The sequence below is a fragment of the Pezoporus occidentalis genome, unplaced genomic scaffold (assembly GCF_034315485.1).
Source record: "Pezoporus occidentalis ecotype Australia unplaced genomic scaffold, CSIRO_AGI_Poc_V1 ctg36, whole genome shotgun sequence".
NCBI classification, from domain to species: Eukaryota; Metazoa; Chordata; class Aves; order Psittaciformes; family Psittacidae; genus Pezoporus; species Pezoporus occidentalis.
Genome location: NW_026915591.1, coordinates 1,292,290 through 1,545,540, shown reverse-complemented (window position 1 = coordinate 1,545,540; position 253,251 = coordinate 1,292,290). Strand labels below are relative to the sequence as shown.

At 40.6% G+C, this 253,251-nt stretch overlaps 2 protein-coding genes across 14 annotated transcripts; one reads left to right on the top strand and one right to left on the bottom strand.

Moving 5' to 3' along the window:
- The first annotated feature begins 13,868 nt into the window (after nt 1-13,868).
- SYNE2 (spectrin repeat containing nuclear envelope protein 2) lies at nt 13,869-198,881 on the top strand. 10 transcript variants are annotated; one of them, XM_062630737.1, is made up of 115 exons: nt 13,869-14,011; nt 32,117-32,232; nt 40,644-40,705; nt 41,345-41,440; nt 41,704-41,781; nt 41,871-41,963; nt 43,279-43,460; nt 44,656-44,852; nt 45,321-45,421; nt 46,190-46,291; nt 47,070-47,207; nt 48,114-48,278; nt 50,187-50,299; nt 51,000-51,156; nt 52,873-52,969; nt 53,129-53,316; nt 53,465-53,629; nt 54,886-55,059; nt 56,834-56,989; nt 57,265-57,438; nt 58,628-58,762; nt 58,916-59,071; nt 60,258-60,469; nt 60,737-60,812; nt 61,888-62,006; nt 62,571-62,694; nt 63,549-63,706; nt 64,160-64,307; nt 65,992-66,590; nt 67,454-67,633; nt 68,616-68,766; nt 71,302-71,460; nt 72,149-72,310; nt 74,763-74,864; nt 76,136-76,336; nt 77,325-77,490; nt 78,221-78,333; nt 79,085-79,287; nt 79,657-79,776; nt 79,870-80,158; nt 80,908-81,077; nt 82,941-83,253; nt 83,981-84,145; nt 85,048-85,404; nt 85,866-86,000; nt 86,829-86,993; nt 88,213-88,359; nt 91,177-91,332; nt 91,735-92,000; nt 93,131-95,240; nt 96,758-97,080; nt 98,602-98,746; nt 99,484-99,699; nt 100,058-100,323; nt 101,013-101,166; nt 103,918-104,073; nt 106,909-107,049; nt 107,432-107,614; nt 108,158-108,295; nt 109,700-109,885; nt 111,294-111,416; nt 112,755-112,937; nt 116,779-116,901; nt 119,193-119,387; nt 119,965-120,039; nt 121,421-121,540; nt 122,202-122,309; nt 125,441-125,656; nt 127,422-127,589; nt 129,838-129,950; nt 130,201-130,342; nt 131,323-131,454; nt 132,027-132,179; nt 132,422-132,628; nt 133,782-133,883; nt 134,930-135,049; nt 135,218-135,418; nt 136,985-137,158; nt 137,706-137,837; nt 139,151-139,347; nt 140,399-140,531; nt 141,216-141,398; nt 141,819-141,965; nt 143,321-143,497; nt 145,276-145,431; nt 147,622-147,771; nt 151,794-151,964; nt 152,787-152,920; nt 153,226-153,430; nt 155,089-155,268; nt 155,897-156,025; nt 157,079-157,233; nt 157,555-157,693; nt 158,886-158,980; nt 160,950-161,184; nt 162,645-162,839; nt 163,567-163,692; nt 165,549-165,704; nt 169,400-169,558; nt 170,536-170,702; nt 183,004-183,166; nt 186,836-187,023; nt 187,187-187,337; nt 187,811-187,993; nt 189,141-189,278; nt 190,156-190,350; nt 191,148-191,430; nt 191,787-191,855; nt 192,658-192,794; nt 193,690-193,819; nt 194,978-195,189; nt 195,671-195,859; nt 196,542-196,631; nt 196,834-196,880; nt 197,838-198,881. In XM_062630737.1, the coding sequence occupies exons 2-115, from the start codon at nt 32,154-32,156 to the stop codon at nt 198,061-198,063; spliced, it is 20,559 nt and encodes a 6,852-aa protein (XP_062486721.1). In that variant the 5' UTR covers nt 13,869-14,011; nt 32,117-32,153; the 3' UTR covers nt 198,064-198,881. The 10 variants fall into 10 exon arrangements, with proteins under 10 accessions (XP_062486721.1, XP_062486714.1, XP_062486715.1 ...); XM_062630730.1 differs by lacking the exons at nt 85,866-86,000; nt 196,834-196,880; nt 197,838-198,881 and having other exon boundaries at nt 13,870-14,011; nt 86,832-86,993; nt 119,965-120,048; nt 196,542-196,799; XM_062630731.1 differs by lacking the exons at nt 85,866-86,000; nt 196,834-196,880; nt 197,838-198,881 and having other exon boundaries at nt 13,870-14,011; nt 196,542-196,799.
- Nucleotides 198,882-205,058: 6,177 nt separating this feature from the next.
- On the bottom strand, nt 205,059-252,917 carry ESR2 (estrogen receptor 2). 4 transcript variants are annotated; one of them, XM_062630724.1, is made up of 10 exons: nt 241,244-241,322; nt 239,230-239,320; nt 235,424-235,896; nt 229,153-229,328; nt 226,357-226,473; nt 216,288-216,587; nt 211,189-211,327; nt 209,598-209,731; nt 207,763-207,937; nt 205,059-205,745 (listed from the first exon to the last, which is right to left on the bottom strand). In XM_062630724.1, exons 2-10 carry the CDS (start codon nt 239,230-239,232, stop codon nt 205,556-205,558), a joined length of 1,707 nt encoding a protein of 568 aa, XP_062486708.1. In that variant the 5' UTR covers nt 239,233-239,320; nt 241,244-241,322; the 3' UTR covers nt 205,059-205,555. The 4 variants fall into 4 exon arrangements, with proteins under 4 accessions (XP_062486708.1, XP_062486710.1, XP_062486707.1 ...); XM_062630726.1 differs by lacking the exons at nt 239,230-239,320; nt 241,244-241,322 and adding an exon at nt 252,824-252,917; XM_062630723.1 differs by lacking the exon at nt 241,244-241,322 and having other exon boundaries at nt 239,230-239,456.
- Between the last annotated feature and the right edge of the window lie 334 nt (nt 252,918-253,251).

Genomic DNA, 253,251 nt, shown 5'->3' with positions numbered 1-253,251 from the left:
CACAAATGAGCCTGTTGAAATCAGTTGGGCTTAATACTGGCGTAAAGTTCTTCTTGGCAAGGACAGCAAGAATACAGGCACATAACCTATAAGAAGTTACTGATCCATAATAAACTACTGTTTGAGTAAGGATAGATTAAAGGGGGCTGCATCGTGGGGGTTGTGTATCTGCCTTTTTCTGTACAGCTCTGAATACACAACTGGGAAATAAACCCTCCTGCTTTCATTGCTTTCCTGCTTGTGCACTGGTTTGTGCTTTATGGGCACACAGTGGGGACAAAAATCATTAAATCAGTAAAAAAGAAACGCTGCTGCCTGAGTCACCTTGAGTGGAGAGTAGAGGAGATTTCCCGAGTCTTGGCAACGAGTTCGGTTGTCTGTGTCAGTAACTCCTGTTGTGTGAAGGAAAGGGGAACCCCAAGTTTGCACACTGAATGATAACATTAATTGAGAAGAGGATCAGGACTTGAAGGTTTTTGATCCGTAACATTCAAAGTTGCCTGCAAGCTGCTGGGAGCTGTAAAACATAAGTGGGTATGCATAACACAGCAGCAGCTTTACCACCCTCCATACTCAGGCAGAGTGCAGTGCTGCTGTGCGTGTTATCTGTTGTTGTGCATATGCCCCTAAGGTGGGCGCTGGTGTGCCTGGTCCCAGTGTTCAAAAAGAGAAAGTAAATACGTATATATGGTGGGTCTGAAATACTGACACTGTTCTGGCCAAAGAAGCAATGCTGGGAGTTGGTTTTCAGTCTCTAGACCTGGCATTGGAGGTGGTAAGATAATAGTACAAGGCAGTCAAATGCAGATGTGATTGCATGTTTGATATCACAGAATCACAGAATGGTTTGGGTTGGCAGGGACCTTAAAGCTCATCCAGTTCCAGCCCCCTGCCATGGGCAGGGACACCTTCCACTAGACCAGGTTGCTCCAAGCCCTGTCCAGCCTGGCCATGGATGAGGCAGCCACAGCTTCTCTGGGCAACCTGTGCCAAGGCCTCACCACCCTTCATAGTGAAGAACTTATTTCCAATAATAATGTAAATCTACCCTGTTTCAGTCTGTACAGTCCACTTTGCTCTGAGCAGACACACCTCAGTGCTGGCAGGGATTACTTTTTGTCTTTCTCCAGCAGCTGCACATTTGCTTCAGCCAAGTTTCAAGTTAGGGTCCTAATAAAGCCTTCGCAAAACACCAAACTGCAAACACAAACAAAAGAGAGAAAAAAAGATACCAATATGTAATGTGTAAAATCCTGTTGTATGACTGCAAGAACATAGGACACTGGGAACTGCTTGTGAAGACCACTTGCTTTAAAAGAAGCTATCCCAAGTGGAAATCACTTCAGAAAAGTGCTCCTGCTTTCCAGTGTTTCTGTGTGCACCCATGGTGTGTGGATGAGTCATCAACATCCCTCCATATCCAAGTCCTGCCATTCTTGCTGAGTCAGGCAGGGAGCCTTGCAGGGGGTGAAAGGGACATTGTGAGACACAAGACCCTTTATTCAGGGAGAAGCTTTATTGCCTATTCAATACACTCCCAGAGCAGAGAACATGAGAACATTCACCTTGAGATTTAGGTTGAACGCTACAGTAATCCTGAACAATCCCAGAGTTCTCTATTAGTGTTAGGTTTTAAGGAACAAGCCTAAACTGAGGAATGCTTTAGTTCTCTGTGTAACTGAGCTCATTGTTTAAGGTCTTGATTAATTTTTCTCTTTGTCAAAAACTCATGCTGTTTGCAAAGTCTGTGGGACTGGGCAGCCCAGCCAATACTGCTTCACTGCCCCTCTCCCTGGGGAAGTCCTTGGAAGCTGCTTCTGACCCCATGTTGTCCTGTAGGGCAAACTGGATCTTGCAGGAAGTTTAACCGACACAATCTGAAGACTATGCCCTGACATGCAACAGCTTTTTCCAAACAGGATATTTATGGGTAGACCTCATGCATTTTGAGTTGAAGAAGCAAAATAAACCTTAAATGCAGATCTCTCTCCTGGTTTTTCAGCTTCTCCTTACTGGCTTTGGTGGTAGAAAGTTTTTTTGGTAGCCTGCCATAGGCTCTCCCTCTTTAGTCTCACATTTATTTCTACACCATGGGAGGCTTATCATTCCCTTTAATATCTTTCTTATCAGTACTATAGAATGGGCTATAGCCTTTTCAGGTTTCTAGGGAAACAATTCCTCGTTTAACTTCCGATCCAACGTGTTGGCAAACCGTCCTTTAAAATCACAGAGAAGCAAGAGCTACAGGCACAACAATTCTCATTTCACGGTATCTCATGTCAGATATAACTGGGAAGGAGCAATACATAGCATGTGTCTCTATTTGGTGTTTACATAAACATGCAACATTAATCTCTCTAGTACAAAATAGGCAAAATATAGAGTTAAGATCGACAGTGAGATCCCTTCCTTCTGCTGCTTTAACCCTGCAGTTTTAAGTCTCGAACAAGAGGATTTGATTCCATGGTGCTTGAAATCAAATAAAAACCAACAGGGCTGGTCTTAGCGCTGGGTATCAGCTCCCCCCAGAAACTCGAGGTCATGTAACGTTTACATATAACTGGGACAGACTTTCAGTTTTTGTTCGTTGTTGATGCCTTTCCACCCACTCGCAACAGTGGTGCTAAGTCCCCCTTGGAAAAATCCCTTCCAAACGCTCATTACTTGCTGCCTGCAGCATTAACTGCGATTTTCCCGTTAGCGTAAATAATGCGCTTCCCCGCTAGATGTCATTGTTGCTTCTGCAAATCACATGGGGTTTGATTAAAAGCATTTAATAAAGGTCCCTCATTTAGACAGGCCTTCACCACACTGAGGAGAGAGTCCCCTACCTGCTGGCACTGGGACGAAACGCTTTCTGTAAGAGTTCTGTACCAAAATGCTTTTGACTCCCCTGTCAAGATTTGTCATGTCAATATGTGTCACCAGGAGCCCACCTACTACCCCTGTGCCTGGTGCCATGCTCCAAAAGCCCACTAAGATCATTGGAGTTGTCTAATTTTCTTTGCTTTGTTGGAAATAAGGCTGTTTGTAATTAAATATGACCCACAGCACCCCAGTTTCACACAGCCATAAAGTCCCTGTGGATTTCAGTGCCTGTATCCTGACAAGTTGCTCTGGTTTGAGGGTCCAGCAGCCAGCGCTGGCACGGGTCAGGGTCCTGGCTTCAGCAAGAGCCTGCTCTGCAGGAGCAGAAGAGTGTTTGTCATTTTAAATGTGTTCAGTTACCTGGTTAAGGATAGCTCAAGAAATTGACAACTGAAAAAGCAGGATTTTCTCCCTTTTACATAAGAAGACAGCTGAGAAAGAGAACTAGCACTTCTGGAACCTTGAGATCGAGAAAAAAAATCTACATCCAGTTACAAAGAAAGCTTGTTTATTTAATAAATCAGTTTTAATCTTTTATAAAGTATGAGTTCTGTGTCTTGTATATATCCAGTACAGGTAGGATATCTTTATAGTAAAAATACATCTTTAAGCACTTGTTTACTCATTTTTAATTGCAACCTGACCTCCATCCAGTCTGACCCAAGTGAAAAATAATATTGTTAACAAAAAGCATCATTTGATATTTCTAATAGTTTTATTAAAAAGGTAATTAGGAATCTGAATAAATCCATATGGCATACATGCTCACTTGAATAAGTAAAACCGACAGGTACCCTCCTGGTTAGTCATATCTAATTAATTCTAGCAGTTGTTGAAATCAATATTTCTTTAAAAATTGAAATAATCCTGGAGACTCAATGTAAAAAGAAAATAAAAATACCAGATAGGTTTTTAAAATTAAGATTTCCTGATTGCTGAACTCTGTCATTGTTAAAGTTCATCTTTTCAGTCCATCCCTGGAATATACTGTTAATTGTCTCTTCTAAATACAATGCACAGGAGGCAGTTACCCTTTTGCAGCTACATCTCTGGATTCTGCTTTTTCATTGAAAAAATTTCGAAGTCATCATGAAAATGAAGGATTAGTAGCATTGAAAATGAAAGTTTGATGGCATGAACCAAACATGAGCTATGAGCAACTTCTGTTTGTATTTCAGCTCTGGCCTTTTACCCCATTCCCATTTCACTTCTGGACTTGCCTGAAGTGAATAAGGAGAACTGAGCCAAATTATACAGTGAACTTTGTTACTAAAACAGCATGGGATAATACTTTGGACTTGAGAGAGATTTACATTTTGGTTTAGACCATGGTGGCAATGGAATAACAGCATCTCTGTGTCACACAGGGCTTTCTTTGGGCCTATCTGGCACTAGCAGATGAGTTGTTTCATTGCTCCAGCAAGTACATGCTCTCCCACATCCAGCCTACCTTTGTTTGCAGTACCAAGAGTTCAGTTTTGTCCTAAAAGATGTGTTCTGTTACAGAAATACAGTCCGTTCACGCACACCTACCTGCAGCTTGTTTGTATTGCTGGAATGACCTTGACCTGCCTTTTTGTTCCACGCTGGTGAAATATCTGGAGCCCTGCGCTGCACCTTGCTACACAAGTGAGTGCTGCCACATGGCAGGACAGTTCATCGCACATCTGTGTGTGAGCATCAGTGTCTGCCTGCTGGCTGGCACTGCAGGTCTTGCTGTAGACCAACTCTGCTTCAAGGTCATATTGGAGGGGTGGCTTTAGGGTACAGCTCAGTGCATCAAATGCTGTCAAATCCAGTTCCCCTGATCCCTCGCGGTGGTGCTTACTGGCACAGTGAGTCACAGTGTGCAACCAGCCCAGACAGAAGCTATTTTTAATTTCTGCAATGAACTGTTGGTTGCTTCAGCTCCCTAAAGGGCGAGATTGCTGTGTGGTCAGTGCCAGCGCTGCAGTCCTGCCCAGCCACACGTGTCATGGGGAGGGGAACAGGGACCCAGCCATCCACACTGAGGCCTATGGGCAGGTAAATGGGTTCAGCCACATCAAAAAAACCCATGCTTAAGATTACTACCTTTGCACTGCAGCTGTGATGACATGACCATGGGATGAACTTGTTCAGTATGCTCTTCTGATTGATCAGAAGCATCCCAAAAAGTACCTCCATGAAAGAGCAGAATAGAATATTTCAGCTGGAAAAGACCTACAGCCATCACCTAGTCCAACTGCCTGACCACTTCAGGGCTGACCGCAAGTTAAAACATGTAATTACAGGCATTGTCCAAATGCATCTTAAATACTGATGGTCTTGGGGCATTAACTACCTCTCTAGGAAGCCTGTTCAGTGTTTGATCACCCTGTCAATAAGGAAAGGCTTCCTGCTAGTCTTCTGTTGGATCTCCTAGTTGAACTGACTCACCTTGGCGGCCTCTCATCACTAAATCTGGTGTAGGATGGAAGAAGAGGTCACAGCTAGGGTGGCTCAGGATGTGATCACCCTACTGTAACTGCCCTGCTTAGGTCAGCTGAAACAAAATGCTGGGTCATGCTCACCTACGTGGACAGAGCTGCCAGAACCTGCAGCCTGCGCCCTGCCTGCCCCCCCCTTCTCTGATCAGCCATGGACCCTTGCAGTGACTCCAACCAGCCAACTGAAAACCAACTACATGCCTTTTTTCCTGACAATTCTGCAGCTGCATTGGCTCATTTAAGCTGGGATTTATGGCTCCCACATGCACCAGTCCTGGTGCAGAGATGTGAACAGCATCCAGCTAGAGGTGGTAGGGAAGGACAGAAATGCCTCTTGGAGCAGCAGTAAGGTTTTCTGTCAGCTGCCCTCCACCCAAGCTCTGGCCCTGCCAGGAGTTTATCATTCTTCACACTCAGGTTTCCCCCCTCCTTGACCTGCTCCTTCTCATCTCTGTGAGCTTCTGCTCTGCTGGGGACTCCTCTGCTCCTGTCTTCCTCTGGATGCTCACTGGGACCATCTTGCTCCATGTCCACCAAACCCTGAGAAGCCTTAAGCTTCAGTTCAACTAATTTAGGCTAGAACAGGTCCAACCTCCACCTGCCTCCATTAGGAACAAGCTCCTGCATGGGTACCCATAATGAGTCTATTGGCTCTGACACCTCCAGGGATGTGCACAGGCTCCTTTTACCCCTTTTTCTGCTACTGGCAGTGATATGCCCCTTTGCCACAGGAGAGTCTTGGATTTTATGCACTGCAAATCCTAATAATAACAACCCCCAGAAGAACTGCAAGCATCACAAAATTTCTGACCTGCAAGGTGTGCTCCTTTGACTTTGCTTTTTCCAGTGCAAGCAGTATATGACACATGATAATGTACTGCCCTGGCCTATATATCAGTGGATATTATCTAGAAATTAAAATTTGGAAAGAGCATTTATTTTGTTTCTGCAGAATAAGGGCCAGGGATTCACTGTACAGCAGATGCCCAGCAGCCCAAAGCTGGAGGGGGCAGCTGAGCACTCTGCTGCACACCAAGACCCAGTCTTGGTAGCTTGTATCCAAGTATGTGATCTGGGACTTTCTGCAGGACAAGTCCACGTCACGAGCAATTTAGGAGCAATAATGAGTGGAGTAACCCTGATTGGCAAAGGAGACAAGGGGTTATCACTGCCCTTCAAGGATGAGGGAGCCCAAAGCTGGCTGCAGGAGGTGCGATTGTCGGTCTCTGAGAGCTGGGCTTGCCTAGGGGCTGGCAGCCACTGTGGTGGGTGAGCTCACCCTGACAAGTTGGCTGTGGGGAGCAGCATCCCCAGGGTGGGAGAGGTGTGGGGAGAATGGGGGCTGTGGGGTCCCACCCCGGGGCCCTGCAGGGCCTGGGATGTGATGACAGCAGTGCTGCACTGATCCCAGTAATTTAACCCCACCTTTGTTCTGCTACCAGCTCTTTTTGTGGTCATTTTCCTTTCCTTTGTTTGAGGTGCATGGTGACTGCTGACAGCCCACAGCTCCATGGCTGGGCTAAGTGCAAAACAGTGTTTTTTCCCCTGCCAATTGCAAGCAAGGTGTTCTGCAGTCAGCCCTGGGCAGAGAAGTGCAAGCAAACCTGTGACCAGTACTAACAAGTGGCTGGTGGCTGCCCACATGTGAGGGGCTGGTGGTACATACACTGCTGCAGAGCAGAAGGTCCCCCAGCACCCGGCACTGGTGCCTTCATAGCCAAAAATAGCTGGGCCTGTTGCAGAAGAGGAATACTGCCAGGGAGCGGGGGCCACAATTCAAGGGACAGTCTGTCACACAGAAAACACAACAGCATCTTATTTAGCATGCATTTCCCTTGGTTTCGGGAAAACTATTTACAAATAAATACCAGATCTTTTGCTCAGCATAAGAGGAGTTGGCTAAAATCCTGCTGTGCAGCTGCACAAGTGTTTGGTAGCTCAGGATCCTCACACTGTTTTTAAGGGAGAAGACGTGTCACCTAATGCTGCTTTTAAAATAGACCAGTGTATAAATGAAAGAGCACTTTAAGGACTCTGGGTGTTGCAGGACAGCAAACAATATGGGAGCTGTCCCCACACAAATTATAGCAGATGACAGTTTACCAAATATACCTGAAGTGCCAAAACAAACAGCAGTAAACACCAAAACGAGGTCACTGAAGCCTGTCTTCCATGCGCCACAACTTTTCTTTCTGATCTGCAACGTATTTTCTATTACAGAGTGTATGCAAGTGTCTGCTGGGGAGATGGATTCCCCCCTTGGAAAACACTATCAGCTGTGCCTTCTAGGGACAGTGCAATATCTCATTATAGTCCCTACCTATCCCTGTGACCAAAAAAGTCACAGTCACCCACAAAATCTTACACTGAAGACAACAATATTAAACAGGCGAGGACTGAGACTTTCGAGCTAGAGACCATTATAAATTGGAAAATAATAAAGGCAATGAAAAGTTAATTGTATCTCTTGCCCTGAAGTACATTTCAGATCCTGTCTGCTTTCCAGGCTTGTGCATAAATATGCATAATTCTGCATCTTTAATTGAAATATGTATTCAGCTTAGCTGTCTTTCTGATGACAGCTCAGTGGAGTTACACTGTTAATAATCGTAACAGTTATTCAGTGGTATTGCAGTCCCGCTATGAGAGCTGAGCCATGCTCTAAGAATATAGAAACCTCGAATCAAAATATATTCCCAGGCCAAGAGCTGAAATCCAATCATAAATTACATAGTAAAAAACCCTTTTCTTTCCTTTGTAGGAAAATATCAGCCTAAGGGAGTCAGGAACCCACATCAAACTGAAACTCTTAGAAACCATAAATCTAATTCCCTCGGTCCTTCTTGCAAAGCCCGGCCAACTGCGTCAGCACTAAAATAATCATTTTAGTGGGATTCTTACATAGGCCCCTGCACAGGTCTCATCCCAAGTAAAAGCAGTACAGATCAGGGCAGTATCCAGGCAGGCTCATGTTCGCCTGAGCCTTGCAGACAAAATCCTGAACTCAAATGCATGGAAGATTGCTGTTGCTAATCTTATTTCACAGGAAAAAAACCATGTACTTCAACCAGCATCTGGCAAGATACAGGCTGTTAACTTCTGACCTAGAAGAAATGTTGTATGCATACACTTCATTGGCTGGTGAAGTTTCTGGAATTACCTTTTTCCTTTACAATTTTGAAGATGCAGCCTGAATTCCCCTTTCTGTGCTATCAATCACTGCCCAGTGGCAACAGAGCTGTAGACATTTCATAGGCCACAAAACCAGAATGGGCTTAATCCTCTTCTCACACTAGATTTACATTTGTGTTACTGTTAGTAAAGTTTGCAGCAACGATGTTGACAGAGCTGAGGGCTGGCTGGGGTCCAAGGGCACTAATTTTTAAAGGTGGTGATCGGGATTAGTAAATCCTGCTTCCAAAAGAAACCTTAGCCCCACTTCCTACCCTCAAGAGCTTTTTTGTTCTCAATTTAATCATCATTAAGAATGGGCTGTAGCCACCCAAGACATGTATGTGTTGCAGTGGAAGCAGAGGCAAATCAAACCCCTGCTGCCTGAGAGCTGCTGGAGGGTGCCCTACTCTGATGATGGAGGTGTGAGAAGGGTGCCCTGCATAGTGTGAGCGGGAGGCACATGCTGATGTTGTTTCTGTAGTCCTCAGCCCAGGTGTCCTAGAACTATCAAGACCTGCAACTACGGAGAAAGAGGCTTTTCCTGGAGGTGGCATAGGTCCTACCCTCAAGAGCTTTTTTGTTCTCAATTTAATCATCATTAAGAATGGGCTGTAGCCACCCAAGACATGTATGTGTTGCAGTGGAAGCAGAGGCAAATCAAACCCCTGCTGCCTGAGAGCTGCTCTCAGGTGATATTTTTTATTAGAATGGCTAATGTAAGTGAAAAAAAGTGGTTAAACTTCTGGGTTTAAGATAAGAGGATTCTGAGCCCAAAACCTTTGTGAGTTTAGCGATGAGATCTTGCTAAGGTCTAAAGGTCCATAAGACCATGACCCAGTCTTATCAGGAGCCTAACAGACTCATAGAACAGTCTGCTAAGCCCACAAAGCCCATCAGGAATGCAAGGCTTCAAGTGGGATCCAAAAAGGCACTTTAGCAGCTGATGCAAGAGTTGGACAGGTTGGAGGTTCCTCAAGTAGAAACAAGTGATCCAAGAGATTCCACTTAGCTGGTTTTGAGGGCTGGGAGAGCTCAGCTTTGAATTTTGATTTTCAGGGTGGAACCTGAAGTTACATCTCTTTGTGTAACAAACTTACTTTGCACCTAACTAAGAAACTGGGGCACTTTGGAAGGTGGGAAAACGTAGACTGGAAACCTTTATTCATGTACAGTGCCAGCATTATAAATGCAGCAGAATGAGCCCTGCCCAGTTCAGATTGCAGATGCCTGTCTTCAGGAGACACTTCGCATGAGCGGAGGCCGATGCCTCTGCTCTGAAAGATTTTGGGGTTCACATCAAACTGTCAGTTCAACATTAAGATAGCTACCCCCTTGAAACACCCCAGTTATGCAATGCTGTACAGGAAGATGTAAGTGTAGGCTCATGGATGCTGCTGTAAGGTTCAGTCACTAATTTGTCAGTGTAGAAGTCTTCAGGGGAGAAAGGGAACTGAAGAAAAGGTTAGGATATTTACTTTGAGAAGTGTAGATTTACTAATTATGAACCTATTCCAGGAGATTTACTACAGATTTGCTGTGACTTCAGTGTTATTAACCTGTTTTTCAATTTTGGAGCTCTGCTGCTGTCCTTAAATTAGCCCATGACCTAACAAAAGCATTTAAGCATGTACACCTTTAGTCAGCTATGTGTTTCCACTGACTTCAGCAGGAATGATCAGGTGTTAAAGGCAGCATCCATGCCTAAGTGGTCTGTCTGCTGGATTGCCATCTTACGCGCTGGAGACAGTGTCATACGTAATGTTTAGATTAAATGGGAGGAGAAGAGGGAGCATTTCTAACATGACTACAGTCAGATTTCCTTCTATGTTTTGCAGAGGAAAATAGTATGCAAATGCTGCACATGCCTACATAGATTCAACCTTTCTTTCCTCTTTTGTGATGTCTCCAGTTCTGACAAACAAGTTGCCTGTGACTGCTGAAGAGAAATTCTCCCTGAGGTTTTGGGCCATGGGGAGAGGCAGACCCCTGTTTGCCTGCTTCTGGCTACACTTTCCCACTCTAACACTCTTCTTCCAGTTGCACAGTGGAGATGAGGTGATTTGTGCTTGGGAACTGAGCCAAAATAACTCAGGTGGGGAGTGCGCTGCTTTTTTAAAGAAGCCTCCCGGTCTGTTTCATGACACAATGGCACAAAGAGCTGCACCAGCACAGTGAAGGAGCATAACCCAACCACTCCATCGAAGTGCTGCTACCAAAAATGATGTCTGCAAAACCACAGCCTTGTTGCCTTATTTTCTTATTTCCTTATTTCCTGTGCCAGGAGCATGGAAAGTGGAAGAGTCCAATCGTGAGTTCCTACTCTCACCCCTCCCTCTCTTTCCCAATCCTTCTCTCTCCTGTGAGGGATGGGGTGAGTAGAAAACAGCTGAGCATGGAGGCTGATGTTTCTGGCATAGCACAGATGCCTTGTTCTTTTGCTGTATCATCCTGTTCCCAGCTCCAGCTTGTGCTGTGCATTCCTGTCCTTGTGCTGAACCCTGCTGCCCCCCAGTCATGCTGACATACTTCTTTGTATGTCCACACTGCAATCAAATCCTGGGAGCAATCCAGCTGAAAACAAGTATTCTTCTTCCAGGCTAATTTTTCTTCTGGCTTCCAGCTCCCCTGTGCCAGCATGGCACAGGGCGATGCACACAGGGAAAGAGGAGGGTCACTAGGCCAAAGGTTTGTAGCAGACTACAGAGCAAACATGACTTGAAGTATCCAAACAAACTCGGTTTACACAGCCATCACTACCTTTCACAGTTAACACTATCCAGTGGACTTGGGGCATTTGATCTCCCTCCAATGCTGGAATCTAATAGTGCAAATTCTGCATTACAAAAGGAATATCCTACCACAAAGCTCATGCCGTTCACCCACGTGGGGTCTGCAAGTGTGAGCTACTTGGATGCCTTGTACGAGAGATACCCAGCTTCGAGTTTGCTGCCAAAGGTGCTGTGGGAAGGCTGGGGCAAGACACACTGCTTAACTGACCATACACGTGTTGAGGAGTCACATGTGAATTGTGAGGGTCTCTCATCCTCACCAGAGTTATCTTCACCATTGTTGGTCATAGCTTGCACTGCTGCTCTGCAAGTCTTTCCCCCAGCGCGCCATGCATCCATGCAGGCATCTTGTTCTGGACACCCGTGGGCAGTAGGCGAGAGCCCTGCTCACACAACTTTCATCTGTTCACCTTCCACAAAGGCTGACCCCATGGCAGTCACTTGCTAGCTTTGCTGACAGCACCCATATACCTTTCAAGGCATTAGTCTGAGCTCAGGGCTTTAGCAGCTCCTAGCTGGAAGGCTGTGTGTAAAAAGAGATGAAAGTGAATTTTCAGAGTGCCAGGCTGTACTAAGTAATCAAGAGCCAAGAAATATGTATGTAAAGTAGGCATATGTGACTTAATTCTACTTTTGTGTCATGCACCTATTTTAAATAGTATTACTATGTAATTGCTTGCATTATGCCTGTCCAATAATACCATTTAGTGTTAGTAATACTTAGTGTTGTATCTTCAAAGTGGTTTACAAGGTAGTTATGAAATGCATAATTTAAGTGAAAACAAGCACCTTGGGGTGGGACCTGTGCTGGTGTTTGACAAAGCCTGGCAGGTGCCTGCAGTGCTGTGTAGCTCTGTGATACATAGCAGGGTTAAACTGGTGAGAGGAGCATGGAGTGACAGTGCAGGTGGTGTTCTTCAAGGCAGAAAAGGTCAAGACTCCATGAGACTTCTGCTGAATTTGATGGCAGGTGGAAGAGATTCAGATGATCAAGAGGGGTTTGAAATAATTCTTCAAGTAATAGAGCTTGAGTTTGAAACTGCATCTTCTTCTTTCCTTTCTTAAACAGACTGAAATCTGGCAGTCAAAAGTACTGTATCAGTCAGAAACGCTTGTTTTGCTTCAAGGACATGTTAAAGCAGCCCTAACACAGAAGTTAGGAGACTACAGCACAGCTTGAATGCAGTCCTTTGCCTTCAACCATGTCCATGGAGTATTGAAAACAACTGTGTCAGTATACAAACACTAATTAATCCTCAATAAAACAGGTAAACAAAGTACACAGAGAGCACTCACAGGTCAATTTGCTGCAAGGACAGCATGAATTGCTGCAGGTGTTTTCCAACTCAGGGCAATCCTGACCAGCTTTGACAGATGTGTCCTTGTTCTTGGGCTCCAGCTGAAATAACACTCAAAAAGGTGCAGGGGTCACTTTTGCCTGGAGAAGAAAAATTTCCTTACATAAAATCTGGGCTCCAAATCTGGCAGAGTTTCTTCAGACACATCTGTGGGTAAAAGCTTGAGCAAGTAAGTGTATTTGGCTTTGTAGCCTTCAAATGCAGGACCTCAGTTCCACTTTTTTAAGTCAATGTTTTATCAGCACAGGTGGAGAAGAAATATGATGTATTAGCACTGGCAGGAAGCAGCTTTTGGTAAGTTCCAGTTTTCTTTGGATAGCCAGTAAACCTCTGGGTAGGTAAAGCAAACCTCAATCTCAGTATTTGTGTCCTCTCACTTTGTTACAGCCAAAAGTTACCCAGTATCAAATGGAGCCAATCTAATAAATTCCTTCTTTCTCCAAAACCCTTTCTCTGAAGTTCTGAAGAGCCCCTGATTTGCTCCATGTTCACATACCATCTAGAGTTCTAGATGGGCAAGTCCAGGTGTCCCTAAAACTGAGGGAGGTCTGAATCTTGGAAGAGGAGGGAAAGTGCTCATGCCTGGGATCCGTGTGTAAGCTGGAGGGAGCTGGGCTTGAAGAGAGCTATGGTCGCTGTGTAGGAACCAGAGAGGTCTCCGATTTGTACCCACTTATATTCCATACCTTCTAAATCTGATTCAGGGGTGCTGCAGATTTGCGAAGTATTTTATTTCTTTGTATCACCAGGGACCCCAAATCTTCCCAGCCCATAAACCGATTCTTAACACACTCTGTGGCCCTGCCTGGCTGTTCCCAGGGGGTGGGAGCAGCAGCACTGTCCCGATTAGCGCTGGGAGGGAACACACCTGGAACTCCCAGCATGAAACCCAAGCCTGAGGACATGCGTGCCTGGGGAACCGGGGGTCCTCCTCTTCCTCTCGCTGGGGCACCCCACAGAACACGCACGGCAGCCGGTTACTGGGGGGCTCTAGCAGGGAACTGCCGCCGCAGGGTAGGGAGCAAAGCTGCGGCAGCTCCCGCCTGCCTCAGACCTGGGTGCGGGGATCGGAGCCCGCCCCGCTAATCCCCATCCGGCAGGACGGGCCCTCCCGCGGCAGCGGCGGGAGGCGGAGCGCGGCCGGCCCGGGCTGGACTGGACTGGGCTGGGCTGGGCTGCGGGGGCCGCAGCAGCGCCGTCTTCCCGCCCGCGGGCGGGGAGCGCGCTCGCTCGCTCGCTGGCAGTGGTCGGGGCGGGGAGCGGCCGGTCCCTCCTCCTCCTCCTCCTCCTCCTCCCAACCGCCCGCTCGCCCTCGCCCCCCGCGCCCGCCGCCGATGCCGGGACTGCGCCCGCGGTGAGTCTGCCCGCCCGCGGGAAGTTGCTGCGCGGCCCGGCCGCGTCTCTGTCCGGGGAGCGGCTGCTCTGCCCGCCCCAGCCTCAGCCCCGGCCCCGGCCCCACCGGTGCCGCCTCCCGCCTGGCCCCGCTCCCCTCTGCTGCTCCGCCGCGCCGGTACCTGCCGCTCTTTGTTCCCCGCCGCCTCCTTTGTTCCCTCGGTGCCGGCGTCACCTTCGGCACCGCCCGTGCCCTGCGGGACCCCGCTCCCAGAGCAGCTCCGTGTTGTCCCCCCGGCCCGGCTGCCCCCCCAGCCCTTTTGCCGGGGACAGGGGGTAACGGAACGAGGCAGCGGCGGCAATTCTCTTGGCGGAGGGGGGGCAGAGCGGCGGGGCTCTGCCGGCGGCGGGAGCGGGTCCTGTGGGAGCTCCCGCCTCCGCCGCGCCCTGCCTCCCCGGAGCGGTGTCCGGCTCTGCGGGACAGTTTCCCCCGCTGAAAGCCAGAGTGGGCTCGTTGTGGGTGACGGGGAGCGCGCAGGTAAACGGGGCTGTCCTGCACCTCCCGTCCTGGGCAGGTGCCATGGATCGTCGCTTATAAAGTCGCTGTCTCTTGGGTTATGCCTGTGAAAACTGGTGGGGGATACTTTTCGGGCAAAGTTTTCGGTAAAAGGAGTAACTGCTTTCCTGCGAAAGCCACAGGAGGTACAAGCGCAGGGAGGCTTTTCTTCAGCCGCTGTATTTATGAGCCCGAAGTCGCTGCTGCTGCTTCTGCCCTGGATAGAACATGTCCTGCTGAGGGTTCACGCTCGCTGTTCTCACTGCATGTGGGCTTCTTGCTCTTCCCCGCCTTGTGAGCCGGCCTCCCTCCTGCCTTCCCTCCCTTCCCTCTCACAAGGGCTCCTGGCAGCCTCCCGTTTCCTCTCAGAGCAGTTATTACGGATCTGTGTTACTGCAGCTCAGGGCGCTACTGCATGTAGGGCTCTCGGTCTGTAACTTGGTGCTCACTTTGTGTCAGGTGCTGCGTGTGTAAGGATTTAAGAGCAGGCTCGCTGTCCTCCTTTCACCTCCATGACTAAAGCCAGGCTCAGTGCTCTGCCTGTCCCCTCAAAACAGGGTGGTTGTTGTTCTCTGTTTTGCCCGAGAGCTGCTGGAGGAGTTGGGAGGTAGAGCAGGTTCATGCTAAAGTTACTCAAAATGTACAGAGAAAAAACTTGGAGCAAGTTTGTTTGAGTTTCTCCCAGCCTTTGTCAGATCAGCCACCGTGTTCCACTCACACCTCCACTTCCCTCTTTCAGGGTGCCTCATGTCCTTCTCTCCCTCTCTTTCCATCATTTCCATGTTTTCCTCCCTGTCAGCTTTCAGGATGATCTCCCATCACAGGGCAGACAGACCAAGAAGTGAGTGCCATGTGCAGGATCTTAGCTCATCATGGTGACTATTGGCCAAGCTGACAAAACTGTATCTTGGTGGGCACATTTGTTTACACCTCTGTTCAAAACGCAGTTTCTGCAGGGGTCGCATATGCGGCCTCTGGTGCCTGGTGAGGTGAGTTGTGGCCTTCAGCTACTACTGGGGTGGCTTTACAGCTCTGAGAAGGAGCACGGTGGCGGCTGGTAGTGCTGCCCACAATAGCAGTATCCACCACCCCACAGGCGCACAGGCAGGCACCTCACAGTGAAATCAGGGTGGCCTAAATAATTGATTTCTGATGCAGAACAAGGCATGGCATAGCAGGAGAGGACGGGGTAGTGTGGAGCAAGTGTGAGGCAGCAGGGGAGCAGAAGCCTTGGCATCTGCAAGCAATGGCAGCAAGGATCTGCTGAAGCTGAGAAGGATGAGCAGTGACACCTGGGAGCTTGGAGGGGTGGTGAAACATCAGCAGTGACCCGAATCAACGTTTTGCCCTGTACTGCTGTGTACTATGGTGAAGTTTGGGCCCCCCTTGTGCAGGGTGCTGTACAAACATGTATTCAGAAGAGTATACATGGTGTTTGTTCTTCCCTTCATAACACAAGGTAATGAACGATAATTGCCTTTTTACCCTAATTATCAATAAAAACGTATAGTAAAGTTCCTTTATTTAAACAGTTCTTTACAGATGAGTTCAGGAAACTGTATTTTAAGTGCTGTTGGTGTCATACCGTGCTAAAAATTGAGCATGATGATTTAAGAGGGGCAAAGGAACTTATTTTTCTCCAGTTAAATCTGAACAAAGCTCATTAAAGTAAATGAGAACTTTGTTGGTGTCAGTATCCCTCAGCAAGTCCTGCAGTGTGCTAGCTACTTTTTATTTTTTCCATCAGGCACAGATTTTGAGCATAGACACAATGGAGTAATTCAAGAAGCAGCATGCATTACTGGCTAATGATCTAATAGGCTGAAAATGCTTTATCTCCCTAGCTGTTAATTTGAAGTTTTATGGTATAAGGGAAAGTAACAAAAGAAAAAGATGTTACAGTTTGTTCCTCTACAGTTTTAACTGTGGGGTTTAGCTTATTTCTTCTGATAGGTTTTTGGGCAAAGTTGCTCCATATATCAGGAGAAAACTGCTTTGTTTGGGGGAAAAATGGACCACAGTTTAGCCATTTTACTGAGCTCTTTATACACACTTCAAAACCCCTTTACCAGTAATTAATTCTCTAAATGATGAGTTCAGCCCTGCTTGGTTTTCTTGCCATCTGAATATAGAAATGAACTAAAGCAAAAAGCCCAAGGGAGGCATGAAGAAGCACAGCTTGGAAGATCAGGTATAAAGAGCTTCATTCATGTTGGTTTATCTGTAGTACAGGGATATGCCCTTACTGCATGAATCATCTCCTGACATCTGTTTGCAGCGCTGTTTTCTTAGCAACTATGGCTCTGTTTTAGATCTGGACTCTCACTGGCTGGGTTTGTATGGAGAGATGCGAAGAGACATCCAAACTCCTCCTCGCGAAGCTGTGCCTTTCAGCCCGTTTACCCAATTCATTTTCTTCCCTGGGGCACAATAAATACCGGTTTTAAAAGTCTACCAGCTGAAATGCTGTTTCTGTGTATGCGCAGAGATGATTATCTGTTGCTTACCACAACTGAAGTGTTTCCCCAACAAGATCTGGCAGCGTGGGAGAGCACCCGTCAGGTTGCAATGGTCTGTCCGTGTTGTTTCTCATGTCGAAGGAATGAGCCCTGTGTGCCACCACACTTGCTCTAGCTTTCCTGCAGTTTGTTTTGAACTGTCATGAGACTCTTAGATGTGGGAGAGGACGTGGTCTTGGAGGAATGCTGGAAATGTAGACAGTGGTGGCAAGGACCCACTCCTAGCAACGTGCCTGTTTGAACAAGTAGTTGGATTAGGTGGTGGGATTATACGTGTGGAGTGCTGTATGAGTAATGCTTCAGGGCTGGATCCATAAGATGTGATTAAAGGCAAGGTGACATTCCATACACCTCTCACCTAATCTTTCTTTGCCTGAATTTCATCCCTGGCTGGTGCAGGTTGAAGACTCCTGTAACTGAAACACAGGTGTCCATATAGCCACTGGGAGATGAGGTTGATTTGATTTTTCCCAGCTGTGCTTTGTGGAGGGGATCAAGGCTTCAATTGGGTTTAGGAGAATTTTTTACTTCAGCTGATGTGGATGAATTGGTCTGGAGTGTAAATATATGTTTGGGAGTAAAAATGGTATGTCCATGCTAAGGGCCAGGCTGTGTTCACCCTGCTTCTTCCTCTGCCAACATGCAGCTTCCCCAGGAGGAGCAGGAGATTATACCTGCAGTAGCACCTACAACTGCTGGACTAAGAATCAAAAATACAGTGTATGTTACCCCACAGGACATGGGTTTGACTGTCTTAATCTTTCCTGGGCTGACTTCCATCCTGTGGAGCATGAAGGGTGTCATCAGCAAGTGGTCACTGTGAAAGATGAATGTATTTCAGCTTGGGAGGGGACAGACCCCTGATATCTCGAGATTCTGTCTGCAAGGACATTGCAGAGTGGAAATGGGAAGGCTAACAGTGTCTCTGAATACTGGCCAGCTTCCTGTGACCTTCATGGATCACACACAAATCCCAGTGTTTGTGGGGAAATGAAGAAGACAGGCACTACCTGAATCACAGTGTTTGTAGCAGGAGATGAAGCAAGCAGCTTCTATGGAGATGTGAAAGGGCCAGGATGGGTACAGAAGAGGGGGTGGGGAAAACACTTCTGTTTAGCTCAGCTGCACACACAGGAAGGGAGCAGAAATCTGTGCTGGGGAAAGGGCTTGTGCAGAACAGGCTCTTATCTCCCCACAGGAGGGGAAATGGGGCAGAGCTTTGACTATGGACTTAACTTTGGTCTCTGGTCTCTTGTAGGGATGCATGTTTGCTTTCTGACCTTCCTGCAGCCTGCTGATAAGTCCCTACACAATATAGTGGTACGGATTGGCTCAAGAGGCTTTTAAGGAATTTCTGACCCTGGTACGAGAAGTACTGTTTGTGGCCAGGGATGGCGAAGAAGAGAAAAGAATGCTATTGGAGCTTTTTAATGGAGCTTTAAGACTCAGGCTGTAAGTTCTATCAAAGGAAATGACAATTAGGATGGAAAACAAAGCACTTGTAATTCCTTTCATGTAAGGGTAGGGAGGAGACAGAAATATGGGTTTTACAGGAAAAAGTTTTGCTTTCTCAATCTTTTGGCCTGTTGGTTGCCAGGAGAAAGACAAGAAGTTGGTGAATGATGGAGTGAAAAGGTGTGGCAGGGAGGAGAATGAATATGCTGCTGAGCATGTGCCTTGTCAGTCTGTGGCAAGCAGCGTGCGTAGAGCTGGCCCTGAAAAGGTAGAGATATTTCATTAATGGGTTCAGTACAGTTTGCATTAATGACACCTGTGTTTCATGTTGGGTTGGCTTGTGTTGACAATAACCACCAAAACTATACAGGGAGAGAAATGAAACTGCTCCACAAGCAGCATGTCCTGCTTCTTAGAGGCTCTTGTGTAGTGGGCAACATGGAGCTTTGCTTGCAGGAGTAGTTGGTAAAAGTTTCAAGTTCAATGACTAAATGAAGCTTTTCTAGGAAAGCTGAACCCTCTCCGTGGAGGTGGTTTCATGGTGTGTGTGTTACAAGATGTTTATGAGGGAGGAAAGCACAGAGCACTTGCACAGTGTATCCCTGGTGGAATCGACCTTTCTCACTTAAGTGTAAACTGAAGGGGGTGCTTGTTTGCTTACTTCCTTTCCCCCAACTTAAAAGGGTGAAATTAATCTTGCCCAACTACAACATAATTATCTGCATGAGAGACAGTTCTCCGGACTACTTTCATAGTCACTAGAGAGGAGCAGTTTTGGGCCATGATTCATCCCTTGTGAGTTGGGTATCTAAAAATCATTGGATGCACTGCCTTAAAAGTGCCTGTTTCTCTCCATTGTTTCTGCAGAGTTCAAACAATGAATGCACATGGAGGCATCTCTTGTGTAGCTGTTTAGTGTCAGGAGAGCTGAATCTCGGCCAAAGTGTCTCATATCCAAGCAGAGATTCTAGGAGGGCTCCCAGTGTCCTCATTTCTATGAGACTCTGAATCTCCCTGTAGGGTGTAGGTTGCACAGCGTAAGGTGGTGTGCCTGGAGTGCAGACTGCGATGTCCAGTTCAAAGCCATCCTCCTCCTCCCCTGGTTGGTCATTGGATTCGGAAAAGCTTCAGGCTGGACCCACAGCACCAGACAATCTTCTGCTATAAATAAGAGGCTGAAGGGGATTTGTGGAGTGGCTTTTTCAAGGTCGCACATCAGGTTAGTGGCAGAGATGGAAGCAATGAGGACGACCGCAGGCTCTCGGAGGTCTGTTCTTTCCCCTGCCCGTGCTCCTCGCAGCTGCCTTGCAATCTGCTGCTCTCCTGCGGGTGAGACTGGCTGCCTGGCTCCTGGAGATGGACAGAACCCAGTAGGTGCTCCTTTCCTTTCTGTGAAAACTTTCTGCAAAATTACATAGCTTGTTACTCATCCTCCTTTCCCTTCCAAAAATCCATAGTTCAGGAACATATATACAAGCCTATGTATATAGCCTATATATAGGCTTGTAGTAGCTTAAGACAACATGTGTGATTGTTCAGTGGTGTTCAGATGATAGGAGGAGACTCTTTAAACAGACATATCTAAACCTTGCAATACATATCTAAATGCAAACTTGGGGAGTTCTGGAGCTGCAGAGGGAGCTGTGACCTGCTCTGCTCTGGACTGCTACTGGCACTTCTGTGTTATTTAGCGGCCTGGAAAAAAAAATCACTAGGTTTTCTGGAAAAAGTCTAACTTATCTGTGCAGGTAAACCAAATAGAGTAAGGATGAAATTCCTCCTGTGGGGAGAACTGGTTTACAGCAGAAAGACTTCTTTTGCTAAATGAGCTGTCTAGGGGGAGAATTCGTTGAAGGAATTTGCTTGAACAGCAGAGATACGGAGTACAGGCAAGTACTCAGTGTTAAAACGCATCCTGCGCATTTCTGATTTCAGACAAATACCAGGGCTTTCTCCTATCTTTTCTGATATATGAGAAAGAACATGGTAACTGTGAAACAGAAAGAATGTGTTGCCTGAGCCAGGATTTGATTCCTTAAGCTCTGCTTAGGAGGTCCATGGGTGAACTCCAAGAGGTGAAACAAATTGCAATTTGATACCAGGGATAACAGCTGGGGAGAGGAGGGAAAGAGCAAACTATGAAATAAGAACTGGGAGAAAAGCCAGTCTCCAAAAATAAACATTGAAGATCAGTTCCAGGTATTTCCTGGTATTGTCATCCTGCTTCATCAACCACTTGGACTGTAACAAGTGGTTACAGTCTGTTTGCGGACTGGCAGGTTTAGGGTTGTTTTGGTTTGGGGGTTTGGATTTTTTTAGAGAAAAAAAGGTGTCTGGTAGATTGTTTGCAGTGTTGTTTCTTATGTGGAACTGGGTGGGATGCTGGTGATGAAATACCCCCGGGATGGGGAAAGCAGAGCTTGTAAGAGGGAAGCAAGTCAGCTTTGTTTTGGAGGAGTGAAAAGACTGAATCTGAATTTTCTTCCCAGTCACATGCCCAGGGCACTTCACCAGTTCCTAAGGGGGAGGAAGCAGATACCTGTGTAATGCAGGTGTGAGCAAACATTGTTTCTGCAGAGCAGTTGTGCCTTACTAATGCTGTAGGTAGACTTGGAATAATAATTTCTGTTTACAGATAATGTTTGCAAGCTTCACCTTTGAGAAGCCTGGAGGTGACTCTGAACATGTTTCTTCTTCCAAAGATTCTCTGAAAAGCCAGTCCAGGAGTTTACTGTACTGAAAGCCAGTGCATGATTGTAAGGAAATTGAAGCATATCCTGTTCCAGGGACTTGCACTGGTGGTCACACCACAGCTCCTTGCTGCCCTTTTTGTACTGGATGATGACTCAGAGAGGTGTGTCCCTCCAAACGGTACAGAGCCATGCTTTGGTGGGCTGGAGTTGGCTTGGGCAGCCAGCTGTGGCTCACAGCTTACTCACCTGCTTGGCTGTGGCCTTGCTTCACTGCCTGGCCCAGGAGGGAATGGTACAGCAGCTCTGTTTACGCAACGCACATTCTCTGTTGCTTGACTGAACCTGTGTAAAAGTAACTTCTGTGTTAGTAATGTTGCTGCCTTTCAGCGAGGGAGATGCACGGGGCTCATGGGCCTTCGTCCTCTTTTGTCTATGTTTTAAGAAATCTTGATTCTCAAAGAAAGCAGCCTGAACAGCTCTGCGATTCAGACACTGTTGAGGAGACTGTCATCCTGCATATGCGGAAGGTGAATGTGTGAAATAAGTAAGGCATCCTTTAGTCTGGGCTATTTCTGCTATGGAGTCCTTGGCTTTGCAATTGCCACTGGTTTGGGGTTTTTTTTTTAGTACTGTTATTTTGCATAGTTTATTTAGTACTGTTATTTTGCATAGTTTATTCTAGCAGGTTATTGAGTAGCACCAAGTTCTTTCTCTTGGGTTGTCTGTGTGCAGTCTGACTGTTTGATCCTCTCTGACAACAGTACTGGTAAGAATAACAGTGTTTGGCCTGCTTTTCACTGCGCACAAGAAGTTATTCTACAAGTTTGAAAGTATGCTATAAATCAGAGATTTAGATTTGTATGGTCAGCTAATTCTTGGAAAACAGAGAAACACATTGTATTCTTCTTAAGCAACAAACACAAGTGCTTTACCTGGCCAAGTGGTGCAGAAGCTCTGCTGAGTTGCCTGAGTGAAGCACTGGCTTTCTCCTGGTGCAGAGGGTCTTGTGTGGTCAGTGTGGGAGACACCATCATCAAAGGGCTCTCTTCGTGTGTGCAGAACCAGCACAGGCATGTGCTGCACTTGCTCCTTTGCCTACAAACCTTGAATTGCATGGGACAGAAGGTATAAAACCAACCAAACAAGACCCTGGCTAGCACTTTGGAGGGTATTTTCAGCTGGAAGAATTATATGGACATGGAAAACATTTTGGAGAGGCAGCCCCTCCGTGTCAGAGTGGAGGTGTGCTAGGGGAGGAGTGATAGTTTGCATTGCTGTAGCCTCTGTTGGACATGCTTGAGAGAGAAGTTGATGAATTCACGGCTGCCAGTCTAGGACCTATTATTTAAATTGGAATTTGTCCTTCAAATTTGGCAAGCTTCATTTGCAGTTTGCTTGACAAATCTCTCTCTTGTGTTCTGACTGTGTAAAACAGCAAGCACTGCTGGAGAGAGCTACTTGCAGTAGATTCCTTTTCTCTGCTGTATTTAGTGATCAAAACAAGTTTGTGATCTTTACAGGAATACTGCCAAAGCAGATAGGTTTAGCATGAGACATGCCTTTTCTCTTTTGGTTCCCAAATACACATTGCATTTCACTTTCCTTCCCTTTCCCGGCAGCCTCAATGGCTCTGTGCGCAGAGGTCTGTTGTGCAAATACTGCACTGCTGCTTCCAGTGATTTTGCTCAGTAAGGACAAGTCCCTGCTTCAGTGAAAACACCTGCATTTAGATTGCCACTATCCTTACCTTTCCCTTTGCTTAATTTCCTGGAAGAACAAATTACTGCTCTTCAGGAAGATCTTTGGGAACAAGAACAGCCTCACAATTTAATTGAGTAACTCCAGGCTTTTTATTCCTTAGGCGAGCTTCACTCAACAGAATAATCTGTTTGTTAACCATCTACTGTTCCCTTTATTTGGGGGGAAAAGAGAATTAGGAAGGCAGTGGAAAGGAAACATTTCAGTTCCTTCAAAGGAAGAATATTCCTGGGAGCCTGATTCTCATTAATATCATGTCATTAATATAAAGCAGGTATAGTTATTACATACTGCTACTTTAAATACCTTTTTACACCATGTGAAGTGGCTCCAGTGTTAATGGGAAGCTGGCTGTGAATCTCTATTAAAACACGAACCAAAGAATCTCAGTTGCCATCCAGGGGAAAGAAAGAAACACTTGTAAATAGAAGAAAGAACTTCCGGCAATACTTCTTGCTTGCTTAAAGCCAGCAGTGTTGTCCAGTTTGCTCTCATCAGGCAGTCCCCAGCATGAAGGTTAAACTTGCTCTGATTGCAGGCAATACCCTCCCCCTTCCCTTCTTTATTGTAAAAACTGACCCTGAGCCAGGAAGCGCTGAGGATGGGGAGCAATGAGCTGTGGGACCCACTTCACTTTTGTGATGGGAACTGCACGTCTGAAGGTCAGAGGTCTGTTTGCGCCCTGCAGTGCTAGGGCTGCTGTAGCCACGCTGCACCCTTTCCCCTTTCTGAAAGGAAGCCAGGCAGAGTGTGGCTACTCAGCGCTGTGCCTGGCCACTAGCCTTGTCTCAGCTCATGTAGCCAAGGCAGTGGGGACACAGAGAGGCGTCTTCGTGTGAAAATGCAGAAGGGCTTGTAGGAGTGAAACGACAGCAATTGTCATCCTGTTGCCTGCTTTCCTTGTTACCCAAGTGGGTAGGAAGAGGTTATGTTTATGCAGTGGATGCGTTTCCCAGGTACAGTGCAGCTCTTGAGCCAGCTTGTGTTTCTCATGTTGTTTTTACGATAACCGTTCCCCACAGCCCCGTTATCTGTGGGAAGCAACCTTGGGGCTGCGGTGTGGCTGGTGTTCTGGGTGGCAGGGAGGCGTGTGAATCACCCTGCTTTGGAAAAGCTTTTCCTTTCTGGCCTTGCTGCAACACGCCGTATAAACAACACAGCTTTTGCACAGCATTGGAGGCTTCTGGGCATTGCACAGGTAGATTTTGGCTGGGATGTGCTTACGGGCTGCGTGTTTTGGAGACTGCTTGACTTCAATGGAGCCATTGAGTCACCATAATATTTTTTGCTTCCTGCATAGCAGTGTACCCAGGGGTGATGGAGAGGCATGGCACCAGCTTCCTGAGCTTCCAGGCTTATCACTCCCCTTTTTACATTAAGGATTATGATTTTGAATTCAATGTGGGAAAACTTGGGAACCAGTTGAAAACTGAATGTTTTCTCCAACTTTTGTAAGTATGCTTTAGCGCTGTATTTCCCCGTGGGAATAGATAAATGTGAGATAGGCTTGTATTTTGGGGCAAGCAAATACATCATGCACCGCCACAAGTCAGCTTTTGTGGTTGTGTGAACAAGGCTTAGCTCTATTGATGAAAGCATTTATGTGTGTGTTTGTTAACAACAGCATGTAGTTAGTGCAGTTCTCAAATTGTGTAATTGTACCAGGATGACATATATATCATCACCCCACCAAAAAAAAAAAAAGTCAAGAAAGATACTTTTCTGATCACATTTTTAAATTGATTAATGCAACAAGAAGATCTGTTATGCTTCTATAATAGAAAGTATTACTGATGTGTAAGTCAAAGACAAACCAGCAACATTTGCTGGCCTTAAAAAGTGTTGTGGCTTTTGTATACTCATATGCTTATCCTGGCATGTTTTCAAAAGCTATAAATAGATCACTGGGAAGTCCCTGGACAACAAAAATGTACTGCTGGTTGTCATAAATAAACTAATAAGAGATGTCTTGATCTTGCAGCTATTATTCTTCGGCAGAGTCCTTACTTGTGCATATAGTTTCAGTGTGTCAGTTCATACAAGGCAAGACTCTTTCTGTGGCAGTCGAGTGTAGCTTTGTGTCCATCTCTGGTTCCCTGCAGATCTAATGCTCTCTGGGCTTAGTTCATTCTGAGCAGAGTTGTTCAGCCTTTTCCAGGCTTTTCCCTTTTCAATTCCTTCATCTCCAGCTACTGATAGCTGAGGAAGACCCAAGGCTGGACTTGTTTCACTGTTATCCCAGGCAGTGCAGACCCTTTCTAATGCCATGTGCTCTAATACCACTTACTAAAAGACTGGCTGATACCCATCTGACTGCTGTTGGGTATTATGTATGATCAGAAGGCTATAGCCTCTTTTCTCTATCACCTTCAAAGTGATGGAAACCTAATGAAGCCCTTTTCTTCCTCCAGGAAAGTGCAGAGAATGTGCCATTGTTGCTTACTGGCTGATGAAAAATACTTTTTTTCCTGTCAGAGAGAAGTTGTTGGCTCCTCAAGTCAGGAAGTTGGGGTAGATCTGTCAGTATGTTTGCTGTGCGATCCCACCCCTGCTGTTGACATGCGTACAGTCTGAGATCACCCTCAAAAGCAATATTGACAAGCATTTTGAATGTGTAAGGAATGAACTTCAGTCTGGAGTAGCACCTTAAGAAAACAGAGCATTTTAGTACAAAGATCTTGGAAAATGCATGTTTTCCTTCCTCCCCACCCCAGCACAGGGTAAAAAGATGTTCAAACCCTTGTAAATGAATTGTTGAGGAGAAAGCATAACCATCAAAATTAAGTGCTGTGTGAAATTCTCTGACTTGAGAGGTGTGAGACATTGGAAGTCAGGGGAAAAGAAAATATTATAAAAAGTCAAAACCCCAAAACAACATTATATAAGGGATATGATTTAGATTCCAACAAGTTGCCTTTAGGGAGGCTGTGACAGACTTAGGGAAAAACAGTTTGCCAAAAGAAGGCATCTCAGCAGCACTTTGCAGGGTTCAAGACTTGCACTTCTGAACGTTACTGCTTCTTTCTGAATGTAAAACAAACTGTGATCTTTATTAATAACCAGAAAGTAAAAGGGTCTTCAGTCACTTTGCATGGTGGAGCTACTTCCTTTGGACTAGTTCACCAAAGATAAAAATCTGCCCTTTCTGTTCATGAGTTTGGCTTGACTGAATACATGAGTAATAATCTGTTGCTAGGAACAGACTTCAGTTTACATGTAGAGGCCTCTATGGAGGGAAAGTCTTTCGAGTCCCTGAGTGGGTCATAAATAATCAGTGGCACTTCAAAGGAGGCATAGTAAAAGCAAGCGGTTGGAGATGCCATGTGAAGATGTCTGTAATTCCTATTGCAACACCAGCGGAAAGCAACATAATTGGGAAAATATGGGGCATGTGTCTACAAAGGCAAAACCAACGAAGCAAGGATTTACTATCAGTGGGTGATAATACTCAGCTACCTCTAGCTGGGCTTGTTTACAAGGTATCTGCTGCTTTCAGCTTTAAGGAGTGTATATCTGGGCTAATTTCATGCCACATGATTTTCTAAGATTGGCTCCCAGGGAGGAGTCTGAGGGTGCGTTTGTGCAGCAGGCTGCAGCACAGTGTAAGGGTACACAGCGGTTAGCAGTAAACTCGGAAGCTGAAGACTCTCTTACCTCGGACAGCCTTGAAATCACACCAAGTAGTTTACCTTGCTTACTAGTTAGATTGCACAGCTGTTTTGTAGAAGTAACCTTAAATAATTAATGAAATGCACATTTTATATTTTTACTATAGTTACATAGTTTTTTTCATACAATGAAATCTTACCATGCTAAATACTTGGAACAGCGGAAAGGCAAGGTTTGCAAACCACCCCGATCCAAACTGTAACATTAAGGCTATGCAATCATTGCCAATGAATCCTCCAAATCCATCTGAAACTTTTTTCCTCCTTTCTTATGGGACAAGAATGTCCTTACAAAGACCCTGCTTAGGAAGAGCATCTCTTAGGTCTCACTGGGACTTAGGCTTCACCAGAGACATGGTTGTCAGTGTTGTTTGTTCTTATGATAATAGAACATAAAGCTTTGGTATATTATCCAGTTAGTTCCTTGAGATTTGCAGTCTGCTGCTTGCTCTTAGGTTTCTCTCTGTCAACGTGCTTGTGTCTGTATGATAATTCTCAGGAGGTTTTTTTCACTCTGCTGGCTAATTTCATCTGAACTTGGGAAAGAAGGAGAGATTCCAAGAGAGTGAAGTTGAAATTACATTGTATGACTGTGTTAATCTAATTCCTATCTGTATTTTCAGCTGGAGAGGTAAGGGAGAAATATTCTCTCAATACCCGCTAGAGATTTGAGTTTTATGATTGCCCTTAACAAAGGAAAAGATTTTGTTGATGGTTGAACCATTTGAGCTGCAGGTTCAGCCCAGGTGGTCAAGAAGTTACACATTTGGAAAACACCATGGAAAACTTTTCTCTTGAGGAGGACATACATATTGCACCTTTCTTGTGTGACTTCTCCCATGCTGAAGTAAGGATGAGCTTGGACAACAATTCTGGTGCAGTTCATATAAGTTAATCAACAGGAAACAAATCCATTGGAAAGAAGGTCCCAGTGTTCCTGGAACTTTCTCTTTGGCTCTGTGATACTTCAGAGGTTATCCCAGGGTGTAAGCAGTTAATGCTTCCCTCATTAATGCTAGATTCTCCAGAAAGAGGGAAGGACATCATTCTCTTTACTTTTTGTTTTATTCCTGCTGAAAAGGCATGGTGTCATTCAAAAACATTTGATTTACTTTCAGCCCTTTGGGTATATATTTCCTAGTTGTCCAGCATTTCAGAGAAATGAAGGATTGGTTTAGCTGTGTAGTTTTTTAGTTGTTGTGGAACAAAATAATTGACTTAGATACGAAGCAGAAAAGTTGATTGTTCCTACTGTTTATGAAGAGCATTGCTAAGCAATCTTATGGATAGCTTGACTGTTTTAGACTCTTCAGAGATTGCTATGATATAGTTACACTTCATATGCATTATTTGCATGAAATTCAGGGGCAGGGAGGGCAAAGGGACTATCATATTGTTCCTCTATAATCCCTTCTCAGACAATCTGTACCTTGTACTATTTGAAGAATACTAATCCTTATGATATGTCCTCCAAGAGTGTGTGTCTCCCTTTCAAACCAGCTGTGGAGTCTTCTGCTGAGACAGGGCAGGAACCAGAGGCAGGACAAAGTATTGGGGTTATGCTGTGTTGGATAGTGAATGAAGGGTTTCAGGGACATGAAAGCTTATCATAAACTTACCTTGTATTAGCTGTGCGTTTTTATAACCTGCACTGTGGATTTTTTGGGTGGATTTCTACATGCAATTAAAAAGTAATTTAAAATCCCACATTCTGTTGGGAAGGAGGCCATAGTTTGACCTTAGGAGCATATGCTTGCCTTTTTTTTTCTTTATTTTTTTTTCCAGTTGTACATGTTCTATGATCATGTTCCATAATTTAACTTAATTAGTTACTAAATTAAGTAACTTAATAAAAGTTAATGCATTAAAGCTTAACATACTTTCTGCTTTAAAATCCTGAAAGTTTTATTAACCTCAGCTACTTTCATGGTTGGAGACCTGAGCTGAGATTGGGGTCCCATCACATGAAGTGCAGTATGGGCACATAAAAGCAGCCAGTATGTACTGTGTGGTTGTATAGCTACCGTAGGATGGGGACAGAGGAGGAACAGCCACAAAAAGGTTAAAAATGCATTCTGTTTGTTTATGAAACTTCCAACAGTGCTGTTCATGCCTCTTGCATATTTTCCTGTTATTATTGAGGAATTTTAATGCCAAATCCTGCTCCCTTTCTCTGGACTGTGCTGCCAATGACTTCAGCATTGGAAAGGTTAGGTGAAGATGACTTGTCACCATCTCAAATTTGAATGTGTTGAAGTTGAACAGATGTGTTTTCACTGGGGATTTTGTGCTGCTTTTGTGCTTTAAAAGAAAATCCTTGATTAGTGATTAGTTTCAAATAAAATAAAAAATAAAGAGAATAAACATGTGTTAAAAGGAGCGTATGTTGTCACTGGTGTTGAGTGCATGCCCCAGAACCACAGGAACATAGATATATACATAGTTTTCAGAATGTCCTGCTTGCAGGCTATGCTGATGCGGCCATGGTGGGTGCCTGTGTGTTTGCTTCTAGTCCTGTCCTCCTGCTTTACATGATACCTAATTTGAGTTATAACCTAAGGTTCAAATTCAGGCAAGCTCATTGATGTTACCCATGGATTCACTGTTGTCCGGGATGTACTATTGCGTAATTATTTCTGAAGGCCTACTGGAAAATTCAAGGTGGAGCAAATGAAACTCCCTGTGTCCCGAGAGCAAAAAGCAACAAATCTGATGTGGTTTGGATTTTGCTTACATACTTCCCATTTGGGTCTTGCTGCTAACTTAATAGCCTTCAAGGTGGCAATCACAAAATCAAATTAAAGGCATACAGTGTTACCAAAAAAGGTTTTAAGGCCATCTGTCGTTTTGCATATTTAGATTTTGGTTTTGTATTGCCTGCTCTTGAGATAAAGGGAAGGAGTTTCCCAGGAAAGATTGCACTGCCTTGGGCATAGGCAGTGCTGCTGGCAGAACTGGATTCTTGTTCAGCCCTTGCCCTTGCTCACTTCCTGCAAGATGTTAGCCATGGCACTTAAACCTCAGTTTTTATCAGTGGTATCTGTGTGGTTTTATCTGGTTGTCTGACTTGTGAATTTTACTTCTGTCTTGAGAACAGAGGACTTCTGAAAGTTCTCCAGGGTTGGAAGTCCAAGAGTCCCTTTATTGAAGGCAATCACTTTGTTGTCTGTTTCTGAAAAATGCCAATCTTAAAGTCATGTAAAGTTTTTGTGCTGCTTGCCAGTATGGGAAGGCTTTGTTAGAACCCAATATTTATCATAGAATACCATGTCGGAAGGGACCTCAAGGATCATCTGGTCCAGCCTTTCTTAGCAAAAGCACAATCTACCAGGATGTCCCAGCACCCTGTCCAGCTGAATCTTAAAAGTGTCCAATATTGGGGAATCCACCACTTCCCTGGGGAGATGATTCCAATGGCTGATTGTTCTCATTGTGAAAACTTTTCCTCTTGTGTTCAGTCAGAATCTTCCTGGGAGTAACCTGTGCCCATTACCCCTTGTCTTTTCTATGTGACTCCTTGTAAAAAGGGAGTCTCAATCTTCTTTGTTGCCACCCTTTAAATACTGGAACATGGTGATAAGGTCTCCCCTGAGCCTTCTTTTCTCAAGGCTACACAAGCCCATCTCTCCCAGCCTTTCCTCACATGGCTTCCCAGTCCTATCATCCTCATGGCCCTTCTCTGAACCCTCTCCAGCCTGTCCGCTTTTTTTTTGTATAGTGAGGACCAAAACTGAACCCAGTATTCTAGGTGTGGCCTGACAAATGCGGAGTGGGGCAATGACTTCTTTATCTCTGCTGGTGATGTCCTTGTTGATGCAACCCAGCATCTTGTTGGTTTTCTTGATTTCCATTCTAACCTCAAGACATGGCTGATTTGTATCATCTTGTGCCTGCCAAAGATTGAATTAGTCCTTTTCCTCCTCTTTTTGCCAGGCCCCAGCTAGAATTCCCCTTTCTTGAATCTTGTGTGTTGAGTTTCAGTTTTAAGTTGTCAGTGACTTGTAGAAATGCTGCATACTCACCACAGTAGCTGAATCAGTGCTTCAGTAAAATGAACGAATGTCCATTTTTCTGGAAGATTAGAGTCAAATTAGCCACTGTTTTTTCCCTTTATTTTTTCTGTGCCTTTGGTAGTTGTTGGTAAAACAATGTTCTGTGGCAGGGCATTTGGACTACATGATCTTTAAAGATCCTTTCCAACCCAAACTGTTCTGTGGTTCTAAATGTGGGCAATAACCCCTGATCTCACATAGATGCTGTAAACATGAATTGATTGATGTTTGTGAAGTGTTCAGATGCTGGGGTGATAAGTGCCATAGAAAATTGTGTGAGGGACTTAATAATCCTGTCATCAGAGGAGCTCTTGAATAAAGCACAAGGACACACATGGTTCAGAGTGAGGAAAACAAAATATTGAATAGCTCCTCATTAAATGCATGTTTGTCCTTTCTGTGCAGTGGGGGAGACAGGGAGTGAGGAAAATATAGCATACGGTGGAGTAAACAAAGGCTACCTCATGATTCATATGAACAAGGGAATGAAGGTAGAATTTCTTTGGCATTCTTTAATGTTGTGTTTCTTTACTCATCTATTCATGCCCTTTATTTTGTTGTGTTCTTGGTGGATTAATTATTAACATAAACTGTGTAAATCCTGATACTTCTGATGAAAAGGTTAGAGTTAGTTAGGTTGCAAAGTTTGTTTAAGGTTAGCCCTTATTTAATTTTCAGCTTTATTTCTTTTGAATTTGTTTAAATTTATAATTCTTGATTAAAATGTGTCTGTATTTAAGTATATGGGTTTTACTACAGTGGCAGATTGAGCATTATACATATTGCAGTACCAGAAACGGTGTTAGTATTTGAAGAAAGATATTGTTCACTAAATCTGCATTAGAGATGGGGAGGTATCCATGGATTGGAAAATGGAGGAGGTGGAAAAAGAAACTCCTTCATGGGAGTTGAGGAGTAACAAAGGTACCAGACAGAGACAGCGGTTGTGATTATTCTTATATGATAATCGCTGCTTTTTCATTTCACCTTAATCTGTGTAGATTCTGCCTAAATTGTTCACATTTTGCAGTAATTATCTGGACAGGAAGAAAGGCTTGAAAAGTACAAAGATCTTAAAAAATGAGGTTTGGCAGCAACAAATCTTCAAGAAGGCACCCGGCTTTCTCAAAGAAAGCAACAGTGTTGTAATTTCCCTAGTCCCAGTGCTTTTGTTTTCATGGCAAGACACACTGGGGCCCGTGGTTGTGGAGTACTGCTGGCCACTGTTAGAGAAGTCAAGGGGCCAAAGCTTGGATTCACACAGTAGGAGCAGTTGCTGTATTCTGTATAAGCTAAGGAAACAGCCTACCAAGGGAAGAAAACCCAAAGCAAAATGCATGTCTTAGCACTATACACTTGAACATCATCAGTTTTTATGTAGAACTTTACTGATTTATTTTTTTTTTCTTTTTTCCTATGATTTTAGTTTGGAAATTGATTAAAGATTCTCCATAGAATTCAGTATGGCATCAAAACAGTCATCTCCCTCAACAGAGGAGCAGGCTTCCTCTGAAATAGATGATCTCTATTTGTCACTGCAAGGTAAGTTACTGTACCTTTTTAATGTAGATTTTTGGCAAAAATCTGTGACTGTGTGTAAGTTGAAGAGAATTCTGAGAAACCTGTAAAAAGTAGCATATGATCATTGTAGTTAGGCTGTGCTTCTTTGCAGATGTTTCTGTGTTTCATGAGACACCCTTCGGCAGCAAAATAAGAAATAACAGCTCTTGTCCTTTCTTGGGATATTTTCAGATGTGGTGCCTTTTGTGGTACAGATGTGGTCATCTTTCTTAAGTTTTGTTACTTAGAATACATGTTACTGTAAACTATTTTCAAAGGAACTGCCAGCATGAAAACAGTTATGTCATTTTGTTAGTTTCCTTGCTTTCAATTTGCTGGCAATTAGTTGGTTGCATTAATGAGACTGTTAATTACAGTACAGTTTTATTTGTTTTTCTGTTCTTACTGCTATATCCCCAAGTGTAGAAGGATAGCTTGTGGCCAAAACATGTAGAAAAGTTTTGTGGCTTGTAAACAAATTTCTTGCAGGTCAGAGTCTTTCATCCTTACTTGCAGTGAGTTACAACTCGTAAAGGAAGCACTCACTGACTGATTTTTAATTCTTCCAATTTAATGGCAGCTACCTGGACTAGTTAGGTGATAATGAGCGCGTCAGAGCTGGCCTCTTGGATAGGCTTTATGGGTTTTCCCTAGTCACATGCTGAGTTTCCTGGGAAGGCTGGTTTTCCTCTGGATGTATACGTGAAAACATTAATGGAGGCTATCTAGGAGGCTAGTCCAGGCAGCAGGACCAACGCTGCTGGTAAGCCTGTCTTTGATGTGTTTAGAGCCTGATTATTCTAGGAAGGATGGAGTAAGTCGTGTTTCCACAGAGCTATTTCCTTTTAGCTCACTTGCAATGAAATTACTGTGGTGCTTAGTTGAGAAAAAATGTGTTTCAAACAGATGGTGCAAAAGAATATTGCACCAAGTGACTTTTACGATCCATATTTGCACCCGTGTTGTTGAAGCAGTGTGTTTTGATGAGTGAATGTTAACAGTGGTCTACAGCCAAATGTCTTTAATGGTGAATTTTCTTCCATTTTGCTTCAGTATTACATTTCAGGAGAGCAAGCAAAACCTCATAGCAGACAGGAGCTAGTCTGCCTGTTGCACCAAGCACAGATTGTCAGACACACATTTGTTGTGCCAAACTCAGCTTTTGGTAGAAAGACTGAGTTGGCTGTTGTCATGAAATGGGTTTGGAAAGCCCTTTCTAGCTTTAAAGGAGAGAGTGCTGAATTAGTTACATGTGATGGTAGAATAAGGTTTTATTTTGAAGTAATATTAATGCTGTTTTCTGAAAAGTCATATTGGTGTTTATGTGTCCAATAACAGTAGTTTAGTCAGGGGATTTTACTTGGTGGAGAAGCCCTGATTGTTAAAATTGAAATGACTAAATTATATTTCTCTGCTGTAATAATTTGATCTCCTAGATGATGCTGAAATGAACACACTGCAAATCAGGGGTCAAGTTGTATGTACCTGACTGTTGTAAAACATTTGGAGACATCACTTAGAAGTGACATAAGCAATTTTTGTAATGATTAAAGATGCAACAAATGGTACAGATGCATTCTATGTGTGGAGCTGTGACGCTGCAGCATTCACCCTTGGTCAAACAAAACGCAGCATTGTTTTTGGCTACCTGAACTAAGGAGGCATGTCACCTCCTTTGGAAAGAGAAGGGCTTTGTGGCAGTGCTTTGAGAACGGCTGGAGATTGACTACTCTGCTGATGAGCAGGAGTGTGGGATTACAGTAAGGAGAATGTGGAAATATTTTTTGCTTTTGGGATGTAAATCTATACCTGTGGGAGGATCCAACCCCACTTTCCCTCCCATGCACAAATCCTTCCCCTTTCTTCCCTAGGACAGCAAACAGACACTATGTGTTATGCTTCCCCCCAAGTCTGTGCAGAACTCTGTTTTCCCTTTCCTTTCTACCTTGCTGAACTAAGTCAGATACAGAAAAGTGTGTTTCAGGTCTCGGAGTTTGGAGCATGTGCTTCCTCTTTCACTGTTTAACTGCAGGGGTCCTAATTTTTGGCTCTGCTTATTAATCCCCGTACATATGACTGTTTATTACTGTAACCCAAAGGATGATCATGTAATAATGTGGCTGCTGAAACTGTTTTAAAAGTCTTTAATAATATAAATAAATCATGCTATTTTCATGCAGTTATGTCTAATCCTTTATGAGTAATTTCTTTTCAAGTGAGATTGAAAATATGGCGATATATATGCATAGGTTTGTTGTGCAGCCTGTAGTAGTTTGCATTTATCTCCAATTAAAGAGACCTATTTAATTCATCCTGAGGTCAGGTAGGCTACGAATTCTTACCCATCTTTTTTGTTGGTTCATTTCTAGCTGTATGCCTCATCTGTTGCAGCCAGGATGTTATTACAACTTTCTTTAACCAGGATAATAGAATCATAGAACAGTTTGTGTTGGAAGGGACCTTAAAGATCTAATTCCAACCCCCCTGCCATAGGCAGGGGCACCTTCACTAGACCAGGTTGCTCAAAGCCTCACCCACCTGGCCTTGAGCACTGCCAGGGATGGGGCAGCCACAGCTTCTCTGGGCAACCTGTGCCAGTGCCTCAACACCTACATTAGACATTTTCCTAATGTCTAATCTAAATCTCCCCTCTTTCATCTTAAAGCCATTACCCATTTTTCTTTAACTACATGCTCTTGTAAAAAGTCCCTCTCCAGCTTTCTTGTAGGCCCCTTTAGGTACTGGAAGCTGCTCTGAGTTCTCCCCAAGAGTCTTCTCCAGGGTGAGCAACCCCAACTCTCTCAGCCTGTCTTTGCAGGAGAGGGGTTCCAGCCCTCTGATCATGTTTATTATGGTTTTTCAAGGTAACTTTTCAAATAGAAGAGTCCTATAGCAGCCACATAGAAATGTATGCCCTGTCTATGCTGCTTACTGTCCGGGTGAGGAGCTGGTCTGCAGTTTGGGTAACTGCATAGCTTCGTGGCATGTGACAGGGCTGATGGCACTGGAGAGGCAGCTGACACATGATGCTGCCTAAAAAAGAGTAAGTCATGGGTATTTTTGTCCATTTCACATGCCTAATGAATAAATAGATTGTATAGTTGTATAAATGTGTTCCCTACTAGATAAATGTCAATTTGTTAAATGCATTATCAAGTGCATAACTGGTTAAAAACTGGCATTAAAATGCCTAGGGAGTGGATGGCTTCAGAGGCAGCTATATAGAGCACCAAATGCCATTTATAGTCAATCCTCTGCTTCATTTGTGGCTTTTCTTTAAAATGTTAGAAAAGCCACTTAAGCCCTTATCTTTAAAAGTTTGTTGATTTCTAAATGATATGACTTAATACCTTGAATTTAACCTGCAACCTCTCTATGCCCTCAAGTACTGCAGTACTAGTTCATGGGCTGTTGTGGCAGTAAAGACAGTGGTGATTCCAGGCAGAGCTGCTCCAGGATCCCAGCAATGAGAAGAGCAAAAGGGTTTAAGAAAGCCAGAGGCCAAAACTCACTGTGAACAGATTTCCTGAGTTAGCAGCACCTGTGGTAAATTGGTAATTTGCTTTCAAAAGGAAAAGGAGGTTGAAAGGAATAGTACAGAAAGGAAAGTTCCCACTTGCTGCCCAGACATGGCAGCAGTTAATTTGTTAATATTTATACAGTATTTGGTTTTGCAAAGACCCATTCCTGTGGAAGTATTTTCATCACCTTCCTGTGGATAAACTTTTCAATCTTGATTTAAAACATACTGTGGGGTTTTGTTTTGGTTTTAATTGCTTAACACCATGTTGCTGAACATAAATGCTGGAAGTAACTGTTTTCCCTGCTTTCCTGTCTGCAGAGAATCAAACTGTTACTGGGTGGAAGGGAAAGGATTATATAAAGGGTTCAGGGGTGAATTGCTCACTCTCTCTCTCCCTGGGCTGGCAAGTACTTAACAGTTCTGATAGTTCCTGTCACTCACACTCTGTGGTTTAGCTCAGATCAGCAGTACTCTCTTGAAGGAGTTCTCCCAGTTATCCATTCTGACCATGCTTTGGTTCATTTCGTTGAGCCATCAGGGAGTGTGGAAATTGTTATTTGGGATGAAACTGAAATAAATGCTCCAAGGATGGAGCACTCCAAGGCCCTCTGTGGGCATTCAGGTTAGATAGAGCTAGTCTAACACAGCCTTTCTGCCCTGCGCATGTGGTGGGTGCTCTACTTCCTGAACACCAGCTCTTTTGAATTGCTGATCTGTTCCTGTTGAGCTCCGCTGCTTGCTACTGTAGATGTAGCCTGAGCTGACCTGAATGGTGAAAGGAAGATAACAAAAATATTATACAAAAGAGATAATGCCTTCTGACAGAACAGAGATGGGAAGATGGCAGACAGACTTGTGCTCATTAATTTCAAATAATGATTTAATTTTTAAAAATTTATTTTAAAGAAAAAAGCCTCACAGTTTTAAATGGTTCACTGGTAGTGATGCACCAGTCCTCGCGACAGAAGAAAACCTATTTGCTGTTTGGTGATGTTGCTTGATGAGTGTGGATAGACAGGCTACATCTGTTCTGCATAGTCTGATTCCCCCAGCTCCCTCCCAAGGGAGGAGATGGTGCTTTCCCTGGAGCTGCTGTCTCCCACCACAGGAAGGAAGGCACGGCAGACAACAGAGGAGAGGAGGTTAATATTAAGTCTGGCTTTTCTGTATTGCCGTTAAAGGAAGTCTGAGAGTAAAAACGTGACTGGCAGTGCTGCTGCCCCCCTCTTCCTCCTGGGAGAGCTCAGCACTGCCATGGTTCCCCCTGAGTCTCCATACTGCAGCCCTTAATGATTAGTGTGGTTTGTAGCACTTGCTGATAGCTCATTACTGGGTAAAACAGTCATTGTCCAGCAGTGTGTGTTGATTTTTGGCTAGCCTGTGTAACACACTGCTTCTATGTGTTATTCCTCTCTAAAGAGTTGTTCTGGCGATTACTTTTAAAACACAGGGTGAAATGTGATAGATTTTGGGTGGTTTAAGATTAGGGACTTCTTACTTTGTTTTCTACTTCCACTTTTTGACTTGGTGACTTTTGGCCCAAAGTGAATGAAATTATCAGGGTTTTTTTTTTTTTCTAATTCTGGGTCAATGACATTTTTAAAAGTAGGGCAAGAGAAAACCAAGGTCGCTCAGTGCCCTATAAAAAGGCCTAACAAAGAATCTATTCATCCTCATAAAAATAAAAATCTGTATTAATTGACCACGTGGTAGAGATAAGAATTTGAGAGCTTGATTAAATCATTAGCACCTCTGAACAGTAGAGTCAAGATGGAAGCTGGGAGGGAAAACAAAGCCTGAAAATTGCTATAAGACTGTCTGCCACGGTGACAGAAGCACATCTGTACCAAGCTTTGGGTTGTGTGGTCTGGGTGGAAGCAGTGAGTGCTGCACTACAGTCTGGGGAAATATTGGCAAGCATGGAATTTTGTTATTAATTCAGGAAGAGATTTTATTACTGTTATTAATTTGGGTAGGAAAATAAGCCACACTGCAGCTGAGGTGGCAGCTGCTTGGAAGGCAGCTTCATGGGTTGCACTAGGCAGCGGCTGTAGCTTAGGGAAGGTTTAAGGTGTGCTTAGGTGTGTGCAGTGAAATAACCGGCTTGTACTTTCACCAGGCGAGACATTTGCCTGAGAGCTGCCAATGTGAATCAACACTTGCAGTGTCTGGCCCATATTGCATAATATAGCACTTTAGTAGGGAGAGATTTGACCACAACAAGACTAAACATCCTCATCCTAACCCTCTTTCTGTGACCAACCCAGGAGGAAGTTCTCTAAATCAGTAAAAGTAGAGTGTGGTTGGCAAGAGCTACAGCTGGCAGAATCACTGGCGTCAGGCAAAGCAGTCAATATTTGTTTTCCATTCCTTTCGAGTGCCAGCAATACCAGCCTTGCCTGCCTGATAAAATTGAGCGCAGCTACTCAATAATCACTCATTAGGTAATTGGAATGGCTCCCGCATGCGTATTCAACCAAAGGGTGTGGATGAGCCCTGTGCTAACATGAAGCCAGTATCTCCATGCTATTTATGTCCTCCTTGTGAGCATTGAAACGCTGATCGGTCTGTGTGGCATGTTGTGCTTATTTTCTGTTTTCCAAACAAAACAGAATTTTGAGGTTGCATTTTTGTTCATGGCCTCAGGTCTGCCCTTATCTTACAGTACATCACAATCTCTCTAACACCTAAAAACAAGCACAAAACAATCCAACAAGTGGGGGAAATAGGCTGTTTCAACTCTGACATGATCATAGTGGTGGAGACTAGAGGAGGACTGTTGAAAGATGTGTTAACTGCAGAATGCAAAACAGCCCTCAACACATGTAAGGAGGTCTGTGTGTTGGATGGTGGGTTTGGGAGCAGGAGTCTGTGTTATCCTTGCACAGCTTGCTTTGCTTCACGAGCTGATGAAGCTCTGTGCAGCAGGCCCTTCAGGCAATCCTGGATGATGAAAAGCCACCCAGAGCTGGGGTTTGTGGCTGCCAGATTCCCAGAGTGATAAACTGTGGGCCATTTTACTCTGAGTGGCATTTTCATATTCAGAGCAGTCAGGATTTTGTTTTTTTTTCCCCAAGGGCTTGCTATTTTTGGTATCTTTCATCATGCCCAGCCTACAAAAACATACATATCTATTACTGAGTAGCGTTGCACTTGCCTTATGATGTCAAACTTGCCTTCACGTTAACCTTTTGTGCAAGAGAGTGCTTTCAGAGACAGAAGAGATGATCTCTCCCACCCCATCTCCCAGCTTTGTTTCTTCTTGCAAACTGATGGCCTTGTCAGTCTCCAGCTGTGCTGCCCCTGCAGTGGGAGGATTTACCTCAGCTGGGAGGTGGGCAGTGAGTACTGCCGCAGCTGCCTTGCCCACCATCTTTCTCCAGGCCTGGCACACTGCCTGACCACCTGCTGGAGGTCAGGGAGCTGCGCTGGGGCCATGGTGCACAACACGCATCATCCTCCTCTATCCTGCTGGCAGGGCTGGCATCACAAGGCCCATCTGCCTCCTTGTATGCAGGAGCTCGGATCCTCTGTGTCTGAGCCCCATCCTCCACTCCAGGCTACCTCATGCAGCCCCTCCTGCTGCCTGGCACAGCAGGGATAGGAGCTTGCTCTTGCTTGCTGCTTTTTACCTCTCCTGTCTCTCACAGTTTGCTTCTCTGCTGCCTGCAGTGAGAGACAGGAGCATTGCAGGCCAATCCCTGGGGAAGCTGCCTGTAGCCATGCACGGAGGCGTGTAACCTCAGGGCCAACACTTCCCTGCTGTTACCTCAGGCCTGTTTACAGACGTTTAGCAGGAATGTGTGGTTTTGGTGGTGGTGGTGTGTCTTGGGAATGGGATGGTTTTTTGGGGAGGAGCAAGGGCTGTGTCCCATAGACTGTGACCATGGACAGGAATGGAGAGCTGGTCTCGTCCACTTCTGCTGCTCGCACTCTGCTTCACCTTTGGGGGAATCAGACTTTTCTTCATCTCTGCTCCCCACAAACCATGGAGAAAGGCTTTTTCCTCTCTTTAACTCTACATTGGTGCAAGAAGCAGTTTAAATATTCTGATCTTTGAAACATGGGCTTAACCAACTTCCTATCTCCCTTCACAACAGCTGGTAATGTATCACTGCGTACTGGCCTGGAGGACCTGGGTGAAGAGCTGGATCTCCGCATGATCAAGTCACGCTTTGAGTCCCATTTCACTGGGTTTTTTACTGGGGCATGAGATCCAGCATTTCCTCCTTCTTCCCTCTTATTCTAAGACCCCGTGTGCCCCTTTCTGGCCAGATTAATGGTCTGTATACCCTAGGGAAGGCCCAGCACTGGAAAGGATATAGAGGGTATATTCACAGATGACAGCCTAATAACTCTCCCCAGCCTTTCAGTTAGGCAAGACATCCCATTCCTTGGCTTCACCCACAGGTCTGCATTTATCACCTGACGCCAGCCTCCCTCCATTGGTCTCTTCACCCAACCACATTAATGGCTTTTCCCAGATTTCAGGATGGATCTTGTACTGATGATATCCTTGAGCCTTACAAGAAACACATAGGAATGGATGGAGTTATTCTACATGTATTGCTCTGTAGAATTATGTGTTTATAACACTGTTTGCCTTTATTGAACTTTTGAGAAAATCTTCATTAGTTGCTCTTTGCTGTATTCAGTAGAAGTACGCTTGCTGGTTGTAGAGGTCCTTGCAGTGCAAGCAAGAAAATACCAGCTCTAAAATAAGAGTTGAAATAAAGCGGTATTAAATATCTCTTAATATCTGACCTTAGGTGTGAGATGGATGCCATGTATCTTTTTGAGAAAGAGAAATAAAACCAGATAATTTTTTCATTAACCGTTGATTTCTTCTTCCCCATGCCCCACCCCCCAGTGCAGCGAGAGTTTACACAGAAGAAAACCTTCACTAGCTGGATAAATTCAATACTGGCAAAGGTAAGAAGGGGATTCTTTAAGAAAGACATGCTTTTTGCCTTTTTTGCTTCAGATGTGCTGCTTGGAGATTAAAAATTTTGAAAATAAACATTAAAGATTATTAGGTACTGCCTGGAAAAACAGCCTATGGAAAGCATTTGTTTTATAGGTGCAACAGCATTGTTCTGGTGATTGTCCAAGGACATTCGTAAGGTGTTTTGTAAGAAGAGAATAGTATCTTTCTTGCTGATGTGGTGAAATAAAAAAACTTGTGCTAGATTGTGGCACATGTTTCGGGGTTTTATGGGGGTCTGTATTTGTGCTTGGGATTGTCCTGACCCAAACGCAGGATCTTGCATCTTTCCCTTTGTCAGAGTTTTGGGGTCTTTTGCCACATGCCTCCTTGGAAAGTACAAATGATGCCTAAATAACCCTTATAAAATACAGAGGTAAGGCAAAAGGGAATACGAGACAAATGTAATAATGGGTTATAGAAGCAGGATATGGCTGGTTAGATGTAGGATTTATATTTCACTGTACTGAAAAATTAAAGGATGCTAAGAATTTTTTTTAACAGCAGAGTAACCTGTGATGTTCTGTAGCATGTTGAAGTCAAAATGACAAAAGATGGTGTGACAAGCATTGAAATTTATTTTGCAGCATACACCTCCTTATGTTATCTCAGACCTCTATACAGACATACAGCAAGGACATTTGCTTTTGGATCTGTTGGAAGTGCTTTCAGGTCAACATCTGGTAAGACAGAGTAGTAAAAATAATACCTCAATCCTTCATCAAATCCAGCAAAGATTTCTGGGTATGCTTAATTGTAATCATATGATTGATCCCTCTGGAGTCATAGAGCTTTCTGCAAGTAACTTATGCCACTGACACTGAAACACACTGGAATAAGTTGATCCAAAGTAATTTGTGAATCTTTGTAGGACCTCCCTTATCAAAATATAAAATAAAATGAGTTTTTACAACTGAGGGTGTAACCTGTTCTTTCTGCTTTACAGCCACGGGAAAAAGGATTTAATATCTTCCAGTGCAGAAGTAACATAGAAAATGCTTTGACATTTTTAAAGAGCAGATCAGTGAGTATTAACTTCCAAATTCACAACTAAAGACAGTTTAGCTGGTGGAGCATTTTCTTTGTTAACAATGATCCTTTTTTTTCCTGTAGCTCAAGCTCATAAATATTCATGTTGCTGACATTATTGAAGGAAAACCTTCCATTGTGCTTGGCCTAATTTGGACAATTATATTTCATTTTCATGTAAGTATTTCAGTGATGTAAGAGAATTTTAGTAGAGGGGAGAAACACAAAAATGTGTTGACTAAACGTGGTTGAAAAATGAGTTAGTACAAAGGAGAAGATTATATTCTGAGATCTGGAAGTAATGGCTCAGGGAGGAGATGCACCAGTACATCTTCCGTGTGTTTCTTAGCTGCTTCACTAATGCAATGATTGCAGCCTAATTGATGAATGCTATCTAGCTGCAAATGTTAAGAAGAAAAGATACTGAGTTTTTTTTAAAGTAGCCAATTAAAAAGTAGGCCAAACTTTGCCTGTGTAAGGCCTGTGATGATATGTAGGCTGAATACAGCCTGCATTCAAACCCTTCCTTGCAGGAACTTTGTTGGGGGGTTTGCAAGAAACAGAGACTAGAGAGACCAGATAATACAAATATAGATGTCTGATTTTATGTAGGGTGATGAATTTCACATTGTGGTCACTTCCACATTCAGGTCAAAGATGTAGCAGCTGGAGGCAGAATGCTTACATGCAGAATTGTTTTGGCAGGCACTTACAAGTGGCAGTGCCTGAAATAACATGGAGGCTGTCACAGTGATGTGTCTTATACAAGATACTGAGCTTGTATCTTGCATGGCATGAGTTTATGGTGATCTTTGAAAGCACATGGTGTTGCTTTAATCATGTTGTAGGACTCTAGAGGATGATGGAGCCAAACTGTCTTCTAGCAAGAACACAGCAGTGAATTAACATGGACATGCTGGGGGTGAACTGGTGACTGGGGCTCAGGAGAACACTAAGAAGCAAAGTTATTTTAACATTATTGTAGCCTACATTTTTCTTGGTAAAGGTACTTTGGTGTTGAAGATTGTTGTACTGTACGTAGACTGTGCATTATCTTTTTACCAAAACCAAGCTTCTCTAACCAAATGCAGATCTCTGAGGTCTGTTGAGATCTTTCCTGCATTCCAAGTGAGCAGGCAAACTCTGGGCACACCTAATACATGACACTGTTGACAACACAAAACACAGCTGCCAGAGGCTGCTTTCACTGCTAGGAGGAGTAGAAAAGTGCATTGAGTTGAGAGGTCCATTACTGGTACCCATATGGAAGTCTTTGGATGAATATTTCCTGCCAAAAAATCACCTGAAGATGGTAATACCGCGTGAAATGATTTAGATTGAACAGATAAAAAAACTGATCTGATCTTTGGGGGCAGAGTACTAATGGTACAGCTGTGATTGAGTTCTTTCCAATTGTCTGTGATTTTTCTGCCATTGTTGTCGTTGTAATTTTTCACTGAAGCCTGATTAACTCTCTCATCCTCTCTGACAGATTGAAGAACTTGCCAGGACACTTGCTTGTGCTTGCAGTCAGCCTTCACTTGGTTGTTCAAGTGCTGTTGACTCCTCTCCAAAGGCAAGCCGATCAGCTAAGAAAAGTGCTAAAATTAAGGAACGGTGGAAGATGTCTGCTACAAAGGCTCTTTTGCTGTGGGCAAAAGAACAGTGTTCACTGTAAGTTTCATCCAAGACTTACAAATAATATATTACAAGTTGTATTTACTGTTTTCCTCTAAATGTGGTGATATTTCCCCAGTTTTTAAACATATTAGTGACAGCTTAGCAGAAAATCCTTTAAATTTTTAGATGTTGTTACCAGTACTTTTAGCATCAATCAGGCCTTAAATGTTTTGACATGAGCCCTTTAAATATAATAATGTGAAGCTAATCCTACTAATAAGATACCACAATGTAAATTGAGTTGTTTGGGTTTTCTCTTTTAGGAGCTTCTGTGTAGTAAGTTCAGTAGAATGTTTACTAGCCTTAATCCTCATGGTTGGCACTGGTTCACAAAGTCTCAATTCTTTTTATTCTTTTCTGATGGAAAATGTAGGCTCTCTGCATTTCCTACGTCTCTTGTTTCTCTGTCAAAACACAGCATTGCTTGTTTCTCAGCAATATTGCTGTCTGTCCTGTAGCATCCTTTCTGAACTGTGATTGTGTTGAATGATTTTATTATCAGTGCATACTGTAGCTTTTGGTAAAGGAACAAATCTTGTAAGTCCTGGCCCATTGTTCTGTAACTAAATTTGGTCACCCAAAACCCCACTTCTTTTCCATTCGATAACATACTCATAATATGGAGGCTGTTTCTGGAAAGTTGTCCCAGAATTCACTGTGGTTTGCAGAGCTGGACACCTCAGAACACTGTCCAGGCACCACTTAATAGAAGATGTTTTAAAGACACTAAGCTAAATAAGGGAAAAAATATTTTTCTTGCAGAGGTAGATCAGTTTTAAGGTCTGTATTTTCTAAAATGCCAGAGATGATTCTGGTACTCAATGCGTTTACAGACAAATACCTACACGTTCTTCAGTGCTTTGCTAGTTGTTTTTCCATCCCATAGAATACATTGATACTGAGCTCCAATGTGATGTTCAGAAAGGATGTTGGATCAACATGAGTTCATCTTCAGAATGCTACATAAGATAAAAAGATTGAGTTATTTTGCAAAAAAGTATAAAATATGTAATTGTAGCAATTGATAATACTGGCTCTATTGTTGTCTGATGAAGCATCTGCAGAAGTTCTCAATCACTCCTTGGTTCGTACTCCATTTTCTTGAATGTATGTTCTATTTCTAAATTTGTACTTAGCACATCCGAGGAAACAGACTATAACATTTTGTTTCTAATCATTTTGGGGATAGGCACGGCTCTATCAATGTGACCGATTTCAGGTCAAGCTGGAGAAGTGGTCTCCCTTTTTTAGCCATTATCCAGACCTTACGACCAGGTCTAGTTGATTTGGAGAAGGCAAAAGCTAGAAGCAATAAAGAAAACCTGAAAGAGGCTTTCAGAATTGCAGAACTGGAGCTGAATATTCCACGGCTTCTTGAACCTGAAGGTAAACAATTTGCCTTTTTTTAATCATTGTAATCAAGAGTGAGATTAATATAATCCTGTATGTGTGGACTTGTAATGCAGGAAAAGACTGCTTAAGTTTGAAATGGAACATTGTTCTTTACTGTAGTGTTCAAACCTGAGATTCTTTATATTATAACACCAACTGCACTTAGGATTTGTAGGATTTTTGAATTGGTAGTAAATGCAGGAACAATATGCATAAGAAAGGGTATGAAACTTTCCTGTTCATGGGAGAAACTTTTTCAATTTTTGATCATGCTATATTAAAATATTCCCAAGGAAAAAAATGTTCACTACACATTAATTTCTGTCAGTGGTATGTTAACTGAGATGCTGCAAAATAAACATGTTTATGGTAATGTGTTTTAGTACCTGCAGCATAGCTGTAATTACGTGATCAAGCCTAGAAGGCTGCATGATTATGTAAATGGTGTATTGGCTCTTGTAGATGTTGACGTTATGAATCCAGATGAAAAATCCATCATGACTTATGTGGCTCAGTTTTTGCAATACTCCAGGAATTCGCCTGAGTCTGAAGAAGACATGCAGGTATGTCATATGGTTTATCACTGAGGGGCTTTTAAATGAACATGTATCATGGATGTCAAGAATATCAGTACTGTCTTTGTCCAGTTTCTAACCTAACTTAATAACAGATAGTAGATCTTCTGACACAGCTATTGTCAGGGCTGAATTGGCTTGAATCTTCTGATGCTCTTTTGTGGTAGGCAGGACTCAATGTAATAGATATTTGATGATATATGTGGAAATGCTGTGCAGGTTGTCTTGTTTTTTTCATTTAGCTATTGCAAAGGACATTTTCAAGCCTCGTTGTCTTCATGTGTGCTCTGAAGTCTAGTCTGTCTACCTCTAGGGTAGAGGCAGACAGATTTGCAAATGTGCAAAACAACCAGCTTTAAATTTAATAGCTCACATGTAAAGTGGACAGAAATTGTCTCTCATAGATTACACTGGTTGAAAAAAACAAGTTTTCTGTTCCCTATATTCTCCTGTAAGAGCTTATGTATCAATTAGTTATTCACATATCTCCATACTGATAACCTCCTTTCGGCAGGACTGCAGTCAGTCTCTTTTCAGATGCCTTTATGTATCAAGGTGCCAGGTTTAAAACTTTGGCCTTGCTCTATAATAGTGGCTGACCTAAAATTCATTAGAGTCCAAGGAATTACTGTTTTTTTTAAAATAGCTTTGAACAGGGTTTATCATATGCTCAATATGTGCTGTTTTATGGCACAATGTAAATTAAAAACAAGGCTTTCAAAATGGGAAAATGAAATTTTCTGTTCTTATTACCAGGAAATAGTAAGACAGGCCAAGAGCTGGCTGGCTGCACAGGAGAAGAAGTTAGCGAAGTTGCTGATCGATACAGAGAATGAGACATATTATCAGAAGTACAAAGTAAGTTGCGTTTCATATTTAACTGCTTCTGTGAAAAGAATATATGTTTCTGGGAACATTTTTAATATTTTTCATCTTCATTGCCTAAACAGAAGCATTAAATAACCTTTTAAACAAGAGCTGGAAATCTGGCAATGAATTTGATAAGTGTCCTCATCTGATTAAGGGCACTTATCAAAGGGAAGGGTAGGATAAAATCCTTATTGTTAGGGAAAAGATGTGCTGCTTGGTTTCTGAACAGAGAAAGGGTTTTTTTGAGTTTTTTTTGAGTGATTAAATTAGTGTCTTAATTGACATAGTTGAAGACTTGGACAAAACTCAACACATAGGTCCTTTACAGGGTCACCTTCACCATTTCTGTGATAATAATAACAGTAGGTGTTACCCAATTAATGTTGGGTAGTAGCTGAAATGTTTGCTGTAGATTGTATTGAAGTAAAATTTCCTTTAGTTTATATTGTAGCCAGAGTTTGTAATAAAATGGCCCATGGGGGACAGTGAGGGGAGGAATTTTCCCCTTTGCTTGGTGGGAGGGGAGAACCATGACTTGACTGCACTGACATTATATTAAATACAGATTTTGCTAGTGAATGGCACCTATAATTTCAGACACAAATACTGTCTGGAGACAGCTTTGCCTCTTCCATCTTGCCTTCCTGTGCATCATGCCCTTTGAAGTTAATGGAAGTCATACTAACTTGTTCAAAGGCAGTGCTTGGCTTCATGAGCTTGTATCTGAAGTCTTCTTCCATGAATTAATCTTTCTTTTTATCCCTAGGAAATGATGTCATTTACGGAAGCATTTAACCAAGGAAAAAAACCCTTTCTGCCTGTGTTGTCATCAAAAAGAAGTGAAGCTGAGCTGAGTGAAGGCCAGCAGCAGATAATAGAAGAGTGGGATAAACTGATCTCTCAGGTTAGAGGCATTTTTAGCTCACCTTGTTACCAGCATGAGCATGTTTAATGAAGAAGCCTAAGTCTACCCCAGAAACTTGCACAGGGAGAAGTGGGGAGGTGATGCTTTATTTGGATTGGTAAAAGAGGTATTGACCCTGAACCTGAAGTCCAGACAAATTGAGTGGTGTACAGTGGCTGAGAGGAGGCAGAAGATGACTTTGTATTACCCTTCTGAATCTTGAGCCTCAGCACTCTGAAACCTCTGCAAAAAATGGCCTGCACCTGATCATCTTTAAGCACTCTTCTGATCAAAGTTTTTGGCCAATCTATGCTTTAATTCTTTTGGGACATAATTATGGCTCAGATAATGATGCAGCTGGTAGAAGTGTGTTAATATATTCTTACCCGTGGCATGGATAGTGATATAGTGAAATCTGATTGGTCAGTGCTTTGCAGTGAGTTTGACTCTGTCATCTCCATCTGCCATGAGTGGGGATGTAGTGGTCCTTGCTGGTAATGCTCTTTAAGGAATGATGTTCCCCTGTCATGCCCATGATGAAGGCTGTCCAGAGCATCCCTGTTTTGCCTCTGTTCTGCAACTAGTTTACTGTAAATTTACCTGTTGCTGGGCCTTGAGATGGTCACCAGCCAAGGATATCAACTGCCAAATTTTCTGTAGTATTTACAGAGAATGCAGGCTGAAGAGCAAACCTGGGTCTCAGGTAAACATAGCTGATTAGCAGCTGACTTCATTGGAAGCTCCCTTTTCTCAGTGGTGACAGGTGTTTGTTTTGTTTTGTTTTGTTGTGGTTTTTTTTTTCCCCTGGGATGTTTTGAGCATCAGTTTATGGAGTTTATATCACTATGTTAGGGATGGGAAAGACAATAATAGTGAGAAATTTAATCATTTGGTTTTCTTTTTAAGATTAATGAATGGAAAGTGAAGCTAGACCAGATGTTGCCCTCCCCTCTGGATAGCATTGAGGCTTGGCTTCAGGAAGTAGAACATCTGGAGGCAGAAGATTTGCCTGATTTACAGGACCCATTTAAAGCAATGTTTGTCTTCAGAGAAATCATTGTAATATTTAAGGTATGCTGATCACAACGGAACATTCTGCCACAGTCTGACCTAGCAAAGTACTTGTTATGGAATTGCTGTTTGACATTTAGGTAGTGGTGTGGATATGTTTATCTTCTGAAGAGTAAAAGCTCTTATGAGCATACTTTTGAACAATGATGAATGTTGTGAAGTCACTTCATGAGTCTATAAGGAAGGTTTTTGACTTCACTGGGGTGAAATTAAATTTGAATGCTATCTGAACGAGTAAACTAAGGTATTCTTTTTATGTGGTTCCTGCAACTCGTTTGTTTGTTAGGTAGTAACATAGGGTAATTCCATCCTTATCTTTATGCTTAGTGCATACCTGTTCAGAAAAGCACTTGGGCTCAGGGTTACATTCCAGTGAGTTCACAAAGTTTGTGTGTTGAAAGTTAAGTATTTGCTGAATCACTCTGTAATTCCATTCAAAGCAATAGGAGGTATTTTGATAACCACGCAGGTGATTTATTCTGATCTTTTAATCATTACACTGATAATAGTTTAAATGTCCTTTTGAGTCTGAAAAATCAGAAAAGAGTATATGTGTTGATGCCTGGTTGATCGTCATAGTTTTTTGTTTTTTTTTTTAAATGAATGGGGAGAAGCTGGATGTTTTCGTGGCATGTCCTTAAAGAGAATTCGAAAGAATGGGAAATAGAGGTTCTTGAGTGGCTTGGTAACGTCACTTCTTTTTACTATTGCTAGTCAGTTCCTTATATGAGAGATGTTTTTTAACTGGTAACAGGTTTGCCAGACTTTAGCCATTTTATCTATGATTTATATTGTTCAGCCTCAGTAGTTCTGGCATTTCTAAGAATGAGATAGGGATATCATTGTTTTAGGGGTTCTTCTTTCCCATTGAACGTGTATATAAAATCATTAAGTTCCTTAAGAAGGAACCCAAGACACTTAATTCCTGTCAAGCCCACTTTTGCTAATGGGAAGGCATTCTGCTGAGAATTCTCCACCCCAACCCCCACCTTTCCTCTAGTCAGGCCTTCCAGTATGTCTCATGTAGGGATCTTGTTGCCAAGGTGGTGCCTTATAATGGAAACTTTACTTTCTCTTAAGATCCATCAGATTACCTGCCAATGTTCATAACTGTCTGACTGTAATAGTATTAAGGTTACAAAATCAAGGATTTAAAATATGTGCACTACTTTTGGGGTTGAGGGCTGCCCCAGGATGTAGCCATTTCCATTAACATGTTTTGGCAGGTTGTATTACATAGAAATGAACTTTAAACATACTTCTTTTTATGCCACTTACGAATATGTGTATATTCTGTGCAATGCATTTTATGTTTGATTTTTACATGGCAAATTTGGTGCTCAGACACGTGCCTGTAAAATATTTCCCAATCATGTGAAACTGGCAATCAGAAGATTACTGTGATATGCCATCAGCATGGTTTTAGATGGAAATTTATTGAGCAATCAGATAAAGTATTAAGCAATAGGAGTGACATAATAGGTTTGTTTGGGCATCCACAGCTTCTCTGCGCAACCTGTTCCAGTATCTCAGCACCCTCATAGTAAGGAATTTCTTCCTTTAATCTAAATCTATCCTCTGTCAGCTTAAAGCCACCCCCCTTTGTCCTATCACAGCCTGCCCTTATGAAAGTGCAGAAAAAACTGATAGGATGGGTAGTGTTGGTTAACGTTTCTTAACTAGATGCATAGTGCTAAGAGAAATCAGGCAGTACTGCACTAAATATGCACTTTATGAGGTGATGAGAGAAATACTTGCATTGTACTTTTATGAGTAAAGACACTGAAATATTGTCTTGTGCTGGCTAGTTCTTAATAGCTCTCACTCTAATGGCAGGTGACTTGCTGATTCCCGGATGTAAGACTCTAGAATTAACATGAAAGGCTTACCATGTCTTTTTCTCCCCAGGGCTTGATGGATTATTTTGATTCTCATTTGGATGCCCTTCAGTCATTTAAGAATGAAGATGAGAAGAATACCCCACTAGTCCTGCCTGAAAAGTTAGAGGAAATGAAAAGAAGGTTGTGATCTTCATATTCCTGCTACTTTGACTGTGTTGTATTCTAGCTCTGCTATTGACTTGCTCTGCTATTCTGAAAAAAGCATATAATTTATCCATGCCTTGCAGGAAAACAGCATTTTCCACCTAAGCATGGATTAACTGTTAAGTGGAGCAGGCACTTACTTACTTATTCACTTATCGGTCCAGTGAATGTGTAATTATGTGTACAGAATGGGGCTCATCAACAGGACCTTTTTAAATGCCTTTTTCTAGTGTGGATAGGAAACATCCATTAGGGGTAGGAAACATGAATATTTTGTATGTGAAAATTTCTCAGGGGGATTTTGAAATTTCTAACTTCCACCTTTTAAAATCACTGAGATCTACAGGTTGTGCAACCCCATATATCTGTTGGAGGATATTTTAAAAAATGACCAGTGAATCTATGTCCGTAACCAGAGACACTTTGACATACAGATGGCAGATGCTCCTTTTCTGGGTATTTAAGGTTTTTCATAAATTGAGCAGTCAATATTGACTCAAAATTGTTGCTACTTAAAAAAAATGAACTGTCATTATCTTAAAATTTTACTCTTGTCATATCAAAATAATGTTTACATATATGTAATTTGGGGTTTTTAAGCTAAAAACCTTATCCATTAATGCTTTCTATATCCAATGATTTTGAATCAACTTTTAGAATGTTTCACTGTTTGCAGATTCAGCAATATTCGTTTCACAAACTTCAGCGCCTTTCTTGAATACCACTATGGACTGTGCTCAGCTATAGCCAATGAGGTGATGTTAAAGCTAAATATCTGGGACATGAAATATGGTGCAAAAGACTCTGTGGAATCACTGCTGGAAAGTTGGAATGTAAGTTTAAAATATATATATCACACCCTGACAATAATTCTTCTTCCCACCTCTCTTTGAGTCAAGTTTGTGTCTGTCTTCATTGGAAGACAGTACAGTAGTTGATAGAAGAATGGCAAACTTGTGAAATCTGGAATTTATGTAAAGAAGGACAGGTAGACTTCTATAGAAGTTTTCTTCCCCCCCCCCCCAGCATCTTCCCATTTTACTCTGAATGAGAGTTCTTTCTTTAGTTTGGAGAAATAGAGCAAGCTGTGACTGTAATTTTCTCTCTGTCCTTTTTTATTCTTTATTGTGAAAATTTCTTTCTTTCTAGATGATAGAACCAGCAGTAGCAGCCCTTCCCTAGCTTAAATCAGCACACACCTCTCTGGGGTAGTTCTGTAGTTCCTATCTTCAAAGCCAACTATGATTCACAATGCTGGTTAATGCTGCATTTTGCTGTTGCCTTTTCCTTTTCCCAGCTTCTTTACCTCCTTATGCTTCGTAGTGAATATGAATTGCCTTGGTTCATTTTGTGCTTAGCTCAGCTTCTGGGGTCAAATTATTAAAATGGTGCCACATGTAGACTTATAGGAGGCACTGGATTACCCTACCCCAAATATTGACTAAGCATACTGCATAAAGAACAGAGGCAGAGATGTGAAAATGCTATGCCATCAATTTTGTTCCACTTCTAGTTAATGGGACTCCTTGTGAATTCCATTTTAAGAGTTTCTCAGAGGCTTTTCAGAGTGGCACATCACTATTTAAATTAGTGGGAATTATACCAGCATTAGAACTGTGGAAAGAGACAGCAAGAGGTTGTATAAATATCGGTTTTCCTGAGCAGTATTAACCTTCCCTCTGGTGAGATGGGAGTACAGACTTAAATCTGTGCTGAGTTTCTTGATTCAGTTGGTTTAATAAATACTTAATTATGTTATTTCTACAGTTCTGGTTCATGGTTCATGTTATTTCTACAGTTGTGGTCTTTCTCAAGCTGGTAGAATATAGAGCTTTCCCAAGGAGTTTAAGGCTTCTTGCTGGCTCTTCTTCTGGTCTCATGATGTGCAGTCCTGGCTGAGTGGTGACGTGGTGGCCCAGGTTTGTCATGGTCACAGCAGAGGTTGTTCTGTAGCCTGCTGGATAGGGCATTTGTAGAAATGAGGAGCTCTAGCGTGAGATGCTACTCAGAGTGGGGCTGAGGATCAACCCTCCTTCCCTGGGTTGAATGTTCAAAGCAGAAGTCCCCTCCTCTGCTCCCATTTCTTCCTCTTTCACTCTTTCCATCCCCAGTTTGGACCTTGCTTGATCTGTGGTAGGAACTAGACATGTCAATATTTCTGTGCATGCAGGGAAACCTACTTTTCATCACTTTTCTGATGTAGGTGACTAAATTCTGCCTGACTTATTCTAGATACCATTTATAAGTATTGCCCTAGGGCTGTAACTTTTTGAAATAAGCAACCCTGATTCATGCAAACCTATGACTCAGACAATGGCATTGAGGAATTAATATTCTCATTTAAGTTACTCTCTGAATGTGCAGAAAAAAACCTAGGTCTTTTTAAGACTACAGGGTGCAAATGAGTTGCTGAATGGGCTTTGCTCAATTCACTTTTAATGGCAGGTTTTGGACTCATATTAAAAAAGAAATGTATCCCAATCTGCATTTCCTACTTAGTTTTTTGTGGGTTAGTGTTACCCATGAGAATTACTTTTCCCTTTGGGCAGAATTTCATTGAAGAAGAGAGAGTTGAAACACAGCTAGAAACTGCTACTCACATCTGTGAAGATTTGAAAAATAAAAACATAACTGGTCCTGACTTAGGTAAGTGTGCACATAAACTGATATGAAGACCTCTTATTTTGAACTGATGTGCTGTCACCCGTTTTACTTCCCTCTTATATTTTGTGTAAAATACTGCTTCAATGTAATTAACCTCTCTGTTTCCAAACATATAACGCTATTCCCTATTTGATGTCCTAGCTGGAAATCCTCAAGAAATTAGCAAACTCTTTAAGTCAGTGGAGTCAAAGATTTCTGTGTGCAGAGACTATATTTCCAATGTAAATACCACCCTACAGAAAGTCCTATCTTCCTGGAGTAATTATACAGAAAACATCCATTTGCTAAAGACGTGGCTGGAAGAAAAACGGAATGAGAATCCGAATGAGGTAATGTAATGACAGAGATACTTTGAAGCCTCCTGGATGGAAAGCATTATATAGGACAGTGGTGGTTGTTGTTGCTTTTCTGTTCTTCGTTTTGGAAATAAACTTCTGACAGGGTTCTGCTTAAAATTATTTCAATGCCTCTGTCTAGATCCCTGCTGAGATCCTGGCAAAGTGGAATTTGGTTCATGGTTCCTTAAATGAAGCTGGTAACTATCTCATTGAAGTCAGCAAAGACCAAGTTGGATCGAATATTGCCAAAGAGCTGAAGAAGTTGAACAGGAGATGGGCTAAATTCATCAAGAGAACGCAGTTTGTAAGTTTATTAGTTTCATATGACTCTTTTGCCATGCAGCCTTCAAAGTCCTGTTTTCTGGACTTAACAGCTTGCTAATCAGAGATGAATAAATCTTTCAGTCAACTCACTATTGCCTATTTTAAAATGGGAACAGAGAATACACAAGGGCATTCCATTCTTAAGTCTTTGTGACTCAGTTAAATGCTCTTCATAACACATTGGAAAATGTTCAAATTTTTAAATAGAATATTTTAAACCACTTATAAAAGGAAATCTTTTTGCAGAATAAAGCTCTTTATTCAATTTTAGAGATGGAAGTAATCAATTTGTTAAGAGCTTGTGAGCCTCTGCTAAATTTTATAATTTCTGCCTCAGCTAGTAGAAAGAAGTTATTGCAGCATAGATGTTTCTAGGGTTGTGCCATGTTACACCAGCTCACTTGGCAGGTTTTTAGGCTGCTATAAATTCCTATACAACATGCTTAATGTTACACATATTAAATTTCCTAGAATGCTTTCACAAGAATGACATTTTCATTCTGCCTGGGAATATTGGAGCTCTTAATTTTCTAAGCTGAGCCTTTCACTGACCTTTATTAAAGGTACTGCTGTGACATTAAACAGTGGCAAAAGATTGCAATATCTTTGTAGATGAGCTTAGTGAGAATGCAAGAAGATCAAAGGAAACATATTCCCTAGGGTGGGGATATCCAGGGTTTCCTAGAAAAACCCTTAGTAGGAGGTGCTATTAGGAAATACATTCATAAAGCAGAGATAAAAAGGACTCTTGCACTCTTACAAGGCCTTAAGGACTTCAGGAGTTATTTTTCTGTCATTGCTTTGGACATTGTGGCTATAATATAGGTAATACTTACCTTTTTGTACGAAAAGGCAAGGGCAAATGCTTGAGCTTGCCCTGTGACTGCTGTACCATTAAATTGTTAGCATGCTCCTTGGTCTTGGTTTGACCAGCACCAGGTGGGGGATGCTGCAGCCAAGGAGTTGTTCTCCATGATAGCGTGGCTGTGGCTGCTTGCTTGTAAGGGAGGGAAACAGGTTGTGCTATTCCACTTGAACAGGTTATGCTATTCCACTTGCCCTCTGGGTTGAAAAACTGAACCTCACATGCCTTATGCATTTACTTGTCCTTTGATCCCTGTTGGGGGCAACAGCTGGGAAGTAACCTAAGAGATGACTGTGTGTTACAGGAAGGTAGTGGAGAGACGCGTGAACTGATGACAGGAATGAACATCTTGCCCTGCTCTTTGTTTATAGCTTGGTGAAGAGAGCACAGATACTGCTGGAAAGACTAGAGAACTTCCAGGGAGCTTGGAGAAAATAGAAGAGCTCCTTGGCAGGGTGGACAGCTGGACAGCAGAGACTGGGCGCCTGCTTAGTGAGATCAGTCATGAGGGGCCTGTGGAGTCTGAGATGGAGGAACATTTGCAGGTAAAAATGGAAATATACTGCTTAAAATACCTGTTCGTCAGATTCTCATCTTTCAGCATGGAATTCATGGCTGGGGTAAAATGAGCCATCATTGGTGAAGTAGAAATGAATGTGGATTTTGTGCTGTAACACTGGTAAAAAATCAAAGCAATGCTAGTGCTTTGTTATTTTTCAGGATCACTCCCAGATGAGCTATAAATGAATCTTCCAGCATCAGTGTGTCCAGGTGACAGGCAGGCGCCAATGAAATGCCATTGGCGCTTATGATTGGCAGCTTGCTCTAGAGTGATACTAATTACTCCCTGCCCAGCACAACATTTGCAGCAGTCTAAAACTTTGCAGGGTGCCAAGATGAGAATTTCCCCTTGTCATACAGTCCTTTCTAGCACCTACCTTCCAGTGCAGGGAGGGTGTTTGAGGCAACTTTGGCTGTATTGAAGGCTTTCCTGTAAAAAACTGGAATACTTGAAGTGTTTTCAGGAGCATGCTGGGTAATTTGTGTATCTCGGCATATAGACAGTTGCTCTACACATTCGCAGTGAGCAGTGATGAATTTCTTCCGCTAGTCTCCATTGTTTTCCATGTTTGTCTGCCAGGGATCACTACCCACCCCCTACCCCCTGCAGATGGCGGGTGGCAGTATGTACATATAACTTGTTAGCTTCAGTACAATGTCAGATTTGTTTTCTTCACCTGCCAGTGAAGGTGAGACTGAAGAAAGATGCCAACCTTAGCACTAGAGAAGGTGGAGCACTGTCTTATGTTGCCTTTTGCTATTCCTGCAGCAGGGCCAGTATAATCTAACAGTAGAAAGATGACCACCAGAAGGGAGGTTTCACTGGAGCTATTCTGACTAAGAGCTAAAATTAAGCAGAAATCTTCTTTAGTACATTAAATCCACTTACAGTAACTGTGAATCAGAATTACTGTTAGTTTACTTTTGGTTTGCCCCTTTTTGCACTATGTTTAGTTGACAGAATTATGAGTGTGAGCCTACAAAAAGAATCTATTCATATTTTTGTAATTATGGGCATATGCTTATAAAATAAGCCTCATTTTGCAGTATAACAGTAGTTTGTTAAATAACAATGAAGTAACTAAATACAGCCTCCAAAAACGTGACTGTTACTGTATCTCTGTGTCTATGAGCAGAAGAGATCATGTCACTTATTACCTGCGGTACAATAGGTTGAAATCTAGAATAAAGCACCGATTACCAATAGAAGAATGCTAACTGACAACTTCAAACAGGAAAACGTGTTGAATATTCATAGATCAAAACAGCTCTCAGAATGACATTTCATGATAAATATTCAAATACTGCACACGACTTTTGCATGCAAAATATTCAGCTGCTTCCTGCTTTTTGGTAGTGAATGCCACAAGAAAATCAGAGCCTTAATAGGTGCTTACTTTTGGATGACTTCATGATCAGACAATGCATATCCAAATGTGTGGTTTGTACATTCATTTGGAAAGCTATGTGGATGGGAGCGCATATTTAAAAAATACTTGTAATTGGCTCTGAGGCAAAGACATGAGAGAGATCACATTGACAGACTGTTTCAGCAAACGGAATCCCCTGTGGATGGCAGCAAAAATCTTTCTCTACACAGAGATTTTGCAGTACAATCCACTCACCACAATTGGAATATAAGATTTTAATTTGACCAAATATTGATCATCCATGATCAAGACTGGCTTTTTCATTCAGTTCCTTTAAACAAAAAGACATAAATGCCATAGAGGCTTCTAATATTTTTCATTCAACCAGAGCTTGGCTGCAAGGGGAACTTCATGCCGAGAACAAGTTGTGGCAGCAGAAGAGAGATTGCAATCCCTGACGCAAAATGTTTCAAGTCAGTTGTCCCAACAGCATTCTTATGCTGGGCTGCAGGCACAAATTAAAGAAGCCAAAGACAAAATAGAGGTACAACTTTTTTTATAATTTCTTTTTTATTGTACTTTATACACGCAGACATCTCTTCTCTAAATTTAGCATTATGTGATTATGAAGACTCCTTGTCAGTCATGTAAAATAGAAAAGGCTGTTGGAATTGGTCTCCCAGGCTCTTGCTGGGGCAAAACCAAGAACATTGCAAAGATCAGTATCTCAACCAGAAAAACTTGAGTGATGTTATGAAGCAATAACTTTATGTAATTACTGACACTCGGGCACGTTCTGAAAAGTCTCTTTCTTCCAAGGCTGTTATGGGTGACATGAATAACTTCTTGTTTAAATCTGAGAAGAGACCCGCAGAGAAGGAGGCTTTGCTCAATTTTGAAGAATCCCAGAAAGAACTAGAGGCCTTCATTTCCAAGGCTGTGCAACTTGTCAGTCAAGAGTTCAGTCCTGAAGAATCTATTTCAAGATATGAGGTGGGTTTGTTTTCCTAGATAGCTGAATCTGAGTATTTCTTAGTGCTGTTTAGTCTCTAAAAGTCTAAGGTACCGCAGGGAGACAAATACTGGCTTTTTTTTAATAGTTATTAATGCTTTTCCCAGTTTTTTGATTTTAACACTGTTATCATATATTATCTTGGCAGACAGCTTGGAGAGGGACTTTACGCAAGAGCATGTATTCGTAAGACAAGGTGTAATGGCTTTAAGTTGAAAGTGGATATAGATATAGGTACAGATATAAGGAAGAAATTATTTACTGTGAGGGTGTTGAGACATTGGAACAGGTTGCCCAGAGAAACTTGGGCTGCCTCATACCTGGCAGTATTCAAGGCCAGGTTGGACAGGACTTTGGGCAACCTGGACTAGGGAAAGATGTCCCTGCCCATGGCAGGGTGGTTGGAACAAGATGATCTTAAGGTCCCTTCCAGCCCAAAACACAATAATTCTGTGATTCTGTAGAAATGTCAGTCTGTACAGCAGTTAGTTCAGGACCCTGTCTTAAATTACTCCATCACCCCATCAGAACTCCTTATCTTCTGAACTACAGCCATTTGTATTGCTTTATTAATAATGACGATTCCCACCAAGAATACTATGCCTGAATTCCTGGACTGGTTTTTAAAGTGTTATTATAAATATTGAATCTCTTCTTTATCCCAGTGTCAAACTAGTAAAAGAAAGTGTCCAATCTCAAAATCTGGATCTCTTAAAGGGGGTCCTTAGTGAGATACCAAAATGGAAGTGCCCAAATTTGTGTTGCCTCGTCTTGCACAGTGAGGCCTCGGCAATCATGTGCTGGGAGCAGTGCCAAGCTTCGCTCCAGACTGTCTCTAGGACCCCATTGCACTGATGCAGGCCTGTCACCCTCTCTCTGACAGGCAGAGTACATGACCTTATATATTCCCTAGAAATGAGGCAGAGTTCAGGGACCTTAATCTTTTTTTGGTACCAAATTTGCCTGCAAGAGAAGAGCTACAAGAAAACCATGTACTTTTCTCCAAAAAGCATACACTCATACTGCCTGCAGAATGGTCTTGTACCCACTCATGCAAGGTATGCATGTTTTATGGATGTTTTTTGTGTACTACTCATGTAATTTTCTTAGGTAAATAAGCTACATTCAGTTCTGGGTTTTTTTTTTTTCATTATGATGCTTTTCTTGCAGGAATTTTATAATTCCCTGGACAATAAAGGTCTTGACAAATTCTTGAAAACAGCTGAACAACTGAAAAATATTTCATCAGATTGTGAAAAGGTGTCAGTGGAAGAAAAGAGTAAAGATGTTCGTAAAAGATGGGAGGTGAGGTAATATAGGAAGAAGGATCCACTGTTTGTTCTCATTAGGCCTGACACCTTTGAAAAACAATTTTTTTGGTCACAATGTGTTCTGTGATTATTTACTTAGTAATAGTGTCTCACCGCCTCACAGAGACAATATGTTTGATTTTTGCAGGCAGTTCATCATGAAATTACATCCTGCCTCCAGCTCATAGTAGAAAGGGAAAAAAAGAAATTTAATGCAACTTTAAAAAAAATCAATAAGCAATTAGGCAAAGAGAAGAAACTCCTAAGTATGGATAAAACCAAAGGGCTCATCAAGGAACATGAGGTACCTGACACACTTTCTGCTCACCTACCTCTTTGTGAATACTTTGTCTGTCCTTGCTCCTTTTTAGGTACATTATTGCCACATGTATTTGTGGAACATGGCCCTTGTTCTGCCTGCTCCATAAATACATAACCAGGAGGCCACCTAAATTATTCCTTTGCCTATTTTGACTGCAGATGTTTGCCTCCTTGCAGACTTTCAGAATTGTTGCGTGGATGGTATCTTTTTTCCATTTCTTTTTTTGTGACAGCCTTGAAATATTAAAACAGATCTACTTGTGCAGAGTATAAAGATAAGAATGATTACCTGTTCTGCCAGTCCCTTGATTTGTTACAGTTGCACAGATGGTGTTAGATGCCTTCAAGTGAGAGTATCTTCTCACAGTGCAATAGCTGCCCTTTACCTCTGTGTTTGTGATACATATGTGTGTATATATATATATATATATATAAGCCACAGAGTTAGACATCAGAAGTTCATGTTTCTTTTGCCAGTGTGAGTTACAGTGAATCTTACATATTGCATAAGCAATGGGTTTCACACTTCATTGCTTCTAGTATTTTACTTCATCTTGCTCTTTGAGATGCATTGATCTGGCCAGTTTACTACTTACAAGGGTAAGAAATTGCTCTGTGATGAAATTCTGGTCTTTAAGGATTTCAGTGGAGTTCTAGTCTTTGCTTCTCATGGATTCCTAATCAGCAAATATTAGGTATGCAAGAGTAAAGAGAAATAGGTGTTTTCAGGTGCATTCTTCTGCTCATATTTTTCTTAGATGTTTAGTATATCTTGATTTTGCCATGGGAAGTATTAATATTGATGGGAAATATTTAAAATAGGTTTTCCAATTCTGCTTCTGTTGTCAATGAGACATGTCAGTGTGAAGAGGATTTGGGACTTCTCATTATGTTATTACAATTTTCCCTACTTTAATTTCAAAATCAAGCAAGAGTCAGTATAGTCTTGTGAAAGAAGCTGGGGAGCATGTTGCCAGAAATCCTGATGTCGTTCCTGCCTCTATTTGAAAAAGAACTGAGGGAAAATAAATGTTTCTTTCCTGGTTTGACAGCTTACGCTTTAAGTGCACTCATCCGAGAAGACAATGAAAATAGAAAAAACTGTATGAGAATAATAGCATATCTGTGTGACTTAACATTAAGGTTATTCTTTGCTTTTCTTTGTTTAGGCCTTTTTTTCACATGAAGGCAGCCTGAGGGAACTTAGCAAGTCATTAGAAGACCTTAAAATACTGGGAAGACTATTAGAAGAAACTGTCCCAGGGGTACGGACACTGACTGCAGACTGTGAACAAAAGCTAGAAAAGATTCAACAAATTGTGGCAGATACTCACACTGCTCTGCTGTCTCGAGCTGGAAAAGGACAGTCATCTAAGAAAGGGTGGGTGACTCGGTGCCTGATGTGCTGTAGCTTCATTGAAGTCAGATATATGGATAGATTTTATGATACTGTAAATGTACTGCCAGGTATATTACTGTGGACAACTGTACATTTAAACATTTACTGTTAAGCTTCATAAACTAGCAAGTACAATATTTGAGTACCTTTCATCACAGATACACTGTTTTTTTAATCATTAGCCAGGATTTCTTTTTCCCCTTGCATTTCATGTTTTGATCTTCAGCTGAAATTTCTTTTAAACCATAGGAGCTCCATTTCTGCTTCTGAGAATGGAGAAAAGCCCGGTTCTTCTCAACAAATAGATATTGTTTCAGTACAGGAGGTAAGAAGTCTGTACTTACTGTAGAAAACAGTGCTCTGTCTAGGGGAGATCATTGCCAAAAGGAAAACTGATTATTTCTCTTACTATTTTTATTGTGGAAGGACCTCAGGCCTCTGGTCAGATGTCAAAAACCCATTGTGCTTGGGAATGTGGACTGAGTAAATACTAAAAAGTAACATGCAAGGAACAGAACTGGGCATCTGAGGAGATGTCTCCAACTTTGCATTTTATTTTTCTAAAGGGTAGTTTTCAGCTGCAAGAATCGTGTGTGAAGCTGTGTTCAAGTGCAAATCCTCCATAGTGTCCCAGTAATCTGATCAATTTTCAGAGGACAGATTTAAAGTAGTGAGGAGTTGGAGGTATTTGCCTTAGAAAAATACAGGGAGAAACAGAACACATGTATTTTCTTAGAAATAACTTCAAGGAGAGAATATGCTGCACTTCGCCATTTGTATGCCACAGAAGATGTCTCATTTAGGGTAAACATTAATGCAAGTAAGGCTGAAGACAGCTCATCAGACAGCCTTCTGAATGGTGATTTATAGGAAGGGACCCGCTGCATTTACATGAAGTTTGAAGATATGTAGGAATTGGCTATTGAGAAGGAACATCTCTTGTAAGGCTGCTAATACTGTCCCTAATACAATGTTGAAATCTGTTCTGGGTAATCAAAAGTATGAATTGTATAACATCAGTTGGCTTCAAATTGAGTAGTAGAAAGCATGCTGGAATACAGGCAGGAGATACGCAAAAGCATTTGATATAAGCAGCCTGACAAAAGCTGCAGAAGACAGTTGTGGTTTGCCCATGTATGTCCATGGAACTGCAGCAAAAACTTTCACAGGGGATTGTGCATGCCAAGGACCCACTATCTGTGGAAGGAATGAATGACCTGGCTGCAAGTGTTCAAAAATTTGCTCTTTTGGTTCATGATAGAGTTTAAAAACAATTTGTATTCATGAATGGTATCTCCCATCTCCTGTGGAACACTTGAGCAATTGGTCTTCTATGTTTGTTGGTCTTCACTATTGACACATGATGCAGAGGTCACTGTCACCTTTTTATTTTTACGTAGCCCTCAAGACCTGTTGCAGATACAGTTTTGGAACCAGATGTGAAACATCATAATGGAGAAAGCTGTGTAAAGAAATTTGAGGAGGACAGTGATTTATCCGTATCAGCTTTATTAGAGAGGTATTTTTTAAAGGATAAAATGCATGTATATTAAAAGATGATACTATGCTAGACATTCATAAATCAACAGAATGTAATAAACATAGGGTACACTTTTGCTATTCAGAACTCTGTTGAATACTTTACTGACTGTTGCTCTGTAATTGATAAGAAAGCACTACAGTAGCTACACGCTTCAACCATTAGGATTTTCTAGCAAGAACACTTAAAGTTATAAAACTTCTTCCGCTCTTTTCTTGGGCCAGAAAAATTTGTACCTGCCTTACTAATAACTTAAAATATTGCAAAATTTTAAAGAACTGTAATTTTTGCATTCATAAAACTTAATGTAGAGTGTGCAGGCAGGCATTCATACTTGAAAATTAGCCAGATGAGCAATTTATCAGCTGTTTTATATGCTTCTCATCTATGCCCATTCATTTCGGATTTAGGTAAAAATATGCATTTGCAATAGACCGTGCTTATTTTATATGGTAATCTATTGGTCAGCAAGTCCCATACCCTGCTATGTTCCATTAAATTACAAGTAATAGTGTTTCTGCAAGTGACTGCTTCTTTCTTTAGCTATAATACACAGATAGGGAACATGGAGGAACTTCTACACATCAGCAGAGATAAAGTAGCATCTGGCTTTACTGATGAAATAAGAGGCACTTCATGCCTTCAGAATAAGCTGATGGAACTACAGGTAAGTATTTGTCTTTCACAAATATACTTGGTGCCTAAATTGTTATTTTCTCACCTTTCCCTTATGTGTATTGAGGAAAAAGGGGCATCCTTACAACCAGGTTTATTAGAAGTAGAGGGGAAATCAAAGGTTTAGCATTCGGGAGAACTGCATTCCTACTTAGCACTAGAGTTTTATGAGTGCTGCTGGAAGAAGAAATTAGTGTGTCTCAGTTTGTGATCTGCAGGCCGAAGTAGGTCTAATGCAAAAAATAACTACAGAAAGCAGCTTTTTTTTCAGCAGGAGTGGTAAGTGATGGACCATTGTCAGGGCTGGAGGAGTCATCACTGAACCATCAAATGGCAGTGGTTTATGTGCAGAATGGAACTGTTCCAGAGCTTATAACTTGATTATGTTTGTGAGAACCTTAAGGGGATGATAAAAGGCCCATAATTGATGTTGAGAAATTTATTACTGCAATTTTTCAAATCTTTGTTTGAAAAGAATACAAAGTTCATCTAGCATCTCAGAACTTCGTTCAGTTCTACGTTTGTTTTTTGTTCTTTCAAGAAGAGCTAAGTTGAGGTATCTTCCATTCAGTCTTGTAGTAAAAATGGTTGAGCCATATTTATTGAACCTTCTCTAAAATGTAGACAAGGTATATGTCTGACCTGGGAATTTTCACCATAAAAAGTTGTGAGGGATTTGCATGTAGCTAAAAATAATTAATGAAGAAGAAAGCAATAGATAACTCTTACTTTTGGGTGATAATTTCACTTTTTCTGTAGACTCTTGTGACTGTAATTTTATGAACTGCCCAATCCATTGAGAAATACATTATGATATTAATGCAGGTAGTGCTGCATATCTTTCAGGTGATAGAGTGTGAAATGGGTTCTGGTTGGACACAATTGGAAAACATCTCATCTACCTTAGAAAATCTTGTGGTTGAAGCACAGCAGGCTGCTATCTCTGAGAGAAGAGGCAAACTGAAAGGAGAATGGAAAGAGCTTCAAGATATTATAAGTACCAGGTATAGAATAACATTTCATAATATTAGCTAAGGAACAGTTCATTGTAACTAATTTGTGTATTTTTAAGGGAATAGTGTGTGGTACAGAAAATACCTGCACATTTTTAACCTTTAAAAAAAGTAATTAATATGAGTAAGCTTTTCTTAATTATCCTTGCTTCATACACACACTGCAGACAGGATGAATCTCTCCAGTAAGCACAGCGCCAGATCTTCGTAACATGACTGTGCAGTATTCCCGTTTGCTGTTAGTTCCTTCAACCTTTTGGCTAAATTCACTGGGATTCACACTGCTTTTCTTATAAATCAATAGAAAAACTCCTTTGACCTCAGGAGGACTAGGATCAGATCTGTTAGTCAATTACATTATCTTTGTGGCTTTTTGTGCTGTAAAATATTGTGTGTCTTTTCTTGCTTGTTTTCACAGTTCATGTTTTGTTACCTTTCTTGTAGAACAAACTCATTAAGGACTGCATTGGAAATTGTTTTGCCAATAGAAAATGAATCCATTCTTCTATATGAATTAGATCAGCGGCTGAAAAAGAAGGACATCCAGCAGTTTAATCTGATGAATAGTGATCTTGCTTATAGGGAACTAAAGGTAAGGGAAAATGCAGAGACCACACCTTAGCCAGAATATTTTTTAATACATCTAGTAACTGGGGAACTTCATGGGATTTTCATTCGGGAGTTTGGACCACTTCCCAGATCTTCTAAAGACAGTAACAACATTTTACTTCCTTTGCTTTAAATGTCATTGTTCCTGTAGAGCCAGACAGAGACCCTCGGTAGGTTCTACTATAAAAACCATGGTCGTGAACATTTCATCTTAGCTTACTTTCCTTTGATCCAGATTTTGTCTTCCCTCCTGGCTTTTGTATCACTTATTTGAGTTATTTACATAATGTGGTGTTAATCTGTGAGCCAAGCTAATCTACCTGTGTCATATCTGCTGAGGTGTCTGAGCAAACCTCAGGATGCTTTTGGAAGCTTCATGTATGCAGTAACTTGTTCACCTGCTATCAATATCTTATGCTTAGGCTCTGCTCTGTCTATTAGACAGGGTGAATATTCATAGAATCATAGAATGGTTAGGGTTGGAAAGGACCTTAAGATCATCTAGTGCCAATGCCCCTGCCATGGGCAGGGACGCCTCACTCTAGACCGTGCTGCCCAAGGCTCTGTCCAACTTGGCCTTGAGCACCTCCAGGGATGGAGCATTCACAACTTCGTTAGGCAACCTGTGCCATTGCCTCACCTCCCTCGCAGTAAAAAACTTCTTCCTTATATCTAATCTAAACTTCCCCTGTTTAAGTTTAAACCTATTATCCCTTGTCCTATTGCTACAGTCCCTGATGAAGAATCCTCTCTGGCATCCCTAAAGGCCCTGTCAGATACTGGAAGGCTGCTATGAGGTCTTCACACAGCTGTCTTTTCCACGCTGAACAGCCCCTGTCTTTTTTTTCAGTCCTCACTTTCATAGACTTATCAAACCGAACTCCTTTAGTCTTTTTCTGCATAGGAGACTGTTTTTCCAGCTGTCTCTTCCCAGTTTCTCAGCCTTACTTCATATGTGAGGTGCTCCAGCTGTCCAGAACTGCAAGTTTGCATTTGTCTGTCCTTGGCTCTCAAGCAAAGCATGGTTTAGGTGTCTCAAGCTGTAGGGCAGCGAGTATGTGCACTCTCTGTCTGAGGTAACTCTTTTTGGCTGGAAGGACCCAGATTTCTTTCCCAGGTCTTAGCACTTTTGGAGTTTCGTAACACTGACACACTGCTGTTTGCCTGAGGGCTGTAACCAGGTAGAACGCAGACTTCACTAAGAGATTTTTAAATGCATGTAAGTCTCCTCAAAAAGTATAGCACAAAGAAATTAAAAGTCAGCAGAGTAACATCTATGTGCCTGCCTGTGCTCTGAGTGATCTCCCACTGCAAGAGCCTGCTGGTTTCAGTCCCAGGACTTTCATCATCTTTCTCTCCTTTTTGACTGATTGCTGGAAAGAGGCTTGGGGTTTCTGTCATACTGACCAAATTCCCTGTGGGTAGCGATTTAGCTGTTTCTTCCTTCATTCCACTGGAGTGTAGATTAGGGAAAAAGGGGTTTTCTTTCTTCACTGCCCTTAATAAAATTAATATAAATAAATACAATAATAACCACCCTAATAACGTAAGTTTAGTGCTTATTTTATTGCTAGTATAATTTATTTTTCAGTCATAAGTTCAGCTTTAATGCAGGATACAGGTTTTCCTTCACTTGCTAACACTGTTGGTCATTCTCTCAATTTTAGGAACTGCAGAGATCCATATTAAATCAGATTGAAGTGTGCAAACAATTGGAACACCTTGATAGTTCAGCAAGAGATGAATTTAATCCAATAGATCTGCAAGCTGCAAGTAAAATTATGATTTACTATCAAAATCAGTTTGAAGAAATGAGCCATAAAATGCAGATCCGTGAGACAGTCCTTAAAGATCTGGAAATTTTCATGGCCTCATTGAGGAAGATTCAGTGTTCCATAAAATGCCTCACAGATCTCCCAGGTGAGCCTGAAATGCATGGAAAAGCATTGAGAGAGGCTGCACAAGAAGTTTCTCGTATGGCAGAAGAGGCCAAATGTTTGGATGAACGCTTGAAAACAGTTGATATCTCTTTGGAAGATTCTGAATGTGGGAGAAAGACTTGCTGTGAAAACCTTGTTGTGACTTTATCTGAAGAGCTAAATGTGACTTATGATCCCTCAAGGGAGCAGATGCTTACAGACGAAAAAGACTTATACAAGACTTTTTCTGCAAAAAACAGTGAACTCCTTAAAAGCATTCAGGATCTACGTGACAGAATTAATAAAATAGGCTTGAAGGATCCAACAGTTCCAGCTATTCAACAAAGGTGAATTTGTTTTTAAAGCTCTTTCACTTTCATAATTTCAGTGAACTCAGAGAGCCTGTGGCACTTTCACTGAAATCTGAATGTGTGGTGAAGCATCTGTGGAGCTTTGGAAGAAACAGTAAACTTAACATTTTATTTCTTTTGCTACAGCCTAAATAAGGAAGCCTTCTCCGTGTTTTCTTTCAAACTCCTATTTATGTGTTTGTTTGAAGCAGTGTTAATGAAGAAAAAATAGGAGGAGGTTGATTATGATCTTAATTTTGAGTGAGAAAACTGTCAAACAGGGAAATGGGTCTTCTTGCTGAGCACTAATGCACGTGGTCTGAAACTTCACCTTCTGTTACTTTACCACAACCTGAGAAAGCAATAACATGATCTGTGTGTCTCAGATTATGTTATTGGCTGTCAGAGGAGCTTTGTGCAGCCTTGCAAAGGATGAATAAACAACTTAGTACTGTTTATAGGAAGGAAAAAAGTGAGGGGAGAGGGGATGATAAGATGTGACCATTTTTAAGTTATGAAATCCCACACTATGGTATAGCTTCCTTTCTTAGACCATATTTTAAGATAGCCAGAATGTGCTTACATTTTAATACAAAAGAATTCACTACGTTCATACAGACCCTATTGGTCTCCAGGATTTCTGATTACTTTGTCGAAGGGCTTAGGTCAGCATAACTCATCTGAAGGACCGTGTCAAATTACTTCAAAAACTGAAGATAAATTTAGACTTTCTGTGATGTCATTCAATATAGTATGTGCAGCTCGAGATGAATTTCTTAGGAAATTTCTATAATTACACTGGGGAAAAATCAGAGACTTACTTTAATATAAAGCTGTATTTCATTTTTTTCCTAATGAAGGGTAAAATCATTAACAGAATTGGAAGAAGAATTGGATTGTGCTGCTGTTGAAATGAAACCTATGCAAGAAATTGCTAATAAGCTCCTACAGATCAAAGAGGAAAAAGCAGAGGAAGCAAATGAACTGTGCAGAGTTACAGAGAGATTATGGGAGGATACAAAATTCTTGCTTGCTGAATGGTAAGGAGAAAGGCTACATCTTAAAGTAGAATTGTACAAGTAAGAAGTTTGCTTGTAAAACGAAACAGCAAAAAAGCCTTAGACCATACTTTAAAGTAAATGAAATACTGGTACAGTAGCAAATGTTACTGTTAAGATGCTATAACTGTCATAAAGCAAAGAATTGTACATGGAAGTTTGCATCCAGTGCTCCTGAATGTTACATATTTTAAAGACATCACAGTCTCATCATTTAGCAGGTATGTAGTGGTATGTTGGACTTAGTTGGTACCCAAAATAAAAACCTGGCTGCTGCAGGGAATGATGTGCTTTCTGTATTTGCTGTGAATTTCATGCCAGCACATTCAAAAAGAAAAGTCAAACGAAAGAAGAGAGCTGGAAAAACAGTCTCTTATTCAGGAAAAGACTAAAGGAGCTTGGTTTGATAAGTCTGTGAGAGTGAGGACTGGGAAAGGCTATGATTGATCACCCAGGGCATCTGTCCTTCTCTTACAGTTTTTAAAGGTGCCTGGAATCTTTGTATGGACTGGCACAGTTCTGCTAATCCTCATGGTTTGCACAGGTGTCAGTAGGAATAATCTGTTTCCATATCCCACTGAAGGCTGGGCTGAGGTGGCATTTCCCACTGCCCAGCACCCAAGCTGCATGTTGTATTCCAGTTTACTGGTGACTGAGCATGCCTTTCATGTGGAGAGTATCATACAGACAGAACTGCTCAATTCAGATCACAATTAAATGTAAATCAGAAGCATCCAATGGTGAAGGGAATTTTTGATTGCAAAACCTGTCCAAATACCACACCAGGTATCCCATAGTATCGTGGGGTTTATGACTGGTACAATTTATCTTCCTTTTCTCTCTTCCAGATATAGTAATATAAAATCCCCACATGTTTGAATATAGAAGAAGGAAACTGACAAGAGGTTGAGGCTGCTGTTTTATGCTTGGGCCTTAAATAATGCATCTCTTTTATTTTTAATAGCCAGGAGCAGTGTGCAAGGGCTCTGGAGCTCCTGAAGCAATATCAAAGCTGCAAAACTAGTCTGACCAGCATCATCCAGAAACAGGAGATTGTGCTTTCCCAGCAAACTTCTTACATGGGGAAGGAGAATTTGAACAGACTAATAACAAAGGTGAGTTACAAGAACTTACTGAAAAGGAAACAAAAGCCTTTCCTGGGAGCATTTATATGTAAGTTTGCCCTTGTACACTCAGCCTTCAAGGAGTATGTTAAGACCTTGCTTCCACTTCAGCTTCCAAAATAGATTTAGAGCCCATACCCTGGTTTTGTTTTAAGTTGATGTCTAGTTCTGCATAGTGAGTCTATGTCTTGCTTCATAGATTCGGAAGGATTAAAAACCCACCAACCAACCAGCCAAACCCAAAACAAACACAAAACTCAACAAGGGAAAACTACGATCTAGTGTGAAAATAAGACAAAATCCTGTTCTACCAAAACTACATGTTGGAATCAGCCATTTTCACCCATACCCTTTAGAATATTTATTTTCTACCAAGTTAAACAGCTTATAGTGGGCAGTTTGTAACTATACAAAATTAGTGAATTAATTTGTTGCTAAGAAGATGCTTTAAAATGATGTACCACCAAAGCTAAAATAATAGGTAATGCAGCTCCTTGTGGCTGCTTTTTTCTCTGCCATCACTGTAGCTTATAACCAAGAATTTAGACCTGTATTATGTCCTTGCTCATGTTGCTGGGTCCCAGGCCGGGCTGTGGGGTTTGTCTGCACTGTCCAGTGCTGTGCAGAAATCTTCAAGCAAGCTGGATCAGGAACAGTAGCAGTAAGGTTATGTCAGCATGGCACATCTGCTCAGAGACTGTGTCATGACAGATCTATCCTGCTTCCCAGGCTGGAGCTTGTGTACCTCACTATATGTCATTGCCACCAGGGACAGCGTGGAGCTTGGCTGGCGTGCTGCTACCTTAGGATGTGGATTAGGAGGCCAAAATGGTTTTGAGTGATTTTACAGTGTTTCCTTGAGCTGCTTACATTTGCAGCATGATTCTCTGCCATCACACTGACTTTGCTGACCAAAATTTGTTGTGGTTAGAAGTCATAACAACATAGTTCAGTATTTCTCCTCTCACTTGTCTTATGTCACAAACCTACTTGGAAGACAGACCTTCTGTATAATAGCCTTGGCCTCTGTCATTAGCATTTGCTGCATGCTGTCTGTGATAGCAGTTCAAACATTTGCAGTAGCTTTTACATTAGCTGAGGAGACTGAATGAGCAGGTATTGCTGGACACCCCCTCAATTTAGTTTACCACCTTTTCAGGCAAAAATTGGATAGCTAGCTACATTCTTAGCTAAGTGAATACAATCATTGGACATAATTGTCCTTGGCTAATGGGATTACTGAACAGCAGCATGTCCATTGTGACCATTTTACGGTACAGGTTTCATGTTTCCTGGATGGGTTATATAGTGGGCTGTTCAGATCTGATTTTTAGGCTTTCTCATGAAGCATCACCCATATGAACACTTGCTCTCAGGCAGTGCCTGGGATGGTTAAATTCAAGAAGGAATGTAAGGTTTCTTCCTCCAGGCTTTGGTACGGTGTCTCTGTGTGCCACGTTGTTTAGGTGAGACAGAATGAGACTCTGGCATCTCGTATCACTCAGGCATATCACATCATTTCACCAGTGAGACTTCTGGCATGCCATATCACTCAGGCTCCTGCTGCAGGGGATATTGCCTGCATACCCTGGTCCCTGCTTGTATGAAGACCCCTCTCTCTGGTTGCAGCTCTTCATCCTCGCCCTCAGTTTTGCAATTGCCACTCTCAGAACTGTGGTCTGCAATAGCTGTGGCACAGTACAGGCATGTCCTTGAGGCCTGGTAATTTTTTTATTTATAATTATATAAATAGTAGCAGAGAAGCTCCTCTACTTTGTTCTGATCTGTGAGTGCTGCTCCGCTTATCACAGTGGCTGTAACAGGCTTGTCTCCGTGACTTGAGAGCTTTTAATATCAAGTTGTCTAACACTAGAGGTCAGTGTTTCTTTTCCATCGAGCTTCCATGTTGTTTGTAAACACTGACGTTACAATTAAGCACAAAGAAGCAGTCTAGTGTTTAAATAGAAAGTAGGAAAAAGGGACATACCAGTTTCTGGCAATGGCATATTTGACAGTGCTATATTTAAGTAGGATTTAAGCTTTTTTAAAAAAGCAGTTAAAAACCTACGGATCAGAATGCCAGGTTATATTTTTTTATTAGTTGTAATAGTATCTCAGACAATTTTTATATTGTGCATTGTGTATTTCTGTAATTGAGGTTCTGTGTATAGATGTACAGTCCCCTTGGATCTTTCAATTGCAAATTTTAAAGCAAACCATAGTTTTGGCTCTCTTAGTCAGAAATACATTATCCACAGTTCCCACTCAGCTGCTTTGTAACCAATAACAGAATAATACAGTTTTCTAACAAAGAAATGTTCCTATCAGCATGACAGGGATATAACAATGCAGGATACATTCTTAGTCTCGTCATATATGAAATTCCTGATATAAAAAATAGGTTATTTTTTGTAAAGCTGTTGTTTCTCTAAACTGAAAAGAGCAGTGCATCATTTAAAAATATTTTGCTGAATAAACAGTCATAAGTAAGCATATTCATAAGTATCCATTTGACATTTTTCACAGATTGAAGAGGCAAAAGAGGAATTTAATGATCATGCTGAAGATGTAGACAAAATAAATCAGATCTGCAAAAATCTTCAATTCCAGCTCAATAAAATGAGAAGCTTTGAGGAGTCTCCGTTTGAGAATGAGGCTAACGTTATTGTGGACAGATGGCTGGATGTATGTAAAAAGTAAATTATCAGGGTGGTCTTATCTCTTATGCATTATAGTAATTGATTCTGACATGTGTGTAATATTTGCAATAAATTAAGTGCAGAGATTCTTAAGAGATAAATCCAAGTGTTTACCAGAGCAGAGCTTGTCGAGCGGCTATTGGCATAACGTTTCTCATCCCTCAGGTAGTTTATATCATGGGTACTCCTTGGCGGTAAATAAATCTGGAAAAGGCAGAAAGGCAATATTTGAGCTTTCTGCATGAATCTGTAAGCTTCCATAACAACTTCTGTGGATTTAGACTTTGGAGACTATCTGGAGAATTACAGTGCTGGTGCTTTTGGTGAGAAATGTTTGCCACTGTCGATCTAAGCAGTGCATCAATACTGAGATTAGATAGTATTTACTGAGAGTAGATAAACATTCATGAGCAAGGCTCCTTCCTAAACCTGCCCTAAAACTGGCAAGCTGCTGTTGTGATTGGTATGTTTGGTGACATGTGTGGCAGGGATTTAAATATCTTCTCCATGACCAGTTCACTGTGAAGGCATGAGATTTATTTTTTTTCCCTTGCTGCACTTGTTTTTGTGGGTGGTTTCATTTTGCTCTGATTTTATTATGCTGATTTTGCTTTTAGAATATAACTCTCATTTTGAAATCCGTGTGTGTTTTCTGTAAATAAATCTCATGGTAGATCAGTGAAAAGACTGAAAACTACTGTGATAATTTGGGAAGAGCTCAGGCTTTGTGGGACAAACTTCTTAGTTTATCTGGCACAATCGACGCTTGGGCACATGCAGAACTTAAGAATGCAGAAGGCCATTGTCTGACTGAAGAGAACCTTACACAGTTGAAGGTAAGTTGAATGGAAATTTTTTATTCTTAACTGGAGTGATATGGACTTTGGACTGTAAACATGCACATCACAGAAATATCAGCACTGCAAAAGCGAGGAAGTTGTAACATTTGCAATTGTATATGCATAGTTTCACTCAAGATACTGTACAATATATTGGGGTGCAAGTCTTGGAAACTAATAAATGGAGTATATGTATACTAAATTGTTGGAAATTAATGCAACATGGCAAATGCTGCTTTAGACTACAGAAACCCTCTCATTCCTTTGTGCTGTACAAACAGCAAAGAAGGCTTGGGAAGCTTGTAGTCTAGAGTACAATGGTGCACGTTTCCTTGTGCCTAGAGAAGAAAGAGATTGTGTATAGGGTAGTTACTAGTTTTCTAGTTAGAAATTGCCTATCAGTGAAGATGCTGGAGCCTCAGAAATGACTGGACAATGCACAGTTCAGGAAGAGGTTGCAGAGGTGGCTTATTTGTTCCTGCAATCTTCATTCCGGTGTGCTCTCCAGCAAACATAGTGTGGCCTTAGTAGTGGCTGGCTGCTAAAGGTCTCCAGAGGCTGCATCAGCAGAGCCTGAGCTGCCCATGCCCCTGTTGCACAGACTGTATCTTTAACTCTTGGTATCATGGTGCAGTTGGATGTAAAAACACACACACAAGCTCTGTGCCATCCTCACGTACAGGGGTAAATATTTAGATTTCTGGCTTTAGATCCATAACTGACCAGCTATGCCACTTTGTTGGTATATACTAGCTATATGCCAGTATCTACTAAACAAAAATATTTCCTGCTTGCATAGGGTTGAGACATAAATATATCTCATATATGCTTGTCTGAAAATATGCATGATTTTTTTTCTCAGTGTTTACACACTACAAATGCTCTGGTTTTAATTACACTTATTTGCAGCATTTCTGCTACCCTTAGCACAGAGCACAGCTCATTTGTTTTAATTTGCAGAGCAGTAAAAAGCCAAGGTCTTCTTTTTATATAGATTTTCTCAATGAGCCAGTAATATAAACACTGTGCAGAGGTTGATATTTTGTCACATTGTTACTGCCTTTACCATTGTATGGTTGGAATTTACCTGGGGTGGTTCAGGTCCCTGATGGCTCCAGTAAAAATGCACCAGCTGGCAACTGCATTTTAAGAGCCATTTTGTTACCTGGAAACTGCTCAAGCCCAGCATGATGTGACCATGCCCCTGGCACGCCTCTGTTGGTGCTTAGGAAGGGCTGTGCTGGAAGTGGCTGCAATAAGGTTCCTCTGCTGCTCCTTGCGAGAGGATGGCTCTCAGAGGGGAGAAAAGGGCAAGGGAGAGAGAAACCATGTTTCCTATGAGCTACTATAAAAGCAGAATAGAGGAGAGAAAACTGAACTCTATGTGTTGCTATTTTTTTTTAAATACTTCAGAGCACCTCAGGTTCATGTATCCATTTACTATTATTTCTTTTGTTGTTGATCCTGAAGCATCTCTACATTAATGTTAATTACAAAAAAAACAAAACAACCCAGGGTCCTTTTTGACCACTCAACAGAACACTGGTGCTCCTGCTTTCAAGAAGCCTGCCACCAAAGAAAAGAGTAATGAATTATTTGCCTGTATACTTAAAAATAATTTCAGTATAAATAATGTGAGAGAAGTCCTGCTTTCCACTGTAGCAAGTCTGCAAACACAAATGGGAACTCTTTTAAGGGCTGCAGCACATGAGCTGGTTTTGATGATTGCTTGTATAGAGACTGTAGAAAGAGTACTTTGTCCTGAGGGAGTTTGGAGTACCAGTTTGGGAATATGAGACAATGTGACTATCCTGTTTCATAAGTTGAACCTGGTATTTTACTTCCACATTACTGGCTTGTTCCAAAGTCCATTCAAAGGTAGAGGTCTTTTCATATACAAAGGATCTACATTAAAAAAGTGCTTAGAGCATGACTTGTATTTTATCGAGTCCCTACCAAAGTGTATCATCAGGATGCCAGTTCTAGGCTGAAACGTCTAAGAATATCCCTTTTTATTAGTAGCAGCAAAAAATAAATACAAAATTAAAGATTATTTTCTTGCAAATATATTTTGCTTAATATAGAATAAGTTATTCTACAATAAAAATAATATATAATAATAATATAGAATATTATAGAATAAATATTCATAATAATATAGTTATATATTATAATAATTATATAAATGTAATCATACAATAAAATAATAACTATTGTTAACTTTATGGTAGATTTGCATTAACAACTGCTTTGCCTGCAAAACAGTGTTTCTGACTCTGACACAAAAAGAAGTCTGAATTATTAAAATGAAAATCAGGATATGGATTAGCTGTGGAAGCTCTATATGCCGCATTGCAGAATCACAATATGAGCCATGTAATTTTCTAAGAGAAAGATGGAAGTTTAATCTGGGGGAAACACAGTTACCAATGTGTTTTTCCACCTTTAGGCATGCTTACAAGCCCAAGAGGAGAAACTGCAGAAATTTGATAACACAGTGGCTGAGATAGAAGAACTTCTAAATAGTAATGAACCTCCCCTGGAGCTACAGGTATGAAGACACTTTTACAGCTAATACACCAGTACTTATTACTAAGGCCGTGCTTCTATTATCATCTTTGCCACAAGCATGTCTTGGTTTGACTTAAATCAAGCCAAAGAGAATTGGAAGCATTTTGTTGGCTATTAGCAGCGACTTTTCATTTGTTGCCTTCCTACAGCTGTTAGAACCAAACCTGTCATTTCAAACACAAAGGCCTCTTTCAGTCCTGTGCCTTTTAGGAACTTAGACATGACCCAGCTGTTGTGCAGACCTGCTGAAAGAGGCCAATATGAGTGATATCTGGCTTTTAGCTGTTGGCCAGTAACAGTGGGCCTCATCATCCCTTTGGTGATTCCAGTAACTCAGCATGCTGACTGTTTTAAACTGTACCTTTATCTGGATATGGCATAAGGTAGCTTGGTAGCATGTAGCTATTTGCATAGAGTGGTGTTTTCCTGTCATGTTTTCCTTTGGGATATTATAAGGAAATCTACATCTTTTTGTGTTAACTTCACACAGCAAAGAATAAATTTATTCTCCACTGCTTGAGACCACGTTAGCCTACGTTTATCCTGTACCAGTTCCCTAAACACGTGATTCCAGTGTCCGTCAGATGCACCTTGAGCTTGACCTGGTTTGCCTATTTGTGTTTATCCTCAGCAAGCAGTGAACTCAGAGGAGATTCACTGGGTAAAGTGATCTAAGGAGCTTAGGAAAGGACTCGGCAACCTTGTACCATGCACACTGCTCCTTGAGAGCACCAGATGCCCTTGAGTTGCTGTCTCTTGCAAATCTGCACAAGCCTTAAGGACAAGGTTAAGGACCTATTGTTCCTTGTGACTGGTCTGAGCCAGAGCTCCCCGCCTTTCTGCTCTCCTTGCCTGTTGTTTGGATCAGCATGGGGAATTTCCCCTAGTGGGATCACTGCAGGGAGGTGTGTTACAGGGAGAGCTGGCACCCTCTTTTTCATGGTAGCCAAAGTGCAGGTAAGGCCGTCATCCACCTGAGGGTAGACTGACAAATAAATTTGTTAGTAAAGCAGCACCAGTAAATGACATCACAAATAAAGATGAAATCAGCCATGCTAGGAAGAACAGGGCTTAAATACTATTATTTTTCAATTTGTGGAGTGGGAGAGAAAGAAACTGAAACAAGCTGTGATTGAAATATCTGGATTTCAGGTAATTTTATTGCTTTTTAAGTCTGTCATGGAGTTCAGTAATATTCTAGGACATCAATCTGCTATGGTTTCTTAACTATGTTTTATTTTCAATTTTAAGGTCATCAGATCATCTGTTGTGCAAAAAATGGAGCTAATAAAAGAGCTCTTGTCAACGAAGAGGGGGACCAGCGAACTCAGCTTGAATACAGCAGAACTAAAAGGAGACCTTGATTTGGCCAAGACACAGATTGGAATGACTGAATCTCTTTTAAAAGCTTTATCTCCTTCTGACACCTTAGAGATCTTTACTAAGTTAGAGGTAGCGTGCCACAAATTATGCATCTTTTATAATTTTGTTCATTATTTCTCTCCTGGGCAAGACTTCATAAGTGTTTCTCCTATGTATGTTGTAAAGTGCTAGAATAATTCAGGTGAAGAGCCTGGCTTGAATATTTTCTTAAGCTGCCAGAAGCATGAAAGAAGGCCTGTTTTCACTAGATGTTATCAGATGTAGTTAGTTAATCCTTGCTGCTATCGCAAAGAGTTAGTGATGGGCATGACAACAGTGTACTATCGACTGTAGGTTGAAGCAGTAGGGGCGGTACTAGGTTATATCTTTTCTAAGACTGGGTAACACACAGAGGTTTTCTTTGTGCAAGGGAAGCTCCCAGTAGACAATTTGAGCCAACTTTTCATACTCTTTGCAGCAGGGATAGAGGTGAATAAAGCTACTTCTTGATTAGAGCTTGAAGGCTGGCAAGATTTAAGGCTTCTGTTGAGGAGTGGATTATGCACATTCTGAGCATCAGACTGCTAGTGTTTGGGGCAGTGAAATCACAGGCACTGGAAGAAAGATGCTTTTTAAATTCTCTCAGCTCCCTCCAAGTTGTTTTTCAACCCACAGGGACTTGACCTACAGAGTAAGGCATTTAGGGGTAGAATAATACCTGTGGCAGCTAAGGCATTATAGTTTCTAAATATTATATTCTCTGGAACATACTATATTACTGTGAACGTCACAAACCTATTTTGTGTGATGCCAAAATGTGCAAGGGTGACTATATGTGTGATTATGTATGCATACAGATGTATACATACTGCTTAAGGAGAGTTTAGTGCTTGTATTTACCTATTTGATTGCCTTATTAATTCAGTGTACTTTCAGAAATTATTTTGGCACATAGACAGGACTAAATCCTTTTGCAAAACCCCGGTTGGTACGACAGCAGCTCTGTACAGGGAACTTCTGCTTGCACTTCAGCATTTTTTTTGTAACAGTTGTCCTTTTTTTTTTTTTTTATATTCAGGAGATACACCAGAAAATTCTGCAGCAAGAACACTATGTGACATTACTCCAAGAAGAGACAGATTGTCCTGATGTGGATGAATTAAATAAGCAGCTTAAATGTGTCACTGATTTATTTAATAAGAAGAAACATGTGTTTCAAGATCACTTTATTGGTGTTCTGAACCGTAAGCAAACATATTTCACATTTACATTGGTTTATAGGTTTGTATTGACCATCATAATCTCTTAAAGGTTATACAATTAATTTATTCTTGGCTTGGTGTCTGAAACTGCTTCAATAGCTCAAACAGCTTCAGGGTTCTGAACAAGATAAAGATTTGGATAAAAATGGCTTTTGATTCAAAAAAACCACTCAATCTGAATCAAAGTATTTTGTTTCTTATTTTCACATGTAAAAAAATAGGTAGAGGAAATATAAATCATAATTCAGGAAAATATGTCAGAACATTACCTGAAAAAAATACAAAAATCAAAATGTTTTCATTTTTTCCAGTCATTTTTTACTTAAACTTAGTTACGAGAATGAATAACATTATTAGGTAATTTTTAGTTTTATACAGATACAGGGTTGTGCAGGTGTAGAATTAGGCCCAAAGGTAGTCTCATCTTCAGATAGTTTTTGAGTGATATTTATTTGTGTGGAAATGCTAAAAGTTGCCAGTAGGCAAACCTGGGACGGACACTGTCCCTCACAAATGAACAGTTATGTTTATTGCCAATTAAAAAAAAGTATGAGCTACAGCATTTTTTGTCATGAGTCCTCGTGTGCAAAGCAACCTTTGACAGTAGCACTGACAAATGTAATTACATATTGTCTGAAATCTTCATGTTAAATAGGATTTTCTTTTACACAATACAGTTAATGAAGAAAATTGGAATGTATGCTTTTTTCAGGTCAATGCAAGAATTTTAATGACTGGTTCAGCAGCACTCAGCTGTCTTTGAAGGACTGCTTTGACCCGTTGGAAACAAAACCGATAGTGGAAGACAGACTGCAGAGGCTAAAGGTAAAGTATTAAAATGTTCAAATTTCTAAAGTTGACTGTACTCCGTTTTACTTTTTACACAGCAGACTGTTCTTGGGAGCAAATTCATCTACAGTATTTTTGTAATTTGAGACTGAAAGAACATTTCTTGTAACTTAAAGCATTATGTCAGTAAGTAGATTGAAAATAAACTATTTCAAAATGGAGTATCAGTGTTCATGTTCAGACATAGCTGGGCAAGTGAGAGACAGGACAGTAGTTAGTGAAAGTCAATGGACCAAGTACTTCAGTGTGCAAAGATGCAGAAAATCAAATAGGGGAGAGTAAAATGAAATTCTGACTCCCATTTGACTCAAATATGAAAAAATTGCATTCACTTTTCTGTGTCCGGATTTTCACTCTAAGTCAGACAGAATCAACAGAAAAGAGGGAAAGTCACAACATCTGTGAGCAGCAATCACAGTTAAGCAGCAGCAGAAGACATAGTGATGCCAGTGCTAGATTTGAATGCTGCTTGCCTATTTCTTCTCTGTGTATTTGTACTGTAGAGAGGAAAATCGAAGTCATCTGCCTCCCTTTCTCCTTATTTTGCAAACAGCAACTTTTCCATTTACAAGTGGAATCGTCAGCAAACTGTCAATTAACATATATTCTGTTTCAGGGACTGGAAATATTATGGAGATAACAGGAATTGAAAAACTCTTGTAACATAAGTATCTATTATACAACAGAAAATTTGACAGATGCATCTTGTGTTTGTTCTCTTATTCAGCACTTCCTAACATCAGAAGGTAAAGACAGAGATATCCAAGAGGTTAAAACTTTGTTGAATAAAGTGAAGCATTACTTGCCCAAAGCAAGCATTAACCACCTTAACAGCCGTGTAAGAGATCAAGAAGCAGAACTACAAAGATTGATCTCCAGATGTCAGAAACGGGCAAAGGAACTTGGTGCTTCTCTCCAGAAGCTCAGTAGGTAGGGAACTCATGTAGTTTCTGACATTTTAATCACAAAGGATGCAAAATGATTCATTATTTAACAGCCGTAGTGAATGGCAAACAACCCTGCTTTTTTATTAAAGATGGATTTTCATAAAGGATAATGAGTGTTTTGTTGTATGGTTTGTGTGTTTTTTCACTTCATAGCAGACTTGGTGTTATATGGGAGTATGTGCTTATGGATAGTCTCAGTGACATGAACGGAGATACTAAAAATTAAGCTTATGCTTAAAACTGCATGATGAGGCACATTACGTTACTTTTTCAGCAAAACACTGCTATCAGCAGGTTTTAGTCATGTAATGTCTCTTATTTTGACCTATGTTTGTATTTATATTCTCTTTAGCCTTGAAGAAAGCAGTACAGTCTTGGAAGGATGGCTCACTGCTCAGGAAGAAAAACTGAAAGAGATCAAAAACGATGAGACAAAACTTGAAAAGTTGTATAGAACACTGTTAATGCAGAGGTATTGTTTTCTTTGGTCTCTGTTGAAGAACTGTCTTCTAAAGAAGTTGTTGTCACAGCAAATAGATGTTTATTAATTTTTTGTATTTTTCAGAAAACCATTTGACTCCATAGCTCAGCTTGCAAGTTCCTTGAGGGAGGTTGGGCTAACAGAATATCAAACTGTTTCAGAAGCCAGTGGTCTTATTAGTAGATACCAGACACTGATAACACATGTAAGTGAAATGGCAGGGAATACTGAGAGACTTCCTGTGGAAGGACAGAATTTTGAAGAACTTGCCCAGGATGTTTCTTGCTGGATCAAAAAGCTCAAGGAGGCTATTAATAAGCTGAGTTCACAGGAAAGTGAGTTGCCATCAGACGAAAGGATTAATCAAGTAAAGGTATTGGGTAAAAAGTATTCCTTTTCCACTTCATAGTTCATGCTAATATCAGGGGAAAGTTTTATGAGTCACTACCCTGTAAAAGATACTGTCACTGCTGATTGCCTGTGGTTTTGGGACTTATTTGGGGGTGTGTTTGGATGGGTTGATTGATTTGGTTTTGTGTAGTTTATTATGCACATAAGATGAGATTCTCTGTTGTATGTCTGGGTGGAGCAGCACCCGGTGGTTGTGCAGCTTCCCATCATAGCCTGTTCCAGAGGTGAAGAGGGTGGTCAGTATTATAGCTGGGACATCTCTCATGGCTTTGCAGGTGTGCTGAAGTGCCATTGTGCTGGGCTGCTCCACTGCCTGGGTGGTGGGTCTCTCAGGCCTCTTCTGTATCTCCTGTCTCTGAGTAGTTAGGATAAAGATGCTGGGTTTTACATGTGGAAGGGGTGGTATTGTGACAAATCTCTTTCTCTAAGATTTGAAGCATTTTTTTTTTTTTATTTATCAGCACAATACTGTGGGTTGGGTTTGGGGTTTTTTAATGTAGAGAGCAATTAATATATCAGCTTCATTATCCCAGACATTCTAAAACTAGGTGATCTGTCCATTTATGAATCAATTATGTAATATATTGGAAGGAGAATTCTTTTGTCTTGAACAGGAGTGTACAAAAGTGTGAACAAATCGTTGGTAGTACCTTCTATTTTGTACCCAAAAATAGTTGTGGATGTACTGTGTCTGCTTCTTGTTTAATACAGAAAATCACAGCTCTCAAAGATGCAGGAGAGGCCAAAATACAGCACATGGTAGCTCTAGGAGAAACTTTAATGAGAAATGAAAAAAATAAAAAGCCAGTGGTTCAGCAGACTATTTCTGAGCTCCGGCACAAGTGGGAAAGCACCTGTCAGCTAGCCACAGAATACAGAAGGTAATGTGGAATTTGCCAAGAGGTAATTCTGCTATACTGACTTTGTTCTCTTCTTCCTGTACCAGTTCCACTGGATTTGTGTTCTCTGGGGGCAGAACGAGATAGCTACAGAAATCACTGTCTTTCTGCAGTGTTGGATTGAAAGGTCAAGTGGGGGATGTAGCCAGGATGTGTTAGGGATGTGGCAGGACAGCTGATGGGGTCTGCCCAGCTTGCCTCAGATTTGCTTTTGATACTGAAGTAGCTCAGCCACTCCTGTAAGGAAATGAAAAAAAACAAAACCAACCCAAACAAATGCACCCAATGCTCCTTGTTTCATTAGGCTGTGCAGTGAGGGTACACTGATTTAGCCACTGTGGTGGCCCTTCCATGCTCTGTGCCCCAGGCATTGGGGTGGGATCCACCTTTCCACAAATTTGTACTGTTTCAGAAGAGAGTTTGGGATAAATCCAGGAGGTTGGGATTTTTTAATTGTTTTTAAAGCCTATTTTAGTCTGGCTTTCTGAGAGGCTTTCTTGGCTCTAGCAGCTGGTAAAGGCACTTTGGTGTTGCTGGCACTGTGGCAACTGTGTCTGAGAGCCAGATTGATCCTTTAAAACATATCAGATGATTTCAGGTGTGTTGCATGAACATAAACTTGCACATACAGACACTTTCAAGATATTTGTTTGCCATAACCTCCTTGAACCAGCTTTAAGTAAAAGCACTGGAAACTTTGCTGTATGCTTCTTTAAAATCGTCCAGGGAATGAATTACTAAAACAAGTATTTTTTGAGAATATTCAGTTGCCTTCCCTTATTACTGAGCACTTGGTGCAAGCAATACGAGTGGCATTCAGAAAGGTAGAGCATTGGCTGTATTGGATCCAATACAGCAAAATGCAGAGCACCCTCTTCACAATGTGTTGGAGGGAGGAGATGGGGTGCTGAGTACATCTGAAGAGTTGTTCAGGACTTTGCAGGATCAGATCTATGAGTAACAGGTGTGACATAGTAATGGCAGCAGTGCAAAGCTGGAATAGGGAACTTGAAGCAAAGAGTACTTAACACATGTGAGGCTAACACTTTATTTCTCGTTTTCCAAAAAATACGAATCATAAGGGGCAAAAAATGAAACACTTACGCTTTGCTTTTGTCCTCACTTATCCTCATGTACTTTACAGAATTATAACCAGACTTTATTTATTTGGATTTGATTGTGTGGGATCATAAAAATTTCAAATGTTGGCATTTAAGTTCCATCTGGAAAATATCTGAGCTTCATCACTAAATGTGAACATAGAAATCTCACTTTTGTCTCACTGATCATAGTTGCATATTTCCTGTGGGCAAATGCAACTTGTTCACCTGCAGCAGGCCAGCATGCATGGTCATAAAGCACACAATCTGCAGTCCAATGTCAAGGTCAGGAAAGTAGGCACTGGATTGTGCTAGCATGACCCATGTTCCATATGCTAGTTTTGTTGTCTATATCTCTAAAACACTCCTGCACCTCCCATCTCAACTAATGCAATGTGTATCATCTACAGAACATTCCCTTTCAGGAGACTGTCATAAGAAGTTGTTAAAGAAAATGAATTCATAGCCATACTGTAGTTTTTAAACAGAACTTCTGCTGTAATGAAAAGTGAAAAAATACGAAGCCTGAGCGTCATGTCTCAGATGCTAGAAACTAAGGCTTTAGAAGACTAAGGTTTAAGCAGGTTAGTCACTTGCCCAGTTCAGTAGCAATAACTTCAATAATTTAAAACCTGAAAAAAAAGTATTCAGCATGCTTAAGTTCAGTCTAATTATTGACTTGTTCAGTTTGACATTTTCTAAGAAATTAATAAAAAATTTTAATAAACACAGTGTTTTTTCTTAGTCCTCAGGAGCAGCTTCAGTTCAACAGGGAGCAATATGAACAAAGCAAAGAAGATCTGAGACTGGCTTTAACCAATCTGGAGAAAAAGCAACAGGAGATAGGTTTTGCCCTTCAACCTGGTTTACAAGAGAAGCAAGCTCAGCTGACAAACTATTCCAGCCTCCTGCAGAAAGCAGAAGATTTGACTTCCCTATTTAATGAATTGAAAAGCCAAGAAGATCACCTACGGGGTCATGCTGGGGATCCTTGCTTCACAGAGTTGGAATGGTTGGAATTAAAGCAACAACATGAAAATCTCCTTAGCCAGCTACAGGTTGGAACCTCCCTCTCTTTCCTTTCAGGATTATTGGTATGCCTGTTGATTGCAGCTCTCACTGTTTGCCTGTAGTGTCATTCAGATGGCAAGTTTATAGGTAAAACTGGGGGTTGAAATTTCCTCTGTAGAGCAGGGAATTTCCCCTTCCCCCCCCCCCCCCGTAGGAAAAAGAGCACCAGAAGATCATTTTTTTCACCACCTTGTGCTTTGCAGAGGGATAAATTTAAACAAATGAAACCACAGTATGTACGAAGAACATTTTGTACCTGTATAAACAAATTCAGATAGCTGTAATATGAAGCATTTGTTCCTATAATAAGTTGGTTATTTTTTTTTTCTTTTGGAAGGATGAATGGCTTTTTCTGCATCTTGTTTATTATTGGTTCCATCCAGTTTAGCGCAAATTACTTTTGCACCCTGTGTGGCATTCTGCATCTAATCTTTAATCTATTTTGAGTAGCAGACATCACTTTTAGAGGTATATTATTATGGAGTGCAAACTCCTCTGCTTTCTGCTACTAATGAGCATTTTGTTCACCATGGAGGCCATGATGTGCTGGGAAGAGGGACGGGTATTTCTTGTGCACCTATGGTTAGCTATGTATTTTGTAGCAGGCCGGTTTTTTGTGCTGCTGGGGTCCTGGGAAAGCTGTAATAGTCTGTGGGTAAATTACATTTGTTTGACCTAATGGTAGACTAATCCTAGAAATTCCTTGGTTTCTAGACCATAGTGCAGACATTAGAAAGTCATGTTCAAGAGCACCAGCAGTTTCAGGATATGGTATCAGACATGAGCACTGAGCCGAAAACTTCCTCTGAGAAGCTTGCTGATTGTGAAGGTCCAGCAACAGAGCAAACATCAGCGGAGCAAGCCCAGTTGAAATCACAGGTATGCTCCATGTTTCGCATCATGGAGAAAGTGGGTCAATGTCCTAGGGGCTTGTACAGACCATCATTAACAAGAACTGGTAATGTGTCAAACCCCCCAAAAATAAGAAATCTTTCCAAAATATAAAGTATATGTTATATTCATTTTATCAAGATAACTGTAGGCCTAAACACAGTCTTAATGAACTGAGTGGACTTTTATTGTCAGCTGAACTGAAGACAGGATTGTCCTAGCTCAAGCAAGGCTTCTTCAATTTTGTTGTTTTGTTTGGGGTTTTTTGCTGTTGTTGTTTGATTTTTGTGGTTTTTTTTTTTTGTTTTCTCTCTGGGCATAACTAGGAGAGAGATTAAATTTGGTGTTAGTCGGTGTCTTTAAATTAGCCAGAGCAGAAAGCTTAGGAAGATGTTGGTGAACATTTTTAAGAAGTGTCCTTCACACATGAGTAGACATTCGTTTGCACTGTGGCAGGTTGGGTAACAAAGTCTTGTAGCTGTGAGCATAGAGAGCTACTGAAAGCTGAGACAATAGCTCAGATACGGATCACTGCAATTCCCCATTCTCCAGTATTTGCTATACCTCTAACTAGGAAAAAGGAGTAAGAGAAGGTGGGGATTATTTGCTCAGAACTTGGAAAGATCATCATACACTTCGCAGCATACCGTGTGATTATTTTATCTTGTCTTGATGCTTATAGCTTCAGGTGTTCTCTGCTTATTAACATGACTCGCTAAAATTACTAGTTTAGTATTTGACCTTTTGCAGCAAATAGGTCTGCCTGTGCTTTTCAGCACGCTTTGTTGCTCACAACAAATGCTTACGATTTTAATGATTGACTTTAGATCTTAACATTAAATATATTGAGTGAGGATACTTTCCAATAAAATGTTTCTTTGTGTTTAAAGGAACAACAAGGACCTCTTAGTAGAGGCGAAGACATGTTAAAGAAGATTTTGGTTTTAGCAGAAACTGTTAAACAAAACACCTCTTCATCAGGACAGAAGTTTAGTAAGGATGAGATTGAAACACTTCAAAGTGAACACAGAAGTCTGGAAGAGAAACTTGAAAATGTCAAGCAAAAGAAAGAAAATGTTTCAAGTGGAGCCCTTGAGTTTAAAGATGAGTTTGGTACTGAAATACAGATGAAAGTTAAGGCAGATACAGTGTTGAAGAGAGACATACAGATCACTTCTGATACTCCTGTTGCTGCAGAAGAGAGCCTGACTGCGCTGGAGTTAAAGGAGCCTTCGGAAAAGCATGCTGTGAGTATATTTGTTGACAGTTATGACAGTGGAAGACGGGTTAAAAAGTCATCTGTCTCTCAGATGCATCCTTTATTTCATTGAAAATAAACCTGTAAGTACATGTATGTAAAAATCAAAGATGTGGTGAAGAGCTCCCTTAACTTGTTATACGAAGTCTGTAACAAGCCAGTAGTATCTGTTCAAAAGTGTAGTACAGCTTTGTCTTGCACTTAATTAGAGCAGGTATCTTTAATCAGGACACAGAGGGAGAAGGTATATAGATGAGAAAATTTCAGATACACTTCTGCAAAAGAACTCTGAGAGCTTCTTTTAAACCAGTAAGACTTGTTTACAACTGCAGCACAATATTTGTTCTGTTTGTTTTCCTAGAAAACAATTTTTGCCATTCAGAGATTTAATGGTAAAATACAATATTTACAGTCACACAAGTGGGTTTTGTTTGATATCATTTCTCTTAGGGTCAAGATGTAAATGGAAGTATGCCAGAGAAAGAGAAGCAAAATGATCCACTTTTGGAGGAAAACAGTGTATTGTCAGACAGCCCTTTACAGGGTGTCTGTCAAAGCAAGGATAAATTGGGGCAGACTGTTCAGGTGCTTGACCAATATGTTCCAATACATGTCAGTGTATATATATCTGTGTGTGTCTGTCCACTAGAAATGCATATGTAATTCCTTAAAATTTGTAGTCTTACAGAGACTTAATTTACTTATCCGATGAAAGGAATAATAAAGTATCTTCTCCAAATTATCCATTCAGCCTTGCACATGAGAAGTGTGTGAGAGATCAATGTGATGATCTCTGTAAGCCCACAGGGCTTGGATGCGCTTTGTCCATGATGCAAAACCTGTAACATACCTGTAATTTCAACAAGTTTGGTCAACTATGTGGTGACAAATGAGATGTAATGAGAGGTCACTGACCTGGAACTGCTGATCTTTAGGGGACGTAAAGAAAGACATTCACACTGTAAACGACTTCCCATGCACAAAGCTGAGGGAACAATTTAGAGAACTTCCTCACTGACCTGAACATGGAGTGGTAACAGCAGCAGGGAGAGATGACCATCAACATTATGAGAGTAGAAACCATCTGTACTGGCATTTCTGGAGAAGGAGCAAGACCAGTAGTTAAAAGTTGCCAAATGTGTCTAAATAGAAACTTCTATGACAGTATTAAAAATCATGTGAGCACTTATTCCAGTTCAGTTTCTCCTGGAACTCTTCATTGTGATTAAGGTCGTGATATGGCAAAATGAACTGAACAGGTGTTGCTAAAAGACTCTGAGTTTGGGTTACCTCAGCCTTTTCCTTCATTCATTAAGTTAATTGAAGATGGCTTGTGGAGTGTGTCATTCCTTTGTAAACTCAGATTTTGGACTGTGGCTTTTACTAGTTGTAAACATTTTGTATTTTTCAAAGCAGGGGGATGCCGATAAGGAGAGCCCAAGTATGGAAATGCATGGTAGGGTTCAAGATGAAGTTCTGGACAGTGCAGTTCAGGGTGGTGAAGCAGAACTGGAAAGACATCAGAATGGTGTTGGTATTGAAGGTGATGACACAAGAAAGGCGACCCATCCAGCAGAGGTAACTGGACAGGAGATTATGCAACAGTGATTGAGTCTAAGGGTATATGTAGTGGGGATACTTCTAATAAATAGTGAAAACCTCAAGTTACATCAAGCTATTTTTGTCTGATGTGCTGTATACTTAGTATGCATTAACCCTTTGAATCCTTTTCTGTACATTTAAAATCAATATGGAGGGATTTGTTTTCTTCATTAGTGGCTTCCTGAGGATATTGCATTCTGAGGCACCTGTATGTATTGTGAGGTCATCTTACCATTTTCCTTGAATTCTGTTATTGTGCTTGAGTCTCATTTATTTAGATTTCTAATTTACATATTCTGCATTTATGAGGCTGCGTTTCAAATGCTGTGTCCTGTTTTGTGCACCCTGGTACAAGGGGAATTTTGACAGACTAGAGCAGCGTTTAGGAGTTGGAACCATAATAAGTGGGAAGAGGCTAAGTTCATGTTAGACATAGAAAGCCTAAGAGGCATATAAGCAGTGTATTTGTGACAAGATGGAGCACAGTATGCACCCATGAGCTGGCTGAGAATTAGGGTAAATTTATTTATTCTGGCTGTTCTTGGCTACTTTCAGCACATCTAAATTGTAGCCACCAGCTGAGATATCTGTGCAGCATGGACAGGTCCCTGATGCTGTGCTCTCCCCCATGGTCATACTGTAAGGATTTGCCATTCTTTAGTTTGTGTGGTTGGCTGATTTATTTTATCTGTCTCCATATGATAAACAAACTTGGGCAGAACTTACAGTCAGCAAATACCTTAGCATGTACATGCAGCAAATCCCCAGGCTGCCCCTGGGAATATCCTGCCTGGCTGGGTGTCATAACCACAGACTCTCTGTCTACAGTACAAGACTGGAGCCCCAGGAAGAAGCTAAACCTTCCAAAAAATGCATTCAAGACTGTATCCAGGGGTACACAGTCCATGCTTAGAATAATGAAAGATGAACAACGTAGGTCAGAGGAATTATATCTGCACTTTTTCTACAAATTTATAACAAAATTATAGCACTGCTGCTTCTAAATGGTTTCATCTGCCATAACCCTGCCCACAATAGAGATGTAACTGTGGTTTTCCTCATCTACCTATAATTACGGGCTTTGTAACTTTGTCATCTTGAGCACTGTTATTACTGCTGAGCAGGTTTGATTAGGGCTTTTTGAATACTTGTATGTTTGTTTGTTTGGGTTTTTTTTTCATTTCTTACAAAAAAGGAGAAATGTAGTGATGTCAAGAATCAGTCATATAAAGAAGACTTGGAGCAGGTTCAACAAAAGGTGTGCCAGAAGAGTTGTGTCCCAGAATCTTCAGCAGCTGAGAGAGATAGTCTGGAACCTAATCCCTCAGTTTTTGCACATCAGGTAACCCACATTCTGTTATTTCAAGCTAAATTTCTCACTCATTGCCTTTTTTGTTTCCACATGGGCTTCAGCTGAAGTTCTGTTGTAAAAGAAGAGGAATTATTGTCACATCAAAATCGAGACCATTGTGTGTAGTTCTGCTTTGTGTCCGTGGTAGTTACAAACTTTATCCAAAGGGCTAGCTGCACCATATTTTTCAGTGGATGTGTTCAAAAAGAGAAATATTGGTTTTCAGAGCCATCGTAATCAATCTTTATGATATTTAGAGTTTCTATTTAAGTTATTAATCAGTGCAACTTATTTCCATGTTATTATCGTTAGCTGTGATAGTTTTGCCATCACAAGGAGGGCAGATCAGAAAACTGAAATCCAAGGTGATCCAGCATAAGAAAATAAAGGAAATAGAGAAAGGAGAATTAATTCAAGCTGAATGAATAACAATTTACAAATTTGAGAAGGATGTAAAAGTCCTTGAATGCATCCAGAGGAGGGCAACAAAGCTTGTGAAAGGGCTGTAAGATTTGTCCTATTAGGAGCAGCTATGGACTTTGGTGTTGTCTAGTTTGAAGAAAAGGAGGCTGAGGGGTGACCTCATTGCTCTCTACAGCTTCCTGAGGAGGAGAGGTGGAGAAGGGTGGTGCTGATCTCCCTGGTATTCGTGATAGCATGCATGGGAATGGTCCAAAGCTGCACTAGGAGGGGTTTAGACTAGGCATTTGGAAGCATGTCTTTACCAAGAGGGTGGTCAAAAACTGAACAGGCTTCCTAGAGAGGTGGTTGATGCCTGTCAGTTTTTAAGAGTCATTTGGACAATGCCTTTAATAACATGCTTTAACTTTTGGTCAGCCCTGAAGTGCTCAGACAGTTGGACTAGGTGATGGCTGTAGGTACCTTCCAACTGAAAATATTTTATTCTATTCTAGATTGACTAATTTTCAGTTTTAAATGTGATCTTTAAGCATGCCAAACTTGGGGTTTGCAAAGAGAAAGGGATGTAGGTTTTGCTGATTTCCTGAGGAAGGTATTGGATAAGAAAGGATTTTGAGTGAGGGCTATGCCTTAGCCTGAAGCCAGAGTCATGTTTTGTCAGTTTCCCTTGGGCCTACACTGTGAAGAGTCAGCAGTGGAGCCCTGGCTGCTCTGTACCTGAAAGACAGTAGCTGATTAGCAGCACCCGTGCTCTTACCTTCTCATTTTTTCATCCCTCTCCAACCATCTGATGATACTGAAAACATTAAAACTAGTGTCTGGGGAGACTGATACTGTCTGTATGTCTGTGTATATGGGGAGGCAGTGCCACAATATACGTTGAGAACATCGTGGAACAAGCAAAATGTCTGCACAGCAAGCCTGAGGTTTTCCTTAGTGTTAGGACACTTTACTGTGTGTTTTGATGTGTTTATATTTTATTCTGCTAAAGTGGATTTACTCCTCACTCTGTGATAACTTACCTGAGTTTTTCAGCTTACTTAATTCAATGGCACTCCAAAGTTTCCTAAGATGAAATCTTATGTTTGAATTGATACAACTGTTACAGATGTTTACACAGAGAAATGGAAAAGTTCTCTGATGGACTATTTTTTGAGAGCTCCCCTTCAGTTTTGACTGAAAAGAACCAAAAGAGTTCAAATGAATAGAGTTATTATTTTCTGATAATGTCTACAATGTGCTACCTGTTTCGCACAATTGGAAGCAGGTATATTTTGGATAGCTCATGACCCACAGGGAGACAGAGACAGCGATAGCTTACAAGGGATATGGCTGCTGGGATAGCTGGCTGCTTCCTAGTAAAATAATCTAAAGTATCAATATAGGAAATTTGTCAAACAAGAATATGTCATTGTTACTCGTTTATATGTTGGTACTATGAACAAGCTCACACTGTGGTTGCATCTGTATATCTGTATGTATTCACTCACACAAAGTCTATACGTGAAACACATCAGTTTACACCAGGTATAGGGGGAAGGTAAGCACAGAAAAATTTTTAAGCTATTGCCATGTGACAATAAGCCTGTGACATTTCATTTATATTGTTGTCTGCAATAGCTGAAGCTGATATAAAGGATTACATTTTGCATCTGAGCTGAGTTGAGATGAGAGTATCCACCTCGGCAACCTCAGCTCAGCTGATGGGCTGTTAAACCTGGCACACCCCAAGTGACTTGTCCTTCTGTCATTGTGGGAATTGATGTGCCAGGGTCTGGTTCAGGAGCCCCCTATTCCCTTCCTCCCCACCCCAACTGAGACATGGCTCCCTAGCACTCTTGTCTTACCCCTGATGTCAGATAGCATTTGTAGTAGCAGCCGTGGCTTTGTGTCACATGCATGAGTTGCTTTGTGTTTCATGCATGAGTTGCCCTGTGAAGAACAGCTGAAGAAAAGGTCCTGGTAAAGGCTGCATCAGTGTATCAAGGCGTGTGCTGAGCAGAAGGAATGTGGGGGTGAGGGGAGACTAAAGATCTATGAATTTATAAGGAAGAGGGGAAAAAGACAGGATAGACCTGTGAATATATCAGTAGGAGAGGTGGGTGCAGGGAGAATGTTATTTGAAGGTGGGGATATCAGAATTTCAAATTTAAAATGATGGGCAGAAATTACATAGCTAGGTGAGCAGTGCTGTCAAGCTGGGGTGACCACAAAGGTGGGTGGTTGTGGTGTAGGTTCCAACCTCTGGGTCGTGGTTGACCCACAAAGGCTGTGGAGGATGCCGCAGTAGGATTTAGGCATGACTTAAACATGTGAAGCCAAGTGCTGCAATCAGAAAACTTTCTGGTTTAGGACCTTCAGAAATAAGAATCCTGTTTTGTGTTGTAGGACACAGATGCAGAAGTGGTTGTCCAGAAGGAGCTACTTCCTGGGGTGCAAATAAACACTGAATATTTTGAAGAGGAACAAAAGGTCAATGAGCTGAAAAATGAAGTGGCTGAACTGGATATTGTGCTTATAAATGAACAGTTAAAAGAGCTGGAGGTATGGAAAGTGCAAAGCCATTCCTCATTGTTAATGTAGTGATACACTTACAGAATTATGATTCACTTGGGCAAAATGAAATTGTTGCATATCATCCTATCTGAAGTTTGACTGCATGATTAGTCAGTATGTCTACCAGGTAATCTAAAAACACTGTGCCTTAATGCAAGTATGTCTATGTAAATACCATATTTTGTAGTGCTGTTCTAGAGTGCAGTAGTAGATACACCTATGATTGCACATGTGCTTCCATGATGTACACAGGCATGGATGTTCATTTGCATGTGAATGAACAAGTGTATATTTGTAGATATATTGGTATTTAACTGTATTTTGTGTTGAAAGCTGAAAGTGGTTTGAGATCCTCTTTTAATCCCCTCTCTGTGGTGGGCTTGATTGTAGAATTTACAAGCTGAACTGGAAACATGGAAGGCAAAATCTTTGTGTCATAGTCAAGAAGCTTTTCCCAATGCAACAGGATCAAACAGAGCAGGGCTGCAAACCACAGATTCTGCAGTGCCCTGCTGGGACAGGCTGCTTCAAGAACTTGATGCTGTTAAGGCAGTGAAGCAACAACAGTACTGTTTAATTAATGAGTACCAGAAAAATCTTTCTGCTGCACAGTCCTCAATGAAAAATCTGTCAACAGAAAAAGATAACATAAAGCTGTAAGTATAGTTGAGAGTTTCTGATAATAGGTTGCAGAGCAAATATGGTCCTAGACTGAACTTTGTGCCATGCCTGAATAATACTCAGCAAGAACACGATGTTTTATCCATCTCATTAATAATTGGGTACCCAGAGAAGCTTCATAGGTTTGTAAATTTAAGAACCTTAAACAGAAGCATTTTGGGGGGTTCTCTGCTAATCTTTAGCAACATCAACTCTTCTATTTTTTAGGCAAAACAAAGAAATGGTTGCTGTGATCAAAACCTATGTAAAAGCCATATTAAAATAATTTTTAAAAATTATGGTAGATGTGAAATATTAATTTTTCTTTAAGGACTCATCAGTTCTGTTTTTTCCTGAGTGAAATATCTCATTACTCTGAAAATTAATCTTATTTGATGGGAAGAATTCTGTGGCAGGAAGTCAGTCTACGGTATCAATTCAGAGGTAATGATGCACACAAAATATTTAGCACCTTTTATGAATTAGCCTTCAAAACATGGAACTAGCCTATCGTTCACAATAATGTATCACAATAATTTTAAAATCTTTAAAATAAATAATGTTAATTTACAGCACAGAGATTCACAAAAATAAAAATCTAGCTGCTGAATGTATTTTAGGTGGGAATTTCAAAATACTCCTGGAAATAAAAGATGAGTAGATAATCTCTTGAATAAATGGGAATTTTTAAAGTTTTTCTTATAACTAAGCTCTATCTTCATCATAAATAAGAAATTACCATAAAGTAGTAATTCACTTAGAGATGAACAAACACTTTTGCTGATTTTTAAAATTTTATTTATTATAACTTTAAAGGAAGGCTACATTCCTTTAGGAAATCACAAATTAACAAATACTGCAGTTTTAGAGAATATAAATTAGAATATACCTTTCTTGCAGAGTTATCTAGAAATAACTAGTGATGTACAAATAAGCAAGAAATAATGATACTGAAACAGTGGTGAGGAAATTTGTGAGAGAGCATTGAGAGATACATATGATTAAATGAATAAAGTGAGTGAATAATTTTCTAAAAACTAAAATAATTTTTTTTTTTTTAAGTGTGTCTATTCCATGTTTTAGGAGTTGCTTTGTTATTCTTAACCCCTACTCATATTTTTGGCAGGGGCCCTATGAACAACACAGTTCTTCTGGAGAAAATTAAGGCGTGCATAGAGTCCTTAAAAAAAGAAAGAGATGTCTTAAACCAGTTGAAGACTCAGCAAGAAAGTTTATCTCAGCATTTAACATGCATGGATAAAGTGTTAACTGAAAGCCAAATGAGGCAACTGGAACAAAGGTGGCAACACATGGAACAAACAGTGCAAAAGAAGCATGATCAAGTTGTAGCAGAAATCGATGAATTTAACCTGCTTATGGATAAAGCACGTGATATTCAGAGACTGATACAAGAACAGTATGTACAAGCAGAGTTACATTCTTCAGCTGCAGGAAAAGCCAATTACCCTGTACTTTGGACTACAGAGCTACAGGACATTAAACATGGTCTTTCTCTATTAAAAAGAAGGATTGAACTGCAGATGAAAAGAATTTGGAGTGATCAAGAGAAGGTAGCTTTGGAGAACTCTATACATGATTTGCAGAGCAAATTGGAAGCATTATCAGCACAACAAACTCTTCGAGAGGATGTTCAGGTCACTGGTCCTGCTCTCGTGAAAAATGAAATTATGAAGAAGCTGAAAGAAAATATTTCATGGGTCAAAGATTCACTGTCCTCTCTTGATCAAAAAGCAGCACTTTTTCCCAGTGATGTTAAATCACAAATTGGAAGTTGCCAGCTTCTGATCACAAAAGTTCAAAACAGAGAACCTGTGATTCTGTCACTGAATTATGGGCTCCAGCACATCATTCCCAGCTTAAAGCCAGAGGAGAGCTCTGATATGACCTTCCTTGTACAAACATTACAGAATTCATACAAGGCTCTTGTTTTAAAATCAGCTCAAAGATTACAGCACCTAGAGCTCCAGCTGGAGGAGAGGCAAAAACTTATTGCAGAAGTAGAAAAAGTTCACTGTCAGCTTCGCAATGCTGAGATTCTTGCTAGGCCTGACATGAACCAAAGCAGCACGTGGTCAGAGTTAATCAATCAACAAGCCATTTTAAAGGAGATTTTAAAGGATATACAGGAAATAGAAGGGCTGATCTCATCCCACTGTACAGAAAGCCAGGTCACAGCTGGGGAACTGAGCCTGTCTGAACAACTATTTTTGATTGATCAGTTAAGAAGTCTGAAGAACAGAGCAAGGAAGACACAGAGGCAAATTCAGAGTAAACTTCATGAAGTAGAAAGAAAGATAGTTGTCTACAAAGAGTTTGCTGAGGGAGTAATTTTACTGCAGAGAGATCTTAATGATCTGCATTCTGGTGAAATTAACCTGGAAGAAGATGAATTATTAAGTGCCCAGGTGGAAGTGAAGGATAAATGCAAGGCACTTCAAGAAAAAGTAATAGTGTTTCAATCCAATTTGTCACAAATCATGAAGTACAAAGAAATCTTTGAATGTGTAGGCCTAAAATGGGACTCACTGCAGCTGGATGAATTGCAAACTAATTTTTTAAAAATTAAAAATAAAATTAAAGGGAAGATAATACATTTTGATAATGTTGTTAGGGAATATGATAAGATTCAAGCACTGCTAAATGAAATCCAGACTGTGATATCTACTGTAAGAAAAGAAGCTAACATTCTAAATGATAGCTGTAGCTCTTCTCCAGCTGAGGATCTTATATCTGCCCTGATTCTGTTTCAGACCGTTCAACAAATATTGTACTTAATCCAGGAGGCAGCAAATCAACTAAACAAAAATGAGGTCTTTGATACACCATTCAAAGAATCTAAGAGGAAAGAAATAAAGAACCTGGAGAAAGATGTTGAGGAATTGAATCAGCTTCTTAAAAACTTGGTCTCTGGTCTCCAGGGTATAAACAAGGAAGGTAGTCAGAATGAATCAGAACATCTATCCCACATCATAAAGTATATTCAATCGGAGCTCCAGCAGCCACTTCTGGTAGATATAAAAACAATGCAGTATGAAAAAATACGATGGGAAGCAATTCAGAATATGATCCAAGCAAAGTTTTCTGCTATTAAATGTGTAATGGAAAAAGAGAGGGCAAAACAAGAAGAAAAATCTATTGCTGCTGGTACAGATGCAAAATTAGAGACACTGCAAGATCATGGAATACAGCTGAAGACAGACATTGCTGCCCGTGTTGTAAGTATATTTAATAAAAGTAAGGTATGGCTTTATGTCTTTTCACAATAATCAGATGATCTGTGGGTGACTAGCATTTATATTTTCAGGACTTGTATCCTTGGCTCATGATCATCTCTGCGTTGGGGGATATGATAGGAATCATGCTAAGAAAATAACGATACAGAAAAATTGTTTTTTTTCAGTTTGGTTATAATCAAGCAGTGGGGATTTGCATAAAAGAAAAGTAAAGGGGAGGAAGGAAAAGGTTGTGTTGAATATTGAGCTGAAGAGAGACTGGGTGCAATTTTTGTGGGACTATTCTTGGGACTGATTTTATGTACCATTTTCAACTGTGACAATGATAAAAAATCCCAGAAGTTCGTTGTTTCTACTGTAAAGAAAAAGCTTATAAGTTGGGAATGATCAAGGAGAGTAAAGCACGGGTCAAACCAATGGGATCAGGGCTCAGGAAGAGTGAGGAAAGGAATGGCAACCAGGATCCAGGGCTTCAATTACAAGTATATAAGTCATTGATAAAGGATTGTTGGAAGGTTGACCTGATTCTTGATGCTTTTGTCAGGTAAAGTCCACTTAAAAAAGAGCAGATGGTGTTAGAGGGATGAGGAGTGTTGAGAGCAGTTAATAAAAGTGAATTTGCTCAAGCTGGTAAACTGTGGACAAATGGGAAATCTAGCTGAGATATAATTAAGCAAGGGGTAGACTTAATGGGTTGAAAAGGACTGCTTAAGCTAAAGAGAAGTGTTAATACAAAGAGAAAGTGTTTGTGATAAATTTATGTTGGAAACCAAAAGAGTGGTAATTTTCCTAGCAGAGAGGTTCTGGAATTGTGTTGTGATCGAGAAAACCTGTGCCTTGACTGCTGCAGAGATTCATGGGGACAAACAAGCAAATTCACTTTTATAATAAATAATAATAAGGTAGTAGCTAATAACAGGGAGCAGAACTCAGTGTCCCTGATGGACTTACGGTCCTGCTGCCAGATTTCCTGGTTTGCTGTGCTACATCTTTGCTGCTTGGGTATTGTGTGTAAAGCACAATGCCAAAAGTTCTCTGCCATGTGGGAATCCAGTAGCTGGCGAAGTCACACGTCACACATTATTCTGTGTATAAATATATACAAGAAGAGGCTTTAGCTTGAAGCAGTTCTGCAAGTCATAGCAGAGATATCCCCTCCATAAACAAATACAGCATCAATGTTTGGGCTTTCCTTGTCTGAACAGATCATAAGATTGTATACTGCCATATCCATAAGGGATCTTGCAGCTCTTGTGTTCTGCCATCCTTCTCTATTGACTTTTCTAGTATTGACCTGTTCCTGTGGTTGAGGGCAGTCAGTCCATACTTACAGCACTGCTCTGTGACTGCCTACAGAGTATAGTCACCTCCTCAGGCCAATTATGGGGAATATTAGTCTCAGCGACAGCCAGGTGTGAAAATCTGAGAAGACTATCTGGTATCCAGAGGAGCACAGTAGCTTTTTTTTGATTGTTCCTGTGTCTTTTTAACATTTTCAGAGTACTCTGGAGGAGGCATGTAAGACTGGTGAGCTTTATACCATGGCTGTTCAGAGGGCTGCCAGGTTGCTTGAGGACTACAAAACTCAAGTCCAGTCTGCCGCACCAGAGCTCAGTAGCTCAGAGGAGGGCTATCAGACCCCACAGTGGGAACCAGAAGTGTTCAACTCTGCAAAGGCTAACATAGAAAACCTGTACTCCAAGCTGAAAAACCTAGTGAAACCAGAAGACAAAACATATCTGGAAAATACTTTAACAGAATTAATCAATAAGAGTTTGGCATTAAAGAATAAGGCTCACAGAAAGGAAGCTGATGAACAGAGGTAGGTTTTAGAGATCTTAATGTTCCTTATTATAAGAAATTCGACTGATAATAAATGCAGTGTTGGTTTTATGGTAATTTAGCAGAAAGAACTTTAAGCATTTCTGTTGTTCCAAGGTGTGATTGGAAGGAAAATTACTAGACAATAATTACATTGCTACTAATTTACAATGCAGTCATTTTTAGCATATTCAAAGAAGTATCTATGGGATATGACTGAGGGTCATAGGGTACCACAATCAGAAGAAAGCATATTTCCATTGTCTCTAATTCAGTGCTGGTGCAGGTTAGAACAATCTTCAGAGGTGCCAAGGGACTCTAATGCATGTCTTGCATAGACTATTCTGATGAATTAAGAAAGTAAAGACCAAACAAGATGCAGGCCATAGTTTCTTTCCTTCAAATATAGGTATGGAAGAGATCTGAAGGTGCATACCTTCAGATGTACCTCCATGTGTATACACTGAAAAAGTTTGTGAGATAGTGTAAAAGGTCCTGCACCTGCATCAGGGCAATCCCAAGCACAGATAAATGCTGGGCAGATAATGGATTAAGAGCAGCCCTGAGAAGAAAGACTTGGGGGGGGGTTGATGGACAGGAAGCTCAGCATAACCTGGCAATGTGCACTTGCAGCCTAGAAAGCCAGCTGTATACTGGGCTATATCAAAAGAAATGTGACCAGAAGGTTGACGAAGGCCATTCTCCCCTCTACTCCTCTCTTACCCCACCTGGAGTACTGTATCCAACATAAGAAGGGCCTGTAATGGCTTTAAACTGAAACAGGGTAGATTTAGATTACATATTGTGAAGAAATTCTTTACTGTGAGGGTTTCTTGACACTGGAACAGGTTGTCCAGAGAAGTTGTGGATGCCCCATCCCTTGCAGTGTTCAAGGCCAGGTTGGGTGAGGCTTTGAGCAATCTGGTCTAGCAGAAGGTGTCTCTGCCCATGGCAGGGGGTTGGAACTAGCTGGTCTTTAAGGTCTCTTCCAACCCAAACCATTCAATCATTCTATGTTTCTAAAATTGTGTGCTGATGATCCAGTGCTTCTGGTTCTGTTGAGCATAACCTTCAAATCTGCTTTTATAATAAAAGAATTGGATGACTTTAAAGGCTTTATTAATAACAAAGAGATGGCAAGATACAGAAATAAAAAAAACAGAATTGTACAGTCCCCACGCATTGTAGGGACAAATAGACTGTGTGGAATATATGAATGTGTGGGAACTAACTTTTGGTAATGCCTGGGGAGGACGGAGACTTAGATCACGGCATACAATTCTTTTGAGTAGCTCCATGTCTGATATATGGATATACATACCTGCTTTTCTTTACCTCTGGGGCACTTAGGCCTCTTGACCTAATAACAATGCTCCAGTGCCCTAAGAACAAATGCTAATTGAAGATAATTTCTAAAATAGTAAGGACTACCAGCTCAGAAGATTTTCTTTTTAATTCTAGTGAGCATTATGGTTGGAGAGAGCAACCGCAACAAATTTGATTGGTCTATTGTTTCCTACAGGTATTTAGAAAAATACGAAAGCTACATAAAAACCAAAGATAAGGTGTGTGATAATCTTAACAGACTGGAAAAGATGCTTAGACAGTCTTTGTCTCAATCACCAATGTCTTATAAAGAAGCTTTGGACCACTTAGAAGAAAGCAAGGTAAAAAAGGCTCTGAAGAACTGAAAAATCTCATGCAAAACTGTTATGCAGTTATGAACACTGTATGAACACTGTTCCATCCTAGTAGAAAGAAGTGAAATTCTTTGACCTGTATTTCTGTATATATAAACCCACATGATACGTTTATATACCTATAAAAAGACTGGATTATAATAGGCCATGTCAAATGAGTACATCTTACTGCTGTAGAAATCACACATTATCAGTGCCTATGGTAGTGCTGCATTTCTGTTCTGATTCCTTGTTGCTTCTTTGCAGCACCTGGACTGATCAGTTTTCTAACATTGCTGTTGTTTTCCCTCAGAAGTGGAAATCTGAGATTTTCCAGTTTCCTGGGAAGTTTTCCCTTGCTGTTTTCCCCATCAAGCCACTGCTATAGCAGCCTCTTGGCTGCCTTCTATTTTACTACTCATTGTATTGCAAGCTTATCATTTTATGTATCTGTAACTCCTGCTCATTTCTCTTCCCTTCCAAATAACAACAAAGAAGTAAGAACAATGTAATTGCCTGGGCCCACTGTTCTGTTTGCTTTGTTTTATTTACCCCATCTTTCTCCATATTCTTAGCAAAGAGAATTCTTGTATTGCAACCATATTTAACCAGCTCAGGGGAGTGACTGCCATTTTATTTGAGGATCCTAATCATGTTACTGAATGCTTCATTAACACTTCTGACTGCATTATTTTGTCGATTTATTGATTTATTTTTCCTATAAGATTTTAGTCTCCAACATTGAGTCTGCTGAAGATGATCTTGTGAAGCTGAGGCAGGTCTCTGGAGAGTTGATGAGATTATGCAGGAGAAGTGACAGGGCCCTGCGCAGGATGGTGACAGCACTGTGGGAAAATTGGCTGGGTTTGCTTGAGGTGGCAAAAGGGCTGGAAATAAACTGTGAAGAACTAAAGCAGGAATGGAAATTCATCAATGAAGAGGTGAGTTGCTCAACAAACCATAAATTTTGGGGAATGTGGTAGGGATGAGGTTGAGGTTAGTGCAGAACATCATTTCTTTCCCACTGATCAGCCACTTATCCCCAGCCTTTCTTGAACTTAGATACAGAAATGATGGGGATATTTATAGCATGAATCCTCTAGACCCAGAGCTACTCTATGGGGGATTATGTGCTTTGTTAGAGCAAACCCAAATGTTTTGGCACAGTAAAGAGAGTCAAGCTCTCTGGCTATGTAATTCCCAGTAGTTAGTCATGTGTATGAGTAAATGAATAATGTAACTTAAGGTGATAGAATAAAAGAGCACTTTATCTCATGCTTTGACATGCTGTTTACTTAGCTGGAACGAGAAACAATAATTCTCGATAAGCTCCAGGAAGAACAGCCAGAAGGTCTTAAAGAGAAAGAAAAGGCCACCAGAGAGGAACTGGTAGAATTACTAGATTTTGTGAACTCATTTGAGGAAAACATTAACCAGCAACAGCTCCTCTTACTCCTACTTCTTCAACGAATAAGAAACATCCTGGATACATCTGAAAATACTGAGGCAGAAGCTGCCCTTCCTGCTTTTTGTGAGATAAAGGCAATGCAAGATCGCTGTAAAAAGTAAGTAGTGTGAAATTTCTCTTGAAGATAGACATAGGACTACTTAGAAGCACAGTGTTTTATTGGGTATGCACTTAAAAAGATAGTGAATTCTCTCCAGGGTCAGACTAATGCTCCATCTAACCCATCTGCTATCTCCTCCATGGGCACTGGAAGATATTAGTTAGGGGTGATATGACCATGTCATGTGTGGGCTGCAATTTATCTTTAAATGTAGCAGGAATCAGAAGGGATAACTATCAATTTTGGAGGTTCCAGGCTCTTGTGAACTTGAATGAGGTTTGTGGGTCTTCCAGTCTTATGAAAATGAGACCTGGTGCTTTTTCAACACTTCAACTTTTGCCTTACTGAGTGCTACTGTTTGAAATTTGCCTCAAATATTTATTTTTTTATTTTATTTTTTTTCAAATCTGTGATTGTACTTGCCCTCTCTGTGCCCATTTTTTAACATGGAAATCTTTGCGGTGTCTTCTGTTCTTCCAGCATCTTGAGACTGAGAAGCTGAGCTGTTTGCAGTTTAAATATGCATGCTTTTGATTCAGTCTACCAGACATACTTTGCTTAGCAATATCTGAAGTCTCATTTTTGGAGAAAAAGAGACAATAAAGGCCAGAATCTCAGAGTTTTGTTACAGAAGATAATTCTAAAATAGAGTATAACAATGTGTTCTTGCTGGAAAACTTTCATAGGTTGTATGAAAAGATCCAGGACCATAAGGATTCTGTACAAGCTGAGATTCAACAGAGGAACAAGTTCGCTGAAGAAATAAGTGCTGTGACACATGCGTTACGGAATGCTCCTGTGTTACTACAAGGTGCTCCTGGAAAGCCAGGACAGTTGGAGGTTGGTGAAGGCTCTGTTATTGTGTGTGGACATTCAGAATATGTTCTCTTTTATGCTGGGCCTTGAACTTGCTCCAAATAAAATTAGTGGCAAAGTATCTACATAGGCATATGCACATTATCATAGAATCATAGAACGGTTAGGGTTGGAAAGGACCTTAAGATCATCTAGTTCCAACCCCCTGCCATGGACAGAGAACCTCACATTAGACCATGTCACCCCAAGGGTATGTCCAACCTGGCCTTGACTTAAAGAGAATGAATCTGACTCAGCAGGCCATGATTGGCCCTGCCATGTCCACAGCCAGATGCATGCCTTTTAGGAGGACTGCTTATATGTCCTGTCCCCCTTCCCCATCTGGTACCTAGTCAGGGCCACTTCAGATGCTCTGGACTTATATCCCTCATCAGGGGTTAACCTGGTAAATGGTTCTTAGGAGTCAAATTGTGATCAAGACAACAGTCTCCACCAACAGCAACCAGCACTCTGCAGCAACCTAGTCTATACGTTTATGTTGTTTAACTATTTTTCTGTTGTTCTTCTTTGAATTATTGACTTTATGAAATTCTGTTATTCATAACAGTTTATTTATTATTTTAATTGTATTTATTTCAAACTAGTTTAACTGTGTTTATATTACTGTCTTAATTATTTAATCTTGTTTAAAAATACTTTTAATTATATTTGAGTTATCTTTTAACAATAGAACTTCATTATTTATTTATTCTAACCTACTAAGGTCCATTACAAATTCGGGTTCTCTGCTGAGTTTTGTATAAAAAACTAGTTGCAGGTTCCCACCATGTATTTTCTTTAGAAGATGAACGCTTGAAGCTGGTAAAGCACTAGGAAAAGTACAGAAGCTGAAGACCATAGTGGCAGATATGAGCATTATTATAGGGGTCAGCATGAGAGAGAAATGTTAACTACATCTGAGAACACATGAGCCAGCATCACTGTGGTAAAACCTTGTCAATTTGTCTGAAAGGGTTGATTTTCTATTGAAAATTATCTAGAATTAGAATTGGATCTACTGTTTTACTGAATTCTTCGTATCCAAGAGGAGATGTTACCACTGCAAGTGCTTGATGCCTGGTCTTTTCCCTTGCACCCAAACTGTGCTACTCTGAGCACCTAAATTCACCCAAAAGTGAGTTTAGACCTTGTCCTGTTCCTTACGTCAATTGGCACAAACAAATGTTAGCAGCAATCCTGTTAAATGATTTCTTTGTAGCAGTAGAAAATTCAGCTGAAAGGATTGAAAATTTTCATAATTTTAACTAATACAAACACCAGTAAGCCAAAATCTGCACTACAGTTTCATCCCTTCTTCTAAAGAAAACCTAGTTTCTATAAAATCTATAACATTACTTGGTGCTCCATTGCATTTTTTTAAATGGAAATGCCTATTTCCTTTCCAGATGACAAATCTAGGTTAGTCGGGTGGTGAAGTTTTAACTCGCCAACATAGATGAGTGTGCAAATGGGAGATAATATCATCTAGTCCCCTAGGAGAAAGATTGGGACAGTTTTCACAAGCATATGCTTTCCAGCTAAATAGTCTGTGAAATGTGAACATTCATTTATATACAGAAACCAGTTTGCAAAGAAATGTTTCGTTTTGAAGACTGATGTATCTGATTCTTTCAAATTCAAGTCAGGGAATCTATAAACCCCTGTAAATACTGGCACAATCTTAACTGGGTCATTTGACAACAGCAGCCTTCTCTATGGTAGAATGAGGCACGTGGCTGTTTCATGGTTTTGAGTTTTCTAGTATCAGACCCAGTTGTCATGGGATGATAGAAAATAAGTCAATCTCAGATTCCTACATAGTTCTTCTGTGCATTGTATTTGTATGAGGGAAATGATTTCCAAGTGAAGACTAGGAGTTAATGGATTACTATTACCCCTGATTGAAAAAGCAAAGGATTTAATTTTAATGTCTTTCATTGTCTTTCATTGGTAGGAACTTTGGATCATTTTCCCGAATAACTTGACTTAAAATTTGAGTTTCTTAAATAGCTGAACAGTGGGAAAAGGAGCCATAAAGCAAACAAACAGAACTTTTCAACTTGAAATTCTAGAAAGCCTTCAAAACAAATGAGTTTCTTCTTTCTTTCTGCAAGAGGACTTAGATCAGATTTTATTTCTAGGCCACAGGTCTAGAAACAGTTGTTCAAGTCTTTTCTCATAAAACCTGCATTCTTTGTGCAGAACTGGAAACTACTGTTTTGAAAGGAGCCTGCTGTGCTGCTCTGCGTAATTGCCTGAAAGCAGACACTTCAGCTTGAAACCTGTTGCTTTTTGAGGCCTTTGTGTTGTTTATAATAATGAAGGAATGAATGTTGGCTATTAAATGTCTTTCAAAGAGAAAATGCACTTTTGGCAAAAGGGAGAGCACAGAGGTTAACATTTAATCATAGGGGCACTTCAAATATTACATTGCTATACCTCTCAATATAATGTAAGTGCGTCAGTTGCTTGACCTGGAGTACTATCAAGTTTAATTAATTCTTACAGATTGAAAAGCATAATTTGGTTAAATGAGTGAGTATTTCTCAAAGTTAATCTGCTTGCAGAGGTAATCAAATGAGACTTGATATAACCCCCCCAACTTTTCCAGACTATAATCATGGTAAGAAATAGCAAACACAATATGTATGTGTGTGTATATATATACATATGTACATATGCATATGCACTCAGTGTAAACTGGGTGAAACTGCTGAATTATTCTTAATTTTGTAGGAGATTCAGAATGTGATTGGTAAAGAAAGTCAAACTCTAAAGGACATCATGGAGAAACTCCGGATCAAATATTCTGAATTGCATACAATAATTCCTGCAGAGATCGAAACGCAGTTGGAGGACTGCAAGAAAGTATTGCAAGACCTAGAAGACAAGGTAACTGTTGATGTATTTTCATGTTTACGTTTTTGTAGTGTGTAAATAAGTATAGTAGTATTTGATGAAAGCTGTAACTGTAAATTTCAACTTGAAACATTGATTATATATATTTGCACTTTTCCTCTCTGTGAAAGTGAATGCATGAGGAAAGATAACTCATGTTAACTGTCTCCTTTACAGAATGACCTTGCAGCAAGCAGTGTGAATATAAGATTTTTCTTTTCCATTAAAAAAGGGCATGGCAGACCCACTACTAATAAAGTCTTGGGTATGATATGGGTGCTGTCTTGTATCCAGTCTGGTTCTTAAACTGAACTAGTAGTTAAGAGTTGATTGGGAAGGTTGTATAGCTTAACTGAGAAGATATTTTCTAAACTGAGTTAAAAGAGGACTTTGAAAACAGATTTTTTTTTTTTTTTTTTTTAATCTAATTTGCACATGTGTTAGGGTATCATGGCATTCTTTATACCACCCCTCGGGACATGGTTGCATTCCTTTAAAAGCAGGCAGGGAATTTAAATAACTAACTGACATTGCATTGACTTTTGGCAGTGTTCTCTATTTAGGGGGGATATAAACAATTAACTGGAAGCAAAATTAAGGGAAAATGGAGTTATACTATAAGTTTGGGGTAAAATTTTAGCCTGGTATAATCATGGTCATTTTTATTTATTTGTGTTACTTTTAAAAAGAAAAAAACCAACCCTTTACTTCTTTTATTTCAGGAATAATAAGTTTAATGCTAATTTTAAAGGGTAAATCTCAGTTAATTTGATGACATCTGAAAGTTCAATAAAACAATTTTGAAGTCCGGTTACTTGTTAGTATCTATGAGATTATTCATTCTTTTTATCTTGTATTAAGTATTTAGAGACTTATTCATTACAGCTTATTAGTTTTCATTTAGTTATCTTTGTAACATCTATTTCAAAAGAAACCAGGCTTTTCAGAGCCAACAACTGGGTAGGAGAGAGGAGAAGAAAGGAAATAATACAGTATTTATGCTTTGGGTTTGTTGGGGTTCTTTTTGTTGTTGTTTGCTGTTTCACTTACTGAGATAAAAGATTATCTCAATGTATACATTACACGTCAGAGTGAAAGAACTGATACTGGAAACTAGATGACATCTTCTTTTCACATTTAGGTAGTGGAAAACAATATAAATTATCTTGGAAATTTTCAAAATGCGTTTAGGAAACAAAATAAATCCCGATGGAACTGGAGGCCAGTTTAGTTACATACTAAGAAATACCAGCATGTGTTAAATTGAATTAACTTCTCATATTTTGATGGCATTCTGCCTCCTTCTAAACCTGCTTAACCTGAAGATGAAAATAAATTGTAATATTGATGCCATGCATTTTATGTGAAAAAATATAATAAATTTATCCCAGATTTATCCCAGTAAGAACTCTAGAAATTAAAATCCTACCCTGCTGATCACGACAGATGCAGCATTTTTTCTGAGGAAGCATATGAAGTCAGTGCTTGGTCTGCTTTCTCATTTCCAGCTGTTGTATCACTCCTACACGGTTCTCTTCTATTTTGGAAACTAGCACTACAAACATCAGTATTTTTTCATGTTTCGTATGCTCTAGGGTAGTTGTAATGGTCAAGTGCTTGGTGATTACAGTCTTGAGTTCCTTCTTCTAAAGAGTCTTAGGCACTAAGTACAGCTTGGACATCATAGCTTTTTTTGTATAAGCATGAGTATTTGAGAGGAGCACTGTAGTTCTTTCTGGTATATATTCATCCTGATAACACAATTTTATCAATGCAATATTTTGCAATCGGTATGATTATTTTGGTCTGATACTACATGCTGGAATCCATAAATAATGAATAATTTTAATAATATTAAGAAATAAAATGGATAAATAATTCATTAACTTACTTATAATCTTAATTCCTCTTCCCAGAAAAAGGATATAATGTATAGGAAGCTTCAGAACAGAATAACTAATAAACTAGACATCTTTGCGTCAGTGCAACATAAAGCTGTTCAATGTGCATATGTCCCAAAAATCCTAGGGCTGCAGCACACACAGAATTTACCATGATTTAACAATTTCCTGGTGCTTGTCTGACCCTAAGAGCTAGCAGGGTTTAGTAAGAAAAGGTGAAACTCTGGGCCAAGAGCAAGAACTTTCTCACTCCCTGCACTTCATCTAGTCCATAGTAACCTGGTGCCTAGTAACTGTCGCTCAGGCAAGTACTCAGCTTCAGCTTACTTGAGAGTTTCTCTTATTACATAAAAAAATTCAGGCCTTCCAGTGTACTGATTTTTCATTCCTGTGGAGTTCTTCAGACTAAAATTAATTTCCACATACTTTTGGGGCTTGGAGCCTTTTGTTTTGTTGCTAAATCTCTAAATGTTTATTTAGAAATTCATAATACATTGATGCACTTCTATATTCCCATATTTGTTACATGGAAGTAATAGCTGTCACCTGAGACATAGAGGTGTCATTCTAGGTTTCTTACAGTATGCATCTAAATGTGACCCTTTCCACAATGCAGCATGATTAGCCTCTGTTACAGATTAGTTTAAAAGGGGCAGCTAAGCACCTAGGGAGCTGCAGTGTCTTATTGTTAGTTTCTTCACGGATTGTATTTCTTGAACAGTTAATTTTGAGTGAGAGGAAATTACTGAACAACACGTAAACATTGAACTTGCTCACATTAATGCTTCTTCCTGCAAATGTAATTCCATTCCTGAGGTTTTAAGTGACTCGTCAAGAGAAACATAAAAAGAATATGAATAATTTTGGTGAGGAGGTGTAGAGAAACATGCAAACCTTTATAATCTTCCTTCTTGTTTTCTCTTTACAGGTGAGCTTTGAAATCTTGCAGAGCTCTCCTCAGAATGTGCTGAAAAGAAAAGCAGAAACTATTAACAATGGCCTTCAAGCTATTGAAAAGATGTTGCAACAGAAGAGTGAAAACATTGCAAAAGCCAAAGAAGTTCAGAAGGTAATCTCGCAAAAAAAAAAAACACCAAACCCCAAAAAACAACAATAATAAAAAAAAACCACCTGTGAATGTTGAAATATTTTTGGTTGTTTCTACAGAGCCTGTTTTAGCAGGAGCATAAAATGGCCCTACATTCATTTTACATCTGTAAAAGGAGAGGTACAAGCAAGCATTTAGCTGATAAATATTTACCAATTCTTTCTCATGGTAAAATATGTGGGTTTTTTCAACTGTGAATCACACCTGTAGATGCAGCATGTTCTGTTCTCATCATATCAGTTCCAAAATCTTTAATTCTTCATGCCCCACATGAAGAACAAATAACTCTGCTGTTATCTTTGAGCCTAACCTCTTATTTCATTTCCCCTCTCTGTCCATGCAGCAAATCTGGGATATGCTGGACCTTTGGCATTACAAACTCAATGAACTGGATGCAGAAGTGCATGATATAGTAGAGCAAAATTCCTGCCATGCACAGGAGTTGATGGATATCTTAGTGTCCCCCCTTCAGCAGTACCAACAGGTCTCACAACTTGCAGAGTGCAGAACTGCCATTTTGAACAAGGTAGATGCAAGTGTAAAAGTATAAGACAAAAAAAACCCCACATCTTAGAAAAACCTTAAATAAAGTCTTTCCATAAAATATCATCCAAAGCTGTCAAATGAGTCAAAAAGCTCAAAAGCCTGCTGTAGGTGCGTCATCTTATTGTAGCTCAGTTTCTGGACTCGCAAACGTCACATTCAGCTGCAATCCCAAAAGACCAGTTACGCACCATGGCTAATGTGGGTTTGCATGGGAAATTTATGCCTCTGGGTGGGTGATAGGAGGGTTCTCTATGACTGTGCTAATGCGCTATCTGTTAAATTAACATTGCAACAATGCCTTCAATAATTTGCTTTGATTAGAGGAAACAGCCTGAAATCATGAAACTGTTTCAGAAAAATTATGATCTTTATTTCATCATACTAATTAAACTGAGCTTCATGAAAACGCATTCTGTTTTCTTTTAGTCTTGTCCATAGATGCATTTATCCTATACAGTGAATAAAAGTGCATTTATCTTCTTTGTAAAATTTTGTCATTTATGCTTCTTTGTAAAATTTCTAGGCTACCAACAAGATGGAAGAATACAATGAACTCCTGAAGAATGTGAAAGTTTGGATAGAAAACACCAACTGCTTGCTAAGAGCAGATGCTCAAAATGACTCTGCAAAAAGTTTATGCAAACATACTGGTGACCTTCAGGTAAGTGTTGATGCAGATACATGGTCTTATTAGAACAGATTGCTCTGCGGAAACACAAATTTGCATTCTTAAGTCTTACTGACATAAATAATTTACCATTTTCAGTAAAGCCTTTAAGTGAAAAAGAGAGAGAGAGAGACACTCATGAAATATAGATTGATACTTTTTGGTGTTGGACATGCCTGTCTTGTGAATGTGCTGAAATACATGATTGTCTTCTGTTGGCTGTATGGCTATAATTGGTTTTGACTGCCTGAATATACATGGTTCTTTTTGTATAGTGTGTATGTAATCCAAAACGGGTAAAGTGGTGTTTAATGTCTGTGTGTTAGATGGAAGCTTCGAAGTAAACTGTGGTTTGGAAGGCTGTTTTCTCTATATTTTGAAGGGCATTCTGACTAGTAATTTCATGAATCAAATGTTTGTCATGTTACAGGGAAGATCAGGGTTAAGCAAGTGCCAAGATGATTTATGGAAATTCCAGATTTTGAAATTTAATTTTTTATACATCCATTCCTTGACTTATGCCAAGGGACAGTTGGTGCTCTGAACATAGGTTTTCATACTAAAGCTAGTAAGAATTCCTTACAAAAACTAGCTGACTGCTCTGGGCTGATATGTTACAGAGCATGTAGCCACGATCAGGAGATCTTGATTTCTAAAATGTGTGAACATTTTTGTGACAAAATTTTATTGTCCCCTGCATTTGTGAATTTTGTGTTCTGAGCTGGGAAACTAGTGGATTTGAAAATGCACACAAAGTTTTTATTAGAGTTGAGGTATGCATTTGGTCCTTTCCTTCATATGCCACAGAGATATGTGGATCACATGCATTTCTTGCAATCCTCGCTTGTTCTTCGTGAAGACATTTACTATAATTAATCCAAAAGCTCATCCAGTTAGCTGCAGATGGGAAGAAGCTTCCCATCATAAACAACTGGCCAGGTACCTTCTGGAGCATCTTATTACATCTGCTCTCTGCAGGCTGGTGTGCAGAAAACTTTTTTCAGGTGTCTGGCTGACATGTCTTGCTCATATACTTGGGGTCAGCCTGACCATTGCAAAGGAGCTGGAGAGGAATCTTCTCCAGGATCTCATACTTTTTTTGTAGTGGGTCCTCTCTCTGAGTTCGTCTTCCTCTTTATACCTTTTGTCATGCTCATGTAGACTTATTTTATCCGATTCCCTTAAAATCGTGCCACATCTCTCATTTTTCTGCCTGCAGAATGCAGCAGTTCAGTTCCCTTATGAGTGAAGTGTTTTGGTCTGAACTAAGCTTTTGGGAATATAAGCAGTGGTCAGTGACATATAGGAAATTAAAACTGATTCATTCTGGTACTAACCTCTGTGAAACTTTCATGTTCACTATTGCTGAATCAAAGTAAGCTCTTATTTTGTCTCCAGATGGCTTTGGAAGACTCAGAGCAAAAGCAAAACCTTCTACACAGTGTTTACTTGGAGCTGGAGGAGCTAACACCAATCTTTGAAACAGACAGTGTAATGCAGCAGCTAAATGAAATAGATGAACAAGTAGCAGCTTTACAGCATGAGATAGCAGAGATTCTTCCACAGATCCAGCATGTGGCTGACGTAAGTGCCTTTTATCAGGTGCTTCATCATATGTTATGAAATACAGATTATATTGCCTTCACAGGTAAAAAGGTGTGCTGTTTTTAGTACGTGTAACAAGTGAGGAAATAAATTGTTTGGAAACAAACCATCTCAGAATGTGTTTGATATCTAATTAAGCTGCAAAGTTCAGGAGTATTAATGAAACTCCTTGTTTAGGAGGAGAAATGCAGGGCTGGTTGACTGACAAATTAAAAGGACTTATCTTGCCAGAGGGTAGGGCTCCTGTTCAGAGGCACCCAAACTCACACCATGGCTAGAAAAGTTGATGAAGTTCAACAGAGACAAATGCAAAGTCTGGCACCTGGAGGGGACATGTCCAAACAGAGGCCAGGGGGCCAACCAGCTGGAAAGCAGCTCTGCCAAAGGATTGTGGTCCCGGTGGACAAGTTGATCATGGTGTAGTAGCATGGCCTTGCAACAAGACCATCAGCATCCTGGGCTGCCTGAGAGATCATATGTGGGTACTGTGCCCAGTTTTAGGTTTCCCAGTGGAAGACATAGACATTCCTGAAGTGAGCCAAGGAAGGCTTTCAAGGTGGTTGGGGGACTGTAACATGGCACATAGGAGGAAAGGCTCGGAAACCTGGGTCAGTTCAGTATGGAAACGAGACAGCTGGGGGTGGGTATTACTGCTGTCTACTACTACATAATAGGATAGAGCCAGACTTTTCTTAGGCTCTGCAGAGTAAAGATGAGCAGTAACAGACCCAAATGATAACAGAGGAAATACCATCTACATATTAAAAAGGAATCTTTTTTTGTTTGTTTTGTTTTGTTTCAGTAAGATTGGCTAAAAACTAGATCAGTGGCCCAAAGTGGTAGGTTCAAGTCCCCATCCTAGGAGATACGTAACTGTCAAAAGGATCATGCCCCAGACAGTGTGCTCTGATGGGCACCAGAGATCTCTCAAGGTCCCTTCCAACCTAATTTATTCTGTGTCTCTGACTCCACGAGAGTTCACAGCAGCTGGACTTTATGTGGATCCATTTTTGATGTGACATAATACTCTTCCAACAGCAAGTTGCAAGCGTGTATTTAGACAGTTTCCTATGCTGGTAACTGTCACCACTGCAGAAATGTCTTGTCACTACTGGTAATTTATAATGTGACTTTTCAAGGATATTTCAATTCTGTATTCAGGGTTTAAAACAGACCAGGTAACCTTAGAAATTTAATTCCTTTAGAAGTTAATTATGATACATAATCTATAATAACTAATCTTTTGTTTGATAGCATCCATTAACATATCCTGCATACACTGCACTAGTTTTTCAGTATTTCTTTTTAAATGTAAGTGAAAGGCAGAAATGCAAGCTGGCTTATACTTGTGCTATCTACAAATACTCTCTCTTTTCCCAAAATCTAGCAATTGGATGCCATCGAATCTCACATTAGAGTGTTTGAGAAGGACATTGTCAAAATGAAGACAAGCCTGTCATCTGAAGATCTGTTAGAATTTTCTCCTAAAGACCAACTTAAACATGGACAGGTCTGTGCAAACTCCTATATGGACTTTTATGCTAACTTATGCATAAATATATAAAGAAAAATATGTTTTCACAAGCTGCTTTTTGACTTTTGCAATTTACCAGCTTCTAGCATATGATTTTGAAATGTTAGTATCACACAAATTCTAACTCTCAGGTCAAAGATTGAAAGTATTTTTATAGTCATGATTTCACCTACGTATTTCTACAGTAGCAAGTAGTGCAATCCAAGAGGAGCACATTGGTAGGGCAAGACAGTTGGTGCAGAGGACCTGATATCTGTGTTGTATGTGTCTTGGGGGCTTACTTTGGACTGATCCTGTAGAATGGACTTCCATTAGTGGCTGGGTGTCTTCTGCTTTAGCTTTATTTGAAAGGAATACAGTTTGCATGGTCCAAGACAACTGCTCAGTGTAAACACCAAGGTGAGACTGTTGGGAGAGCCCTTCAAGAAGCACAGTCGTGGTTTGAGTGAAAACATTTTAAATTAAAGCACTATTGAGAAAATGCCCATAATGAACTCGAATATGTAACTTAAGTACATGTTGTCAGACATACCTGCCGTATTTGAGTGTCTCCATTTTTGAACAGTTTATGGCCTCATTCTCAGAGGCGCTGCATATCACTCTACTTAGCATCAAACAGTAAGTAATCTGAAAGTCTCAAAATCAGGCCCTATTTGTCAAAAAATGGAGGCAAAGTTTAGTAGACATTTCTGGAAAGGCAAGCTGGAATGACTTGCTGTAAAACCGTTTCATCCTGCAGAGACTTCACTCCAAAGACTTCTCGGCCACATGGTTTTCCTTTCTCTGCTTGAGTGAAGCAAAGCAAAGCGTTACAGTATCTTTTCTTCTATACCACATGCATTTCAGTTAGGTAACTGAAATGCAAGAAGCATGGATTCAGTATCAGGGAAGAGATGAGTGTCATCATATCTTTCATAGATTTGTTATCCAGAGAATGATTTTGTAATGGCTACATTACATGGTAAAAATAAACTGATATTTGTTCTGGAAAATAATGTTCACCTACTTCCTCATTTTAAATTGAAACGATATGCTTAGTAAATAGTAATTAATCTGAATGTGATCCTTTGTCACTGTGCAAACTGTATGTATATGCAGAAAAGGCAAAATTGTAAATGTTAGTTATATATTTGTCTTGCTTTAGACAACCTCACTATAGATTTTCAGTTGTTTGTTCCAAGATTAAAATATTCTTCATTCTTAAATGGGAAACTCACTAGAGAGAACTTTTGCACATTATGACAGTAGTATAAATTTTCAGTTTTGATTTTTCCAACTCAGTATCATGTCAACAATCTCTCTGTATCCTAATAGGTTATACTGGGCCATGTTGGTCCCATGATGAAAAGCATTGTACATATACAGTCCTATGAAGATACACTACTGCTACCAGGAGTGAAAATGCAACCTTTCTCAGTCTTTCAGAGAGCAAGGCAGCTTTTGAGAGATTTGAAGAAATTAGAAAAAATTACTAAAGAACAAAATGATCTTCTGGAGGTAACTGATTTTTTTTTTTTTTTTTTTCTTTACTGTCACCTAAACCACCTTTATTTTGTAATAATTTTAATCACTAGACAACACATCATGCCCACTATATAAACTTGGGGGAGTTACTCAGAAGGCCCCAATCACTGCTTGGGTCATGCTGGATATCGGTTGGCAGGTGGTGAGCAATTGTATTCTCTCCCCTTGTCATTTCCCTTATCATTATTATTATTGGTGGTAGCAGTAGTGGTTTTGTGTTATACCTTAGTTTCTAGAATGTTCTTATCTCAACCCATCGGAGTTACATTCTTTCCATTCTCTTCCCCATCCCTCTGGGAGCAGCAGGGGGAAAGGGTGAGAGTGAGCGAGTGGCTCTGTGGGTCTGAGCTACCAGCTGGGCTTAAACAACGACACAGGTATATAGCACATCTTCTATGACTCTATGTAACGGTTTGGGGTCTTTTTGTAATTTGATACAAGGCCCAAGTGTCTTATGATCCTGGTTTGCGCAGCTAATGATTAAGTCCAGTGTTACATGCAGGTGCTCACATCTGCAAAGTTCAAGTACTTAAACTTACCTGAACATGAAATTGAATAGAAATTGATGACAGCAGAAACTGGTTTAGTAAAGATGATCTTCCCAAATCAGTGAGCCAGGAAAGCGACTGTTTTCCACCAGTGTCACTTGGTTTTGAGGCATGCCAGCTCCTGCCCTCAGAAGGTCCAAGAGTGTATCCACATAAGTGAATATGTGAGGGGGGGGTTGGAGATGCTGTTGACAGGTTTGGAAACAGAAACGATGTAACAGCATTGGTGTGACACATGGCTGTAAGAGAAGGCAGTGCTGATGGGTCCGTGAGTGTTAACTCAATGGGCAGTAAGGATTATGAAACAGCAATACTGGCCCCAAACCTGAAGTGGTATCTCTGCAGCACTTCACTGAGTGATGTGGTTGTACCAGCTCAAGAAGGTTTTAATTCAGGGATATTTCCATCATGTTCCACTGCCCAGGGTATATATACTTGGGGACAACCTGGAGTTTGGTTATGCATGTTCCCAAGTGAGCAGAGGTATGAAAATTCTCATATGACCCATCCATTTCTCAGCAGGATTATAGCAGCACTTAGAAAAATAATACAGTATCTTTACTGATTTGGTTTTCCAGCCCTATTACAGTACAGCAGATGCTTTAAAACATCCAACTTCCTACTGGGTATTTCAGAACCCAGACAGAAACCAGTGACAGCTAAAATGTGAATGTCCATCTCTGATTTTCAGTTTGTGAAATGAAGAGCAGCGCACCAAGAGAAAAACTCAAATATGGTACATGACTAATGCTTGGAGTTTGGGGGGAAAAAAAAAAAACAAACAAAAAAAATGACTGTGTGAGATCCATGCGATTCCTGCGGTCTTAGTATTTTTAGTCCATACAGTTTCTTATGTCTGAAAAATGGATGTGGTAAAATGTATCTTTTTCAACGAGTTACCAGATTAAATACTTGAGAATTTTCAAAACACTTTAAAACTGTCAGAAACAGGGTGCTTTCCAATTATAAAGTGTTACCATGAGATTTCTAACTGGTTTATGTGAAGCATTAGGTCAAAGCTTAGATCTTTCTCCTTTTTGAAACAGCTGTAACCTTTTTTGCTCAGCATTTGCCCTTGTCTTGTAAGCACCCAACAATCTGTAGCTGAGCGGTATTTGTGAGAGAGCAGATTGGGAAAACTGCAATTCCTGGCAGCTAGGATATCAAACTGTGCAAAAAAGATTTTCCAGTCCTGTTGAATGGGTTGAAAGAAGGAATACTACAATAGAAGTCTAACACCAGCAAAGACATAACAAAGAATAAAGCTATTAAAGGATGGCATGTTGAGTACTGCATGAAAAGGTAGTAAGTATCCTGATAGAGAGGAAAGCAAATGGGAGGCAAGTTTCCTGTACAAATATATATACGTACTAATTTTTTTCCTGAGGATTAGTTTTGAAACCTCAGTGCTTGGGTGCATTTGCCCATATTTTGCTATTGGTGATGCAACAGGATATTGCAGTAGTAATTTTTGCTTAATTAAGTTGCACCTGAAAAAGTGTAACAGTAACAAAATGTGAAAGCTTTGGGGAAGGATTTTAGGGTAACTTAGATCTGAATTGAATGTTGCCCTCTGTTATTATTATGGCCTGTCAAGTACTTAAAGAACATCATCAGGAGGAGGAGTTGGAAGCCACAGCTGCTTCTACTGGTTTTCTGTGCAAGAGAGTGTCTCTGTTTGCATAAATGCTGGTTTACTGTGTTCATTTTTAGAAAGCTCTTTCATAACAAAAATGTTGCCTGCCTGCCTGCCTGTACACTATAGGCAGGTGGCCCTTTGCCATGGGTAAGTCTTCTAGTATTACCGCAACAGGAAAAGTAAAGAGCAAATGTCAAGCAGGAAATAACTTAAAAGAGAGTCAACGCTTCTAGGAAGATATTCAATCCCACATATATGGCATAATTTATGTTCTATTAAGAGAAGGATAAAACAAGATTTTTTTTTGTGTGTGCCTCAGTGCAAGGCAGAGAACCGATGAGCTCTCTTCAGGCAAGTAGCTGTGGTCACATGTTGGCGCATGACAGGAGACATTGGAGTCTGTATACAAATTATTCATATTCTTTAATCAATGAAGTTTTGAGGTAGTACACATTTTACCTATTACTAAACAGTCCTATTAATGTGGAAGTGAAGGTATGGTAAGAGAATCACCCTTTTAGAGGACTTTTAGTTTCTCATAGAACTGAAGACCTATTCTTTGTTTTCCTCCTCTGATTCTTAATGCTATTGTATTAAGATCATAGGCCACAATTAAATATCTTCTTCTCCAATCTGGCTTTTTTTTCTGTTACCGTTCATAGCAGGAGAGACTCTTTGCTCTGAAAGGCAGAATCTGTGCAGTTTGCAGAGAGATTAGCCTGTCAGGCTCAAAAAAATGCTGCTATCAGCAGCATTTCAAGTAGACTGCATTTTGTTCATTACATTTTGCAGACACCTGAGGAACAGCTCATGGGTCAGAAACAGAGACACCGAATGTGTTTTGCAAGTTAATTCGTTTCAGAAAATATTCTGTTTTGTAGATGTAACAATTTCTTAATTACCTGAGACATTGTAACAGGCAGTCGCTGACAAGCACAAGCAGTGCTGGGGGGGAACTGCCCATTTCTGCACAAACAGTAAAGCATGGGGATTGATGAGATTTTGCTGTCACTCTCAAATAAGTAAATTTGGCTCTTTATAATGTATATGTTTTCCAGTAAGCCATGTAAGCAGCAGAAGCTCACACCAAGTAGAAATACTTATCCTTTTTATAGGAAGTATTCAAATTGTCAGATACTGTGGTTAGCTTATCCTCTGAGCTGCAGTGTCTGCTTGATGTGCAGCACAGTTCATTTGTGGTCAGTGCAGAACTAGCTGGCAGTAAAGACCTGAGCACCAATAAAAGCCAGGTAGGCTTTCTAACTTGATATGACTCCCTGTAATTTCTCCCTTTTTTTCAACCTATTATAAATTGTAGTGAATATGATTTAATATGCTTTTTGCATTTGATAACCAAATTCATAGTTCCACTCTGGAGTAAGCAAAGGCTTCTAAGCAGAGTACTCCACCATACTTCAGCTTATGGATAGAGCAGTTTGTCTTTAGCAAGTGAATAATAAATAGTGAAGATAGGGTTGTGCAAAGTTAGCAGACCAAATACTTTTACATGCAACTACAGATACAAAGCAGGCGTCAGTACTCTTCAGCACAAGTTTCTTCCATTACTGACTAGTTTGTTTCTCTATTACTGAATTCACAATTATTTATGAGGATTATAATTTCACAGGAAGCTGTAAAGAAAACAGAAGAATGTGAGCAAGAAATGGAAAAGTTGAAACAATTCCTAAAGAACCCCTTAGTAGAAATATCACAAGATCAATCACTGGCTCAGAAGACTCATTGTCCAGAGGTGAGTTTTACTGTTTACTCTCTCATGGCTGCTACTTTTCCTGGCTAACATTAATCACAATGATATGGAGCGCTGAGAAATATTGGTGTGCTTCCCCTCCCCACCGTGCATGGTCAAGCAGTCAATTAAATGACATTGTTTGACTATACATACGTAAATTGACATATACCGAGAGATATTACAATTAATATTAGTTGGGTATATTTTCCGTAATTTACTTCCTATTGATTTTGATGTGTTGTTTGTACCTATATCAACTTTTAAGGAAAACTTAGAATGCTGCTTTCATGACAGCTGACAGCTGTTTTGGTGAAACAATATGTAGAATTCATATCTTGCCTGTGCTCAGCATCCAGATAATGTTGCTGAGGTAGCAGCTTGGGATTATGCATAAGCAGAGAACTGAGTCCATTTCTGATCACTGACCATGCAGCAGTACTTTTGGTGGTTCTATTTAGGAATTCTTTAGACTCCTTTTGCTGTCCTCACTGCCACACTGTTTTCATTAACTCATAAACATGTGTTGTTTTTCTCCCTGCAATCAGCTGCTTTCTGTAGTGGATTAATTGATTATTTAATCAGAAGTAAGATGTGTTTTAAGGACAGCACTGCAAAAGTCAGGAAATGACTAATTGAGTGTAATAGCTGTTTATAAAGTGTCTCTGAAATTCAGCTTTTTGCAGTCAGTCCCAATAAAGTTAATATACATACATTGTACTTGCCTAATAACTATAATCACTTGATAGGCTTCTAAATACATAGCTGCTTTGCTTTCAGGTGGTTGGATGTTGCAGGCTTGATGTTACTATGAGGCATGACTCATTTCCCTGTTCCTGTTTTTGTCTTTTAGTGTAGGACTTTCTGTTTAATAGCTCCTGGTTTAGAGGAAAACCTTTTCACAACTGTAGCATTTCATGAATAGATGTGGGCAATGGAATTGCCTATCTTATTGAGGGGCTTCAGATGAAGAAGTAGCATTAATAATGAGTTGGTTTCTGAGGAAGCTTTTGGCTAGTGAAGTTTGCCAAACAGTATCTGGTGAATGTATGCTGCAGTCTTCTCCTGCAATGAATCAAATAGAAATATGCCAAATTGTCAGGATGGCTTTTTCTTCATTCCAATGGCTTTTTCTTGTCTCTACCTTTGGAAGATTTTTATCTTGTGGGTTTGAGTGTACAAAAGGAAAAAAAGACTCTTGCCTGAGCCAAGTTTCCATGTCCTTTGAAAATTTGCTGGGATTTTGCCTCTACATACCCAGTCCTGCAGCCACACTAACATTATTAACAGAAGAAGCTGTAGTTGAGATGGAAGCAGTAGTCTTATGGCTTTCATCTGTCTCAGATTATTACTTGCATAGCATCAAAGCTTGGTCTGATGGACTGAGCCCAGTGTGCAATGAGATATTTATCCATATTACAGTTTTCTGAGCAACTAACAATGCTTCAAAGAGCTTTAGCACTTTCAGTAATGGAGTAGGGCATTTTATTCCTTGCCCTGTCTTACTCTGTGATTTGTTGTGCTTTCTTTGCTCACCTGGAGACTGGGTGATAAGGAAAGGTCCGAGCAGAACACCAGCTGGAGCCAGCTCTAGCTCTTCAGGGAGGAGACAAAGACAGATTTGTTTCCCTCCCTATAATATAAAGATATTATAATCTTTATAAATGCAGTTACTTGGATTATTGTTCAATCCCTGCAGATTGGGGATAATTGCTCCCAATGTCACATTGAAAGACATGGGATATTTTTGGCCCAGTACATGTCACTAAAAGCCAGTGAAGAGTTTGTTTCCTTCTTTTAGGCCAGCTTCAACAAAGAAAACTGAGCTACCCTTATTGTTGTCTTTGACCTCATCAAGGCTATCCTAAGTGGTTTGTGTCAGGTTTCCAGAGAAGGTAGTTCATCACCTGCTCTGACACACAGTAATGTAACCCAGCTGCATTCCCTCTGTCCTGAAGGAAACTCATATCCCCATGGCTATGCAGGACCTAGTTAGAATTAGTTACCCAGCCATTTACTTCCAGGCCACCAACATTTACATTTACATTTACTTCCAGGCCACCAACTTCTGCATTACAGGCAGCAAGTGCTGTTCTGAGTTCAGTCTGTTGCTGCTGTTTTGCATGTATCTAGACATCTTCTGTAGTGACAATGGGGAACTGTCCGAATGCCCTGAAAAAGGAAAAAAGGGAAATAGCCCCAGTTTCAGTAAGATGCATCACTGTTATCATGAGTTACATTACTGTTTGGTTAAGTAATAAAAATGGATGCTTATGGATATTGTTGCTCCTTAGGGAGACATGGAAGCTGTAAAAGAAGAAATCATAAAGCTGTGCCAAAGAAAGGAAGATGTCCTTACCGGAATGAAGAATTCAATGTCTGAGCTTCACCAGCGCTTACAGCAAGAAGTGCCTGAATCAGAAGATGAACCTACAGCCTCTGTATTAGCACAAAGTGACTTGGTTGGAACTGATGTTTCTGGTCAGCGGGTAAGTGGAGCACCACCTTGTGATCATTTACCGGAAAGCTGAGGAGCCAGGTAAATAACCTTTCTTCCTCCAGGAGGAGTGGTATTGAGAGAGGAGCACCCTGCAGCTGTGAGTTAATACTTCTCCTCCCCTTTGTGCTTCTCAATGGTCCCAGAAGGACTGGGTATGATGCATGTATAGGAGAAGGCAGAAGAAGTGTACTTCTGATTATTTTTTTTAGCATGAGCAGATCCAACATGAAGTTTGCATCAAGCAATCAACAGCAAAATCCTCAATGTGTAGTTTTGTGGATAATCAGTTGTTATGGGATTTTCAGTAAATTGTTTTTATGGAGCAGAATGAAATTTGACCTTATTATAGCTGTTATGTTAAAACAGTATAGCACAGAAAAAGTCCCAATTTTCAGAGGTGCTTAGTACCTGCAGTTTTCAATTACTTTAATGTAGCATGGCAGATGTTCAATGCTTCTCTAAAAATTGACCTCAAGTGGTAGCTTTCTTTTGGTTTACAAGCAGAAGAGGCTTTTACTGTGCTTGTCATGAATAACTGGACTGTCTTTTTGTGTGTATTTTTGTAGTTTAAAAAAAGAGGAATGATGTCTCTTCTACCTTCCTTGGATGAAGAATCAGAAGACTCTTCTTTCCACAGCAAGGTGAGTTTGGTACTTATCTTGCATATACAGCCGTGTATGTAAGACACCAGATTTTGGTACAGGACGAATTATGAAAAATATGTTAATCCAGAACACTTTAGAACAAATTAAAGTATCTTTTATTGCTCCAGGATACTAAGAAATTGCACTTAAGCCAGCCTACCAGTATTACAATATCAGTGTTACACAGCACCTCATTCTGTGATTTGTGATCCTTCTTTTGGTGGCATTGCTTAGACAGTAATACCCCCTTTATGGAAGTGTTCATGGCAAAATATGAGCCTAAATGCCAATATTTATATGTGGAATGGGGTTTAGAGAGAATTAGGCAGCCTCTGAAATGTTAAAACTTAATCAAAATTATTTGTGTGTTTGAGCTTAAGAAAAAAGGACATGATCAGACTATTGGAAGGAAGTGAAGGAGAGATTTCTGGGAGAATGGTAGACACTGCTCAGCAGGTTGCTCTGAACCTGTGGAGTCTAAATGCCCATGTAAACCGCAGAGGAACAAAGCTGGGGTAAAGTTACATGATGTAGTTAATAGCTTTTGGGGAAAAAAAAAAAAAAAAATCCATGAAAATTTCTGCACACTTTTTCTGCATCCCAGGGACTAAATGAGGGTTACTTGAATGAAATCAGGAATGTGCAGAAGTGCCGGTGAACTTGTAACCTAGATACCCATTCACAGAGCAGTTCACAGCCTCCCTGGGCCAATAATGACAAGCTACCCTCGTATACATCTCCTGGAAGGGACTATGGCCTCAATCAAGTTTTGAAGAATCTCCATTTCTCTGAAGTCCTTGCTATGGATATTAATTAGAATTTTTGATACACCCTTGCAACAAGAGTCAAAAGGAAATGAGTCCAAGAGGTGATAGGGTGTTGAAGGGGTTGTTTTAGGCTAGGCAAGGATGAAAATACATGGCTTGACAGTGTGAAGAAGTCCCAACAGCCTGCATAGAGGTCGTGTCTTACTACTCTGATCCAACCACTTCAGTTGCAAGGTTTCTCCTCCTTCATTGCTGTGGTTTTGTTTACATACAGGATGTTTTAGGGGACAGGAGAAAGTTTGTTTCTTGGGTTTGGTTTTTTTTTATATATATATAGTGTGAAAAAAATGAGGATATTCTGTGGTCTCTAGAGAAAACTATTAGTGTCATTGAATTGCCATTCATTTTGCAGCAGAGCTACAGAGCAAAGGAAGGAGTGGGATTTGGGAAACGCAATAAGGATAGATAAAGCAGAAATAGACCAGTGTGTTACTGAAGGTTTAGCAGAAACAGACCAATGTGTTACTGAAGGTTTGCAGTAATTTACATTGCTTGAAGGAATATGAGCTTCCTGTTCACAATCTAATGCATAGCTGTTTCTGCTTTCAAAGCGAGGTACAGCCACAGAGAAAGATGAAAAATTCTGGCCTTTGGAAAGGAATGATGAAAGGCACAAGGAAGACAGTGCAGCCTCCTGGTCTTCTGGTACCTTGTCAGATGGCCTCGTTCAGGTAATGCACCTGGGGTTATCTCCATGGGGACTGGGTCTCATCTTTGTAGAAAAGATCTGCACAAGTCCTAGGTATTGCTGAAGTGTGCAAAGCAAGAGAACTGTATAAGTGCAGGACATGATGGCCTTGTTCAGATCTTCCATCTTCCACATCATGCTAAATCTTGCCATTTAAAGTCTCTTCTCTTGTTGCACATTTTGGTTGAACTCACTGACCTTGGGTTTTCCAACCTAAGCGATTCTGTTATTGAATATTAATTTCTTCCAGCTTGTCAAAACCTGCAAAGACAGAAATGAACATTTCGTAGCAGCAATTTGTTTCACTAATTACTAGAAAGGCTATAAAATGTGCATTTTGTTGGGGGATCCTTTGTGGAAGAGGTTCTCTTTGTACATAAGAAGACCAGCATCTGGTCATTTTGGCTGTGGTCTGTTTTGCATAGTGTCTCAATAATGTAATAACTGTAATTGTTTCTGCACAACAAAGCAATAATCATAGAATCATTTAGGTTGGAAAGACTTTTAAGATCATTGACTCCAACTGTAAACTTAACACTACCAAGTCCAGCAATAAACTACTTTCCTAAATGCCATGTCTACACTTACTACACATCACATTACTAATGATACAAATACTTTCAGTGTTGCTTCTCTTTCTACAGGATGTTGATGACATGACGGAATTGCACAGTAAACATGGTGAGGAAACTTCTATGCAAACTTTGCAGAGTACTGAAGACCCTGCTGCACGTGATGGCAGTCATGCTATGGTGAGTTTGGAGGCATGAAGTACGCTGAACAAGGTGATTTTCTCTGCTTGTTGTGCAACCTACCTAGTAGGCAGAGGCCCTGATTCATTATGGTTATGCTACTGGAGTTTGTTGCAGTATTTATGATATGGTAGGATACCTACAACCCTTTGAGGGCCTCTTCAGATTACTGCTTTGGGTGATTTTGATTTGCTCCTTGCAAATGCCATTTACTAGAGAACAAAATGGAGAGTTTTCAGGAAATAAGAAGCTGGCATTCGTACAGGCATTAATGGAGACGTTCAGGTGATGTAAGTGTACATCAACTATGGGATTTTTAAGTGGGAGTTAAAGGAGAAATTAAGGAGATTGAAACTCATATATATTGCTGCTTTGTGGAAGGCGTGCTACAGTCTAAGGGAGGAGTGAGCAGTAGCCCATAGGTTATACACAGTATAATATTTTCTGGCTGTTCAAGAAGTTAATCAGTACCCCCTGGTGAACTGCCCTGAGGGACTAGGCTGCAGGACAGAGCTGGCAGATCTTAATGACACTTTCCATAGAGTACAAGAGATCTCAGTCTCCGGGTGTACGAAATCAGGAAAGGATGACATGAATGTGTCAAGGTCTTGCATGACTTAGTGGCCTTCTGTGGTGGAATGACTACATCAATGGACAAAGGAAGAGCTATGGTTATCATCTGTGTGGAATTCTGTAAGTCCAGATTTCTATAAGGCCTTTGACATGGTCCCCCACAACATCCTTTCTGAATTGGAGAGAGGTGGATTTAATGGACAGACTGGTGGATGAAGAATTGGATGGCTGGTCACATCCAGAGTAGTGGTCAACATCTCCATGTCCAGACAGTGATCATGATGAGTGATGTCCTTCAGAGGTCTGTAGTAGGACCAGTACTGTTTAATATCTTCATCAGTGGCACAGACAGTGGGATTGAGTGCACACTCAGTAGGTTTACAGATGACACCAAGCTGTGTGGTGCACTTGGCATGCCTGAGGGACAGGATACTATCCAGAGGGACCTGGACAAGCTTGAGAAATGGGCCCATGTGAACCTGATAAGGTTCAGCAAAGCCAGGCACAAAGTCCTGAACCTGGGTCAGAGTAATCCCCAGTATCAACACAGGCCGGGGGATGAACAGATTGAGAGTAGCCCTGCAGAGGAGCACTTGGTGGATGAAAAGGTAGACATGAGCTGGCAGCTCACAGCCCAGAAAGCCAGCCATATCCTGAGCTGCATTGGAAGGACCATGGCCAGTATGTCAAGGGGGATGATTCTCTTCCCTGCTACTCTGATATAGCAAGATCCCACTTTTACACTTCAGTGTTTTGCTATACTGTGACAATTCCATGTTATCCAGATCCCTGTAGAGAGTGATATTTTTCTTTCTTTTTTTTTTTAATGATGTTAGTGATTGCTGAATGATACCATGTCCTCCCTCTGGCATGTTGTCCCTTCCATGGAAACGTTTGTGCTTCCAAATTCAGTTATAGCAGCCTAAAACATGATTTAGGATTCAGAAAAACATTTGAATTACTAAATGAGGAAGAAAAGATGGGCTGTAGTGGTAGGTGATTCCCTTCAGGGTAACAGAGGGCCCAGTACTCTGGACAGATCCTACTCTGAAAGAAGTCTGCTGCTTCCCTGGCACCTGAGTTAAGGGCATCGCTAGGAAGTTTGGTTGCCTGGTATGGCCTTGGAATATTATTACCAAAACATGCTCTTCCACATGAGTGATTCTAAAGCCGTGACACGCAGTCAGAAGGTGGTCAGAAGATTCTGTGATTGTGTTGTCATTTGAGCCATGGTAACTGTCCATTGTTGCCTCCATGAAGTGTACACAGACAGCTGTGCACACCATACCAGTGTGTTTCATCAAACTGACTTGACTACATATCTGAATTTCTGTGGAGGGGGGGGACGACCAAGTTTACTGCAATAACCCTGCCTAGCTGGGCATGCTGGCAGTGTAAACTAAATGCTTAGGTGCACGTACGTGTGTGATGAAAGGGTGTCAGCACAGTGTTATACATGTGTACTGTTTTGTTATTTAGATTAATGAACTAGAACAAACAGGGCTAGAACTGAGTTGGAAGTTTCTGGTGGAGGTTGAAGTAAGTTGGTACTTTTTTATTTCTTCAGTCATGTATACCTCAGGAGACATAGTTAGACTGTTCTGGGAATTGTAAGCTCAGATATGCTTTTTGTGTTTAATGGCACTGTCCCATGGTGTCTCAGAGGCAAAGAACGGTAGTGGTTAAGACATTGATAGGTGAAACCATGCACTTTTGCTCCCTGTTTTTCTGCCAAATCTCATCTTAGCATGAAGTTTGTACACTACCAGTGACTGTCTCAGCTGCCTGAATGTATGCTCTAGGGCCATGGTAGTATATAGGTAATTTCATTCTTGGTATAGGTAATATTTATAGATAATATTTATTCTATAGGTAATATTTACAGGTAATATTTATTCTTGTGGTGTTTTGCTTGACTTACTTATCAGGTATCAGTATTTGTATGTATGGGGGTATATATACATCTGTACAGCCTTCCAAGCAACTGCAGATGTCTTAGTACATTCTAGATTTCTCCTTATTACAAAGTGTGCAATATTGCTTTTTAAAGGAATGCAAGTTAGAAAGAATTACATGAGACATACTTAAAAATATATATTATTTTTCTGTGTGACCTAAAGCCCAAATAAAGCACTGGTTGAATTTTGGAACAGAACATGTGCAAGTAGCTTGTAAGCATTGCCTGACAGCTTGCTTTGCAGCTTATAAACTGCGTTGCTTTTACATCTAACTCCTGCAGGAAAACATCTCTCCTCAGGGGAGAGCTGGTTAATGGTGCATCATCCCTCTTCCTCTTGTTCAGGTATACCTGTGCAAATGCAAATTGCTGCCTGGAAACCTGTTACACCAGATCCTGGATCATTTGGCTTGCTGAGTTTCCCTTTCTTTTTCTCTTTCTTTTTTCCTTTTTTCTTTCATTTTTAATTTGGGAACATGGTGGCAGAGTTGTTTTGGAGCTCTGTGATTGCAAAAGTTAAATATTTCCCACTGGTAAGGGAAAGGGAAAGAAAGGATAAAGCAGATAGATAACCACATTTCTTCCATGTGCTTTCCTTCAGAATGACAAGCCGCCTCCTGTCCCTGACATCACCTGGGGCTCTCCAGGGAAAGCTGTAGGTCCCAGCAGGTTGGAACCAGAAAAGATCCTCCAGGTGTGCCATGCCCAAGTTGCTGAGGTAGAGCAGTGGCTAGACAAAACTAAAGTGTCCCTGAAGTCAGACCCCCAGACCCCCAAAATGCAGCATGCGGTGGAAATGCAGCTTGCCTATTACCAGGTAAGACAGAGCAGTTTACTGCTGCTATCCGTACACGTTGCACTTCCCTGAGGGGTGTGTCTGCAGAAAAGCAATGCTCACTGCTTCTGCTCTCCCCACTTAATCGCCTTCATTACACTGTACAGAAAACATGTAACTGCTTGGCTTCAGTTTCAGGTGCAGCTTTCCAAGGGCTTAGTTAAAAAAACTATCTTTAGATTTGGGATCTTTATGCATCTGGGAATTTAGGTAGAATTCTTGAGTATTTTTAAAGCTTTTTTTGTCTTTGGATTATTTTCAGAAACATGGCTTAGTATAGTTTGAATCCTCCATTAAAAGGCAGTTTTTCATTGGTCTCAATTGTGAAAAATGATTTTGTTTTCTGTGGCACTTTCACTTGGTTCAAAAGACTGGTGTAAGAATGCTTCCCAGTTGGTAAAATTTTCTTTATGCAGGGCAGCTGCCAGCATGGGTAGAAAAACAGGGGCTTGTCCCCTGCCTTCTGTGAGCTGTGGTGGTATTTGGACCTACCACCAGGGCATCCTATTGCCAGGCCCAGATGGCAGCAGGATAGGGGTAGGTGGTACTTGTTGGTGAAAACAGGTGGATGCAAGCAGGACTGACATGAGATGCTGGGCTGGGTGGGAGCCTGGCATGCAGCTTTTTCTCTGGCATGCAGATTATAAGAAAGTGGCAGGCATGCCACTTTGAAGTTCCCTGTGGTGCCAGTCTGGTGTACCAGTTTGCTCCAAGCACTGTCTCTATGTGAAGCAACAAATTTCACTTGCTATAAAAGACCCAATACCAAAATGTCCCCATTTAAAATTGCTAGGAGACATTTCCAGCTGTTTTGTTGTTGTTGGGTGGTATGTTTTTTAATAGGAACTGAGTCCATGCCAAGAAATGCCTCTAGGTTTAAGCTGTTATTCAGCTGAGCACTCAGGTGCTGAACTCTGCAGGAATTAGGGTCTTGAATGCACCTAAGTAACTGTCTGTGTCTGGATCCCTTTTGAGGTTTGTGTTGGCACAGGCAGGGCAGTTCAGCTGGTAAAAACAAGGTGGCTTCAGGCAGCTGTAAGTGCTGCTGAACTCCTGTCAGCATGTAATGACTTGCCTCAATGTTAAGACAAGAGCTTGGTAGTAGTGGGAGGTTTTTCTAAGCTAGTAAAGATGTACAGAGAAAAACTCAAATAGCATGAGCAGAAACAGTCTCTAGATATGGATGTATGATGTAAAGCAGTTAATTTACTGCAGTTGATTACTTTGCAGTTGAGCCATAGTACCTTGTCTCCACACTCACCTGAAAAATGTGGGTTTAAAGTAATGCAGTAACTTTGATTCAGAGCAGCTTGAATCAAAAAACAGATCCCAACAGTTTACGATAGCCTGGCTGACATACTGTAATGTTACTATGTTTTGGTAATTCAGCATCATTCCTCCCAAAGGGTGATGTGATCAGTCTGTGCACTGCCTCCTTCCCCACTGAGGTGTGTTGTCTTCTTGGTTGCATCCAGATGGAGTCTTTCATTTCTCCTCTCCTCTTTTATTCTGTATCTGACTTAATAAAAATTCCTGCGGAGGCTATTGTTGAAACACTTTTATGACTAACTGTACAAAATTTATTTATTTAGTTGTTTAGAGAAAATCTGGGGGGTTTGAAGCTCTGTCTTTTTTTGCCTCTGTGTTTCTTTTGGCGGGGGAGAAGTGTTAGCACTGACTTCAGAACATTATCAAGAAAGAAGTGTTGTACTTCTAAGAATGAATAATTGACTGCTGTCCCTTCTAGGCGGTGATAGCAGACATTGAACTAAAGATCCTTAATTTAATGGAAGATTCTGGGGCTAGCGCAGACTATGAACAAGAGGTAGAAGCTCTTTCCCTGAAGCTGAAGGAAGTGAAGTGCAGTTTGGAAGAATTCCAGATGATGCTTCAAGAAAAATGCAACGAAGAACAGGTAAAGCATATGAATGCTATGCAGAGCAAGAGTGAGAGAGTTATGGCACTTTAATGTGCGGTAGTTGCTGAAGAGCAGTTAGAAGTAAGAAAGGGGGAAAAGTCAATCAGAAACATCAGACTTGCTGTTGTTCTGCTATACAGTGCTGTAGAATTATTTATAGTTTGCAGCAAGCAGTGGATTTTTGATGAGTCTCTGAACAACATTTTCCTGCTTTAAGTTCTCAGTGACAAGTCACGATTTTGCAAGCAGTACAGGACAGGGGTTGTTTGGTGTTTTTTTTTGTTTGTTTTTGTTTTTTTAAATGCATTTAAAATGCTATGATATTTGTGACAGCATCACAGCAGAGAGTCCTTTAATCAGTAGTTTTCTCTTTGAAGAATCTGTAAATGGCAATGATAGTGACTGCCAGCTCTCGTGAGCCACAACTGTGCTCTCTTTTCTGAGTTTTCCAGTGAATGAGACAGTAACTCCTGGCTCAGCAGCATTCCCCACTGTTCAGGGAGCTGGAGAAGCTCACCTGATGTGGGTGGTTAAAGCGACTACAGTCTCTCCAGCACTGGGGAAGCACAGTCTTAAGTGGGAGCTTGCATAGCCCAGGAGAGAACTAGTACTTGTAAAGGCTCCTGTTGAAATATGTCTGTCATCACAGACAGGTAGAAAATGCAGTTGTGTGAGCAAATTTATAAGCATAAATTACACATACCTTTAATTTGGTCAAACTGGAAGAATAAAAGGTTAGTATAAATTCATCTGCTAACAGGAAAAGCAAAACAAGCCTTGTAACTGTCAGGGAGAGAAGTGTGAGGACTTCAGCAGCAAGTTAGAGTAGATCAAACGTTCAGTAAATGGAACTGAAAGTTTGCAAGAGTAGCAGCTGTGTTTCATACACTGCTGATTCTGTGTATGGTTAAGTCTGAGCTCCACTTTCACCATTTCCCCAAACTGCACCTGTAGGTTCTGCTGCCTTGTCAAGTCTGGAAGCCTTCCTATAGCATACCTCCCTTTACAGATTCACAAAAGAGGATGGAAAGAGCCCCTTGAGATCTGACACTCAAATGGCTCTAGCATGCCCCAGTTTGCCCTTGCTGAACAGCTGCTCATTTGGAGGGTAATTCCCCTACCATCCAGGAGCCAGGCTATTCCACATCCCCTGTAGCTGGGGGGCACAGGTGCATTTATTACCTGCTGCAGTTTTCATTGTGGGATCAAATCTGTTCAGGGCTGGTTTCAGCCACCCATCACCTCCAGGATTTGTTTGCATGTGTTGGTCAGGATGGAAAAAGGCCTCACCCCTAAAATCCCATGTGCAGAAGGTTTAGTAGCACTGCCACTTGCCTTGTAGGGATTCAGATGGCATCACCCATTCTTCCAATCTCCTATCTTTGAAGCACTGATGTATTATGAAGTCTGAACTTATTCATTGACATTGCTAAAGCCAAAGCTTTGTGAATGTTTTCCTATGGGCTAACTCACGATGACTTTAAAGTTGTTAACACAATAAAAAAATCCTACTATATTCTACGCTCTGTAAACTACTTCTGTTTTGCTAACTGAAAATTTGCTTTTGCCCTTTTCATACTATTAGAAAAGAGTTAGAGAAAATGATCCAGCATGAGCTGCTAAAATTGCTCACTCTTCACTTGACACTCTTTTTTACTAATGGAACTCCACCTCATATTTGAGCAAATCTCCATTTTCTTTCCTTTTTCTCTGTAGAAAGATGGCAGTTGATGGCCTTTAAATTTCTGTATGTGCATAATTTTTTTATGACTGGTGGGTTTTGCTTTTAAAACTGGCCCAGTCAGAAATATATTCTGTAAAATTACACATCTTCAGAATGTAATCTCATGTTTACATATAAACTGCATTTTATTCTGATAGATATATTCTTATTTTATATTTATGTATTTATTATTTATATTTAGATATAAGGAAGAAGTTCTTTCCTGTCAGGGTGGTGAGGCACTGGAATGGGTTGCCCAAGGAAGCTGTGAATGCTCCATCCCTGGCAGTGTTCAAGGCTGGGTTGGACAGAGCCTTGGGTGACATGGTTTAATGTGCGATGTCCCTGCCCATGGCAGGGGGGTTGGAAATAGATGATGTTAGGGTCCTTTCCAACCCTAACTGTTCTATGATTCTATGATTTTCTTTGCTAAATGAATTCACATAAAATGTGATTAGAAAAGCACAGTCAGATTAATACAGTGCACATAATTTTACTGTTCACACTATTTTCTGTCCACAGGATCCAGAAATAAAAGCAGCTGCACAGAAAAGCCTCTTTGACTTCATTGAATTTTGCGTGGAAAAAATGCAGCCACAGGTTGAGGACAGCGTGACTTCAAAATTAGAATCAAGGTACAAAATACCAAAACGAGTTACCAGATTCAGTGATGTGAAACTGAGAGATGGAGGCTGTCAGCACGCCCATCAGGTTTTTCACAGGAAGGGAAAAGCCCAAAGAAATGTATCAAAGTTTGGATTAAAGATCATCCATGCACTTGGTTTCACTTTGGTTTTGAGGCAGGAGCAATAAGAAGTCTTACAAATCTAATTTTCCTTATTCTGTTTCAGTATTTGCTATGCTAATAGTGTTTTCTCAATGCAGCAATGGAGAATCTGATCCAGAAATCAAACTGGCTGATTCCTCTTTAGCTCCAAAGGACCAAACTGGTAATAAATGGCAGTACTTACAACAAGAGCTGTCATCAAAGATGAAATCTCCTCTCTGCCAGCTTGTGGAACCTCAGGTTTGTTTAAGTTCAGTAAAACACTCTTTCTGTGGGCAGTTGGTTGTGGTATAAAGATAGCAATTAGGCTATCTTCCTGCATTGTCATGTCATGTCTCTTCATCAGGTAACTGAAATCTGTGCAGACATTTTCCAGATGAAATTGTTACTGCATACTGTTTTCATGATTGTCTTTTGATTTTACTGCACAGTAATGTTAATAATGTCTCTGAAGTAGTGACTACTAAGCATAGTGTGGGAGCAGATTGGTGAATCCTTGTAGTTAACAGTCAGACAAGATGTTATCTGCTTAATTCATTTAAGAGAACTAAGAGAGTTATTTAACGAGTTCCCAGATGATTTTCATGGATGTGAGTTAAGTCTCAGTTCTTGCAAGTTGAAAAAAAAAATAATTTGTCAAAACAAATCTCTGCCGTAAATTTTGCCATTCACTGTTGTGTTCTTTCTCATGTACCAAAAGTGGAGTTTGAACTGCAACAGGAGCACACTGTGTATATATACATATACACATACATATATGTGTATATATGTATATATATATGTATTCTGAACAGACTGCAGAATTTCACTGTTTGGACAAAGCTGTAATTTCTGTCATTCACAGTTTTGATCACATTAAATTGACTACATTTCCTGTTCTCTAAAATTGCTGTATTACATGGAACACTATCAGTCATGTAGAAGAATGAATGTCAGCTTTTTCAGGCAAGACTTCCACTGCAGTAGGCAGTAGGCCTGTCTTATCACAAACTACAACTTGTAACCCTTAAAGCTGGGAATCAGAGGCTGCTTTTTCAACCAGTGTCCCAACAGAGCATAGACTGCCCAACTGATTTTTGCCAGTAAAAAGGGAACCCAAATGCTTTATATAATGCCTTGAAACTTTAATGTTTTCTGAGAGGTGTGTTGTCTGGTTGCCCAAAGCCCTGTCTTCATTTGAGCTTTACACCTAATTTCAATGTTCTTTTTCCAAATGTTAGATTACAGCAAAGATGAACATGCTACCCCGAGGCATATTTGCTAGTGCAGGCACCCCCACTGTGGAAGAGCTGAAAACTTACACTGTCCAGCTGGGGGACCTAAGCCAAGAAGCGAATGTGGTTCATACACAGGTAAAAATGTCATGTCCTAGCACTGAAAAAAATACAAGGAATTCTAGACACAAGGCACTGTTTGGGCACTGGGAAGTAGCAATAATCATATTATTTCAAATGCCACTCACTGTAGTGTAGCTTTTACATCAGCTGTGGACTATGAAATAGAAATCATCCTAGGATTTTGAGAGGAAACATTTCAAGTTTCAGCTATGATATTTCTGCTGCCTGAATCCAAAGATTTGCTAGTGTGGGTAGAACGCCTCAAAATGTATAAAGCAAGGAGCCTGTGAATGATTTCAGTAAATCTGCAGTATTGGTGCTGACAAGTTGTGTTGTGCCCATTCATGAAATTAGACACTTGTAAGACCACAGCCACTCTCAATACATAAATGGTCATTGTCTCAGCTTTGGCCTTGACAGCTCTGAATATTACATGCATATTACTGTCTCGTCCAAGTATGTTCCTCAGTATTTCATTAATTCCATTTTGTTACTAGCTGACTGAACCTCTAACTTTTCATGAGTGAATAAATCTTAGCCATGACTTGGATGAAAGTACTGAAAACTTCTTACTTGCCTTTACCCAGCATAATGTTGCAGAGGAAGTCTCTTCCTATTTGGACAGAAAATTATTTGAACTGCTTCTGGCAATCAGCCAGTGTTTGAATAACATGGAGGATATGCTAAACACCTCGGTTCTCTCTGCTGAAGAGGCACCTGTGCAGCAGGCTCTTTATGAGGTAACTGTCCTAAAGCATCAAGGGAAAGAGAATCCCCAGTAGATTTCTTCTACAACAGAATATACGTGGCATGATATTTTCTCTCTGTCATTCAGGAATAACACTATCAAACTCGGTGTTGCACAGATTTGAGCCTATTGCTTTTAACGATTATCAACTTGAAACCTGCTTCTTTATATGGTCAAGAGTCCTTGGACAGAGGGACCCATTTCACTCTTGTTATCTTTCTTTCAAACCTTTAGACTCTTTCTGTGGAGCTGCAAAAACTTCACGCTGATCTGAGTGATAAAAAGGATGATCTGAAGTCTGTTATCCGTGCTGGTGGGAGCACAGATGTGTTCTCTGAGTGCTTTAACAACTTGCAGGCACGGCTGGAACAAACTCAAGCTGCCACTGCTTTAAGGAGCAACTCAATGAAAGCTGGGCTGAATCATAATAGCAATTACCAGGTACTCCACTGCCAAATGTATATCTTACTTCACACCATCTGTTAGGCTTGTCAGTGTTAATGCATTTTGGTTACAGATGAGTAACCTGTGATGGGCTTTCCTTTTTCTTTTGGTACTAAAAAAGCTTGTCTTGGCCTCTCAACAAGCAAATTAATTTTGCTGTTTATGCAGTGCTGTTTGCAGTGCTGGGTGCCATAGAGGCCTTGATAACAGGAGAAAGTTTGCATGCAGAAAGGATGGAAGTCACCTGGGATCCCATGCACACTGAGCTACAGGCTAAAGCAAGTTTCTGTGTGTAGGGATCAGACCAAGAAAGATTTTGTGTATTCTTTCTAATGCTTTGTGGGCTCTTCCCCTTTTCTGGGTTCTTTGCCTTTGCTGCCATGTCTGGCACTGGGCAGCTACATACTGGAGGTTGATTTGACCCTTTGTATTTACTGTTCCTTTAGATTTTGTGCCACAGTAGCAGAAGCTATAGTTCTGCAAATTTGCCTTTTTTATTCATCTTCAGAAAAGCAGATAATAAGAAAGTTTTCTATAGATTCTCATGTTGGGCTAAATCTACTAGCTGTTGCTGGGAAATACTCAGATCGGGTATTTAGGCTGAAGTAAGGAAAGAAAATCCTAGTCTTTGAAATACAGTTTGCAATGTCCAGCAAAATTCCAGTGTGCTCATCATCTGCAAGTCAGCCTAGTTCTTTACTGTTGAACATTAAAACAGTTCCTTTGAACAGTGGGATGTTGTCTCCAGACAGTAGCAGGACTAGTCTTGCAATGTTTGCTTATGCAGATCCATGGAGCTCCATCAGTGGCCAGTAATGAGCGCATTTTCAGAAGGAAAGAATTTTTTTCTTTATAAGTTTCACAGATTTTTATGGTCATAGAGGATCACTGTTATGGGAGTAATCTGCTTTTATACATAACACAGACTACAGAATTTCCTTCTCTAAAATACTGCTTTAAATCATGCACATGTTTTATTTTGTTGTGGTGGTTTGGGTTGGGTTTTTTTGTTTAGTATTTTGTTTGGTTTTTAAGAGGAAAAAAGTGCTTTTGCCATAACAGGTAGTCATTTTGTTTGTTATGTAATTTTGTCTGATTGTTACTATATTCCTGCTACGTGATATACCTCTGATGCTTGTTTCTTTTGCAGAATGAAACCAGGCTGCTTTATGATCAGTTAACTGAGAAGAAGGCTGCTTTGCAGCAATGCTTGAATGCAATACATGGACATAATATTTCTGAAGAGCTTCAGGTAATTTTGTTCAACATAAAGGAAAGGAAGAACTCTCAGCATTTGATTTTATTTCCATTTTTTTGCAATCTGTTAAGTTTCGTGTTTTCTAAAGTTTGAGTCTCACTTAGGTTTTAAGAATGGGAAAGAAGAGAGTAACAAAAAAAAAACCTTTCTTGTTGCTACACCTGTTTCTGTAGTCAGAGCTAATTCCAGTCCTTTTAGTAGTTGGGGTGGAGGAACCAGTCTCTCCACAGTCTCTCAGAGCAAATACGCTCCACCTTCTGGCAGGGAAGAACAGAGCTGCGTAAGTTACAGCACTTCACATGTGATGTTTCTTTTTATTTGTGGAAATAGGACTGCAGTATTTATATCTACTCATTCAGCATTTCTGAGCACTTTATCATAGGACATTTGACCAGTTAAGCTATTTTCTTCAACTTTCATAAGGACCAGCAGAGAATTAAAATTCTCTATAGGCTACATATCCTCCGCAGAATGGTCATCTGCTATCTGTCTACTTCTTGGTGAAGTGACACTTTCGTTACAGGCCCATAACCTTGTTTATAGGCAGAATTTTTCTGCCAGGGTGAAAGCTACATTCAGAACTGCTGAATCCCCTAGCAAGGACTGTTGCCTTACATATATTCTGTCAAGTAACCACTCTTGAAAAAGGAATGCCAAAAGTATATAGCTTCCCTTCCTTCAGAAAGAACCTGACTCAATCCACCCCTGACTGGGTTGTTCTACTTCATAAGAAAAAATGGTATTTTCTGAGTACATGATTCCTTTTAGTGGCTGCTCTTGAATTAGTAAACTGAAGTGCATGTTGAAGGTTGGACTGAGACACAAGGCCTGAATTCTCTTCTGGCTGTGCCATGAGAACCCAATAAGCTGTGTCATGAACAATTTTACCTATTTAGTTTATAAGCTCATTGGATATCAGTGTTTCCTTGTAAACTTATGAAGTGCTAGCACAGCCACTGGATCTGCTGTGCTACTAGTGGTAATGGAAAGTTTAATGGAACTAGAGCTCTTCTTAATAGCTTATTTTGTCCTTAATTCAGAAAACTGATGCCTGTGCTTTGGAGCTGCAAGACCTTGAAAAACAAGTAGCAAAACTGAGAGGCCATGGGGAAAGACTTCAGTTACCTATCACCTTAATCCAGGAAGTTTATAAATTAGAGGTAAGAGCACAGTACAGTTTCCACTTACTCAGCAAGGATTAATCTTCCAAACAATATATTTTTAGCATCAAAAGGCTGATGATTATTTTGCATTCTGGGAATGTATGTGCAGGTTTGTAAAATCTGTTTTTGTCCTTCGTAAATCAGTAAACTGTGTTTACATTGTAGGATGTTTTGGACGACATGTGGGGGATCCTGAAAAGAAAGTATGAGGAGCTGAACTCTACTTCCATCAGTAGAAGCCAGTATGAGGAGTTACTGCATGGATTTGCAGAGCTGGTAGCTATTGGACAGGAGAAAATTGCGCAAGATCCAAAGCAGCTAATCAAAAGCAGAGCAGCTCTACAGTCTCACCTGGAAGATCACAAGGTATAAGATGCTTATCACAGCACTGCTCAGATCAACATAGCAGGAGCACTATATTCTTTGACTGATTTCTCTCCAGTGTTATGGAGAAAATAACTAGCTTATAGCATAGGGGAGGGACTGGAGTACATGCAGAAAGCAAAACAGAGTTTTTCCATAGATCAAAATAGGACACAATAAAATATGAAAGAGAGGTTGTTATTACAACTGCAGTTTTGGTGATTAATCAAGATCAGGATTTCAGTTTTGTCAGTTTAATACTACTGTGGCTTACCTCAGAAGATATTGATGTGTGAGGAAAACACATGTACTCCTAATTACTGGTAATAAATCAATAGTGAGGTTCTTGAAGTTGCTGTCTAGCAATTGGGAGGGCTCTTTTGCTTTCAGCATTCTGCACTATCATGATCGAATGGAAGAAACTTACATCATAACAGCTCCTTAGCTCCTTTCCTAAATGGAGGACAGTTTAGATCCTCCCCTTGGCAGCCCTGTGTCCCTGTACTCAGCTGCTACATGCTTGATGGGAGATGGCTGAGAATGCACCTGCATCCTCACTGTCCTGCTGTTTGGCAAGAAGGCCTGGCCAATGCTAGTCACTTGATGATGACTCTGTTATGTCAGTGCTTTGATTTAAGTGGTCCACATAGCTCAAACTTCCTTAAAAATTGTTTCAGGATGCTAAGCACTGCAAATCACTACTCCATAGTGGTAGGAATGGTGTTTGTCTCTCGCAAATTAACCCTTAATTGTCCAAAGCAAAATGTTAGGAATTCATTTACAAAGGAAAGCAAAGAATATATCTGCAGTCCAAATATACATACATTGTTTTACAAAAGCAAAAAAAAAGTGCAAAAGCCATTTTCCCTCCCCTGGTAATCAGGACTTAGCAGGATGTTCACATAACCTGTGCCTGGGTCCTTAAGTAAAATTCTTGGTACTTGGTCATTAGTCCTTAGTAAAGATGATCTTGACTGAAGAGTGTGAAGTTAAACCCTCAAAACTTTTTTGTGGGGATAAATGTTTTGTTCAGACATTTCTCAGGAGCTCAGCTGAACCATAGATAAAGCAAGCTGTTACCTTATACTTATCCCAGAGGATTACTGTGGCTTGCATACTACTTAACCCCTAGAACTGCTAATACCTTTGGTGCTTGGAGTCATCTTGCATCCAGGTGAAACAAATTGAATAATGGCTATCCAGTGATAACTACCTCATGCTAACTTATGAATTTAGATATAGTTAAATTCCCTACCATCATCTTCATACAGTGTATTTCATAGTTCGTATTTCATATGAGCTGAAGGTATAAATGTAAATCTTTTCCTTTAGAAATGTATATCTGAGATTAGCGTATGCAACTCATCACTGGTTCCTGACTAAATGTAAAATGATCAGTAACTACACGTCTAGGGGTGATGCAGAATTTGGGTAGAAAGCTCCTGAGTCCAGCTATGAGAGACCTTGAAACTGGATGGTCTTCTTGATGAGTCTTCTCTGTCTTCTTCATGTTCCTGCTGTGGGTGTGTGGTCTCTCTTAAAGAGCAAGTTTAAACTTGTTTTTTTCAGGACTTTTTCTGCAGCCTCGTTACCCACATGGCTTTCATACAAGCGTTTTCAAAGAAAGTGAGTCCTTCCATCCTACAAAACAAAGAGGAATTTTGGAGAGAGATGGTGAATGAAGTCACATTGCTGGAGCAGAAGGCCTGCCAGTACGGTATACACTTAGAGAGCTTGTTAAAGGTAATGAGTCAAAAGAAACCCAGAGTAGAGGCTGGAGGGAAGAAAAAGAGTTGCATCTAGGGAAACCCTTTCTGCACCAGTGATTTCTTAGTCTAGTAGTTGTCCTTTCATGTCTCCACTGGACAGCAGAGGTCTATTACTTGTTCTCTGTGTGTCTGGCTTTTTTCCTTGAAAACCTCTGAAAGTGGACATTTCAAACCATTACTCCGACATGGGTGGGAATTTATGACTTCTTAGTCATTTTTGAGTGCCTGGACTGACAGAAGAGTCCTTTAAGGCACAAACCTACCAACACCACTTTAAAATAAAACGTAAAATAGATCTTAAAGCACCCTTAGAGAATAAAAAAGTAACCATACCACTTTAAAATAAGAAATGTTAAAAATATTGGCAAATTAAATAATTCATCTGCGCTAAAATCATTCTTCACCTTTTTTTTGTGTTCTGTTTCATTAAAGCGAGAGCTGCTCATGATAGAATAAGCAGTCTAGTGTGGCAAAAATGCAGACAGATATGTGCTATGTTCATGCTACAATGTATTTTTTAGGGATGGATGGAATTTGAGGATGAATACCTAGTTTTGAGTAAGGAGATGGAGGCAGTTACCTCTACGTTGCCTTCTGTGAGTTTGGTTGATGAAACAGAAGAAAGATTGATGGAAAGGATTGCACTTCTGGAGGTATTTATACATCTATCTTTCTGACTTGTTTTCTTCATGTATCTGTAGAATTGGCAAAAAGAATAGTTAGAATATGAGGTGAAGATTGTTTGCAGGGCACTGTTTCCTTTGTGTGCTTGTCTGTGGGTGGATACAAGCTGAAAATTTACATTTAAAAGTAGCAGGGGTTCAGGCTGCTAATTTCAGCCAAGGGCTACAAGTTCATTTAAGTGGGAATAATGACTATAGCTACTTTAGAACTTGGTCTTCAAATACAAATAATTGGGAGAAAATGGTGTGATGGCTACATGGATCCCAAGGACAGCAGGGAGCCTTGGAGTGAAAACAGAGCTACTTCTCTGTAACTCAGGAATGGTTTTCATGCCATGATGTAAAACCTATGGAAGAGGGAAATCAACCTAGTAGCTTCAAATATCTGAACTTCTAGTTACTTCTGAACAGAAGGTCTACAGGTTTATCAGCTACTTTTAAAATCCTGAGAATTCAAAATGAAATGTTCTGATTTCTGTCTTCTGGGGGGAAGGGGAGGAGTCCCAGCACTTGAGCTTCAGAGTTTCAAGGACACAGCAGAATAAAGTTTCCTTATTCTTAATTCTTAGTTCCTGTGAGAGAAATATCCCTATTAACAATATTGTAGAAGCCCTTTATTCCTGGAGGCAAATCATGCAATTCCTACTTTCTGCCTTTTACCTGGAATTGATTTACTTCCTAAGGTGTTTTTTCTTTTTTTCCCTTTTTTCATTTTGACCTTGCAGTGAAGCATAGTAATGTTAAAATGATGCTTTGCTTTTTTTCACCTGTCTAAGCAAACCAGACCACTCCTTTACTTAATGTCTTCACTGTTAATTCTTCATTCCTCCCTGCCACCATTATTCAATAATTACACCAACAGCTTCCTTCAAAAGACTGGTGACATTTTTAAAATAGGATAGAGTCTGAAGGCCCTCTAAGAACAGGAGGGCATAACTTCCTGCTGAGGACAGTAATATGTTTGGACAGTGCAACCAGATGTGGTAGAGAGTGTTTGTTCATTGCCTGAGGTTTAAATTTATCAAAAAAGCCCATCAAATCATAAGACAGTCATTCTACTAATGTATGAAATTATGCCGAGTTCTGTCTTGATCTATTCAGAGGAAACAAAACAAGCTGTGTCCCTCTTGCATGTAATGAAGTACGGGTTCCTTCTGTTTGGAAAACAAAATGCATGATAGAGGAAATGTGAGATTAAGAAGTTAGAACAAATGATATATTTTGCTAGTTGTTTTTTCAGTTTTTAAAATATTATTGTTTTGTAAACCTCTGTATTCTCATAGCAAATCAAAACCAATGTTAATGAAAAGCATGCCAGGCTGTACCAGATGGTGAAAGAAGGGAAGAAATTGCTGACTGCTGTGAGCTGTCCAGAAATAAGCTACCAGATTGGGAAGCTGGAAGAGCAATGGTTATCTTTAACCAAAAAAGTTGGCCATGAACTACACCGACTTCAAACGTTACTCAAACTCTTGGTCAGGTGGGTATAGGAAAGCAGTTAGAGATGTCAGCTAGAAATTATTTTCTGATCTCCTGTTGATTTATTTTCTGAAATATGACAGTGAATTAATAAATATGAGAGCTCCTTTGACCTAAAAATGATGGAAAAAAAAAACAACAAAACCAAAAACACAAAAGCAGTGGTGATCAGAACAGTGGCTCCTGATTAGACAGCTGATCTCTCACTGTGTAGACAAGTCATTTACTTCCTGCTTACTTTGTAAGATCAATGTTTTAATTGCTGCCATTGCAAAGTCAGTGCAATGGTGAGAGTTAGCTGCATCGTGCTGCAATTTTTACGTTGGAAGTGTTAACAGAATCTCTAGTCACGCTACCCTAAGCATTTTGGCCTGCTACAAATGCAAGCTAGGCTTGATTCATATGGAAAGGTGTAATGTGTCAGTCTGTGCATGTACACTATCCACCTTGCAGACATTGAATACTGGCTGATACGCTTTTCTTTTGAAGCTCTTCAAAGGGGAAAGACCCAATGTTTTCACATGCCCCAAGCCAACTGTCAGTGCAGTCCTGGCAGTCGGGTGGAGAAAGTTTGGGGCTCTATATCACAGTCCACCACCTGATGTACCAAGCATACCTTGTCTGTGTGCTCTGAGCTCAGGATGGCTGGACCCATAGTGTGGATGGAGCATACTAGTGTTTGTTGGTATTTACCCCTGCTGTGTATTGTACACTGTATCTGCAGCGTGCACAATCTCTTCTGGTGGTTCTGACCTCCAGCAAAGCTTTCTTCTGCCATGTGAGCTTGTCCTGGCAACTGCTGGGTGAATACAGAAAGAGAATTTCAGGGAGAGCAGACCAGCTGAAAAGAGCTGATGGGAACAGTTTTGTGTACATCCAGCAGACTGTTGTGTTGCACATTGATCCATCCTGTAGCCATTCTGTAGGGTTATGTAGCAGCATAGGTGCCAGATAGCCCACCTCCTAACAGAGAGGACAACTTGGAGGGCGAGAAATGTATCCTAGACTCAGCTTGGAGATGCATGTTTGTGTGCTTTGTTTTCTGCTTGTAGCTACAACAGACACTCAGAGGAACTAATGAAATGGCTGGATTCTGCTCAGCAGAGAATGATTATTTTGAAGGAGGAGTCTCTCAATGTGGCACAATATCCTGTCACCATCAGAAATAACATCAAGAGCTTGTTTGTAAGTAATTTCTCTTGTCAGGTTTAGATAAGACATTGTGTCTTCCAGTGAAAATGACCTTTTCAGTGGTTTTTGTGTTTGCCATGACCCAGAAGCTGCCCGCATAATATAGCATTAATGGCTGTGTGTCCCAAAGCCACCCCATTGCATGTGAGAACCATGAGGATGGGAAACTACCAAAGACCTTCCTTCAGACTGGGAGGCCAGGTAGAGTGCATAAATTGTAATGGAGTCCTCATAATGAACTCAGCTGCAAGGCATCACAGCCCAGGCAGGATCTCTTAAACACCTGCAATGTAATAGTATGATTTCTGTCTTGCTCCTGATGCCAAATACAGCAGTTCAGCCCAGCTGATGGGCCACTTACCAACTGAATCTGGAGTGTGGGTGTAGTGAACGCTAAGGCTGTTCCTCACTAGGGACCAGGTCTGTGAAGATGGTTTGCCAAATGGTGTTCCCAATCCCTGTGGAGCAAAAGGTGGAATTCAGCTTTGTATCAAGGTGGGCAAGAAAAGGCCTTGCCTGCTGCCAGAACATTTTGAATTTAGGTTTTCTGAACTTTACAAACTTGCTAAAATCTGGTTGTTAAGGCAGCTCATCCTTTGACTAAAGAACTTGTTTGTCTTCTTTATTTAAAAAGATATATAAAAATTTACCCTCTGAAATTTCTCCTGTGCATCTCAGACATTATCTAAGGAGATTGATGAAAAATCTTCCCTGAAGTCATCTGTGGTGAGCACTGCCAACCAGCTCTTTCACATGAAGCAAGGTGATACTGCAGCAATTAAGTCATCTTTGGCAAAGATTGAGCAAGAATGGGGAGAACTGATTACACAGCTCCCAGCCATCCAAGAAAAGCTTCACCAGGTGAGAAACTGCTGACATCTCTCAGTTCAAGCTAAGTAATTATTTTAAAATGTTTTTGTGGGATTCAGTTGGCTGCTCCATAAACACCTCCTTCCTAATTAGCTGTCTTCTTGCTGTCAGAATATCCCCAGTATTGTACTGCAGTTTAATTATTGCTGTGTTCTTTCTGGGCTGTTTTGTACATGTCTATCATATTTACAGTTCAATGTGTAAGTCTGTGACAGTTAGAATTTTACCTCGAATTTCTGAATTTTCAACCTTTTCTTACATCATATATCCCTCTGTACAGGGCTCACTTTCAAGTTCATACCTCAGTAATTGCAATTATACTGCCCGAGCCTTTCTAAAAGTATGGGTGTCATCTTCCTTGATTTTTCTAACAAGCGGAGTGTAGAGGATTCATTATATGATCTTCCCCAGCTTCAGATGGAAAAGCGTTCATCAATGGAAGCTGTTGTTGACCTAATGAGCTGGCTGCATGATGAGGAATTTGAGCAGAAATACAAGGAGCCAATAAATGCACAGTGGAGTGCTGTCCAAGTCAGAAACCTCCTTCAGAAGTACAAGGTAAGTGAGAAACTGTAAGTCCAGGCCTTCTGCAAGGTGTTTGGCTGTAGAAAGGATGAAAACAGCCTGCAAGCACAGTGATATCCTTCACCTTGCTGTAAAGAGGGTTCCTTAAACAGTTTGAAAGGTGCCTTAACATCTTCCTTTATAAAAACCTTTTGTGTCCATGGCACACAAAACACTGCCAGCCCTGCAGTACAGCTACTGCCTGCTGTGCTATAATCTCATGCTGTCCCATCTGTCTCGCTTATCTTCTCTGACATTTAGATTATAAAACATGTTCACTAGGAAAGCTTTCCTTCCTTAGGAAGATAGACTCTGTGTTTATGCTGTATTTTAGTCTGTCTTTTCAACAAGGAATACCTTGTAATGGAGCTCCATAACCACAATCCATTTAACTAGAGAGCAGGGGTTTTGAATACTATGTTTCATCAGCTGCAGTTCACAGGCACGTTGGTACTGCACATAAGGCAAGTGCCAACATAAAAATTTCTTTCAGAGTGCATTAGTATAGCATTATATAATATTTTGGTCTATATCAATTCAATTTGGTAGTTAGAACATGTAGATGAGGTGCTGGTTTTAACCCTTTGGATATTTAGGCATCAGTTTGTTGGTGTGTCTTCTGCACTTGTCAGCAATGTGGGGATGCGTGTGCTGGGAAGAAAGCTGGGATCAGGGTCACAAATTCCTACAGGGAAGCAGCTACAGCTTCAGTACCTCTACTGTGGTATTCCCTAGTGGCTTTTCTCCAGGTGCCACTAGATACAGTAAGGAGCCCTTTCCTCCCCTCTTATAAGACCTGAAATAAAAAGGCATTCCCTTATGATATTCTCACTTTGCATGTAGTTTCTCACTCATCTCTGTGGGCAAGTACACTCATACTGGAGGACACTCTCCTCCCAGATATTCTGATACCAGGTATTTTGATAAAGGAGCATAAGCCCTTCTCTGCACTTGTCTGTGAGTCATGGGAGTGTGGGAAGGCCTCGATCTTAGTGTAATCTGGGCCCATGGCAGTGTGATGGTATTGTCCAATGGATAAAGTACTGGGTCTTGTACCCGCAGGTTTATTCACTGTTCCAGCACTAGTTCCTACCTTGAGCTAATCACATAATGGTAGGGATTTTCTGCAAAAGTTCCCAGTGAATGGAAATAGCTACAAGAATGTAAAAGTTGAGAATTATTCCTACAGCCAGGTGTCTTTCAGAAAAATATTTTAGGCCATGGTTCAGAATAAGCCATCAATGTCCCATAACTATACTTGAAGCATCTGTGGAACTGATCAGAATAAAACTGGCAAACTGATTGTTTTATGTTTTTGTTTTTTCTTGTGTCTTCCCTCCCCCCTCCAGGAATATATGATGGAAATGAACGTTAAACAGTGGACAGTAGATTTTGTTAACCAATCACTCTTGCAGATGAGCACTTGTGATGTGGAAAGCAAGAGATATGAAAGGACAGAATTTGCAGAGTATCTTGGAGAAATGAACCTGCAGTGGCACAGAGTGCAGGCATCTCTGAACAGAAAGGTTTGACTGAGTTCTTCCTGCTTTCTTTCTCACAGCTCTCATCTTGCCTCTGCCAGTGCTCTGTATTGTGCAAGCAGCCTTTCTCTCTGAGTCTGAAAACACTTTTGAACACAGTAAAGCTCCCTGTGCTCTCTGCTGTCTATCCATGATGCTGTCCAGCATGGCAGCCTATGGAGTGGCCTTGTAGCACATCAGCTATCAGCTAGTGGGCAGGCATCTAAACATCAGCAAGGTCTGGGAGGGTAAACTCTCCTGTAACTCGCGTGATCAAAAAATAGACAAAACCTGCTCTTCATGACAGTCTGGGGTTTACCCTAGTTAATTCTATTAGGTGGAAAAAATAAGATTCCTCATATGAAGAAAATGCAGTCAGTGACATGTCAACAAAGAAGATCTATGTTGAGAAAACTGTGTAAAAGAGGAATTCAGGGTAGTGTCTGCAAGGAAACCTGTTAGTGAGATCTGTCAATTGGGGAAAATTAGGGAGCTGTGAAATTTGGGGCATTTAAAACTTAATGGGAAAAAATACTGGATGGTTTGTGGAAAGAAGAGGTGCTACACTGCTTGGTACAAACAGTCAAGCCCTGCTCAGCAAACACAGCACCAGAAAAGCAAACAACCCCTCTACATGCCATATGATGCAAATAAGAAATAGGGATATAGTTAAGCTATCACCCATTTTCCTATTGTAGCAGTTGGATTTGCCAAAAAAGTAATTAATAAGAAAGAAGTGTTGGCAGATGTATTCAGATAGGGATATATGTGCTGGAAAAGGCACAGCAGGGATCAGTTCCCAGTCCTGCTCCAGCCCTGCTAGGTCACTGGAAATGGGTTGCTGTCTGTCTGCGTCCTCCTTGTGAAGTAATTAAATATGCTTTCCCAATGGAGTGCTTTAGAGCAGCAGCTATAGACAAATTCTACATGTAGACTAACTGTAGATCATCTTTCTCAGTAGAAAATCTGTTTCAGGCAGTGCCTCGGAATTATTGTAGTGAGGCTACAAAATAATCCGTTCATCCAGAATTAGATGCCACTGCTTGTGTGCCCCAGTGCCTAGAAAAGCTAGTGTGACTCATGTGATATAGGGAAGGTTAGAATCCCAAAATGCAAGCATGAGGCTGCTGGAATGCAGCCTTTTACCAGCACATTCCTTTTCTCATCTCTTTTTCTCTCCTGAATGTACAGGGAGAAAGCTGTGCTTTGGGCAGCTTTGGGAGAAGCTGCCCACCCTGAATCCAGCTACAAAGACTGCTGAACAAACAGAAAATTCCCAAATTTTTCTGGCTCATAAAGCCTTCAAGAAACATGTTCAAGTGGAAAATCTGGTTCCTGCACAATTGAAACTTTCCATTATGAAATTCAAATTGGAAGGGGAAATTATCTTCTCTAACCATTTTCACGAAACTGCATTCTAGGATTTAATAGGTCCTCAAGGCCTAAGATTGAGGTTAGGAGACTTGAGCTCCCTTGCTTTTGGGTTTGAGGAAGAATGAGGTTTTCAGACTTCATATGAATGTGTCCACATAGCCTAGGGTCCCCCACCTTGTCAGGTCTACAGGCTGCCAGCTCTAAAACCCCCACTGCTGTGTTTTCTTCCTAGGGAAAAGGTCAGATCCTAAAAAGCCAGTAAAACTTTTCAACTTTCCCTTTCAAAATGTTTTCTCTTAATAGTACTTTCAATGTAGATACTGTCATCTCAAATTTTGTCATGGAAGGGGGAGCCCGGTTTCTGCTCACCTCTAGGTTTAAGTAAGTTAAAATAGTTCTGTAACTTTCAGATACAAGACCTGGAAGATGTTTTGGAGGATATTACTGAAAATGAGAACAAAGCACAGAATCTACACAATTGGCTGGAAGCTCAGAGTGAGCGACTGAGGTCTTTACAAACTCCAGCAAGTCTGATCTCTGCACAGAACACATTAGATGATTGCAAGGTAAAGCCTTGTATATGTGATGTTATTGTAAAAACATTTAGTGCTTTCTTGAATCCAGACTAAAGAACTGCAAAGATTTTAACAGAAAAAATATTAAGGAAGTTGGTGTTTTCTAGAAGAATGCTACAGTGTAATTCTAATTAAGCATGTTAGATTCAGGTGATAAAGAGCCAGATCCACTTTGTCCTGGGTTCAGCAGTAGCAGTCATTTTTCTCCCTCTTAGCAGCTGGTGCAGTGCTGTGGTTTTGACTTTCAGCCTGGGAACAACACTGATAACACCGATGATTTTAGTTGTTGCTAAGTAATGTTTACTCTGACCAAGGACTTTCTGAGTCTCATGCTCTGGCAGGGAGGAGGGGAAGCCGGGAGGAAGCAGAGACAGGTCACCTGACCCAAGCTAGCCAAAGAGGTATTCCATACCACAGCACGTCATGCCCACTATATAAACTGGGGGCAGTTACCCAGAAGGCCTAGATCACTGCTTGGGTCGGGCTGAGTATCAGTTGGCAGGTGTAGAGCCGTTGTATTCTCTTCCCTTGTTATTTATCTTATTATTATTGGTGGTAGCAGTAGTGATTTGTGTTATACCTTAATTACTGGACTGTTCTTATCTCAACCCGTGGGAGTTACATTCTTTTGATTCTCCTCCCCATCCCTCTGAGAGCGGGGGAGGAAGGGGGGGAGTGAGTGAGTGGCTGTGTGGTTCTGATTTACTGGCTGGGCTTTAACGACAACACACTTTTAATGTGAATTGCTATTTTATGTTTTTTTTCTTCCTATTGAAGATGTGTCTGCTGTTGTTCTGTGGTATTTGGAATGTTGTGCAGCAATACTGTAGATCTTATTCCGCGATGTCTCCAAAGGAAGTTGTTCTCAGTTCAGCACAGCTATGGCAAAAGCTATCCATCCCATTAGTTTGAAGAACTGTGGTGAAAGTGTCGGAAAACTACACAGTCCCATTTGGAAAAATAGCAACTCCCTCTACTCTTGCCACAGAATGTAGTCTGTCTGCACCAGCTTCAGGCATCTGGGTGTCCTTTGGTTTTGTTGTGTTTTACTAGGCATCAGCTCCCTCAAAATTAGTATAGGTGGAGCCAACTAATAATTGGCTCCTATTTCTCTGACAGTCTGCTCTTTTCATTGATTACAGTGTTCCCTCTCTATTTTTTTAACATGGAATGTTTGTTCTTCCATTGCCATGGTTACATCTCTATCTTGTTGGTTCTCTCTTGGGCTGCTTTTATTGCCCAGAGTGCTCTGTTACACACTTGTGTCTCTGAAGTACTCTGAAATATATCGAGGGGCCAGAATGGAAGAAAGGCACAGGGTATCTCTGACTAAAATACTAACCTGCTTCCAGAAACGTATACTGCTAGCATGCAGGTGTCTAAAATGTTTCATTAAAATTCATTTTCTCAATAAAAGTTAGGTCTAAATTTGAAAATGTTTTAGGGACAGTAAGAAGGGGGAAGGGAAATAGTCATGGCTTTAAGTGTAGTGTTACAGGAAAATTTTACAGCCCATTGCATGTATGGATATTTACTCACATTGCGAAGAGCTTACTGCTGAGATTTCCCTGGCATGTTAAGACTAGTTTATAAACTTGTTGATTGTGTTGGGGGAAAGTTATTCTCCCAGGCATTTCCACTGATTTCAGTGAAGTTCCTCGCCTGGGAGGACAAGCTGAAAATAATTGTCTAGAAGTAGTTAGAATGTCAGGGACTCTCATATTGAAAATCAGTTCCTGTCTTACATCTGTCTGGTGGAACAGACGAGACCTGAATTCTACCCTGCCCAAGAAAACGTTCAGCTGCATTAACAGGAAAACTTTGGCATCATGTAGGAGAGGTACAGAGGCCTGCGTGGTGGCTGCGGAATTGTCTCCTGATTATGTCCTTCCCAAGTACGATGTACAGTGCTCATGCTGATACTAAATGGACTGATTCTTGCTCTACTTGCAGGACACTGTCTGAAGCAGTCACTATCATTTCAAATTCCTGTAAAACAGTTGTTCTGTATGAGAGTCGAAATGGTGGTTTTGTTGCATGGCTGAAGAATCACACAACATTTGTTTTAGAGAAGCTTTTAAGCTTTTCACACAGAAGGTTTTTCTATGATCACATCAAAAGATCTTATTTCTCTTCCTTTTTTTTTTTTTAATGTATTTTTTATTTTCTTCTTTAATTTAGGAGCTAGAAGATCAACTTGCAACTAAATCCAGAACTCTTGATGAGCTCAAACAGTGTTTGGGTTTGAATAGTAGTGCAGAACAAGCCCCGGAAGCTCAGCCTGTCACATTAGCTGAGCTGAGTGTAGTGCTGAACAGCCTTACAAACCAGGTAAAAGCTTTGTTTGCATTCAGATTTCCTCCACTACATGTTTTTGCCACCTTCTGACTGATGTGCCAGGCCATCTGATCCACACAGTCCAGTAAACATGGACTGGTTCTCTAGTTCAGTTGTATTATTCATTGCCAAGGTTTGGGTCATTGTCATGCTTGTGGTTGGGGTTTGAGTAGTCGCAGGTACTGGTCACAGGAACTAAAACAGCTGCAGCGCTTGTCACCAAAGATTGAATAGCCACCATACTTGCTGCTGGGGTTTGAGTGGCTGCAGTGCTTGTCAAGGGGATAAAAATAACTGCAATTGATGCTGCTGGAGTTTGAGCAGATACTAGTCATCAGAATTTGAGTAGTTACAGTGCCTGTTGTGGAGATTGAAATGGCTCCAGTGCTTGTCACTGGAGTTTGAGTAGCTCTGTAGTGTGTGTTGCAAGGGCTGAAGCAGCCAAAATCCTTGTCACTGGAATTTGAGCAGCCACAGTGGCTGTCGCTGAAGCTTCAGTTCCTCTTTTTCTCCTTCAAGCCGCAGTGCTTCTCATGCAGGTTGGAATAGCCCACATACAGCTGTTTAAGCCTAAGCAAGATATGAACTGTATTCAACAACATACTGATTCCTAGCGGTAGGGCCAGGCTGGTTTAAGGATCCCAAGATGCTGAAAGAATAGTCAAAATTTTCAAATGCTGCTGTAAATAACCTGGTGAGGGAGATACCCTCCATTGGTTGGCATTCCGAGGAGAAATGGCAAAAGGTATAATTATTAATAGCTCCTGTTAGATGGCTCCCAAAATATAGAGGTGATGAAAATGGTGAGAACACATACCAGATAAGTTTCATGACCAGCGATTCTATCGTATCACAAGCCACTATTACAAAGCACAATAAAACAAGAACCTTAGCTCAGGCACCAAAGCCAGTAAACACCAAAATGGGGAATGCAGGCTGTAATTATGGTGTTACAGAACTCTGAGACCAAGTGCAACAACTACAAGAGCAAATAAATCAACATTGTGAATGGTGGCTATTAATACAATACAATGAATGCTTATAGCAAATTTGTTTTGACACCCCCTGGTCAAATCTGTCATTATCTCAACCCTTCGATCCCCAGGCTGGGTGCAAAAAAGGACTATTGTGGTTTAAACCCAGCCGGTAACTAAGTACCACTCTTCCTTTTTTTTTCTTTTTTCATTTAGAAGCTAGAAAATCAACTCACAACTAAATCCTTAATTCTTCATGAGCTCAGACAGTATTTGGCTTTGGTTAGTAGTGCAGAACAACACCCAGAAGCTCATTCTCTCAGGGTAGTTGAGAGAATGTTGAGCATAGTTGAGCTGTGTGAAATGGACAGACTTGTAAACCAGATAAAAGCTTTGTTTGAGTTTAGTTTTCCTCCAGTGCATATTCTTACCACCAGTCTTACCAGTATTCTTCATAGGATGGCAGGAGCTGGTACAAAAAAGATGCAAAGTATTCCTTATTTTTAACCTTCCTAAGATTTTCTTTTGAAGTCTTTACCATAATGTAAATTAACAGAGAGAAAGTCTGATCTTGAAGTAGTAGTAGTAGATAATCTGCAGTTTAATAAAATAAAAAATAAAAAAAAACAGCACTGCTATTTTTCTGTCAAGTTGGAACCAGAAACCTGTTTTCTCTTACTTGATCTGGTTCTCTTTCATGCCCTGGTCTTTCTCCCCTGTAGTACACTGGTGGAAGGTACTTACTCCTGCCCCATTCTCACTGCAGCTTTTCCATCCTCCAGCTATTCTCTTGTCAACACAACTGGATGGGTTTCGCTATCTTCAAATCCTATGTAGTTTCCAGTTGTTTCAGGGAGAGTCTTGCAGATTGGTTTCCCATGCAAATTGACTCTCCAGCAGTTTGTCTTTGTAGTTATATTCTCTTTATACTTGGAACTGATCTTTTTAATCTAGATTTAATTGATAGGCACAGAAGGTATAATAACAAGTACATTTGTTTAGATGCAAATTTGTGATAATAAACAACCATCTGCTGCAGAGAATGTCTGCATGTGCAGTGAAACACTGCATACTGCTTGCTTCCCATGGATGACTGCTCTCAGCTCAGCCAGGATGTGATTTCAGACATAGGTCTAAGGAGATGCGATACCTTGATTGCATTGTTCATAGGTTGATCTCAAGACTGTGAGTCTGTGGCCCAGGCATTTCATGAGCATAATGTCTTTCCATCTTCCTTGTGTGGCAGTAATTAGCTGCAGCCTACAAAAAAACAAGTAAAGATTCCTCCCACCTATACCATGATTCATATACGAACACAGATGATTAATCCATCAACACATGCATGCCTGGAACTTGGATACTAGGATACAATGATCTATGCAGTATATTTAGGGTGAACTATGGTGTAGAAAAGTTTTCATCTTCCATTATGTGGATTCATAGTAAGAACTGAAATATAGCATCTATTTTTGTCAGGTCCTATGCTTGTTCATTTGCCTGGTTTTCATGCTCTTAAAAGTATCTTGTACTGGTATGACTTAAAATAGATATTGAACTAGATGAATATTGAATCTAACCCAGGATAAGCTTCAGCAGGGCCAAGTGCAAGGTCCTGCACCTGGGTCAGGCAAATCCCAAGTACAAATAAGAGGCTAGGTGGAGAATGGATTGAGAGCAGCTCTGAGGAGAAGGACCTGGGGCTGTTGGTTGACCAGAAGCTCATCAAGATGCAGCAATGTGCACTCATAGCCCAGAAAGCCAACCATATACTGGGCTGCATCAAAAGAAGTGTGACCAGCGGGTCAAGGGAGGTGATTGTCACCATCTACTCTGCCCTCGTGAGACCTCACCTGGAATGCTGCATTCAGCTCTGGGGCCTCCAACAAAAGAGGGTTATGGACCTGTAAGAATTAGTCCAGAGGAGAGCCATGAAGAGGATCAGAGCGCTGGAGCACCTCTCCTGTGGAGACAGGCTGAGACAGTTGGGATTGTGCAGCCTGGAGAAGAAAAGGCTCTGAGGAGACCTTAGAGCAGGCTTCCAGTAATTATAAGGTCCTACAAGAAAGCTGGAGAGATCTTTTTTGCAAGGGCATGTAGTGACAGGACAAGGGAGAATAGCTTTAAACTGAAAGAGGAAAGACTTAGATGAGATATTAGGAAGAAATTCTTTACTGTGAGGGCGGTGAGGCACCTAGCACAGGTTGCGCAGAGAAACTGTGGATTCCCCATCCCTAGCAGTGTTGAAGGCCAGGTTGGATGGGGCTTTGAGCAACCTGGTTTAGTGGAAGGTGTCCCTGCCCATGGCAGAGGGATGGAACTAGATGATCTTAAAGGTTCCTTCCAACCCAAACCATCCTGTGATCATATGCCTTATATACTTACCAGATAGAGAAGGGTAAAAAGAACAAATAATGATGAATTAGGATTGTGATTTTGTGTTTGCCGTGTCTAGGACTATGTGGCAAATGGAAACCATGCTTGCCCCCATATCAACAAGCGCAGCAATTAAAGAGATAAAGAAAGTGGATACCTATAATTTAGTTTTATATGAGAATCCTGAAGTTCCTAGACTGTGATTCAGAGGGGCCTACATTGTTAAAGCACAATGGGATAAGAGAGAGTATCGTAGTAGCGTCTTCTTCCATACAAAGCAATTTCTGTTCAAATTTTCTCTAAAAGGAAACTTGATCTCTGGATCAAACTGTATGCTTCCTAAGAATATTAAGGCTCTCAACTTCTTCCCATGTCAGGTTGATTTTGACAGGAAGAAATAAGCAGTTCATTATGTCAGTATCTTTTACTTTTTGGGTTCTTCTGGAGTTTTGGCTGACAGAATAGTGCTACCTTTGAACCTTGGTTAAATTTCTGTTTCCGTGAAATATGCATGGTTTGAAGCCTGCACAGTTCCTTACCAAGTAGGAAAATACTCCAGTTCTTTGGATTGTCATGGAGTGAGCACTGATCTTAGATTTTACGTCAATTTAAGATGTTTTATATGTCAAGACTACTTAAGAAGGAGTAACAAGAGCGACTCATTTGCAGGTTGCACAGTTAAAGACCTCAATGCAGTCAATACTGGAGCAGTGGAGTGTATATGAGGAAGCTTATGAAGAAGTCAGCCTGATGACGACAAGATATTTGTATTGCATAGACCAGTGTAAACCTTCCGAGGTGTCACTGGAAGCTTTGAAAAAGCAGATCAAAACTCTTCAGGTAAATCTACTGAAGTTGTCTTACTTCCAAAAATAACTTTCTTCCTGTGCCTTTAAACAAACAGACAAAAAAGCCCCAAACACGACTGAAAAAAAGATAGAAAAATTTATATGAGCAAATTCAGTGGAGTTTTATTATTTTTTTTCTTTTACCTCCAGAGATCCTTGGGTGTGAGGTGTCCCTGCCTATGGCAGGGGGGGTGGAACTTGATCATCTTAAGGTCCTTTCCAACCCTAACGATTCTGTGATACTGAGGACTATTTTTAGACTTCTTACTATATTTTGTGCATAAATTCAACTTCATTGAAAGTTAGGTACCAAGGTTCAAGAAATAAGTACAGGTCAGCTGCTAGTCTGTCTCCCTGCAAAGCCTCTATTTTGGATTGCAAAGATCCCTTGATGTTTTTAGTCTTCTGCCCGTGCTGAAAGGCATCCCAGTGTGAAGCATCAGGTCCTCATGCAGCCATGGAGAGGGTTTGTCAAGTCAACTTTATTGCCAGTAGAAATTTTCCTGAAACAGTGGCCTAAAATAAAAACTGTTCTGGTTTCCACTGAATTAATTTAATCAGTTCGAGGCTGTGGGTTTGTTAAATGAGGGGTTTCTGTAAGAGCAAATAAATTACCTCCTGAACAATTTTATATTTTTTAAACTTGAACCATTTCACCTCTTTTTAGGATCAGGTATTGTCACATTTTTCACAAACATTTTGATCCATGCTGCAGACCTGTGGCATTATTGCTACCCTATCCCTACCAGACTCTAAGGGAAACTGTACTTAGGTCGTTCATCTCCACAACTAATTGCTCTAATCCATTTTGCAGTCTCTTCAAGATGAATCTGAGAACAATGAAGAATGTTTGGCCAAGCTCCAGGCTGCTGCCAGTAACCTGAAGAAGAAGTGCTCTCCCTCCTTTGCAGAGATTATTGAACGGAAGTGCACGGAGGCACACACTAGGTAAGCGTGCAGAAAAGACCTCCAGTTATTAGTATTTAAAAAAAAAAAAAAGTTGCTGAAGCAGAACTTGAACATGTCTGATTTGTAAATCCATATTAATACAACTCACCTGTCTAAGGGTACCTGAGTGGTGAATTACTGAGGCTACCTTTTTGTGATGGATCAGAGCACAAAATGGTGCTGTTAGTGGGCTTTCAATCCCATGGGTATGAATGCAAAGAAACTCCCACAGGAATCCTACACCAAATCATACTCTGGAGGAGAATCTGCTAGAGAAGTGCTCTTATCTTTTGATATGTTGGCAGGTGGAACTCAGTAAATGAAGACATCACAGATCAACTGCGGGCAGCACAAGTGACCCTGCAGCTTTTGGAGCCCTTTGATACTTCATGCATGGAGGCGGCAGCCAAGTTACAACAGCACAGAGAGCAGTGCACTCAGCTCTTGGATGCTCACATGCCTGAGGATAACATGATAGAAACCCTGATGAAGAGGATACAGGATTTAAGGGTACATAAATATGTTTTTGCTGCCTGGAACAAACCAGGCTTTATTTTTTTTTTGAGCAAGAATACCTTCTTCCCCCTCCTCACCCAAATCCAGGCAGTGGAAAACTAAAAAATCTGTGGATTTTTTCCAGTAACAAGCACTTTGTATTTCCTTTAAATACTTGGACCAGATCCTGAGACCAAACAAAACAAGAGTTAACATAGGATGGGAAGAGAGAGAAGGGAGCAATTGTCTTCCATCTTTGCCCCTTTCTGCTCTATACAAAGAATCAGACCTGTGGTGGAAAGAATCATTAAACAAAAATTATTTACTTTATGGGGCACTGCTTGAGAGGAGAGAGAATATCTACTAGAACTGGGGAAAAAAGACCAGTTTTCCAGAACACCAGACTATTTTGAGGTCTTCTGCAGTCTTCAGATAGGCTTTATTTTGGTTTGGTACTTTTTCTTTTAGCCTGGTCTGATAAATTCACAGATTTCTAAGCTTATTAGATTATTCTAAGTGCTTCTGACTTCAGGCAAATGAGATCTCATGCTGAGACCACAGGGTATAGTTCACTCTCTCAGGCAGCAAAGCTGTCATTAGGTTCTCACACTGCAATAAAGAAATACAATAATCCTGTTTCAGGACAGAGCAGTGATTAATCATGCTTTATGCACCTCTAGCCACACATTGGAGGGAGTCCAAAGTTACCCCATTGTGCTTGTGGCCAATTAAGAAACTTCACATTATGAGAAAGGAAGAAATATATGAATTCTCTATGTCAGAAACAACTGACAGCAGCAAAGTTTAGACCAAAACATTTTCACTTTCTTCTGATCTGTTAATGGCTGTGACATAAATTTATCAGTATGTCAGCAAAAAGGCATCACATTTTCTGGAATTTTTTGGGAAGAGTTTTGCACGTGCTAAGCAAGGCATAACCATTAGAGTGCCATTAACAGTATAGATCCTGTCCTGGTGTGTGTGAGTAGGATACACAGAATTTATTGTGGTTTTTTTTTAAAGTGGCTATCAGTCAGAAGTCTTTGTTCAGTACTCACAGAAAAGACAATATACAGTGGCAAATTCCAGGGGATTTCATAGCTAAAAGTAAAATGCAGCTGTCCAGGTTAAAAAAAAAAATTGATAGAGTACATTGAACAAGTACAACATGACTTATCTTTGTTCTTGTGCCGTCTTTAGGGTTTAAATTTATAGCATCACTTCTGTAGTAGAGGCAAACAAGTAAAACCAAATCCATAATCCTCTATCACTAAGGGATCCAAAGTACTGATGTGTTTGTAACATGATAGCATTTCTCATCTGCAGCACGGGCCAGTTTATCCATCTGCTGGTGTATATTCATTCTATAGAGAAGAATATTCTGATTTCTCTCCATAATCTCCTCTGTAGTAGTAGCATCCCACTGCCTGAAGTCTCTGGTGTTCACTGAACTTTGAACTGCACCTTTTCTAACACTAGAGTCAAAGGATGCACTTCCAATTATCCTCCCAGTAAAAGACTGAAACTTTCACCATAGCTGAATTCGGCTCCCAAAGGAGATCAACAAAAAGAACTCAGTTACAGAAAAAAAAAGATACTAAATGAAATTGGCACATGACTGATGATCTGATTCATTTGCTGACATTTTTTTTTCTTTCCCCTTCTCTCATCAGAATTTACAGCAGGACCTTCTAAACATAACAGTGTGCCGTGACCAGATTTCTTTGATGGCTGGTAGGATAAAACAGCAGGCTGGAGTAGCTGTACAAGCCTTTCTATTGGAGAAGATGGAACCACTCCAGAGGCCGTTCTATTTGGAAAAGACAGTACAGAGGAAGTTACATGAATTTGAGGTATTTTTTTTGAATATTAAATCAGCTACCATTCATTCCTTATTGAAACGTGCTGCTTTGATGTTCTAAGAGATGTGGAGCATAATTTTTACAAGAAAGAAGAAACTTTCCCAGTGCTCTTCTCCCTGACCCAAAGAAACCAACCTAGGGAATAAAAAAGTTGAATTCCAGCCCTAGTTATTTCCCCTGACAGAGTGCAGGCAAGATACACAGCCTTGGCTGTAGGCACATGGGAACATGCTCTGTGTGTACCTCAAAGGAAACTCATTTTCACAAGTTTCTTCCCTCTGATAAGCTAAGTTTTGGCTTTCCAATTTCACAAAAAATCAAACATCCCAAAGCTACAAAAAGGTATCACAGGTACCCTTATTCCTTCCAGATAGAGATGAATCTCTCAGGATTTAGAGATTTGGTTTCTTGTCCTCTGCTTTGGCTTAGATTTTTGTTTTATCCAGTGCAAAAAGAAAGAGTTCAGTGAGTGAGTTAAAAATACAGGTGAATTCGGATTTAACATCTTTTTGGTTTCCTGACTGTACTGCTTATTGCACCTTTTTGTATACTGTGTATTAAATTTTTGTATACTGTGTATTAAATAATAATTAACATAAATATGCAATATTTACCCTAGTTCAATCTTCTACAACTGGAGGATTTCAACAACCACCTTGAAACACTGGAGAGCAATGTCAATAATTGCATAGATGCCTTTGATAGTCTCTGTCTAGCGGGAGAAACAGACGACTCAGAGTTGCTCATGGTATGTTCAGATTGCCAAGTACAAAAAGATAGTACTCAGGATTTTAGAGCCTATAGGATATCAACTGTTGCCTACTTCAAGAAACTCTTTGTGTCCCAAGCATTATAGTTACCTCATTTCCATCAGAGTAACTATAATCTCATCCAAAACACAAAAAGCAGTGATATAAGTTCATAAAAAGTCTAGATACACATTGCAGGCCAAACACCTGCATGGAGGGGAGGAAAATCACATAGATTTGAGATTGATGGAAGATCCTTTTCCCCAGATTTGGTGTGGAGCTAACCTGTTGCCCTGAATTTAGGGTCATAGAATCAATCACAGAATCATAGACTGGTTTGGGTTGGAAGGAGCCTTAAAGATCATCTAGTTCCATCCCTCTGCCATGGGCAGGGACACCTTCCACTAAACCAGGTTGCTCAAAGCCCCATCCAACCTGGCCTTCAACACTGCTAGGGATGGGGAATCCACAGCTTCTCTGGGCAACCTGTGCCAGTGCCACACCACCCTCACTACTTCCTAGTATCTCATCCAAGTCTTTCCTCTTTCAGTTTAAAGCCGTTCCCCCATGTCATCTCACTACATGCTCTTGCAAAAAAGACCTCTGAGCTTTCTTGTAGGCCCCTATAATTACTGGAAGCCTGCTCTAAGGTCTCCTCAGAGCCTTTTCTTCTCCAGGCTGCACAATCCCGACTGTCTCAGCCTGTCTCCACAGGAGAGGTGCTCCAGCGCTCTGATCGTCTTCATGGCCTCTTCTGGTCTCATTCTTACAGATCCAATTCCTTCTTATGTTGGGGGCCCCAATATATGGGTACCAGCACTTGAGTATCTGTTCAATACTGTTGGAAAAATGGACATTGTGTAAGGGAATTGCGAATTTTTTGTTTCCTATAGCTGAAGTTAGACAGAAACAGCTTGGGGTTTGGCTGAGCACTTTGGATGTATAGCATTTAGATGCTTCCTACAGAAGAGAATAGGCTTCTGTATTTGTTTGAAATGCACCAAAGGCAGTATTTTTTGCAATTAATTTGGCTTTTTTTTTTTTACTTCCAGAATCACACCCTGAAGCTTGCTGCGCTTTCTCCAAGCATAGAGAGTTTGAATGAAGCAAGCATTAGGTTGCCACTCAGTGACTTCATCCTGAAGAAAATGCAGAACCTGATTTGGCAGTGGAGTCAGAAAACATCAGCTGCTCTGGAATACTGCAGGTCCGAAATGCAAACACAAAATCACCACTAACCATTTCTGTGAGAATAATCAAAACCAAATTAAAGCATGGGAAGTCTTACAATGTGTTCTTAACTTTCTCAGGAGCTTTCCAAGCTTGAACTCTTGCCCTTTCAGTAGCTATGTGTATTCCAAATCACTTGGAGCAAAAATCTGGATATTCATAGGTGAAGAAGGTAGCAAAGTGCCAAGCAAAACCCCACCATGTTATTATTACCAAGTCCCATGTTAGACCATATGCAAGCATAGGCAGAAAAACAACCACAACACAATAGTTTCTGATTATTTCTTTTGTTTTACAGCATGGAAACTGAAAATGATGAAAAGTTCTTTCAGAAATGTGAAAACTGGATGAAATTCCTAGGAAAAATGAAAGAGACCTCAAAAACAAATATTCCAGTACGGTTTGAAGAACTGCAAGAGCAACAAAGAGTGTATGAGGTAAAGCTAACTCCAAAAATGGAAGCATCTTGGGGGGAAATAGCTAAAAATGCTACACCTTTTGAAATTAGACTTGGGCAGAGTTTTACAGAGCATGTCGCTCTTGAAATGTGGCCTTGTACTTATTGAGAGGAAAACTTTGAAATGTGAAAATCTTTTTTCAAAATGGATGGCTCCTTTTTTTGCAGCAATTAGACCTTTAGGACTGCATCCTCAAGTGCTGTGTCACGGAAGTCCTAGATTTCTCCAACTGTGAGGTTGCTTGCCTGTCTGCCTGTCCAAGGGCACTGAAGCCTGTGGCAACTAGCTAGGCAGTTTGTTGGCAATCTGGCAGGAACCTTAACAGTTTCTGGAAGAACTGCACTTAAAACAAAATGTTTTCACAGTATATTTCCATTTTGACCAGTTGTCAGATTTTGGTGGAAATCTGTTTTCTCTGGCATTTTCCTAAACACTTGCTAGTTGTTAGTGTTTCACACGCGTATGATACTATCCATTCGGAGGAGAAGGTACGCTGCATGCTAGTGGTAGCATGTGGATGTAATTCTGAGCAAAGTGTCTGTCTACAGACTTTGTCCTATTGGTGGGAGGGTGGGAAAGCAACCAAAATACAGAAAATAAATAAAGTAAAACCAAGTGGTAAATGGTAAACATCATGAACAGTTAGGGTGAGCTTTGTGCTGCTGCAGTGGAGCATAGCTTAACACTACCCAAAGTGCTGTCGCTAATTCCATGGGGTATTAAGTGATGTTAGTGATACTCATTAGGGTCTACAGAAAGTTATTTTCTCTCTTTTACTTAGACTCTCCTGATCAATTCAGTCATTGATTTCTAGAATAAACTTATACTTGTTGTGATAAAGAGTAAATTCACCCTTATAGGTAGCTTTTTTAACACCTTTTCTATGGATTTCTGTCTAGATTGCATTTCTCCTGAATGAGTCCAGTAAACTTTAGGTATCAGATTACTTACGCAGCTCGTGGTGGGTTCTGCTATTGCATATGTGCAAATTCCTCCTGTTATCCAGAAAGTGTGGAATTTTTTAGGATGCATTTGATGCTAGCTCTTGAAAATAATAGAGCTTTCAGCATTTAAAATTAAATAAAAGCTGCCCCTCTAGAGAAGCAGAAGCAGCTTTCACAGCGAAAGTTGTTCAATGAATAGATAAAACTCGTTTTTATGGTATTTTCAGATGCTGCAAACTGAGATTTCCATAAGTCAGCAGACATGTAATTCTATCACAGCAAAAGTTCTACTCTCCTTGGAATCTGAAGAAGCAGCACAAAGGTAATCTATCAGATTTTCTCCCTAAAATCTCGGTAATTTAGTGAATATGCTCTCTTCCTTGGATGTGTTGAATCTTTGTTTTCATGAGGACATAAACCCAAATTCTTGAGTTGGTTCACTCTTTAAATAACTTCATGGCACATTTTGCACAAGTGTGAAGAGATGCAAAGACAAAGAAATGCTGGTGCCCTGGCCAGACTGCATTTTGGATAATAACTGGATGTTCTGTCTAACAAAAATAATTACTCCTGAACAGGAGGCTTCCTGGGCTACTGCTACCCTGGAGTTGTTGAAACTACAGTGGTTGAGAAGCTACTTTCTTACAGAGCATAATGAGAATGCTGCATATAAAGGATCCTTTCTCTCTTTCTAGACTTCTACTTTTTAAAGTGCAGAGGTCTGAGATTATCCACGTTTCCCTTGGCACGCATGATAGGGCATTGAGTCACCAGCACACAATCCAAAACATATAGTAACCAAACCTGTTTTTTTAAAAAAACCTTACTTTTCTCTCAATCAGTGTAGAGTGTGAAGCAGCAAGTAATAACTGTAAGCAGAGGTTCAACTGCCTTAGATGTTTCTGCTGTGAACACATCACCTCTCTGCCAGAGCTTGCTGCTCCCAGAGATGTGGCAGGACATTGTGTGTGCTCCCCTTGACCACTTCAGTATGAAAACCGTAGCTTAGCTTAAAGCTGCGAGGGAAGTAGGACTAAACTAAGCAAAGCTGCTGGATTTTTGTATGGAAGCTAGCTCCACAAACACAGGTGTTTGTGTAAGACCTGTTCTGGGGGCCAGGGCCTCCTGCAGAGGAGCAGAATTGATAGATAGGAGTTGTCTTAATCACTCCAGCTAGACCTGCTGGATCTATATACTGGGCTGCATCAAAAGAAGCGTGACCAGCAGGTCGAAGGAGAGGTTAGCCTTCCCCTCTGCTCTCCTCTCGTGTGACCCCACTTGGATCATTGTGTGCAGTTCTGATGTCCTCAACACAAAAAGGACATGGAGCTGTTGGAGCAAGTCCAGAGGAGGGCCACGAGGATGATCAGGGGACTGGAGCACCTCCCGTATGAAGACAGGCTGAGAAAGTTGGGGCTGTTCAACCTGGAGAAGAGAAGGCTGCGTGGAGACCTCATAGCAGCCTTCCAGTATCTGAAGGGGACCTACAAAGATGCCAGAGATGGACTCTTCATCAGGGTCTGTAGCAATAGGACAAGGGGTAACGGGTTTAAATTTAAACAGGGGAAATTCAGGTTAGATACAAGGAAGAAATTCTTTACTGTGAGGGTGGTGAGGCACTGGCACAGGTTGCCTAAAGAAGTGGTAAATGTTCCATCCCTGGTGGTGTTCAAGGCTGGGTTGGACAGAGCCTTGGACGACATAGTCTAGTGTGAGGTGTCCCTGCCCATGGCAGGGGGATTGGAACTAGATGATCTTAAGGTCCTTTCCAACCCCAACCATTCTATGATTCAGTGATGTAACCATGTTGTAGAAGAAGCCAAAAAATGGCTTGAATGGGTTCAATAACAACACAGAGCCTTTTCACTTTGCAGTCAGGTCCCACTGCTGTAGGATACAGTGATGTTTGAACTGCTGCTTACAGCCTCGTAAAAGCAGAGATCAATTTTGCAGCATAATCACAGGCCTTGTCTTACTTGCATTGACCTTCTTGTTCTTCAGGGAAGTGTTTAGTGCTTATTGTTTCTGTGATTGCTGTACTATGTATGTTGCTGTACCGCAACAGCAGGAATGACTTGCATTATCCATTGTTGTATCATATAAAAAGTTTTTTAGATTTCATAAAAGATGAAATACAGAGAGCAAGGGTGAACTTAGGGCTGCATGGAGCTTTTTGCATAGTTGAGCATCATGACTGGCATACAATGTTGCAAACTGAAATCCGTCACAATTACTGTAAAATGCAGCCTTGAGATCAAAATATGTTAACACTCAGCATTTGTCATTTACAGAACAGAGTTTATTTCCAAGCTCACATTGCTGAAAGAACAGTGGCAGAATATCATCCGGATGGTTCAGCAGAGGAAGATGGATATTGATGGACGCATGAACCAGTGGCAGCTCTTCAAGAGTTCCCTGCAGAGTCTCAGCAGACTTCTTGATGATACAAACAGCTTCCTTATAGCTGTGAAGAGCCAGGACTGCTATAGCCTTTACCAGCTTAGAATTCTAATTTACGATTGCAAGGTACCGTATTTATCTCTTCATAAATCCAAAATATGTGGGTTTTTATCAGACTGAAACAACTTCTGTCCAGTAGGGTGGAAAAAAAAAAATGATTGCATGCTTTATGGGGAAAACCAATTGCTGACACTTTGTCTTAAAGCTGAGCACAGATGAGAAAACAGTGACATTGTGAAAGACTCATTATACCAGGAAACTTCCTGGTCATTTAGTAGCCTTGTATGCTTTAAAAATATTACTGATACGAACATGGAAATGCAAGGTGCTAGGGAAATTAGGCAGAAACCCTGGTAAACAAATACCCTCTAGGTATGTGTGGATCTTATTGACATGGCTGCTGAATGCAGGCCTTGCAGTTCGCCTGAAGGAAGCAGAAATATGCGTGGCAGGATGGGCTATATGGGTCCTGCGTGTGCAGGGACAGGCAGGAGGAGCCAGGAGCACAGAATAAAGCACTTAGAAGGGGGTCTGTCCTTGGAGCCACCACTCCAGGATGCACAGACCTGGGCAGCAGTTCTTCAGAGCATTTGAGTTCTGCATTTTACATGCAGTGAGAAAAAAAAAAAAAACAACAAACAAAAAAAAACAGAACAAAAACCCCAACATTCTCCTTTGTTAATTTTGTATATTTTGGGTTTCAATTTAATTATGCACCTTTTTGTTTTATAGGAAAATAAAAACAAGCAGTGAACTTGATGGTTACTTAAAGCAATCTAAAACCCTTAAAAAATATATTACTGAATGCTACTGACACAGTCTGAGATTTACTGTGTTCCCGCACCCCTAATGTTGATGGGTTAGCACATTACCACCATTCCTTTTGGTGCTTGCCATATTTATTTCATCTGTATTTTTACCTGCTGTGGGAAGATGATTTTCAGTAGATTTTACAAGTTAGCATTCATGCTTTTCCTTCATGAGAAAAGCCATAAAAGTCTTCTCCCTCCTACTCCAAATTGGCCTTCCCTCCTGCTGTTGTTTTGCAGAAAGAAACAATTATCATATCTGCTTGTGTTATAGACCAATTTGTGTTTCAAGCAAAGTATTAATGATGGCTTACTTCACTTGGAACATGTCATGGTTAACAGACTTGTTATCTCTGAAAAAATTGTGCTAGTTGTTGATGCTAGAGGTACTAGCAGAACTTAAACTGGTTTGTTACTCTGAATAACTCATACAACTGAATTTCCATCTTTTTGTAATTGCTGCAGTTTTACTCTATAGATTCAGTCTGTGAAAAGCTACTGTACAATTTTATCAATAAGATCAAAAAGAATCTTGTTTTTTCTGAAATTAAAAAAGCAGATAGGAAATGAGCTATTCATTACTGTTTCATGAATGTGAACAAATAGTGCCTTGAAACTGCCTTTGTATGTCTTCACTTGTTCCCTAGTGAAATGCCAGGTGTGTGCTTCTAAAGCTTGCTAAGAAAAGCTTAGAAACTTTCTTATTCTCTTTTAAAGGCTAAGGCAGTGATTCTTCAGAGGTGGCAAGCCATGTACTCCTTAACTGTTGATGTCGGGGAGAAATTGCACACTGTTTCGGATCCAGAGACCAGCACTCTTCTCCAGGAGCAGCTCATCCAATTACAGAAGAGTTGGGGGAACACCGAGACCCTGCTGCAGGAGAAGATAATGCAGCTCAGCAGTACCATACAGGTACATGATGCCCTCCCCAGGGAGGAGCAGCACCTGCTTCTCTGACGTTGGGTCTCAAGAGCTGCCCTGCCCCATTGTCCTCAGGGCTGAGCTCTCTAGCAACAAGGCAAATGCTGAACTGCTGCTTACAGCAGAGGGGCTCTGAGAGAAGTGCTTGTCATATGCCATTAGGGCTTGCGGCAAACTGATCCCCTGATTCTCCAAAGGAAATGGGTTGCCATTCATTTCTTGCAGCAATGGATGTACGTGCTCTGATTATTCTCATGATCCCTGTGGCCTGGAGAGCTTTCCTGTTTTGGGTTGTGAAGCCTGAGCTAAAATTCAGCTTAGATGGTTTTGATACTCCTGTTGTTGCATCTCTAAAAAGAAGGGTAGCCATTTCCTTAGAGCAGTGAATTTTCTTTCATGGCTAACAACTCACATGGTGTCATCAGTACTATCCCAAAACCAAAGACTACGCTTAACACCTGTTGGGTTGGAGAAAACAAGATGGGCAAAAATGCTTTGTAAGGCAAACCTTAAATACAAGAGAGGGTTCAAGTTCTGTAAATCCATGAGTCAAATTCTTGTGGGTGGTATGTAACGAAAAGAAAATGCAAATAACCAGAGCACATGATTGTTTATTTAAGTTGGTTGAAGAGGCTGTTTTGCAACATATCCATGTGGTTCAGTATGTCATACTGAAGTATCTTCACCTTTTATAACTTCCTTGTGTCTCCTTGAGCAGAATTGGGACTGCTGTGAAAAGCAAACAAAGGAATTAGAAAGCAGGCTGCAGGAGCTAAAGGAGAAAGTAAAAGATCCACTTCCTAATGAACATGAAGAGCTCTACAAAGCCAAGGAACACATGAAGGTATCAAACTGCCTTATTGTATTTAAATAGATGTAGTCTTTGCAGGACACCTGATCCCTGTAAAATCAGTTTTCTTTCTTACCTGTCTTTAGTGACAGTGCATTTCTCTCCTTTATACAATCCTGACTGCTGCTAACAAGAATAGTAGTGTTTGGTTTTTGTTTTTCCTGCTTCTGCTCCCTTTCCACAGTCTTAATTTACAAAATAAGCAGTTCCTTAAACAAAAGGAAAAAAGCTCCTGGTCTCAGCTCAATTTGCTGCTGTCCTAGTGGCTGAATCTCCCTTTTTGTTTTCAGTCCATTTTGAACAGGGAGCTCCTCAAGCAAGAGACTTTCTATGTCTGCAGAACACCATGCACACCTGTGGGATCTGACCGTAATTAAAGAAAAGGAAAATTAAGAGTAAGGGAGTGGCAAAAACCCTGGCAACCCATAGTGCACCCTGAAAATTAAATGGCAAGGAAAGTAATTCCAAGTGGTAGGAGGCATTTTGTCTGGACTGGTCAATCTTTCATCATCCTTTTATGAAGTGAATTGTTGACCTGTGTAGTGGGAACAAATAAGCTTATTAACGAGCCAAGGCTTTGAACTCATTATCAGCTGTCTGAAATCTTCTTTGTGAGTTCTGGCAGCCTTTCCCACAGCAGCAGTCTTGCTGTAGCCCTGAATTATTTGTGAGATGGCAGCACACAGCTCCTGCCCCTGACTCTAGTAAGAGAAATTTAGCCGCAGAGGCATCAGGGTCAGACAGTGCCACTGCAGTTACTACTCTTGGGTGTCACAGTATAATAAAAAAAAAGGGCCAAAATGGCATGGGGGGGACCTTCTTTCCTCTCCCTGCATTTCACTTTTCTATGGAATAAAGCTGTTTTTCTCTATAAGCCTAGACCTTATACAAGGCTCATACAAAGTCCCGTGAAATTCCATCATTAGTTCAATTAATGCAGAGATTCAGCCCTTGTCAAGATATATAAATGCATATTTGCACATCCATAGGGAGTGATTTGTCGTGAGCTCCAGTAAATTTTAGTTTCAGGTTGTGGGTTTTTTTTTCCTCCAGCGTTGAAGCAGATCAGAGTTCTTTTATGATTTAGGTGACAGGCTCAAAAGATCTCTGAAAATGCTCACGGAGCTTGGACCCAGCACACGTCTCCTGATACAAACACTCGCCATTTTTGCCCTCTGAAATGAGACAAATTGGATCCTCTGTAGGACCTGGTTTTTGTTAGAGGAGCCAGTGACACTTCCCAGCAACTGCTTTGCAACGTGAGACTAGTACCTGGTGTGTAGAGTACCATGTTTCCCAGATGTGTGCAGTGGTGTCTCTGCTTTTTAGGTGACAATTTTAACACTGATAGGAAAGTGTATAAACTTGTTATAAAGGGAAAGGAGAGTTGGAGGAACAACAGAGAAGAGACTGTTTCTGTGAATGAGCAGTTCGAAATCTCCACAGTCTGATAGAAGTGCCTGTTAAATCATTAATTAGACAAGGGAACCAAATTTACTTTATTTAAATGAATGAGCTGAAATTGGGGAAAAAATGCAGGTGGAAAGCAACTTGGCCTAAATAATAGAAAAAAAGAAGTGGGCGCACGCCTTCTGGGATGTGACACCCCGAACGCTGCCGTGAAGCATGGGGGGCTGCAGGGATCATGCAGCGGTGCTACCACACTCCTCAACAGCTCTGCCCTGGAGTCCGGGGGCTCGGAGCTGGCCCTCAGCCCACCGGAGAGCCTGCATGTGCTGTGCACGTTCCCATCCTCTCCTCCCCCACGGGCCGGGCAGAGGATTAACGAGCAGGTTTGGAAACTAGAGGAGCTTAGTGCCAAGGCTTGTTCTGGGTGCGTTTCCATGCAGGAGCTGGAGCAGTCGCTGGCAGATTGGGCCCACAGTATGAAGGAGGTGCAAGCCCGGACGGTGAAGCTGGTGGACTGGGTCCTCACCGAGGATGCATCGGTGCTCAAGGAGCACATTGAACATCTGCACAGGCAGTGGGGAGAGCTCTGCTTGCGGGTAAGGCTTCCTCCTCCTCTGGAGTCTTGTAGTGGGACGTTCACAAGGCCTGGCAGCAAAGGGGCAGCGGGTTAGCAGGCAGGATTTAGGATTTCTCTTGGACTGGGTCTCGGATGGGAGCGTGGTTTCTCCTGGTACTGCTGACCAGGGCTGAAGTTTGCCCTTGTTTCCTGGACCTAGACTGCTGAGTTTTCTTCTTTGCAAACCCTTTGTAACTAGTGAATGCCTGAATTGCGCAGAGCTCTGATGCAGCTGTTTACCGAAATAGGTGGCTTTGTTCTGGGCTGCCAGCGGGAGGGAGGAGGGAGGTAGGGGAGAGGGAGAAATACAGGAATTGCCTGAGGGTATGAGGCAGGGAGAGGAAGGGGGAGGTCATGCAATCTGATGTTAAAAAAAATGCCAGGAGAGCTGCTAAAGAAAACTTCGATGTGTTTAAATGCTGGCTCCTTGGGTTTAAACACATTAAGACCTCACTTGTTTTTTCTGTAACAGTACAATACTGCAAAACATTTGCATTCTTTGTGGCTTGTTGCTATATTACACTTAATTTAGTGCTGCGTATAAAATTGCTGGGGAGCATTTACCAGCAAAGTCACATGAACTTGATTCAGGACATTATTATGCAGTTTGTGTGTTTGCTTTACCCTGTTAACAGGATTGGAAGAAGTAAAATACTTCGGGGTCTTAAGTTAGGCTGGATGGCTCTACACGCCCACAAGCCAGACTCTTGCCTCTTTTACTCACAAGTCAATAGCTTTTATTTTACACTTTGTAAAGCAGTAATTATGGGAGTTAGCATTTTGTGCCTAAGCCTTAATTGGCCAAAGGTAAAGCAGTCTTGGTGGGAATATTGCCAGAGTAATGAACAGCTGTGCTTATTTCAAAAACTTTGGTGTGATGAAAATAGTAATCTGGGTTAGGTGTTTGGATTCTGTTTTGCACTGCAGTGGGAAAGAAAACTTAGTTTATTTGGCTTAAACTGGGCTTTGCCTTTATCTACAGCCAGCTTTCTCTGTGTTAATTCTTTCTGAACTCTGAAAATAATTCCAGAGACACCTTCCCCATCCTGAGATAGAACATTTTTTTAAAAATCAAAATGCCTGAACCATTTTCCTAATGGAAATCTGTGGTTGAACCTGTAAGTGAGAGAACTTTATTGTTTTTTTTTGGTCATCTGCTGATGCTGTTTCAACTGTTGTGAGCAGCTCTGAAAATTAACCTGTCTTTTGCATGTACCCCACTACACTCCACCCAAGTAGTAATTTCCTGTAGTAATTTAAAGTTCTGATTTTATTCAAAATTTCCGTTTTAGTTTCCTGAGGGAACAACATTTAGTTCGGTCTGACTTGGAGACAAGAAAAGGGTGACATTAATGTGACTCTGTTAGGCACACAGAAGTCTGTAGTGGGAGGAATCTTTTCCGTGCTGGAGTGGAGGGAAGAGTTGAAATGTTTACACAGCCCTGGTGGGCCTTCGTGCTCAGCCTGCGCCGATGCTCAGTGCTAGACACAAGGGTATGAAAGCAGACTTGATGGGTTGTGCTGCTAGCATGACTGCTTTGCTTTGGCTAACAAAATAGAGGAGTCAGGATGTACTGTGTGAAGAAAAATCTGCAGTATAGATGCAGAGAGGTGAAAGCTGTTCAGACGGAACCACTCTGCATCTGTCACAGCCATGAGAGCAGGGCAGGCATATGCCTGTGCTAGACTGGGCAGGGACACTTGTACACTTAGTGAGCATATGCACGCAAGTGATTAGTGTTTACATAGGTGCCCTTGCAAGCTACATGTCGGTCAAAGATTCAACTTCTTATATCTTCAAGTACCCTGTCCTAACGAACACTAGGGTATACGTTGCACCTGACCTTGATAGAATTTTTAGCCTCCCTTGGGAATGCTCAGGTTGCTCCTGCATCATGCTGTGGGGACAAAATGGAGCTGGTACCAGAGCACCTGGTCCAAGGAGAAAGTGCTCAAAGCAGTGGCTCGAAGGGGCCACTTGTCTGGGAGATTTTTCCTGGTTTACCCCCAGTCTGTACTTCTTAGCCAGGTAAAAGGTGCTTCTTGCTCTTAAAATCCTGCCTTGTCCATGCTTAGCAGGCAAAAATTGAGTCAGGATTGTTTCAGGATTGTAACAGTGGTTTTGCTGACATGCGTAGTGTCTTATTCCACAGACCAAGTTAAGTTGTCTCAGCACAAGGGAGATTGGGGGTTGGAACTAAATGATCTTAAGGTCTTTTCCAGCCCTAACTATTCTTTGATTCTATGAGATGCTGCAAGTGGTAGAAGAAGGATGAAGGATTTACCCTTCATACCTCTGAGGCTGAAGGAATGAGGGAGCATCCCAGAGCAGAGGCCTTCTTAGGGAGGCTTTTTGAGGTCCCTGAGGTCTCCAGGAGACTTCTTCCCATTCAGAACTTTAAAGATGGTCTCCCAAGACACAGTGCTTTTAGCTCATCTCTTTGCTTAGATCAGCATTAAAGATTCAGAAATCACTTTCATTCCCCACCTCTTTGCTTATATCAGCATTAAAAATTCAGAATCACTTTCATTCTCCATTCCCTGCTTAAAAAAAAAGAAGTTGAAATTTAAAGGACAAAAGCAATATATTGGAAGATCACTTGGTGCCTTATGTTTTGATCCTGGTGTTATGTGGAGCTGTTCTTGCTTCCACACTTAACTTGACCCTGAGGTACAAAATAGTGTTAGAGATTAGCCTAGCAGAATCACTAGTGGAATTTTGAGGAGTCACATGTATATGGTGCACATGAGATGTGAAGAGGGAGTCTTTCTTGCCATTGGGTGATATTTAGAGTGGCGATTTATGGCCAAGGCAAGCAAAATGCTCAGTCTTTACACAGAGTTCTTTGTCAAGGGTAAAGGATTAGTTGTTTGTCTTATTTTAGTAGAACTTCGACCATTTTTCGCTTCCTTTGTCCCATATATCTTAGTACAGGAATCCATCAAAACAGGTAAATGAATAAAAAAGTGTTATTTAAGACCCCTAGGCTAAAACCAAGTACTGTTAGCTAGTAGAAGACTGACTGTGCTTCTTTCTGAGATGTTGGAGCAGTGATACTAACTTTGGTGGTTCAGGCAGCATCAGACCTTAATTTCTCTGTCTAGACAATTTGTTTATCCATCGTGGCAAATGTAATTTTAATGGGAAAAAAAAATCCATAGTTCTCAATAAAAAGGATAGATTTTTGATGCTGATTTTTTGGAAGCTCTCCAAGAACTGGTGAGCAAACGGAAAGAAAAGAGGGAAGTTTTTATATAAACAAAATAATTACAGTCAGTACTTGCAAAGTTTCTCTTACAGTTGCAAAAAAATAAGAACTTACCTAGCTATTATTTCTCTTGTGTTATAAATGAGACCGTACTAAACAATATGTAGTAGTTCTTTGTCTGGCATTTTCAGGTTTTCACTGAGGAATATTCAAATTGTTATTTAAGCTCATTATGTATAAAGCTGTCACTCAGTTTAATTCTTCTGAGGGAGAGAATCTGGCTAGTCAACTTTTTGCCCTGCTATCCAAAATGATGCAGTAACAATCTGCTTTCTGGCTTTGAAAAGAAAGCTACTCTTGCAAAATGGAATGTTATCAATGCAGACTAGAAATTAGAAGGTTCATAATTGCTGGTTCCTTCCTGAGAAAGATGTTGCCAGCAGCTGATGTGTGTGTTTATCCATAGGTGTCTCTCCACAAGCAGGAGATCGAGGACAAGCTCAATGCCTGGATTGTGTTCAATGAAAAGAATAAGGAGCTGTGCGCCTGGCTGGTACAAATGGAAAGCAAAGTATTGCAGACTGCAGATGTTAGCATTGAAGACATGATAGACAAATTGCAAAAGGTAAGTAGTAATGCCACTTTTCTTCAATTGCAGTCTGATAGCTCATTATAAAGACACCATTCCTCATTTCTTCTTTGGCTCTCAAAAGCAATACATGATATAAAACCAGTATGTACAAGCTTTTAGGAGAAGATGAGCTTTTCTAGGATCAGTTCTTAACCTTCTTCTTGATGTTCAGACTTGGAGCATAATGCAAAACAGAAATGCTGCCTGACTGCATTTAGGCATGGAGCGTGATGTTTGTGAGTATGGTGGGGGCGGGGGTCTGGGTTGTTGGGTGCCAGCACTGCTCAGAGCTTTCCCTGCTGGTGCTCAGCTGTGTCCTGGGAGCCTCTCACTGTTCTCAGCACCTCCACCCTTGTCAGAAATTACAAAAATAGTATTCAGAGGGCAAAGAAAAGATGGAAGCATGGGGTAGGTGTTATGCCAGAGCAAACAAGAAGTTAATCTCCCCCTTCTCCTTGCTAGTTAGTGCTTTTTAATACTTTTGTATTAGCTTGATTTTAAACAGAACCATTATTTTGTTGCAGTGTTCCTCCCCATGGCTTAAATGTCTCAATATGTAATCCCAGGTCTCCTCTGGATAATACGAGCAAAATAAAGCTGTCATTGACTTGAATTTGGGTTCTTTTGAGGTAGCTTGATTGAAAAATTATGTTAAATCAGGAAAGCAGACACAAAATTAGAACATTAAACTGCTATTTTTAGGAATACTTGCTCCTGGCACTTGCAAGTCTTTAAGCTACTTATGTTTTTCATAGTGGCTTCATTGTGAGAGTGCTTTTCCATTGAGGTTTGGTTTTGGTTTAGTTTGTTTTAAGTGAAAGAGTTCTACATGCTAATGTAGAAACCTCAGCCATGGCAAGCCAAACCTGACTTCAAATCACACACATGGGAAAAGAAACTGATAGTTTTGTTTTGGTTTTGTTGCTTTGTTTTGCCCAGGAATTAATCAATGTTTGTGTGTATTTTATCAGGATTACATGGAAGAAATAAATCTGTTCAGTGAAAATAAGCTTAATTTGAAACAAATGGGCGATGAGCTAATAAAGGCTAGCAACAAGAGCCGGGTTGCAGAAATAAATGATAAACTCAACAAAATCAATGATCGCTGGCAGCATCTCTTTGATGTCATTGGAGCACGGTAAGAAAATCATTTTCAATATTTTGTATGAGATAAGTTAGAGGCCAGTGCACTTGACCATCAGAAACAGATTGACGTAACTTCTCAGTTCTGTTGAAATTTATTGAGAGTCAAATTACACTGAAGTTAATGCTTTTTCGTTATGACTTGTTTCTGTATTATGACACCAAATGTCTTAATTTATTTGATGGTTAGAGGGCAAAGCATTAAGAACTCATATGTAGTATAATTTTAATGGTAACTGCATAAAAAGAAGCGTCAAAGTGATTTCTTTGTTGCATGTGTTGAATTGCAGCTTAATTTTAAGGCAGTGTGGTAAGAGTTCATTTTTGCTCTTAGGAGAGTCTCCTGTTTTAAGACAAGCCTGTATTTCACCCTATGTCTGAATGCAGAGAAATTTGTGATAGACTCTTGGCCTACCTCTGTAGTCAGTCATATTTATATAATTATAATGTTCCTTTCTTACATTCAAAAGTGTATGACATTTCATTTAATATTAGTGCTATGTCTTTACTCAGTCTCTTTCCTAAAAGCAACTGGAAGACCATGCCATGAGTTTATTTTTTAAATTCAGGATTTTCTGCATGATCATGAAATGGAAAATACTATCAGTTGAAATTAAAACAAAAACCAGCATAATCTAAGCAATAACCTCTTTTTAAAGGATTTAACATCTTTATTATAATTGACAGAGCTAAGACCATCATGATCATTTCAGTATTAGCCTTACTGAGATGATGCCATTTCACTGTTATGTCTGGGTTTTTATCACAGTTTGGGAGGAGGATGCTGGGTCTCATGGCCTGTCTGGGTTTATTAGTAAGCCAGAAATAGTAAGGTTAACATCAAGTTAGTGTTGGTCTAAACTTCTCTCTGAAGGTTTTGCTTTGCCTGTAACCACCCTCAGACACTCTCTTGCTTAGTTAGCTTTTGGGACAGATAAGGCGGGTGGTTGTGCTGTGACAGTGTACTGCTGAGTGTGCTGGATCTTAATCAAGAATGAGATCTGAATGAAGAGTGACACCGTGAGCTGTGAATAATTAAGCACAGAAGATGCCTTCTTAAGATGTAACACTTAGCAGATAGTCTTGCAACAGTTGTCTCTAGGTGCCTTTGTGTTTGAGATGGTGTAGGAAACAAAGACTCTCTTACATAACAGCACTTTTTCTGTTCTGATATTAGGGTAACATATCAATTTTCAAGCACTTTTCATGATCATATTTTGCTGTGTGTTAGTTTTGAATTGTAGCAATTTTAAAATGCAGATCAAATGCACCATTTTAAAACTGAGGTAAACGTGGCACATTTCTAGTAATCTTTAGGAAAATGTGCTAAGGAACTGATAGAATATTTAAAGAGAGATCTGTCAGTCTTACTCAAGTAGTCTGTGACAGCAGAGCACTTGTTTGTCTACCTGGGATGTCTTAAATCTTTACCTTCAGACAAGTGTATGGTGGTGCTTTGAGGTACATTAATGCGGATTTGCCTAGAGCATCAGCATAGCTCCCAGTATTGGATATCTAAATGGATATTGCAGCTCTTGGAGAGTTGGTATGATGCTTTATGCTCGTTCCCATGTTCTTAATCCCAAAAAAGGTCTGGAATATGCCAGTTTCTACTTGTGATTTCCACCAACTTTGTGCTCAGGGCCAGAGTAATGAACTTGAAAGGACTTGACAGATTATGGTTTGAAGCAGCTCCCTCAGTGGTCCTAGGTTATCAGGCAGCCCATTGGGCTCTGCTGGTCCTCTAGGATTCAATACTCATGGAGGTTCAGCACTTTGCAGCATGGGTGTAGCACATCTCCTTCCTCACCGAACCCATCTTGCTTGGGCTTGGCTTGCAGATCAGCTGTTCTCAGCTGTTCAGTCATCACTAACCTTCAGGCTGGACACTCACAATAGAATCTGTGTATGGTCCTAAAGGTTTATTTTGCCCTGTTTACAACCTTCCAACTTTTTGTTTCAAGATCCCTGCCTTAGTGGTGGTTTGAAGGAATTAAATTAGGCTTCAGTTGACTGGAATTTCCACCTCAGTCACAGGTATGCTTTGGGGGTACCTGGGAGGAGGATCTTCCTGTGCTTTTGGGTAGCCTTTCTTAAGTTCAGGTACTGGGGAGGAGGCAGCAGTTCAACCGATCACTGATGTGCCATAAGTTTGGCTTCCTGTGGGAGCAGAGCAGAGCAAAGGAGCCTTGGGCTGGAGGCAAGATGAGCTGTGAGCATGGATTGTAATGTCCCGTGCTGACAAACTGTCTCCTTTTTCTTCAAATTGCTTTTGCAAAAAAACTTAAATAAATTTTTTTTAATTTTTTTTTTTTAAGTTGTGTTGAAAAAGCTCATGAAAATAGAGTGGTGGCAGAATATCATGTTGGTCCCATTGCATGAAGCCATCACAGTCCAGACAGCCGCACACCATCTCAAGAACCCACAGTCACCAGTTTCATATGGTATATAGAATGGGTGGGCTCCAGGGAGCTCAGAGCCTGTGACACATGGTACAGGGGCTGTGAAACCTCTGCTGTCTGGCAGAAGAGAAATTGCAGCATTGCACAACTGCTGCTGTAGCAGCATACTGAGCACTGCTTCATTTCTTGGGGAAGATGAAAGAGATGCTTCAGGGCAGGACTACCAGAGGGCTGCGGGAGCTTTGAGGCAGCTGAGGTGGGAGAATGCTGCATGGAGAGAAATGGTTGATTTTGACTGTGACAGGGAGGCTATCTTGTCTTGGTCCTGAAGAAACTACTTGTAGAAACTTTTATTTTTACAGCACCTCCATGTGCTGTAAAATGAGAAGGTAGGAGGAGTATAAAATAATCTGTATCCATAATGGAGTATAAATGAGATTTATAGCTAGTATCAATTCTGTGGTTTCTGATGTCTCCATGACTGACCCTGAAACTTTGAGTAACATTTTATCTTCTCTATAGCACAGCGTATGGCTGTATGATAACAAACATGAAACCAAACCATTCTTGAGCCAATGTGTCAATACAGAGCATTCCTCCAAACACTTCAATTTCACCTTTTTAAACCAATAAATGTCCTGGGACAGATGGACAGATTAGGGGAGCTCTCCATTTAGTCCCTGAAGTGATTCTCGTAGTTCATGGTGACAAGTTCAGATTGGCCATATGGTGGCACTTGCAGGACTTAACGCTTCCATTATATGCCTGTGCTCAGCTTGTGTGGAAGTCTCAGAATTTTAATTCTCATTGGGATGAAGTAACCATCAAGACACTGGCATGCCTGGAAAGGAGAGCAAATGAATTTCTGTTCAGCTTGCAAGGTACTCTTACCAGCGGAGACCTTTTATGAAGTCTCTGTTGATAGAGCGGGAATGCAAACATACTAACAGGCAGAAAGGGAGCATTGGGCTATATGTAAAAATGGACACAGTAAACCTCTTTTGTTCTCTTGTCACCAACCTTGTAGCATCGCCCTGTCAGAAGAAACTGCTGCATGCTTGGTATGCACTTGGTATACAACAGTAGGAGAAGGAGTGCACATGCTGCATGTGGGTGATAGACAGCCAAAACCCCTTTGAGTAGCATTTACATCCCCAGCCATGAAGTTAATGGGCAAGAATTGCCAAGGAACTGTGGTGTGCGTGGCCATGTTCCTCAGTGTACTTCCCTGGCCCATTCACCACTGATACCAGCTTCCCAGCCCCACGGGGAAGTGTTTGCCTTCTGTGCTGATATTTGCATAGTACCTGCTGGCAGGCTGGAGGAGCATCTATGTGTTATGGAAGGATGTGTGCACTGCCTGGCATAGTGCAGTGTGTTGGGATTTTGCTTGAGCCTTCATTAAAGCTACCAGCTTCATCAGGGGCTTCCTCCAGCAGAGCTGGGTCTGCAGTATTGTCTTTACAGTAACACATGTTGCATTTCTGTACCTCAAGGCATCTGGCAGCTCTTCTCACTGCTGCTAAGCTGTGGATGAGGGATGCCTTTTCTCAGGTGTTCTGGCTGTGGGAACTCTCTGATGTGTTTTCTTTACTTGGTGGGTCTGGTCCATGTTTTCAGCCTTGTAGAGAAAGGCACATTTTTTGTGAAGATAGCAGGAATGGGATCAAATGACCGATGAATGTGAGCATGAAAACACAGGGAAGCCAGCAAGGCCAGATGTGCCTGCACATTCTGTTAAATGTTAATCCTCAGCAACTAGTGTTTAGAAGCTGCCAGCCATCGTTGCAGTACACAGGAATCTTAAATTGCCACAACCAAAGTCAGCCCCTTCCTTCCCACTTGGGAGAGTCATGGTGTTTTCATCTGTTTTCCTGCATACCCTAGCTGAAATTCCCGAACAGCCTGAAACTGCAGGTTGCAGTAAAATGGTATGGAATTGAAGTTCTCCAGTGACACCACTTTGAGCTGTGGAAAGGCTCCATGGAGGTTTTATTTATATAGCTGCTGCTCTGTGCCTACCCTTCCTCCCTGCACTGCACTGCAGCTGGGCTGCCACTCCAGAAGCAGCTGGCTTCAGCTTGGTAGGCGCAAGGAGCAAGCAAGTTCACAGCGCCTCTTGGCTGGTCTTTCTATTTATTTTCCACCACATTGCTTATTACCCTTTGGCAGGGCAAACGCTCAGGCACCACGTGTTGGTGTGTTGTCTTACCCTGCTGCAGCTCACAGTCAGTTCAAAGGTCTTTTTAAATTGCTGCAGATTAGTATTGCATGGCAAGGGAAGCAAAGTATGCTGCAGGGAGGCCCCCGGGTGAACGTTAACAGCCATGTTCAGCAGAGTTGTGCTGGTTTGTGTCAGTACCAATGTGAAAATCTCATTCTTGTATTTATTTTGGTGAGAAAAAAAAAAAGTAAAATACCCAGACAGTTGAAGTCTCCCTTGCAAAGTGCACGATTTTTTCAGTGTTCTCCAGGCTCCCTGTCCTTTAGGGATTATGCTTTTCTTCAGTGCAAAACCTGTGACAGAATTCATTATCTTATTAGGCAGGATGGTTGGACTTATTTTGGTTATGCAATGTGTGCTGAGGTGTGGCAGGAGCAGGGTGAGCTGCCTGTGCAAGGGCAGTCCTTGTCTCCTCTAGGCTTTCACCATTCCCAGTGCCTGCCTGTCAAGCTGCAAGCGTTATTTCCCCATTTTCTGAGATGTACCATTTTGAATGTGTTTTTGAACCTCCCTGGGCCATAATCGGGTTAAAACTGCCGAGTGACTGGGCATGATTTACCTGTGCAAATGTCTGAAGCTCTCTCAGTGGTGTGCAGGGTCTTCCCAGGCACTTTTTATCCTGCCATGTATTGAATGAGTGATTGGCAAGCCAGTACAGGTCGGTGGAAAATTACCTGAATACTGAAAAACCTTTGCATTTTTTGTGGGATTATCATAGCTTCTTTATTTTTTCCCTGATACTGCCTGGGTGGGGAGTGACTTTTAATCCAAGGTTCTCCAACTTCCGCCTTTTTTCCCCACCCCGTGATCTCTGGCAGTCATAACACAAATCATGACATTGTGTTTTTCACAAATGAATGATGACATAAATGAAGATTAGGGGTTATTTTGTCCTCCAGTATAACAAGCTACTTGCACTGGAGGCCTTCTGCCTACACTGGAAGGTTAAAGAGAGGACAGGTTAGTGTGTGGGAGATTTAATTCATGCTTAAATACCTGGGATACAGTGGTAAAGGCGTGAGAGCAGAGAGCAGGGGAAGTAAGGATATATCTGTGTGCATGGTGCCTGTGCATGGATGTACATTTTCTCGTGGTGTTTTGTGCTCACTTCAAATTGACTCTGCTGCAAATCATCTGGGTCCGAGGCTCCAGTCCCTCTCTCGCACAAGAACGAGCACCACATCTACCTTTTTCAGTGCCGAAGTCTCCAGCGTGCAACCTTTTTGTCGCCAGCTGCAGGCAACCGCTCAGCTGCATTTCCTCCTGTGCTAATTCTCTTGTGTCAGAATAAAGCTCTCGTGGCTTTGTTCTGAGAAGGGATGCGGCCATTTGCCAGGTAAAATACCAACCCAAAATGCAGGGGTTAAAACGGGGGAGAGCTACAGTGTCTCCCCTCCTCGGGGGTCGGGGAGGAGGATGACGGGCGAGCCTGCCCCCCGACACGCGATGCTAAAGCGATGAATAAATAGAGCATCTGTGGAGGAGGGGTTTCCTCTTCCATGCCTGCCGTGGTCGCACAGACGGTTGGTCCCCCTTGCAGCTTGGGATTTGCAAGCTGAGGAATGGTTTTTTCTTGCAAACCGTAAGTGCTATGTTGGTAGGCGGCTGCGGGTGCGGTCGCGGTGGGGTTAGTTGGAGCAGGCATCGCTGGCGCAGCGGGTCTGGCCTTGGCAGCCGGGGGGGGCGGAGGGCACCGATGCGCCAGTGGCTCCCTGCGATTCGCCTTGGACAAGTGGATGAGCGGGAGATGCGGCACGTTAGCAGGAGGAATAGTGCTCAGACGCCTCTCGCTTAAAATCAGCCGTGTTTAGGGGCTTTGCACCCACGGTGGTGGAGGGCTGCGTCAACCTTTTGGGCTTCCTGGCAGGGTAACATGAGAAAAGCCTCCTCCGGCACAGTCGCTGTTTGCTCTGCTTACTGTGCTAACACAGCCCACAAACACTGGGGCTTCCTGTCATTGTACTGGGGCCCCGTGCTGTACAAAGAAACAGCCTTGCATTTTATATGAAGGCCTAAAATTTGCCTTTGACATCACCTCTCCAGATCAGGTCTTATGTCCCTTACATGGTTAAGCTCAGCCGGCAGCTTACTGAACAAAGGTTTCCTGGTCTGTGCATCTCATTTGCTTCACGGGATGGTAAACAATCCTATCAGCTGGAAGGGCAAGTTCAGCTCCTCTTCGGTTAAAAAGAAATGTATGTGGTATCTTCTTCTGAAGATGTTTGTGCTTGTGAAGGGGAGTTTGGAATATATGTCAGGATGTTTTTCGTCAGGCACTAAAATTTGAATGTCACTTTTTACCTTATTTGAGCTTCCTTGTACCTTTTAATGCAGCAATTTGACAACTAATACAATGCAGTTGCCAGGCATTTTGCAATTCTTTCTTTGTGTGAATACATTTCAGTGAACCTGGAAGTGCCTTCTACTCCTGTATACTTCCTGAGTAGTTTCTACAAAATATTCTGTGTATCTGTGGGCTGTGCGGTGATTCAGCCTGAAGCAGCTTAACGCATTTCTCTTGTAACCCAATGCTGGCAACTTCATGGAGGGTATTAAGATTCAAATCCAATCTTGAGTCAGGTCAGTTAGTCCTTCTATTCACTTTTGCCGCCAGCTTTTAGTTACAATCTACTAGTTTTGTTCTTTTTCTGCCACTTCTATTTTGGTGTAAAGATTAAGACATTTTTGGCTTATTCCAAGCATGTTATGCATGTTTCCAAACACTGTTTTGAATCAGGATATCTTTTAAGCTGGGCCCATTGCAAAGTACAATAGATGTTTGAGTTTGTTGGGGTTTTTAGATTAGTGGTGATATTTGTTAGAGTTTTTCAGTTGTTTTTTTGTTTGGTTTTGTGGTTGGTTTTTGGTGGGTTTTGGGTGGGTTTTTTTTTTTTTGTTTCTGGGGGCATGTTGACTGGTGGGTTCTCATTGGGAAGTCAACTGAAGGTAGGTAGTCCTTTATTCAATAATAAGTCAGTTTTGCCTGTTTGACCAAGTAACTTGAGAACAAGACTGTAGAGGAAGAATTCAAGCAACAGTGGTGGCAGCCTATTCAACTTCTGGGTAACTGGGAGGAGCTGCTGCACTTGACTTTTTATTGCTCTTAATTCAGTGTGTGTTCGGTGATTTGTTTGTTACCTGGATGTGGGGGGAGCTTTTGCCTCCAGGCTTGGAGGCTTGCACTGTGTACCCCCTCCAAAGCTCCCAGGAGGCCTGGCTTTCTGAACAAATAGTCCCTTCAGGATGTATCTCAGAGAAGCTGATGAGGTTTCTTTCATGCAAAGAGCAGGTAATTTGCAAGAATATTGACAGGGTGCAGAAATGCAACTGAGAATGGTTGTTGGGAAATACTTTTTGTGATTGTAATTAGTGTGTTTCACGGGGGTTTTTTTGAGCTGTAGCCAGTCAACTTGCAGTTCCCTGTGACTTCTGTTGCTTCAGTGTAGAACCCTACCACCTTACCTTGGGCTCTTTGCTGACTGCAGCAAGAGCAGATCAGCCAGTGTAAGCATCTGGACGTGGCTGCCTTCCTATCAACATGCTGCACTAGTGTGAACTTCTGTTAGGGTTTTATTCTTCTCTGGCTGCTTAGCTCAAGTTTGAGATTAATGATTTAGAATATTGAGGGTGGTTAAATTACTGACAAATGGCATATTCTATCCAGAATATGTAACAGATTAAATTACAATGGGGTGTCTGTAATGGCAATTGCTAGACAGTAAATACAAGGTTGCAGTACCAACAGTGTTGCTGCCTTTGATGCTGTTGCTTCTAGTAACACTAGTAGATAAAGCCCAACCTGTTTATGGTAATATCAGTAATGGATTTTTGAGTGATGCCTAAGCCAAAATAATACTCTTGGGGATTCTTTTGGTGCAAATCCCCCACTTGCGTTCTAAAACTATTGCTTTTTAATTTATTCCGTGTGCTCTCAGTCATAGAAAAAATTATTTATAATCTAATATTGCTTTGTTTTTCTTCCTTTGCTACTTTCACCTACCTGTTATCCAATATGCAGACTGAAGAAAGATATCTTGCAACCCCTGAGGTTTTTTGTAATGCAGCTTCATGATGGCAAAGAGGTGGATACAAACAGAGAAGGGAGTACAGGGAAGCAGAGATGATACACAGCACAGTAAACTGTTGTCTCAGCAGGTCAGCTGTGGCATCAGATGGTCCCAACACGTTCATCTTTTGCAGTTCACCAGAGAGAAATATCCAAAGCACTAGTGAGGAATGTCATAGAATGAATTGTCACTGTATACAGCCAGGGAGGGACAGCTCAGCAATGGAGCCTTGCTTTCCTCCTGACTGGCCTGAAGTCATGCGAAGTTAACAATGCAACAGCATAGGTGTTTGGCTTAGACTTTTCCACAGGCCTGTCTCTTCTAGTGCTTCTTCCCTTCAGTGCTCAGTACAGAGCCTGTATCATTACACCTCTCCAGGGAGAGCAGTTCCCCAGTCACCTGTCTTTGGTGGGCCACATACCCTGGGGAGTCACAGGCCCTGTTGAGCATCATAACCAACTGGATCTAAAGTGACTGGTGGGGCAGAAGCAGGGGATAGGGTGGAGAAAGAATTTGTTCTCCCAGGTAAATTACTGCCAGCCCATGATAGCACAAGAAAGTGCAGTTACAGTTACCAGAGTAGGTCATGTTCATTGAGCACCACTTAATAGAAGCAGAGCCAGGAGCAGGGAGATTTATATAGCAGCTGTTTGCTTGGGAGCCAGATGCATTCTGCATGCAGGGTTGACCTTGGGAGCAGAGCTCTGAAAAGAGCTTGTTAAGGAAAGCAAGAGCAGCTAAATGCCTTTCTTACCCACTGGCTTCCTCTCTGTCAGCTGCAGCAGGGGCACAGGGGCAGTAGCACAGGGGCAGAAGCAGCTGCTTTGCACGTTACACCAGTATCAATGGCTTTGTGGTTGCAAGGAACAAGGTGGATTATGGACTTCTGTCAAATTCTTCAGGTTGGCTTGCAGGGTTGCATCAACCAGACAAGACTAATTTTATGTTTTAGAGTGTGCAGAGTTGCTAAATGCTTGCCAGGAGTCCTGCTGTAGCACTGTGCTCTTCTCACCCTCCTTGTAAAACAACTGAAAGTGCTTACTCGTCCTTCTGGGACAAGATGCAGGGGAAGGTGCTCCCATGCTGCGAATCCATATGAGACTCCAGATTTGCTAGCCTTACTCAGTACCTTCACAGTAATGAATAGGACTGAAGAAATCCAGCAGGATCATTTCCCACATCTCCTCCCTAAGTGCTTTACCTTAAATCAGGTCTAGCTGCTGTGTGTATCCTCTTTGATTACCTTCAGGTTGCTAATAAGATGGGCTGTTGCTTAGCAAGTGACATATTCGTTATGAATTAGCTGTCCTGTATTTCTTCTGTCATTGTATCATATTCTGCAACAGGCAGCTGCAAAAGCCACTCTGTTGCAGGCAAGTTTGGATCCTTCTCCTCTAAAACTTTCTATAATAGTTTGGCAGCAGGCAGGATGGCGGGCCAGAAAATGGATTTTTCTTGCAAAGAAGGGCAGGACCAGCATCCAGGTACCCTGTCAGGCCACTGCTGTCTTGGTGTAATCCTTCACTGCACTAGATAAGTTTACATCTCCCCATGATGCTCCAGACCTGGCCTGTAAAACACTGGTTTTGCAAAGGATGTTAAGGTTCGTCTCAGACCCCTAGTGATAGTTCCCAGCCGAGGAGGCTAATTAATGCAGAATGTTTTGGCCTTTTCACAGTGCATACTTTTTGTCCTGCACTTAGATAATGAGGCTAATATGGGTGGTTGCTAGACTAGGCAGTAACTGAGGGTTTAATTCAGGAATCTGCATTTTAAAAATGACATGCAAGGTCCAAAAATCCCTCCCAAGGCACAGGGACAGAACTACATGTCAGAGGGATGCAAGCAGCCAGAGCAGCGCAGTGAAGCAATGCTGGCTTAGAAGTGGGTTCTCCCTAAGGCAGGTATGGAATGATTTCACCTGACTTAGCATCTGCAGTGTTCATGTTTATAATACTTCAGGGGAGACCATCGCCCCTCAGTTCAAGAAGGACAGGGAGCTGCTGGAGAGAGTCCAGCGAAGGGCAACGAAGATGATTAAGGGAGTGGAGCATCTCCCTTATGAGGAGAGGCTGAGGGAGCTGGGTCTCTATAGTTTGGAGAAGAGGAGGCTGAGGGGTGACCTTATAGGTGTCTATAAATATATAAAGGGGGAGTGTCACGAGGATGGAGCCAGGCTCTACTCAGTGGCAAACAATGATAGGACAAGGGGTAATGGGTACAAACTGGAACACAAGAGGTTCCACTTAAACTTGAGAAGAAACTTCTTCTCAGTGAGGGTGACGGAACACTGGAACAGGCTGCCCAGGGAGGTTGTGGAGTCTCCTTCCCTGGAGACATTCAAAACCCGCCTGGACACATTCCTGTGTAACATTATCTAGGTGTTCCTGCTCTGGCAGGGGGATTGGACTAGATGATCTTTCGAGGTCCCTTCCAATCTCTAGCATACTGTGATACTGTGATTGCAGTTCATGGAGACAAGTACATGCTTTTTGGTACTATTCATCTCGTCTGGTGATTTGAATGTTTAATACAGGTCTGATGGAAATCATGATCTAGGTTATTATATTTTTTTCTCCATTAACTACAAAGTCTAGATGGCAAGCTCTGATACCAGTCTGAAGTCAGAAGAGAGAAGTGTCATCCCACTGTTGTGCTTTTTAGTGATTTTTGTTTGGAATTGTGATAAATGAGAATTTCAAGGAAAGATCTGAGAGCAGTGAGGTAGTTTAACAGACATTCTTCCAACACATGGGGTTGTACAAAATGTACAAATATGCTACCCGTGTAACCTAAGGGGCTGGTAAGGGGTTTTGACAAGGGAATATGCTGTAAAGGCTGGGAATAAAGAAAACCTTGTCTGCAGTTTGAGACCTGTGCTACAAACAGCTGTAAGAAAAGTAAATGGTCGTAATGGTTCATTTGCTTGTCTCCTTCACAACTCTCTCTAGTGCATGGCTGTTCTCTCTCTTCAGGATTGTGTGGGGTTTTTTCTTTTTTCATTTTCACCCACCAGGAGAGCCTGGTACATCTCTACACATTTCAGAATGTTATTTAGAAGAGCTATAATGTTGTGGCGCTGTAAGTTCATACCTTTGTTCAGGCCGTCTCCTCTCTTGTCAGCATCCATTTGACTAGGGTGTTGGACCTGTGCTTTGGGAAAATTCTGCCTCCATTGGCAGAGTGGTACCTTGCTGATTAGAGTGGGCCTGTTGGTTACTGAAGAAGACACTGGATATAATTCACAGCAGGAAAATCAGACCATAGATACCCATCTTAGTTTAACTGTGGCATGTTATGGTATAAACTCCCACTGAAACAAATGTCCAGGAGCTGACTGAAGAGCTAACTAGCATGTGAAAATTCACTCTGCTCATATAGTTTCATTAAAGAATTCACACAAGAGCTTCCTGCAGCTGTAGAGCAGGGCCCTGCTGAGCCAATTTAGGTAGGTTTTGACTAAAACATGGCTCCTGATTTACAGGCAATATATTGGTGCAACAATAAGTGCTTCATAAAGCCATGCCTGTCATCACCTTCTGCTAACATCATTTCCACTTATTGCAGATCTTTGTAACGAAGTGTTCTTACTGGTCTGCTTAGGGTGAAGAAACTGAAGGAGACATTTGAATTTATGCAGCTGTTGGACAAAAACATGAGTAACCTTCGCACCTGGTTGGCCCAGATTGAGTCTGAGCTTTCCAAGCCTGTGATTTATGACATCTGTGATGACCAAGAAATCCAGAAGAGACTGGCAGAACAGCAGGTAGGAAATAGCAGCAGCCAGAGTAAATGAGCCAAAATGCTGCTTATTACATTGGTCCTGGTTTAAAATCACCTGTTTCTTTTCTTTAGCAAGGCCTTCTAACTGCTTGCTTTTCATGGCATATTCCTGCCAAGATGCATTACATGGAAAACTTTAATTCGCTTGCTGTAATTTCAGTATGTTGTTGACTTATCCCCTCGCTTCTCCTCCTCTCCACCCAAGGAAAACAAGGAAAATACAAACAAAAGCATTTTTACATTTGCTCAGTTAAGTACAGCAGGTTTCATAATGGATAGGCAGGGCACAGGCAGCGGACAAAATACATGAGGATGATTTAGGCTGACAAGGCGTGAATGCCAGGTCTCCTGCAAACTAGCTGTGACAGATTTAGGTGCTGTGATTTGATATTGATATAGTGCCCTCACTAGCTCAGTTCTCTTCTGCTACTTGCAGGCAACAGAGCAAGCTTGACAAAGAAGGATGTTTTAAGTTTTGGAGGGTGGACTTGTGCAAACAAACGTTTGACTGAGGCCTGATCCAGTAAGCAGGCCTCTGATGATCACCTCAGGGTTGGGTGAGATGGTGCATGAATCCTGCAGAGGCGTAAGTGTGAAGCAGCCTAGCACCGTTGAGTGCTGGTTGAGTGTGTGTAGGCATTTGTCCAGGACAGTGGCTTACCAGGGAGATCTTCAGGATTTGTCCTAGTTTTAAATGCTGGAGATTGCAAGGGTTGGGTACAGCTGAATGTGCCAGGTATCCAGCCAAGTGGAAGTGTGAGATGTTTTAGATAGTCCTGGAGTAAATGTCTGTCTTTAGCAGCCAGGAAGAAAAGAAACAAAAGTTCTCCAAAGCACAGGCTTGCTGATGGAGGCAGCCTTTTCTCAGGGCTGTGCTGTAAGTCTGCTCCAGGTCAAAGTGCCTCTGTGGGAAGGCTGAGAACCACCTGTAATCTTGCCCTTGGGTTAAACAAGAATATTTACCCTAAAACCGAGGATCAAGATCAAAGCTGTCAAGCATGGAAGCTTTATGGCATCTGCCTTTAAGAACACCTATGGGTGTTCTTCCTGTCATTCCCATCTTCTCTCTCTGCCTGCTGCTTTCATGTTTAAGGAAAGATCCCTAAGTGACCCAGACCTGAGGGCTGTGTTCCATGGTTGATATGGCTCTCCATGTGTTCATGTCCCATACATCATGGGAAGGGCCAGCTCCACTGCAACAGGAGTTGAGATGGCTCCCACCAGCTCCACTGCAGGAGTTGGTCACACACCAGAAGCCTTGGTCCAGTGCCTCTAGTGGTTTCACCCTGCGTTATGAATGGTTGTATAAAGAATAAGAAATTATTTTCTCCCCATCCAAACCTTTTGCATTCTCAAAGGCTGTGATAAACTGCCAGGTTGAGAAGAATGTTAGGCACAAAGGAATTGTGTCTGAACTGTTTTTATTATGAGTGTTCAAGCTTCAGCTCGCCGTTAAGAGCCATCATTTGCTGCTCAAAGCTACTTACTGCTTTGTTGTTTGGATTGTTTCGAACACACCTCTAAGCACCTCTAGACTCCTGCTGCAAACTTTTAGTAGACTGTGTATGAGAAGACTATGCTGATTAAAAAGACCACAGTTAAAAAAAAAAAAAATCACAAAAAGCCTCTTTTGCTCTGCAATAGCAATAGAGAAAGCTTTATCTGAGTGTGACAAGTAAAAGGATCTTCCCCAGTTATATTCAACAGTTATTTCAGCAAGAGCAGAATGATGGTGAGAAATATGCCCTGCAGGCTTCTTTTGTTTGACATCCATGACTAGAAAATCTTTACCTGTTCAGTCTTGAATAATGATATTCAAAAGCATTGTGCATCCACAGAGATGTTTTATAGCATGTTTGTTCAATTAAAGGATGAAGAGTAAAATGTTAATAGTATTAATTTTAAGATTTCAAAGCTGTTCTGGTAATGCAGATGTCTAGCAGTAGCATGTAGTCTATTTAAGCTCTCTGGGCAATGCTGTGCAGAGTTGGAAGGAAGAGCACCTTTTGGGGCTCTGTGTATGTTCCTGGCTCCATTACTTAGTTTGCTGTGTTTGTTTCACCATAATACAGTCGGGTCATTTGGAATAACGCCTTGGAAAATGGTGAGGAGTCTGACTAAGGTTATTCTATGAACCCAGCCATGACTGAAAGTAATGACATTGTGTCAGCAACATTACCACAGTGCAGTTAGAGTGGATTTGTAATCTGTGGTCCAAATTCTTATCTTCACTAATACAGCTGTAAATCCAGTGCAATTTAATGAGTTCAGTAGAGTCTCTCTGGTACTAGTAGTAGGGTAGAACCTGTGTTAAAAGATACTGCTGCCTCTTGCTCAAAAAATGGCTGTAAATCCTTAGTAAGCTGTCAGAAATTATGCTGGGTCTGCTTCTGGCAGTCTCTCATCTGTGTAAAGATTTTGGCTTCCACATTCCTTAAAGCTGTACATTACCACAGGATCCCACAAGCCAAATTTTTACCATTTATGCCACAGAACTTTCAGGTACCCATGTAAGACCACTGAAGACTGCTACCGGGTGATTCTGAGGTCCTTGCAGCTTGTTGACTTCTGGGAAGGCCTTCCTTCACCTCTTTTTGTATTTACAACAAGCTGTGTCTGTGTTGGGGCTTTTTTATTTGCTTAATTTTGTTTTGGTTTTGTAAATCTAAAGTGACACCAGTTCGGCTTCATCTGCCCACTGAAATCACTAGTACCATTTAACGGGAGTTCCTGTTCACTGTTGTCAGAAAAAATGTTCCTTTGTATTTGTTGTTCTAGTATTATTCAAACAATAGAGACTGTTGCTTGAGTAAGTGTTATCCAAGCAACAGTCTTCATATCCTTCGTTAGGAAAGCCAGAAAAGGGTTGAACAAATGGAATTAGAGTGAACACTGTAATTTCATTCATATTTACAGTTGCTAGCATTGTACAGAGCTGTCTTTTCAATAAGAAATACTTAGATAAGGCTTTGTTTTTCTGTTATTCAATTACATTGAATAGGTAGGACTAGGTATAGGTACAGAATGAGACTGTGCTGGAGACTATGATGGATATGCAGGCTCTGGAGAAGAAATCTGCAGTGTAGATTAGAAAAAGGGTCTTTTCCAGAACCTTTAAAATAGTCTGTCAAAACGGGAGCTCTGCAGGAGGGGGTAAGAAAAGCAGTGTAACATCAGATACTCGTGTGCTGTGTTTCTTGATACCAGCCTGTGATCAGATAGTCACTAAGTACATGAACTGTTCTACGAGTTCTCTGTCAAGTCTCACAGGGTAGTAAGCTGATACGAGGCACCGTCATCTTACACTGTCAAATTTAGTAAGTACGTGGTTACTTTTTTGTGTTTATGATGCATGTAAGGTTTGGATTTTGTATGCACATTAAAATGGTGCATGCAGACTGTTAATGAGAAAATCGAACTTTCACTGAAAAACGGAAGCCAAACAATCCGTTTTTGCATGGCAGTTCTGTTCTGACCTGTCAGCCTGTCATCTGCACAGCTCATCCTGCAAGTCTGTTTTCTAAAGCTAAATAAGCTTTTTGTGACATACATATTGCTCTTTCCTCATCTTCTGCAGCATTTTGGAAGGGTATGTGTGAAGTCTAGCCATGCATGTTTCCTTCTACTCAAGCTATTCTTTTGCCAATGGCAGGACCTGCAACGAGACATAGAGCAACACACCGCAGGGGTGGAATCTGTGTTTAATATTTGTGAAGTCCTATTACACGATTCAGATGCATGTGCTAATGAGACAGAGTGTGACTCCATCCAGCAGACTACCAGGAGTTTGGACAGACGGTGGAGAAACATATGTGCCATGTCTATGGAAAGGCGAATGAAGTAAGTCTTTTTCTTACCCCTCCTGAAGAAGCCTGTGGCAGCATTTTTAACAAACACTGTAGCTTTTGCCACAAGCTGAATTCTGAAAAAGGAAAAAAAATCCAAATTAATAGTTGGCTTGTGATAAAATCTCTCCATTTTTACATCTTCCTTTACATCTTAGAATTGAGGAAACCTGGCGCCTATGGCAGAGGTTTCTGGACGACTACTCTCGCTTTGAAGATTGGCTAGTAGCATCAGAATGGATAGCAGCTAGGCCTAATTCCTCAGAGGTTTTGTACACACATGCAAAGGAGGAGCTGAAGAAATTTGAGGTGAATTTTTTAACATAATTTCTTTATGGTCAGCAGCAGGCTGAATGTCCAGACTGCTGAATTCTTAATGTCTCAATCACTGAAAAAACACCAGTTAGGCAGTGGTGGCATAGAGAACATAAATAATATGGCCACTGTGTGGCTGCTAGATGTCTGGCTGATTCATTTGGTTTGTTTATTTTTCTTTATTGTGGAGAAGCAAATACTATAAACAGACAAGATCCTGCTCATAAGTTAAATGTTTACATTTTGTAGGCTGGAGATGTTTATGGGTTGAATTTTTTTCCTTTTCTTTTCCTAATGTACTGAGTCTGAGCAGATTAGTGAAAATACAGGTCCATCTCCGGATTTAATTTTGTAGTTAGAAAGTCTGATTTTAAGGGGAGGGCATCATCATCTCTTGTGATAAATAGTATCATCCAGATCCTTTCTCTTACTGGCAAGGGAGCTGACTTCCTTGATTCACCTTGTAGGCATTCCAGAGGCAAGTTCATGAACGACTCACTCAGTTGGAGCTGATCAATAAGCAGTACAGGCGCCTTGCCCGCGAGAACCGCACAGACTCAGCCAGCAAGTTGAAGCAGATGGTACACGAGGGCAACCAGCGCTGGGATTATCTCCAGAAACGAGTCGCTGCTATTCTGAGGAGACTCAAGGTAATTGCACGGGGGGGTGAGAGAGTGAGGAGCACTTACAAGTTTCTGTAGGAATTACCCAAGGGCAAAACCAATACTGGAGCAACTACCTTGTGTTGTTTTTGTCTTGAGTGTAGAAAAAGAGATATAGAAAGGTCTCACCAAGTATATGGTGTAAATGTATCCGTGGTAGATCATAGAATCATAGAATAGTTAGGGTTGGAAAGGACTTTAAGATCATCTAGTTCAGGCCCTCCTGCCATAGGCTCTTGGTAGTTGAAGACTATAACACATTGTTCTTCTGTGCTTTCTGCCTGACAGAGGAATGTTGTATTACACTGAAGAATGTATTTGTGACACATCAGTGAAGTGTCCTGCTTGTCCAGTTAAACTGATCTCTGAGCAGATATTCTGTGCTGTGCCCTGGGGAAAACTTATCACTCCCTGACTTGTAATTATAGCAGTGCTGCAAGCAATTGACAGGCAAAACTGTTAGATTCTAAAAGTCAGTGAATGAGGCTGTGAGAGTGCTCACAGGTTTGCTCTGTGCAGTTAGAGTTTGGGATGTTCTGCAATTCCTTTCCTGAACAGTAAATCCACTGAGAAGAAATGGGGTACCACAAGATGCATGTCTTTTAGCTTTTGTGGGAGACGGCAGCAGGGAGAAGTCCTCCTGGCTTCCATGCCAAATGATGCATTAATTACACTGGCATGGTCATCTGAGATCTCGCTTCTTCATTGTTTTACTAAGGTCAATGTTATAGTTTTAAGCACTTTAATTAACGATGGGGCTTGCTTCCTTTGTCTGTCTTCTAAATTTAGAACAAATTAGATGTTAAACCTGAGTCCAAATAGCTGTTACACTGGTATAATGATGTGGGAGAAGATAGCCAGTGTGGAAGCAGGAATATAATTTTATAAGCACATCTTGCTCTGCCTAAGTTTTACTGTCTCTCTCATACAAATAATGTACTAACATAGGACACTTTGTTCCAGCATCACTACAGGAAAGGGGCAGTTTTTACACATGGCATGCTGCTGTTTGTTCCCCAACAGCCCTTAAGGTTAACAGCAATTTTGAAACAAAACACTGTTTTCAGAGGGCTTCTATGACCACCTTTTTTAGTAGCTGAAGTCTTATAATCCTGTCTCTCTTCTTCCTATTCAGCACTTCACCAATCGGAGAGATGAATTTGAGGGGACAAGAGAAAGCATCCTTGTTTGGCTCACAGAAATGGACCTCCAGCTGACAAATGTGGAGCACTTCTCAGAAAGTAATTTTGATGACAAAATGCGCCAGTTAAATGTACGTATCCTTATAAAGTAGTTGTTTAATAGCAGCAGTCCAGCTAATCCTATTGGGTTGCCCGCTCTTGACAGAATCATCTTATTTTCTGGAACTTCACAATAACCAACAGATCTCTGTAGGACTATATTTGTATTAAGACACCACTCATTTGTTAAGGCCTATCCTTAATCAAGATTAAACTGTATTTAAATGCAGGCTCAGTGTTCAAGTTCTGTTCTATCCTGCCTATTTTTCCTAACACTGAGTGTCAATGAAGTGATATCTCTCTGGGAAAGGGCCACATGCAGGTTAACAGTAAAAGCTACGTTCCTAAATTCAGGTGTTTTTTTCTCATTGGAAGGTTTTTTGAATTGGGTAGGATCTCTCCTCTGAGTGCATTGTTTGTAGCTGGGACTTACAACTGAAAGACAGCAGGTGTGTGTAGTGATTCTAAAGAATATACTAGTTCTGTGCTACCTGTTCATGTGCTTGTTTCTTCCTTCTCCCTGCACTGTTAATCTTTTTGGGATGTAGATTTACTGTTGTGTAGGCTGGAGGCCCAACCAGGCAAACAAACTTCTTCATTACTGAGGAAAAGAGAGCAGAGAAGGATAAATTCTGATAAGCTGAGCTCCTCTGTCATGATCCCCTGCAGGCCCAGGACACTGCAATTATATTGAAATACACATGGGTGCAAAATGCCACTTCATTTGGAACTGTAATCCTGCTAATAAAACAAACCTCTGGACCTCTTGAGTAAAAGCATATTTGCCAAATGACATTAGACAACAATGTCAATGGCTGCTTTTCTTTCAGTGCAATGAAAAGAAACTCAAAACTTAAGCTAAAAAGGGGTGTTGCAGAAATAATTATTTTTCTTCTGTGTTCCAAATAGGGTTTCCAGCAGGAAATAACACTAAACACCAACAAGATTGATCAACTAATCGTTTTTGGGGAGCAGCTGATTCAGAAGAGTGAGCCTTTGGATGCTGCTGTTATTGAGAATGAATTGGAAGAACTTCATCGATACTGTCAGGAAGTGTTTGGGCGAGTTGCCCGCTTCCATCAAAGACTGACTTCAAGGCATCCTGTAAGAAGCAACAGTTGTTTTGATGCTTGGGGAAGATTTTGATGTTTGAACTGCAATGCTTATTGCTTATTCTTAGCAGCTTAACCAAGTGGCTTGAGCTCAAAGGTGTCAGGACCTACTCAGTAGTTTTGCCAGCTTTGCTAAACATTTGTCACCAGTCTTTTCTCCTCACACCTCTCCTTTTGGGACTCCATCTGCAGAATCTGGATAATTGCATGGAAGTAGTTTACAGGGTTAACATTATTACAGTAGTGGTTTGAGGGCTTTTTTGGTGGGTTTAGTATCACTTTTTTTTTCTTTAAATTCAGTAATGTGCTTAGAATACCTGTTTGTCCAATTTCTTGGGATAACCTTGAATGGAGAACAGCATGCTCTTCTCACTGGGAACATTTAGATGATTCTCAGTTTGCTTTGGCTCAAAAAGAAAGAGCATCTATTGGAAAGCAAGGTAGAGGAAGTAACATGAACATCTATGAGCAGCTGTTCACCCCGACCTGAGCATCATTTCATTGCTGCCTATTTGGAACTGGTACCTCTCTCTGCAAACTAGAGAAAGATGGTGGTGGTTGGGTGTTGTGAAAAAAGGGAGGTTGCTGCTGATGCGAGGATTGTTTTGGCTAAAGAGAAAGGACGCAGAACTGATGCTTCTCTTCAGTTTTGGGCACATGGTTTTCGATTACTGCAGCTGACCAGGAAATAGTCCCCCGTAGTAGCATGTGGCTCAATCATTAGCTCATTAAGCAGCTTAGATCTATTGTAAATCTTATTAATATGCAATAATTGTTATTTATTTTTAGGGACTGGATGATGACAGAGACACCTCTGAAAATGAGACAGATCCAGAAGACTCCAGAGAAATCCAGAATGATCCCTGGTGTAAGAAGGCCATCAGCGAGGGGCCCAATTCAACACAGTCCCTTTGCCACCTTATGCCTCCTACTCAGGGTCATGAAAGATCAGGCTGTGAAACCCCTGTCAGTGTTGACTCCATCCCACTCGAGTGGGATCACACAGGTGATGTGGGAGGTTCTTCTTCTCATGAAGATGAAGAAGAAGTGACATACTACAGTGCTCTGTCAGGTGAGAACCAATTGCCAGCTGTTTGTTTTGACATGGACAACTGCAGGATGTCCCTGTGTGGGAAGGGAGGGGGATTGAGGTCTTCCTCCCACATTGTTGGTTCATTTTCAGGTATTATTAATAGATGTGAGCAGTCTCATCTCTTAGATGTCTTGGTGAAGGGAATGGTATTGTCTAAACCAAGCTTATCTTTTCAGAAACATAAGGGTTTTAGAAACCTTACTTTCTAAGACTGTTAAATGAAAATAGTACCAACTTATTTTGTGCTTTGTCTTTGCTGTCCTTCATTGTTTCAGTTGTTCTTAATAGTTGGAAAATATTAAATAGTGAGGAAAATGACATTATTCTTTTTTCAGATGTAGAAATCACTGAAAATCCTGAGGCATATCTTAAAATGACCACAAAAACTTTGAAAGCATCTTCTGGTAGGCACCTGCTAATGCATGTGTCTGAACATGGCAATCTCCCTGTGCTGCACGCTATATTCCTCAACCTCTCTCATACGTAATGTCTGACTTCCTGCCTTGTGTGGACACCATGTCTCATCCTGCCATGGTGTTCTTACGCTGCAGTATTCACATGTACATTACAAAGCAGTCAAGAACATACCATTTAGATTTTGCCTGGTAAATGCCAAGGTGGTTAATGTGCATTTCTTTGTATTGATCCAAAGTCTTTTGGTACTTTCTTGGTGGTTTGCTCTGGGTAGTGTCACTTTTTTGGTTGTTTCTAATTTTGATTGCATAATTACTGAAGGCAGTAGTTCCAACTCTGCAGGTGTTTTTTGTGGTTTGTGCATGACAGAACTGCGTGTGTCCTGTCTTTTAAATCCAGACCAAACATTCCCCAAATGAGGACGTCTATTGTTGTCCCTATTGACATGTGTTGCAGATGTGTGATAGTGTTATTGGGATGCAAACTTTCCAAAACCACAGTGCAGCCTTTTTATTTTATTTTTTTTTGAATGCTCAAACATGTGTTAAAGCATTTTCCAGAAGAAAACAGAATGTCCCATAACTGCATGGCTCTCATCTCATTACCTTTAGAACACTGTTCATGTTTTGCAGATGTGCATGCTTTGCAAGGAAAGCTGCAAAACTATCATTTTTTTGCCATAAGTTGATGCCATTTTGTTCAAAGCGCTTTCTAACAACACAAAGCAACATCTTCCTTGTGGAGATGGGATTTTGCACTCATGGTGTATGGGTTTGGTTTTATTTGTTTCAGGAAAATCTGTTTCAGAAGCTCATCCTTGGCATTCCCCAGACAGTCCAGTCCACAGGAAACACCAATATAAACAGGCAGAAGTGGTTGGAAATATGTCATCTGATCCAGAGACAAGTACTTGCTATAAGCCAGACTATGTGAGTTGGAAGGTGTATGGGCACTAAACCTTTACTACACGGTCTATTGTTCCTATAACTCCATCTTCTTCCCTCCTCCAGCACCAAGGAAAAGATTAGTCGTAGGGGGAATGTTCACTTCATGCAAATTTAGACATTATTCCTGGTAGCTCAGGTAACCAGTGAGAGCCTCTATCCACTCACTAGGGAAGCTTCTTTAAAGGAATTCGGAATAATCATGCTAAGCTCCTGATAAAAGTCAGTGTCTGGAGGAACTTATTTCCTTGTTGTCATAAAATCTAGGGGAATCTAACCTCCCCAGAGGAGAGAGTGTTGAATGAATACCCTCCCTTGATAGTTAGTGATGTATCTATCTTCCTTTCCTAGGCAGACCGATTTGAAGGGTGCTTTTCTAACATGCAACCCACCATTTAATCTGCTTCTGGGCACTAAAAAATATGCCAAAATGGCTCTTGTTCATTGGTACCTTAGCCTTGGTGGCTGGATGCCTGCTGTGACTTTGCCAGCAGCTGCCATTCTTAGTGGACCAGTTGTAAGCACTCTTCCGAGCACAAGATACTGGTATCTGGTTGCTTTTATCAGTCAGTAATCCAGTTTTAGTCAATAATCCAAGACCCAATATCCAACAAAGACAGTTGGCAAATGTACATTGTCTGCTACATGTAGTGCAAAAACAATTAATTTGCCGTGCTCAGTCTTGTAATAATTAGTGTCACTATGGTATGTGTTTGTTTACTGAGAAGGCATGGAGAGCCAGAATAAACTGTTAAAAAAGGTGCAGAAGCCCAGTACTAAAACTGATGCACCACCCAGCCACCCCAAAGTAACAGAAATTAAGCTTGAGCTTTGACAGCTTGGCAGCCTGCAGGACTCACCTACCAAAATGTCATTCCAGGTGCATCAGCTCAGCTCTGCAAGCAGCAGCAGCATCAACGATGAGAAAATTACGACTCCTGACATGAACAATGAAGAACCCCAATTTGAGCAAGAGCTTGTGAATATAGCAGCTGCCGAGAATCAGTCAGGTACAGAGCATTTGGAGCGGCTTTGGTGCTGGGGTATTTGGCCTGTGACTGTGTAAGACAAAGCAGAGATGGCACAAAGGCAGCATATTTGCCTTGGAAACAAAATAGAAGTAAACCAATATCCTCTAAATTGATGTATTTTGCTAAAATTTGTTGAGCTGCCTTCTCACCTCGTACCATCCAACCTGTGTTTGCTGTTCTAAGCTTTTACATTTTCTGCCAGATTTGAGATTTTTATCACTCATAGTATACTTCTTTCTTTGTTGATTGGAATGAATGGGAACAATTTCACTTCTGTGTGATAATGAATACTTCACAGACTTTTAATCATATTTCAAACCAAAGTAGTGCATCTCTTTTTCTAAATTAAGATTGCTGTAGTTAATTTTCTCAGTTATTGGTACTCCATATGACAAGATGCTACAGCTCCCTTTTACAGAAATGCTTTGTCTCAATGCTGGTAATGTATTCTGTCCTTCACTTTTTCACTGCAGCCCTTTCTTTCAAATGGGCTAACAACCTGGTTCTCTTAACCTTTTAGGACCTCGTTCCTGGTTTCAGGTGCTTGAGATTGTAATAACACATCTGTACTGCAATCACAAAAGTGAATCAAGTGACTGCAAGACTGCAGCTATATGCACCAGGTTACTTAGGTTTTGTCACAAATGGACCAGGATTGAGTCCCATACATGGGATGGGCAGGAAGACCTCTGAGAAGGGCTTAGATGTGCTTCCAGAAATAGTGTTAGTGAACACACAGGTGGAGTCTGCAGCTCCTTTAGCATGGGACTGATGAATCATAAACCCAAGTCCTAACTGCTGTTACGATCCTCCTAAAAGATTATACTTTATCACATGATGAATTTTGGTGTCTACTAAATCATGGCTTGGCTCATTGAATTCTGTCTCCTTAGATTTGAATTAAAACATCTTCAACTAATGTGTAGCATTACTATGTGGATAACTTGACCGGTAATATGAAACTTACAGACTTGCAGAATCTCAAGAAAATTGTGTGTGGATAACAGTAGTACTTGGTAGCAATTATTTGGCCTTGACTAGATTGAAGAATAATGTACTCGTAAACCTCCTTTCATTGTGTTTACACACTCTTCACCTTACTGAAGATTTAAACATTCGTTGTTCTATCATTTGTAGGCATTATTGATAGGCAGGAGCTCATCCAAGCTCAAGACTTCAGAAGTGACCTTGAAATAAAACAGAAATTGCAGCAGTGGCAGCAGCTGAACTCAGATCTTAGCAACATCCCTGCTTGGCTTGATAAAACGGAGGAAGAGCTGGAGAAGCTGCAAAAAGCGACAACTCAAGACAGCATGCAGGTGTTGGAACAAAGGGTCAAGAAATTGAAGGTAAGTTATGACATACTGAGAAGTGGGATTTCGAGATGCTCATGCTTTTTATCATTGTCTTTGTGCTCTTGGGGTCAGTCAGTAGCAGGAATGCTGGGAAGTTTAGACGGGATATTAGGAAAATTTCTTCATAGAGATTGCCTATAGGAGGTGTTTTTTTCCATAATTATGCATCATAATAATAATATGGATTAAGTTTCTTATGGACAGTATATTCTGGTGTAAGACTTCCAATTTCAAACATTTAATGTCTTTTTGCTATGGATTAATTACTACTAGAATTATTTCTGTTAGTTCAAGCAAGTACAATCAGTCTCTTCGAGAGATCTTCATTTCATATGTAGGTGTAATAGTCATTCTTGTGTATTGCGGATTCTCAGGCAGGTTGAGTTGTTCTTTAAAGCCTTCTAGAGTTCCTCCATGAGAACATCCTTAAAGTTGAGAGTAAAAGTCTGTTGTACTGGTTTTTATTTGTTCTAAGCAACTACAGAAAGAGCTGCTGGAACAACAGCTTAAAGTGAACTTGCGTCAAGAACTCACAGCTTATCTGCTGCTTAAATCAAATGCTGATGACACTGAAACTGATGAGAAGGTCCGTGTAATTGGAAGGAAACTGAAAGACCTTACTGAACAGGTTTCATGTGACTTAAAAACCATACAAGGAGATCTGGTGAGTTAAAGTTTCAGTACTTGTTCATGGATCTTTGATACTGAAAAGTAATAACATACTAAGAGTAAAGGCATTTATAAAAGTCTGACTTTAAACTTAAGTGCTTTCATAAGCTGAAAAAAAGAATAATGAAGTCTGTCTATAAGAAAAACTTCAGCACCACAAGGTTAGTACAGTATAGAAGCAGATTGTCCAGAGATGTTGTGCAGTCTCTATCCTTGAAGGATTTGAAGAGCAGACAGGATAAAGCTTTGAATAAGGGTTTTGGTTTGGTCTTATAGGTGACCTTGCTTTGAGCAGGGGCTAGATGAACTTCCTGATGTCCCTTCCAACCTGAATTATCCTATGAGCCATACCAAGTGTTGAGCTAGGAGTGTGTAATGAACGCATAGGAGTTGTAGTTCATAGCAATACATTGCTTATCTTGAGAGCTGTCAGATAAAAGATATTTTCAAGTTAATACCTGTATGCATCTGTTCCATTACAATTCTTTTGTGTTGTGCATAGTAAAATATTTGTTTATGCTGGAGAAGTGCAGCATCCATTTACCACTGGTTATGCACATGTAAAGAGGCATTTGTCTGTGCACATACAGAGAGGCAGTGAAGCATGGCTCTTTGCACTTCAGCTGTTACGAGTTTTGAACATGCATTTTAAAGAAGAATACATGGTTACCTTTTAGGATACCAGAGCATTGCTGCTAGTTCCAGATGACTTGGACTCAGGGGTCTATAATCAAGTCACAGAGAAATCCAACCCTGCAGCGAAACAGGCAAGTATTTTTTTCTAATATTTTCCTGTCAGCATATAGCATATTTTGACATTTAGCCTGAAAGTTCCTGAAATGTAATCATTTTACCTTTTAGGTGCATGTACCTTATTACAGAATTTACAACAGGGCTTTAAATTTTACAACTGTCTTCTTTGAGAAATTCTTTGTAGTTTCTGAAAATAAAAGCTGTTTCTTTCAACAGATCACCATACAGAGAGCTTCAGATGACAGAAAAAGCAGCAGCAGAAGGTATTAGTTTATATTTGCTTGCCCCATCCCTGACGGTGTTCAAGGCCAGGCTGGACAGGGTTTTTGAGCAACCTGGTCTAGTGGAAGGTGACCCTGCCCATGATGTTTAAGGTCCCTTCCAACCCAAAGCATTCTATGATTCTGTGATCTCTTGAAGGATAGTGAGAAAGACAGAGATGAGCTGAGAGCCAGCAGAAACCCAGGCAGCTATTTTCATAGGTTACATATGTACAGTTAGAGGTGATTTCTGCATACCTGTAGTGTCTCTTCTACTGCCCAGCTCTGAGTTGCATCTTGGTGAATGCTTTCCTTTAGCACTCCTGTTCCTAGACCTCTGCACCAATGTGCAACCTTGGCTTGTCTTTACTCTTGAGAAAATACTTTTTGTGACAAATGAGAAAATATTTCAGTTGTAAAACCTCCTTTAATTCCACTAGCATCCCTGGAAAAAGAAACTTGCAGCTTGGAGCCACTTAACAACAACACTTACAAACAGACCATGAAGGACAAAGGTAGAACTTCACTCCAGTAGATAAGGGCCTGCCCAAAGGACATATCTCAGTAATGGCAAAAGAGAGAAGAGGCTAAGCAGTCTGAATGATGGCTTTCCTTTATACTTTAATATGTGTTTCGAGTAGTTTGTTTGTCTCCAGGGAAAAGTTAAGTTTGTATCTGAAAATAGGGTAAAAATGCAGTGATCTAAGCTATGGCAAATAAATGTTTCTTCTTCAGCAGTAAGGACAGTAAGCCCAGAACAGCAGCTGGCTTCCCACTGAGCAGCCTTGCACTCTTTCAAGTTACAGTTAGTGTATTTTGCTGTAGATGGGCAGCCCTGCATCTTGGAAGGGTAGGGTGAACCCTAGAGACCAAGTTAAACAACTTGTTTAATTCAGACTCTAAAGTGCTTTGTTTTTTCTCTTCCCTCCCCACCCCCACTCCTTTTTATCTCCTTTTCAGAGGTGAAAGCCATCCACAACCTACTCAAGCAACTCCTCAGACTCCCTACTTCTTTTACCGTGTATTACGAGCAGCGTTTCCACTTCAGTTGTTCCTCCTACTGCTTTTACTAGTGGTTTGTATAATTCCATCTTCTGAGGAAGACTACAGCTGCACAAGGGCAAACAATTTTGCCCGTTCTTTGCATCTGATGCTGCAGTATCTTAATGGGCCTCCACCAATTTAGGAAGCAGCCCTTGCCTCTTCAGTTATACCAAAATGCACTCTTTTGGACTTCTAAATAAACTATAAGCAGCACACTTTATACGTTAAGGCAATAAACAGAACATTTTATAGGTTAAGTTGTCTTAAACTTGCAAGATTATTTTGTAGTTGTCTTAAATTTGCAAGGTAATAAAATACTGAGTAGATGCAGAAAGTACATCACAGTAATCTTAAAGATAGCACTCTGTCTCAGGTTAGCATAGCAAACTTTGGGGTTTAGTATCACAACTTTAGAAGAGGCACTTTGGCTAAAATGATTACCACACACACTTCTTGTTACCTGTATCTTTTAGTACTGTAGTCACTTCTTGGAAACAAAAAAGAAATATTCAAAAATCTAGTTTTTAATCTTTGTCACAGTATTTTATTCATCTAAAACATTTAATAAATAGGTGCACATTTGTTTTGTATTACATATTGTGTTCTAGGGACTAGGACTGCTGTGTTGTCTTTTTATACTACCTTTGAAATAAGAAACTGTTGCATTGCATGGAAGTGGTTTATAATGCACATATTTTCTAGATGAATATGATTATGTAGACTATCCCTGATGTATACAAATCATGTAATGACTTTTTTAATGAAAGATTTTTTCAGTTTTTAACCTGCTGAATAGTGTACAGTATCTTGGGAGAGAATTGTGCATTTTTATAAGCTTCATCTTTAAAATGTAACTGACACTTGGCAGTGGCTGGAGAATCACTGTGTACTGTCAGCATTGCCATTGCTTCTTGGTTGTACAGTTTGAGTACTGTCATTAAAATTTAGCCAATGTCTGGAGGGACTCTTGGTGTGTCTAGTGGGGGGGCAGTTTCTGTGTATGTCAACTCAATTTGCATCCTACTGCAAGTGTCGGAAGAAGCACAACCACTCATTTGTTTGTCGGAGCCAGAGATTATAACTTGCAAGTGGAGCCTGTGTTCAGTGGCACAGATCTTTCCTTTGCAACTAATTTCCTGAAGGAAGAATACAAAGTTTCACCAGGTATTTCTGTAATGCTTACCTATAGAAATAAGGATTTATCATTAGCCTGTAAGAATTCTCCACCTTTTCTTCACTTGTCCCTACTGGTGATTGCTTATTCCTCATCTTCTGGCAAGGGGATTTATGAAGCAAGTTGCTTTGCATTCTTATGGTCAGTCCCTGTAGCAAATTAACAGCTTCTTCCCCACCTATGGTTGCAAAAAAGCATGGCTTATTTCCAGGATACTGTACTAATGTTTTAAGTGATATGGTTAAGCTTGCAAAATTAGCAACATGGAAAGTCAAAGCCTGCAATTTGACACATCTTATAGTAGTACCATACAGTAGTTTACATCAACCCTGTGTGCTCAAGTATGGGTCAAGGCATGCCAGCTCCATACTGGTATGTCTCAACCTCAATCCCAAGCACAGGGCTGAAGCACCTCTCCTGTGAAGGCAGGCTGAGAGCACTGGGTTTGTTCAGCCTGGAGAAGAGGAGGCTCCAGGGAGACCTAAATGTGCCAACGAGAAAGCTGTAGAGGGACATTTTACAAGGGCATGTAATGATGAGACAAGAGGAATGGCTTTAAACTGATGGAGGGGAGATTTAGATTACATACTAAGAAGAAGTTCTTCATTTATGAGAGTGCTGAGGCACTGACACAGGCTGCCCAGGGAAGCTGTGGCTGCCCCATCCCTGGCAGTTTTCAAGGCCAGGTTGGATGGGGCTTTGAGCAATCTGGTGCAGTGGAAGGTGTCCCTGCCCATGGCAGGGAGGTTGGAACTAGATGGATCTTTTAAGTTCCTTTCCAACCCAAACCATCCTATGATTCCAAGTAGCAGTGCCCAGGCTCCAGCTTGCTAAAGACACATGGATCAGCAGCGCTTCCAGAGCTTGCAGTGTTCACAGCCTGTAAGCTAGCACACTGTGCCATGTAGCTGTGTCTGTGGAGCCAGGCTTGTGCTCCAGCTATGACTTTCACAGCTACAGCTCACAGAAGTGCTGTATCCAGAGATAAATGACGGATCCTCTCCACCCCTTGCCACACAGAGACATTTAAGCTCATTTAAGTTTCTGCCTCTGTAGAAGTCAGCCAACTCTAACCATTATTTCATTGCCAGGTTGTCACAAAATGCCCATGCAAACCTTTCCACCAAGAACTAATAGTCAGTTGCTGACATGATATTCAGTTCTTCTGCCATTAAGGAGCCTATGCAGGGGAAAAAAAAACTGAACCATGTTAAAAGGTCTAAAGAAAATTCCATAGCCAGCAATTTCATTTCATTATGTACAGTTACAGCAAATAGTTCAGTTGATGTAATAAATAAAAGGAAGAGATTTCATGAGATTGTCTCAAAATGTCACCAAAAAAAAATAATTCTAGGAAAGTAACTTTTTTTTTTTTCCCTAAAAACCTATTTTAAATAGTTTTACTTCTAGTTGATAATAACCACGGCACTGTAGGCTGACACTGAGTCTGCTTCAAACAAGTCATCATATATACCCACCAGTTTCTTAGTGGCAGCTTCTCATTCAGGACTGGGTCATTAGTGTTCAGTGAAGGGAAGGGAAAAAAGATTAATAGAGTGCAAGAACAATAGTGAGAGCAAGCATGCATGTCCATGCTTTTGCACATGCATTTTATGAAGGAGTGGAACCAGGCCAAAACTAATTTTGGGTTAAGTCTTCTTTCTTTGTCAGGGAGATGAGACCTCAATCTGCTGTCAGCTATACCTACTCCCTATTCCCCCTCCACCCATGGAACCAGGCTGAGCTCAGCTACAGGAAATAAGTGAATAAAAAGCCATGTATTACTTAGGTTTCATGATACCTGTTTATTCAGCCACAACAGTCTACAACTGAATGAAACATCACTAGACAAATACTACAAGTAAATTCACAGAACTGAAGAGCAGCTGAAAGGATGGAATCATGTTTTTTTTTCACATTAGTATTACATACATAAAATACTTGAAAAGGCACCAGCTTCAGTCATAAACTTGTTTCCATTACAAATATGCAGTGAAGGTGGAACATTTAAACTAAAATTACATACAAAATGGCACTCAGAAAATTCTGGGGAAAACGGATACAGGAAACATGCAATATCACTGTTAATGGCCATGCTGGCTCCTTAGTACAGGGTTATTGATGAGCTAACGTTTTGTCAGTTGAGGCAGTAGCAGCAGAAGTTGGCGTTTTTATAGCAAAGCAGTCTTGTTTTCCTTAGGCAGATAAATTGAAATCACTGACACTCAATGCATGAGTGGAGGTGACTCTTATGTATAAAGACGGAAAGAGATCATAAGTAAAATGAAGCCTTCACTAGGAAGCAGTGTGCCATGTAATTTACCACAGTTCAGTAGTAAAACACAGTGAAAAATTAATAATACTTATTTTCCAGATTTTAGCAGTTTGCTTGCTCTTCATTTCCCCATTTACAATGCTCTAGTGCTGGTTTAGGCACTGGCTCAGCACAACAGATGACCATGTCCTTAACTGCTTTGCTGAACAATTATTTTGCAGGACATAAATAATGTTAAATGCTTTCTTCCAAGACAAACGGTGGTGATAGCAAAGGTGCTCCCGTGACTTCCAACCCTGTGTGGAAGGATCACGGGACCATGCACCATGGAAAGAAGTGGTGCAGCCTATAGCTGAGCTAATAAAAGCAGCTGCTGGTGACTCTCCTTGGCTGTGCTCACTTGCAGCAGCCAGGAAGGGGGTTTATAACCTTCTCTGCCATCTAAAGAACTGAGCAGGATATCCTGATAGATCTTTGGAATATTATGTACATTCACTCTTTATCCCTATAAAGCAGTAATTCCTGTGACAGGGTTAGGCTGTGCTCACTTTAAGGCCCCTCAAACAAAGTCATGTGAATCCACACTTTGTGTTTAACTTTAGCTCTCCAGGTAAGAGCAACTTGTCTCCCAGGGGCACTTCCCTTAGTGGGGAAGGGCAGGGAAAGGAGAGAGATTAGGAGGAAGTTCTTTACTGTGAGGGTGGTCAGACATAGGAACAGGCTGCCCAGCAGTTGTGGATGCCCCATCCCAACCATTCTAAGATTCTCTGATTTTATGATAAAGTCCAGACAAGACAAAAATTCTTACCTCAGAAGAGGCCGGTCACTGGTGACAGCTTGAATAGGACCAAGAGGCAACTTTCTGGGGCCTCACTGCATTTTTAGGCTCTGTTAAACCACTCTAATAATGCAAATACAGAAAATGTCTTCCATACTTCACATGCCATCAGGAGGAAAAGAAAAAGTTCCAGCACTTGAAAGGATGCTCTCCTTTCATCACAATGACCCTTGTATAGATCTATCATTCAGTCAGTAAAGAATTAATATATTACTATTGTGGAAATATGCATATTTATTGGAAAAGAAAGCTTTAAGTGCTACCTTTCTTAGTTTGCTACACATTTTATAGGAGGACTCATCCTGTCAGTCACTGTCTCACAGGAGAAGGTTCCAACACATCTTTTCCCCATGTTCTCCTCTCTGACTGGCAACATGACCGTACTAAAACTGAGTTATTTGCAAGAAGGCAGAGCTGTGGGAAAGGTCACCCATTCCTGGAGACAAAGCACTTCACCTGCCTGAAATGCTGTGAGACTTGCCACAGTTCTTAAAAAAATTCAGGTTTGTTTTACTCTTTAGCTCTAGCTCCAGTCTCGAGCAGAACTTGAGCACGATTTTAACAGCATGAGGAAAAGTTGGGGCCTTTTTATTTCCCTATTTTAATTTTCTTCTTTAAACCCATGGCAGTCGGCACTCCTGCATGAACCACATTCACTCACAAACATCCCAGAACTGCAGCATCATTTCTTCAAGTAGAAACAGCCACCTCCAGCCAGGTCCCAGCAGAAGGTGGTATACAGCAGCACAGTGAAGGAAAGCAATAAACCAGCCCTGCCCTCCTCACAGCCCTCAGTTAATTCATGCTGAAACTGGAAAAGCCTCCCCAGAATCGGAATTGAAAAGCACTGTGGCAGCTCTGCTCAGGCTTGGCAGGGACATGGATGTGCTCCACAGCAGGAACACAGCACGTGAGAGGGCCTGTAGGATACAGACCCATGAGCAACCCAACATCTCAGGAGCCAAAGGCACCCTTGTTCAGTCCTTGTCACACAGCACCCTATTTATAAACCGTGCTGTTTTAGAGATGTGCGCCTCCTCGTTGTCCAAATACAACCACAGCTACTTTAATCCAGAGTCAACAGCGACTGGCTTTTGCCCATTTTAAAACAAACACTAGTAGTAACTTTTAATAAAAGTATACTAACTGAGACAAAAAGTACGTGTTAAAATAACATTTTCCTATTTGCACTCTGCTAGTGACGGCACATATTAATCACAACACATGGCGCAAATCTGCAGCATTGTCCTTTCACAGTCAATCCAGAGAAAATTTCCATTTAGAAGCTAATTTTTACAATTTATACACACTCCTTCCCATTTTCCTTTCCAGAAGATGTTTGTTTCAGGATTGTACATAGGTTCAGCACTTCTAATGCAAAACAAAACCAAAATGATCACTTCAACCTTTCTTTGAAAAACTGTATTAAACAGAAAGATTGCACAGGATAGGAAAATCAGAGAGAAAAAAACAACAGGCACAGAGGCCAGAACATGATCAAGCCCAAGAAACACCAAACCACATTTGTCTCGCAGGAAAACCTCCCTCAGAATGAAAGTACCACTAAATTCCAGACTGTACTCTCATTTTTTTCCCTTCTCTGTAGTAAATATGACACTGATTTCAAAGGGCATGCTATATTACAGTTTCTTAAAAACACTAAAAAGGTAACCAGTAAAAATGTAGACCACCTGCAGCATCTGGTATAGTACAAGATCAAAACAAGACAACAGATTTGTGCAACTTACTGAAAACTTTATGCACCTCCTATAAAAAATACTCTCCTTGGCTTTAAAAAAACACCAAGATCAAAAGTTTCATTAATATTCCAAGGAGGCAACTGGAAAAAAGTCCCTAACCAAAAGACTTATTGGCTCAAAACAGACGTTTGGTCTGATCCCAGTTTATTTTCTCCATACCTGAAATGCCCAGAGAATGCATGCATTACATTTGAACATATCCACTTAGCGTGATTCTAGCTCACATCAAAATGCAATGTTGGCAGTTGCCAGACTGAATGATGCCATTCTGCTCTACACTGGGGCCTACGTTGTTTTATTTTCCTTAGTGCAGCTTAAACACATGCAGAAATCAGTGAGGCGGGGGGGGGGGGGTAAACCCACGTCTTCAGTGAAACTCAAACAAGGCCTCACACTTGCACAGTGAAGGAAGTGCCAGGACTGTCCCGTCCCTGCTCTTTGAAGCATCCAATACAAGATATGAGAAGGCGCTTTCTAAACAAGCAAGCAGCAAACCTGAGGGCAGCAGGCAAAACCAAGTCCCAGCTCATGCTCCAGTCCACTGCCTCCCCCCTGCAAGATGGCTGCAAGAGGTTTCGGGTGGGCAGGACATAATTCCACAAGCAAGTCCAAAGGGGAGGGAAGATGGTTTGTTTATAGCTGATTTCACAAGCCCAGATCAGCAGATCATATACAAATGCAAACAGTTAATATTCACAGAGCAACCTCTCGTACCTAATTATTATAATAGATATAACATCATTAATAAATATGTAAAACAACATGTTAATCTCACAGACAAAACACATTTCAAAGGTCAGCATTGACTGAAATATCCAGGCAGTTTGGTCTTCTTTAAAGCACTGAAGAATTATACACAGATAACAATGTGAGTGTTCAGAGCAGGCTCACAAAATACAAACTTAAGCTTGGTTTAACAATTCTGAAAAGGCTCTGATCTGGTCTTAGAAGCTATTCTGAATGGCCTTCAAATGAAGGCCCTTGCAGCCATTGCGTATTTAAGAATAGAAGAAACTCCTTTACATTGTACATATCTCAGCACTTTATCTATATCAGCAGCAAAGCAGGATTACCCAGGGACCAGCACACAGAGGTAAGCTGGATTCAGTGATCCTAATGGGTCCCTTCCAACTTGAGATATTCTATGATTATGATTCTATGAAAGAGGAAATTGACTAGTCATCACATAAAAACCTTGGTCTGGGAGACAGAAACGTAGGTGCTCACTCCTAGTCCTGACACAGATAACTTCTGTCATCTTAAACCAGTCCCTTTAGCTCTCTGTCACAGTTTGCCTGGCTCTGAAAAGGAGAGGCAGTAATTCCGTGTCTCGCAGCACTGTTCTGAGGCTTAATTTCATAAGGTGCTTTTGAAGAGTCTCCAAAAAGGCACTGTTAAAGTGCAGCTATTAAAATGTCAGAAATATGGACAGAAGCATGCATCCCACAAGCCTTTCCCAAGATACCGATGTGCAAATCTAGAAGAGATGAGGACTCGCACCAGGTCACACTTCAGTAGTCCCAACACAGCAGTTTTGTTTTCTCCCATAGCTTTGAACAAGCATCACATCTCCAGGTCTCAGCAGAATTACTGGGCTGCCGCATTCCTCAGACTGTCTCCAGTCTCCATTTGTTCTAACGGGCCAAATTCGGGATGCGTGGCTGGGGACTTCCTTTGCCCTCGGAGAGTGTGTGCATTCAACATCTCCAGCAGCAAGTCATACACTGGGACCACATTTTTACACTTCATGCTCAGGAGATGCTCCATTCCCTTGTTACTGTGCAGGAGAACAGAAAATAAGTCAGTGATCTGGGTCCAACAGTGTAGAGAAGGAAACACGCCTGTGGCTTCAAGAGAGACCTTTTTTAATTAGGGGTTAAGAAGTTTTGCTGCTGTAGTCCCTGAGATCACTTACCACTATCAATAGTAACAGCATCCCAGTACTTTAAGGCTGAGTGGTTTACTATTTAGAGAACCAAGATTTGTTTTACACCACACAAACTGACTTCAGAGAAGAATTGGATGTACGGACCCTGTTAAAATCAAACAGAAAACCTCTTCGATGCTGTAAATGTGGGAGGTTCACATGCTGCAGCTTTATACAAAAGGAGGATTTACAATGTGCAGCTCTAATACCTACCTGGCTCCTGCCTGACTGAGTAGGAAGACCAAATTACCCTGTCTAACTTCAAGTGGTTTGTTTCCTCTCTGCATGTCCGGTGTCAGATCTTGCAGATGGCTACAGGCCTTTAAAGCAATCTCTTTTTTTGTTACGCACTAAGATACAGCAACACCTGATTAGCCTGAATGCTCTGTGGCTATATCATGATTTGGACTAAGAGGAGGTGGTTATTGCTGTTGCGGTTGCACATGGATATACTTCAGATGTACTCAAGATTTTGGGGTTGAAATCTAAGTGAGCTTGCTCAACACAACTTTATCACAGTGGAAATAGTAGCAGGCAGTCAGCACACAGATGACCTAGGAAATTGGATTGGGAGGGGGGCAATGCTTCCAGAAAAATGAGGTTCTGCTACAATTCAAGAGTTATAAATACCTTAATGGCAAAGAAGAAATTGCAGCCCCCTTCCTACACCCTGATCTTGAGAGTCCTGCATCATTTGGTAATCAAGGCTGAGAGCAGCAAGTATTTCCAGAACAAAGCATAACTGACTGACCATTGCTAAGCAAGAAGGAGACAGGTCACATGTAGCCTCCAGACTTTGGCTGAGGCAGGCACAGCAGAAAAACTCTGAAAAAAATTCCCAATATTTATTCACATTATGTCACCACAAGAGCTCCTGCGATGCTGTGATGTGGTGTCACATCACAGCGGGCAACCCAGGTGACAGCAGTGCACTGGAGCCCTGAGTCTGTTTTGGCTCTTGCTGGTGCTGTAGCTCTTGTAGGGCCAGCTCTCAACCTCACCCCCAGTTCACAAACTGGCCTTTTGCACAGTCAGGTGCTCGCTGCTGTCACCCACTCTCCCAGGAAGCCTGTTGCAAAGATGGCTGTCCCTCTTCAGCGTACCTACACAGTCAGATACACCCGTCTCTCCCCTACATAGTCCAGTCTGGTCCCAGGACCGCCTGCCCTGGACACACAGTCCGAAGTGCAGACATAAGACAGCTTTGTGAATAGCTGGGCTTTGGGTGACAATTTAGAATTACAAACAGCCTGAAAATTAAAGCATCTGTTTGTCGGACCATGTGATTGAGTCTGCTGTACTGCAAGCAAAGATGAGCAGCTCAAGGTCTAGGGACTGGCAGGGAGCAGAGGAACTGCTTCCAATGCAGTCGGGAAGGCAGGAGTGTGGCATCAGTGCAGCACAAGTCCCTTGGCAGAAATGCTGTGGTTCTGAGTAAAAGACACCAACTTTGGCCTGGGACAAACATGGCACCCACAGTACACTTTGCTCCACCTAAGCCCACACTGCAGCTGAGTTTGGAAAAAGACTTTCATTTTGGACAGAAAAGTTCTGATGGCTGGGTGGGTCTTCTTGAAAAGCTGAATTTGTGTAATCAGTGTTAAGCATTTCAGGCAGATCCATAATGAATAATTTAATGTAATACAGTTAAAGTGGCATTTTAATATCAACACAACATTTCTGAGTGCCAACAAGCACTTGAGTAGAGAGGCTGCTTAGCTGTGCTAGGAAAGAAAGCCTTACAATGGACAGGGATGAAGAACAGTAGCAGGATTCCCTCAGGAGTGCTCTGGAGCTCAAGCCTCACTTTGTGGCTGTAATAAACAAGCACCAACACCGTATGTTACACATGTTCTGTAAAGGGTACCTTGCGTGTCTGACATGAGAGAGGAGCATCAGCAGGTTGGCCAGGCGAGTGGTCTGCTGCTGCGAGGGGACTCCGCTCTTTGCGATAACCCACATCAAAGCATCTGTGACCACATTAAGCAGATGATGCAGTTTCCTGTTGCTTTCTGGTTCTTCTCCTGACAAGGGAAACATGCCTAAACAGAGAGACAAATACAGACTTGAGGAAGAAAAAGAAGCTACGACCGTGGACTTTTTTTCTGATATCATATTTCAACAGGATTAGAGAAGATACATTTCCTGACATCTGCCCCTCAAGACTGTACAAATGATGTTCCATGTGCCACACCAAGCTTCAGCTTACATTCCTTTGCCAAAATTTGACGGCCACATCCTTTGGAAACTGAGCAATTCTCCCAAGTCCTCCCATGACAACATGTTGAACATAGATGTGCCCTCTGTTCTCCAGGGTTTTTTTCCCTTTGAATCACTCTGTACCTTGTATTTTAGTAACTATTATGAATTACAGCATTATGCTTGCTCTAATCTCTTCTTGCTGAAAAAACCCTCTTTTGTGTGAGTATATCCTAAGGAGGGAGGAGAACATGTTGAGAGACACTGCTCACAGACCCAGCCTGCCATGGTCTCCCTACCACTCACTGCAGGCGCCATAACACAGCATTTACCTACAGTGGGAAACCTTAAAAGTCAGCAAAAAGCAGGGAATTGGGGGTAGAGAGAAGAGAAGAAATCACCACTAAGGAGGTCTGAAAACACACAGTAACATCATTGGTGGAGCAGAAGTGATCGGGGGGGGGGGGGGGGGAGAGGGCAGCAATCCTCTCAAAGATACTTATGGAAGGACAGAGCTCCAGAACACCTTGGAAATTAGGATTAAAAGATGAACCTTGACAAGAAAGATGAGCAGGGAGAGGTGAAAGGAGTGATTTTTCTCTGGGAGGTGAGGGTTTGAAGGAAATAACAGCCGACAAACATAGTTTTGTCTGCTTGGTTGGTGTGAGGTTTTTTTTTAAGTAAAAAAAAGACCAGCTTTTGTTGTCTGTTGAAATAATGGGATCCATCTCTACACAAGTGGGATCACTGCTGGACCATTCCCCTTCAGAACTGGGCTGAGAATTACACAGCAGCTCCTTGCTGAAAACAGTCCATGCAACAGCTGTTGTTATTTTATTGTTGGATTCTTTGGACAGCACTACTCACAAAATGTTCAGGGGAATAAAATTATTTCACTGCAGACAACCTTAAACTGGCAAACACGCTCCTGTCTGCCTTGGGTGAAACACTGCAAAGCAAGCCTTTCGCAAAGCAAAGCTCGTATCCTGAAACTAAACTCACAGTTGAGTACTTGCAATCATTTATACCAGTTAATTACCTTTAAATAGGAACACTATTAATTATTAATCATATATTATTAATTAATCATCACTCAATTGAGTAACTAGTTTTACTACAATTAAGAATTAAAGACAGGTTTGTAGAGCTGCACAACAACTTTACACATCCCCAGGATCCACAGAGACACAAGTAAAAGTTCTTGCTGAAAAGGACATACTCACATCCTGGGTCCCAAGCCCCACCTTGTAAGAAGCTTTCAGACTTTGGGTCTTTCATGCAGTTCTTACAACAGGACATAGACCATAAATCCAGCAAATGATACAGCTTAGCATTTTCCGGAGCAAACATCCTTACCAATCTGGCAGTTAGTCCTTTCCTATTGTTCTCTTTCAACAGCTTTATCTCATTTGATAATTCTGCCATTTTTAGAGGCTGATTTCACAGCCACATTCAATATAGAAAGTACAGTTTAGTGAGTGTCAGAGCCAGTCACATACTTACTGGAATTGAGGAGGATCATTGCCTTGACACACAGATACTCCTTGTGCTGCAGTTTCAGCTCTCGTAACCTTGAGGTCATAGCCAGAAGCATATCAAAGATCTCCAAAATTCCCTCTACGCATTTCCCCTCGTCCCTATGGAAACACATTCAAAATGTCATCGAAAAAGTAGAAAGAAGAAACTCCAACTCAGTCAGACAAAAAGGCCTATCCATCTCATCTTCGGGAGAATTGAAAAGTTCTATCATGATATCTAAATTGAAAATTACAGTGGTATAAAAGGTCAGCACCTCTAAGAAACTGATTTTCTCATTAAAGCACATGCAGGATGGACCACAGGTAAGTATGACCATATTTCTGTAAGAGGCTTTATCCTCACAGCCAGTGTAATTCTGATAATCAGTTTGAAACACTATAGTGTTTCACAGTACCACCTCGAATCATTCTCCAGATTTCTTTCGCAAGGAGTTAGTACCTATTTGTACCTGAGGGAGGTCTGAGGACCTGGTGAATAAAAAAGACTCCCTAAAATAAGTTTCTTGGAGTAATAGGACACTTTTAAAGAATAAACCAAGTTCTACTCCCAGCCCCCAGCCCCCTTTTTCCTTGAAGGTGTTGAAGTATAAATAGATTGGGGAGGAGGGAGGGGGGTGTTGGTGGCTTTGTGATTGTTTATTGTTATGCTTGCAAGTGTTAGCTGAATGCAGCTTTCTCCATTTTGGATATTAGAAATGATCCCATTTTCAGAAAACAAGCAAACACACAAACAAACAACCTTAAGTCACTGAAATAGGTTTAAAATTAAGCAGCAGCAAACTTCACACCACTTTAGTTAGTGTTCCAGTTTTTTGGTTAGGTTTGTTTTTTGCATGTACTGGACTAAAAAAGCAATTAAGTAGCATACAACATGGTATTCAAAAATTCACAGTATTGAATACAACACAATATTCAAAGGGATGCTTCTTATCCTTTCTGTAATATGCTGCTTTTTTTTCCTCTGTAAGGTTTTAATAAGAGGAAGACCTAAGCACAGCAATGCAGGAGAATTACAAAACTCCAAATCCTTCTAATGTCTTTTAGAAAAACCTCCTTACTTATCTGTATTCTTCCCTGCTATTGAGAACAGCAGCAGTGGCAGGAAGAAAAAGGCAGAAAAGCTACTCAATTAAAATATGGCCTGACATTAAGTCTACTTTTTTGGAGGGAAATGGGGAAAATCACCAGTGTAGTGCATTGCGTTGCTGTGTCAACAGTTACAGCATCCAGAGACCTGGACCATAAAGAACAAAGCCGACAGAAGGTGTGAAAAATACAGAAAAGCTTCAAACTGTCATGTGAAGCTACAGGAATTCAGGAATATGCAGGTTCAACAATACTATTTATACTTAGTATTCCTTTACCTGTAGGTAAGGAATGGGTAGGTACAGGTAAGCCCCTGTAAGGATGTGGAACCTCAAGACATTATTGTTACAAATACAAGTAAATTATGTTGTTGGATAAAATATTAATAGCATCTCCATACTTAATCCTCTTGCTCTTACCTCCAGGCATGCTAATGTGAAGTGCTCTCAAGGAATTTATTATGCTTTTACCTGTCTAAGACAAGGTCTGGTGCAAAAATCAGTTTCCCAGGATGGTCAATTGATCTCCACATCAAACCAACCATTAAAACTTCCATCCAGCAGCTCTCCAAGAGTCTTACTTGGTCATAGAGGCTGAGATCAATGAAGCCTAAAAAAAATGAAAATAACATAAATCAACCTCTTTATTTCTGTGTTTTGATAAGGGAGTCCGAGTATATGAGAAACAAAAAGAAATAGAAAGAATTACGTGCTGTGAAGAAAGCCAGAAAAGGGAGCACTGACACCAGAAGCAGCATGCTGCTGTCTCAAATAGAAACATAAATATATATTATTATCATTCTCAAATCTTCCACAAAACATTTGAAATAACAGAGTGATGTTCCAGTGCAATTACCCGTATACAGCTGGTAAAACTCAAGTGGCTGCAGAGGACTAGCCTTACGCTGGGCCAGTTCTTTAGATGACAGCATCCAGAAAGGCCCCAGAGAATCACTTGGGAAACTCAAGTTGGAGGTTACTGCACTGCCCTGCAGAGGGCTCCTAAGAAATTAGTCTGTTCTTTCCCCAGAATGCAAATGGTTGCTCTTTGCAGTTGGTTGTTTTTTTTTTTTAATCTCATAAAACAGACATGTTCCCGGGTTTCTTGCCTAACTGTTAAAGAATCTTGATGCCTCTGTGTTGTCAGTCCCTCTGTAAATGCCATGAGTTGACCCCTCCCATCCCTTTCCTGCTGCCTCCCTCCTCAAAACTGCAATAAACCAGAACAAACAAACAAAAAACAAACCCAGACAAAAGGAGACAGGGGTGGTTGGTGAAGGTAGCAATGTCCCCACTGCATTCACAAACAGCATTCCAGCAGCAAGAACAGGATAAATACAACTGTGCATAAAACTGTTTCATCATTTAGTTCTCTCCACAATTTAGGCACTGGATCACACTGCAGCACAGCCCGAAGGTAGAGACAGTCATTGCCCTCCTTTTCCCTCCCCCTGCAAAAAAACACTAGGGAAAAAAAGATGTATAGAAGCCATATGGATAGACATAAAATTCACACACCCTGAAAAAAAAGGCTAGAAGTGTAAATTACCAAAATGCAAGTGGGAAAGCAGACTGCTCAGTCATAGTAAAACAGATATGATGAAGACCAGTTCAGTGGTCAAAACCAAGATCAGGCCACTTTTCAAAGCAGAGCTGATAGGTCTCTATCTTATCCAAAGGTGCTTCGAGATGAGCTGATACCTACTGCTCTGCACGGGGAAAAAATCATTACAGCCTGGCCATGGGAGACAGGCTCCCCATTCTTGCCAGATGTCTGACGTCTTAAAATACACACAGTACGTTTGCACCATCAAAGAATCTGCTGTCAGCAATTTATACAAATGCTCCATATATTTTAATATTATTAAACTACTAAGCTGGAAGACGGTCGGTGACAGTCTTGGGCTGATATAAACTGGGTAATGTGCACACACTCTTATCATTAATAGAAGTGCTGCCTTTCAAAATGGCTTGCTCATCATTGTGTAAGAAGGCTAAACAGGAGACAGCGAACACCTTCCCTCCCGGATTTCACTGTCACATAATTTAGTACAGAATCCACATCCAACAACAGATTGTCTGCCAGACACACACTCAAAATTTTAAAAATGCTTTTAGAAAAATAACCATGGAAGTGTGAATGGGAGAAACTAAAAGTGGCAGCTTCCTGGGAAACAATGACCAAGAGACATTTCAGTTCATTTAAATAAACATTTACACAAGAGTGCCCTGATTTCTCCAGCTCAAACAAACAGTTATTTGGTTTAAAAAACTATCTCAGTTGAGTGAGATGTTAGACCAAATCCCGGCGTGCAATCTACAGATACTCAAACATCCAGCTTTATCTGTATGTCATCTGCTAAACTCACATTATCTGCACTAGCAGTATGATTTATGAACCCTGAGCACAGCCATTAGAAGGACAATACCTTTCCTTTTCATAACAATCTTGTGCATTACTGAGGGCAGCACACAACCACCACAGCTTCTACTGGAGTGTCAGAAGTTCTAGTTCATTTGCTGCAGAATACATTAAACTACTTTTCTATGGCTGTACTACATGTCCTTTAAATTGTGCGCTCTACACCTAATCGCTTAATTATGAATTACTAAAACAGACTAGAAAAACTGTTGTGCTAGATGGGTAGTGACTAGCAAAAGGCATGCTGCTCTGGTCAGCAGCACACGAGGTTGCATAATGAATCCAAGTTTCAGTATTATGACAACATTCTATTAGCAACACAGTTCAGCTTTGAACCACATTGAGCTACCTTAGACAAGGTAAACAAAGTAAAAGGCAGTTACAGAAGTTCTGCCATCTGACAATTAAGGATTAAAATGCTTGTAATTGAGAAGGAAAAAAATCCATGTATCAGATTCTAGTTTACTGAGCAACACAAAAATACGATCCGTTAAACTGAAAGTACAGACAAAATTACAGGCACAGAGCACAACTGCTAACAAAAGAATTTCATTAAATATTAAATATGAAAAAAAAAGCCCTCAAAATGTATCTTTCCTGTTTAGGGCTACTGTTAACATAAGCATCTGTGAGGAAAAAGAAAGATTTTCTTTCACTTTCAGTGAGTGTCAAAATAATATCCAGTAATAACTTAGAGGTAAAAATGGGCTTCTAAGCCCTGGCACACAAAACCAAATATTCAGCTTTACAGAAAATAAAGTTACTGCTCAGTGGGCCATTACTCAAGAAGTCTGCATATTTTTTTCCTAAGAACCTACCTCCAGGAACCAGGCATGGATCGAGATGATTAACTTCAGGCAAGAAGTTTCAAAACCTGAAATTCTGTGTCCTGAGCTCTAGACATCATGGTTATTTTAATGTAAAAAATAAATAAATCCACATCAAAGTAAATGTTCTAACTGCCATGTGCTATGGCGATATTATTACATTAGGAACACATTAAACAATCACATCTACTTTGGGCATTGTTCTAAAATGGTGTTTCTGTTCTGTGTAACAGGAGTGATCAGAAAAAGAAACCCAAACCAAACATACAAGATGAAGGGTCAACATTGCCTGGAACTGTTTTGAAGGGGGTTGATTGTTTCAGTGGGTTTTCTTTATACAGTTCTCTTACTGCCAAGAAAAGGGTTTTCTTTTCTGACATACGTTGAAAATAAACTAAAAGTGATCAATGTCAAAATTTGGGTTGCTTTGGAAGCTGATCTTTAAAAACAAATCAAAAAAATCAATCTCAGCTGGCTGTTTTCTCAAAAAAAAGCTGACATAGTTTAAAAAAAAATAACAAAGAAATTAAGAATAAACAGAAAATTGAAAGGTTGGTTGGTTTCCCCCCCCCCCCCCCCCCAAATATTCCTTAAAATGATGTCATTTTCAAAGAATTTCCCTGGTTTTCCTTCACAATTCACTTCCTACCAGGTTAACATAACCATACAGAGTACTCTGAAATAGTACTTTTTAATCAAGTTTTTCTGATTAAACAAGAAATTTTAGCATCGACACTACTTAATATTTGGGCTTTCAGTGTAACACATTCCACATTAACAGCAAAACCACTATTGCGCTGCAAATGGCTAGATGGCTTAAGATGTTCATGCTGCACAAGTATCTGCTCCCCAGTAGCTTAACAGCACACGTGGAATTTGCACACCCAAAACTATCACACCGGCATACTCCAACACAGTGGCTAAGCCATGAAGACTGTAATCTGCACTTAGAAGATATGGTCCAGCAGCTGGAGCTAATAGCAGCTTCAGCCACCTCACCTAGATCTGAAACAGAATTGGCTTCTTAGTTCAAGGATTATATGAAATATTCCTTGTTTCTTGTACTATGTCTACTCTCAGTTTATCTTTAGATGTAACAATTACTGCCAAGTCTTCCTGTGTATGTGTATTTAAGCAGCAGCAAATACTGTTAATAGTGCATAAGCATGACAAGACCAGGGCATGCACCAGCACGCTCTGACTACCTTCAGCATAAAATCCAAGTGAGGAGCTGTTGTGTGCTGGCTCCTCAGTCATGATGGACATGGGGTTAGAACTACCAGGCACACTGCAGAATATGTTAGTCAATTCTAGCAGAGTACTCTACCTTAAATTAAGGATTAAGCCCCATGCTGCTATATGTCTATCAATTATTCAGCGCTTCTTTCAGCTCAGCCCATGTGTTTATTACATCTATCAATTATTCAGTGCTTCTTTCAGCTCACTATTGTTAGTTGGTCACTTTAGCTCTTGCTGAAGGGCTACAGTCTGCGGTTTAGCCTGTGCCAGCCAGCAAGTTTTTCTGCACACTTTTGCCAACTACCATCTCTGTGTGCTGGCTGCTTTCATTCTGACTTTTATTCTTTATTCTGTTTTAATCATGAATGCTTAATGGAGAAGGAATTGCAAATGCTCACCACCTGTAGGTTATAAGAAGTGAAATGGTACATTGCCATGATACTGGGGTGGCATTTGAGACCTTCAAGACAATAACGCATGTAGTTGAACTTCAGTGTATGTTTTCTATGTTGCCAACAACCAAACGCATCCTTACTGATTTTTGCTTTGAAGGACAGCACATGATAATTCGGAGATTGATACTATGCACCACTTTGCAATCTGACATTCTTGTGTAGTAACTACGTCAAACGAAGTGATTGTAGACACTGACTGCTTGGACACAATTTTGTTTTCAACTGTATTAGAAACCTTTTAACAGGATTCAAGGAAAATATTGGTCTTTCAGTCTTTTATAGCAAACCAGTTAATACCCTTTTAAAGAACCTTTAAATCAGATTAATCAGGTATTTATAGCTAATGAGGTAGAAATTGCAAGCAACAGCAACTATGCTTTTTAGCAAAATGAACAAGTATTTGACTAACAACAGGTAGCAAATTGTGAGCTAGGTCACTGTCTAAATGAAAATACATCCAGGTGAATTACTGAGAGCAATAAATTGTTTATTATTTTAAACTATAAAAATCTTAAGATTTTCATATTCATGTTTACTGTGCTGTGCTGTTATTTCAGGGTAGACAATGACACACTATTTAAGCCAATGCTTTTGTGATCAAACAAAAAACAAGACTGAAATACTTACCAGGAATTTTTTTGGCCCAAGCAATCATGTGAACCAGCTCTTTGTCTGCCAGTTTTGTCAGGGACATCATCATGGAGGCCTCCGTGAATGGTTTGCTGGGACGACTCACCAGTACATTGGGAGGCTCTGCTTCAAGTAGTGTCAAAACAAATTGCTCTGGACTGACTGTGCTGAGCAGGATCTCTTTTACACGGGTTGCTGTCTCACTGTATTTCTTAGCTTTGCCAATGCAATGCATGTGATCTTCTGAATTACGATGGCTACGCAGGATCCGATACCCACAACGTTCTCTTCTTGAGCCTGACACAAGAGACACGTGATTACATTTTTCTCTTAGTGTTGCATTATGTAAATCCAAATGCATGAGGACAAGTGGGAAAACCATTTAATATTGGATATCCTAGTACTGACCATCAAGCTTCAGAATTTCTAGAGCATTCAGCACTGACTTAGCTTTGTTTTACTGACTTCAGCTGAGGCTTTTGTTTCCTCTACTAAACAAAAAATAACTTTTAAAAATGTTTGCTTTTGATCTTCAGTTAACTTACTTTAAACATCCATGGGAAAATTCCCATTGACATGAAAAGAGAGATACATCATGTCTTTAAATGCAGTTAAAGATAGCTGTTTGTAAATTCTGTTTTTAAATTCTGGTTTAGATGTAAACTGGGGGAAGAGAAGATTTCTGGAAGTCTGGGCCATGATAGACAGTAAATATGTCAGCCAGAAGCACAGCTGGGCTTTACTGCTAGCTGCCTGTTCAGCTAGGGACTCGCTGAGATGCAGCCCATTTTTTCCCTACATCCCATTAAGACAGCAGGAGTTTCCCCAAAGCTAATTCAGATCTACAACTGGAAAGAGCAAGCCCCCTGTTTGGAGGGCTCTGCATGCAGAATGCTATTTGTGTTGCAAGGATCCCTTTAAATTATTGGACTTAATTTGTTGTTCATTCTATCAATACCAAACATTCTCCAATTCTGTCAGTGTTATTGGTAGGATCACTGTTACCTGTTCTTGCATAGATGCCATGGAAAGAGTCTAAAAGCATCTCCACAAACATGGTATGGGTATTTGCTAAAACACTCAGCCATGGCTTCTGCTTCACTCACCCCTTCAGCATATTATATAACAAGGACTATTTTTACTGATTTACAGATAATTCTTGGCAGTAACTAATGCACCATAGATTGTACCGTATTGAAAACCAGGATATTTAAAAATACTAAGTTACTGAAGAGATCCTTCAACTCGAATCTTTCAGCACTTAATATGTCTAATATCACAGCTGAATTGTCCTCTAAATCTTTCAGAAGTTAATTTTTTGTGCTGGTCATCAACACTTTTACTGACATATGATACTCAAAAGTTGAATTTTCATAGATATTAAAATGCCTATGCTAACATAAATCTATACTACATCAACATTTATTATTGCACGCATAGAGACTTATGGAGTCTCTATGCACGGTAAGTTCCTTCATTTGGTTTCAATTCCACAATAAATTTGACAAAAGCATCCTTTTTGCTATTGCTACTATTTTGACATTATTATATTTATGAACTCTTTCCAATGTATTGCCTGAAGACTTCATGCCCTGGTCACAAACTGGTTCTTCTTCAATAGGGTATGTAACTAAAGGCTTCATAAAGCTTGAGGACAAAGAAGTAAAGGAATGATGAAGATAGAAGAATCCTAAGAACTTGTAATCAGTGGCAAAAAACACACTGCCTAGGCTACTTTCAGGGCTATCAAGGGACAATGTTCAGCCTATGGTCTGGGCACAACACCCTGCAGACAAGTCAACAGCAAAGGCTTTTCAGTTCACCTGGAGAGGCCAGGTACTTCAAGCCACCTACTAGAAAGACCGGAGGACCTGGGTGTCAACTTCTGGTAGGGCAGTAGGTTTGGACCATGCTGCCATGGACCTGTTTTTGCATGTGTGTGTGCATGTGTGCTCATGCACACAGGAGAGTTTGCACCTGGAAGAACAGAGGGTCCAGAGGCCAGCTACTGGATAACACTGACTTTCTAAAGCCACTTACTGGAGGGATCTATAGTACATGTGTGTTTCTGTGGCCATTTGTGGGAGGGAAGGGCTGAATACCAGCAACTGGGGTGAGGCTGCCGTCCCAGAGGCCATCAGCTGAGGAGATACTGAGATCCACCGGCCAACTACTTGACAGAGTGTCTAAACCCAGGTACTGAGAGGATTCATACTGTATGAATGCATGTCTTTTACACTGCTTACTTGCATGAGTACTGTATTTTCTATCTCTGCTGGTGTATGTGGCTGACTGCGGATACAGGTATTGTGTGTATATGTGCCTAATAACAGTACACACTCAGACTCACTACTTGTGGACATGGGAATGTGGCAGTCTTCCTTGTCAAGCTACTGGATTCAGTGATTCCTACCGTTCTTCATCCATAGCCACCATGTATTGTCTAAATTCCATCCAGGCAATGCAATTCTGGCCGTGGGTTTCAATTAGCAAAGAGATTCAAACATAAGCCAAATTAAAAATAAATTAAAAAGAAAAAAATTCAGATGCTGAAATTAGTGACAAGGCTTTGTCTTGCTAAATAAGATTTTGGGTGAATGCAGTCTCTCAGTGGTGGAGGTTCCTCAGATGAAGTGGCTTTTCAGGTCATAATCATGGCTTGTTTTCAGCTATCAAGCACCGTTTGAGCAACCTGTGAAAAGGGTGAGATGCAAAGGCCAGCTGGGTACAGCCTGAAGGCACTGAAAAGAATAGATAAGGATGGACTTTAAGGATGTGGAACTCTCAACTGCATATTGCTATCATTCTCACTTGCTGCATGTTTAGTAAACCATTTCTGATGGAAAAGAGAACAGAATGACCACTACAGAAGTTCTCAATATCACAGAACACCCTCTACCTGGAAATGCAAGAGACTGAAGACAAATAGGCAATGCTGGTCCAATAAACAGTCCTCAGTCATGGAGGAATCCAAGTGTAAGAAGGCATTTGAAACTGGAAGCATTATCAGCTGGAAGTCTGCACAATTTGGGGCAAGGACGGTTTTGCATCCTTAAAAGGAATATGGATAGGATAAAATGGGTTGAGTACGGACAGGATATTTGCACAAATAATGGATTGAAGGAAAACAATCAGTGATTTGCAGAACCAAATGCTTGGCCAAATGACATCTAGTTGCCAGAGCAGGTGAACAGAACTTACGGAAAGATACAACATATCAGCAAAGACAATCAGAACTTGAGACATGTTATGGTATATTCATGAAATCAGACTTGATGATGATACTCAAAAAAAAAAAAAAAAAAAAGATAGCTGGAGAAGTGTGCAAGTCACACAGCAATTTCTTCAACCATTTGTCTGGGCAAATCCTTTTCTTCATTAGAGAGTCAAAAGACAGCAAGACAGACTAATTTCTACAAAGACGCTTGGACAGTATAGCGAATGTTTCAATAAGCCTCAGAGAACTCTGCGCTAAGCCTCATTTTGGACTACTGCACCAAGGTCAAGAGGAAAATCTTGAAGTGCTTTGTCAGCTTTAGAAAAACAGAATGGCACATTGGGCTGCCGACTCTTCTGAAGTCATGTCATGCATGAAAGTACGTAAATATTTTCCACCAGGGAAGACAAAGAGGAAAGGTCGACAGTGAGCTAAGCAACTGGAACAAAGTACAACTCTGAAGAGATGAGGAAATACCTAGATATCAGGGTGCTCTCTCTACAGAGATCCATAGCTCTGATTTCCATATGAATGTGTATTGTAGAGACAGTAACCACCAGAAGGCATCCAAACTAAAGCAAGAAGAAACCCCGCACATTGTTTCTACTATTGAGAAAGCAGAAGAACATTGAAAATGGGCACCTCGAAGGACAGAATAAGAAAAATAGCACAGAGGAACTAAAAGCCATAGGCAGTACAGAAGAGAAATTTTCTTGGGCTATCAAAAAATACCAACTGCTCCACAATAGACATAGTTTTCAGTTAGGGACCATATCTACAATTATAAAGTCAGAAAAAATACTGGTTTAAGAGGGAATTAGGGTGAGGAGGAGATGCCTGATGACACAAGGAAGAAATTCCAGCAGTTTGGATATACCTGCCAGAAGCAAGGTGTGGTCAAGCAAGCACTTGCAACCAGATCACTGACCCTAGTTCAGTTCCTTGCACTGAAATGAACCAAGCACAGCCTTGTGGGCTCCTCATCCTCTGATCACCTGTCCTTAGCTCTCCTATACTGTCACCCTGACTTCTGTGGCATGGAAAATATCAGGTCTTTGGTGGCAACACTCGAATTATCCTCTCTAATTCACTATTGTAAAGATTTTTAATAACATTCTGTAACCCATCCAAGATATAAACACACAGGTGTGTTTATATTATATATACATATATATATAAACATATACATACACACACACACATATATACATACATATAAGCAGGTGTGTTTCTATACTCTTGTGTGTATATAAACGCACAGGTAAGTGACCAGGTACTTTAACAAAGACCAAAGAGAAAAAGAAAGAAATATTTGTTTAAATTAAAAAATAATAGTCCAATATCCTGTTCTGATACAATCTTGTACAATTTTCATCCACACAGCTGCACTCCATCCTCTGTCTTAATATAATTCAGTCAGGTTGTGATATTTACTGATAGTATTAAAGGTCTCAGTAGCTGTGAAGGGTTCTTACTGGGAAATAGCAATCACCTTTAAATTACTTTAGGTTATTTAACTAAATCAGACTTTGTATACAGCCAGTACTTATTACAATAAAAATGCTTTATTTAAAATGTAAAAAGTTTCTACAATCACAACTCCGGTGTAGAAGCCAAACCAGGACTGTTATGACATTTCTGCATAAAAAACTTGTTAGTAAAAAAATATAGCTGGTGATGAAAAAAAGGGGAGGAAAGAAAACCCAACAAAACCAAATTCTGAATTATTATTTGCAATTTTTAATCAGCATATATTGCCAAAGCAGGTGAAGGCTGGTTCACTGAGCAGGCCATAAAATTACTTTGTCATTAATTAAGAGATACCACTTATTTCTACAGTAAAATTCATTCTGCTTGTATTTTTAAAAAGTGCATTGGAAGATTACACAGCTATGAAAACAATATTTAAGGTTGCTAATTGCTTGTCAATTAAGACATCAGAAAGTAGCAGCCTTTCCAATTGACACACATTTTAACAACAGAAAGAAACTTCAGTACTTTCTAATCAAATCCAAAGCTTAGGTGGGACCCAGAAATCTTACATGTATGTCTGTTAGCATCCAACAGGTATGTTTAAGCGCTTATAAAACTATATATCATAAATAATTATAGGCCAGCTTTATGTTTGGCTTAACCAGACACAGAGATGGGGATCAATCTGAGTAAAGTCATGGCATTAAAATACATAGAGCTTCCCAGATAAGGGACTATCCCCGACTTCACCACAAATCCCCTAACTATATTTAATAGCTAATATTCATTCATATAAAGGTAATTCAGGCAACTGCAGAAATTCACAAGATGATAAAATTCCTTCTCCTTCCTACAGCATTCTCCTTATTTAGATCTATTATTTGCACAAGAAAATAGCTGTATTCAGATGAGAACGCCGCGCCAAGGGCAAGACCTCAAACTACAGCATCATAGACCACATGGGTATACGATCACAGGAAGATAAGAAATAAGACACACTGAAAAAGAAGTCATTAAAATGAGCCTGTTCACTTACCCATGAACAAGCCACAACAAGTATTATTGGCAGTGAAACACGCTATTTTTAAAGCAACTCCTGCTTTACAAATTCTTTGAAAATGGCAAATGCTGTCTGTTATGGTTGGCAGTTACATGGCACATTGCTTTTGATATTGATCTTAGTCCCTGGCAACTGCTAATGTAACTAACAAGTTCAGCAGCAACTGCAGGTTCTACCACTGAATATATTATAATAAGTTTTGCAAGTGTTTGAGCTTAAAACTCACTCAAGTATACATTAGTAAATCATTATCACTCCAGTCTCCCTTGAAAGCAAATGCAAATCTGGTGAGTACACCTGTATTCACAGAGCAGACCTACTGACCAAGAAGCTGCCATCTGCCATACACACACAAGAATACGAGCTGAAATTCCAGTAATTTCTATAATAGCTAAAATATAATTAACACATCTTATGTCCAACGAATGCCATGCAATATTTTTGCCCCACTTACTTTCTGTATGAAAAGTAATTATAGCATTCCAAAGTGCTCTCTGGAAACTGCACACAGTAGCCACACACAGGACATAAAAAGCCAACTCCTGAACCATATCAGCCCACAGAGAGTTGTGGTTTTCTTTCTGCAAACTTGTTGGATAATGACACTATTCAAGGGCAGCATCACTCCATCACTTCTTAGTATGCCCCCTCAACCTCCTCACTTGGGGCAGAGAGGGGACAGAAAGGAAGAACTTTTGGAACATTTTCAGTATGTTGAGAGCTGGCACCTGGGAGAAAAGGAGTGGGATGGAGTGGAGGAATAAAAGGTAACCTTAGGAACTCCTTATGGAGGAAGGTCTATTTGAGCCTCAGGAACCAAAAAAAGAAAAGCACAAGTATAGCTGCTCCCAGAGTGGCTATAGCTAAGGGATGAAGTAACTCCCCTCTTCTTTGGAAGCCTATAGTCCATTTCAGCTGCTCAGGTAAACACCAAAAAACTCCAAGAGAAGATCAATTTTATCCCAGTCCGGTTTATTTGAGTTTGCTGGGAAGTTTACTGCAGTATTTCTGTTTTCCTTGTTCCTGTTGACAGTGCCTTGCAATTATTTTTCTACCATTTCTGGTAGTCCTAGTGCCAAAATCTGGCAGTAGTGTTCTTGATTGGAACAGCGCACAACACAGACTTCCTACAGTGAAATTGGCAGCTGCAGTGTCCAAGCCCCTCACAGTGCTTTTGGCAATGATGGTATATTTTGTAAGAAAATTCATTATCATATTGATACAAAGAACCCCCAGCTAGCTTCCACTGAAATATATGTGGCTTCTTGGGTTAATTCTCAACATTTATGAATGTTATGACATCCAAGAGAACTTCAGACCAGGAAACTCCAAAGCCACATTTGCCTACTGTTTCCTCCTCTTTTAAAAATGGCATGTACTGCATAATCACATTTACACACAGAAATGTATGCTATTCACACACAGTTTTTTTTCTCAAGGTGTCTATTGATAAGATGCAAAACAAGGACTAAAAGATTTGATCCAAATAGCTCAGAATTTTTATGGAGAGCTTTCATAAACTACAAAGCAGTAATTGAGGTTCTTTTATCACTTCTGTTGGACAAGAAGTCTCCACTGAGCAAAAAACGCACTTACAAACCATTCTACCTTATTCACGGTTTTAGCAGATGTGAGCCAATGTATTCACTAAGTGACCTAGAAAAGGAGCAGAGATGGGGGAAAAACCTCCATTAAAAAGAAAACATACTCTTTTACAGCTTTCTACAATGAAAAATTGGCATTAAAGCATGGCTCTAACAAGACAAAATTTGAAAGATAATCACTCTGGTCTGCAGGAAATGGCAATTACATTTTATGCAAGAAATACGGTCTTAAAATCTGTCTAGTTTAAATGGCTGTCACGATGTGTCCATGCATCAGCATTACTCACAGACGCCACTTAACTGATGAGGCAGCTCAGAAAATTCTGAATAATTTTTATATTCAGTTTTCTGAAATTAAACTGTTTAGATTTTTAAATAAAATTCTCAGGAATCTCAAATTTCACTGCTACTACTTAGAAAAATTATTTTTTAAATAAAATTCCTGTTAACAGTTTCAAAGTATCATTTTTGGTCTGGCACAGTCATTAATGCCCTACAACATTCATTATTGTAGCAAAATATGCTTAGGAATATGTGACAAGATTAAAAAAAACACAGGCTAAGACATAAGTACATATTGTTATTTATTACTTGTAATACCATAGTGCTTATGAGATCTAATCACAAACCAGGACTCTCTGGATAATTAGAAAGAAAGTATTAGCTTAAGGAAAGCATTGGGGAGGACCACCTTATAATATCATACTGGAATCAATCTTTGCAAAATTTCTCCAACTCTAGAACTGGGGCTTGACAGAAAGCCCTGTTCAAAAAACTTTGAATAAAATATCAGACCAAAAAGGTCTGATCAAAAAAAAAGACAGTAACACCATTCAAAAAGTAAGGTTTCAAAAGGAGTCTCATTTGCAAGTGTAAGGTTTTACTTTCTGGAGACCAGACAGCAAAGGTAACTGAGACCATAATAATGAAAAACATCCATAATTTTGAGATGCATCATCAGTGCAGAAGAAGAAAGGAGCTTCATATAGCAAGAACTAGATGACTTGAGCAACAGAAACTAGATGTACTTCACAAGTACAAAAATAATACAAGGAACAATGAATTTGTAGCTTTAAGCTGGGAGTTATCAACTAGAAATGAACAGAGAAGCTGAAATCAACCATGAACAAGGCATATAGGATCCTGGGTTGTAAGGAGGGAAGAGCTCCCATGTAAGAGATACTAGTGCTACTACTGTGAAGGGAGTTCACAGGAATACTGTCCAGGGTTCTGATCATCCAAGTGAAAAATGGATTAATTCTGGGGCAGACAGGGACAAGTTACCCTGATGACTTTCAGATACTTTCCTATTTTGCAAAAAGAGGAGACTTCTTGGTTTATGAAGCATAATAAAACAAAGATTATGAGGGGATGTGATGTAGACCATAAACACAACCAGACCGTTAACAATAAGGAGGAGCTACAGGACAATGTTGCCACAAGAACAAATGGGCATTAATTGTCCAGCAATAATGGAGGCTGTAATTCTAAAGAATTCTCCTAATAAAAGAAATAATATTCTGCAAACAGCCTTCAGATCAAAGCAGTGGGAGGACTAAAACAGTGCTTAGCCTTGAAATAGAAATAGGTATCTACATTAAATGGGATGAATAAGATGCACGCCTGCAAATCACAGCAGACCAAGCACAAGGCCCTTCTTCTTTTCACTCCAGTGTTCCTATATAATGTTTTCCCAGCCTATTTCTATCATGTACACTGGAGAACCTGTAAGAACCAACAGACCTTGGCTGCGAAAGTATATTAGATATTGAAATATCTTAAAGTTACTTTCTTCTTAAAAGTAACCTTTAAAATATAATCTGTAAATGTGCAACTACATTGAAGTCACGTTACTGCAAGTACAAGACAGGAAGAGAAAAGGTTGGATAATTCTGAATGATGCAGTAACAAAGAATGTTTGTTCACTACTTCTTTTGATAGAAGAGCTGCGTGGCATCATCTGAAAATAGCTTGTTGTAAAAAAGAACAGACTACCCACTGCCTTCCCCTCACTGCCCCACCAAAGCCCCATAAAGAAGCCTGGCAAGCAAGGATCTGGTTCTTCACATGACAGTTGGTCAAGCTGCTGTGGGATGTTGTAGATGATAAGACTTCATAGGACTAAAAAGAGGGACAATGGAAAAGTTGCCATTCTCTTAATATATTAAGACACCTACAAGAAACCTCTTCTAAACCAGAAGTCCTCAACTTCTGGGAGCTGAGATGTCAGCAGTAGTTTCACACAGGTGCTAGTCTCATTCTTAACGCTCTTCCCAAAGCCACTGTTGAAGCAGAATACTGGGTTAATTAACTACTGCTTTGATGGGGCACTGCTTTATATTCAGCCAGCAGAGCATAGTACAGGCTCATCTACCCCATATTAGAAAGGATTTCAGTCTGATTTGAGGCTCAGGCAGCAGCTAGTCTTGGGTTCCCATTCTGCAAAACACAGTATGGAAGTAAACTGCCTTCAGAGAGCTCTGCAGAGGTACTATGGTTTTCATGTGTCCAACCTACACCTTACCTCTTCCCACAGGTTTTCTTCTGAAAATGAAAATCTTTTGCATTAAGAATTGGTACACTTCTTCCTATAAAACCAGCTTAAACCTTGCTTTAATTGCCTGTTGTGCCTTTTTAGGATTCCAAGAAAAAGAAAAAGGAAAAAAAAAAGCCAGCAAAACCAAGCAATCAACACAGACATGCAAAACTCACCACATTTCATCATTCCCACTTCATAACATTTCCGTAGCCGACACGCCTGGCAGCTTTTGCGCCTGTTTTTATCTATCGTGCACTGATTGGTAGCTGGGCAGATGTAATCATTATGTCCTGCAGAAGAGGAAGAGGAGTAAATTTAACATCTCCAACAGTCTCTCTGTCATTTCCCAAACCAGGACCTTCTTGGTTTTAAGCATCACAGCTTCTTCACATGCATCTATCTAAGCTCCGCTAATTTAACTGATGAAAAAATGTACGTTTTCTTTTACCGAAAACTTTGATTTGTGGCCTCAAAAAGTAACCAGGCACATACACCAGTTTTCAGTGATGACTGTTAGACAACTAAGCACCTTCTAATACCAACTCATTTATGAAAGTGAGACATACACTCTTGTGGAAAGTTGCTCCCAACCTCCAACTTCTTACTGGGGCTGATACAGGTGGTAGATAGTAAATTATTTTTTCCTCAGCAGAGTTGAAAACAGCAGTCAGTGCACACAGCTCTAGTCCTGCAAAGCTTTAGGTAAACTCTGGCTCTATTTAACTGCACTCTCTGACTTGGTGAGTTCCAGGAATGAAGAAGCCTTTGGAGGATTGACTCTGGATCAAAGTTAATTTAAAAAGCAGCTCAAGATAGAAAGAAGACTAGTTTAAAATGACTTGTACTGATTAGTACAAAGAAAAGCACAAGCAGAAGGTATAACTCATAGATAATCTGGACAAGTGTTTCTCTTACTATTACCAGTTTCCACTACAGCCTCTTCTGTTCTCTTCTCCTTTTCTCCCACCTCATGTCACCCCTACCCAAATTCCTTTACGTTATTGTATTTCATTAATCAGTAATCTGGTCCCAAAGTTTTATTACTGTAAACTGGGAGGTGCGCTAGGTGTAAATACAGTCAAATAACCTCCTGCCAAATACTGCAAAGGATGAAAAAAATATTCACTCATTTACAGTTCTTACTTCTCTCAGCTTGTGGGTTTTAAAGTTATTTTTTCAAGCTTTAAGAACAGATTAGGCAAAGATAGCATTACTAGAGGCTTTTTTTTTACTTGATGGAAGTCCAAGAGTTCATGTCTCCAAGAGTAACTGTTTAACTGAACCATTGTGACTATTTCTTTGCAAAATTAAAATAATTTTAACCTTGAATTTTTGAACTGGCAATTTTAAAAAGATCAGGTTACAGTTTGTCCCATTTCTTACTGGCAGATATAACTGAAAAACAAATTACTGTTTATCACTCTTCACACAACATGCGGGGTAAAGGAGGAAGAAGCTTTCTGTTGCACTATAACCCAAGCACACAGGAGTATAAATTGGTCTAAATCTCCTGCGACCTTGGGATAATTCAGCCTGCAGGCAGATGCTCAGGAATGTGGGACAAATACACTACAGTACAAACTTGGGCAAGCAGAGGAGACCACACACAGTTGCTCAGTCATACCATTTAATTTTAATTAGACATTGGCCCAATGTTTTGGTCTATAAGTAGGCCCAGAAGATTTTTGGTTTTATAAGCACTACCCCTCATAACAACAGCTACAACCGAGTGCTTGCTAGTGTTTTATGCCAAGAACTTACTTTCATTTACTTGAATTACAAGCAAACGTTACCTGACAGGGGACATGAAGACTTGTTCATGGCCAAAGCACATGTGAGCAACCCAGAGCAAGCAAATAATTTTCCTGACAGAAAACACTCTGAGATCAAATTCATTTGTGACAAATGGAAGACAAAGTTCTCTTCAATTATTTTAGAAATCGAAAGTACCTGCACTAGTGTATAGAAGTTGTTATTCATTCATGCAGAACTTGCACAATAAATTGAAAAGCCAAACAAGTTTTGAATTAAAATTGATACTAATGGTGACACCAACTCTGCCATATTGAGCCGAAACCCAAAAAACCTCAAGATTGCTAAAGGCTTTGTGTGCAGAAGAGGAAAGGAACATTATAAACTGAAAAATGACAGGATTTGCTGTTAGTATCTGCATGTAGTATCCAGTGTCAATCCAAGTAAGTTTCCACCAAGAGATGCCAAGCGAGGCCAAATAACATGTTAACTAGAGCTATGGTTCAAGAAATGAAGAGGTCCAAAGCTCCCATACAGTGCATAAATCACTGCCCATAGGCTATGATCACAAACATGGAGACCTACATTTACTTCATACTGCAGCCACTCAAGAAATTTGAACTAAATACCAAATACTTAAGGATTAAAACCCTGAAGTACAAATCTTGGAGAGATCTGGCAGTGGAAGAAATCCTGCAGTGTAGGCTTCTCAGGGGTGGTGGGCTGAGAAATAACAGAAATCATTTTTGTACCTAATAGTTGCTCCACATATTTTTATATCCTACATATTGTGTAGGTATCATGTGCTATGACTCAACAGCTCCAGGCAACACGCTCTAGTCAAGAATAGCTCCTGTCTAGCAAAGACTACAGATATTTACCTACTCTGTGTCTATTATAAAAAATTCACAATTACTGTATCTACTTTGGGACACAAACCGCAATCAGATTCACAGGTTTGCAGTGCCATCCCATTGAGGCTTTTGCTGCAGGACCTTCCCATGCTGTGTTTTCCACCTCTTCTCTAAAGAAATCAGTTGCTCACTTTGTAATGTTTCTTGATAACAGCCAAAAGATAAGTTATTTAAATCATGTGTTGCTGTTTTTCAGCTTGCAGCACCACATGCCAGGATTTTTGGTCAACTCATTACTAGATCAACCACTGCAACCCTGAAACAACATTTTTGAGCGAAGTTATCAAAAGCTGATAGTCCTACCTTGAATACTTCTTTTAAAGAATGCTTTGCAGCCTTCACATGACCAGACCCCATAGTGGTATCCTGAAGCATAGTCACTGCAGACTGCACAGAAGTGGGCATCCCGTTTTGAGCCAGGAGTATTTGCAATTGGGCTTGTACAGTCATTGCCATTAGTTTTTCTTTTCAACGTTTCTCTGACAGAAAAAAAAAAAATCTGTTACAAAAGAGGAAAAAATTAATCTACATTGCAAATAGTATCATTATTCTCCATTGTCGTCTATTCTCCCTCTATAAAGTCTTCTTATTACCGAACACAGGATAGTGTTTCACAGGATAAGCCTTTTTCTGCTATGGTTATTTAAAGCATAAAGTCTGATTCCCAGAGCTTTCAATGTTGAGAAACTATGAAGTTTTAAAATACTTACAGGCATGAAACTGGACTGCTGATGTGTTATTCACATGAACTCTGGGAAAAAAGGAATTTGCAAACCAAGTGGACTTTGCCTTTGGGAAGCTTTGCACAAAGTGTGAACTCAGACAGCTCAGTCAGACATGATAAATGCTACCACAAGCAGAGGAGCAATTGCTCTGTACTGTTTGCAAGGCAAAATTCTAGATGGAGCAATACACACATAACCAGTTTCAAGTACGTCATCCTTTAAATGAGGCTTTGTTCATTCAATGAGATGCTGGAGACAAATATCTTGAGATGTGAATCTCAGGCTACAAGATGAAGTCACAATGTTAGATGAAGCTTTCTGTTCAAAGTGACAACCCACAGTGATCACCCTAATGCCAAGTAAAAGGTAGTCTGAATACAAGAAGAATGGAAAAACACAATTAATAAAATACTTCCATACATCAAAAGAAAAAATGCTCCATATAAATTAGTAATACATATGCATTCCTAAAGTGTGCAAATAGTTACAACTTAATGGAACTATTCTTAGCAACTGGATTAAAATTGGAACAGGATAGACACATGAAATAACAGCCAATTCCTGACAACAAGATCCTGTAAAAAAACAACAGAGGAAAGGAACTTAGATTACCAGTGGAGAGGTTTTTATTTATAGGAAGCACATCCACTGTACTTTTTTATCAGGGCCTCATTTTCTTGGTGGTTTTGGCATGTTTTACCTTTGCAGAACCATAGCATTATTGAGGTTGGAAAAGACATTTAAGATCCTAAAATCCAATAGTAAATGGCTCCAAGACAAAGAGAAAATAGTGTCATATGCAAATGCACAGTAGCAGTTTGACAAAAGAAACCTGAGAATCAATTTTTTGGTATAAACTTAAACACAGAGGCAGAAGTTAGAAACTGTAGAATTTTTCGCATCCCAACTTCCAGATGGTTTATGAAAGAGAAGAAATGTAAGTTTGGATAAGACAGCAGGGAGCATGGTTTATGACTTCTAAAGCACATTGCCAAGGCAGAAGAAACCTATTCACTAACAAGAGCAAGTTTAAACAGAGCAGTAGAAACACGCTGAAAATGCTATCAAAGAGACTTTAACTAACATAGACTTTGTGCTGGATTCATGAGAGAAGATAAGGACAAACACACCCATGTGCCAAATAAATATCACCAAGTTTATAAGTATTTGAGGAGAATGTGCTCGATTTCCTAGTAGAAAGTCTGGAAAAGAAGAAAGGTGGTTCTCTGAGCAAATTCCAAACAGAAAAAATACGGTATTTGTTGTTTCATTAAGTTACTGCAAGCTTTTAAATAATGTTCCTTCATGTTCCCTGTCTTTGACTACACACAGAGCCCTGTTAATGGATTGTTGAATCACTAATTATTTCCCCTTCTGCCATGCTAGGAAGACTAGTGTGGGGAACTCCCCTTAGAATAAAGGGACTGTATCACACACACCTAATATGCTGTTAATGCAAGGAGGAAAAAGCATTGTTATTCCTTTCTGTTTCCTTGTATTTGGAAGAAAAAGTAATTCAGCATTTCACACTAGCAAATGAGGTATGTTTTTAAGCTCTGCTTGGAAATCATGATCCAACCATGAGAGCCAGAAAATCAAAATTATCTGGAGAGTACCTCAGCGACTGATTGATATGCTGTAGAGAGCAATGATTATTGCCACTGTTAAAGCATCAAGATGTTATGGATGAAAATAAAGAAAAAGCACACACTGCAACATCTCACTGAGGAGTGTTACTTTCCACCTTCCAGTCATGACAATTGTTTTAAAAACACTTTTTCTTTCCCTGCCTAAAAGTTTAACGACAGTCACCCTGCACATATGCAAGCTGTGTGACTTCCACAGGTTATGGCACACAGCTTGCACACAAAGCAACAATCTGGAGTGAATTCCTCCTGCAGGCCAAACGAGCATCAAATCTACTCATCTCTGATAGCTGCAGCAGCACAGCAGGAGGTTCAAACCCAGTCATTTTGTTACTGTTGTCTTTATGGGCAACAGAACTAGCAAATAGATGAGAGCTTTAAGGTACACATTCTTTACCCTAGGAAGCGTACAATCAAACAGTGTATCCACACAACAGTGAACCGGAGCAGGTTAGAGATCAGTTCCCTGGGAGGTGCTCCTGGGACTGTCACACTCCAGTATGCTCAGGAGATGACTGAGTTGCCAGGTCCTCCAGAATAACTGGCCATAGCTGGCTGGATGCCCACAAAGCTCCTGCGCCAAAGGATGCAGGGCAATGGGGGATGTTCCCTGGCTGCTTCCGAGGAACCACATACGTTTGCTTTACACCTCCTAATACTCCTCTCTATTTTATGATCATGGTTTCTATATAGAGATGTGACATTTCCATAAAAACAATAAAGAATTTTTTTAAAGTAACAGGTCAGTGATTTCCTACTAGTCATCAACAGTGGCAGGATGATTACCCTAAAGGAGAAGGGATTAGCAAGACCATTTATGTTATTCAGTATCTATCATGTCTCCTGATTACCTCTAGCTTTGCCACAAGTGTTTTGTGCGTGCCATACCTGGAAAACTTGAACATAAATCCAACATATTATTAAAAATGGAAAAGGATGACAAGGATTTGACCCAGAAAGTAGCTACATTTGCTCACGGCATTTGTTGCCTGCCAGTTTTTTAAAAAACTTAAACTACTCTATAGCATAAAACGAAAGAGAGAAAGAAAAAAAAAAACAACCAAACCACTGAGAAAAAACATTTCTAACTTAAAAATTTCTCATTCAGTGCCTGAAGATAATCCAAACTCATACCAGCCAAAGCCGTAGGACTGAAGAAGGCTTTTCCCTTCTCCCAGAATGTGTCAGATGATAGGTAAAAACAGCTGAAGAATACTTTTCATTCTTTATCTTCCTCGTTTTCTAGAGACTCCCCCCAATATAACTTCTAGAATTGTTAATACCACACAACTGTCAGTATTTATCTCTCCAAAGCACAAGTTCTGCTATGCTCCAAATATTATTATGCTGAAAATCAGGACATAGATATCTCAAAATTAAGAGACATTTTTCCTCAATCTCTGTAACTATTCCACTATAAAAGAGATGCCAATCCATCACCTCAAAGACACTTCAAGATACTTTCAACTGCTTCTACAGAATGAACACAATTTAAAAAAAGAGGCATAAGAGAATAACGCAAATAATTATGGCTTCAGACCAAAGTTTAAGCAAAATAAAATATGAGCGCATAGGGAACAAGACAAAGTTATTAAATAATTCTAAGTAAGCAAGTATTACTAGCCTATGTACCCAAACCCCTTTACTTACACACTGTAGCTGCAATTGATCAGAAGCACAAGAAAAATAATAGGAAAAAAGAACAAATTAAGTTCCAGAAATATCACACCAGCAACTTCATTAAAGTTTCCTAATGCTTTTTAGAAAGCAATCTTTCTTTTCATTTTGAATATAAACTTTTGATTTCTTTAATTAAAACCTTTTGTTTAGAGGACAAAGGCAGAAATAAATTTCAGTGTAATTATATTTTAAAGTAGTCTGTCACATTCCTTTTATCTTCACGACTATTTTTATAAGAAATACAATTCATTTTTGCTGAACTATTGGTGCAAAGTAACACTACACTGTATAACATTTGCATTCACAAAGTTAAATACATTCCTTTTGAATTCATGTAATGCACCTATTTGTGAGAAGAGGAACCTGAATTCACAGCATTCCCTTATTTTAAGCTCATGTACAAGGAGATCCAAATTACACAGTGATCAGTTTTAGCAAAGTAGATCACATTAGTTTAGCTAACATTAACAGAATTTTACACCCAGGGAAAATACTCTCCACTCACTGTGAGACTCTTGCTTCATTTTGAAAGGTAAAATGAACTGTGTAACAGACTTAAATACGTAGCAATGCTTTCTTACTCATTTTTTAAACAAAATCCCTTTTCTCAAACTACAACACTTTAAAAATTACATTTTACAGCCTTAGTCTCTCCCTTCTCACAGAGCTATTCCTTTAAGTTTCAATCCCAAGAACCCTTCCTTTAAGGTATAACCTACAAATCTCTAGTGTCACAGTCATTGTTCCCGTGATAATAAATATAGTGTTCATGACATTAATTTAAGATGTCACCAAGGGGTAAAGCAAAAGGAAACACAGGGTTTTTGGTTTTTTCTTTACAGCTTTATTTCAGAACAGATATCCCCAATAACGGAAATACAGCTCTTGCTTTTTGTGTTTCCATGTCAAATTAATATTTTTTCTTTTTTTACAACTTCTGTACACACATGGGAGATGAAAATGCATCATGCTGAGACAAATGAAGCCCTGAGAAGGTCCAGCTACCAAGCAACACAGTAGTTACTTGCTGCTGAACAACAAAGATCATTCATAGATCATTCCTAAATTTAGACTCTAGACTTCATTGATTTCTCCTCTTAGTTAGGTCAGCATCACCTACAAGTGTAGTCCATATGGATCTTTACAATTGGCAGAAAACTTACTTAAGCTCCAGTGTGACAGGTTTGGCTTCCCTTCTGCCTATTCAGAGAGCACACTGTAGAGCATCAGATGATGTGCTCTTGCTCCCGGGTTTTCCCAGCTGCTGTCCCATCATCCGGACTGCTTCAAACATTAACCTACCACAGCCTTCCCAGGGCTGACAAAGTTTTGACATATTAATGCAAGCGGGACGAGTGCAGATGTTAGCCCTGTTTGCATTAGACCTGCTAGGGGAATTCTTATGGAAGTGCTACCATAACGGCCCCTCCCAGTTCACACGCCTGCACTTCAAGTAGTTGCACTGCAGAACTGCCTGCTACTCTCTGCTGACTCCAAATACAGAATAGTCAGGTGACCAGGCTTAAGATATGTGCAGCCTACAAGTCAGAAGTAGAATAGATCTCACGCCTGAGCCCTGTGCAGACAATGTAAGGCCCACCCATTGCAGAAGGAAAGTGGGTAGTCACAAAAATAGCACCAATCTTTTATTACAAATTGAACTAAAACTGTTGCCAGAACACACTATTTTTCATACTCACAATGACTGCTGAAGTTAAATAGGAGCCCTCTGAATAAACACACAGCTGCTAAAACAGGAGCAGCACCCCCAACACCCTGAGATTTTATCCATCCAATAGCTGTTGCGCCAATGAATAGAGTTCATCTACTGATGATCTACACATGGCTTATGGTTCGTAATATGAATAAATGTGCAGAATGGGAACATGTTTTTGCAAATACATTTTCTTTACAGCTTAAAAATTAGGCTATGAATCTGCTGTTCTCAATGCCTTTATAAAGTCAGTTGAGAAGAGCAACAAGAAAGTGTCAGAATTTTTCAGTAGCAGTATCACTTTGAATGTGGTGCATGCTACTGCGGGACTGTTAATACGAAAACCAAAATAAATCAAGAAAACATTTCCCTTGAATTGTAAGTTCATGAAAAGCCTTCAGAACTATTAGATTCAGTAAAAAAAAATCCAGATAAAATGAAATACAAACAACATTGTATGGAAAGGAAAAAAGAATGAATCTTTACTTCTTTCACTCAAAGGACTTCTTAATTTGCCAGAGCAAAAGTCATTTTTATAACACAAATTAGTACCTAGTAGTCTTGAACTTTTGTTTGGTGTGCAGTTGTCTAAGGAGCTATTGAAAAAAAAATAATCCAATTTCAGCAGTTCCATGTAAAAAAGCCTACAAAACCCAGGTCTGATTTGGTATTTGGTGGAGGGTTTATTTTGTATTGTTTTTCAGAGAGACCAGCACAGAGAAGTCAAATGTAAAAAGAAAAGACTTAAAAGAACTAAAGAAAAAGTAAATACTTTTCAGCAAAGTTTTAAGGAAGTGAGTAGTACTGACCTGGTCACAGGTAGAAGAGGCTCCATTGGTCTTGCTTCGCACCATGGACTCTTCGGTTGCTCTGCATACAGAAGCGATGACTGACAGTGTAGCGTTAGAGGGGAGCGATGGCTGGGAGCAGACCAGAACACACTGGGGCTTGACGTTTGCCTTGTGGATGCAGTCTCCGAATCACCAAAATTGCTGGAAATGTTGTAATTCATCATAGCAGGACTGCAGAACGCCATTGCAGAATATTCATGTCTGCTTTCCATGTAAGATGAGGGAATATAGACTGGACTGTGTTCTGCTGTCAGTGTGGACTGATTACAACTGTAGGGAACTGAAGAGACGATGCTAGCAGGTGAGTTTTTAATTTCTGTCTTACTGCCTTCAATATCCTGAAGTGGCAGCAACTGAGAAAAATCCTTGTGAGAGGATGCACACAGGGACATTTTGAAGCAAGACTGAAGACTGCTGTTTAAATATTCATCCTAAGGTGGGAAGGTATAAAAATTTGAATTAAAAAGTAAGAAAGTACTGTATTAAGTCTTTTCTATAAAAGACAAAAAAAGGAATCATTAAATGAGAAAATATAAAAAGATCCTGTTAAAACAGATTACATACCAAATGCACTAAAACAGTCAATGTGTACAAATCTACTACCTTTAAGAAAAAGAAAGCTTTCTAGAACTTCCTTAAAAATAAAGGCTAAGAAGCATGTTAAGCTTAGACTCCCTTATAAAATGAAAACAAAACAAAATGAATCACTTGAAGTGTGAAACAAAGATGCAGGTGACAACTTGGATCTTAACACAAGTAGCTTGTTACAGCCAGGATAAAACTGCTCTATGTCAGAGGCAAAATTACCCTGTGTTCCACAACTATGGGGTGAGTGCCCTGAGAAATCAATTCTCTTTATAAGAACTCATTACCTCCTGCTCTCACTATAAGTGTACTGCTTCAGCCTTCCCTTTATCAACATGAACATATAACAGCAGATATTTTAAAAACACACAAACACACCCCCATCTCCTTACAAACCCAGAATTCCACTGCACATGCCTCATCACAAAGGAGGAAGACATGTAACGGATGTCAGTAAGCAATGCAACTTCATCACTGAGAGGTCCCTGAATATGGCACCTCTGAACAGAGCCATTATAAATGCAGAAACTGCAAAATGCTGATTTCCAAAGCTGACAACACAGAACTTGCGTGATTTCACAAGGTCTGGAAGTTATATGATTTCCTGCCACTCTCCATCTGCATCTCAACTACTCTCCATCCTTCCTCCCATCTGAATCAGCTATCAAAACAGACACCTTAATTTGCTCACAGCAAATAATCTTTGCCAGATTTATGTACATCCAAATTATTTAAGGGAGAAAAAAAACAAAAATAAAAAGAAGAGCTGATAAAAAGCATGCTCCTAATACATAGCCCCTGTCTCGGAAGTGTTAGTTTTACAGTAGCATTTAAAAATATTTCTTATTTATTTTTCAGTAAGGGTTTCATCTGCAGTTCATTTCAGCTTTGAAGACAGACATGCAGCCCTCCCACAGCTTGCAATCCAAAACAATTCTATTTCCAAAACAGAAAATTCCAGCCCCCAGAACTGATATTGTAGTGTACTTTTACAGATGGTAGTAAGATCTTAACAAGAAAAATCACAGGATAATTTAAAAGACACCCACAGCTTAGTTAATTCCAGAAGTGGCCAGTGTATTGATGCTAAATATTCTTACCTTTTTCCACCTCCCATGACCATAAAGCAAGATGAGGAAGATTAAACCACAGGTTTGCTGAAGTACCAGCAATCTCCCTGTCCCAAAAAAATTTTCAGCCAGATGCAATTCCTAGTATGCCATCTTGGGTCATTGACACATTTTTCTTCTCTAAGGCCAGGATTGAGGGTAGAAGCATTAACAAAACATGTAAGAAATAGTATTTTTGAATAAAGTGTATAGTTTACTGTCCATCCTTCCTTCTTACTTTGCATTCTGTCGATGAAACTGAAGGTATCTATCTGTAGAAATAACCAGGAACACGCCTAAATCAGTTAAGGCACTTCAGACCCAGCTGCTGTTTTTTCCTTTGTGGGAAACAGGAAAACGAGATATCTCAGCAGCTGTTTATGTCCAGCAGTTGTTGGACTGGAACTCCAATGCAAAGGAGGAGAATTTGACCTCACTCCTCACACAATCTGCATGCTTCATTTGCTCCAGCCAGATGCTTCACTAAAAGAAACCAATCATCTTTCAATTTTCACTGCAAAAAGCACTGAAAATCTCAAAGGCGCTTTCACTCCACCATAATGGTGGGGTAGCCCAAATAATTTTTAAGCAGCAAACAATGGAACTAAGAAATGATCCTAAAACTATTTTCAGTGGTTACTATGAATGGGCCCAGTGAGCACACTGAATTCAAAATACATTTAAAGGTTCTGCATGGGTAAAGCTGTATACCATTTGCAGTCTTAGAGGTTGTGTGTATTGAAGTGCATGTGGACACTGCAGGAGCATCTGGAGTGTCCAGCAAGAGCTGACTGTGCCAACTGCATCCCTCTGCCCCCCTTGAAAGGGCACACAGTGCAGGGTAACCCCAAGCCCTTTGGAGGGAAGGACTAGAACAGGACATCTCTGTTCTAGTCAGCTAGAGACATTCCTGTGATACTACAACAGTTCTTGTGGCAGGCAACTGGTTGCATATTTTCCCTCAGACATTTGGAAATTGTATGCATGTAAGCTGTAGAAGCAGAGAGAACACAGAGCTGGTACTGCACAATCTTATGAACTGAAATCAGCAGGGATTTAGGTCATATTTTTCTATAGAGGTAATGCACTAATGTGGTATGCAGGATAACTGTGTGTTTAGCAGGACATACTGTCTCCAAAGCACTACATAAAGGATTTAGAAACATACACAGAAGTTACGAGAAGCAAGAGTGGAGTTTGTATTAGAGGGAGGAGCTGAGGCGAGCATGAAGTCAGTACAGCCTTCCTCAAAAACAGGTTGCTCATGCATGAGTTATTTACAAGAGAAGGGACCATGGGTTCCAGGAGGTTAAAGAAAACTGTACTTATGGTCTTCAGCAGACTGCAATATAGTGAAAAAAATAACAGCATTATCTTAAGATAATTAACTTGGGTAGAAGAAATAGTTTAGCCCCAGTAGAGCATGGATCTGCATGAGATCAAGTTGTTCTCATTTCCTCATACCCACACAACGTAGCATGGGAAGCCCAGAGCCTCACAAGTAAAGTGAGACTGCTGAATTTATACAGTATTACTCAGAAGGTCCTAAAAATTGACTGATGGACTGTGAAGTTCTATGCCTTAAAGAAGGACTGCAGATTGAGGTAACCGGATCTTAATACTTAAGGCTCCTCCAACACCAATACCTCAGAAGAAAGCATAACCACATTTGAGCCAAGGATTACAATAAGTAGTGCAACAGGGTAATAAATGTGTTCCATCCTGGTACACCATCCTCATATTTTAAGCACCATTCATTAAACAGAAATTAACTTCTTCACAAAGTGAACTCCTGTCCCAACACCCTCTTTTTCTCTGAAGAAAGATTTTTTAAAAGCAAGATTCAACTGTAAAGATAAAACTATTTAGATCTACTCTATCAGCACTGCACTAGATCTGTAACAGACATAGAAACAAAAGAGGTACCTGTTATCTTTATGCTACAGTCTTCTGGGAGTCTGCAAATGTTTCAATCCAATTAAGTCAGCTTGGCTTAGCGGGACACTCAACAACCAAAATGCCATTATTAAGTAAATAGCCATTCTGTCCAGTTCCTTGAGTAACACTTACCATTCACAAATCTAAGACACCATGGGCAGGGTTCACATCTGGCATAGGAAAAAACAGTTCCATTGGCTCTAGTACCCAGAGGCTGATACCACTATCCGTAAGGATGCAAGAAAAAGAAAAAGTGATGTTATCAGTGTTCTCCACAACACAAAACAAAACAAAAAACTTTGTCTTTAGGTCTGCATACTGAACTCAATGCATCTTGAGAGTCACCATACAAGACACACCAGATCAGACACAAGAGCTGGTTTAGATGTCATAGTCAAACAGACACATGGGTAAATAATTAAGCCATCTGACCTATTTGAACAAACCCAAAAGCTAGTTATTGCACATTACCTACACCAAGTATCTTTTTAAAAGCCTTGAATGAAATAACCAATTTAAGTTTTTTAATTTTGGAAAGGGGAAAATATAGGTAGAGAGGGCAGGCTGCCATGTTTTAGAGCCTACTTGCAAATGTATAAATACAATAACTTTTCCTAGAGAAATGCAACACTGAAAAAAGCAAGAGAATGACGTATGTGCTCAGCACCCTTCCATCAAAATACACTACAACATGCTTAGAATTTTCTAGGCAAGTCATTTATTTGAGTAGACTTTTTTCCAATAGAGAATTAAGATGACCTATTCCTCTGTTAGGCTTAGATTAAAGTGCAATCGTTCTTCCTTTCATTTTAATACACACTCTACTGCCCCATAGCCTAGGCCCGTCAGTCATCTTGTAAAGCATTCTATTAATATTCTGCTAAGTTACATTTTACACAACTCTTTGCAACAATGAACTGAATCATTTTCTCATTTGATCATTAAAGGAAAGTCATTCCTGCTGCATAACATGGCACATGTGCTTCAAGTTTTGTGAAAAACTTATTACTCATTAAACACAGCAGTGCCACATACTGCCAACAGAAGGCATATAAGTAAACAAGTTTATTATTACCTGAGAAGGACTAGATGCAACAAATAGGGGACAGATAAGGAAGCAAAACGAAAACAAAGCTATCTGTCCAGACCTCAGATATTGTACTCATGCCAACAAAATGAATAGCCTGTTCTCAATGGTCAAAGGCAAAAAGACCTCTTCTCAGGAAAATGCATCAGGAGAAGGTTTTGGGGAGACCTTGGAGCCACCTTCCAGTACCTAAAGTGGCCTACAAGAAATCCAGAGAGGGGCTTTTTTCAAGAGCAAGTAGCAATGGGACAAGGCGGAATGGCTTTAAACTGGAAAAAGATAGATTTAGATTAGATATTAGGAAGAAATTCTTCACTGCAAGGGTGGCAAGACACTGGAACAGGTTGACCACAGAAGCTACGCATTCCCCATCCCTGGAAGCATTCAAGGCCAGGTTGGATGTGCTTTAAGGAAATCTGCTTTATTGGAAGGTGTCCCTGTCCGTGGCAGGGGGGTTGGAACTGGATGATTTTCAAGGTTCCTTCCAAGCCATTCTATGATTCTATGAAAATACTGCAGATTAAAAGCACACAGGCAAGAACACTTTGAAACAATTAAGCAAAATAAGCATCTCATTGGCCTGTCTTAGTCCTACTGAGGACACTGGCAACTTCTAGGTTATTTTAAACATTTATAAATATATATCAGGGCTCAGTACATGACATACACAGAGGCACCAAGGGAACTTGGTTTGTACCACCAGAGGAATACAAAGGGGTTCTAAGTGCAAGCGGAGTTAGAAAGACAACAAAGCCAGACTCTTCAGAAAAAGTGCACAAGCCAGGACAAGAGGTTACAGTCACAAGTCAGCACAAGGGACATTCCAGTGGATATATGAAAAAATTCTCAACAGTGAAAGTTAAGTACAGGAACAGGATACCCAGAAAAGGCTGTGAAATCTCCATCTTTAGAGACAGTAAGAAAACCCCACTGGATTGAAAAAGGCCCTGACCAACCTGATCTCTCTTTGAGCAGGATGCTGGAATACTTGCTCTCCAAATGTCCCTTCCCAACTTCCCACTACTGGAAATAATCATAACAGAGGAAATTCCATTTTACCTGTACTGGAAAGAATGAAGCGTATCAAAGGGTCATGGACACTGGCCACCTTGTCAACTTTGTTCAAGAAGGTAAGAGCTGTGGGTTCCGTCAAAAGACAACCAGCTTTTAAAACTTCGTGGTACATTACAATAGCTGTCTTGCATATACTGTAATGGGATTAGTTCACTAGAAGGTAAGCCTAGCACTGGGGAAGAATTTTGATCTCAGTTCCAACTAGAGTTAAGATTGTAGTGGTTTCTATACTTTCAATTGGTAGACCCTTAAAATGCTATCAGATCTCAGAATGGATTTAAGCAAGATTTGCATTTTTAACTACGTTTCACAAACTTGGGATTCAGACAAATGGAAAGCCACTATCCTGCTAAAATACACAAACTCAAGCTGAGAAAATTCAGCTCCTTTACTCTCCATGTCATTACTTCAAAGTACAGCATGGACATGCAATATGTATTCAAACAAAAAGAATATTTGAATTTCAGTGCAAAAATTTTAGCATGCTCCATTAGAAAATAAATATTTATTACAACTATTACACAAGTAACAATTACAAGGATCTCAGGATTCTGTAATCATGCTTCAATCCACAGCAGTACCATGGCAGAAGCCAGTTTATAGAATATCCCCCTTGTCCAATAAAAACTTTCAATAATGAAGAAAGCATCTCCCTCTGATGCATGGAAGGGCAGGGATCCAGGAGGAATTGCCACCTTCAATCACTATTTCTCCCTTACTGACTGTACCCTCGGATAAGCATATGGGAGCCTTCCAGCCTTCTTCCACACCGTTACTTTCTAGTCATTAGCAAAGCTTGTATTCATAGAATCATCACAGAATGGTTTGGGTCAGAAGGGACCTTAAAGATCATCTAGTTCTACCCACTAGAGCAGGTTGCTCAAAGCCCCATCCAACCTGGCCTTGAACACTTCCAGGGATGGGGCAGCCCCAGCTCCTCAGGGCAACCTGCTCCAGCATCTCACCACCTTTACAGTGAAGAAATTCCTCCTAATATCTAATCTAAATCTATTATCTTCCAGTTTAAAGCCATTACCCCCTGTCTTATCTCTACAGGCCCTTGTAAAATATCCTTCTCTGGATTTCTTACAGGCTTTCTTTAGATACTGGAAGCTGGTCTAAGGTCTCCCTGGAGCCTTCTCCAGGTTGAACAACACCAGGTTGAACAACTCCCGCTCTCTCAGCCTTTCTTCGTAGGAGAGGTTCTTCAGCCCTCTTATCACCTTTGTGACCTTCCTCTGGACTTGCTCCAACAGGTCCATGTCTCTCTAATGTTGGGAGCCTCAGAGCTGAACACAATACTCCAGATTGGGTCTCATGACAGTGGGGTAGGGGGAAGAACCACCTGCCTCAACCTCCTCATCATTCTCCTTTTGATGCAGCCCAGCATACAGTTGGCTTTCTAGGATACCAGTGCACATCGACAGGTCATGTTGAGCTTCTGATCAACCAACAGCCCCAAGTCCTTCTTCTCAGGGCTGTTCTCAAACCACTATCCACCCAGCCTCTATTTGTGCTTGGGATTGGCCTGGCCCAGGTGCAGGACCTTGCATTTGTCCTTGGGGAACTTCATGAAGTTCACATAGGCCCACCTCTCAAGCCTGTCAAGCTTCCTCTGGATGACATCCCTTCTTTCTAGAGTATCAACCACACCACACAGCTTGGTGTTATCCACAAACTTGCTGAGGCTGCACCCAGTCCCACTGTCCATGCCACTGACAAAGATGTGAAACAGCACTGATCCCAGTATTGACCCATGAAGGATACTATTTGGCAATCATATTGAGGGACACCTTTAGTTTGTATAACTGCTGAGAAACAGAGTACCACACTCAATCATCTGCCACCAAAAAGGACAAACATATATAGATAAATAGCTTCATTTTGCCCAGTAGGACTTCTACACAGTTTGGAGGGTTACTGAATAACTGTCTCTTAGTTATTGGCATGGTGTAGACATGAGCTGGCACAGGAGCTGAGATTCTTTGACTCAAGTCAAGTTCATTTTGTTTACTCTTAGAATTCAGCACCTCCTGTATTATAAATGAATAAATTAGAGTCTTAAAATACCACTGCATTTATTCCCTATTCCCACAGCAGTTGCCCCATGCAAGCCTTTGAGAATATATGGCAGGCACACACAGAGCAGTGCCAGCAGCAATGCACTCATGCCAGACAGAAATCTGAGAGAAAAGGGAGGGAAGAAAAAAGTCAATATGTGAAGAAAAACAAGTAAATCGGGTAATAAGAAATAGAGCAGGAATTGAAATTTCCTAATGTCTCAGGCAGAGAGACAGTTTGTCTTGCTTTCTGAAGAAACCAAAGTTGAGAAGTTTTTCCTGGCAGCAGCTGTCCATCACGAGGTATAAAAACCTGTGATGAGATTTAAGGGCCCTTTGGCCAATGTACAATAAAGTAAGCTCATAACTGCCCCTAAAACCTAGACCCCATGGCAATCTATAGGCAACGAGATTATATAGGTGGGTAGATAACATGACATATACCCAAATAGCATGAACTCATTTATTTCTGCAGCAAATGCCATACCACCAGATGATCTGACCTGCTATAGCTCCAAAACACAGGGTGGGAGTTTCTGTTTGTCATGTATATCAGCAAATACAGCATTTAATTTCTCCTGGCTAAGCAGACATGATGCATTGGCTGTTCCCTTGAGCACGCCATGCCTCAGGCTCCTCAAATGACCGCTTGCTTTATAAGGCCGAGAACCAACAATGATAACCACAGTTATCTTTGCCATAAGAAAACCTTTCCTGCAAACATGCTGCCAGGGAATCATTTTTTTAAGATCTAGGTGGCCTGAAGCATACTTTTTCCTGTAAGGCTATGTGCCATATCCCATACTCCATTATCTCTTCCCCAAACAAAATCACCTTTTTTTTTTCCCTTTCCCTAGACAGCCTCTTTACTATGAAATTTATTATGCTGTAGGATTAACTTACATAGCAAAATAGTCTATTTCACTAGTGGTCTTACTAAGCAACATGCCCAAAGCCTCTTCAACTAACAGCACTTGTCAGCACTGTTTTCAAGACAACCTACTGTGTCTGTCCAAGAAAAGCATGCCACATGCAAGATGCCTTTTCCATCATTGCCACTGAGGCAGCTGCTAAAGCTGTTGAGTTGAACTGCACTTTGGGAGACATGAGAGACTTGCTTTGTTTGTGTGACTATGGCAGCAAGGAATGTCCAGTTCATATATTGCTCTACGCAGCATTCAAAACCCACACTTCATAAATATGAAGCTCCCTTACCTAATACATGGTTACCATACCTTTTAGTGCATAAAGCAAACTTTTGTCTTTTAGTCATAAAGCCTGAATAAACAACTTTTTCTACAATCAGTTAGAAATGAAATCTGTATGAATATGGATGAGATGCAGCACAGTTTTAGCTGCTTTTCTGGTTTTAGCTATGTCAGCTTGTTTCCTTATTGGAATTTATGTAAAATATTTCACTTATATTCATTTTGCAATGCATCTTCACATTAACGGAAAATTCAGTTCTAGCTTCTTTAAAAATTTAATAATTATGCCATAACTTTTCCCCCATCATCCCTAATTCACTGAAATAACACAGAAACCAAAGTATTGCTTATTCTTGCCTATGAAACATTGTTATAATGCTGCATGAAATCCCAGATCAGATACGTTTAACATCAATCACAGGTAACAAAAGTTTGTGTATACATTTGAGTCTCTTAAAAACAGCTGTTCTAGGTTTGCCTCATCATTAACCTGGACGTGAAAACATGCCTTTCACTGTGAGTAAAACCCTGTCTCAACTGAGGTAGTCAGAATTCTGTTGTTGATTCATGCAGATGGACATTTATCTTATGTATTAATAAAGACTAAACTTTAATGTTTTCTTAGTCTTATGAAAATGAAATGCTGAAATTAGTCTGGGATTTCTGTTCTCTGAGCTTGATATTTTCTGACCCTGGAGGAATGGACCAGCAAACTCTTCTATGTGAATATTTCTTGCTGCTAGCAAAAGCATGTTGCAGATAACTGAAGAAGAGCACAATAACATAGTGGACATAAAATTTATTCAGTCCCCTGGATCACCATTCCTTTTCCCTGTGAGTTCTTTGCCACTCATACCTTTAAGTCAGTATTCAAGAACCAGAACTAAAATTAATAGTATTTAAAGAGACAATACACTAACACGGATTTATAGTGGTTTTAAAAAATATATTTTAATCTGTTCTTTACCAGAATATCATCATAGGCACTCTCAGTGGCTGAGTTATTGAAAGCAGTTCTGCAATTGCAGCATTTTAAGAACATCTCTAAAACTATGGGTATTTTCTTCCTGCGATATTTTATCAGGTTACCAACAAACAAATTGTTGTAATTCAACTTTCACCAGCAATACTTGAAGCTCTGGTAACTGATTCTCATAAACCATAGCTCTTAAGAGATCAACAGTAAAGAAGCATCAGATTTAGTCTATCCCTCCAGGTCTTAGATTTTTATTGTTATTTCTCCTGTCGAAGTCCGAGGAAGCTGAGCTGTTTACGCACATACATACACACACACACACACACACACACACACACACACAAAGTTACCAGTCAGAATGGAGACACTACAGCTGTCTTCCTCTAACACTGTGTTACAGTCACTGTGTCTACCAAATGTAAGTTATATCTTGTTTAAAAAGATATAGGGAAGTTAAGAAAGAAATACAAAAAGGAGGACAGCAATAGAGGGGTGATTCTATGTTTAAACTTTGTTCACAAACATAAAGAGGAATTTTGAAAAAGGTCTGAAATAGCAAATACAAGTTCTAAAGCTTTAAATTAGGAATACAAAATGCATTTGTTGCTTCAGTAAAGGCATCATATTTTGGTCTCAGATTTCTCCTCTTCTTGGGGGGACAACAGATGAGCAAAGAATTTCAAGGATACAGATGAGGAAACAGATTGCTGGTAATACTCAGCACATCATAATCAAATGCTAAATGATTTGATGTTCAAAAGCAGTTTCTCATGCAGCTCACAACCTTATCAAAACTTTCTCTGCACATAAATGTGAACTGTGCATCATTCTCCATATGACAAGGCTGAACCCTTTCCCCAAAAGAATAGAACATTTACCAGCCATTCCAAGGTCTAAATTGCATCATTTGCTGTTTATCCCATCCTCTCTCCAGATTGAAATTTATTTGCTGTAATAAAACTTCACTTATAAAACCTCCAAGACAAAAAGACCAGATCATTCTTGTCACTGCTAGCCAAAAGTCTTTCCTAGCATTCAGACAGAGGTTCTGATAGGTTTGATGAAGATTTACACACATGCTGTCCAATCTTTACCTATTGTTAAATATATCTTTTAGCACTGCCAAAAGCAAACTTAAGAAATCAGCTTTTATCTTCTTGTCTAATTAGGAGGTCTTTTCAAAACTCAAGTTCTCATTAAAAGAATGCAAACCTGAATATGGGAAAACTACTTAGGTAGACATAGCAATTGTAACACCAAAACCTGAGACATTTATCAGTATGGGACCTGGAATTTTAAAAGCCTGATCTAAAGTCCACTCAAGCCGATGAAGAGACTGCCAAAAATTCCAATTTGTTTTGGATCAGGTCCAAAAAAAATACTATGATGCTAAGCAGTGGCTTTTACCTTTTATTAGCATATTCATTTGTGCAATTTTCCAAAAAACTCAAAAAATCCAACCCCTAAATGTACGTACAAAATACTCCTCCTGTATTTAGTTCAGCAATCCTACTAGATTCTTAAGACTTGTCTTAAGAATAGCAAACTTCCACAATTTCAAAATATAGCAAACTTCCACAATTTTCTCTGAATCCTCAGAGAATTTTTAAAACATAAGCCTACTGAAATACCATTTAATCTGCATAAACTGTCAGACTTTAAGAACAAATTTTCACTGGAACCAAAACAAAAACTCTCAGAAATTTGACTATGTCATTTTACTTATAGAGGTTATTGTTCATAAATCCAGAGGCTATCAAATGCAGAGCTTTGGCAACATTTAAAATAATAAAGATTTCATTCATTAGAGCACATACCTGATTGACACTGAATAGGGTTTCTGCTCTTTATAAATGTTCTGACAGCATTATATGTCAGCAAGGCTTTCACATAGCAATTCTGGATTTGTTTTCCTTCTTTCCTTCATCTCTGATTCTAAAGCAGCTGTGCCCACCACCACTTAGTCATCAGATCTCAAATATGAATCTTTTCAAAGCAACGTGATGCCCGCTCATCAGTGCAAGGTTACACAGATACTATCAGTGTTTCCTTTCCCTGTAAAGGCAAGACCTAAACAGAAGTTCCTCCTCCTCCTTTCTGACATAACATGCTTCTGAATTTGTTGTTCACTGCAGTTAAAGCTCTTACATGATTGAAGCATTTTATGAGCCAAGCATTTTCATATTTAGCACAGAAATATGAATGATTAGCTAACCAGCAATACTAGAAGTAAATACTGAGATTTTAAAAGCTAAATCAAACTTTTTATATCTTTGTCACAGAAAAAGCTGAAACATAATTAGCATTTGCTCTGAACCAGCAATGTACTCATTTTAGACATTTTGGGTAGCACAATGAATAAACTACTTTGGCACTGTTTTTAAACACCAGATGCATAAACACAGACAAGTAGGGATTTATTATTTTTTTTAATGTAACTACATTCTTTTTGAAACAAAGGAAATTAACTGGAAGCCATTTAAGTTAATATCCTTATTTTAGTAAGTGTCATGCTTTAATCCCAGCTGGCAACTAGAGCCCCACACAGCTGCTTGCTCATATCCCCATGCAGTGGGATTCAGGAGAGAATCGGAAGAGTATAAGTGAGAAAACTCATGGGTTGAGATAAAGAGAGTTTCATAAGTAAAGCAAAAGCTGTGCATGCAAGCAAAGCAAAACAATTCATTCACCACTTCCCATTGGCAGGCGGGTGTCCAGCCATCTCCAAGACAGCAGGGTTCCATCAAATATAACCATTACTTGGAAAGACAAAAAGCCATCACTCTGAACGTCTCCCCCTTCTTTCTTCTTCCTCCAGCTTTATATGCTGAGCATGACACCATATGGTATGGAATATCCCTTTGGTCAGTTGCAGTCAGCTCTCCCGGCTGTTTCCCCTTTCTACTTCTTGTGAATCCCCAGCCTTCCCACTGGTGGTGGGGTGAGGTGAGGAGCAGAAAAGGCTTTGACTCTGCTCAGCAATAACCAAAATATCTCTGTATTATCAGCACTGTTTCCAGCACAAATCCAAAACATAGCCCCATACTAGCTACTATGAAGAAAATCAACTCTACCGCAGATGAAACAAGCACACCAAGTTAACATTTATTACAAAAAAAATTGAAGTCTTGCAGCAAGGTTCAATTCTCAATTATACATTGGGATTGCTTTCAAAATTCTTCATTAGTTGCACAGCATTAACTTAATTTACTCTAGAGAAGCTGACATGCTTGCAAATTTTTCTTGGATAAAGCCTCATGTTATTCATTGTTACATTTTAGAGCCCATAATACCCCAAAGTCTACATAATGTTCTGAAATCTCATCTGAATTAGGAAATTTACTGTTGTCAACTCACATAGCTGAAACAGTCCTGCCCCCTTTGCTACCTTCAGCTTCTCTGCAAGTGTAGCCAGGACCAAACCAAAGTAGTATTACTATCCACTAAATCAGTCATTCCCATAATTACCTTATGCTTATGCAATTTTTCCTCAGCATCAGATTTGCCTTTCTACCTTGCATCTTCACCTTTCTTGAGCCTCTCCATCTCTTCTCATTCTATTTTTCAGGTCCAAATACAGCTGCTTTTAACCTCAAAATCTTTTTGTTTAACGGATAAAGCCTTTTGCAAGCTAGAGAGGATTTAAATCCCTAGTGCCAGCACTGTCTAATGATTAGTTCTTACACAGAGTTGAACCTGTCTCTATCCGACCTTATTTATGCCTGTGGTAACCCACAATCACTGTTTCAGGGCAAAGTCACGTTCCCTGCCATCCTCAGTACTAATGGGATAGCGATGTAAAGGTTTTCTGCTAAATACTACAGAAGTGCCTCTTAGTTGTTCATACATATAAGAGCTGCTTTCCCCTCGCATCCTGGCATAGCTCTGAAACCGCCTGTACCAGGCCCTGATCCTGCAAGTCCCTTTGTTATAAATACCTGACCCTTGCCAAAACTCCCCCTATTTATAGCAACTGTCTTCCTGATCCTTTCTCAAGACAACAGTAGAGACTCTATTGCTAAAGGACCCCTCATTTTCCACAAATGGATGGCAAAAACTTCCAGAATCAGGAGGAACAGAGGGGATGCTACCCATAGCCATGAGCAGAAGTTGGATTTGTGAGGACATCAATGGGCTCAAAAGGTCCTTATGCCTGTTCTTTCTCTCCATGAAATCCAGAGGATATCAACTAGTAAAATAGACACCTGACATTTTATAGGTAAATCTACCAGAAACTACAGCAGTTCCTGTCATCAGTCACGTTACAGTACACCAGGTTCTACAGAAAAGACCTGTTCTGTACTTGACTACCTTCAATAACTTCAATATGTGTTGCCACAGGCCTATCTAAGAACTAATGTACATGCTCTGCCTGGTAGACAGGCCTGACTAAGATTAGAATAATACATGTGCAGGTCTGCAGAAGTGTCCACAAAACGCAGACCTAGGAGGGGAAAAAGGGAACAAGGACTGTGGACACGAAATAAGCATTAGGAGCAGCATTAAGTAGTTACCTGTGAATTGTACCTTTCCTCTCCATTCAGATCTTCTCTTAGGAGCCACAGCTATTTTGGGTAATACAAACAAAAGCCTTCAATCAAGGGAAATTAAGATTGTATTAAGGATTTTGTGTTAGATAACCAGATGGAACAAAAAGCAACAAGATAAACAATCAGGAACAGCTTGTCAGTAGACAAAGAAGAATAAGTCAGTTTCTCTTCTCTCTTTTATATATATAACACATATCATTATTTCCTAAAACAATATAAAATGAAAAGGCCTGTAATTAATGTATTTTCATGATAATTTTTTTGGGGGGGATGAGCATCAAGACAGCAGTTTCCACACATAGAAAGGGATGATTAGACTCTGAATTATATCAGTTTGTAACCGGAGCAGCACCTGTCCAGCAGACATGTGAAACAGCTACAAGGAGCCTTGAGACAAGATGGAAGACAAAGTCCAAACAGCTCAGGATAGTATGTTCCCCTGCATGTACAAGTGAATGAAGGAGAATACATTTGTGCCAATAGATTCAAAAGCAGTTCCTTTAGACAACGACATTGTAGTGAATAAAATGGGTAAATGCTTGGCAACCCAGGCCCATCACTGATGAACAGATAGATCTTATCTTGTGCCTAACACAAAGAGTTACTTATATAATTATCACCTGAGATTATCCAAGGCTGAGCAGTTCCTTGAACCAAAAGATTCACCATGCCAATTGTATGGTATATACTGCCTGTATACTCCACAAGTAAAGCACAGAGTTTTCTTTTCAGCATTCCCACTACATATAGCACTCCAGATCTCACAGTCATGACCTGGCTTTCTAGCAAATTCATGCTATACAAGCAATCTGAAGAGTGGTTTAACTTGAGGATTCATATAACAATAAAGCTTTTTCATCACCTCCCACAAGTTTTAAAGCTGTTATAGAAAAAGGACTTCTTATACTGAAGGAGGAGTGAAGAAAAAAGGCCGGAACAGAACTGCAAAGAGAATCTCTCTGGGCAGTGTTCATCAGTTGTTATATGTTCTTGCATGCTTATTATTAAACTCCCCCAGCAATCTCCTTAAGGACACCTTCTTATAGCTGCAAAAAAAAAGCTACACTATTTGATCACAGTATCTCAGACATCCATAAAAAGAACTAAACTTTGAGGAAATTTTTTTTGCTACCATACTAAGCCCTCTCCTTGAGGCTCCTAGGTTAAAGCTGAGCACAGACACGTATGGCTGCTGCAATACATACAGATAGTACCCAATGCCACCTGCAGGCTCTGAAGGTCCACTCTTTGGAAGCTCAGCTGCAGCGGTAAGTAGCTCTGCCATTGTACTAGGAAGAGACCAATAAGCATCTGGTGTCTATACTGCTAAGGATTCATTCTTGCTTGCATTTCAAGGAATCCCAATCTTTCCATTTTTAACCAAGACTCTCATCTAGCAGGCTGGAATACAAGAAAACAACTTCTTGCAAGTTCCTCCTTTAGAGAGAGGAAAAAAAAAATCTAAAGTTTTTAATGTTTAATATTAAATTATTGCAACATACACTAGGATTCAAGATTGATGTAGTATCTTCTTCTCTTTTCAATTAGTTGCAGTTTTGGCAGCAAACTAAGGTCAAAGGGTGAAAGTCACTGGCTGAGCAAGTTGAATATGTGTTTCTTGATTGCGTACAAAAGAGAATTCTCTCTTCCTTCAATTTACCTCATCCAAGACTGGTTCAACATAGGTTGGCTTTTAAATGTAGGAAAGATGGGTTCCTAAATACTCAACATATATTCAAAACTTTTATATAAATCATACATGAAAAAACAAGTCTCTGTATCACACATACAAAACAGGGTATTTACTAAAGAGGAGATTTTGTCCGCTGGTTGCAAACAATTTCCCCTGCTGCCACAGCTTAAACTCCTTTCTGTCCTCATTTAAGTCATTCCAGATACAGCTCCCAGCCACGGCTCATGGTCTTGCAGCCTATTCCTGTATCTTCCCTTGGACCTCTTTGCCTTAAATATACCTTCCTACCCTGCAGTTGCACTAGCCAAAACTGTCTTTTGCGAAGGGTCTTCACAATTCCTTTTCATTTAATCTAGTTATGCTTAGTCTACTAGACAAGTTCAGGAGAAAAATTATACATATTCATATTCATTATAGTGTAGGACCCTTTAAAAAAGGCTCCTTTCCACAAAGCAACAACAAAATCAGCAGAGAGAATGAAGTACTTTACATACACTGGGCAGGTGATACGAAATGTGAACCGTGAAGTTACAGAAGATAACAACCACTATGCAGGACATGACTCATGCCATACACCTGTTTACTGGATCCTAAGCTCCTACTCAACCTAAGCTTGCAAATAATTGCTGACTCCTTTTTTTTGCTATGATTTTAAGAGAAAGTAGGCAATGGGAGGAGGAAGAATAGTTGGGCAAGACAGAGAAGGCCTGCTAGCTCAAAGCAATCACTAAAGAAGTGGCTTCGGTATGGGAATGAAATGTAATTGGTCACACCCACTGCTCTTCAACAGCTTTTCAACAGACATCAAGAACAGCTGTCCTTACTTCAGAGCCTCCTACAATACAACTAAAACACTCAAGCAAACTGAAATATTTTTTTCTTTCCTTCGCAGACAACCTGAATCTAACTAGCAAAGCAAAGTTCAAGATGCAGAAGATAATGCCAGTCGAAGAACAAGAGAAAAGAGTTACAGAGCCATATGAAGTGGCTAAAAGATTCCCAAAGTATTTACAATTGAAGCAACTGAGCTTACTGAGCTTTATTCTTTGATCAATACAGACACTTAAAAACAACTTACCCTTTAAGGAGTCAGTTTAAAAAGAAATCAAACTACCAGAAACATCACAGTGGTAAAAAGTCCTGTTTTTCTTTTCAATGTTACCACAAAGAAGTAGATACAAAAAAAAGGTGATTCTTCTCATGTATCTTTTTAATTCACAGTTTTCTGGATCAGACCTCATTTTGCAACAATTTTAGTTCAACTGCCCCTTCAAAAAATAATCATTATTCAATGGCAGCAGCTGAGGTCAGATTGGGTCATCTCGTCTGATGGCTCGATGCCATCACCAGCAGCAGTGTCTCTCCTTTGCCTTCTCAGGTCCACGTGGGCTTTCCCTGTGCTTTGTACTGGCTCTGCAGCTCACCTGACCCAGGAGAAGCCACTTCAGCTGCGGAACTTTACAGAAAGCTATCCCAGCAAAAGGAGAAGGAACAAGAAGAAAGGAG

Excerpts from the sequence above, each read along its gene's own strand:
- SYNE2 (XM_062630737.1), top strand. The coding sequence starts at position 32,154 with ATGGCATCAAAACAGTCATCTCCCTCAACAGAGGAGCAGGCTTCCTCT. Across the intron at positions 57,439-58,627 it reads AATCTATTTCAAGATATGAG|GAATTTTATAATTCCCTGGA; the intron begins GTGGGTTTGTTT and ends CTTTTCTTGCAG. Across the intron at positions 66,591-67,453 it reads GTTCCAGCTATTCAACAAAG|GGTAAAATCATTAACAGAAT; the intron begins GTGAATTTGTTT and ends TTCCTAATGAAG.
- ESR2 (XM_062630724.1), bottom strand. Across the intron at positions 229,329-235,423 it reads CCTCTTCTACCTGTGACCAG|AGAAACGTTGAAAAGAAAAA; the intron begins GTCAGTACTACT and ends TTTTTCTGTCAG. Across the intron at positions 207,938-209,597 it reads AATGATCCTCCTCAATTCCA|GCATGTTTCCCTTGTCAGGA; the intron begins GTAAGTATGTGA and ends CTCTCTGTTTAG.